The sequence below is a fragment of the Homo sapiens genome, chromosome 3 (assembly GCF_000001405.40).
Source record: "Homo sapiens chromosome 3, GRCh38.p14 Primary Assembly".
Classification (NCBI taxonomy): Eukaryota; Metazoa; Chordata; class Mammalia; order Primates; family Hominidae; genus Homo; species Homo sapiens.
Window position 1 is genome coordinate 191,179,310 of NC_000003.12, and position 226,477 is coordinate 191,405,786.

The following is a 226,477-nucleotide window of genomic DNA, read 5'->3' on the forward strand; positions in this document are numbered from 1 at the left end:
CCCTGCCAGGGCAGTGTGGAAGGGAAATTTGGGGTTGGAGCCCCCACACAGAGCCTCAACTGGGGCACTGCCTACTGGATCTGTGAGAAGAGGGCCACCATCTTCCAGACCCTAAAATGATAAATCCACCAACAGCTTGCACCATGTGCCTGGAAAAGCCACAGGCACTCCACGCCAGCCCATGAAGGCAGCCAGTGGGGGAACTTACCTGCAAAGCCACAGGGGTGGAGCTGCCCAAGGTCATGGGAGCCCACCTCTTGCATCAGTGTGACTTGGATGTGAGATATGGAGTCAAAAGAGATTGTTTTAGAACTTTAAGGCTTAATGACTGCCCCATTGAATTTCAGACCTCCATGGGGCTTGTGGTCCCTTTGTTTTGACCAATTTCTCCCATTTGGAGTGGGTTTATTTCCCCAATGCCTGTACTCACATTGTATCTAGGAAGTAACTAACTTGCTTTTGATTTTTCAGGCTCATAGGTAGAAGGGAATAGCCTTGTCTCAGATGAGACCTTGGGCTTGGATATTTGGGTTAATGCTGAAAGGAGTCAAGACTTTGGAGGACTGTTGGAAAGGCATGATTGTGTTTTGAAATGTGAGGACATGAGATTTGGGAGGGGTCAGGGGCAAAATAATATGGTTTGGCTGTGACCCTACCCAAATCTCATCTTGAATTGTAATTCCCATAATACACACATGTCATGAGAGGGACCTGGTAGGAGGTAATTGAATCATGGGGATGGTTTCTCCCATGCTATTCTTGTGATAGTGGGTAAGTTCTCATGAGATCTGATGGTTTTATAATGGGTTTCCCCCTTCAATAAGTTCTCATTCTTCTGTCTCCTGCTGCCATGTGAAGAAGGATGTGTTTGCTTCCCCTTCCACCATGACTGTAAGTTTCCTGAGGCCTCCCAGTCATGCTGAACTGTGAGTCAATTAAACCTCTTTCCCCTGTAAATTACCCAGTCTCATGTATTACTGTCTTATGTATTACTGTCTCATGTCTGTATTAGCAGTGTGAGGACGGACTAATACAAGGATATAATCTGACCAGCACAGAGTAGACTAGGACTATTACTTCCAGTGTTTGGATATTACACAGACCTCCAGTCAGTGTTTAATAGTTATATTAACATTTTTAGGCATCCATATAGTGGTGTTGATTTGCACTGGGTCCATAAACTTCACCAGATATTTAGGGAATTTAGCGACTTTGTTAGTAGTATTTTGTACTTACTTCAGTGTATCCAGTTATCCTATCTTAGTAAGCATGATATATTGAGCAAAATTTATTTATTTTGTGGAGCCTGAAGATCCTCCCCAGAGAGAAATCAGAAATTTGAGTTTAAAGAATATGTAACTTAGAGAGACACTATTCCTTCACCATGATGAAAGTTGATAGCCTAAATAGCTGCACACCAGGAATGTCAAGGATATCCAGAGCTGTTGAGTTGACTTCTCAGTGCCATTGATGTAGTAGGGTGGATAGAGATGTTGAGTAGGTTTTAGTGAAAAGGTTTTGTAGTAGTCTTTCATGAAAACAAATCTCATATCTGACATTTATAACTGCATGACTTTGAACATGTTCCAAACCTAGTTTCCCCAGAATTTAATTTTGGATGATACCTATACAGTAAGATGGTTTCTAGGATTAGCGGGAGAGACAATATAGTGTAGTTGATAAAAATGTAGACTTTCAGGTCAAAAATTTTTTATTTAAATCCTGGCTTTACCACTAGCTGTCATATTAACTTTAGTAAAGCTTCAATTTTTTTCTTCTGTGAATGATGATCATAATTTCTCATTTACTGTATAGAAATGAGGACTTAACAACATATAGCTGGCATGTGGTAAGTTCTCAATAAATTATGTTGATTATTATAATGACTGTAAAAAAATACAATACTGTCTCAAACAGGTAATTGATAAATGGTTATTATTTCCTAGTGCCCACCCCTACAATTTCTTATAACTTTAACTTAAGACAATAATTCCTGTCTCAACCTGAGAGAAACCATTGTAAAAATAATTCCTATAAGAGCTCAAATAGGACAGTAGAATTTCACACAGAATAATATAGCGGCCTTTCTGGCATTATTTGCATTTCAATTTTGCCTTCTCCATTAGAATATAGGCATCTAGAGAGCAGGGTCACTATTTTTATACACCCAACAAAATTTCTGGCACATCAAATAGGAAAAATAAATATTTTTTAAACTTTACTTTCTTCATTTGTATAATAATCTTAATAATAGCTGCTCCATTAAAAAATAAATAAGAGAATTGTATCTCAAGCAAACAGGTACTATGGCAGTGATATAAATTGTAAAAAGATTTATAAATTTTGATTGTTGTATGGTAATAGGTTATCATTATTATATTAGTGCCTCATTGTAGGAAAATGCTTTTCTTTGGGAGGACCCAATGTCTACATTTGTTACATCACTCTATGTTTAGGCATAGAATATGTGTGTATGTGTATGTCTATGTGATAAATTGGGGATATATGACCATTGATCTTCTAGTGTGGCTTCTTGTGTCCTGAGGATTTCCATGCCCTTAAACTTAAGGTAAGTTATGACCTACTAGAATTTATCTATTAGAATTCTGTAGTTATTGTAACTAGTAGGGATGATCTTAATAGGAAAAGTGTGTAAAGGGTGGAGGATCAAATAGGAAGGCCATTTCACTGGGATTAGCAAAAAGTGTGGCTGTGAAAATAGTTCTTGAAAAAAGGCCAACAAGAATAATTGCAGCTCCAGCCCTATAAAAATAAAGGTCAAAGCTAATGTGATTTGGCTCAAAGCTAATCTGTAAACTGCTAGTGGCTCAAAGGTAATATGTAAATCTCTAGTCTATTGAAAAAGCCCACAACATAGCAGCTACATAGGCAGAATGAGCCCATATGTGGAATACATCAAAAATCAGTACAAAGTCAGAGTAACATGAGCAATCCTAAAGTCATCTGGAGGTTTCTGAAATCAGCCCCTTTACCTGGCAGATCAAGATGAATAGAAATGTGGCTTTCTCGTGTTCACTTCAGGATAAATACAGGGGAAAACATGAGAAGACTTGTGAATGCAGTTCTCAAACTTCTGAACTCCATCATTGGAGGGATGATTTATAGAGACGAAAATGCAGTGGGAAAGACTGGACTTAGCTGAATGACATACTTTACATTTATTTCTATAATGTGAGATCTTTCAACCCTTTTTATATTTACAAAATTAAGATGATAACAAAAACTATATTGTTAGAAAAAAGTAGAAAGGAATTATCAAAATATTTTTATGCTGCAAAACAAGCATAAAAATCTTAGAATTTTTATGAGAATTGTGTTTCCATTTAGTACATAGACAGCTGTGCAACAATATCAATTTCACAAAATTATGCAAAACTAACTTTTCTTTGAACCCATCTGAGAGGTCACTAAACAACCAGGGGTACTAAACTTAAAATAGTTACAATGCACCATGAGGGAAGGAAGCATACAAACTGTTTCACCTTTGGTAGAGCATTTAAGGAAGTGATTTATGGTGGTGTTCTAGCTAAATTAAAGAGGTTAATTTTTTTTTAAGTTGAAACTTTAACAAATTTTTTAAGTAAGTGTGCAGTCAGCATGAGAATTTAGAATTCCTGGGAGCCCCAGACATAAGTAAAATGCACATTTATATGTCAGAACTCTAATAGGCTAAAAATAAAGATACACACCTGCACAGTATCAGAGGCTAGATTCAGAATAGGAAACACTAAATTCAGTTGAAACTAAATCAATAGAAATAATTTAAACTGAAATATAGAGAGGAAAAAGGAATGCAGAGAAAATTAGACCACCCAAGAGGTGTGGGAAATATCAGCTGAGCTAACATATAAGTAATTGGAGTAACAGAAAAGGAAAAGAGAGAGAATGGGACCAAAAAAAAAATTTGGAAAGGTAATGGCTGTTTTCTCCCAAAATTCATGAAAGAAAACAACCAAGAATCTTAGAGAATCCCAAACAAGATAAATACAAAGTAAAGTATAGTTAAGCACATCATAGATAGATGATAGCTGACTTCCCATCACACACTAGGCAATTCAAAATCAAATATATAATTAATTTTAAAATATTAAAAGAAGAAAAGTTGTCACCTCAGAATTCTATAATGAACAAAATTTACATTCAAAAATACAGATGAAGTAAACACTTATTAGAGAAAATACTACAAAAAAAAGGAGTTTCTTCAGGCAAAATGATAAGGTACTACATGTAAATGTGAATCTAAACACCCACAAAAAGCAGCATCAGCCATGATAAATGTAGGTAAACATGAAAAATTTTAAAAATCCTTTATATTGCTAAAATAGTTAACTATAGAAAGCAAAAATGAAAAAATGTGGGATTATGACAGGTAAACTTAAAATATATGACAATAATACTGCAGAGGATAAAGAGAAAATAGATATTTGCTATTGAAAGATTGTTGCATTAAGTGGAAAATTATGATTTGAAGGAAGATTGTAGCAACATAATGGTGCATATTGTAAACCTATAGCAGCAACTTAAAAATAAAACAGAGGTAAAAGTAACAATCCAAAGTAAGACAGAATGACAGGAAAGAAAGAACAAAGAACAGATGGGGAAAAAAAAGCTTATAAAATAACAGTTTTAAGTCTAAGTATACCAATAATTGCATTAAATGCAAATAATCAAAATATACAGTTAAAATTTAGAGATTGTCAGTTTGGGGAAATGAAAGCATAATCCAGTTCTGTGCTTTTTATGGGAACTAAGTTTTGAAAAATCCATAGGTTAACTAAAAGTAAAAAGATAGGGGAGAATGAATATCATGTCAATAATAATAAAAAGAAAGCTGTAGTGAACAAATTAATATAAAAATAATAATTTTAGTAGGGATAAAATGATAAATTACATAATGATGAAGGGATATACACCTAATCAATAGCTTAAAATTCATACAGCAAAAGCTGATACAACTAAAAACAAATAGAGAAATTTACAATTGTACTTAGAGACATAAGCAATCCTTCCTCAGTAATTGGGAGAGCAAGTAGATAAAGGTCATTAAAATATGGATTTGAACATTTGAACCAATGGAACGGTTAAGATCTATAGAACAATCATCTCAATAATAAAAATTCTTTTTAAAGTCCACATAAAACTTCACCAATCTATGGTATATTTTGACCATAAAACAAATGTTGACAAATTTAAAAGAATTGGCAAAATACAAAGTATGTTTACTGATAATAAAACAATTAAACTAAAAGATAATAACAGGAAAAAATATGGAAAATAGTCAATTATTTTGAAAATAAATTACTTATGTTTAAATGACCAATAGTAAATTTTTTAATTAGAAAATATTTCAAATTTAGCTAGACGTGTTGGCTCACGCCTGTAATAACCCAGTTTGGGAGGCCAAGGTAGGTGGATCACCTGAGGTCAGGAGTTCGAAACCAGCCTGGTCAACATGGCGAAACCTCATCTCTACTGAAAATAAAAAATTAGCCAGGCGTGGTGGCAAGCACCTGTAATCCCAGCTACTCCGGGGGCTGAGGGAGGAGAATCACTTGAACCCAGGAGTCAGAGGATGCAGTGAGTTGAGATCATGCCACTGCACTCCAGCCTTGGCAACAGAGCAAGATTCTGCCTCAAAACAAAACAAAACAAAAAAGAAACTATTTCAAATTCAATAAAAACGAAACAGAAAATATAAAAACATATTGGATATAGCCAGGGTGGTGCCTAGAAAAAAAGTTTATAGTATGTATAAATCTGTTTTTGCATTGCTATAAAGAACTACATGAGACTGCATAATTTATAAAGAAAAGAAGATTAATTGGCTCACAGTTACATCGGCTGTATAGGAAGCATGGCTGTGGAGACCTCAAGAGATTTATAATCATGGCAGAAGCCAAAGGGGAAGCAGGCATATTTTCATATGCCCAGAGCAGGAGGAAAAAGAGAGAGGGGAGGTGCCACATACGTTTAAACAACCAGATCTCCTGAGAACGCATTCACTATAACAATAACAGCAAGGGGGAAACCCATCCCCAAGATCCAATTGAGAGGTGAAGAAGCTGGCTGGGCTTCTGGGTTGGATGGGGACTTTGAGAACTTTTCTGTCTAGCTAAAGGATTGTAAATGCACCAATCAGCGCTCTGTGTCTAGCTAATGGTTTGTAAATGCACTAATCAGCACTCTGTAAAAACGGACCAATCAGCTCTCTGTAAAATGGACGAATCAGCTCTCTGTAAAATGGACCAATCAGCTCTCTGTAAAATGGACCAATCAGCAGGATGTGGGCGGGGCCAAATAAGGGAATAAAAGCTGGCCACCCTAACCAGCAGGGGCAACCAACTCAGGTCCCCTTCCACACTGCGGGAGCTTTGTTCTTTCGCTCTTCGCAATAAATCTTGCTGCTACGCACTCTTTGGGTCCGCACTACCATTTATGAGCTACAACACTCACTGCAAAGGTCTGCAGCTTCACTCCTGAAGCCAGTGAGACCACGAACCCACCAAAAGGAAGAAACTCTGGACACATCTGAACACCTGAAGGAACAAACTCTGGACACTCCATCTTTAAGAACTGTAACACTCACAGTGAGGGTCCACAGCTTCATTCTTGAAGTCAGTGAGACCAAGAGCCCACTGGAAGGAACCAATTCCAGACACATTTTGGCAACTCAGATGGGACTATCGACTATCGCCAAGCAGTGAGTACCATCGGACCCATTTCACTTGCTATTCTGTCCTTAGAATTCAGGGGCTAAACACCAGGCACCTGTTGGCCATTTAAAAGCTACTAGCACGTCCACAGGACTAAAGACACGGGTGTCAGGCTTTCTAGGAAAGGACTCTCTAACAACTCCCAACTCTTTGGAGTTGGGAGCGTTGGTTTGCCTGGAACCAGCTTCCACTTTTCCTGTACTTTTGGGCTGAGCTGAGGATCTACAGAGAGGAGAGCCGTTCAGCTCCGGGGTCCTGACAACAAGTTGGTTGACCCTGTGGCCATGAGCGGAACTCTCAAAGACATGTCACCCAAGCGAGACTCGCCCATCTATCCTATCTATCCTAACCCTTGCCCCCTGGATCCTAACACCTGCCAGACAAAATTCCTCTCGCCTCTCCTCTCCAAGGCTAGTGCTGCTTCTAAAAACCACTCCCTGTCTCTGGTGCTTTTCTAGTTTCTCCTATAAGAATGATTTCTAGTATAAATTTCAGGACTCTGTTACCTTCTTTAGGCAACTGGGCTCACCAATCAGAAAGACATAATTTTTGCCCAAAGCCCCATCATAGGGGGGAATATCTGGAAATTTAGGATCCCTCCTCAGACAAGTAGGCATAACAAAAGCTATTCCTGAAGCTAGGATATGAGGAGCCTCAGAAATTGTATCCTTCCTATTCATATAAGTGAGGGCAAAAAGACATCACTCTTCCAACTCTGGAGATCCCTCCCCTCCCTCAGGGTATGGCCCTCCACTTCATTTTTGGGGCATAACATCTTTATAGGAAATGGGTAAAGTCCCAATACTAACAGGAGAATGCTTAGGACTCTAACAGGTTTTCGAGAATGCGTCAGTAAGGGCCACTAAATCCAATTTTTCTCAGTCCTCTTTGTGGTCTAAGAGGACAGGCAAGGGTGCAGGTTTTTGAGAATGCATCGGTAAGGGCTACTAAATCCAACCTTCCTTGGTCATCTTTGTCGTCTAGGAGGAAAACTAGGGTTTCTGCTGCTGCGTCAGTGCACACAACTATTCCGATCAGCAGGATCCAGGGACCGTTGTGGGTTCTTGGGCAGGAGGAGAAACAAAACAAACCAAAACTGCGAGACGTTTTGTCTTTCAGATGGGAAACACTCAGGCATCAATAGGCCCACCCTTGAAATGTATTCTAAGCCATTGGGACCAATTTGACCTGCAAACTCTGAAAAGGAGGTGGCTCATTTTTTTCTGCACTATGGCCTGTCCCCAGTATTCTCTCTCTGATGGGGAAAAATGGTCACCTGAGGGAAGTATAAATTACAATACTATCCTGCAGCTTGACCTTTTCTGTAAGAGAGAAGGCAAATAGAGTGAAATACCTTATGTCCAAGCTTTCTTTTCATTGAAGGAGAATACACAAATTGCAAAGCTTGCAATTTACATCCCACAGGAGGACCTTTCAGCTTACCCCCATATCCTAGCCTCCCTATAGCTCCCCTTCCTATTAATGATGAGCCTCCTCTAATCTCCCCTGCCCAGAAGGAAATAAGCAAAGAAACCTCCAAAGGACCACAAAAACCCCGAGGCTATCGGCTATGTCCCCTTCAAGCTGTAGGGGGAGGGGAATTTGGCCCAACCCGGGTACATGTCCCCTTCTGTCTCTCTGATTTAAAGCAGATCAAGGCAGACCTGGGGAAATTTTCGGATGATCCTGATAGGTACATAGATGTCCTGCAGGTCTAGGGCAAACCTTCGATCTCACTTGGAGAGATGTCATGCCATTGTTAGATCAAACCCTGGCCTTTAATGAAAAGAATGCGGCTTTAGCTGCAGCCCAAGAGTTTGGAGATACTTGGTATCTTAGTCAAGTAAATAATAGAATGACAGCCAAACCAAAGGACAAATTCCCTACTGGTCAGCAAGCTGTCCCCAGTATGGATCCCCACTGGGACCTCGACTCAAATCATGCAGACTGGAGTCATAAACATCTGCTCACCTGTGTTCTAGAAGGACTAAGGATAATTAGGAAAAAGCCCATGAATTATTCAGTGATGTCCGCCATAACTCAGAGAAAGGAAGAAAATCCTTCTGTCTTCCTTGAGTGACTATGGAAGGCCTTAAGAAAATATACTCCCCTGTCACCTGAATCACTTGAGGCTCAATTGATTCTAAAAGATAAGTTTATTACCCAATCAGCTGCAGATATCAGGAGAAAGCTCCAAAAGCAAGCCCTAGGCCCTGAACAAAATTTGGAGGCATTATTAAACCTGACAACCTTGGTGTTCTATAATAGGGACCAAGAGGAACAGGCCCAAAAAGAAAAGCGAGATCAGAGAAAGGCCACAGCCTTAGTCATGGCCCTCAGACAAACAAACGTTGGTGATTCAGAGAGGACAGAAAATGAAGCAGGCCAAACACCTGGTAGGGCTTGTTATTAGTGTGGTTTACAAGGACATTTTTTTTTTTATTTTTTATTTGTATTTTTTTCTTTGAGATGGAGTCTCGCTCTGTCACCTGGGCTGGAGTGCAGTGGTGTGATCTCGGCTAACTGCAAGCTCTGCCTCCCGGGTTCATGCCATTCTCCCACCTCAGCCTCCTGAGTAGCTGGGACTACAGGTGCCTGCCACCACGCCTGGCTAATTTTTTGTATTTTTAGTAGAGATGGGGTTTCACCATGTTAGCCAGGATGGTCTCGATCTCCTGACCTCATGATCCACCTGCCTTGGTCTCCCAAAGTGCTGGGATTACAGGAGTGAGCCACTGCGCCCAGCCAAGGACACTTTAAAAAGATTGTCCAATGAGAAACAAGCCGCCCCCTCATCCATGTCCACTATGGCGAGGCAATCACTGGAAGGCACACTGCCGCAGAGGACAAAGGTTCTCTGGGCCAGAAGCCCCCAACCAGATGATCCAAAACAACACGACTGAGGGTGCCCAGGGCAAGTGCCAGCTCATGTATCACCCTCACTGAGCCCCGGGTACATTTAACCATTGAGGGCCAGGAAATTGACTTCCTCCTGGACACTGGCGTGGTCTTCTCAGTGTTAATCTCCTGTCCTGGACGACTGTCCTCAAGGTCCATTACCATCCGAGGAATCCTGGGACAGCCTGTAACCAGGTATTTCTCCCACCTCCTCAGTTGCAATTGGGAGACTTTGCTCTTTCCACATGCCTTTCTTGTTATGCCTGAAAGTCCCACACCCTTATTAGGGAGGGATATATTAGCCAAAGCTGGAGCTATTATCTACATGAATATGGGGAACAAGTTACCATTTGTTGTCCCCTACTTGAGGAGGGAATGAACCCTGAAGTCTGGGCATTGGAAGGACAATTTGGAAGGGCAAAAAAATGCCCACCCAGTCCAAATCAGGCTAAAAGATGCCACCACTTTTCCTTATCAAAGGCAATATCCCTTAAGGCCTGAAGCTCATAAAGGATTACCGGATATTGTTAAACATTTAAAAGCTCAAGGCTTAGTAAGGAAATACAGCAGTCCCTGCAACACCCCAATTCTAGGAGGACAATAACTGAACAGTCAGTGGAGACTAGTGCAAGATCTTAGACTTATCAATGAGGCACTAATTCCTCCATATCCAGTTGTAACCCACCCCTATACCCTGCTCTCTCAAATACCAGAGGAAGCAGAATGGTTCACTGTTCTGGACCTCAAGGATGCCTTCTTCTGTATTCCCCTGCACTCTTACCTCCAGTTTCTCTTTGCCTTTGAGGATCCCACAGACCACACGTCCCAACTTACATGGATGGTCTTGCCCAATGGGTTTAGGGATAGCCCTCATCTGTTTGGTCAGGCACTGGCCCAAGATCTAGGCCACTTCTCAAGTCCAGGCACTCTGGTCCTTCAGTATGTGGATGATTTACTTTGGCTACCAGTGCAGAAGCCTCATGCCAGCAGGCTACTCTAGATCTCTTGAACTTTCCAGCTAATCAAGTGTACAAGGTGTCTAGGTCGAAGGCCCAGTTTTGCCTACAGCAGGTCAAATATCTAGGCCTAATCTTAGCCAGAGGAACGAGGGCCCTCAGCAAGGAACGAATACAGCCTATGCTGGCTTATCCTCACCCTAAGACATTAAAACAGTTGTGGGGGTTCCTTGTAATCACTGCCTTTTGCCAACTATGGGTCCCCAGATACAGCGAGATAGCCAGGCCCCTCTATACTCTAATCACGGAGACCCAGAGGGCAAATACTCATCTAGCAGAATGGGAACCAGGGGCAGAAACAGCCTTCAAAACCTTAAAGCAGGCCCTAGTACAAGCGCCAGCTTTAAGCCTTCCCACAGGACAAAACTTCTCTTTATACGTCACAGAGAGAGCAGGGATAGCTCTTGGAGTCCTTACTCAGATTCATGGGACAACCCCACAACAAGTGGCATACCTAAGTAAGGAAATTGATGTAGTAGCAAAAGGCTAGCCTCACTGTTTAAGGGTATTTGTGGTGGTGGCCATCTTAGTGTCAGAGGCTATCAAAATAATACAAAGAAAGGATCTCACTGTCCAGACTACTCATGATGTAAATGGCATACTATCAGACAACTGCCTACTTAGATACCAGGCACTACTCCTTGAGGGACCAGTGCTTCAAATACGTACGTGCATGGCCCTCAACCCTGCCAATTTTCTCCCAGAGGATGGGGAACCAATCGAGCATGACTGCCAACAAATTATAATCCAGACTTATGCCGCCCAAAATGATCTCTTAGAAGTCCCCTTAGCTAATCCTGACCTTAACCTATATACCGATGGAAGTTCATTTGTGGAGAATGGGATACAAAGGGCAGGTTATGCCATAGTTAGTGATGTAACCAAACTTGAAAGTAAGCCTCTTCCCCCAGGGATCAGCACCCAATTAGCAGAACTAGTGGCACTTACCTGAGCCTTAGAACTGGGAAAAAGAAAAAGAATAAATGTGTATACAGTAGAAAGTATGCTTATCTAATCCTACATGTCCATGCTGCAATATGGAAAGAAAGGGAGTTCCTAACCTCTGGGGGAACCCCATTAAATACCACAAGGAAACCATGGAGTTATTGCATGCAGTGCAAAAACCCAAGGAGGTGGCAGTCTTACACTGTCAAAGCCATCAAAAAGGGGAAGGAGAGGGGAGAACAGCAGCATAAGTGGCTGGCAGAGGCAGGGAAAGACCAGCAGAAAGGAAAGAGAGAAAGAGAAAGTCAGAGAGAGAGACAGAGGAAGAGAGAGAAAAAGAGGGAATCGGAGAGAAAGAAAGAGACAAAGACAAAGAGATAGAGGAAGAGACAGAAAGAGGGAGTGAGAGAGAGAGAAAGAGAGAGACACAGAAAGTCAAAGAGAGAAGGAAAGAGAGGAAGAGACAAAGGAGTCAAAGAGAGAGAAAGAGATAGAAGTGGTAAAGAAAAAAACAGTGTACCCTATTCCTTTAAAACAGAGTAAATTTAAAACCTATAATTGATAATTGAAGGTCTTCTCTGTAACACTCCAATACCACCTTGTTGTCAGTACAAACAAGGGCATAGCCCAAAAGCACTGAGGCCACTGACAACCCATAGCCTTCCTATCCAAAATCCTTAACCCAGCAGGTTTCCTAACAGGAGATCTAAATCTCATTACCATACAAAAGTCCAACCAGACATAGGAGGAACTCCCTTCAGGACAGGACAATAGATGGGTCCTCCCGGGTGATTAAGGAAAAAGCAGCAGTGGCTCTCCAAAACTGCGGAGGTCTAGGCCTCCTCATTGCTGAGAAAGGAGGATTCTGCACCTTCTTAGGGGAAGAGTGTTGTTTTTACACTAACAAGTCAGGGATAGTACAAGATGCCACCCAGTGTTAACAGGAAAAGGCTTCTGAAATCAGACAACGCCTTTCACAACTCTTATACTAACCTCTGGAGTTGGGCAACATGGCTTCTCCCCCTTCTAGGGCCCATGGCAGCCATCTTGCTATTACTCACCTTCGGGCCCTGTATTTTTAACCTCCTTGTCAAATTTGTTTCCTCTAGAATCAAGTCCATCAAGCTACAGATGGTCTTACAAAAAGAACCCCAAATGAGCTCAACTAACAACTTCTACCGAGGACCCCTGGACTGACCTGCTGGCCCTTTCACTGGCCTAAAGAGTTCCCTTTTGGAGGACACTACAACTGCAGGGCCCCTTCTTCGCCCCTATCCAGCAGGAAGTAGCTAGAACAGTCATTGCCCAATTCCCAACAGCAGTTGGGGTGTCCTGTTTAGAGGGGGCATTGAGAGGTGAAGCTGGCTGGGCTTCTGGGTCAGATGGGGACTTGGAGAACTTTTCTGTCTAGCTAGAGGATTGTAAATGCACCAATCAGTGCTCTGTGTCTAGCTAAAGGTTTGTAAACGCACCAGTCAGCACTCTGTAAAAATGGACCAATCATCTCTCTGTAAAATGGACCACTCAGCTCTCTGTAAAATGGACCAATCAGCTCTCTGTAAAATGGATGAGTCAGCAGGATGTGGGTGGGGCCAAACAAAGAAATAAAAGCTGGCTGCCCGAGCCAGCAGCGGCAACCCGCTGGGGTCCCCTTCCACAGTGTGGAAGCTTTGTTCTTTTGCTTTTCACAATAAATCTTGCTGCTTCTCACTCTTTGGTTCTGCACTACCTTTATGAGCTGTAACACTCACTGCAAAGGTCTGCAGCTTCACTCCTAAAGCCAGCAAGACCACAGACCCACCGGGAGTAACGAACAACTCCAGACACGCCACCTTTAAGAGCTATAACACACTGCGAAGGTCTGCAGTTTCACTCCTGAAGTCAGCAAGACCACAAACCCACCAGAAGGGAGAAACCCTGGACACATCTGAACATCTGAAGGAACAAACTCCGGACACACTATCTTTAAGAACTGTAACACTCATCGCAAGGGTCGGCGGCTTCATTCTTGAAGTCAGCGAGACCAAGAACCCACCGGAAGGAACCAATTCCAGACACACTATCATCTCCTACCAGGCCCCTCCTCCAACACTGGGGATTACAATTCAACATGAGATTTGGGTGGGGACACAAAACTAAACCATATCATAGCAATAAATCCCTATATTAGAATACAAGAAATGTCTATAATCAGCAATTTAAGAATCTACCTTAAGAAAATAAAAACATATGAGAAAACTAAACCCAGATGAAACAAAAGGAAAGAAATAATACAAAGTAAAATCAACAAAATAAAATGTTAAAAATAATATAGAAAATTAATTAAAGCAAATATTGATTTCTTGAATAAATAAATTTGATAAAATACTAGAATGGTCAAGAAAAAAGCTTAAAGAAGAATACTGTATGTATGACTATCATGTACTCATAATAATTAAAAGTAAATTTTAAAAAATACTGAATTAAGAATGAAATAGGGACATCACTTACAGATCCTATAGCTATCAGAAGGACAAAATAAAAATAGTATGAATACACTCTAATAATTAATGAAGTGGACATATTTAAAAGATACAAGCTATAAGAGTGCATTCAGAAAAAAAAATAGCTAAAGTGATTAGCCCTATATCTATTAAATCATTTAAAGTTTTAGCTAGAAACCTTTCTACAAAGACAACTAACGGCATAGATGGCTTCACTAGTGAATTCTCCAAATATTTAAGAAAGAAATAATGCAAACGCCACAAAAACTCTTCCAAAAAATAGATGAAGGTATAATTCTCTTCAATCATTTTACAAGATAAGCATAACCCTGATACTATACATGAGAGATGAACTTTCTAAAAACAAAAGGTCTATATCTCTTATGAATAAAGATTGTTAAAAAAATATCAGCACTTAAATTCAGCAATAAAGAAAACAGATAATATGTCATAATCAAGTGGAGTTTATCTTGGCAAAAAAGTTATAATTCATTATATTAATATACAAAAAGCAAAACAATCTCAATAATTGAAAACAACTTTTTTAATTGACAAAATTGAATCTTCATTTATGACTCTCCTTCAAAAAAAAAAAAAAAAAAACACCAACAACTTTCAGGAAACTAATAATAGGAGGAACCATCATCAACCTGAAAAAAGACATCTACAAAAACCCTATTGTTATTATTATTAATGGTGAAAGAATTAATTTCTCCCCTCAACACCACCAATTGATAAGGAGCAAGGCAAGGATGTTCATTCATTCCACATCTATTCCATATTGCACTGGAGGAACTGGCTGAGGCAATAGAGAATAAAAACCAGTAAGAGACATACAGATTCAAAAGGGAGATATAAACACTTTCTATTTCCAAACAAGATGATTTTTTACACATGTATAATCTAAAGAAACTTACTAAAATAAAAAGTAAGTTTACCAAGATCACAGAATAAAAGATCAATATATAATAATCAGTCATATTTTATATACTAGGAGTGTCCACTCCAAAATTGAAATTTTAAAAATTATAATTTACAAGAGTATCAAAGCATGAAATAATTAATAATTAGGGAAAAGTTTAACAAAATATGTACAATTTTGTATGCTAAAAACAAAAACATTAAGGGAAATTAAATATTTAAATAAAAGAGCAATATATTGGTCAGGTGTGGTGGCTCACACCTGTAATCCCAGCACTTTGGGAGGCTGAGGGCAGGCAGATCACTTGCGGTCAAGAGTTCAAGATCAGCCTGGCCAACATGGCAAAACCCCATCTCCATTTAAAGTATAAAAATTAGCTGGGCGTAGTGGCATGGGCCTGTCGTCCCAGCTACTTGGGAGGCTGAGGCAGGAGAATTTCTTGAACCTGCGAGGCAGAGCTGCACTCCAGCCTGGCAGACAGAGTGAGACTCCATCTCAAAAAAAAAAAAAAAGCAATATATTATGTTTATGAATAGGATGACTGAATACTGATAAGACGTCAATTCTCCCCAAGTTTATCTATAAGTTCAATGAGATCCCAATCAAAATCCTAGCAGATTCTTTTTTTTCAAATTGATAGGCTGATCATAAACTTTATATGGAAATGAAAGGGCTTAAAATAGCCAAATGAATTTTGAAAATATTCTAGAAGAAAATGTAAGAGAAATTTTTTTGCAAACTTGAGTGAGGGAATTATTTCTTAAGGCACAAAAACACGACCCATTAAAAAGGGGCTAATAAATAGAATTTCATTAAAGTTAAAAATGCCTGCTCTGTGAAATAAACTGTCATAAAAATGAAAAAAAAATCTAGAGTAAGAAACAAATCACAAAACACAAACCTTATAAAAATCTTGTATCCAGAATATATAAAGAAATCTCCCAACTCAATATTTAAAAACATTTGAACAGAGGCTACCAAAGAAGATATATAAGTACATGGCAAGATTCTCAACATCATTACTTATTAGGGAAATACAAATTAAAATACAATGACATGTTTTACCCCTATACAATTTTTTGAATGACTTAATTTTTTTAATGGCAATATCAAATGCTCACCTGCATGCTGAGCAAATAGAACGCTCCTACATTGCTGGTGGGAAGGCAAAATGTTAGAACCATTTGGAAATCAGCTTAACTATTTCCTATTAAGTTAAATATATGCTTACCACATGATATAGGAATCCCATGTCTATGTATATGCTCAGGTGAAATGAAAACATGTATTCACTCAAAGAACTCTACATTAATGTTCATGGTTGCTTTATTCATATTTGTTCAAAACAGGAAACAACCCACATTTTCACCAACTGGTGAATGAATAAGCAAATTATAGTACATTCATCCAATAGAACAGTCATCCTTTTAAATATGCTTATACATGGCCAGGCATGGTGGCTCACACCTTTAATCCCAGCACTTTGGGACGCCGAGGCAGATGGATCACTTGAGGTCCGGGGTTCAAGACCAGTCTGGCCAACAGGGTGAAATCTCATCTCTACCACAAATACAAAAAAAAAAAAAAAAAAAAAAAAAAACAGCAGGGTTGTGGTGGTGCACGCCTCAGACCCAGCTACTCAGGAGGCTGAGGCAGGAGAATCTCTTGAACCCGGGAGCTGAACTGAGGTCACGGCACTGTACTTCAGCCTGGGTGACAGAGGAAGACTCTGTCTCAAAACAAAAACAAAAACAAACAAAACAAACAAAAAACAATACTCATACCTTTAACAACATGGATAAGACTCAAAAACATGCTGGGCGTGGTGGCTCACACGTGTAATCCCAGCACTTTGGGAGGCTGAAGCGGGTGGATTGCCTGAGCTCGAGAGTTCGAGACCAGCCTGGCCAACATGGCAAAACCCCGTCTCTACTAAAAATACAAAAAATTAGCTTGGCGTGGTGGCGGGCGCCTGTAGTCCCAGCTACTTGGGAGGCTGAGGCAGGAGAATCACTTAAACTCGGGAGGCGGAGGTTGCAATGAGCCGATATCATGCCACTGCACTCCAGCCTGGGTGACAGAGTGAGACTCCGTCTCAAAAAAAAAAAAAAAAGAAAGAAAAAAAAAAGACTCAAAAACATTATTCTAAGGGAAATAGATCCCAAATGCTACATACTATATGTTTTATTCCTACAGCTTCTAGGAAAGACACAAAAAGGGACAGAAATCAAATCAGTGATTGCCAGGACCTAGGGGTGGGGTGAGGGATTGACTGCAAAGAGGCATTTAGGAAATTTGGGGAATAATAGAAATGTTTGTATCTTGATTGTAGTTGAAGATACATAGCATCTGCATTTGTCAAAACTCGTCAAACTCTACAGTTTAAAAGAGTAAATGTTGTGTATGTAAATTTTACCTCAACAAACCTGACTTGAAAAAAACAGCAGGAAATATTAGACAACAATGTGAATAACAGTGGCATTTGCAGTCATGTTGGTCTTTACAAAGGACCCAATTTGTGTTTCTCGGAGCACAGTTTTGAGGTTAAATGATGTACTGGGTCCCTTTTATCTCCCCTCTTTCAATCTCTTTTCCAGTTTGGTTTCAGCAAAGGGAAACACCACAGGAGACTGAAGAAAAGAAGTAGAGTGAAATCTGGTGCTTATTTCATAGGTTCCATGCCCTCTGGTTTGCTCTTGACTTGCCATGTCCTTTTGTGAAATGTCACACTTCTGCCAGACAACTTTCTCTACTCAGGATCCCTTTGTCTCTGCGTCCCTGTAACTATCCTTGACTCTTCAGGACTAGGGTTTACTATACCACATGATCCCTTCTGGTTCTTCTACACGATGTTCACATCTCATTCTCTTCAAATTACTCAATTTGAATGTGCCATCTCTTTTCTGCCAGATTCTGACAGATACAGATAATAAGGTTCAACCCTTTGTCTTGTCACTTCTAAGCTAAGAAGATTTGGGCCACCCATTTTACAGATTTGAGCTTTAGTTTTCTATTCATTATATTTGAAAAAGTATACTTCCTTGGCAAGGTTGTTATGGGAATTAAATCATGACACGCTAGCTGAAAAAGTTTTCATTAATATTTTCTCCCTTTCTCATCTTAGACTCTCCCCATCCAACACTGAATATTTATTCTCTTTATCTTTTTATTTCTTTGCATGTTCCCATTTTTCCTCTCTCTTTTGAAGGTAATGGAATTTTTCTATCATGTGTAAATGCATAAGTAAATCATATAGAGGTGTATAATATACAGAAGGCTGTAAAAATGGCTTAAATGTACCATGGATGTTCCTGGAATAAACTGTTGCTATTTCAACTGCTGCAGAACAGTTAAGTCAAACTTTTGAATTAGGTCAACAAAATCCACAAATAGGGAGGAATCTTTGGACTGTCTAAGCAGGGACAGATCTGGAATAAATCAGCCACAGATATCACTTGTCGGCATGCTAAGAGCGGCATTTCAAATAAGGGTAGAAGGTATGCCAATAATATTGGCTTCTGGTAGCATTATGATGCATCCATTAATTCTATATTGAGAGTTTTCCATCATGTGGATTCAAGCTAACATAATTGTTTTATGGCAGTAATGTCTAAACAAGGGTCCACAATTAGGCTGTATTTTTATCTTGATTTGTGAACTGTCTCTGCCAACTACTCAAATTTCAAGCTTGTTGAGACATATGTTATCCCTGGAAACCCATCATAAAAATGAAGCATTTTACTGTCCCACTAATTCTGTGTGCTCTGGTCAGTTTCCCCATCTAGATCCAAATTAACCATGTAATTGTCCTTATACTAGTGACTAGTATTTTAAATGGCCTTTTTAGGGAAACCAAAAAGAATAAATTTATTGCTTTTTGTGCAAAAATATAATCTGGTTTGGATTCTCTTTTCTAGCTTTTAAAGCAGTGAGATAGAATGCAGTCGTGGGAAAAGAACTGGATATGGAATTAGGAAGATCTGCATTTGAAATCCAGCTCTGCGACTACTTCTTACGTGTGTGATCTCATAAAGTCACTTAATTTATCTGAGCCTTGGCCTCTTTACCTGTCAGATGGGGACCCTCTGGTGAATCAAATGAGCCATTAACGATCTAATAACATAACATGTTACCTTTATAACTTAATAATTCATTTAAAAAATAATTTGTGTATGTAAGGATGCAAATATAATTAGTAGGAGATAAGAATGAAAGAAAACCTTCAGCCAAAGGCAGAAATATTTTGGTTAAAAAGAAATCAAAGTACTGAAGAACAAGAGCAAGACAAAAATGATTACAACGTCTTCATTTATAGCTCACATGTCACAGCTCAGTATTTATAGGTTTGTTAGTGACAGCCTTCCCAGTATAGCAATGTTAATTACGAAGTAGCTGTCATTGTGTTTCACTGACACAGCACTGTGCACCTGACGGAGGCTGAAAGTACTCATTATTTCCATAGCTGATCATTTAAAGGTCCAAAAATTACACCAATAAATCCGTTTGTGTCTGATTACAATCTCTCTATATCGTACATTGAAATTCCCTGGTGACTTTTTAACAAATCTTAGTGCATTTTATTTCCCAAATATGATTTGTAATAATCAGAGCTTGACTAAAACCTCAGGAAGAGGTGATGGGTGTGAAGCTGAACACAATACTAAATCTATATTCAAATTTTCCAGAGCCTATACTTCCATCGTTATTTAAATGCCATGATCAAAGCAATAGATAGACTAAATATGGAGGGAAAGGAGGGAGGGAGAAACTGAAGAAGGAAGGGAGAGGGAGGGAGAGAAAGAGATCGAAGAGAGGCTTGGGAAAATGTTCAGTGGAAAATCTGTAGAAATGATGTAAGAGAAAGCAAAGGCAGGGATTGGAGTAAGGGGTGTATAACTGAGACTATAAAAACTCAGAGAGAAAACTCACCACCAGGGCTGAGTTTTGGAGAAACTGCAGAGACAGTACTCTAAAGTTAGAATCTCCTGATCTTTCACGAGGTAAGTTATATGTAAAAATTGATAAAGATTTAATGCTTCTTTTAACTATTATTTTTACTTTCACAGACTCTTTAAATGTTTTGATTATATCTTGATTTTGTTAAAATTAGAGTGGTAATATTTCCCTCTCTAAAATGAGTAGAAAATCAAAGATATTTTTGTAATGCAAACTTAAGGTAGAACTAATTGCTTATTCAGATATTTCATATTTATAAGATTGCTTTTCTCTTCCATTTCAAAACAAACAGAAAGTGAATGCAAAATAATAATTCTATACATATATATGTTATTAGCGTTATTTTGCTTTCCTCAAAATTGTGTAATATTAGAAAAATGTTTAATATAAAAGAGTGGTCTAAACAACCTAGGTAAAAAAGAAAGGTTTTTTCCTCATTATTTCTATCAAAACTGGAGCTTAAGAAACATCCCTAAACTAATGAAATTCTATCTCTTATGTTCTTAAAACCTAATGCATCTTCTGTTTTTCTCCTTATATGTCAAATATGCAAATATGATATTAATAACATAGTTGGAGTAGACTTAGAGTATGCCTGTTCTTCAGTATTTGTAGTGCTCTTGCTATTCAATGATTGAATTGAGAGTTAATCTGAAACATACATTTGAGCTCTGTTGGAGAAGAAATTTAAAATTTTATTTCAGGTTTAGTGTGCACTCAGTGAATTCAGTTCTAACAATTCAAATGTTGTTTCTTTGAATAACAGACTCTATAGGTTTAGGAATGTGATTATTATTTGTTTATGAGTTTTCCTTCTAAAAATTTAACATTTTTGAGAATGAATTATGGTAATTTTAATGCCTATATAAGTTATAGAATTGATAGTGTTATACCAAAAACACCAGGGACATTCTGTGTTTTCTCTTACTTTGGTACTACTCTTCAGCACGCTTACAGAACTTTTCTAAGGAGCACTTTCTGTAGATAACAGTTCAGGTCTCCTTCATGTCAGTGAATTTTACTATGGCTTCATTCAAAAATTATTCAGAGTGTTTAAGGTTGACATTTGCTTTCTCCCCCTTATTTCTCAGGATTTTTAACTGATTCTTATATACTGAATAATGAGCAGTAGAGAAGCAGATATCTTCAGTTGACTGGGCACGGGAACCTCAGGGCTATAATTTTAACTTCTTTTACAAATACTCTCAATGATTTGAACATTTGATTAATAAAATTAGATTAATTGAACTTGTCTCAAAAATAAAGAACTCGAAGTAAGAAATCCTAATATATCATTCTAGCTCTGCTATAATCCACCTATACAACTGCAGGCAAGCCTTAAGCACGAATTAAGGCTTGATAATATTGTATTTTGTCCTTGTGAAAAGGACAAAAAAAAATAGAAGTGCTAGGGATACTGAGTATAAAAATATTTGAGGAAGCCCCCATGTCAGTCAATTTTCCCTATATTAGAGAATAAAACCTCAGTATCACAGAAGTTTAGGACTAATCTTTAGAGCTAATTTAACTGCTTTGCCAATATTTCATTTACTATGACTGTTACCTACCAGACAACTTTTGCTTAGATTCAATAGTTCAGTCAGAGAAATACAAGCTTTGGAGGCAGAAAACTAGACTTCTAATTCTAGTTCTGACTTCGACAGCTTTATGGACAAACCATTCAGCTTCCCTGAAGCTTTATTCTCCTCCCCTCAGGAGCTTGTGGGGATACAACAAGTAAGCTACAACAAGGTGCTAACTCTGGGTATCTCTCTTAAATGAACCAACTCTCCAAATGGCTTAAGATCTCTCAGATTAAAGGCTTCATTTTTTATTTATTTATTTATTTTTTTTAGCTAGCTCTTTCTCTTCTTTCTTCAGATAAGTGTCACGGTACATCCCTGGAGCAGTGATGCCTTCTTCCTTATTGCCACTCCATCAGCTCAGACCTTAATACAAACCATCTCCTCCCTCCAGTAACAATGCCTCTGCCACCACCTTCTGCTCTCTCTTCCTCTTCAACAATTTCTATATTATTATCTTCTTTCCCCTCCTTTGAGCAGGTTCATTCTCTCTGAGCCTCACTTTCTCCATCTATTAATTGTGGATATTAAATTTGACAATTTTTAATGATTGCTTCCTCTGTTTCTAAAATTCTATATTCCCAGGGTACCTAAGGCTATAAATATGTGAAAATTCCACTTTTAAAATATTATATAAAATGGTATTAAAAGTTCACTTTAGGTGGCACAATTAGAGCTAGAAGAATAATGATGCCTTCAGTACAGCTGAGCTTTCTTTTGTTTCTTTCCCAGGATTACATTTTTTATAGTTGGAAGCAATTTTTATAGAAATATTATGACTCAAAATAATGATAATGCACCAAATGTTAGAGTGATTTCTATTTATAACTCTCTAGAGTGAAATTTTCTTCCCCCATTCAATATTATTTTTCTTACTATATTTTCTATCACTCTGCCTTAATTCTAGATTTTGAGGAATAATTTTGTTCGTTAAAATGAAGGATAAAAATATTTTTTCATAAAAATTAAAAAGTAGTAAAAACATTTTGAAAAGTTGCCATATTTCAAAGGCAATATCAGGATAATGATAACTGTTATTTATTGAGTAACTAATTTATGCCTGCTGATTTACCCAGATTACTTCTGATCTTCATACTAAGCCTACAAATTAGGTCTTTGCCCTATTTTTCTGAAGGAGAAGTTAAAACAAAAAGGCTAAATGACATGCCTAATCAGGATTCAGATCCAGGTCTATGTAACTTAAGAGTCAACCTGTTTCTACTAATTCACTTTGTTGTATTACAAAGTATACATACAATACTAGGAGTTAGGAGACCAGATTTCTAAAGTAACTCAGCTTGTCTCAGTTCACAGATGTTTAAAAAATAGAATTATAATGTTTTCTGTATAGGTCTAACATGACTTGTAAGGATGACAGGAGATTAATTTCAAGATAGTAAAACACTATGCAAATGTTATTTTTTCAAAAGTTTATGTATGACAATTCTATTTGAAGAAAGTGGAAGCATTCCAGAAAGGATCTGCTCTTGCAGAAGGAAATCCCTAGACAGGACAAGCGGTTGAGGAGTTTCCACCTGAACCAGGCTGTGAGCAACAGGAAGACAGAGAAAGTATCTTCTTTACTTTTATATCCCCAGTATCTGACATGCAGTGTATGCCTAATAAATGCATCCTGTTTTTGAGTAGTATAAAATTTATATTTTTGCCCCTTTGTTTAATGTTAGAGATACTTTTCCATTTATTATGTTGGCTAGCTTAATGTAATTATGATGTAAGATTTTGATCAAATATTTTATATAAGTACAAAGTGGAGTAAACAGTGAAGGGGGTCGTGAAATTCCACATTAACTTCAGATTTAAATATGCTATATTTAACTTAATTTATCCAATTTTACCCTCTGCAAGCCTTTTAATGCTGCGTAAAAAGTTGCCTATGTATGGAACGGCCAGCCGATATGTGCAACTCTATTAGCTTTTCCCTATGTACAGTTTTAAAGCTATTTTCCCTTTAGTGAGCATTAGAATTAAACAACAAATTTCATTAACAGAATTGCCTACAATTATATACTAATGTTATTTTCTATTTTTAGGTAACATAGTTTTATATCAAGAAATATTTAGTTATTTGGGGATTTAGGTACAGATTAATGTATGAAAAGGAGAAATCCTAAAGTTTAGAGGAATGATTATTTGAGGTTAGTGATGCATGTAACTTTCATTAGAATGAGAATCTGTGATGTTAAATACTAATGGATGTATCAGGATTCCAGCATGAACTTCATCACATTTTACTGTAGCTGTAGAAACATAGGCTAATCTCTTATCTTCCCTCTACCTTGGTTTTCGTATCAAGAAAGCTGGGATATTAGTATCTGCCCCGCATTCCTGTTTACCTTCCACATAAGGCTGCTCCATGCATTCATTCAACACACACATTTGACCCTGTGCCAGGCATTCTGTAAGGTGCTGAGATGCAATGGTGAACATGACATGGTCTCTGCCCTAAACGAGTTTATAACAACTAAACCCTTTGTTAAACATCCAGATCTGGGGGTTTAAAATAATAATGGAATCTTTCTCTAAGGTGGCATTGTAGGTTTCTGGCTTCTTAATTTTTGCAAGAAAGAGATTAGTAGCATTAATCACAAATCCAAATAGAGGAAAAAAACAGACAGAGATAGTTAAAAATAAAATTTTAAGATTTTGGAAGGCAAAGTATCTAAAAAAGAGTGAAAATGGTGCCAAATAGAATAAAATCAGTTAACACATGTTCTAGTAACTTATCATTCTTCCTAATTTGTTGCCTTCAGGGACAGTCATTTTAAAATGTAGGTATCTGCCACATTAATAACACTGCATCCATAAAAATATTACTTTATAAAAAATTTGTTTGGGAGATAGAAAAGGGTTTTACACTTACACAAATAGGTTATACTCGAAAGAGCATGAAACTGGGAGTCTGAAAATGAAAGTTGTTGTTCTGGCTCTTCTTCTAACTGGCTTTGTGACTTTGGAAAATTTGCTACTGCCAATTGAAGAGCACTGAGAAATGGGAAGAACACATTCCTGATATTTTATTTATTTATTTATTTATTTTGAGATGGAGTTTCGCTCTTGTTGGCCAAGCTGGAGTGCAATGGCGCAATCTCGGCTCACTGCAACCTCCGCCTCCTGGGTTCAAGCGATTCTCCTGCCTCAGCCTCCAGAGTGGCTGGGATTACAGGCACCTGCCGCCACGCCTGGCTAATTTTTTTGTATTTGTAGTAGAAACGGGGTTTCACCGTGTTAGCCAGGCTAGTCTCAAACTCCTGACCTCAGGTGATCTGCCCACCTCGGCATCCCAAAGTGCTGGGATCACAGGCGTGAGCCACCGTGCCCAGCTGATATTTTAATTTTTTTTTAACGGGAAATGTTAAATTTCTCAATGTCAGCTTGCTCCTTTTTTTCAGGAATCCAAAACATAAAGTAAATTCCCATTACACAATTTATTAAAAATAGCAAATTTCAGAAGGAAATGTTTAAATAAATGGCTATGCACCACGAGTATTTCTCAAATGTATTTTTTATGAGGATAATATAGATGATATATGTGACACTGACAGAAGCTACAAGCCACTAGCAATTTTCAATTGCTCTTGGGTGAAAATCCTCAATGATTTTAAATCTCGAATTTGAGTTTATGAAGATCCCAAACTTCTTACCCATTTCTAAGCTTCTAAGTGACACAGCCACACTCAGTTATCTGGTTTGTGAGGCAAAATTCATCAGAGACTGGAATCGCAGTTTCAATAAAAAAAGAGACCGCAATGGCTGGAGGTCCCAATCTTTGCTTTCCAGCAGGTAAGTCTCTCAATCATCTGGGTGCTTCCCTAATCAAAGAAAGCTAGAAAAACCTTCTTTAAAACTTTGTTCAAATATTGTCACTTATTGAAATATCGAGATTACCTATAGAATGACAAACTATAATTTATCCTTTTGGTTTTTTCAATATAAGTTTTGCAGATTGTCCCTATGAATGGCTGTAAGTTCCCTAAGTGACTGTTGGGTGTAAATTTTGTGTTCATAGAAAAAAATTGGCTTCAAACATCTGCCTTCAGCTTCATAACAATCACTTCAAAACAATTTTTTTAATTATGTTTTAAAAACATAATATTTTCAAATTATAGTTTACAAAGTGTTTCTACATACTATTTTAGTTTCCGTTGTAAAGTTTTTAGTTATAATAAAACACAAATTAAAAAGGTGTAGTTTTCTCACAGATAAATTTATATCCTCATATATTTTTAGGAAACAATATTAAATATAAACTTAAAAGGCTTATTTATTTGAACTCTAAGCCAATTCCATAATTTGTGCTGTTTGTAAATTAAGATTAACTAAAGTTAAATAACTTACATTTTGTGAAGAAAATCAGTTTCATTAGACAGTTTTGAATATTTTAGAGTCTTGTTCAAGATCATTAGCCCATTAAGGAGCACAGCTAAACCTCTTATTCCTGTCCTTCAAGTCTGAGCCTGAGTTTTTCCCCAGCATAATGCTGAATATCTGTATATTGTCTGAAAGAGTTTGAATATTTTTTTGAATATTTATTCTTTCATTGACAGAGAATTTTTGGAGTCACGTCAAGTAAAAAAAAATATATATATATATATGTATATAAAACCTTCACTAATATCACACACATTTGTGATGCTGGTGGAGGTTGTAGAGATCTGAAAATTCTTATTATCAAAAATTCGTATTTTGTCTTCACCAATTTTATATCTACTAAAATTAAGATCATGATTACTGAGAAAATATTCAAATGATTATTTTGTCTTGACAGACTGTTAATTCAAAATGCAGGAGAGTAGTACTCAATTATTTTTAAATTATTAATATTATTTATGTTACTTGCAACATTTCTATCTGATAACCAAGTTAAATATCATACAAGTCTTTCTTTCTCTCAGCTTAAAAGAGAGGATATAACTGCATTCTATGGCATCTGGAACCTCAGTTCTAACAATTTTTGTTTTGAAAGGGTAGGGAAATGAGCATACTGACTTATGCATGATAGGAAAAAAAAGAGAAGTAAGAAAAAAATCCTAAGTAAGGCCTGGCACAGTGGCTCATGCCTGCAATCTCAGCACTTTGGGAGGCTGAGGCGAGTGGATCACCTGAAGTCAGGAGTTCGAGAACAGCCTGGCCAACATGGCGAAACCCTGTCTCTAGTAAAAATACAAAACTTAGCCAGACACGGTGGCAGGGCCTGTAATCCCAGCTACTCAGGAGGCTGAGGCAGGAGAATCTTGCTGGAACCTGGGAAGCGGAGGTTGCAGTGAGCCAAGATCGTGCCACTGCACTCCAGCCTGGGCAACAAGAGCGAAACTCCATCTCAGAAAAAAAAAAAAAAATCCTAAGTAAACATTTTAAAATAAATATATTACCATATGTCATCAATTTTGCCTCACATTTAACATCTCTGAAATTGGAATTAGTCTTACATTTGATAAGCATATCAATTTAATTGGTAGCATTGTTTTTTCTTAACATGTTCTTAAAAATGGAATGTCTTACCATAAATGACATCCCAAAATCAAAGATTTGGAGATTCTTTCTTTTCAGCTAGAAATACCTAATTTTAAAAATACTGAAAGTGAAAGAGGAAAATATTTCTGTCACAGCCTAGATGCAATTTTTTGCATAAACTTTGGCTGATTTGAGGAACTCATCCAGTCAGTTTTCCTAGCTAAATCTGCACTATTCTCATTACCTACATGTTAAGTGTCTGCACTTTTACCAGAAAATAGCCAGCTTCACCAGTGAGCTTTAAAAGCCAGATGCAACATTAGAGGTCAGTTAGACCATCTCCATTTTAGTTGGTCTAGAGAGGAAAGTGTTTGCCCAACATCACATCACTAAATAGCAACAGAGGCAATGAAGAGCCTGAGTCTCACGACTCTTGCATCAGGTCTTTTTTCCATTACAGAGAGCTATGCAGACTTTGTGTTAAGCACTGTCCCTTTTAGGCCTTTTTCTAAGATAAAAAATTATTGTCACTCTGTCATTTATTATTCCTGAGTGTTTATAACTTAATGGAGTGGGTAAAGGGTAACCTGAAGAACGTATTATGTTTTACAGACTTACTTATGAGCCAAGCTGACTCACGACTTGCCTGGAAGAACACCATTATTTCAATGGGAGAAGATTTTAGGCGGTGTTGTCGGCAGGCACGCATGGTCATTTCATGGTGTCAGAACTAAGGCCCCTTTATAAAATATCCTGCTAAATCTCTTAAATGTATGTGCTCTGTCGCGGTGAGAAGAGAAAGTAAAGAAAATGTAGCCGTTGAATTAGTTTGTAAATCCTTTAATTAAGTCCTTTATTTTAAATTTTTGTTCAAAGGAGACTGGAGTCTATTTTGAGTATTGCCAATCAAGGTATTAGGGTAAATAATTAAAAATTCCTAGACAATATCAAGATTTACTCACAAACCTAGTACCTTTGTGAATTTCTAATTGTTGGATCAACTATCCATAAGTCAGATGTTAATCATAAATTTGCAGGTTGAAGAGAAATGTCCTTTACACCTGAGTTGTTTTTTTTTTGTTGTTCAACACCAGACTTCACATGCAGATAGTTTAAAAGTCTTATTGATTAATAGGTGCATGAGATCAGATACTGGCTTACATTGCTTCTCTTTTTCAGCCTAACCATCTCTAACATTTATACATCTCATAGAAGTTTGCTCTTTCTTTTGTAGATAAATGATTTTCAATCTCTTTTTTTCTACCCCAGCCCACATGAGAGACTTTTTTCACAATAAAAATAGCTCATTGCAACACTGATTCCTACTAATAAAAACATCTTTCTTCATCTTAACAGGCTTCTTATTAAACTCTGGTTTAAATATAATTAAGCCAGTTTTTCTTTATTGCTGGAATTTCAGAGCCTTTAATGTGAATTGGAACTCTAACACCTCTTTAAAAATATACAATATATCCCAAACATAAATGACAAAATTTTATACCTCCTGACAAAACTTTATACCTCACTGCGTTATTCCATATACCATCATTCTAGCCAGTTTGAAAGATCCTTTCAGGGTATAGTCAATTCTTACATGTGGAAAGTCCTTAAAATAAAGCATAAGATGTTATACAACATAAGACATTTGTTTATTCAGCAGAATTATTTAAAACGTCAAAACACATAATAGTCCAATTGTCTAAAAAATGAAGGACGTACACAGATAATCTTCTTATAAGGCGGATTCCATGGTCGCTGTTTCTTTTGAAACTCCACACTATCCAGAGAAATATTACTCAAAAATTACTTTTAAATAATGATGTGCTAAAAAAAAATGCAAACACCTTTACTTTGGTGCATTCACGCAATCAATGAACACCCTTTCATTGAACTTTCTGTGATCTAGAGTATACATGGTGCCTAAGAGATTTTAAATCATGGGCTATATTTATCCACTATCAACAAAAATAGGAAAATGGGGCTGAACTTAGACTTTTCCTTTCCTCCCTATAATTTCCTCCATTTCTAATTTTGTAGCAATCAAGTTTCAACTAGTTAATCAAATGTCTTTTGTATGGCAGGTGCCAGGGTGTTTGTTTTCATTAGTGTACCAAATGCCACATTTAGGAACTTGGCCTTTTGGTTAACTGGCTACAAGCATGGCTTTAAACCATTAAATGTGTGTATTTAAACTCAGCATTTATTTTTACATCTCCTTATCCAAATAATCAGGATGTGGTTATCTGTAAGATGATACATCATGATTTTTTCCTATATACACCCAAGCACAAAAATATATACCTCAGACATAATCATCAATATTGTAAACACTCATCATCCTGTACCATTTATAAGATTACAGAGAAGAGGAGAAACCTGGTTAGTGAAATGTACATAAAAATAGTTAAAGGAAATCCACATGGAAAGGCATATAAATTTGGGCAATTTTCACATTTGAAACCTATTTTTATGACAAAAAGCAAGAAAGGAAAACATAAAGAATTGTAGTTTGTCTTTGATTAAATGGGACAACAATTTCTTTTAAAAAGATATATCAGGCCAGACGTGGTGGCTCACGCCTATAATCCCAGCACTTTGGGAGTCTAAGGCAGGTGGATCACCTGAGGTCAGGAGTTCGAGAGCAGCCTGGTCAACATAGAGAAACTCTGTCTCTACCAAAAATACAAAAAATTAGCTGGGTGTGGTGGTGGGCACCTGTAATCCCAGCTACTCAGGAGGCTGAGGCAGGAGAATCGCTTAAACCTGGGAGGCAGAGGTTGCAGTGAGCTGAGATTGCACCACGGCACTCCAGCCTGAGCAACAGAGTGAAACTCCATCACAAAAATAAATAAATAAAAAAGATATATCGGAAATATGAAATCATTTTAAAAATACAGATATGTTCTTAGTACATCCTCCTTTATGTAAAGTCAAAGAGACATCAGCAAAATCAGGAGAAAAAGAATACAATTAAGTGGCTGGCTTCCTAAAGTAATCACTAATACAGGTTTTGGTTGGTATTTTCATCAGATAACTATTGCATTCTTATTGGTTATTTTCCCAGTTTAGAGACATAGTCATGATTTACTGGTTTTGCTTTTATGTTTACAGAAAATCTCAGTTCAAATATCAAGTTAGCGAAAAGAGAACACAGAATTTATTGCTCCCTTCTAGAAAAGAACGGAATATGGAGAAGCTTCTAGTAACTAGCATTATGAGACAAGATTCTGAAATAGATTAATTGGTGTCAAAATGAACAACTATTTTAAACATTGCATGTCAAAATTATATTTGATAAATAAATGTTATAGACAGTGCTAAAATATTGTATCTCCATTTTAAGTCTTAACTGACATAGTTAATACAAATACTATTCTGTTTACATAAAACATTTGTTCACATACCAGCATGTAACATTGATTATTAAAATCTACACTGTTGCATAGTGACAAGTTGTTTTTTGTTGTTGTTTTTTTAGGAATGTGGGCCAAAGTTTTATTTTTTTTCCATTTCTTGCGTTTGAAATACTCTTTGAAGACATCCTAGGCCTAAAATTCTTTGCCACAGAACTTAACTGCTGCACAACTGCAATCAACCACTTGTCAGGGTCTTCCCTCTCTGTCAGTTTTATGGCAGCTACCTGTATTAGTCCATTCTCACACTGCTATAAAGAAATACCTGAGAATGGGTAATTTATAAAGAAAAGAGGTTTAATTGGCTCACAGTTACACAGGCCGTACAGGAAGCACGGCTGGGGAGGCCTCAGGAAACTTACAATTGTGATGGAAAGCAAAGAGGAAGCAGGCACGTCTTCACATGGCCAGAGCAGGAGGAAAAAGAGAGGAGAGGTGCTATACACTTTGAACAATCAGATCTCGCGATAACTCACTCTCAGGAGAGAACAGCACCAAAGGGAAAATCTGCCTCCATTATCCAGTGGTCTCCCTCCAGGCCCCGCCTCCAATACTGGAGGCAACTCACGGCAGTGCGTTAGCAGTGGCACGCACCCGAGCCTCTGCCTCTGTGCAAACACATTGAGGGCAAGGAAAGAGCCACAGTAACAATTTTTCAAGAAAATGTCAAAAAAAATCCTGGGTCACACCAAAACAAATGTAGTTATTAAGGAAATATTTAGTGATGCCTCATATTCTTTCACTTACAGATTATAAATAGTAAATGAGAAGGGGTATGCATGAATCGATTCAATCCTCTCAAAGCTTTTTTGAGATGGGAATTACTTCTCATTTCACAAAAAGTAGAAATGAAGCTTAAGTAGGGTAAAATGATACTTATTCAAGGTTACACTGATACTAAAGCAAAAACATGACTCAAATCCAATCTTACAGATTCCATTCTAGCACCCATTTGCTCTTTACCCCCAGCAGGTTTTCCAAATGACTTTTTTTTAAGAAAATAGAGTTTCTTGAGACTTGTCATTCATAAAGGATGAAGTTGGAAGGCTTTCCCATTGCCATGTACTAAGTGGCAAAGCTTGTGTTCATGCCTACTTTGTTCTAGCTCATACTCCACGATCTTCCCTGAGTAGAGCAATGCCCCATTTTACCTACAGTTTTGTAACTTCCAGTAGTCAAACTAGCAGCAGGTCAGCCTGATGTAGGCCATAGATGAGCTTCAGTTGGCTGGATAGTGGCTTTTTAATCTAAAACGTCAAACACATCTTTGTGCTCACTACCCAGAATTAACATGTGTAAGATTTTTACATATTTGCTTTAAAATACATATAGATTAAAAACTGATTCCCTTATGTTTTTTCTATAAGTTTACTCACTTCTTCATCTCTGCAGAGGTAATCATAATCATGAATCAAGTTCTATTGGTTTATATTTTATATGTATATATTCCAAAATATATGATATTGCTTTGGGCATTTACAATTTCAGTAAATGGTATAATGTCATGTATTGTTCTATACTTTCCGTTTCTCCACAAAACTGTTTTTTTGAAATCCATGCATACAGACAAACATACATTTAAGTTATTTGTTTTAACAGTAAATATGTATTTAAGTCATTTACTTTAAATCAGTAGTCTGAAAAAATCTCAATTAATAAATCTATTTTCTCTTGAATGGGGCACTAGGTTGATTCCAATTTTTGGCTACTATATACCATGAGGCTATGAACTTTCAGATACATGTTGCATATAAACATTGACAGTTTCTCAGTAGTATACACATACCTAGAAGTGAAATAAATGTGTCCTAGGTAAGAGATAAGCATTTTCAACTTTTTTGTAAAGCATCCAATTTTCTCCAAATGATTAGATTCATTTTCAACTCCACCAGAATTTTTTTTCCTAAAACCATTCTAACATTGCAAGGTGGACCAACTTTTTGCCAATCTAATGTGTGTAAAATGGCATTTTACTTCTATTTTTATTTGAATTAAAGAAAGTGTATGTATTGTGGAAGGTTTTGTCCCTTCAGTTCTCCTCTTTTCTATGAAATGTGTGTTCATAACTTTGGCCCATTTTTATTTAATTTGTGTCTATCTTTAAAGTTATATTTAAAGGGTTCATTTACATTTTCCAAATGCTGATCTTTCTTTTATGTATATATTGTACATATCATGTATATATTCAATATATCTTCCATTAAGTAATTTGTCTTTTTTTATTGTATTTAATATGTAATTTTTTAATTTTGATATAAAAACATAGTTTTTTAAAAACAATTTTGAATCTTGCTTATGAAATCCTGACATGACACAAGGACATAAAGAAATTCTCCTAATGGATGGTGGGTGTTTTGAAATTTTGAATTTAAATATTTTTAGACACTACAGTCTCCCTGGTTCACCACAGACCAATCAGGACTTACGCTCTAATGCCTTACCACTGTTACAAATTTCTCCTCAGTTACATATATAATGTTGTAATCTCTAGGTCTGACAGTAAAAAAATAGTTACATTACCTGCATTTCTCATATTGTGGGTCAGTTTGAATTAAATTATTATTATAGCTGTACAACCCTAATCCAGGGTCTCCATGGAAAAGAAACCTTGACAGAATTCGTTCTGGGAGATGGACAGCTTCTATTAAGTATTATTTACGTTTTGTAGAGATGCACTCAAATATACTGAAGCCGAATAATTTGGCTTACCATTTGCCTCTAACAGTCCTTTTAGGAACTTCTGTTTTTTGTCTTTACATTCCAAACGAATCAATGCTAACTATGACATATGTAACCCTTAGATGCTGGACTGGAGATTGGCAAGTGCACATTTCATCCTGGCTGTGACACTGACACTGTGGAGCTCAGGAAAAGTCCTCTCAGTAGATGTAACAACAACAGAGGTAATGGAAACTAGCTTACAGAAATAAATATACATGTTTGACATGCTTTATAAATGACATGTTTGTATATAAAAGAATATATATTAAAATATATTTCATATACGTAAATATAATTTATATATTTATATATCATATCATATATTTTATATAGAATATATATTTTATAAATATAATGTATATATTTATATATTACATATATATTCTTTTGTAAACGTTTCCTTTTCTTTTCTTTCTTTTTTTTTTTTTTTTTTTTTGAGACAGAGTCTCACTCTGTCGCCCAGGCTGGAGTGCAGTGGTGCAATCTCAGCTCACTGCAACTTCCACCTCCCAGGTTCAAGCGATTCTCCTGCCTCAGCCTCCCAAGTAGCTGGGATTATAGGCATGTGCCACCACGCCCAGCTAATTTTTGTATTTTTAGTAGAGACAGGGTTTCACCATATTGGCCAGGCTGGTCTTGAACTCCTGACCTCGAGATCCGCCCGCCTCAACCTTCCAAAGTGCTGGGATTACAGGCGTGAGCCACCACGCCCGGCCTATTTTTTGACTCTTTTGTAAACATTTCATTTCTACTAGAGTAAGAAGGAGGTGCAGCTACCAATAAGAAAATGTACACAAAATAAAATAGAGAAATAACACAAAATCAAGAAAATCGGTAGTTTTTTATTGTCTTCTTTTTATTGCCAACATGCCATTCAAGGTTGTGAACCTGAAATGAAAAGAGCAGTAATCACGATCTTCTCCTCACAGAGGAGTCGGAGCAAGCCAGTTATCTAAACGTGGAAAGAAACTTAAGAACAAAGACTTGAATTCCTTGAACAAAAAAAGCTTTAAGAGAAAATCCATTATTATAGCTATATTTAATTGAATCAGTTATGTCAGAATGAAGGGCTTTTATGTAAAATTTGAAGTTGTTTGCATGCCAAAATTTGAGTAGTTTTGTTCAAACTTTTAATTACAGTACAAATATTTTCTTGGTGCTATGACTAAAGTACAAAGAAAAAGAAATGTGAGGGCATCACAAGGAGAAAAATTAGTTTATTTGATCTTATTAGAAACATGTTCTTTGTGTTTCTTAAATAGCATAAAGTGAGAGTCTGAAAAGCATTATATTAAAGGACAAGTTTTCTAAAAGTTTTTTTTTTTAAGATTAAGGATGTTTCTTAAAAAAACGATTGTGTAGTGTGTGTTAGTTGGAAGAATAAAAGCATATTTTTGGAGGATGCTTGGAAAGATAAAAAATTCTTTACCCTTTGAAGGTTTATCTCCTGTAGGGTTTCTTTCTGGTCATTTGCATCCTTCCCATCTCCAGTTTCTATGTTATCAGGCTTATATAAGGAAGTGACAGAAGCTAAGATCTGAGGAATAGTTTGAAACCATATTGTGGGATTTGTGCTATAAGTAATAAAGAACTGTGAAAGATTTGTAATTTTCTTTTTATATGACAAAAGTGGTATTGGGGATAACTAACTTTATAACAGTATTATGGGTGAAATAGAGAAGAGAGAGATTGGAGGTATCAAAGCAAATTGTAAGGTGATTAAGGGAGTACACTAAGCAGTAAAGAGGACTTCATTTAAAGTCACCACTTGGATGACCAGAGGTCAAGAGTTGGAGAAGAGTCTGGCCAACATGGTGAAACCCTCTCTCTACTAAAAATCCAAAAATTAGCTGGGGGTAGTGGTGGGCGCCTGTAGTCCCTGCTGCTTGGGAGGCTGAGGCAGGAGAATCACTTGAACCTGGGAGGCAGAGGTTGCAGTGAGCCAAGATCGCACCAGCCTGTTAACAGAGTGAGACTCCATCTCAAAAAAAAAAAAAAAAAAAAAAAAAACAGCAACAAAAAACCACCACTGATGGGAATCAAAAATAGCAGCCAGAAGAGAGATTGTCCTGCAAGAACTGACGAGACTTAGGGCACATATGACTGTATAAGGAAACAGGAGGCTCAATAGCTTTCAGTTTGTACACCAGGCTACAAGTATTTTAAAAGAGACTTGCTTGAGTCAATGATTAAAGGGCTTGAAAATGCTACTCTTTTGTTCTACTGGAGAAAATGAAGAGAACAGAAAAATGTATTAGTCCATTTTCATACTGCTATAAAGAACTACTTGGTCAGGTGTGGTGTAATCCCAGCACATTGGGAGGCCAAGGTAGGTGGATCACTTGAGGTCAGGAGTTCAAAACAAACCTGTCCAACATGGTGAAACTCCATCTCTACCAAAAATGCAAAATTAGCTGGGTGTGATGGTGACCACCCATAATCCCAGCTACTCAGGAGGCTGAGGCAGGAGAATCACTTGATCCTGGGAGGCAGAGGTTGCAGTGAGCCGAGATCAAATCACTGGACTCTAGTCTGGGCAACAGAGTGAGACTTTGTCTCAAAACAACACAACAAAAAACTGCCCAAGACTAGGTAATTTATAAAGGAAAGAGATTTAATTGACTTATAGTTCTGCATGGCTGGGGATGCCTCAGGAAACTTACAATCATGGCAGAAGGTGAAGGTGAAGAAAGGCATATTCTTCACAAGGTGGCGGGAAGGAGACTGAATTACCAAACATTTATAAAACCACCAGATCTTGTGAGAACTCACTATCATGAGAACAGCATGGGAGAAATTATCCCCATGATTCAATCACCTCCACCTGGTCTCTCCTTTGACATGTGGGGATTATGGGGATTACAATTCAAGATGAGATTTTTGGTAGGGTCACAGCCAAACCATATCATTTTGCCACTTGCCCCTCCCAAATCTCAGGTCCTCACATTTCAAAACACAATCATGCCTTCCCAACAGTCCTCCAAAGTCTTAACTTATTCCATCATTAACCAAAAAGTCAAGTCCAAAGTTTCATCTGAGACAAGGCAAGTCCCTTCCACCTATGAGCCTGTAAAATCAATAGCAAGTTTGTTACTTCCTAGATTCAATGGGGGTACAGACATTGGGCAAATAAACCCACTCCAAATGGGAGAAATTGCCCAAAACAAAGGGGCCACAGACCCCATGCAAATCAGAAATCCTACAGGGCAGTTATTAAACCTTTGGAGATCATTCCAAAACCATTTCCTTTGACTCCATGTCTCACATCCAGGTCATGCTGATGCAAGAGGTAGGTTCCCATGGTCTTGAGCAGCTCTGCCCCTGAGGCTTTGCAGGGTACAGCCCCACTCTCAGCAGCTTTCATGGGCTGGCATTGAGTGTCTGTGGCTTTTCTAGATGCACAGTGCAAGCTGTCGGTGGAGCTATCCAATTTGGGGCCTGGAGTACTGTGGCCCACTTCTCACAGCTCTACTGGGCAGTACCACAGTGGGGATTCTGTGTCAGGGCTCCGACCCCACATTTCTCTTCTGCACTGTCCTAGCAGAGGTCCTCCATGAGGGCTCCACCCCTTTAGTAAATTTCTGCCTGTACATCCAGGTATTTCCATACATCCTCTGAAATCAAGGCAGAGGTCCCCCAAACTCAATTATTTACTTCAATGTACCAGCAGGCCCCCAAACATGTGTAAACCAGTGTAAACCACCAAGGCTTGGGGCTTAAACCCTCTGAAAGAATGCCCTATCTGTATGTTGGCCCCCTTAGCCACAGATGGGATGCAAGGCACCAAGTCCCAAGACTGCATAAAGCAGCAAGGCCCAGGGCCTGGCCTATTAAACCATTTTTCCCTCCTAGGCCGCTGGGCCTGTGATGGGAGGGGCTGCCATGAAGACATCTGACATGCCATGGAGACATTTTCCCCATTGTCTTAGCAATTAGCATTTGGCTCCTAGTTACTCATGCAAATTTCTGCTGCTGGATTAAATTTCTCCCCAGAAAATGGGTTTTTCATTTCTATTGCATCATCAGGCTGCAAATTTTCCAAACTTTTTGCTCTGCTTCCCTTTTAAACATAACTTCTAATTTCAAGCCATCTCCTTGTGATACATAAAACTGAATGCTTTTAAGAGCACCAGCTCATATTTTGAATGCTTTGCTGCTTAGAAATTTCTTCTGCCAGATACCCTAAACCATCTCTCTCAAGTTCAAAGTTCCACAGATCTCTAGGGCCAGGGCAAAATGCTGCCAGGCTCTTTGATAAAGCATAGCAACAGTCACCTTTGCTCCAGTTCCCAACAATTTCCTCATCTGCATCTGAGATCACCTCAGCCTGGACTTCATTGTCCATAAAACTATCAGCATTTTGGTAAAAAATATTCAACAAGTGTCTAGGAAGTTTCAAACTTTCCCACGTCCTCCTGTCTTCTTCTGAGCCCTCCCAACTGTTCCAACCTCTGCCTATTTCCCATTTCCAAAGTTGCTTCCACATTTTTGGGTATCTTTATAGCAACACCCCACTCTCTTTGGTAACAATTTACTGTATTAGTCCATTTTCATACTGCTATAAAGAACTGCCCAACAGTGTGTTATTTATAAAGGAAAGAGGTTTAATTGACTTACAGTTCTGCATGGCTGGGGAGTCCTCGTTAAACTTACAATCATGGTGGAAGGCAAAGGGGAAGCAAGGCACCTTCTTCACAAGGCAGCAGGAAGAATGAATGCAGGAGGAACTGCCAAACACATGAAACCAGCAGCTCTCATGAGAACTCACTCACTATCCCAAGAACCACAGGAGAGAAACTGCCCCCATAATTCAGTTACCTCCACCTGATCTCTCCTTTGACATTTGGGGAGTATGAGGATTACAATTCAAGATGATATTTTGGATGGGAACACAGCCAAACCATATCAAAAGACAATAGAAGGAATAATCTTAGAAGAAAAACAGAAAGTGAAGAAAACTCAAAACCAAGACCAACAGTCTGGCACATGGAAGAATGACTAAAAGTGGGAAGGGAAGAGATTCCCCAGAGCTAAAAAATTTTTCCCTCATGGGAATATTCTCACGATCTTAGAAAAAAAAGCAGTATTTGTGGGACTACAGAATGACTCAAGATTGTTAATAGGAGCATTTAAGAAATGCTGCCATTGGGCCTCAGAGAGGAAAAGACAGACTTCACAAACTGGACAGCTATACATTTATGATTTGGATGAAGTACAAAGTGGCAATATGTGTAAGAACCAAACAAGAAATTTTACATGGGGCACAAAGTTATTGGGATATCTCAGACACATTGCAGATGCTAGTATTTGTTAATAAATCACAGGGATAGAGATGGTGAGATGCTTAGAAACAGAGACTAAATTTTTATTTTTGTATCCTTCATGTCCAATGCAGAACCTAGCACACACTGGATTAGTAATGGCTTGAGTTAGTAAATGATGAATGAATGGTAAAAAAAAAAATAGAATGAGATTTGGTTGGGAATTCATTTAATAAATATTCATCAGAAATTTGTTGAATACTATGAGCAAAATACGAGATGAAGCATTAAATAAAGTAAATGAAAGACTAATTAGACAAAGTCATTGACTAATAACAAGTACAAATATACAGTAACCAACCTGGCACAAGGCAAAAAATAATAAGTGCAGTGATGAAAGAGGTATATAGATAAAGCACTATGGGAATGATAAGGAAGGATGAAGTTGTTGCTGAAACAGAATCTGAAAAAATGATCCGTAAATATGCTAAATTTTAAAGCATTCCAGGAGTTTTTCTTTTCTTTTCTTGTTTTATTTTTTCCCTTCGTTATACCCCTCTACTATGTGTTTCAGTCCCCAAAGATCTAGCACTCTCTATGGAAAATAACTTCATAAGAAATTCTAAGGCCAGGTGTTGTGGCTCACACCTGCAATCACAGCACTTTGGGAGGCCAAGGTGGGTGGATCACCTGAGGTCAGGAGTTCGAGACCAGCCTGGCCAACATGGTGAAACCCCATCTCTACTAAAAATACAAAAAATTGGCCAGGCATGATGGCAGGCGCCTGTAATCCCAGCTACTTGGGAAGCCGAAGCAGGAGAATTGCTTGAACCTGGGAAGTGGACATTGCAGTGAGCCGAGATCACGCCATTGCACCCCAACCTTGACAACAAGCACAAAACTTTGTCTCAAAAAAATTGTAAGATGTTACATGATGAGTATGTCAGCTAACAGTAGCAAAAGCCAGATGCATATGTACATACTTGGAGTCTCTTTGTCTAAATTAACGGAATCGCCTTTCTCTGCCTTATAGGCCTTTGATTCTGGAGTCATAGATGTGCAGTCAACACCCACAGTCAGGGAAGAGAAATCAGCCACTGACCTGACAGCAAAACTCTTGCTTCTTGATGAATTGGTGTCCCTAGAAAATGATGTGATTGAGACAAAGAAGAAAAGGAGTTTCTCTGGTTTTGGGTCTCCCCTTGACAGACTCTCAGCTGGCTCTGTAGATCACAAAGGTAAACAGAGGTAAGTGAACTCAGAAAAAGAAAGTTTTTATTTTCTAATTATTTCCTTCTGGATTCTAAATCTGAGAGAATTCCACATGAAAAATACAGTGAAAACCTTGTATATATAAACAGATTTGACGGTATGTTAGCTAATCTGTAGGTTTAATAATACAGTTTTCTAAGTAACTGTTTAGGGAGCAAAATGACTGCCGCAGTGTGCCTTAGCATTTTTGTCATGTTTCCTAAGAAAGATTCTGTCTTATGCAGATATAAAGCAGTTATTATAAGACATTACTGCATTTGGGAGGTGGCGCAAAATGTATGCTCAGTGGCATAAATGTTCTGGTGAACTGAGTTTTCCATTTACTAGAGGTAACAGGAATACCCTTTGGTTTTTACCTGTGATGCAAACCGTTCCACATTGTGTGAATGAATCTGAGTGACAAGTTCTCAGAACGTGGAGTCAGAACGCATGTGTTTCTGTCAAATTTCTGTTTCTTCCTATGTGACTTGTAAAGTATCTTATCCTCTCTGATCCTCAGCTTATTTATGCATAAAGTGAGAATAATTACTTGCTTCCATAAAATTCAAATGAGATAATCAAATGTAAGTGCTTCATAGAATGCTAATTACGGATTTAGAGTAGTGAAATATCCCTTTATGTCAGTAATTTAAAGTAATCATTCCAAACTTAGTTCATTTTCTACCCCTTCAATATCTGTTCTTCATACTGTACATTTCATATTAGAAGTGGCACAAAAGACCACACAAGTACCATAGACAGGAATCTGGGAAATTGACCAAGATTCCTTTAGCTCATCCTGAACATTTCTCACTAAATTCTCTAAATACTGTTTGCTTTACATATTAAATATCTCCAGAATATCACTCTTCATTAAGGCTTTTCTAATTCTGGCCTAAATTATTAAATTTTTTTAACATTTATTCTTTCTCCACTCTTTCCTCATCTCTACCTCCACCACCATCATCACCCCTTTATCACCAACGTATCCTGTACTCGGCTAGCAGGCTAATCATCTAAAACAAAAGTCTGTGTGAAATGTTATCCATTGCTTACAGTACAAAAGTCAAACTCCTTTGCAAGAGCTACAGGGAATTTCATAATCTGGAACCTCATTTCTTCTTGTACTCATTTTCACATCCTTTGCCACCATCTTTCTTAATTCTTAGAGACCTGGGACTTTTCATTCTTGTTCCTGGTTCCCTGGTTTTTTATGCTAAATGATTATCAGGATACTTGTCGCAATTTGCTATACCTCTGTTCTGAAAGATTCTCAAAGCTACACTAGAAAATAAAATCATCATTTGAAGACCATACCTTATACTACATGTATGTGAAAAATAATCCTCTCCTATATTTTGAAATTTAGACCCTACTTTAACTAGAGAAATAGAAATTAGTTCCACTATGTTCTGGGTACTATGTTAGGTTCTGGTGAAAAAGAGGAGAAAAATATAGTTTACATACCTCAAAAAAAATCACATACTAATTGATAACATAGTATTATTTATAACAAATTGTAATACAAGAAATGATGAAGAGAAAAGAGAATGCTAGTACACTGTTAGTGGGAATGTAAATTAGTATAACAACTATAGAGAACAGTTTAGAGGTTCCTCAGAAAACTAAAAATTGAGCTACCGTATGTTCCAGCACCACCACTGCTGGGTAAGTATATCAAAAATAAATATATGTTTAAAAACTAATCTAAAAAGAAGAACATCGGCATCCAAAGAATAGTTGAGCTTTTAGAGAAGAAAATATGGTGCCTTCTAATAAATGTTATTTATTTGGCTCCTGGATATTTCAACATGGTCAACTAAATAATCTATAAATCAATATATAAATGCTGTACATAAATATTTATAAATTTATTATAGCATAAATACTATAGTATACTAAATATACACTGCGTAAATACTATATAATTTACATTGAAACTTCACCACATGATATGGTTTGGCTGTGTCCCCATTGAAATCTCATCTTGAATTGTAGTTCCCATCATCTCCATGTATCATAGGAGGGACCCAGGGGAAGGTAATTGATCATGGGTGTGGTTACCCCCGTGCTGAAGTTCCTGTGATAGTCAGTGAGTTCTCACGAGATCTGATGGCTTTATAAGAGGCGTTCTCCCTTTCGCTCTGCTCTTCTCCTTGCTGCCACCATGTGGAGAAGGACATGTTTATTTCCCCTTCTGCCATGATTGTAAGTTTCCTAAGGTCTCCCCAGCCCTGTGGAACTGTGAGTCAATTAAACCGCTTTCCTTTATAAATTTCCCAGTCTCAGGTATGTCCTTCATACCAACATAAGAACAGGTACCACAGAGAGTGGGGTGCTGCTATAAAGACACCTGAAAATGTGGAAGCAACTTTAGAACTGGGTAACAGGCAGAGGTTGGAACAGTTTGGAGGGCTCAGAAGAAGATAGGATAATATGGGAAAGTTTGGAACTTCCTAGAGACTTGTTGAATGATTTTAGCCAAAATGCTGATAGTGATGTGGTCAATGAAGTCCAGGCTGAGGTGGTCTCAGGTGGAGATGAGGAACTTGTTGGGAAATGAATTAAAGGTCACTCTTGCAATGCAAAGAGATTGATAGCATTTTGCCCCTGCCCTAGAGGTCTGAGGAACTTTGAACTTGAGAGAGATGATTTAGGGTATCTAGTGGAAGAAATTTCTAAATGGCAAAGTGTTCAAGAGGAAGCAGGGCATAAAAGTTTGAAAAATTTGCAGCCTGATGATGCAGTAGAAAAGAAAAACCCATTTTCTGGGGAGAAATTTAATCCAGCAGCAGAAATGTACATGAATAACTAGAAGCAAAATGCTAATCACCAAGCCAATGGGGAAAATATCTCCAGGGCATGTCAGAAGTCTTCACAGCAGCCCCTCCCATCACAGAGCCATAGGCCTAGGAGGGATAAATGGTTTCTTGGGCCAGGTCCAGGAACCTGCACTTGGTAACCTGCTTCCCAGCCACTCCAGCCTTGGCTAAAAAGGGCCAAAGTATAACTGGGGCCATGGTTTCAGAGGGTGCAAGCCCCAAGCCTTGGCGGCTTCCACATGCTGTTTTACCTATGGGTGCACAGAAGGCAAGAATTGAGGTTCGCCAACTTCCACCTAGATTTTAGAGGATGTGTGGAAATACTGGATGCCCAGGCAGATGTTTGCTGCAGGGGCAGAGCCCTCATGAAGAACCACTACTAGGGCAGTGCAGAAGGGAAATTTTGGGTTGGAGCTCCCACATAGAGTCCCCACTGCCTAGTAGTGTTGTGAAAAGAGGGCCACCATCCTGCAGACCCCAGAATGGTAGATCTTTTGCTGTGCACCTGGAAAAGCCACAGACATTCAACACCAGCTCGTGAAAGCAGCCAAGAGGGGATGACCTGGATGTGAGACATGAAGTCAAAGGAGATTAATTTGGAGCTTTAAGAATTTACTGCCCCACTGGATTTCAGACTTGCATGGGGCCTGTAGCCCCTTCATTTTGACCAATGTCTCCTATTTGGAACAGGTGTATTTACCCAATGCCTGTCCCCCCACATTGTATCTAGGAAGTAACTAATTTGCTTTTGATTTTCAGGCTCATAGGCAGAAGAGAACTGCCTTGTCTCAAATGAACTTTGGACTTGGACTTTTAGGTTAATGCTGGAATGAGTTAAGATTTTGTGGGACTGCTGGGAAGGGATGATCATGTTTTGAAATGGGAAGATATGAGATTTGGGAGGGGCCAGGGATGGAATTATATGGTTTGTCTGTGTCCCCATCCAAATGTTGTCTTGAATTTTAGTTCCCATGATCCCCTCGTGTTATGGGAAGGACCAGTGGGAGGTAATTGAATCATGGGGGTGGCTACCCCCATGCTGCTGTTCTCATGAGAGTGAGTGAGTTCTCATGAGATCTGATGATTTTATAAAAGGCTTTCCCTCCCTTTTGCTCTGCACTTCTTGCTGCCACCACGTGAAGAAGGATGTGTTTGCTTCTCCTTCTACCATGATTGTAAGTTTCCTGAGGCTTCCCCAGCCCTGTGGGGAATTAAAATTAAATTAATTTAAATTTAAAATTAAATTAAAATTCTTTCCTTTATGAATTACCCAGTCTCAGGTATGTCCTTCATAGCAGTGTGAGAATGGACTAATAAACCATAATAATTTCTTTAGAAAGTACCATAATGAGAAACTACCTAGGTGATATAATCTATCTAGCTAGCTATCAAATATAGCTCAGCTTGCAAGAAAAAAGGGGAAATTAGCAAGCGTTTAATAGCCATCTGAACAGATTTTCACGTATGAAAGCTACAAATAAGCCATTATAAATATGCAAAAATTTAGGGAATATTCCTTCCATGAGCATATCCTGAGGAAGCTAATACATGAGTTACCTTGGGCAAGCCAAATGGCTGGGGAGATATCACCATTAGAATTAGGTGTGAGCATTAACTTTAAAAGCAAAGTAAAATGATGGTAGCAAGAAAGAGAATGTGTTATAGTACACGGTTTGAAAAAACAGATACAGCACAACCATCAAACTTTCAGGTAAAACGTGATAGTACATAAAATTTGGAATGAGTATTTGATTGCTTCACGGCTATTAACTGAAAATAAAAAATTATTACAACAAATAGATGCTTGGGGACTGAAGAAGAAAGAAAACATTACAAACTGAATTTTATAAATCTTGTACTAAATAACAATAGACAAAAACTGAAAACAGAGAGGTGCAAGATTATTATATAAAAATATTAATACAAAAATAATCATAAGAATAAAAACTAAAATTTCTCTATGAAAAAAAGCACGATAAAATAGAATACAGAGAAATCCTGTATGTAATAAACTCATATGTAAGTTTTAAAATATGATTTAAAAATCTATTATATCAATAAATGTGGATGGCTATAACTTGCCTATTAAAATGCCAGTGTTTTCAGACTTGCTGATAAAGGAAAATAAAATACTTTTCTGTATTTGAGAGATGCAATTAAAAATAACAAGATTTAGGATGGATAATAGTAAAAGAATGAACAAACGATACCAGAAAAAAAAATAACTTAAAAATGAAAAACAGTGCAACATCATTTACCAAAGAGAAACTACAAAGAATGCCAGAAAATAGAAAGAAATGTATTAATAAGGCCGGGCACCATGACTCATGCCTGTAATCCCAGCACTTTGGGATGCTGAGGCGGGCAGATCACCTGAGGTCGGGAGTTGGATGCCAGCCTGACCGACATGGAAAAACCCCGTCTCTACTAAGAATACAAAATTAGCCAACCATGGTGGTGCATGCCTGTAATCCCAGCTACTTGGGAGGCTGAGGCAGGAGAATCACTTGAGAATGGCAGCAGAGGTTGCAGTGAGCCAAGATCTCACCATTGCACTCCAGCCTGGGCAACAAGAGTGAAACTCCATCTCAGAAAAAAAAAAAAAAAAGAAACATATTAATAATAGAAGAGCTTAATTAATTGTTTAAAATCCAAGACCGATTATATATTCAAAATTGATAGAAGATCTACACAACATAACTCATAAAATATACATTATAAATCTGTTTTGAACTTTGGACTACAATAATAGAGAATATAACTTATTTTCCAGTGAATATGGAACATTTATAAAATTTACCATATCTTAGGTGACAAACAAACCTTAGGATATTCCAAAGAACAGATATATTACAAAAACAATCACTAACTGAAATATAGTAAAACTAGAAATTAATAACAAAATCAAAAACAAGAAGACAGTCTTACCTGGAAAATACAAACCATGTCATTTACTATTTGGTTAAAGAAGAATACCAAATTTTATTTTTGCATTTTTATTTTGTATTCTTACACACTTTATTGAAAATAATAATAAAAATACAATATGATGGGCAGAAAAGAAAATATTAGATACAAACTAGCATGATAGTAATAAAAAAATACAAATAATGCAAATATTACAGCAAAAAAATGTAGAAAGAACAGCAAAGTAAACCAACATAAGCAGAAAAAAAGCATAAGGTAAAAATTAACAATGATGAAAGCTGAAATCAGTAAGTTTATAAAGCACAACATAAAATATAATAAATCAATGCAAAGCTGCTTTTATTATATCAACAAAAAGACAAGCCAGGCTTACTTAAGAAAAAAGTAGAAAGTAAATTTACAAAATTAGAAATGACAACATGGAAATAGTCATTACAAAAGAAGAACTTGAAAAATAGGAAACTACTATGCTCAATTCTCTATAAACAAATTCAGTACCTTTAAAAATGAATAAATTGTTAGAAAATACAACTTATAAACATTGGTTCAAATAGATACACTCCAATTACCGTTTCTTTAAAGTTTATTTATTATTAATTTTATTTACCGTTTTTATTTAATTTGCCAACAGAAGTACCAGATTCAGATATTTTCACAGGAGAATTTTACCAAATCTTAAGCTATCAAATAATTTCAATAGTACTTTATCTTTTCAGAGAATATTTTTTTAAAGGAAATTTCCAAATTCCTTTCCTGAAACAAGTGTCATATTGACTCCCAAATCACCAAAAACTACATTTAAACAAGGAAATCATGTTTATTGCAGCACTATACACAATAGTAAAGTCATGGAATCACCTAAGTGTCCAATAATGGTGGACTGGATAAAGAAAATGTGGTATATAGACACAATGGAATACTACACAGCCATAAAAAAGAAGAAAATTATGTTCTTTGCAGCTACATGCATGCAGCTGGAGGCCATTATTCTAACTGAATTAATACAGAAACAGGAAATCAAATACTAGATGTTCTCACTTATAAGTGGAAGCTAAACAGTGGGTACCCATGGGCATAAAGAGGAAAACAATAGACCCTGGAGGCTACAAAAGGTGGAAGGGAAGAGAGAGGAGTTGATAAACTACCTACTGAGTATTATGTTCACTATATAGGTGATGGATTCACTAAAATCTCAAACCCCAGCATCGCCCAATAAACCCATGTAGCAAACCTACACGTACATACCCTGAATCTAAAATAAAATATTTTTTAAAAATACTTTGTAAAAGAATAAAATGTATTTCAAATAAATAAATAAGAAAATTTTAGGAGCTTCAGTAGTGCAATTGGTTAGTGTGCAGTACTTACAAAACAGGAAGCATTAGACTTATCTCATATATGAATATCGAGACAAAAGTCATAGATAAAATGTTAGCAAATAGAATCCAACAACACTTTTAAAAATATAATGCATCTTGACCAAGGGGGGTTTATTCCAGGAAAGTAAATATGATTTAATATTAGTAATTATTTAATGTAATCTTTCATATTAATACAACAATAGATAAAAGTCATATGATTATATCAATAGGTGACAGAAGAGGTATTTGACAAAATCTAATATTTATTAATGTCTAAGAAAGTGCAACAGAATAAGAACTGAGAAACACTTTTTAAACATGATGTACATGTATGTGTGTGTTTGTATTTTAGCCCAAAAGCCAATATCTTATTTAATGGTTCAGGCACATACTGTGTTCTTAAGTCAAAAGACGCAAAAGCACAAACATATCAGCTCCACTTAAGTTAAATTACAAACTTAACACAATTCTAATAAAAAGTGCCATCAGTGTTGATTACAAAGTTCATTTGAAAGAATAAAAGCTGGCATAGCCACAAAAACTCTGCAAAAAAGAGCCCTACCAGATATTTAAAACATTATATAGTCTTTTTTTACAATAGCATTGCCCATAGATAGATCAGAAGAGAAATTCAATAAATAGACTCCATTTCATATGCAACTTTAAAATGTATAAAAAGTAGCATCTCATATTAGTAAGTAAAAGAATATAGTTTGAATAAGTGATGTTGGGATATGAGTAAAAAGATTCAATTAATTCATTCTCAAACTATACATTATGATAAATTCTAAATGCATCAGAGATTTGATTGAAGAAATAGATGACCCCACATAGGTATTAGAAGAAGACATTGTTGGAAGTTCTACATAGAGAAGGAATAGAGAAGCTCTTCTAAATTCAGACGTAAAATTTGAATAGAAAAAATAAGGAAAAAATTAATTACATATTTTAAAGTTATCATGACAAAAGATACCATAAAACAAAGTAAAAACTCAAAGAATAAACTGGAAAAAATGTTTATGACTTATATCAAAGGGTTACTATATTTAATAAAGAACCTTGAAAAATAAAGAAGAAAAAGAACAAACTGTAGAAAAATGGTGTAAAAACAGTAGTCAATTCATGAAAAAAATGCAAATTGCCTTTAGCCATGTGAAAAGATGCATAACATTCTTGTTATAAGAAAAAAGTGCACTATGATTTTACTGATATACAATTCCTCACCTGATAGACTGGTAAAAAATGGATTTTTGAAAAACCAAAATAATTACTGAGGCTATGAGAAAAAGGCATTCCCACGTGGTGCTGATTGGAGTGCAAAATGGAACCCACATGGAGGGGAATATGGCAATATCCAGCATAGTGCATGTGTACTTACTTTTTGGCCCTGCCTTCCTCCTATTTCTAGATATCTCTGCCAAATATATACTAGTAAAAGTGTGTTTAGAAGACGAAAGCACGCATAAGGCTATTCATTTTAGAACCATTTTTATAAACTTTTTATTTAAAAAATAAAATTATAAACAAAATACAGAAAAATTTTGACACCTGTGATAACAAAGAAATGACTCTTAAAGGCAGTTTGTCGTTCTGGGGGAACGACTGTTTTTCTGAGGAGGCTTACTGCATCCTTTAAGTGAAAAGTGGTGTTGACAGACGACCATCTGGGCATTAGGGTTGCTAATTTCGCTTGGATTAGTGATTGTTTTTAGGAATTTTAGTGCACAGACTGAGTCATGAGTGCATACTGATATTCAGGAACATAAATATATGCTAATATGAATTTTTGTGGACATTTTGAAATCATGCCATATCAGGTGTTATAATTTTATTTAACACGTTCAACTTATAACTTTATTTCATTTTTTCCATGCCACGAATCCCCTTTCTTATTTACACCAAGAATGACAGAATCAGATTATCAAATAAATACATATTTGCTTTATTTCACAATGCAAACTCAACTATCTCAGAATAGCAATACCAAGATTATCACTAGCAATACGATTTTTCAAAATGGTTTGTAATTGATGATCTTACTGATGCTCAGATTGTCATACTTTAGCTAATCAGAATGTCCTCAAATTGGCTCTTGAGTTCTTTTGACCTGAAATTAGAAATAATAAGCTTCCTTGCTATCAGGTAGGACAAGATATTCAAGCTCACTTTGCACATTTTCTGCCCCAACTCTGCCTGGGGGAACAAAATCATGAGTTTTATAAAGAAATATTATTGTGCAAAGGAGGAATGTAATATTTAAGGTTCATTTTCAATGGGCATTTGGCATTGACAGAAAAAGTGTTTCTGTGTATACATTCAACATTTTGCAGCATATTTACATTTAAGTTACATTTCCAAATTCTACGCCAAATACAGTCTAACTCACCATCAAAAATCCCTCAGATATTACTAAAATCCTGTTTATTTGGTAGGAGTGCAGTATTATCTTATTAGAAAATAATTTTATGTTCCTGCTAGATCAACTGTATTTTTACTACTTCAACAAAATTTACTGACATTTTCTTCCCAGTAGAATGCATTAAATCTGTTTAAATCTATGACTGAAAAATCTTTAGAAAATACTAGTTATCAGTTCATTGCTTTTGAAAACATATAAATGAAGAGGACATTAAACCTACCTTTCTTATGTGAGCTTCACCACTAACAGTAGAGGAGGTGGAATTTTCTCTTTATAGAATTTTTCCATCTAAAACAATCAAGAAATTGTGGAATTAGTAAACGAGGTAGAAATTTCTCTTTATACAATTATTATGGCTAAAAAATGATAGAATTAGAAAATTTCTATTTTGCAAACCCTAATGAAATGATGGATCTAGACAATTGTCATTAACTGTTGTTAGCATCACAAGAAGAAAACAGCAAGTCATTATATGCCTCCTGGTAATAGAACCCAGCACTACCTGTAAAACAGTATTGCCAAAAACAGTCTTGTCTCTAGATCTACACCTACCAATTTTCAGGAAATGTGAAAGACAGAAATGAGTTCAGAGACACTACAGGGATGCAAATAGCAAAATCCAGACTGTGGGAAACTACAGGACAAATAATCCAGTTTCTTCCATAAATAAATTACAGCGTTTGAAGAGATTAGAAAGGAGATGGAAAGAGAAGGCGATTCTGAAGACTAAAGTAGAGGGATTTATTAACCAGTTAAAATGTTTTATGTGTCCTGATTCAAACAATAATCCTTTTAAAAATTAATACAGGTAAGAGACAATTGTGAATGTGAAGAGTAACTATTTGATGATGTTAAGTAACTATTATTTACTTTAAAATATGAAATGGTACAGACCTTAAAAATGAGAGGGATACCTCAGTTAAATATTTAAACATGATTTTTAAAAAAATAATACAGGAGTGGGAGTGGAACGGATGAAGTAAGGTTTACAATAAATTGATAATTATTGACTTAGAATGATGTGCACATGGGAGTTTGTTATACTATTCTATTTTGTCATATGTCTGAACTATTTTATAATAAATTCCTTAAAAAACTAAGCAATCAGATAAACAGCAGATTAGACCTAGTAAAAGAGTAAATAAATTAATCACATAATAAGGCCAAGAAAATGACTCAATATGTCAAAAACATGCGAAGAATGCAATGAAACAAATTAATGTATAGTTTAATAAGAACTTTATGGGAACAAATAAAAGAGAAATAATTACCATTTAAATAACTTATGGGCCGGGTGCAGTGGTTCACAGTTGTAATCCCAGAACTTCGAGAGGTCAAGGCGGGTGGATCGCTTGAGGTCAGGAGTTCGAGACCAGCCTGCCCAATATGGTGAAACCCCGTCTCTACAAAAAATACAAAAAATTAGCTGGGCATGGTGGCGGGCGCCTGTAATCCCAGCTACTCGGCAGGCTGAGGCACAAGAATCACTTCAGCCCAGGAGGCAGAAGTTGCAGTGAGCCAAGATCGCAGCACTGCACTCCAGCCTGGGCAACAGAGTGAGGACTCAGTCTCAATAAATAAATAAATAAATAAATAAATAAATAAATAACTTAGGATATTTTTTCAATACTTTTCAAGAAATAGTGAAAACATTTTCAAATTCAGTAATTATAACACATTTTGACACACAAAATTAGTGTCCTTTCTGACAGGTTAAGTGGGATTATTCTGCTATGAGAAAATCATGTGGGAGATGGCTTAGGGGCTTAAACATTAAGGGCACATTCTTGGCTGGGCACGGTGGCTCACACCTGTAATCCCAACACTTTGGTAGGCAGAGGCGGGCAGATCACCAGGTCAGGAGATCGAGACCATTCTGGTCAACATGATGCAACCCTGTCTCTACTAAAATACAAAAAATTAGCTGGGCATGGTGGTGGGCGCCTGTAGCCCCAGCTACTCAGGAGGCTGAGGCAGGGAAATCGCTTGAACGTGGGAGGTGGAGGTTGCAGTGAGCTGAGATCGGGCCACTGCACTCCAGTCTGGTGCCAGAGCAAGACTCCGTCTCAAAAAAAAAAAAAAAAAAAAAAAAAGACACATTCTTAAAAGGGCTAAGTAGCATGAGAACTCACTATCAGGTGATAAGAATAAGAAATGGGACAAGAAATGAAATTGGGAAGGAGAGTTGGGGTCACAAAGGAATGTTGCATTCTGCAACCATTCATATTGCTGCCCTCTGGAACGTGCAGTGCAGAACCCATATAACGTTAATCAACATCCCTGGAGCTAGATTGCAAAGGTTTCATCCAATGCTGTATAAAGCAAGAAAAGAATTTAGTAAAATAATTGATGACCCTAGGAAATTAAAAATGAACTATTTCTTTTCCTTTTTTCTCTCCTTTACCTTCACCTCCAACTATTTCGAGAAGTTTGGCAGTGTTAAGGAGCATGAGGCATTTGCACAGAAGCTCATCTACGGGCTTCGGAAGTTGAGAATCCCTCCGAATGCATACTCTTTAGTCTTCTATATTTTTATTTTTTATAGTTGATAATTTATGCATTCAAGTTAAATTCCAAGGACACTTCCTCTGAGATTTTTTGGCAGCATTTTTTTAAATACAGGAATTCCTCTTTTTGTTCTGAAAGCAAATCTGAAACTTGTTTTGTATATTCCAGAAGTAGAAAACAATGAAAGACAAATAATAGTTATTGCATAAAATATTTCTATAGACATTTCTGAGTTTTAGTTAAAAACAATTTCAGACTTATTTTGAGGTGTAATGATACTTCAAACATAATACAGTGTTAAAATTTTCTGTCATCTGTTACCAAGGCTTCAGCGTCATTAAAAAAATCACACATATATATATATATCACATATATATAAACCACAAGACTAAAATGTGACGTATTTAGTAACAAGAATGTATAGCTTGCAATTTTGCAAACTTTTCATAAAAATAAAATTTTATAAAAATTATAATAATTTTGCTTAGGAGAGCTGTACTGAGGGTTATTTACTGCTATTTTTTCAAATTCTATGAGACAAGAATTTTACTGCTTCCTTATGTGTTGTTAGATCTTTCACAAGACCAGGAATTATTTGTTAGTGTTATACGCATGAGTGTGCACAAAAACTTCATGAGTTTCTTATAAATGTCTGCGATTTTCATGTATATGCCCTCATGTTTTTCCCCTTATCAGGCACACATTCTCTATCTTCCCATACTTACTAAGAGAAGGTAATACATCTGAGATCCATTTTCCATACTCTGTGCTTAAAGATCACATACATCACTTAATTCAGGGATTCATAAACTTTGTGTCATATGTCACTATGGCAATTTGGGGAAACCTATGAACCCCTTCTCAGAGTATTGTTTTTAGAGTGATAGAATTTATGAGTTCAAAGGTTAGCCACTGTTTAGAAACAGAATTATCAAAAACAATTTTTTAATTAATTTGCAATAAAACATATACATAAAATATTTTAAATATTATATTTATTAATACCTAAAATAAGATGTAAAGATATGTCTGCAAACAATAGCTGTGGCTGGGTGCGGTGGCTCATGCCTGTAATTCCAGCACTTGGGGAGGCCGAGGCAGGCAGAGCACCTGAGGTTAGGAGTTCGTGACCAGCCTGGCCAACGTGGTGAAATCCCGTCTCTACTGAAAATACAAAAATCAGCCAGGCGTGGTGGCACTCAACTGTAATCCCAGCTACTCGGGAGGCTGAGGCATGAGAATCGCTTGAACACGTGGGAGGCGGAGGTTTCAGTGAGCCAAGATTGTGCCACAGCACTCCAGCCTGGGTGACAGAGGGAGACTCTGTCTAAAAAAAAAAAAAAAAAAAAAAAAAAAAAATTGTTGTAACTAGTGCAGAACATAACCATTTCAAAGCATCTGTGATAATTAAAATGTGCTTTGAAAGTATTTGTGATTTATATGAGTAACAATGTTCAGACACAACTATTACTATTATTTTTTTCTATATTCATAAAGTAAATGCTATATATATATATATAAAATTATGTTTATTTTTATTTTTATTTTTTGAGATGGAGTCTCACTCTGTTGCCTAGGCTGAAGGGCAGTGACTAAATCATTTTTTTTTTTTTTTGAGACGCAGTTTTGCTCTTGTTGCCCAGGCTGGAGTGCAATGGTGAGATCTCGGCTCACTGCTCCCTCCACCTCCCAGTTTCAAGTGATTCTCCTGCCTCAGCCTCCCAAGTAGCTGGGATTATAGGCATGGGATTATAGGTGCCTGCCACCACACCTGGCTAATTTTTGTATTTTTAGTAGGGACTGTGTTTCTCCATGTTGGCCAGCCTGGTCTCGAGCTCCTGGCCTCAAGTGATCTGCCCACCTCTGCCTTTCAGAGTGCTGGGATTACTGGTGTGAGCCACTGCGTTCGGTCATAAATGCTATCTTTCATTTACAGGTTAATGGAACTAAAGATGTAACCCTTTCCCATCTACACGTATAGGCCCCTGAATTATATTGCTCCATAATCCCAGATTTTAAAACTCTGAGTCACCAGGGTACAAAACATATTATTTAATTCTATATTACTATAAAATATCAGAAAAGAAAAAGGAAATTAACTCTACTTTCAAAAAGGTCCACCAGGAGATGGAAACAAAAAAATTCATGAAAGCTAGGGAAAACAAAAATGAAAAGAAACAAATATAAAAAGCTAAACAGGGAAAACCCTATATCAGGTCATATTAACTTGAAATAAAGAACCACCTGTTGTTTCCTATTTTGTATTGCTTAACACATTTTTACCTGAATAGGACACTAGCTTCATTTTCTGATTCATGTGCAAATTACTTCAATTCTCCGGGCAACACTAACTCAACTATACTTTGAAGCCCAAAATATTTTTCTCATTTCCATTCACTTGTTTAAAGTCTGAAGTTACCATTTTATTTCTGTTTTCTTTTTTTCGTTTTTTGAGACAGAGTCTTGCTCTGTCACCCAAGCTGGAGTGCAGTGGCAAAATCTCAGCTCACTGCAACCTCCACATCCCGGGTTCTAGCGATTCTCCTGCCTCAGCCTACCAAGTAGCTGGGACTCCTGATCTCAAGTGATCTGCCTGCCTCAACCTTCCAAAGTGCTAGGATTACAGGCATGAGCTACCACGCCCTGACTTTTTTCTGGAAGAATAGTATCTACTATCTGACTGACTCTTTAACATTAGAAGATATTGACGGCCAGGCACTGTGGCTCATGCCCTTAATCCCAGCACTTTGGGAGGCCGAGGCAGGCAGATCATCTGAGGTTGGGAGTTTGAGACCAGCATGACCAACATGGTGAAACACCATCTCTACTAAAAATACAAAATTTGCTGGGTGTGGCGGCGCATGCCTGTGATCCTAGCTACTTGGGGGCTGAGGCAGGAGAATCACTTGAGCCCAGGAGGCGGAGGTTGCAGTTAGCTGAGATCACACCATTACACTCCAGCATGGGTCACAAGAGCGAAACTCCATCTCAAAAAAAAAAAAATTGATGATTGGCCTAGAATTTTTCTAAATAATGGTTTCTCTCACTCCTTCACACAACACTAAAAATGTCTTGCAAATAATAACAATAATAGTGCTCTATATTTGAATTCAATTACTATTAAATATTTGTACAACTCTTATTGCTTTAATTCTCCCATTTAATATTTTAGGTCAGTAAAGCAAGAAATGCTATTGGGTTAGGGTTCCAACAAGAAATAGGTGTCACCTTTGAAATAGGAAAATTTGAGGAGGGTTTTTTCAAAGGAAGACTATTTACAAAACTCTGGGTACAGGTAGATTATAATGGATGGCACAGCAGCCCACGGTGGCCTGAAAAGACAAGAAAGGAAGAGGTTTCCAAAAGTCAGAGAGTCACAGAGTTTCAGATGCCTTGAGAAAAGTAGTGACTTGGCCGGGTGCAGTGGCTCATGCCTGTAATCTCAGCACTTTGGGAGGCCGAGGCAGGTGGATCGCCTGAGGGTAGGAGTTTGTCACCAGCCTGGCCAGCAAAGCGAAACCCCGTCTCTACTAAAAATATAAAAATTAGCTGGGTGTGGTGGCACGCGCCTGTAATCCCAGCTCCTTGGGAAGCTGAGGCAGGAGAATCGCTTGAACCCGGGAGGCAGAGGTTGCAGTGAGCCAAGATCACGCCATTGCACTCCAGCCTGGGCAACAGAACGGGACACCATCTGAAAAAAAAAAAAAAAAAAGCAAAGCACAAAAAGAAAAGAAAAGTAGTGACTTTTCTTCAGGAGCATACTCCCGGGAAGAGGTCTTGCAAGGAGTGGCCAGGAGAAAATTATCCTGACCTCTCTCCTCCTCTTCCTCTATTCTGTCTTCCCCAAATTATCTATTGCTTGATCCACACCAAAGCCAGAGGGCACAGGAACATTTATATGTTCCAAAAAGATCAGCCTCCTAGGACTGAAAGTAGGGTGAGAAAAGGCAGCATACATCTGAGAGCAGAGGGAAGATAGCCAGCAAAATTATACACATTCTGTAGATTTAGGTCAAGAAACACTTTGCTCCAGAATATTGTTATTATACCACCTAATTGAAAGAGAAAAACTCCATAAGTCATAATCAGAAAAAACAGCTTTTCCTCCCATCCCCATGCATTCCAACCCACTCAGTGGTAGTTGTTGTTCCCTACCCCTTGAGTAAACCCAAAGGCAGGTATTAATGGCTCTACTGGCCACATCAAAATAATAAGAATCCCTATGGTTACTTGTACTAGAAAAATAACCATATAACAGTAATTCAAATAACCATTCTTATATGTGACCCCAAACCATGAATACTAATAAAGCTTCTCTTTTCCCTAGCTTGGACCCCATTCATCCTGGAAGGCTTCAGTGGGAAGGAGCTTGTGGCCAGTTTATATTCACAATCTCCCCTATCACAGTAGGCTGCCTTTTGTCTCCTCCAGAACTGGGGATGGAGATGCATGCAGAGAAGTAAAACAAAGTCTTACTTGACATAATATCATGACCTGTCTTTGTGCCCTCATGGCTTTGGTGAATGCTCAAAGCTGACTCATCTTGGAATGTTTCTGGGGGTCACATAACCCCCAGTGCGAATAGTAACATAGGCGTCCTTACCTCCAATAATACTCCTCTTCTGGCAGATCTGCTATGCCCCTCATCCTCACCCTACTCTCTCATCTTCTGCATTTGACACCACCATCAGCATCCTGATGAGTTTGCTTCCCCCATCAGCCCTGACAGAAAGCCCTTGGGGCAAGGTCCCTTTTATAATTGACCCAGGCTGACTCTCTCCACATGCTCTACATCTGCCCACAGAAAACCCACATCCTTGACTCTCATTACTGAAAGTGAAGCAGTTCTTGGTGCAGTCATCTCTTCAGTCTGGTATCAAGCCAATTCTCACAGCTTCTTGCCCTTTAGATTTCATAGACACTATTTTATTAGGTTCACCATGCTTCAATGGACATATTTTAAACTCGAAGTGTTTTTCTCAAAGCCCTTTCCCCATATGAAGGAGGAAGGAAAATGCCATTGTTTTTCAATAACTTGCTCCCAAGAAATTCTCCCTTCCTGAGCTATTCAATATGAATCCTTTTATTGGATTGAAGTTGGAAAAAACTAAGTTTGTAGCAACCTCCTTTGGAAGTACTACATAAGTCTAGCACCTCACTTTGGAATGCAAAACGAAATACTTCCCACATACTTTCTCTCTTTCTGTCTCTTTTTTACTCAGCCTTTTAAAGCCACAGCCAAAAACTGAGATAGAAAGCATCCCATTTTAATATTCTGGTACATTCTTTTTTAAAAATCTCTATCACACACTAAGAAGGAGGTATTGTTACCAGAAAGGGGTCCCGAACCAGACCCCAAGAGAGGGTTCTTGGATGTCACACAAGAAAGAATTTAAGGCAAGTCCACAGAGTAAAGTGAAAGCAATTTTATTACAGAAATGAAGAAACAAAAAAATGCCTACTCCATAGAGAGTAGGGCCCAAAAGCAAGAGGAGGAATGCGTCCATTTTAGGTATAATGCTTGTTTATATATAAGATAATAACGCAAAAAAAAAAACAATCCTTGGGGAGATGTGCGCTACTACAAGGGCTTGGGACAAAGGATTGTTAATCTTTGTATAACTACTGTCTTCCACAATAATTTATATTATTATCTTTAAAGTGAAACTTACTCTTAAACTAAGAATACTTTTGTTCTTAAGATATCGTGACATCAGGATATTTTCTGGACCTGCTAAGTCCTGGATCTCTTCCATAAACATTATTAACTTGTTTTCTTAACTGTAAACATCCTCTGACTAAAATGCCTGACCTTCTGGGAATGCAGTCCAGCAAGTCTTAGCCTCTTTTTACCCAGCCCCTATTCAAGATGGAGTCACTCTGGTTCAAATGCCTCTGACATTAGGATCCACATTTTATTATGTTTTCGGAGAGATAAAATGATTTCCCTGAGATTATGTTGATATAAATTACATGCCAGATTGTTTAACTCCAAGGCCGTGACTTTCCACTTAATTTCTTTGCAGAAAGTAGCTTTCTACAAAGCTGCTAGAGCAAGCAGGAGGGGAAAAATGGCAGGGAGGGCAGGCAGTGAGGCAGATGCTGACATTCTTGTGAGGCTCTGATTAGCCTAAGTAAATCTAGGTTTTACATGTGAAATGAGGATGTAGAGGCAAAAGTCAATTATGCGTTGCCTCAAGCGACTTTCTACAAAGAAATTAAAGTTCTGTGTGAATAAGATATTTGTCAAAGGCCAGGAACAGTGAGATTCACTTAGAATATATGCATTAAATGAATAGTTTTAGAATTACTGTATCCATGATATATGGATTTCTATCCTAACGGGACTGCAGCTATCTCAATTCTTGCCTCCTTAGAAGAAAGACTTTGACTGAGGGGCATAAAGCAGAAGAAGAAAGCTAGGCAAGTTTTAGAGTGGGGTGGAAGTTTATTAAAAAGCTTTAGAGCAGGAATGAAAAGTGAAGTACACTTGGAAGAAGGCCAAGCAGGCATCTTGGAGGTCAAGTGCCCCATTTGACCTTGGCCTTAGGGTATTATATGCTGGCCTGCTTCCAGCACCTGGCATCCTTCTTTCAGTGGAATGCCCCTAGAAGGTCATGTACCAGTTAAATGCCACCTTTTGACCTCTTAAAGCGCATGCTTGAGCAAACTCACCCAACACCTGAGATCTTATCAGGAAGATGCCAATCACCAGTTTCAGATATTTCTGATCTATAGAGAAACTGCCTTTCCCTGGTGCTGGCTGTGACCAATTATTATTTTAGAGAGGCAGTGTGACAAATGCCTGACCATCACCTATGGTCACCTGACTTTCCTGGTGGGATGTGGGGGCCCTCTTCTGCCCCGTTCCTGTTCATGCCCCAGTACAGCTCTATGCACTGTAACAACAGGTTCAGGCTAAAGTTGAGAATAGCAATGCCAGATTCAATTTGTCAGATATGATTGCCCTTCTTGACAAAAATCCCAAAGATTAAGGTAAAAAGTCTAACATTTTATTTTCTTTCTAATTTGTTGTGAAGAAATGCCACAGAACTGAGCCAATCGCGGCATCTCAAGGTTTATGCTTTTCTTTTTTAGCTCTTATTTGGTCATCTCCAGAGGACATAGTTGAAAATGAGCTCCATTTCAGGTGTGGGAAACACAAAAAAGGGATACAGTGTTAATCAAAATGTGACTGAGGCATTTCTCAATCAACAGAGGTATATTTGGCCAAAGTTGAAGATACTTGCGGGGAAAAAAATCCAAGTCACAGGAGCACCTGTGACCTGTGCTTTTTCCAAAGGGTGTTTTCAAGGGGAAAGAGCATGCAGGAGGGGGAAAAATGCAGAAAGGGCAGGCAGTGAGGCAGATGCTTCCATTCTTGTGAGGCTCTGATTAGCCTCAGTAAATCTACATTTTACATATGACAAGAGGAAGTAGAGGGAAAAGTCAATTATGCATTCTCTCATGCTCAGTAAATCTACAGTTTACATAAGATAAAGTAAACATGTGAAAAGAGGGAGTAGAGGAAACGAGGCTGTGATACAGCGTTGTGGAATTACAGCTATCAGTTTAGAAACAAAAGGAAGGCAGTAGTATTGACTCAGTTCCCGAACTTAACTTTCCCTTTGGGGTAGTGATTTGAGGAGATTCCATGTTCTTTCACAAGAGTGTGCCGCCCTTTTAAATGCTGCCTTCTTACACAGTGGGAAATGCCTTTGAGCATAATGATCTTGGGCCATTGTTGCCAGTGACTGTTCTTTACTGCAGTCCTCTTCTCAGCTCAGCTCAAGACCATAGGATGGGACAGTCCTTTTACCTTTTCTCCCAACCCAATTTATGTATGAAGCTTTAAAACTTTCTCCCAAAAGGGATAATACCTGATTCCATATATAGGCTTTGCAAAGTATATTACAGACCCTAACCCTCAAAAGAACATTCTACAGGATATTTTTGTATGAATACATTTGCTGAACAGAAGTTTTAAAAGTTTCATTCGCTTCTCAAGGTTCATGAGCCAAGTAAATGGAGATCCTCTCTGCCTTATACGATAAACTCTATATTACTGGTGAGGGTGTCCAGGTTCTCGGCGTCTTGAACAAAGAATTAAACAAAACGCACAAACAAAGCAAGGAAAGGATGAAACAAGGAAAGAATGAAGTGACAAATGCAGAAATTTATTGCAAATGAAAGTACACTCCATAGTGTGGGAGCGGGCCTGAGCAAAGGGGCCCAAGGGCCCTGTTATGGAATTTTGAGGGGTTTTAAATACCCTCTAGAGGATTCCATTGGTTACTTGGTGTATGCCCTGTGAAGGGATGAAATAAAGTTACAAAGTCACATACTGGGCATGCGCTATGGAGAGGATATTTTCTGTCATAGCTGAAATGTGAATCTGACTTATGTTCCCTGCCTCTAGACCCTATTTTCCTGCCTCATCTACAGCCATTTTCAAATTAAACATGCCAGTACAGTCACTTAAATCTCATTATGTGATTCCAGTACTCATGGTTTCTTTCTGAATGCCTGTCCATGTGGCTAATTCCTTGAGATAATACATCAGAAGCTGACATTATGCCTAATCAGCACCTTCATCATAAATTGAGCAGAATCTGTTGAAAAGTGAATTATCACTTTTGAGACAGAATCCTAGAAGTCAAAAGTAAACTTTCTGCTAAGTGAATTAGCACTTTCTTTTGTTATTCAAAACTACCCCATTTATTAAGTGGTAACCAATTGTTTCTGTCCTCTATGTGAAGGAACTCCTGTTAGGAAAAAAATTGGCTTTTGCCCAGCCTTTTATTCACTCCTTCCCAGGGAAGGAATGGCCACTTCTCTGATTGGTCAGTTTGGGAGGAGTAGTTGAGCCTGTTCAGGTTATCGGCTTGCTTCCTCTTTTTATTGGAAAACAATGACTAGTTATAAAAGTCTGTCTAATACAGGGAGAAAACAACAGGAAGCCCTGTGAAATTCAGATGTAAAGACACACTTTATGTTCAGCTTGATCAGCAATAAAAATGACATTTTGTTTACTATACATTGATCACTCATATTTTATTTCTCTACTGTTTCTGAATGTAGAATTGAGAAAAAAAGCCATTATGTTTTGGTTCCTTAAAACCATATCACCATTCAGATTTAATGTGCTCCTTCATCCTATCATTCTGGAATTTGAATTTAAATTTTAACATGGTTTTGTACACTTTGATTATTTTCCTTCTCATCCTTCACAGGTTCTTGCCAAGTCCTTCAGCTTGGTCTGTTCTCACATGTCAGTCCTTCCAAGGTTGTATATAGTGATATCTATCCTAATGTAAACATTTTAGTTTTGCATTTTAATTTTAAATTGCAGTAACCAAGATTGCAGGATTCATGGATGATCATTTATTTTTTCTACATGCTCCTTAAGTTTTTCCTAAGTTTTCTAAGTTTTTTCTAGAACCCCCAAATTGGGTGTGGTCTCTTCTCTCACGGAATCTCAGAGCACTGTGAATCTCATGGTATTAGATATCTATTGCTATGCAACAATTACCTAAAATTGACGACAATAAACATTTTTGTTCTCACACACTTTTTGTGCATCGGAAATCCAGGAAAAGCTTGACTCATTTTTTTCCAGCTCAGGGTCTCTCTCAAGGTTACAGTGAAAATGTTGGCCAGGGCTTCAGTTATCTGAAAGTTATACTGAGGCTGGAGTATTCACTTCCAAAATGGCCCACTCACTTGGCTGAAGGCAGGAAGTCTCTGTTCCTCACTGGCTGTTGGCGAGAGGCCTTAGCTCTTTGCCATGTAAACCTCTCTAAAGGGTTGTTAGCATGCACTTAGGAAATGGCAGCCAGCTGCCGCCGGAATAAGTGATCCAACAAAGTGAGGCAGAAGCTGCAATAGCTTTCATTACTTCCAACAGTGTCATTTCCACAATAGTCTATTGATTAGAGAAGTCAGCCCTATTCAATGTGGAAGGAGACTACATAATGGTAGAATTATTGGGTTCCACCTTGGAGCCTGGCTAGTACACTCATGTAAGGTTTATACTATAATAATTAACTTCCCTGTTTTACTAATCTAAATTACTGAACTATTTGAAAGAACATTCTTTTTTAGCTATTTCTGTTTTCTCTCATTTTGGATAGAACTCAAAGTTGGTGGAGCTCTGTGCCTTGACTTTTTTTTTTTTTTTTTTTTTTTTTTTTTGAGACGGAGCCTTGCTCTGTCGCCCAGGCTGGAGTGCAGTGGCGCGATCTCGGCTTACTGCAAGTTCCGCCTCCCGGGTTCACGCCATTCTCCTGGCTCAGCCTACCTACCGAGTAGATGGGAATACAGGCGCTCGCCAGCACGCCCGGCTAATTTTTTTTGTATTTTTAGTAGAGACGGGGTTTCACTATGTTAGCCAGGATGGTCTCGATCTCCTGACCTCGTGATCCACCCGCCTCGGCCTCCCAAAGCGCTGGGATTACAGGCGTGAGCCAACGCGCCTGGCCAGCTCTGTGCCTTTCTTAAAGGAGGACTAGCATTTTAGTGCCCCTTTAAGTTGTAGTAGTGAAATCAGACTATTGATTTTAAGGAACATTTTCCACACTCTGATTCCAAGTTTCTTTTCTTGGAACTCGAAACTATAAACAGGATCATTAAAAGTTATTGTATCCAACAAATGGAAGGAAAAAAAGTTTTAATGACACCCGAAACACCTATTAAGAACAATCAAACAACATCTAGACATGGAAATTTTCAACGAAGTGCTATTCTGTAACATAAGCCTTACAAGTTTTAAAGGCATGGTTATCATACAAAACATGTTCTCAAACTACAATGTGATTAAATAAATAACAGAAGGATAACCAAAAAGAAGGTGCAATTCTCAACTCATTTAATGAGAATAACATTATCTAAACACCAAAACCACATATGGAGAGAACAAGAAAAGAAAATTGTAGGACAGCCTCATTAATGACTACAGATAGAAAATTCCTACCAAAAAAAATAGCAAAACAAATAGCAATGTATTTAAAAAAAAATACCATTATCATGTTGTTTATCACAAAAATACAATATAAGCTTAATTTACTTTGAAAATCAATTAATGGAGTTAACAAATTGAAGATATAAATCACATCATCTCTATAGATTCAGAAAAAGCATTCAATAAAGCTAAACCCCCACCTATGATTGAAATCACTAGTAAATTAATAATAGAAGGAAACTTTTTTTAACCAAGTAAGGGACACCATTAAAAAATGCCTACAACATATATTCTTAAATGATGCCACTTACAACCACAAAAAGGTCTTTTGGAGAACATTTTAACAATTTATTTGAAGACATTAAAAACACTCTAAATAAATGATCTTGGATAGTAAGACTCAATATCATAAAGATTTCAATTCTTCCCTAAATGAATTATACCTGGATTCAATACAATTCTAGTCAAAGCAGCAATAGGATTTCTATAGAACTTGACGAGCTGAATCTAAAATTTCTGAATCATTAGGCATGAATATAGATTTTTTTAAAAAGAAACATGATTTTTTACTCACCCCATAAATACAAATTAAATTTTTTCTTGTTTATTTTGTTTTGTGACGGGGTCTCTTTATATTGCTCAATCTGATCGGAACTCCTGGACTCAAGGGATACTCCCTCCTCAATCTTCCAAGTAGCTGGTCGTACAGATATGAGCCACTGTGCCTTGCAAAAATTAATTTCAACGTATTAAAAACTGAAATGTAAAAGGCAAAACTACAAAAATATTTTATGACATAGGAGAATATCTTCATAATATTAGGGTAGAGGTGATTTATTACATGAGATGCAAAAATATTGATGTTTTAAAACCACATCAAAGATTTTTTAAAAAATCACAATAAAGAAGATGAATCACAGATGGGAGTAGATATTTGAAATTTATAACTCTCAAAGTCTAATATTCAGAGTATTCAAAGCCCTCCTACAGATAAATGTTTAAAAGAAAAAAAAAACATTAGAAAAACAGGCAGCAGATTCAAACAGGCACTTTCAAAAGAAGAAATCCAAGTGGCCAATAAACAAATGAAAAGCTGAGCAACATCATTAGTATTCAGGGAAAGTAAATTAAAACCACAGTGGGATATGATTACCAAAGCATTAGGCTGGCAAAATTAAAAATCCCACAATACAAGGATTAGCATAAATTTGAAATAATAGGAACTATCATACACTGCTCTTGAGTTCGTAAATTTGTACAATAACTTTGGAAAATAATATGACACTATGTAATAAAATTAAGTATAAGCATAGCTGTCAATTATACTACTGGGAATATATTGTAGAGGAATCCTTACTTGAACACCAAAGGCAGGTACAGCTGAACAGTACATAACAACAACAAGTAGAGGAAATACCTCAAATTTCCATCTACAGTAGGATGGATAAACAAATGGTTGTGTATTCACACAATGAAATATTATACAGCAGTAAAATAAAGGAACTACAGCTCCACATGTCATCTTGGAGAAATCTCAAAACACATAATATTTGCTGAAAGAAGTGGAGAAAAATTCATATATAATTTTTGTCCCAGCTTGATGGAGCTATGATTGACAATATAAATTGTATAAATTTAGGGTGTACAGTATGTTCTGATATATGTACACATTGTGAAATGATACCACACTCACATATCTATCACCTGACAGCTACCGTTTTTTGTTTTTTGTTTTGGTGAGAACACTTAAGATCTGCTCTTAGCAAATTTCAAGTATACATTATTATTAACATCATTAATAACACAATAATTAATATTTACATTATTTACATGTTAATATCAACATTATTAACTATAGTCACAATGCTGTACATTGTTCATCGTACTCAATTCCTTTTAAGTACAATTCTGGAACTATCAAGAAAACAACAGATTTTTGAAGAATACATATAGATTCTAAGATTATGAAGGAAATCAAGGGAATTATTAGACCAAAATTTAGTCTATGGATTACTCTGGGACTGAGCCATGAGACAGCTGCAGTTTGGGAGAAGGAATACCAGAATTTCTAAAGTAGTGGTAATGCTCTATTTCTTATGCTGGGGGCTGGGAATAGGGCTGTTCATTTTTACTCTCTTTAAATTGAGCATAGACAAATGTATAGGTTCTGTATGTGTGAAGTGATTCTCAATAAAAAGTTTAAAAACATTTTTCCACCTGCTGTTTTTTGGAATGTAAAATACCTTTAGAAATGGAGTTATCCAAGATTATAAATGTTAAAGAAAATCCTGTTTCACATAGGAAGTTTAGATTTTCGTGTGAAAATTAGTTTCATTTAAAATAAACAATCTAATCATTGTGATTGTATTAAATTGATAAATATTCTATATCCTTAATCTACTTTACTTACAGAATATTTCAGAATGGAAAACGTGGGTTGTTTTAAATGCATATATCATATAAGCCATGTCATACCATTATTTTGTCACAAGAGGGACTAGATAGTCAAAAAGTACAGCTTTCTCTTTTGGTTTCAAGATTATATTCTCTATCTAACATTAATTTTTCATACACTACATTCATGCCAGTAATGTGTTTTAGAATGTAGCACCATTATATATATATTATAAATATAATATAAATATATTTATATTTCATATATAATATATATATTTCATATCAACAAAAATGTTAACTACTAGCTTTCTGTTTCACTTCTGATGGATATAGATTGTATAGAAAGTATTTAACCAGGCTATTATGGTTTCTGATTATGTGCTTTATGAAAATTATTTTTATTTTGTATTAGTACTAAAAATTTTAAAATGAATTGATTTTTATATATATATTTGTTTTATTTATTTTTATTTGATGTCCAGATATCTATAAGCATTTGCAACCAATCCACAATTTGATAAGATGAATCAAAGTAATTATGAATTTGTTGCTAGGGTAAAACCATGAGTTACTATTTTATCCACTTGACCAGTAGTTTTCACTTAAACTCTGCTCTGAGGAACCTATGGTGTTTCTGGAAGGTCTGTCAGGGGCCACTATATATTGTGTAGGAGGGATACTTTTTTACTGGGACAATTCTTTACTTAACTTTTCAGATATTGCTCTCTTTTATAAAGCTTTTATCTATAGAAATAACTACAAATTGAAAACCACTGGACTAGACTGGTAGGAAAAATTAGTATCAGTTGAAATGTATGAAATGTTTTTACATGTGTTACCTGATTACCACTTTTCAATGTAAAATGTGAACCCTGAGAGGTAACCTTTGTCTTATTCACTGTAGTATCCCCAATGCACATAACAACACATAACACATGGTTAAGTCTGTGTAATACATGGTAATGCATGAAACAATCAAATATCACTTAACAAATAAGTTTGTTAAGTGAATAAACAGCTCCAGAAGATAGGCATAGCAATTATTATCTGAATTTTATCAAAAAGGAAAGAGTAGCTTAGAATAAAAGACTTGCAGAGGGTCATACTATCAGTAAGTAAATCAAGTAGAACACAAATCCTCCATCTCCTGGTTTCTAATACATTTTGGATCAAATCTGGGGGAAAGGAGGTGAGGAGAGAATGGGGAAAAAGGAAAGAAAGGAAGTAAAACAGAATTTATTTTGCTTTCCACTATACCGCAGCTGCCTCTTATTTGATTGAGCAGGGAAAGATCAACTGTAGTAAAGCAAAAAAGAAAAACACATTTTCACTTATTTACCTTCATTTTTGAGAAAATAAATTTTGGTAGGAGAGACCAAAGAATGTTCTGTTTTAATCATACGTATCTCGAAAAGAGTAAAAGAGGCCGGGCACAGTGGCTTACACCTGTAATCCCAGGACTTTGGGAGGCCGAGGCGGGTGGATCGCCTGAGGTCAGGAGTTCGAGACCAGCCTGGCCAACATAGTGAAACCCTGTCTCTACTAAACATACAAAAAATTAGCTGGGCGTGGTGGTGGGCGCCTGTAATCCCAGCTACTCCGGAGGCTGAGGCAGGAGAATTGCTTGAACCCGGGAGGCAAAGGTTGCCGTGAACTGAGATTGTGCCATTGCACTCCAGCCTGGGCAATAAGAGCAAAACTCTGTCTCAAAAAAAAAAAAAAAAAAAAAAAAAGAGTAAACGTATTATTTTTTCATGACATCATCTATTTCTAAAGGGAGTTTGGGGAATCAGTGCAGGTATCATGTGACTGCTTTCCCCAGCCGCTATTTCCTTCCCTTTCTTGTGAGTCCTTCAAACATCTGAGAGGGTTGGTTTTTCACTTCCTCTCATTCACGTTGTTGGCAGAACTCAGTTCCTTACAGTGGCAGGACCAAGATCCCCATTTGCTTTCAAGAACTAGTAGGCCGGGTGTGGTGGCTCACGCCAGTAATCCCAGAACTTTGGGAGGCCAAGGTGGGTGGATTGCCTGAGGTCAGGAGTTTGAGACCAGCCTGGCCAACATGATGAAACCCTGTCTCTGCTAAAAATACAAAAATTACCCAGGCATGGTGGCACGCACCTGTAATCCCAGCTACTCAAGAGGCTGAGGCAGGAGAATTGCTTGAGCCCAGGAGGCGAAGGTTGCAGAAGCTGAGATGGTGCCACTGCACTCCAGCCTGGGTGACAGAGCTAGACCCTGTATCAAAAAAAAAAAAAGAAAGAAAGAAAGAAAGAAAAGAAGAAGAGGAAGGGAAAGGTAAAGGGGAAGGGGAAGAGGAAGAAGAGGAAGAGGAGGATGAAAAGGAAGAAGAAGAGGAAGAAGAAGAAGAAGGAGGAGGAAGAGGAGAAGGAGGAGAAGGAGGAGAAGGAGGAGAAGAACTAGAGGCCACAGCATTCCTTGATTCATTATCTAAGCCTTGATTCATGGCTCCATTCAAAGCCAGCCATGGCGGTTAAATCCTTAGATTGCTGTTCTCTGACTCACTCTTAGTCAGTGATTAGCAACTTTTATAGACTGGTGACTAGATTGGCCCAACCAGATAACCCAGGATAATCTTTTCATCTCTAGGTCCTTAACCTTAATCCTGTCTGCAAAATGCATTTGCTATATAAAGTGACATATTTATAATTGCTGGAGATTATGAAGTGGACATCTCTGAGAAGTCATTATTCTGACTACCACGAGGAAAATAACTGCGTAATTAAGAATCTATATATTTACTTTATGTGGACAAAGATAATTTAAAATGTAAAGGAGACAGTTTTTCTTTTCTTTCAATAGTCATTATTTATAATTACACCAAAGACATAGAGCATGACTGATAGGCATGGTTTCTTATGACTCTAAACCATAAAATTTATATTAATTTTACAAATAACATGTTTCCTATTTGGTTATCAAGTTGAAAAATATGTAGTTAATTTTTCATCAAGAAATGTAGAAGTGCAAACAATAGAACACCACTTAAGAGGATATGTTTTTCAGGAATCTGAAGAAGGGAGGCAAGGGTGTAGCTAGAGTAAGGATAAGGATTAAATACTTTTTTCCTAGTTTTTTTCTCACCGAATTGATCAAATTTTTATCTAGGAGAAAAAAAAGATCACACATATAGTCGATACAGATAATAAGAGCCAACCTAGAAAGGAAGATGGACGTAAATCAGCAGAAAAGAAGGTTGAATAAGTTGAAATATGTAATATGGCCCTATTTCTGTAATATTGTTTGAGTATAAACACCGTATCAGGTTCCATGTCTATTTTTATTAGCCTTTTATACAACAGCACCAAGCACAGCATCTGGCACATAGAAGGTATTAAGTAAATATTAGTTGTCCTTAAATACATTATTTTAATTAGAACTTATCAATGTTTATAGATTTTTTCAATGTACAAGGTACAACAATAAAAATCTCTCATATTCTCCATACTTTCCCAGACTTTTTCTTCCCCCTGATCAGAGTCTCGCGTTGTCGCCCAGGTTTGAGGGCAGTGGTGCGATCTCGGCTCACTGCAAACTCAGCCTCCCAGGTTCAAGCGATTCTCATGCCTCAGACTCCCGAGTAGCTGGGATTACAGGAACACGCCACCATGCCCTGCTAATTTTTGTATTTTTAGTAGAGATGGGGTTTCACCATGTTGGCCAGGCTGATCTCAAACTCCAGACCTCAAGTGACCTGCCCACCTCAGCCTCCCAAAGCGCTGGGATTACAGGCATGAGCCACTGCGCCGGGCCTCCGAGACCTTTAATAAGTTATTTACTTCATAGTAATATCAGGAGCACCGATATGACTGTGTAGTCAAGGAAAAAAAATGACATAATTATTTTCCTCTACTATTTACGTTAAATCATCATCAATCTGAGAATAGTCAGTTATAGGTTTTTGAGGGAAAAGGCTATTTATGACTCATTTCTTCCACCCAAAACAGCCACAAAAAGAACCTTTCTACATATCAGGTACACAGTAAATTATAATAGAAAAAACAATTAGATCATAATAAGAAAAGCCTCGAGGGCATTGAGGTTTTCATTCATGTTTAGCGTTTAAATTAGTATAAAGTAATTATTGGTAAATAAGTATAGTTTAATAATATAATACTAGTAATTAGAAAAGAACTAAAGAAGCTATTGAAAATGTTCTGAAGCAAATATTTTCTTGACTGTTTAAACTGCTGAAAATTAAGTTGTCTTGTTAGATACTAAGTCCTACATCACTGAGCTTTTCAAGCAATGAAGTATATCATTATTGGTCAAAAAATTGAAGCAGGCCAGGCATGGTGGCTCATACCTTTAATCCCAGCAGTTCAGGACGCCAAGATGAAGGATCGCTTGTGCTCAGGAGTTTGAAATGAGCCTGGGCAAGATGGCGAGACTCCCATTTCTGCAAAGAATTCAAAAAAATTAATCAGACATGGTGGTACACACTTATAGTCCCAGCTACTTGGGAGGCTGAAGTGGGAAGATCACTTGAGCCCTGGAGGTTGAGGCTGCAGTAAGCCATGATCACACCATCGTACTCCAGCAGAAATCCTTACATTTGGTGGGAGAATAACCTTTTAAGTTTATCTCTCATTGCAAAAGTGTTTGTCTGCTGGCAATGTTCTGTTTCTTGGTCTGGGAATTTATTACACTTAAAATCTGTATATGTCTAATATTTTTATAATATGCCCTCCTTTCTGACCTCTTTTCTGCATGTATATTTTGTCAACAATAAGCCTCACAATTTTATAAGCCAGTTACCTTTTCTGTGAGATAAATCACTGATTTACATAGGCTTCTTAGACTCTCCCTGCTGTCTCTTTCTTCATAAAGATTCACACTTCTCTTAACTCCAAGGCCAGTGAAAGTTATACGATCAAAGCTCTGGATCCTCTCTTGTTAGGATTTTGGCTTGATAGAACTAAGTGATGATAATATTAGCAAATCAAATTGAAAAGTTTCTAAAATGCATCTTATTTTTAAAGGGGTAATTGATAGAAAATATAAGCTGGAAGTTATATTAGACCTTTGGTAGTACTGTGTGGACTTTTTATACTTCATTTTAATAATGAAGATGTTTAATTTATTTCAAACAGTATTTAACAAAGAGAATATAAGCAAATGTCGACCATCACATACAAAGCTTCTCTGGGTGGAGTCTAAGGGAAGACATGAGAGGTATATTTACCTCTACATTCAGTCTTAGCATCATACTCTTTCCTCTCCCACCATCATCCTTCTTTAGATGAGCCATTCTGAAGCAAAGTTTGTGAAAAACTACTTATCCAGTTTAATATTCACAAAATAACAGAAAAATAAAATTTGAAGGGGGACGGGATTTTCTCAAACTAAAGCACTTAGTTGGCAGATTCGTATGCTGATAAGACCTGGCTTTTGGTTTGGTCTATTTGAATTTGAATAAGTTAACTTCTCTAAGCCTCAGTTTCCTCATATGTAAAATGGAGCTAATAATATCTACTCCCACAGATGTTGAAAATATGAGATAGTGTCTGGCACATAGTGAGTACTGGTGAGTGGGAACTATCATGTTTATTCCAACTCCCAAAGAAAGCCCCCAGAGCTACATAAAATAAAGAACAAAAATAATGATCAATAACTTGCCCTTTAGTTTAAAAATGTCCTCCTTGGTTTGTTTCAGGAAAGTAGTAGATCATCCAAAAAGGCGATTTGGTATCCCCATGGATCGGATTGGTAGAAACCGGCTTTCAAATTCCAGAGGCTAATTGATTCCAATTGTGAGTACAATTTGAATAAGTAACAGTATATGCAGGTATTTGATTAATATTTCACAATGGACTAATCAATCCATTCTTGCTTATAAATCCCCCTTTTGATTTCCTAGCTTATCAGTTCACTTTTTCAATCATTTATGTATGCAATGAGTATAGTATATTAATGTTAAATAACTTAAATGATATTTAAAAAGCAAAAGAATGTCCTAGTTCTGCTTCACTCTCCAAAATTAATGATTTAGTTGTTTTCAGACTTCTATGTAATTAACCATTGAATATTAATATGCACACAAGGGTTAAAGTTCTAGTCAATATATTAAATCACCTCCATAAATATATAAAAATCCTTGCGTTATGAAGAAGACACATTCAAGTGATACACATCATTTTGTTGTCAATAAGTACGTTATTAGAATTATGATAATGTGGAGCATAGGGGAGAAAATGCACAGCAGAAAGAGCATTAGCCATGGAATCAAAACACTTTATCCAAATCCTGATTCTTTCATTCATTCATTATCTTGTTTCTGTTAAGATAGTTTATTTTTCTACAGCTTGTACATTTAAATAATAATGTAGTGGTATTCTGAAGATTACATTAGATGTTTGTAGTGGGCCTACAATATATTGGATACACAATACATGCAAGTGATAGTTTACATTACAGTTCTGAAAATTTACTCTGTTCCAGGCCTTATACTTGGCACTTTATGTGCATTGCTTCACTTAATCATTTTATTTCATAAAGCAATACTATCACTATCTCCAATATCTTGAGAATTATTGATGTATAAGGGTTAAAGGTGCCAGCTAAAGAGATCAGGCCTTATGGGTTCAAATCCCAGGTCATCTATCAATATTTGCTAGCTATGGGAACTTATTTAAATTCTCAAACACTCCTTCATTAAATTAGAATAATAATTTCTACCATATAGCATTGTCCTGAGGATTAAATAGATACATATTAAGCACTTATAATAGTACCTGAGATGTTAATTTATTAATAAGTATTAGTTAATATTATCATTATACAAATAAATGGAAAGCTTAGAAATATTAACTTACAGTGCCACATAGAGTATAAGTGGTACACATAGAATTAAAATCCAGAAAGGTTACATCCTGAGTGGGTATGTTAAACACAGCATTTAATCATACATATCCTTTAAACACTAAATAAATGTTTTTTGAAGGTGAAATCTTAGCAATATGTTTTCTTCCAATAGGACTTATAGAAGGTGCATGCCCGCTCCCTAACAAATAAGACAAACTGGAACTGCTTTAACAATCTGAGGCTAGAGCAGAGGGAATTTTGCCTTCTGCTTCTCTCGAGATAATCCTTAGACCAATAATTTAGAGGCCCCAAAAGTATCATATTAGCCCTGATCTTGTCTTAATTTAAATCATCCCATTTTTTCCCTCCTCCTCATGCTCTAAAACCACAATAAATAGTCAGTATTTTTTCTCAACTCTCTCGTTCTCAAAATCACTCAGTTAAAATAAATTTCATTATCATGGAGTTGTTTAATGAACCTCTGCAGTTAATGAATGTCTATAGATACAAGAGAACTTACTGAATACTGCCAAGAACACTGCCTTTTAATCAGCATCATCTTCAAAACAGGTTGAACATTATTTCTTCGTATCTAGAGATATACCAAGTATGGTCACTCTTCAAGGTTGTTAAAAATTGCCACATTATATTTGAGTAGAAACTAGCTAATTGCTGTTTAAAAACCAAGTAACTCTTTGAGTCCTCCAGTTTCTTGATGTTCTGAGAACATTATGACAGTGAGATAAAATTAATTAACTTTGATTGGTTTCCACATATACCTTTACCACCCTTGATTATCACCCATTTCAACATTTTTTAGTTCAACCACAACGAGTTATGTTAAACAAATTATACAGAGAACTCATTTTCATATGATTTTTTTTTGGTTTTTTTGAGACGGAGTCTCACTCTTTTATCAGGCTGAAGTGCAGTTGCGTGATCTCGGCTCACTGCAACCTCTGCCTCCCGGGTTCAAGCAATTCTCCTGCCTCAGCCTCCCAAGCATCTGGGACTACAGGCGTGCGCCACCACGCCCAGTTACTTTTTTAAAAATATATTTTTAGTAGATATGGGGTTTCACCATGTTGGCCAGGATGGTCTCGATCTCCTGACCTTGTGATTCTCCTGCCTCGGCCTCCCAAAGTGCTGGGATTACAGGAGTGAGCCACTGGGCTCAGCCTTGAATTTTTATATGAAGACTGAGACCATAGAAATTTCAGCAACTACCAAACTATGAAGACAATTGAATTAATACAATGCTTCCTGAATCACTGTTGGGTGAAATCCAAATTTGTATGTTGTGTCCTTCTCTTAGCAAACTTTGTTAAGCATCTTGATAATCACTGTTCTTATATTAAAATCTCAAGGTGAGAATATCACAAAAGAATCGATTTAGAAAAGAATTTATCATATATTTGCTCTTTCCCGTTCATCAGTCATTGTGGGTTCACCTGTTCGACCGTTTTGTTTCTATTTATTTTCCATCACTGTCACCAAGATTTCTCTCAGACATTTGTTTACTTCCTCATGTGAAGTTTCATGTTATGTAGTTTATGAATAACAAAAGACATGAGATGATAATATATTTCTAATTTCCAATCTAATTTTCAAAGTTACTTTTTATATTTTTATCTACTGTCAACAATATTCCTTTGAATTAAACAGGGGATGTATCATTTAACAGAGAGCAGCTTAAAAGTCATTAAATACTGTTCACACAGTAATACAGCTGAGAGGTTCAAAAACATAAAGTTTCATTTAATCCAACCCCATTTTTTAAAACAATTCAGGAAAATGGAGCTGCAAGAGGAAATTGTCCCAAATTTTATAGACTCTTGGGCAGAGCAAAATCTGGGGTCCGGGTCTTTGGACTTATAGGCCAACATTCTCTTCGTGACCCAAAAGGCCTTCTTGGTGCTAAGTTTTCATTGTTGGATGCTAAATTCATTGGTTATACATTTCTAAGACGAACAGAAATGGTATCTCGCACTTTACAAAAATCTTTGTTTCACTTCTGTGCAGGTTGATGGATTTACTTTTGGAGCAGGTTTATTTGTGGGTTTTCATCTTCCGGGTTTCACTTTAACACTTCCTATTAAAAGTAAAACTGCTATCTAATTATGGAAGTTTTGCTTCATTCGAGGTGAAGTCTGGAACAGCTGCTCTATGATGCCTACTATAGGGGCCAAATGCCCGCTGAGGTTTTGCTAACAGTCACTGACATGAGGCAGATGGATACATACGAGAAAAGTCACACAAATTTATTTAACATTTATACCTGGGAGGCTTAAGGATGAAGACCTCAACTTTCCAGGGGGTATAGATGCTTATATAACATCTTAAGGTTACAGAAAGAATGCAGACTCAGCATGACCACAACCAGGTTTTAATAATAGTTTCAAGACAGGCTATGGGAGAGAGAATGGAAGAGGCTTGGCTAGCAAAGGTGGATTTGTTATGTAGATGAAACCTCATTGGCAGCAGCCCTCAGAGAATTTAGATGGTGAATGTTTATTTTCAGTAGTTTAAAGGTACCAAACTCTCAGCTAATCTTTCCTAGATCTGGACAAGGGAAGGGCTGGTTGCATTAATGCAAATTCTCTACAGATCTACAGATGCAAATTTCCCCCACAGAAGACACATTTTCAGGATCACTTCAGAATATGTTAAAGAAATATATTTTGGAGTAAAATACTTTTTATTTACTTCAATCCCCACTTTGAAACTTAAAAAGCGTTTCACATATTAAAAGCCAAACTAACAGCTTTGGAGAGATTTGGATTAGAGGTTGTTAGATAGAAATAGACAAAAGATGGAAAGACAAATTGGGATAAACAGAAAAAAGTAAATTTAAATATATTATCTCAAGTCTTGTTTAGTCAGTCTCTTAGTCCTGAGAATAGATCAGTTCAGTTAAATAGCTGTGTCCCATTCCAGAAGGTGGCATGGGAGTTGGACTAGGCCTCTATATGTGATGCAGATAAACAGATCTTTAATAAGAAGTATTTCTAAGGAAATAGAAAAAAACAAGGGTTAAACAGAGGTTAAAAACTGTCTAGAGCAGTCTATAGACTAGTTTTTCTAGAGTCTCTGAAGCATCTTCAGAATGCAATGGCAATATGCCAGATTATTCTGAATTGTGTTACAAAATAGGGTTTCAAGTGAACTTTCTGAGAAGTCCGTATCAGCAGGCGTGAAGGTTGTTTACATATAAGTGGCTGTTATTTCTCTCAAAATTTAAATTGTCTAACTTCAGTCTGCCGGGCTTTATGAAAAGCACAGTTTTAATTTCTAGAGATTTCAGGTTAGAAAAAAATGGAAGAAAAAATTAAAAACCTTAGTTTGGAGACTTGTAGCCAAGAAAGAATTCAAGATTCAGTCCAAACTATAGGCAAATAATAAAAACTCAAAAACAATGAATAAGGCTAGAATCTAACAACAGGTGTCTGTATAGTTTTCTTTTGAAAGATAATTTTTCTCTCTCCACTTCCCCATTTCTACCAAAGATAAGTCATAGTCCTTATTTATTTGCAAAATAAGTTTTAGTCATATTATATATTCTACTTGGTCTGATTATTTGCATGAAGTACAGCAAAAATGTGATTGGCCATACAAGGTCTTTTTAAATTGGCTTTACTGAGACTTTCCTTATAAGGAATCTCAGATTAGACTTTCAAAAGCTTCTTGAGGTTAACCAAATCAAAGATTTATTTGTGCTTGTACACACCTGTATGAATTTGGGTGAATTTCTCTCTTCTCAGGGTCCTAAAATAACTTGAGATTCCTGGGCCTGTCAGAAAGTGACATTCTTTAGTTCAGCTGTCCCCAGGCTTTTCGGCGCCGGGGACTGGTTTCCTGGAAGACAATTTTTCCAAGGACCAGGGGGCAGGGGAGGAAATGGTTTTGGGATGAAGCTGTTCCACCTCAGATCATCAAGCATTAGTTAGACTCTCATAAGGAACACACAACCTAGATCCCTTGCATGAACAGTTCACAATAGGATTCGTGCTCTTATGAGAATCTAATGCCACTGTGGATCTGACAGAAGGTGGAGCTCAGGTGGTAATGCTCACTTGCCCACTGCTCACCTCCTGCTGTGTGGCTCAGTTCCTAACAGGCCACAGACATGTGCTGGTCCGCAACCCGGAGGATGGGAATGCTGCTTTACCGCAAGTCAGGAACTTCGTAAAGAAACCACATAGGCAAGGTATCAGGCAAGTCTTTCCAAGAGGCTTTTTATTGGCTCTATAAAGTCAAACTCAATTCCTCAAAGTAGTCTGGACATTTCTAAAAATATACCACTCCACTCAAATCCTTGATGAAATAACCAGTGTCTGCAATTGTGTACTGTTAAAAAACAAAACATATTCTTGCTGAACTTACACAAAACATTATATTCCTAGAAACTAAAAATGCTCACAAATAGTTTCTAAATTCTGAAGAAGGCAGGTAGAAAGAAATATGCTTCAAATTTTGTTCACAAAAGTATGCTTTATCCAATCTGTTGTAAGATATAAATAGCCCTAAAAAAAGTGTTTTAACTCTGAAAAAAAAAACAAAAATAATCAGCAATGTTCAAACAAAAAAAGTCATTAAAATGATTTCGGTTTTCTGTTACTTTTAGCCAATGTAATTAACTCTTCTTCTGCTTGATGTTGCGTTAGCAGTTGCCATGAATGCATCAGCTTTTTAATTAGAGTCCTAAAAATTTTGTGATTTTTACCTAATCAAATTGTATAATCTCCAAAGTTATTAGAAACCTGTACTTAAGAGTACTTACAAAAGTACTTTCCATGAATTTCCAGAAAGAAGCAAACTTTGGATTGTGGCTGATTATAAACCACCTTTTAAGAAGAGTCAGAGTAAAATAATAATTGTCTGTGTATGACAAAAGTCTTAGACTGGCATGGTTAAAGAAAATTGACAAGAAAAATCAGTTATTTCTATAGCATATAACAATTTAACATAATAATTATAATTAAATACTACTGATAACATATGCTAAAACATATCAGAATTTCAGGAACCTCATACAATTTTAGAACACATCTTAATAACACACTTATATAAATATAATGCAAAGTAAAACACATTTCAGACTTGACAATGCTTCCTGTATAATTTGAACATGCCAAATAAGCTGTATATGTTTTTCTTGGACTTCCACGGGCTGTAATATTTAAAAAGGTAGTTGAGGTAAAAAAGACTGAATTTAGCATTTGAATTTTGATTTTGGAAAGTTTATCAAACATCAAAAGTTTAAAATCCTTGATATCACAAAATAAGATCACAGGTCTCTGTAAAATAAGACATTCATTTAGCCAAAATAATAATTCAGAGATTTCAAAAAGCATAGAGAGAAGACTCAGTTTCTTAAACAATCATAAGGTCTAATAAAGACAGCATGAGGCAAACTGAAACTGTCTCTCCCCCTCTCTCCTCCTTTTTTTTTTTTTGCAGCTTAGTCAAACAGCAAATAAAATTTTTTACTACCTCTTATTAATACTATATTAAAAGATTATTCAAAAGAGAAAACCAAATTTTACCTTTGTATTCATGTATTATTAATGCTAAAGCTAATTTTAATAAGTTTATAAACAAATCCATACAATTTCAGTTTTATAACCTCTTACAATTTTTAAAATTTCTTCAATTTAAAACAATCCTTAAAACCTCTAAACTAGACAAAATTACTTTCACTTTAACAAAAACCAAGGTTGGGTGTTGTGGCTCAAGCCTGTAATCCTAGCACTTTTGGAGGCCAAGGCAAGAGGACCACTTTGAGCCCAGAAATTTGAAACGAGCCTTGGCAACAAAGGGGCACCCCATCTGTACAAAAAAGTTTTTTTAAATTAGTCAAGCATTGTGGTGCAAGCCTGTAGTCCCAGCTACTTGGGAGGCTGAGTTGGAAGGATCACTTGATCCTGAGAGGTCAAGGCTGCAACGAGCCATGATCACACCACTGCACTCCAGCCTGGGTGACAGAGCAAAACCCTCTCTCAAAAAAAAAAAAAAAAAAAAAAAAGACCATAGACACACAAATTTACATGCCTTTTTATAATCCTTCTTACCAAAAACATACTCTACTTCCTTACACACTTTGCATATTTTTTCTCTTATATCTAGTAGTTTTGACTACATATAGTTATTATAGTGTTAATAATTAGTAACTTTTATTTTAGTAAAAAATCTAGGAAGTAGGTAATTTTAATTACATATCAGATGCAGAGCCCAGGACAAAAGACAATGCCTGGAGAATCTAATTTCTCACAGCATCTCCCAGCAGGGGAGGCATAACTGGGATAGGAGAGAATCTAATCTCCCAGCAGGGGAGGCATAACTGGGATAGGAAAGATGGACCAGGTGTTATCCCCCACCCTCATCATGGGCATCTGTCTAGACCTCTGAATCGAAAGGCTGTAATCAAGATACACAGACTCGGAAACAAATTAATCAAGTATCAAAAATATCAAGCAACAATTTTTTGGCCATAAACCTGCCTGATCAATAGACTCAGACAAAAATGTCTACATTAAAATTTTGAAGACATTTTAATATTATTTTACCAATAATTTTAAAACTATCTTTATTTCTCAAAGATTGCTAAAATCACATGAACTTGAAAAGCATTTGGTCTTAATTTATGAGTACTCATTTATTTTTAAATTAATGTGGTACCATGTGTAGACAATATTAAACATGTATAGCTATAAATACATATATACATATACATGTATGTATAGAGAGACACAAGGTATAGCATACACATCTGCACATGAAGACTTTATTGTTTTGATTTTAGAATTTTAGCCATAAGACAGGTAAAACTCACTAGTCTAAAAAGACAGATTGAAACTATGCCTTTGTAAATGGAAAAATTTAAGGCTTATCTGGAGTACCCCTTCTGAGTTTCAGAGAAAACAGGTAGCAAATTTATATCTCAAAGCACAGAGAGAATTTGATTTTTCAAGAAGCTTGAGTAGTCAAAGGAAGATTAAAAATGAATGCCAAGATTCCTTAGGAATTAACCGTAAGATTGCATAAGGAGAGCAATCTCATTTAGATAGGTAGCTTTTAATTCAGTCTGTGTTTTTCAAGTGGACCACTGAGGTCAGGACAGAACTCATTAAGGAACAAGGCTAACAAAGTATTTTTAGTTTATAGGGCCTAATAATTTAAATATGAAAAAAGTGGATGCAGTTAAAAGGCAAAGCATTTAGATGTTTAAAAAGCAAGGGTTTCTGAGAGTTGAACAATGAGAACACATGGACACAGGGAGGGGAACATCACATACCAGGGCCTGTCGGGGCGTAGGAGGCAAGGGGAGGGATAGCATTAAGAGAAACACCAAATGCACGCGGGGTTTAAAACCTAGATGACGGGTTGATGGGTGCAGCAAATCACCAGGGCACATGTATAGCTATGTAACAAGCCTGCACGTTCTGCACATGTATTCCAGGACTTAAAGTATAATTAAAAAAAAAAAAAAATCAAGGCTTTCACTGAATCCCAGGTACCCCCAAAAGAGGAAAGCACCATGGAAACCAGGCCACACACTTTGGTCACTTTGCCGCAAATACATTTTTCTGGGTGTTTAAACCGCACCGTTGTTCATCTAATGTGCAAATGAGTAGCCCCCTGTAGTAACAAGCATTTATTGGAAACAACTATAGTTGGCCATGTCTAACACTGTTACTCTTGCCTAGCCATTACATACACTAAGGTCAAGTCTCTCATAATACCAAATAATTTCTGGTCAAAAGCCAAAGTGATCAGGTAACACAATACAAAAGAGAGCAGAGTTTTAGACCTCACAGGAGGTTGCCTACGACGCTTAAAACTGCAAGGAAAGAAGACTCCCAGAAAGGAGTAAGAGTACTCTGAGTTACCTTCTTCTGAGTCCCTTAAGGAGTGTGAGCTGTTAGAAGTCTTTTCTAGACCTTTTCCTGTGGTACCAAAAATGGCAAAGAGGAAGGAGAAGCAGGGAGAAGTGAAAGTAAACGGGAAAACAATCTGTTTTTTTTTTTTGAGACAGACTCTTGCTTTGTCGCCCAGACTGGAATGCAGTAGCACCGTCTCAGCTCACTGCAACCTCCGCCTCCCAGATCCAAGAAATTCTTCTGCCTCAGCCTCCCGAGTAGCCAGGAGCTACGCCCCCTGGCTACTTTTTGTAGCCCCCAGCTAATTTTTGTATTTTTAGTAGAGACAGGGTTTCACCATATTGACCAGGCTGGCCTCGAACTCGTGACATCATGATCCACCCGCCTTGGCCTCCCGAAGTGCTGGGATTACAGGCGTGAGCCACCTTGCCTGGATTTTTTTTTTTAACCAAAATACACTCCCTGGTAAAATTAATAAGCCTTAACCAAGGTTCTGACTTAACCAAGGATGTATGAGGTGTCTCCAAAGAAATAAATGACCACCTCCAAAAAGTCAAAAGTCACACAGATGTCAAACCAACAGGGCCCCCTGACTGGGTATCAAAGCCAGGCGTTGATGCTGAAAGCATGGACTTTTAACTATTAGACCACAAGGCAGGATGGCTTTTATTGTTATTCCCTCAGGCAATCTCTTACAAAGGATTTTAAATGTTTTAGGTCAAATTTTTGCCCTTTAATTTAGTCAAGAGAATTTTGAAAGCTAGCTATGACCCTATTATGTATCCTTCTTTTTTTTTTTTTTTTTTCTTGAGACAGAGTCTCACTCTGTCACCAGGCTGGAGCGCAGTGGTACAATCTCGACTTACTGCAACCTCCACCTCCCCGGTTCAAGTGATTCTCCTGCCTCAGCCTCCGGGGTAGCTGGGACTACAGGCACACACCATGCCCGGCTAACTTTTGTATTTTTAGTAGAGATGGGGTTTCACCATGTAGGCCAGGATGGTCTCGATCTCTTGACCTCATGATCCGCCACCTCACCCTCCCAAAGTGCTGGGATTACAGGGGAGAGCCACAGTGCCCAGCCTGTGTATCCTTTTAATTTAATCTTCGCATCAATTGTTTGGTGTAAGATATCTCTAATTTTTTTTTTTTAATTTAGGAATTTTAGTCTAACTTAAAGGATCCGTCTTCTGGCCACCGACAATTAGGGTTTCCAGTGGTGTACTTATTCCAGTAACAACTCAATCCAAAAGCCTCTTCCTGTAAAGCCAGAATGTAATTTTAGGGCATAGACAAAAACAATGCCAAAGATTCCCCCACCAAAAATCTCACTCCCGGAAACAGGCTAAGAGAGCAAAAGACTCTTGTTGCCACAGATATTAAGGAACCCACAAATTTCTGAGGGGGGTGCCAGTCACAGTTGTGAGGGGGGTGCCAGTAATCTGTGACACCAGGTGTCCCCTCCTGGGATTGGACTTTCCCGGCATTAACCAGGCAACAACGGCTGAGAAAACAAAAGCTCCTTATGGACAGGACTTCTTATGACAAACCCCCGCCCCCGAGCTTGGGAGATTAGTAACAAAAAAAGTCTTGGGTTCCCAGGCATTTTTAGGATGGCCACCTGATGTGATCCAACAACCATGCCCTTCGGGTGATGGAGACCAGGAAAGACTGCTCCCACTTAGTCAGATGTCAAGCTCTCCAGGACATAAAACTGAACAAGAGGGAACTTTATTTGGTATCCCTCTTTATGAACAACACAGAAAGACAGAGACAAAGAAAAAGACTGTTTCTGGGAGGAAAGAGATCAAACAATATGAATATTCATACACAAAGTACCAAAAAGTACACCAGAGATACTATACCCCAAGTTAAGTCACATAAATCTTTGTCTCGCATTAATCAAAATTGTGCAGAGGAAAGAGTGATTTTTACCATTCACCTGATCAGATTACAGAGAGAGAGAGATAGAGGCCAGGAGCTTTTCTGGTAAGAAATTCTTACTCTTTTTGCCAGCAGATTAGGTCTTGGGTTCTCGTAACTGTGACTTCCAGCGGGGTGAAATTTTAATCTCGCTGCTCACTGCACCCAACTGAAGGTGCCAAGGGCTAACTTTAACCTTTGCCCCTCTGAAGGTTTGCCGAAAATCACTGACATGCGGCAGATGTAAGATTAAAAGGAGAAGAGGATACAAATTTATTTAATGTGTATACAGGGGAGCCTTCAGAATGAAGGACCCAATCTACTAATGGTGTTCAAAAAATTGTATATTATCTTGAGGTTACAGAAAGAATGCAGGCTCAGAGCATGGCCAAAAACAGGTTTTAGTGACAAGAGAGGTTATGGGAGAGAGAAAGAGGCTTGGCTAGCAAAGGTAGTCTTGTTATGTAGATAAAACCCAGCAGCCCTCAGAGAGAATAGATGGCAAATGTTTCTTTTCAGACCTCTGAAAGCATTAGACTCTCAGTTAATCTTCCCTAGATCTAGACAAGAGGAGGGCTGGCTGCATGAATGCAAATCCCCCCACAAAAAAACAGCTTTATGGAGCCACTTCAAAATATGTCAAGGAAGTATATTTTGGGTAAAATATTTTGATTTCCATCACTAGTTACCAGACCAAACACTAATTTCTTCCCTGATACGTATTTTTGAAAGGACGATAATTTGCTATTTATGCAATGGCTTTCTGAAATCATTAATATATTGTACCAAAGTTTTGAGTTTTTAGTAGGCTTTAGCTCTAAGCAACTCAAATTCAAAGAAGTATTTTGTCTAAATGTTCCTAGCTTTTCTAGATGAAATTAGCAAGTTCTAGGTCTGTGCCATTGAAATCAGAATGTCAACCTGATAAAATTAGAAATGTGACTATTGGCCGGGTGCGGTGGCTCATGCCTGTAATCCCAGCACTTTGGGAGACCGAGGCGGGTGGATCACCTGAGGTCAGGAGTTTGAGACCCGCCCGGCGAACATGGTGAAACCTCATCTCTACTAAAAATACAAAAATTTAGCCTGGCATGGTAGCATGGGCCTATAATCCCAGCTACTCGGGAGACTGAGACAGGAGAATCGCTTGAACCCGGAAGGCGGAGGCTGCAGTGAGCTGAGGTCGCGCACCATTGCACTCCAGCCTGGGCAAACTCCATCTCAAAAAAGAAAAAAGAAAAGAAACGTGACCATTAATTGTGCTACCACTTGCTGGCACATCCATTGAGACTTTTCTTCCACTAATGTGAGACACATGTTGCTGAATTATACTGAAAATTTTTATTTTAGATTTATATTGACATATATTGACATACCATCATTCAAATAAATTAATATAACTCAAATACAGCAGAAATCTTGTTTAAATGGCAGTATATGGTTGGATTCTTGGTAGAATGTGCAAAATATACAACTTTCAATGTGTTATAATAAACAGAAAGTAGTATTCAGGTTTTCTTTGTCCTTCTTTTGTTTGTCACGGCAGTATCCTTTGAACAAAGATTAAAAACTCAAGCAAAATAGAATATAGTTGGTACTTGAGGAAAGGAGCTGTGAAAAAGACTTTTTATAATTTTTATTAAAACTTGAGCATACGCACCTAGCTTATATGTTTAAAATATTCTTTTTAATGTATTTTGAACTGAAATTGTTATTTTGCATTATTGTCTTCAAAATAAAAAATTGCCATGTAAATAAAGGCTATAATGAAACAGCATGTAATTAAAGACTTAACTCTTCTCAAGTGAAGTTGATGGACTTCCACCTGATCTACAGAGTTCTCATTAGCTTTAACAATCTCAACTTTCGTTTTTGCAGATGCAACTTCCTTGGGTGAAATGTCACAGCAATATGGAAGATGCTTCACTGAAGTTATTCACACTTCTTAATGATTAAACTTTTAAGGAACTGACCTTCTGCAAATCCTTTCCAAAGCTTGAACTTCAGTCCATCACATTACAGCATTGTTACAGCTTCAATTAAATTGTGTAAATCATTTTGATGCACGTACATTTTAAAATTATATATTTTAATTATTCAAGAATGGTTAACTTCCCCTTAAACCTTACTTTTAAAAATAATAATTAAATACACAATACAGTGAAATGCCTTCTGTATGGATTTACCATGCACATGTTTGTAGTCAAAGAATAATAACAAAAGACAGATTTGCTTCTGTAAAATTTAGTTATAATCTGTCCATTATTGGGGAATGAGGAAAGGCAATGCTGTGTATTTTCTGTTGAGTACTTTCACTTCCCTGTATTCCATTTTTCCAAGAGTCTGATCGGTAATAATTATGAAATTAGGCTTCTCTTTTCATATTCAAGTTTCAGTCATGTTCAGAAAAATAAAACACAGCCCCAATGAGCCTATTGACTTAGAATTAAGAAAGTGAAGGACATTACTCATTTGTCAAACTTAGATATCACTTGTCCCCTAAAAACTTTCCATTTTTCTAAATTCTGACAGTTAAGAGCAGTAGTGTCTCATTAGGAGGGGAGTAAGCTCACACAGAGGTAAAAATGAAAGTAGGAGGGAAGTCAAAGAATTACCACCAGAACAGGTTAGGACCAGCTAAGCACACATCATTTTAGCTCAGTACACTTCAGCATAGTACAATGTGATCTTTTTGATATCTTGGATTAATCTAAGAAACTGTTTACTGTGTTTCACATATTGGCTTCTTTGGCTTCAATTGTCTTATTATCCTTAGTAAGCCAATTGAAGAGCATAATGATTTTGAGAATGATTTCTTAAAAATCATTCAGATTATTTTTGAATGACTTATTAAAACATAAGTTTTCGTATTGTAGAAAACTCAGTTCTCAGTAATAACTATGATGTTACTGTAGCTTGGACACATAGGTCCATTGTGCATTGGATATACTTTGAAAACACACAAAAAAAACTTTCTATGGAACAGAGATTCATCATAAGTTACTTAGCAGAAGTTTATAAAGCATCGAAAAACACTTCCTCTGTAAACCCTAAAAATCACTGTCTGATACGTGGGAGGAAAAAAGTTTTGTCCAGTAGAGCAAAGGCTTATTTCAGCATAAAAAGAGAGTGTTGTGAGTTGTGAGAAGGTGTCTTAATTTTAAAGGAAGAGGAGAGAAATGGGCAATTGCTAATCTTAACTAAAAATTAATGGACTTGTATGATCCAAAGAATAAAATAAACTCAAAGAAACATAACAAAAATATATTAGAAAAAGAGTTAAACTAAGAAATTGACCTTTATGAAGGACTAATTTTTCAGTTATCCAATGTGCTTTTTAAAGATAAAGTTTAAAAGAGGCAAAAAGAGGTGAAAGAAATGAACATGTGTACTTAGAATATATATATTGGTTTTGTATGTAACTTCTTAGTTTTTCTGGATATTTTTAAAATTGAAAGTCTTCAAAATTAATTTAGGAAAAATAGTAAATAATTTTTTTTCATTGTAGTAGAGGGCTGTAGCCAAGAGAAGTGAATTTTGGGAAATCTAACCAATTCTTTTTTTCATAAACTTGTGTTAGAAAGCTAGCAATAGCACATAGGGAAGTATCCTGGAGGACTCAGGAGTTGAAAGAATTATTTAAGAAGTTGTGATATCCTTGTCTGCCTTTCCCCAACCTTGTGATGAACTATAGAAATGTTTCCTATTGCTTAGAAGCTCTTTCTTTCCTTGTATGCACATTTGGGTATTTGTAAGCTTCTAATCCAATTGGGTTCTGCTTCATGCTTTGACAAAAGGTATTAAAACCTACTTTAGCCTAAAACTTTCTCATGGTAAATATTGGAAGTTGGATTATGCAAATTGATTTCCTCCATTCTTTATTTTTTAATTCAAAATTAGACTATGACATCCAACTTAATTAAAATAAGAAGTCACAATATAGTGATTTATGCTATAGTTTCATGTGTAATGTATTTTCACCTAATATACACACAATTTCCATGAAGGGAAGAAAATGTTTTCTCCACTTATAACTCTATTTTATTTCATATTTTAATTTTTACCACTACTTCATTCAGAGTAGAAAATAAGTCAGCAATATACTAAATAATGGGGCTATTCTTTTAACATAGCAGTAAATTAAGACAGAATTTTTGTTAAGAATATGACAAGTCATCTCACTTATTTATCCAATGCATTAGGTATTACTAATCCAACTATATTTCAACTTGAAGGGACTTTTTTGTTTTGTTTCAAAATAATGCATTACTTTTTTCTCTTTGCTTCTGTATGAACCTTTATAGAGCAAATGAATATATGTATATGGAGTTCTGGGTTCTAGTGTCAATTACATAATCAAATTTCATAAAAGGATGTTAGTTACTGGCTATGTTGTCCTAAAATTTACACACACTAAAAAATGTCTGTCAAGTTGTACCTTTAACCTGTTCATAGCTTTAGGGAATTAAGTTTCTTAAACCAAATTATGAAAAAATAACTTAATGGAATCTTCTAAAAGGAAAAAGTATAAAAAGCTTTCTGAATGATATTACCCCTTATACCTAAAGGCTCAAGATGCTTGAATATGGTTCAACTTTTCCAAAGTTAATAAACAAGGGATGATGAAAGCAGTTTTAATCTTTATTTATTATAACACATTTGCGTTCATAACTGTTGTAAATACATGAGAACATCTTCGGGCATTACCATGCAACTAATATTTATTTACATACATTTGAGTTATTCCTTAGCATTACAGGCATATTGCTCAACTTGGTCTATTTTATTGTAGGTTTAAATTTGTTTTAATAGTTTACTTGTTTGTTTCATTTCTGTTTTGGGGGTTTGGGGTTTTTTATTTGTTGTTTGTTTGAGACATGGTCTAGCTCCAGGCTGGAGTGCAGTGGTGCAATCACAGCTCACTGAAGCCTTGATCTCCCTGGGTCAAGCAATCCTCCCACCTCAGCCTCCCAGGTAGCTGGGACTGCAGACACATGCTACGACTCCTGACTAATCTTTGTATTTTTTGTAGAAATGGGGTTTCACCATGTTACCCAGGCTGGTCTCAAAACTCCCGGGCTTAAGCCTGATCCCCTCCACCGCCACCTCAGCATTCCAAAGTGGTGGGATTACAGGTGTGAGCCTCTGGGCCTGGCCTTTATTATTTTTTTTTTTTTTAATTTTATTTATGTTTTTGAGAGAGTTTAGCTCTTGTCGCCAGGCTGGAGTGCAATGGCGTGATCTCAGCTCACTGCAACCTCCGCCTCCTAGGTTCAAGTGATTCTCCTGCCTCAACCTCCCGAGTAGCTGGAATTACAGGCATGTGCCACCACACCCAGCTAATTTTGTATTTTTAGCAGAGACAGGGTTTCTCCATGTTGGTCAGGCTGGTCTCGAACTCCTGACCTCAGGTGATCTGCCTCGGCCTCCCAAGGTGTTGGGATTACAGGCATGAGCCACCGTGCCTGGACCCTTAATTTTTTTTAATAGTTTAAGCAATATTATTCATTTTATCTTATAAGACAGCTTTATCTTAAGCACCAACAATTTTATGTAGATTAAACTGTATCTTCTCCTCCCCATATAGTAAAGGGTGGTATGTAGATTGATTTGGTCAGCTATCACAGAGTAAGCTAGCCATTAATATTCTTTCATTGTAAAGTTACTTTGGCAATATATCTGTGCCAGCACAGATTGTAAACAAAATTGAGGTTGAACTTCCAAATTTTAATTGACTAAATAAATTTGTTTAGATGTAAGCAAGGGCAGTTTGATGTATAGATGTGAAACAAAAGCTAATCAAGAGAAAGCCAATGAGTTTTTGGGGTTTTTGTTGTTGTTGTCTTTAACCACACTGTGTCTAAACTCTTACAAGAATGCTGAGGGTCTCAAATAGTTTCTCATGTTGTGGAGGAGGCAGACATGAGAATTAAGAAAACAAAAGGCAAATCATTTTTTTAAGAAAGTTTTCTTAACATTCTATCTTTAAGGCATCTAGTACTTTTTCCCCAGAGTTTAATAAATCTGTTTCTGCTTAGTAATGTATCCATTTGTTGGAGTAGTCTCAATTACCATTGTTCAAATTAATAGAAAAGAGAGGTGGCCAATACAATCATAAAAATGAGAAAGAACAATAATGCATATTTTCCATGTAACTTGAGACAATATAACTTTCCAAGATGCTTTTCAAAATGTTTTAATTAATAGTTCAACAGCATAGTCACAACAGGACAAAACTTTACATAAGCAATGAATTTATGGAAAGCATACAATAGATACAGCATTTTCAACTCTAGCTCTACAAAACCATTTTGATAGTGACATACCTTCAAAAGTGCAACTGATTAGTGATTATTCACAACATAAACCTTAAGCTTATCATAATTGACTTAGTAACAAGAACAAGGTGAAAAAATCATATGCATAATAAATGCCAGTTTCTTTATGATTGAAACAGCTACAATTTTAAATAGCAGAGTATTGCGGGATCTGGCCAGTAGCCCGCAATGCAACGGGGCTCTTTGTTCCCAGGCGGATCAGCAGGTTGAGAAATAACAGACACACACAAGATAGTGAAAGCTGGGTCCAGGGGGGTCACCACCTTCTGGTCCCATGGTGCCAACAATGCACTGGATATACCAGCATTTATTATTAAGTTTAGCAAGGGCAGGGGTAGGTTAATGAGGGATTTAGGGTCATTTGATTATGAGGTGAGATGGTCACATGGGGATGAAGTAATTCTTTAACATAACATTTGTATGTAGAAGTACAGTACATTTGTATGTAGAAGTACAGTATACAGAGATAAGAATTTACAATATACTGTGTGTGTAATTTCTAACAGAGCCTTAAAACAGAAACACAATCTTTCCATAACCTATGATTAGCAAGATATTAATCAGCAGTAACAATTGTAACAAAAGCTGGTTACAAACAATCCATGGAAACAGGACATGAAGCTAGACAACCGCTTAGACCAGAAATTCTCAGAAGGAAATATGCCTTAACCCTAAAGAGGCCTAGAAGAGCCATGGCAAGATGAGGACGTTTACAACCCTATCTTATCCATATGGACAGGCGCCTTCCATGCATCCGTTTATAGGCTCTCCACGAGGGGCGCATTCCATTCCCAGAGCTATGAACATCTGCTTTTCTGGGATAGGAATCTTGGTGATATGAAACCTCCCTGACTGCACGTCCATTCATAGGCTCTCTACAGGGGGAAGCAAGTGCTGTTGGCTCATTCTGGCAGTCCAACCTGGCATTGTCTTTACACAATCCCGCATGCAATTTTGTATTTACAATAATCAGGAGCATTTCATCTTTTATTCCACAGCAATAGTTTCAGGGGGTCTGCCTACAGCAGAGTGAGTAGATACATATATTTTCCTGATATTCTTATCTTTTTTTGCATCCAGAGAAAAAGCTTTAAACACAGTATTTCCAAAAGCAAGCTAAAGAAGAAAACAAAATACATTTTTTATTAGAAGTATATTTGATAAAACTTGCTCTTGAATCAATAGCTTATGTGTGCCTGAATGCGAGAGTTAAGTTTTTAAAAGGGACAGTCAATATTGTAGCTACTAGCCTCATGTGGATCTTTAAGTTAATCACAATTAAATTAAAAATTCAGCATCTCCATCATACTAGTCACATTTCAACTGCTCAATAGCACTTGTAGCCAGTGACTACCACAATGGACAGTACAAACTAGAGAATGTTCCCATCACAGAAAATTCTATTGGACAACACTGTTATAAATTATAATACATATAATACAGTCTAGAGAATTCAATAGACTGCCCTATGAGATTCATCCCTCTATTTTACACTTGAGGTAACTGATATACCAAAAAGAAAGTCACATAAGTAAAAAAGCAGTGCTAATGAGAATCTATCTGTTGAGTGAAGAGGAAGGAAGACAGTTTAAAGGTCACTTTGCAGACCACAAAATGATATTTAAATAACTTCATTTGTCATCACATTTAGTCCTCCCATTCTGATCATAAAATGATTCTTCAGAGAAATCAAACCAAATATATTAGCATTTCAATCTTCAAATATATAAATGAATCATTTTAAATCTTCTGTAGGTTGTTACCAATCACCTGACTTACAGTAGTTGCATCTAGCTAATTATCAGTTTCTCTAATTTCCTTTTATTTAACTAGCTTATAAAACTAAGCCCCTTGGGAGAAGGGCCTTTGATTCATTGTTGATCAGTGGTATTTACAGTGAAAAAGAGTTGAAAAACATATAATCCCTCATTGAAATGAATGATAAATTTCTATGTGCTTGCCCAGGTTTTCCTCCCCAAATACACCGTAGCCCCTGTGCTTATCACCACATATAAACAGAGTTTTATGATATCACTCAGAGCCTATTTTTCATTTCTTCAAGAGCCACAGTTTCCCTTAGAAGCCACATTCAAACCCTGCGAAAGCAGAAGTCTATTTTCAGACATTGAAGTGAGGCGCTTCACCCACTAATCTCACCTTCTTCTTTTTTTTCAGGTTTTTTTTTTTTTTCTTTTTAAAAGATGAGGCTTCTCACTATATTCCCCAGCCTGGACCACAGTGGCTATTCACAGGCATGATCATAGAGTGCTACAGCTTCAAGTGATTCTCTAACCTCAGCCTCCTGAGTAGCTGGGACTACAGGTGCATGCCACCATGCCTGGCCAATCTTCTTTTTATAGTATGCTTTGGAAAGTTATCATCACTGACCTCTCTGTCTTTTCAGATGTCTTTGAATATCTGAGTCTGGCAGAAGAATATAAACTTACACTTAGCCAAGACTTATACCACATGAACAGCTCAATTAAATATACAATGGAATATAGTTTGGAGAATTTTTTGGATGTGGTCAAAGGGAACTGTCATGAGTCATACTGGTGGCAGAGCCAATTCCCCAATGTTTATAGCGTACACCATTCATCATTTACATAAAGTAAAACCCCAACCAGCTTTCTGGTGTCACTTAATGGCTGTCTTGTTAACTCTTGTATTCTCCGTTTTTAGCATGATGCTAGGAGTTGGACAGCTATATTTGTAGCAGATGTCTATCAACAATATATTAAAAGATTAAAGAAAGGTACAATATTTCACAGTAAGCGTAAGTTTTTACTGTCTTAAGCTGGATTTCTGGGTCTATTTCATCCTCATATATTGTTATTCACAGTGGTTAGTCTCTAGTTATGGCAACAGCACTGCACTTCATGTATAACGTGGATTATGTTCAGCTTTGTCACCGAAGCTGGAGTGCAGTGGCACAACCATAGCTCACTGCAACCTCGAACTCCTTGGCTCAAGGGACCCTCCAGTCTCAATCTCATGAGTACTTGGGACTACTAGCATGGGTCACCACACCAGGCTAATTTTTTAAATTTGTTGTAGAGACACAGCCTCCCTATATTGGCCAGGCTGGTCTCAGACGATTGGGCACAAGTGATTCTCCTGCCTTGGCCTCCCAAAGTAGTGGGATTGCAGGTGTGAGCCACTGGTACCTGACCTACAAACATGTTGTAATATCTACTTTCTTAAAAATAAACAAAAAAGGTTTTTTTTTTATGCTTTCAAATCATTCTAGCTGATATACCAATTTTTTTTCTATTCCTTAGCACAAAATTCTTTAAGAGAATTTTCTATTGTCAGTGGTTCCAGTTCTATAGTCATGTTTTCTTTAACAAAAAGTTCACCAAACAATCCTTGGCAAGGCCATTAATGACCTTTCCTCTGCTGAATTCAACTGGAAGTTCTCAGTCCTCATTTTACTGGATCTATCATAGTGAAATCAGCCCCATAGACCCATAGAGAGTTGTTTTTGGATAATCAGAAATTGACCCTTCTGCTGTTAAAGCTTAAAGCTTGTATTTGTTTTAGGTGAGTTTCTTCCTCAGGAAATGACCTTTAGGCCTCCCAAAAAAAACTGTCAAAGGGCCAGTTGTGGTGGCTCATGCCTGTAATCCCAGCACTTTGGGAGGACGAGGCTGGCAGACATGAGGTCAGGAGATCGAGACCATTCTGACCAACATGGTGAAATCCTGTCTCTACTAAAAATACAAAAATTAGCTGAGGGTGGTGGCCACATGCCTGTAGTCCCAGCTACTTGGGTGGCTGAGGCAGAAGAATCGCTTGAACACGGGAGGCAGAGGTTGCAGTGAGCAGAGATCACACCACTGCACTCCAGCCTGGTGACAGAGTGAGACTCTCTCAAAAAAAAAAAAAAAAAAAAAAAAAAGAGGTATCAAAGAACTGAAACTCACCAGATCACCCCATCCAGACAATGAGATATTGGACCACTCATTCATTATGATTGCTTCCTTGCCTTTCTCACACGTAGTTACATTTCTTCCCTGCTATATTAACCCTAGTTTTAGTGAGTTAGAGAGATGGATTTGAGACTGAGCTTCCATCTCCTCAGCTGCAGCACCCAATTAAAGCCTTCTTCCTTGGCAATACTTGTCTCAGTGATCAGCTTTCTGTGCAGTGAGCTGTAGGACCTAGACTGAACCCCTGGTGTTTTGGTAACAATAGCTTTGGATAGACTTAAACTCCTTTTTCCCAGAAACAGTTTTTTTACTTGACTTGTGGGTGTTGCTTTCTTGCCTCCTTCTTTGTACCTACTCCTACTCAGCCTCTTTTGTTGACTCTGCCTCATCTGCTCAGTTTCTTCCCTTGGAATGATCTGAGTCTCAGTTTTTAGGTATCTTTTCCTTATATTTGGAGTCACTCCTTAGATGCTCTCGTCACAATGCCAAACAATATTTATAATGCTGATAACTGCCAAATGTATATCTCTAATCTGGGCTGACTGAAGATATAAGATTCATATTCACTAACTTCAGATTCATACATCTAATCTTCTACTCAATTTACTCCTGGAAGATTTATTAAATATGGCATAACAAACCCAAAATATGTGGTAGGAATACAACTCTTCAGCTATTCCTAAGACTTCTCTGTATTTCCTAGGGATCCCACATCCCCATTAAGTTAAATTGGGATCATGTGCATAGCTCTGGCAGTTAAAAGCATATTTACCTGCTTCATCTCTTTCCTATCCTACTATAGGTACATTGGAGACCACGTGTTCCACATAGTGTATGCATGAAGTGAAGGAAAAATGGTCAACATATGTAAGACCTCATGTAAACTCGGTCAAAATTATAGAAAGTTGCATCACTGAGATTTAAAGGCTATTTTATCAGCTTGCTAAGCATATCCCAATATACAGTTTGATAACGTGAAGTGAGGGTGCTGCTGTAAAACATACCTAAAATCTGACACAGTATCAGCAACTCATTAATGGCAGACAAGGAAACTGATATCATAGGTTTGAAAAATTAAGAGTTATTTTATTAAATGGCAAAATAAGTGCTAAAACTCGCATCTGCAACAGCTTGGGATTCAGATCATGTGCCTAGAGCTCCTAGAAGAAAGGCTGGAAAAGAGTAAATTGGCAAGCAGTATATTTAGTTTGCTGTTGATTGCGATTATCCTTTCCCTGTTCCTTTGCTAATTGTTGGATATGTATGGGGTGAATAATAACTCATCTTTTCAGTTAATAGGTCTGTGAATGAAGAGTAGCTTGGCTGGGCATGGTGGCTCATGCCTGTAATCCCAGCACTTTGGGAGGCAGAAGCGGGTGGATCACCTGAGGTCAGGAGTTCGAGAACAGCCTGGCCAATATGGTGAAACCTGTCTCTACTGAAAATACAAAAAATTAGCTGGGCGTGGTGGTGCGTGCCTGTTATCCTAGCTACTTGGGAGGCTGAGGCAGGAGAATAGCTTGAACCCAAAAGGCGAAGGTTGCAGTGAGCCGAGGTAGCGTGCCATTGCACTCCAGCCTAGGCAACAAGAGCAAAACTCCGTCTAAAAAAAAAAAAAAAAAATGGGCAGGGCACAGTGCCTCATGTCTGTAATCCCAGCACTTTGAGAGCTCAAGGCAGGTGGATCACCTGAGGTCAGGAGTTTGAAACCAGCCTGGCCAACATGATGAAACCCCCATCTCTACTAAAAATACAAAAAAATTAGCTGGGCTTGGTGGCGCCCACCTGTAGTCCCATCTACTCGGGAGGCTGAGGCAGGTGAATAGCTGGAACCTGGGAGGCAGAGGTTGCAGTGAGCCGAGATCGCACCACTGCACTCCAGCCTGGGCTACAGAGCGAGACTCCGTCTCAAAAAAAAGGAGTGGCCACATTATATCTGATGAAGACTAGTAAATATATCCTGGAAAGCCTGTTATTTGTGCTGCATGCAGTCACTAGAAGAGATTTGGGGTTGTCTCTAATGAGAATGAGTTGAGTATAGTCTATGTTTTTAAGAAGAGATAAAGGATAGACTATGATAGAGGCAGTGCTCACCAAGTACTATAGGTACTTCCTTACATTTACCAACCTGCCTTGCCATATGTTGGTGGTAGTCCCAGTGACTAATCCCGGCCAATGGACTTCAGTAGAAATGATGTGTGTCCCTTCCGAACTGAGGCAATTGAAAGCTGGGATGTATCCTTTATCCTCTTCTGTTTTGGCAATGTTGGAGGCAGTTAAGCTGTATCAACGTTCTGGATGATAGGGCTACAGAATAGAGTGGTGCTGTGCTGTGCTGCAAGCATTGGACTCGATTCCCGACTTTATTACACCATGCCTCTGAGATTTAGATTACAACTGTTAACACCTAATAGCCTAAGCTATACTGATTCAGGAAAGGTCCAACAAATCTCTATTTCAACCTTTCTCTTGTACTTTCTTCTCCTCCAGTTATCCTTGGCTCAATAAACAGAAACTGTCCTTTGTTCCTAGTTGCTCAAAACAAAATCCTTGGAGTAATTTTTGACACCTGCCTATTTTTTACACTTCATGTGTAATTCTCCAGCACATTTTGTTGACTTTTATTTGAAATATATCCAGAATCAGACCAGCCTAACCAACATGGTGAAACCCATCTCCACTAAAGATACAAAACTTAGCCGGGAGTGATGGTGCATGCCTGTAATCCCAGCTACTTGGGAGGCTGAGGCAGGAGAATTGCTTGAACCCCAGAGACAGAGGTTGCAGTGAGCCGAGATTGTGCCATTGCACTCCAGCCTGGGCAGTGAAACTCCGTCTCAAAGAAAAAAAAAAAGCCACTAAATTCCCTCCCTCCTACCCTCCACTTCATCTTCTGCCACTTCATCCTTCACCCTTACTGGCTAAGTCACTTAGCAGTTGGGTTATTTTCAGCATTAAATTTAACCCTTCTGAGATGCAGTTTTCTCGTCTATAAAAAAAGTCATATTAATAGCTATTGTATGGGATTCATGTAGAAAATAATTGTAGTAATAATGATCAAAATAATTTTTTAAGTTAAGCTTACATAGTACTTACTACATACTAGGAATTATTTTAAATTAAATTAACTCATGTACTCCTCCCAACAATCCCATGAAGATTATTATCATTATCCGCATTTTTAGGCAAAGAAAATGAGGCAGAGAAAATTAGATAACTCTCCAAGGTTGCGTAGGTAGTCAAAGTTAAAATTTGAACCCAGGCAGTCTAGCTCTAGAGTCTGAATGCTTAATGACTATATTTTGAGACATTAAAATATAAAATGTCTGGTATATGTTTAGGGCTTAACACTGGTTCATCTTCTTCCCTCAATAATATTGTTAAAATATGATTTTACAGAAGTTAAAGACAAATCTGGTATAGGGGACAAGTAAAAATAAATATGACTTAGGAAATCTCTCATCACTACATGAACAAAGAAACAGGAATACATTTTTTTCAAAAATAAAAACAAAGTAAGAAACAATAATTTCCTAGGAAAAATTATCCAAAAGCATAATCCAAAAAAGTAATCTTTCTAAAATTAAATGCTATGAATCGAACCTTGGAACAAGTGTTATAGCAACGAAGTTTCCCCTTATGTCAGAATAGATTCTATGGAATTTTAAATTGACTTAAAATGGATTATTTCTATTTGTGGTCTTTGCTGCTTCAGTGTTTAAGCCAAAATAGCAAGAGTAAGCCAGAGTTTATACAATAAGGACCTATTTTATTTAAACCTGAGAAGTGTGAACTTGCCCCGTTGTAAACACCAGAAAGCTCAAATACATTTATATGGTAACACTTTTATTGGAATATATTTTTTTAATATGAGCCTTTATATTGGTCACCACCATAAGATTAAGAAATGCCAACTGAATCTTCTTCCTCTCAGAAATTACTGCAAAAATAATCTTTTGGAAGTCAATCTTAAAACCTTGAAATGAAAGCTTACCTCGTTTGCTAGGATGAGAAGAGAATAGACCATCTACAGCATAGGACGTCTCAGAATCCTTCTCCTCCACTAGCTGTTCTTTTAGCTTTTCCAGCTGATAAAATTGTAAAATGATAATTAATTGGTCTTCTATAAAACCATGCTGTTGACCGGGCGCGGTGGCTTATGCCTGTAATCCCAGCACTTCGGGAGGCCGAGGCAGGCAGGTCACGAGGTCAGGCGATCAAGACCATCCTGGCTAACACAGTGAAACTCCGCCTCTACTAAAACTACAAAAAATTAGCTGGGCGTGGTAGCAGGCACCTGTAGTCCCAGCTACTCGGGAGGCTAAGGCAGGAGAATGGCGTGAACCCAGGAGGTGGAGACTGCAGTGAGCCGAGATTGCACCACTGTACTTCTGCCAGGGCAACAGAGCAAGACTCCATCTCAAAAAAACAAAAAACAAACAACAAAAAAAAAACCATGCTGCTCTCTGTTGAAGAGGAAAGATAAAAAGAAAGAAAAAAAAAGAGAGAAAATGGATGAAAGAAAGGAAGAGAGAAAAAGGGGGAAATAGAAACAAAGGAAGAAAAAAACAAAAAAGAGAGAAGAAAAACAGGGAGCATGCATTCAGGGGCTGACTAGGAAAGGTACATGACTCAACAAAAGATCAGAAAGAAACAGGTTTTGGGCAAAGGAAGTCACCTCTGGGTGTTAATGGGGAACATGTAAATACAGCCTGTGTACTTGGACTTCATTTTGTGCCACCTATAATGAGCAGGTCTTTTCAAGGAGCTACAAATTATTGTGTCAATACTTGGATTTCCTGAATTTTTTGTCTTTTCTAGCTGGAAGGAAAAAGTATTTTGAGGCCTTAAGGTTTCCATCCAGAATTCAACTTATTTTAATTTTTAATTTTAATAAGGTTACTAATTGCCTTAGGCCCTGAAGAGCTAACTACAAAAGTAGGGTTCAGCCTGGACCACTCTTTATCTCCATGTTGGTGCTACTCAGAAGAGAATGATGAGAATAGTTCTCTCTCCCAAAGGGCCAGTTTGCAGAATAATGGAATTGCACGGAGAAAAGGGTGTTACTAGGGGTCCCCGTCAAGAAGGCAGCACTTTAGGCTCTTCACACCAGCTGCTTCAAGCCAAACAGCTTGACTTTTACATGTTTCATTTGCTGGGAAAACATAACATTTGGGGGAAAAAAGATTCCCACTGTTTAAAAACAATAACATCCATCTATTTACAGCCTCCCATTCTACAGATGAGGAGATTTCAGTCTAGAGAATTTGTTTGCCCCAGGTTTCACAGTTTGGTAATTGCAAAGCTAAAATTAGAATCCAGATTTCTAGACATTATAAAGAATGATCACTTCAGCCATAGTTTTGTTTTGTTTTGTGTTAGTATAACTTGATTTTTCTTTTTCTACAAAACAGCTTCACGCTTTGTTTAGCAGGAATAAAAGTTTTACATTGTAGTATTAATAATTTATTTTAAAAAACATTGTGTCAAGAAGAAATTTCCTTATAATTGTTATTAAAACTGCTCATTTAAGTATTTCACATTCTCACCTGGTTAAGTTCTTCCAGTTTGTTAGGTAAGGCTAGGTCTGCAAGACACATTTGTCACATGAAAAAACGTACATTGCAAGTAATATTTAATTTGCTTCAGTACACACATTTAAGATCTTACGTAGAAAGCATAGGTCTTTTTCATATGATTTGACATCACCCATCCATTCCTAATATAAAACCTCCAGTATATTTCTCAATGCCCATAGTATTGAAATGCAATCAGTTATGTCATCTGAAATATGTAATTTTCAACAATTAGCACAAAGTTTTTCTAACGTAGACCATAGTTCTAGCATGACCTATTATTTAGAAATAAACTATTTTTGCTGGCATGTGGAAATTCTCATAAAACAACATTAAATGGGGTTGTGGGCGGGGGGAAGCAAGCCATGTATTCTATGTATAATTCAATCGAGAAGAAAATTCTCCAAAATACTAAGGCTAACTTGCTCCAGGTTTTAAAATTTGGGTATAAATTTTTTGTTTTTATAAATTTCACTTATTTTTCAATAAGAATATATTACTTTTAGTTTAAAAACCCTGAATTTTAAAAGTATTTATTAAGTTATTCTTTTAACCAGCATTTTGTTCTATGAATACAGACATGTTTAGATTACTTCAGATGTTGTATGGGAGAGTAGCACGGTATCATATTGTCACATTTTCTCTTAAGCTAGACTTGTTAAATTTCTGACAAAATCTCAGTCATTTCTTGGAGGACAATCTCATGGATATTTGTAAGTCAGATTCTCTTGTTCTTCAAATAAAAATAATTTCAATTGGTGTAGCCTAAATTTTTCATTCATCATCTGTACTCCAACTGTTTCCTAAAATTGAAAGAATTTGATTAAAATAATGCTAAATTAACTACAACAAAGCTGCAGTTAATTTGTGAAATTTCTAGAAGAAACCTATAACTATAATACTTTTGAAACATTTAAGAAAATAAAATACTAGTGGTACTAGTGGAGAATTGCATAGATGAGAAGAAAATATGAATAAAGGTAACCTTTTTTTTTAACTATATGTTTACCAATCCCATTAGGACCCTCAAATTGACCAAAATAGGCTATTAATATTTGTTAATAACTCCATGGATTTAACATAAATATAAAACAAAAAAATCACTTAAATCTTTAGTGTAGCATATAAAAGAGTAATTATTTCATTTAATATAAATTAACATTTAGAAAAAGCAAGTCTCAAGACAAAATAAATTGTTATTTTTTAATAAATAGAGCTTGACTTTATGTTTAACTCACCAGTGTTGAAAGGTCTTTGGAAATCAAAATTTTTATTCAGTAGAGCCAGCAATAGTTCCTCACGATTTGTATATTTTTTATCTGGAAATATTTCATTTCCTATAATGATCAAAAACCACCATTTTCAATTTGAGTCACCGAAAATATTTCTAATTAAATTGGTCTTACAGGCTACTATCAATTTGTATATTTGACAACGAAAGAAATGTAGAGAGAGTGTATAGTCTGAAGGGATGGGTAATTTAAGAAATTATTGAATATATATTGAATGAATATGGACAGTCAGACAGACACAGAGAGAGAATATATGCATATACCTGGAGGTTGCACCCTAAAGTTTTACCTGTGATTACTTCTGAGTAGAAGAATTGGAGGTGAATTTTACTTTCTTCTTTTTAATCTGTGTTTCTGGAATTTTCTACTATTTTATTTAAAATAAGTATAAACTAAAAGTAGTTTTCAAAATAAAAATATAGCATTCTATTTTGTGATTTTATCTGATATACACATTTATATACACATTTATATATATAAGCCAGTTTGTGTTCCGGGAATTTCCTTCAAAGCATCCAAGGAAGATTGTGGCAAAGCTAGGATGGTGTCTACCTCTTCCGTATTAACATCTTTTAATCTTTGTCAATTTACCTCACAGCCATTCATTCCTCAGGTCCCTAAATGTCTCAGTACTGTAATTATCTTCATTCTGGAGTAGAAATTGAGACAAGAGACTTCTAGCAAGCTATAAAACATGAAGATTCAAAAAAAATCCATTGACAATTCAATTGAAATAATAATTAGTATATTACCATGAACTTTAGTGAGATGGTCTGAAAAATCAAACCTTTATCACATAATTTCTGTAAGATCATCTTTTCTTCTCCCTGCCTCTTTGTATTAACTGTTAGAGTGTGAGTAAAAGCAATATTAATGAGATTTAAGTTTAGGAGTGAGTACTGTGGTTTCAGCTAGAGAAATGGCTTATAAGTTGACTGGACTATTTCTTAAAATTACCTGTCTTTCCTGTCTCTACAAAATGTCAGTTGATAAATTCAAACACTTAAATGGCTAATTAAAAGAAGAAAATGAATAATTTGGGGCAAGTGACAGGATCACAGTTTTCTACATTAACCAAAGATACCTAATTGTTGCTCAATTCTTCAATTTTCTTTGCTTCATACACATAAAAATTATTGGTAAAATTTTCTTTTGAGTATTTAAAATACCAACAGAATATCAAATTTTGCTCAGCATCAATTATACAAAGACTCTCAGAGATAGTTTAGTTTAAAAGAAAAACATTATTATGAAATAATGTAATTTTTATTTTAATCATTCATTAAAAATGTTAAATTGTAATCTTTAAAATGTTTTCATTGAAAAAAGAAGGGATATTTCAGAGCCAGATAATAATTACTTGTTTCAGAAAGACAACTATGGTAAGAGAAACAGATCCATTACCTTCAATTTAGAAAATGTATATGACTAAGAGTAATGTAACTAGAAGAGTATGGATCTAAAGCTTTTTTCCCCTTAATTCACAATCCATTCCTCTGCATAGTTAAGTGAAACATTTTTCAAAAAACAAAACTGATAGATTTGCCTTTCTTTATTAGTTTTGCTTCCGATAATTATACCTCCATAACTCTTTGTCCTCAGAAATTTCTTATCACTATCTCTTAAGAAAAAAACCTCTTTTATGGGAGTCTCTGAAGAAAAACTTTTCTCAAGGAATTTTAAAAAGTTGATTTCTAAAGTAAGATATTGGCTAAAAAAAAGCAATAGAAAATGAGTCTTTTGTTTCTTGTTTTCATACTTAGTTTTAAAACAGATATAGCTTTAAAAGAAAACACATATATTTTTAATGTTTCTATCTTTGAACAGTTAATATTAATAAAGGAAATATTTGAATATAAAATATCTGAGTGTAGACACACATTTGACACAAAAGATGGCAAAGCTGCTCCAATACGAGAGAGTGTTTTTGCAAATATTACACAGAAAATGTTGATTCATTGCTACTCGAGATACTGAATCTTAAGAAATTTAGTTGTCTCTTTGCTTTCCATCTACATGGGAAGGTTTTTACTGCACAGAGACAAGAAATTTTACCAGAAAGAAATCTGGAAACTCCCAAAACGATTAAATTCACAAAAATAAATTTCCCATAATCTTCTTGGTCATGATACTCTTTCTTCCTCCTTTGTGTTAGGCAGTTTGCCCAATTTCAGGCTCATTCCCTCAGGCACACTTTTATATGGTCCCTACCAGATGTAAGTGGGGAGGATTGTGCCATTTGTCTTGGAGAGTTCTAACACACAGAAAAAAGCTGATAACCCCAACTTTGTAGTCTGTGTCAGCAGATAAATGCTTATTTTAAAATTATATTAGAAGACTAAAAGAAGTCAAATAGTGGATATAAAAAATGTATACATGGAGAAGAACTCCCTCTAATCTTGGACTATTTAGATAGAAAATAACCTTACTAATAATTTAATCTTCCTTATTTACATATAATAAAACTGAGATCAAAGAGGTCTCTGAGAGAAATAGCACCACTGTGCTGTCAGTGATATATGTATATCACTGTGTGGCATTCTGAGGTCAGAGGTGTTATTTAACTGTAATCTAGCAAATGATTTAGAGGCAGATTTTTCTCTGTTTCATATACACATGAAATTAGAAGTTACAATTACCTAATCCTAATTTTGCAAAGTCTTCAGCAAATAATCACATTTTTCCTCCCATATTCACATTACGTTAGAAACATTGGAAATCTCAATATTTCATAGAAAGAGCAACGTAGACCTACCAAATGCAATGATTGTGGCTGACCAAAGATAAAATGTGAGTGTCATGGATAAAATCCAGAATCTTTGATTCCCAGGCTTGTATTTAGGTCTCTGAGACTACTTGTTTTTCAATGGGAAAAATCCTCATAAATAAATAATAAGGGATTATGCAATTTTATTTCCTCTGCCAACAGAACTACTCTACTTTTTATTGATTGAGGTAACAAGGTCTGGTAAAATGGAATTAGAATCAGAAATTGGAAACTTGATCCCTTTTCTCAATCTAATGTCATGTAAACAAAATTTATTACATTCTGTCTTGGTTCCCCTTAAGTAAGCTGAGAGGAAAAGGTTATCTCCCTCTTCCTGACAAGGAAGTCAGAGGAGAGAAACAGCAAGAATTTCAGGCTGGAAAAGGTATTAGAGAACATTACTTTAAGTCACTATTTTGGAAACATAAAGAAATGTATTAAAGTTTCAATGAGGCTAAGTTGTTTGCCTGATAAATCATCACTAAATCTAGCTCTCAGGATTCTCAGTTTAAGAGCTACTTTTTCTATAGAAGCACCACAAATTTTAAATAAAAATTATGTAAATTATAATATTATAAGAGCAGAAACTTATTTTCACTAATTTTATCATGGTGTATATTTTCTAGCTGTCATAGATGGAAATGTGATAAACAATGTGTAATGTAGGTGTTAGCATTGCCCTCCTGAAACTGCTATGATTTCCCCCAATGCTTTACTTTCCTCAAATCTCTGCAAATACAAGTTTCTATCTTGATGTATTTTTCATTGTTGTACTCTATTTTCATAAAGAACTTACTAATAGTCTTGTAAGATGAAAATCTCCTTTTCCTTTCCCCAAGATAGAGTTTTGAAATATGAAGGATGCATTACTATTTATACATTCCCAATCTTTGGTCAGGGACTACAAATGAGAAACAAGTGCCCCAATATTTAAAAAAAAATAAACTATAGTTGAAGTGAATTTAGTGCAATATTGGGTAAAATTAATTTGGGTAAAATTAATCTACTTGAAAAGAACAGCATTGAAGATGACATTTAATTCTGACCAGCAACTACTTAAGGGAGATTTGGCTATTAAATAATATTTATTCCTTAAAACATTATTTCAACAATGGCAGAAAAATCAAATTTGTTCAAATAGAAATAGAAGAATTACTTACCCACCTGTAGGATTTTTAATTGATATGCACGTACCTTGGGTAAGATATGGTCGTCCATGCACAGATTGTAAAAAACTCAACACGGATAACAAAGTTAGGAGTCCAAAGCAAACAGTGCTTGAGAGGATCTTGTTCATGTTAAAAAAAACCTTCTGGACTAGCAAAGAAACAGACTTTCCAGGTCAAGATGGATATTTCTATAGCTTTGGAATTCAGTAGAGCTTAGTTGCAAAAGGCAAGTGTGCCTCAGTTACGAATGATCTAGATGAAGGAAAAAGAAAGAAAGAAAATAAATCTATAAAATGCAATGCAATCAAGTAGTTAACATGATTCACTACTTGGAGAAGTGACAGATTTGTTATGGAGTCAATGGCAGGAAGAACCCAATCAATACATCTCATACCCGCCCACTTCACTAAAAGCAAGCATTCCTATGCATGCCCACACATTCAAATAGATGCACAAGCATGAAGCAACATCTTGAAATAAAAAACTGTTGGATTTTCACAATTTATGGTTTAATTTCCAGATTCCAGGATTAATTAACCTCAAATCTTATTAATACTAAAGCTGAGAGCATAGAGGGCAGGTGAAAATGGGAACAATGTCTTTCATTTGACTACTTTTGAGCTAGGTGGTAGTCTTCCTGATAGTGATGTTATTTGCAACTATCACTTTGTTCTTAACCAACTGAATAAACTAGAGAAAAGCTCAAATTTGAAATGAATCATAATGGGATCACATTACTGTCTCACTATATTAGAAAAGGATGGCTTCATTTTGTTTCAAGCAGCTCTTTTAAAAATTAAGGCTGAATTTAATTAATTCAAAGCTGGCAAATGTCCCATCAGTTACTCTCTTTAATACTTGCTTTAATTGTGCTGGTTTTCTTTTTAAGTCAAAGTCTTTCAGTATATCTCCAATTTCAATTTTATGGCTCCAGTGATGTTATAGTATAATGACCTCCGATCTTGGCATTTACTTGTCCCAAAAGACTTTGGATGTATCCACTCTAAAATTGACTCTGTTCCAGTGCATACACTGCAGCACATGATGGTATTAACTAAGGAGAATGACTAATCTTTTTACTAACCCGTTGCTTTAATAAAGTTCCTGAATAAAATCTAAATTACTTAGTTTGATATTTAGGCTTGTTTTTCCTTTACAGTTTCATTTTTCACTATATATTTTTGTGTACCAGCCACATTAGACTACTAATTCATGAATATATCCTGCACTTTCTGCACTTCAGAGAGTTGCTGACATGGTTGCCTAGAATCCTTTATTCTACAACCTGCCATTTTACCTACTGATTCCTGAAGCTACTGATCAAATGCCACCAGAACTGTTTAGCCTTTTGGATCTTTTTTCTACTTTGAGTCATAACCTTTTTTTTCTCCTTTGGACTGCCACAACATTTTGTTTGTATATCTACTACAGTTCAAAATTCATTTCTTCTTTCATTAGTTATGTATTTGCGAGTCTGCCTCCACTATCAAATTGTAAATACTTTGAGAGCAGTTACAGTCATAGTCATTTCTGTCCCTATGTGCAAGTACCATAGTGGTTTGCGGGAAAAATGAGTGAAAACATGTTTGATGTGTGACTAAATAATAACCAAAATTTCTAGTAATTGAAAGGCAAAAATATAACCCCCTTAAACTTTACATCCAGTTATAAAGCTATATGAGCTGAAAGAATAATTGCAACTCTTTGTGTCTTACTTTCTTAAGAATTCAACCATGAACAATGATGAACCTAGATCCTAAAAGCTTATTCTTCCATAGCATTTCAAAACCTCTGTCATTCAAATATACCTTGATGATATCTGTCCTTATTTATTTAATAAGTTATTTAAATTAGCTTTCTAAGCTCTATTTTTAAAACATTATATCAAGATGGAAAATAGGAAATTAATGTCATGTGATGTAGAGAGAATATATAAATATGATGAAAGATTGTATAATTACAAGTCATATACTTAAAAATGAGATATAAAATAATAAATCTAATCAATAATTCAAAATAAAAACCTGAAAATAGGTTTCCAATGAAATTGGAAATTTAGATATGCACTGTATTAAAGACATATGCAGCTTTTATTGCCTTAATTTTAAAAATTAAGTATAAATAAGATTATTCTATTTTTTAAAAAGTGTTGATGTAAACTGAAAGAGGAACTCCAATTCTCATGGGTAAGAAGTTTTCCTGAAAGTGGCAAAATAATTTAACTGTCTTTTGATAAGGTTGAATACTGATTATTCTTTTCTTTTCTTTTCCTTTTTTTAAGAAGGAGTCTCTCTCTGTCGCCCAGGCTGGAGTACAGTGGCGTAATCATGGTTCACTGCAACCTTCACCTCCCAGGTTCAATCGATTCCCCTGCCTCAGCCTCTTGAGTAGCTGGGATTACAGGCTAGCACCACCATGTCTGGCTAATTTTTGTGTTTTTAGTAGAGACGGGGTTTCACCATGCTGGTCACACGCTGGTCTTGAACTCCTGACCTTATGATCCACTCACCTCAGCCTCCCAAAGAGCTGGTATTACAGGTGTGAGCCACTGCACCTGGCCCCAAAATGAATAATCAGGGCCAGGCACAGTGACTCACGCTTGTAATCCCAACTCTTTGGGAGGCTGAGGTGGGCGGGTCACGAGGCCAGGAGTTCATATTTATAATTTTGTTTCACATCTTTTTTTCCACAAAGTTTTAAGAAATCTGATATAATTTCCAAAATATTTTTCTGCCATATTTTAGGTAATATTGGCAAAGTGATGAAAAATAAGTCCCTAGCTGTCCTTCCAAAATGAAGGAGATGTAAAGACTTTCCCAGACAAGCAAAAGCTGAAGGAATTCATCACCACCACACCAGTCTTACAAGAAATGCTAAAGGGAGCTTTTCGTGCTGAAAGAACTGAGTGCTAATTAGTAACTTGAAAGCATGAATGTATAAAACTCACTGGTAGAAGTAAGTACACAGTCAACTTCAGATGCTCTAATATTGTAATGGTGGTATGTAAGTCACTAATATCTTTAGTACAAAAGTTAAAAGACAACACTGTTAAAAATAGTGCTTTAGATTTATAAGCTACAATAATTTGCTAAGGAATACACAATATAAAATTATGTAAATTGTGACATCAAAAACATAAAATATGAGGAGGTTAAGTAAAAGTGTAGAGTTATTTTACGTGATCAATGTTAAGTTGCTATCAGCTTAGGATAGTATGTTATAATAAGATACTTTATTTTAGCTTCACGGTAAGCACAAAGCAAAAACCTATGGTAGATACCAAAAGACAGGAAAATATGGAATCAAAGCATACCACTAGAGATAAATTTTAATCACAAAGGAAGACAGCAAGAGAAGAAGAAGCAAAGAAAGGATATACAAAACAACCAAAAAACAATTAACAAAATGGCACTAGTAATTTTTTACCTATAATTACCTTGAGTATACATGCATTAAATTCTCCAATCAAAAGACATAGATGAATAAAAACAATACCCAACTATATGCTGTCTACAAGAGACTCATTTCACTTTTAAAAATATACATAAGTTCAAAGTGCGCCCGGCTCGGTGGCTTACGCCTGTAATCTCAGCACTTTGGGAGGCTGAGGTGGGTGGATCACAAGGACAGGAGATCAAGACCATCCTGGCCAACATGGTGAAACCCTGTCTCTACCAAAACACAAAAATTAGCTGGGTGTGGTGGTGTGTGCCTACAGTCCCAGCTACTTGGGAAGCTGAGGCAGGGGAATCAATTGAACCCAGGAGGCGGAGGTTGCAGTGAGCCAAGATCACGCCACTGCACTCCAGCCTGATGACAGAGTGAGACTCCATCTAAAAAAGAAAAAAGAAAAAAGAAAGTGAAACGATGGAAAAAGATATTCCATGCAAATGAATAACAAAATAAATGGGATAGTTAAGCTTATATCAGATAAAATAGACTTCAAGACAAAAACTGTAAAATGAGACAAAGAAGGTCACTATGTAATGATAAAGGGGTCAATTCATCAAAAGGATATAATAATTTTAAATATGTCTGTACCAAATATTAGAGCAGCTAATTATGTAAAGCAAATATTAATAAATCTGAAGAGAGAGATCAGCTATAATACAGTAATAGTAGGTGATTTCAATACCCCATTTTCAACAATGAACAGATTGTACAGACAGAAAATCAATAGGGAAGCATGAGACTTAAAGGAAACTTTAAACCACATGAATCTAACAAACATATATAGGACATTTCATCCAACACCAGAATACACATTCTTCTCAGGTGCATGCCAAATATTCTCCAGGATACGTCATGTATTAGACCACAATTAACAAATTTAAGAAGAATGAAGTCATATCTTATATCTTCTCCAACTGCAATGGTATGACACTAGAAATCAATAATAAGGAATTTCAGAAAATTCACAAATACATGGAAATTAAAAAAATGTTTTCTACACAGCTAATAGACCAAAGTAGAAATTAAAAGGGAAATATAAGAATATCTGGAGACAAATGAAAATGGACACATGATGTACCAAAATGTATGGGATACAGCAAAAGTAGTTAAAAGGGGAAAGTCTGTACCAATAAATGCCTATATTAAAAAAAAAGAAAAGATCCCAAATAAACACCTATTACATCTCAAGAAACTGGGAAAACAAACGTAGACGAAGCCCAAAGTTAGTGAGGGGAAGGAAATAATAAAGATCAGAGCAGAAATAAATGAAATAGAGACTAGAAGAACAATAGAAAAGAGCAAAGTAAATAGGACTTGTTTTTTTGAAAAGATAAGAAAAATCCACAAAACGTTAGCTTGACTAAGATAAAAAGTGAGAAGACAAATAAAATCAGGAAGAATGTAATAGAAAAAAAAAATTGATACCACAGAAATACAATTGATCATGAGACCACTACAAGCAACTGTATGTCAACAAATTGAATAACTTCAAAAAAAATGGATAAATTCCTAAATTCAAACAACCTACCAAGATTGAATCATGAGGAAATAGAAAATCTGCATAGACCAGTAGTGAGTAAAGAGATTGGATTGGTAATAAAAAGTCTCCCATCAAAGAAAAGCCCAGAAAAAATCTGATAGCTTCATTGCTGAATTCAACCAAACATTTAAATAACTAATACAAATCATTGTCACACTCTTCCAAAAAATTTAAGAAGAAATAATACTTCCAAACTTATGAGGCCAGGATTACTCTGATACCAAAGCCAGATAAAGACATTACAAGAACAGAAAGCTACAAGCCAATATCCCTAACAAACATTGACACAAAAATCCTCAGCAAAATACTAACAAACCAAGATCAACAACACGTTAAAATGATCATTCACTATGATCAAGTGTGATTTATCCTAGGGATACAAGGATGTTTTACATACACAAATGAATAAATGTGATCCACCGAATTAATCGAACGAAGAACAAAACTATACAATAATTTCAACAGATGCAGAAAAAACATGATAAAATGTATATGATAAAAACTTTCATGATAAAAACTCTCAACATATTAAGTATGGAATGAATGTACCTCGGCACAATAAAGCCCCTATATGAAAAACCCATAGCTAACATTATATTCAAAGGTAAAAAGTTGAAACCTTTCCTTCTAGGATCAGAAACAAAATAAGTATGCCCACTCTCACCATTACTACGCAACATTGTACTCGAAGTCCTAGCCAAAACAATCAGAAAAAAAGAAAGAAAGAAAAGGTATCCAGAACAATTAGAAAAAAAGAAAGAAAGGAAAGACATCCATATAGGAAAGGAAGAAGTTAAATTGTCCCTGTTGCAGACAGCTTAATCATGTATATAGAAAACCCTAAAGATTCCATCCAGTAATTTAGAAATACTATGTGAGTTCATTAAAGTTGCAGGATACAAAATCTATGTTCAAAAATCACTGGCCTCTGTATATACTGACAATGACCTACCCAAAAATGAAATCAAGAATGTCATTTGCAATGGATATCCCCTCAAAAAATTATTAGGAATACATTTATCAAATAAGGTAAAAGACCTGTATACTGACAACAACAAAACATTGATGAAAGACACAAGCAAATGGAAAGATAGCCTGCTTTCATGAATTAGAATAATTAATATTGTTAAAATGTACATACTACCAAAAGTGATGTATAGCTTCACCGCAATCTCTTTTAAAATTCCAATAACATTTTGTACAGAAATAGAAATAAAAGCAATCCTAAAATTTGTATGGAACTACAGAAGATCCCAAATAGCCAAAGCAATTTTGGGCAGAAAAACGCTGGAGGCATCACATACACTACATTACTACAATATACTACAATACTATCATTATCTAAAGAGCATGCCACTGGCATAACAACAGATAAATAGACAAATGGAATAGTATAGAAATCCCAGAAGTAAATCCCACTGAAGATCAATTGATTTTCAACAAAGATGCCAAGAACATACCACAGGGAAAGGAGAGTCTTTTCAATAAGTGGTGTCAAAAAAACTGAATATTCACATTCAAAAGAATAGAAGTAGACCCTTATTCCACGCTATATGCAAAAATCAACTCAAAGTAGATTAAAGACTTAAGGCCTGATACTGTAAATCTACTGTAAAAAAAAAACTACTTTTTTCTATTTCTGTACAAAATTTTATGGGAATTTTTAAGAGAGATTGCATTGAAGCTGTATATCACTATTTACTACTTTATCCCACACTATATGCAAAAATCAACTCAAAGTAGATTAAAGACTTAAGACTGGACTCTATAAAACTCCTGCAAAAAAACACAGCTGAAAAGCTTCGTGACATTGATTTGAGCAATGATTTTTTGAGATACGATTCCAAAGCACCAGCAACAAAAGCAAAAACAAACGAGATTACATCAAACTAAACAGTTTTTGCACAGAAGTTAGTATCCAAAATATCTAAGAAACTCAAACAAATCAATATCAAGAAAACAGCTCAGCTTTAAAATAAGCAAAAGACCTTATGGAGAGTCCTCAAAAAATTAAAAATAGAACTACCAGATGATCCAGCATTCCCACTACTGTTTATATATCTAAAAGAAATCAGCCAGGCGCAGTGGCTCACGCCTGTAATCCCAGCACTTTGGGAGACCGAGGTGGGTGGATCACGAAGTCAGGAGATCGAGACCATCCTGGCTAACATGGTGAAACCCCATCTCTACTAAAAATATAAAAAATTAGCCAGGCATGGTGGCAGGCGCCTGTAGGCCCAGGTGCTCGGGAGGCTGAGGCAGGAGAATGGCGTAAACCTGGGAGACAGAGCTTGCAGTGAGTGGAGATTGCGCCACTGCACTCCGGCCTGGGCAACAGACCAAGACTCCATCTCAATAAATAAATAAATAAATAAATAAATAAATAAATAAATAAAAAACAAACGAAATTAATATGTTCAGTGCTCTAACATATTCATCACGGCATTATTCCCAATGGCCGTGATATTGAATCAAGCTATGTCTATGATGGGATGAAAACGTAAAGAAAATGTGGTATATATGCACAATTGAAATGTCTTCAGTCATTTAAAAGAAGAAAATCCTCTCATTTGTGATAAAATATATAAGCTTGAAGGATATTATGTTCAATAAAATAAAACAGACACAGAAGGACAAATATTTTTATTTGTCATAATTTCACTTTTATGTGGAATCTAAGAAAATGTGAACTATTAGAAGCAGAGAGGAAAATGGTAGTTACCAGGAGCTTGGGTTGTGGGGAAGGGAGAATGTGTAAGAGATGTTTAAAAGACACAAAATATCAGTTAGATAGCAGAAGTTAAGTTTCAGAAATCTGTACAGCCTAGTGATATCATTAATAACAATGTATTTTATTGTTGAAAATCACTAAAGAAGTAAATTTTAAGTGTTCTCACCACACAAAAATGTTGTATGTGAAGGAATCATATGCTAATTTCTTCAATTTAGTCATAACATAATGTATACATATTTCAATACATCATGTTGTACACAATAGATGTACAGAATTTTGTCAAATTTTTAATGAATTGATTTTTAAAAAGAGACATAGACAAAGAAGTCCCTGTTTCATGACCATTTCCATCCACTTTGGGGAAAAGTCTGCAAAGATCTTTAATTAAATCTTTTATCTCTCTCTCTCCTTAATAAAATACTAAATTCTTGTCATGAGTGCATAACCAAATCATTCAAATAAAAGCAGATGTTTACTATCGATTGTATTGGATGGATAAATGAAGTTAGAATATTTGTTTGAGGAGTTCTTGTTATACACATTTATAGTATATAGCAATATTATTGTTGCCATTTATTGAGCAATCATCACATGCCAGGCCCTGTACTAAGCACCTCACAAATAGTACCTCATTTAATTTCCATAGCAATCCCTCAACAATTGCACAACTATAATTTTTCATCTTTTACAGTAAAAGAAGACAGTTTTGGAACCAAAAGTGAAACCCAGATCTACCCAACGCAGAGCTACATGCTTAACCCACATGATCTCTTGCCCACATATCACAATTGGGGAAACACAGAGATAGAAAATGATTGCTCCAATAACAGAGACCCCCATTTTAAAGAAAACTTAGAAACATTTGAACTTTGTATTTTCAATAGCAATACTTTAATAACTCAGTCTATGTATCAATTACAGGATATAAATGGCATTTCCATTTTGTCAATGAAGGCTTCGTCAAGTTATAATTTACAGGGAACAGATAGCTTTAAGATTCACTTGCATCTGACTATTTCTCACGATGAGTGACAAGAAAAGCACAGATAAGTGTTTGTATGGTGACTCAAACTGATTTGAATAATTACTTTCAGACTCCAGTAAGCTCTTGGCCTTATTACTTTTTTTGTAGTAAGAAAATTGAACAATTTTATTTTTACTTCTCTCTGACTATTAATTCTTGGTAGAATTCCTTACATGTAGTTAAATGAAAAAAATAGCGGAAGGAAGGAAGCAAAAGTAGAGTTTCTGACATCCTGACAAGACGGTGCTTGGAGTTCTTTTTTTCATTTAAAAGAGTTAACAATGGCCTGAATTTGTTGAAATAAAGTAGAAACATCTGTTCAAATACTTGGCCCTTTTTAAAAATTGAGTATTTTTATTGTTAAGTTGTAAGAGTTCATTGTATTCTGGATTCTAGTTCCTTATCAGATACATAATTTGAAAACATTTTTTCACAATCTGAGGGTAGTTTCACTTTCTTGATCATGTCTTTTGAAGAACAAAGGGTTTTATTTGAAAAAAGTCCAATGTATCTATTTTTTCTTGTGTTTCTTGTTTTTGAGTACTATAAGAAACTATTAGCTACTTGAAAGTCACAAAGATTTATGCCTATATTATTATCTAAGAGTTCTATAGTGAAACTCTAAAATTTAGGTCTTTGAACCACTTTCTTTTTTTTTGAGACAGAGTCTCACTCTGTCACCCAGGCTGGAGTGCAGTGGCGCCATCTCGGCTCACTGCAAGCTCCACCACCTGGGTTCATGCCATTCTCCTGCCTCAGCCTCCTGAGTAGCTGGGACTACAGGCGCCCACCACCACACCTGGCCAATTATTTGTATTTTTAGTGGAGACAAGGTTTCACCACGTTCACCAAGATGGCCTCCATCTCCTGACCTCGTGATCCACCCACCTCAGCCTCTCAAAGTGCTGGGATTACATGCGTGAGCCACCGCGCCCGGCCTGATCTACTTTAAGTAAAGTTTTATATATGGTGTGAGGTTGGGTTTCACCTTTATTTATTTATTTATTTTCGCATGTGGATATCTAGTTGTCTCACCACATTTGTTTAGAAGATAATTCTTTCCCCCATGAATGGTCTTGGTAGCTTGTCATAGATGTATGGTTTTATTTCTGAACTATAAATTTTATTCCATTGACCAATTTGTCCATTCTTATACAAGTAAAATATTGTTTATTAATGTAGCTTTGTAGTAAGCCTTGAAATTGGAAAGTGTGAGACTTCTAATGGTCTATTGTGAAAAGCTGTTTTGATTTCTCTGTATCCCTTGCATTTCCATATACATTGTAGGATCAGCTTGCCAATTTCTGAAAAAAAAAAAAGAGGTTGCAGGAGGGAAGCTAAGATTTTGGTAGAGGTTGCACTAAATTTGTGAATTAATTTGGAGAATTTTTCCATCTTAAAAATGTTATGCCTGGATCTGTGAACACAGAATATCTTTATAATTAATTAGGTCTTTAATTTCTTTCAATGTTGTTTTGTAATTTTCAGTGAACAAGTCTTATGCTTCTTTGGTTCAATTTACTCCTAAATATGTTATATTTTTGATGCTATTTCAAGTGGAATTACTTTCTTAATTTTATTTTTTGCGTTGTTCTTTGCTAGGACATGAAATTGTCCTATAATTGATTTTTGCATATTGATCTTTGTATTGATTGATTTTGTATAATTGATTTTTGCATATTGATCTTATATTTTGCAATCTTGCTGAACCCATTTATTAGCTCTGTTTATTTATTTTTTCATAGATTCCTTAGGATTTTGTACATAGAAGATCATGTCAACAAATAGAGACAGTTTTACTCTTTCCTTTTCAATTTGGGTATCTTTTATTTCTTTTTCCTACCTAATTGTCCTGGTTAGAACCTCCAGTACAATGTTGAATAAAAGTGGTGAAAGTGGACCTCTTTGTCTTTTTCTTGAGCTTAGAGGGTAAAGCTTTCAACTTTTACTGTTAAGGATGATGTTAATTCTGGATTTTTTTGTAGCTGCCCTTTACCAGATTGAGGAAGTTCCCTTCAGTTTCTAGTTTGTTGAGTGTTTTTATTATGAAATGCTATTACATTTTGTCAAATGCCTTTTCCCCTCTATTGAGACGACTATAGAATAAAATTCCCCCAGGAGGCAGAAGGTGCAGTGAGCAGGTATCGCACACTGCGCTCCAGCCTGGGCAACAGAGAAAGACCTCGTCTTAAAAAAAAAAAGAATAAAGTTCTCATCCTTTATTCTGTTAATATGTTGTATAACATTGATTAATTTTTGTTTGTTAAATAAACCTTGTATTCCAGGATAAATCTTATTTGGTGATGTTGTGTGTTACTTTTTATATGTTGCTGGACTGTTTACTAGTATTTTATTAGCAACTTTTGCATCTATATTTATAAGAGATGCTCTGTAGTTTTATTTTATATATGTCATTGTCCAGTTTTGATATCAGGGCAATACTGGCCTTGTAGAATGAATTGAAAATGGTCTCTTCTCTTTTAAGTTTTTGAAGAGTTTGTAAAGGATTAGTGTTAATTCTTCCTTAAACATCTGGTAGAATTCAATAGTGAATTCATCTGTTGTTTTATTGTGGGAAGTTATCTTGAAATACTGATTCAACCTTTTTACTTCTATAGATCAATTCTATTTCTTCTTAATTTGGATTTGCTAATTTTTGTCTTTCTAAGAATTTATCCATTCCATATAGGTTTCTAATTGTTGGCATTCAATTATTCATAATATTCCTTTGTAACTATTTTGTCTCTGTAAAGTTGGCAGTAATATCCCCAAACTTGAAATTTGATTATATTTTTTAAATCTGTAAATATTCTGTCTCATCTTTATTAAGAAGAGCCATGAGATATACAGACATTTCATCCAGAAGGGGCTTTGATCTAGTGGATGAGCATGGCAGCAGGAATTTTCAAACATAAACATGCTATAATGTGGAAGTTTAGTCTATTTTCAAGCAGTATCTTCAATAGTGGTTGAGAACATGAAAGATGCCTAAGTAGAAGTGAGGGCCTGGTGCAGTGGCTCACGCCTGTAATCCCAGCACTTTGAGAAGCCGGGGGTGGGGGAGTCGGGGCGGATCTCCTGAGGTCAGGAGTTCAAGACCAGCCTGACCAACATGGAGAAACCCTGTCTCTACTAAAAATACAAAATTAGCCGGGCGTGGTGACACACGCCTGTAATCCCAGCTACTCGGGTGGCTGAGGCTGGAGAATCGCTTGAACCTGGGAGGGGGAGGTTGCGGTGAGCCAAGATCGCGCCATTGCACTCCAGCCTGGGCAACAGGAATGAAAACCCATCTCAAAAAAACAAAAACAAAAACAAACAAACAAACAAACAAAGTGAGTAGGGGATTTTGGTCCAGCCTGAGGATTTCAAGTCAAGGATTAGACATACCGTTCTACCCTTGTATCACATGATGGAAAATAAAACATTATTTAGAATCATTACCTAAGGGGAAACCACTGAGCAAGGATTCAACTGAAATATAAAGGCCCTGGTAATAGGAAGAGAGCAAAAACTGGATTCAAACTCCAGGGTCTATTAGAAGACGCAAATTTAAATTAGCAGTGCCTTTGTAAGAAAAAAAACTCTCTAAGCCTAAGCATGTTGTAAGCAGCAGGAAACCAGACTCTCAGAATTAAGACCAGAGAAAAAAACTGTCAAGAAAATGATTTGTGACTCCATTTAAAGGGTGGACTCCTTGGCCAACAGGAGCTATGAGCTATGATAAATGTCCATGTTGTCACTTACTTTCTTCAGCTTCCAGGGTGATGGTAGTTCTAGAAAAGGTCCATCCTATCAAGGATCAGGGTCTCTTATATGTATTCTTCCAATCTTCTCAGGAGCTTTTATATTATCAATTCCTTTTATAGCTTGCATCTTTAATCTCTCTCTCTACATAATTTTCCCAAGTATCACTAAAAAAAAAAAAAATCTTGACCAGGCATGGTGGCTCATTTCTGTAATCCTAGCCCTTTGGGAGGCAGAGGCTGGTGGATCACCTAAGGCCAGTAGTTCGAGACCAGCCTGAACAACATGGTAAAATCCCATCTCTACTAAAAATACAAAAACAGTAGCCGGGCATGTTGGCAGGCGCCTGTAGTCCCAGCTACTCAGGAGGCTTAGTTATAAGAATCGCTTGATCCTGGGAGATTGAGCTTCCAGTGAGCTGAGATCGCGCCACTGCACTCCAGCCTGGGTGACAGAGTAAGACTCCGTCTTAAACAACAACAACAACAACAACAAACTTTTTGTCTTCCATCTTAAAACAAAACAAAACACCAAATAAGTTTTATTAGGACACTCATATAATCTTCTACCTACTATGTCTAGTCTTTCCATCCCATTCAGGCCAAACTTCCTAAAATAATTTTCTGCCTCTAATACTTTTCACATGTTTACTCTTCAATCCCTTTGAATCTCACTTTCATCTTTCCCTTCACTGAAATACTAAAATAGCCCTTTCTAAAAATCTTATTGCTGCTAAATCCAATAAGCACTTGTCTGTCCTCATTTTCCTGGGTATCTCTGCAGTGTCTCCATTGCTGACAACGACCTGCTCCTTGGAAAACTCCCTAGTTTTCTTTTTTTCTCCTACTTTCCTGGTTATACTTTTTCGGCTTCTTTTAGCATTTCCTCTTTCTCTGACCTTTAAAAGATGAACTTTCTCAGGGTTTGATTCTAGATTTTCTTTTATTATCATGCTTTGATATATTCCTAGTAGATACATGGGTTTAATTACCTTCTACATGTCAGTGACTCCAAAAGTTATACCTCTCTCCCCACCTCTTTTGTACCACACCTGTGCATCCAAAGACACTTTCCCACCTGGTTTTCTTACAAGGCTTCTCAACCATGTCACAAACTGAACTACTCATCTTTACCCTAATGTATCATTTATTTTTCAGTATTCACTGTCTTAGAAAATGGCATGACCATTTACCCAGTAATTCATTGAAGAAACTCTTTCCTCTCTGTTGCGTCTTCTTTTCCAATCAATCACAAAGTCATCAATTAAGTCTCTTAAATACTTCTCAAACCTTTCACTCCTTCTATCTTACTTGCTCCCTAGATCAAGAAAGCATCATCTTAAACACCTGCACTGCTGAAATACCCTCAATAAGAAGTCTCATGTTCACTGTTTCTCCCCTTCATTCTCCAAAAGCTGTTAATCTTTTGGAAATGTAATTATCAGTCTGTAATACTACCATTTAAAATCCTTCAACTGTTTTCCATTACCCATAGATAAATATTGCGAGTCATAACATGATCTAGAAAATCCTACATTACCCGCCTTCACCCACCTCTCAATCTCATCTGTATCTGTCTTCCCCTTTTCACAATTCAACCACAAATACCCTTCTTTCAGTTCTTCAAAAATGTCAAGCAACTTTCTGCCACAAGGACTTTGCACCTGCAGGGAGGCATACTCCCCTTCCCCAACTTACACACACTCACACACACACATACACACACATACACACATACTCCATTTTAAGCCTCAATTAAAGTTGTGGCTTCTTCAACAAAATCTCCCCTGATTTCTCCAGATTAAGCAGGTCATCCTGTCAGAGCCTTTCACTCCACTGTGTACATTTCCTCAACAGCTCATATCTCAACCGTAAATCAATTACTCTATGTTTTTGTACAGTGTTTCTCTCCATTGCACTACAAGCTTCAATATGCCACTGTGTATATTTACCTTGTTCATGACTGTGAACATACGGTTACTATCTCCAGTAACCACAATTCCTGGCCCATAATTGTTTGCCCAGAAATATCTAATAATTAAACAAATGAATAAAGAAATAGAGTAAGAGAACACTTGTGGTTCTGTTTGTGCTTCCATGTCTCTCCTTATAAAATTATTTCAAACCCCACCTGCTGGAGGGAAGTCTGATTATTTTACACACAAAATAGGTCTTTCTTAAGGAAAGCGGGAGGCTGAGTGTCTCCAAAATTAGGCAGGCCTGGGAATTTCAAATCCAGAATCTCATTGCCTAGAGGAAAAGATAGCAAGAGAAATCCAAGGCTGGCATATTTAGCTGGTTTTCTCCTAAATGGAGGAAATAACTGGCATTGAGCAAGTGAGGTAGAGAGGAATCAAACATGACTGTGGTTATTTGATAGGCAAATTAACTAAAAACAGATGAACACCTCAATGCATTCATAGAACAGGCAATAAACTGTAATGATGCTTATTGCGCTTGGGAAACAATGTCAACATCTGTGAGAAAGAAAAAAAAACCTTTTCTTTAAATGAGAATCTCTTCAAATGAAGAGCCTTCCTATAACTTCTGTGCCTTTTCTCCTTGTGTGTGTCTTTTGGATTTGAACTGTGGATTATCCTAAAAGTTTTGTCCCTGAGGGGTATCTGACTCATAGAGTAATATTAATACTTCTGTCCTTGGCCACTTTCTTAACTTTATTCTTATTAGGAACTAATTTCTTGAGTCTCATCTGCTCTTCTCTCACACTCATTTCAGCTTTTTCTTTTCTTTTACCCTGATAGCTGGTTTAGACCTTTCCTCACTGTTCAGTAGAGAGAGGAGAATGCTTTCAAGAGACCATTTCTTTGTTCACACAATTCCCCTTGTCTAGAAGATCTTTATACTTCATTTAGCCTACCTGGTAAACTCATTATTTTAAAAATGTGAGATCCAAGGTCATATTTTCCAAAAATAATTCCTTGATTCTCTTTTTAGGACAAAATTAATTGCCTCTTCTTTCATATTCTTGTAGCATAATATAATGTGTTATTTTACCTGTTGCAATATATTTGTTAGTAATTAAGTCAAAGTGTAGGTCTCCCTCTAAATTCTGGGTGGCCTGAGGACAAGGATAGTAATGCCTCATTTTTCATTGCACTACACAACTTCTAGCCTGTGGTGTGGATTAAAGGAGAAGACAGATAATAAAATATTCAGCATTACACCTGGCACATAGTGTTAGTTAAAGTGGATAATTATTTTATCATCGATTATCCTAACTGAAATAATCTCTATTTACGAACCAAATTAATTTTTTAAAAACCTTATTTATTGTGATAATGCACTTAAATAAGTATTTACATTGTCATTCAACAGGTTAAGTGTTCTTGGTCACCTGCTTTAGAAAATAAATAACACTTTCTACTTCTGTCATATAACACTGAGAATTCCAAGCGCTGGGCTTCTGTCTCTAACATGTAAGATGTTTAGGCTAATTACATCTGAGATCCTTTCCCTTTGAACACTCTGTGGCAATATTTTGATGAATCCTTTCTTATCATCAACTGTTGCCTAGTTGTAGCATATATATTCATCTTTTTATTTTTTAGGGAAAAAAGGTAAGCCAAGATTCTTATACATTTAACACCCAATGTCGTACCTAGCACAATAATAGACCCACAATAACCTTGTGAAAAATGTATACATTGAATTCCAAAAAAAACAGTCACTGCTTTAACTTGGAGATACAGTTTGGATTTTTGCCCCTGCCCAAATTTTATGTCAAATTGTAATCCCCAATATTGGAAGTGGATTCTGGTGGGAGGTGTTTGGATCATGGGGTAGATTTCCCCCCTGCTGTTCTCATGACAGTGGGTGATTTCTCATGAGATCTGGTTGTTTAAAAGTGTGTGGCACCTCACCATTCTCTCTGTTCCTCCTGCTCTGGCCATGTAAGATGTGCTTGCTTTCCCTTTGCCTTCAGGAATGATTGTGTTTCCTGAGGCCTCCCCAGAGCCATTATGCTTTCTGTAAAGCCTTCAGAACTGTGAGCCAGTTAAACCTCATTTCTTTATAAATTACCCTGTCTCAGATGTTTCTTTATAGCATTGTGAGAATGGACTAATACAGAAAATTGGTACCAAGGAGTGGAGCACTGTTATAAAGATACCTGAAAATGTGGAAGCAGCTTTGGAACTGGGTAACAAGAGGTTGGAAGAGTGTGGAGGGCTCAGAAGAAAATAGGAAGATGAGGGAAAACTTGGCACTTCATAGAGACTTGTTGAATGGTAATAACCAAAATCTTGATAATGATATCGACAGTGAAGTCCAGGATAAAGGGGGTCTCAGATGGAAATGAGGAACTTATTTGGAACTGGAGCAAAGGTCACTTTTGTTATTTGTTAACAAAGAGATTGAATGCATTATGCCCCTGCTCTAGGGATCTGTGGAACTTTGAAATTGATAGTGATGATTTAGGGTGGCAGAAGAGATTTCTAAGCAGTAAAGCATCCAAGATGTAGCCAAGCTGCTTCTAACAACAACATATGCTCCTATGCAGGAGCAAAGAAGTGATCTGAAATTTGAACTTACATTTAAAAGGGAAGCAGAGCATAAAAGTTTGGAAAATTTGCAGCTCAGCCATATAGTAGAAAAGAAAACTCCATTTTCTGGGTAGAATTTTAAGGCAGTTACAGGAATTTGCATAAATAAAAGGTAGGCAAATGCTAATAGCCAAGACAGTAAGAAAAAGGCCTCCAAGGCATTACAGAGACCTTTAGGGGCAGTCCCTCCCATCATATGCCCAGAGGTCTAGGACGGAAGGATGGTTTTGTGGGCCAGGGCAAGGGCCCCAATACCCTTTGCAGCCTCTGGACACTGCTCTTCACAGCTCAGTTGCTTCAGCTCCAGCCACGTCTAAAAGGACCCCAGATACAGCTCAGGCTGCTGCTTCAGGGAGTGCAAGCCATGAGCCTTGGCAGCTTCCATGTGGTGTTAAACCTGTGGGTGCACAGAGTGCAAGAGTTGGGGCTTGAGAGCCTCCACCTAGATTTTAGAGATGTACGGCAAAGCCTGGATGTCCAGGCAAAAGCCTGCTGCAGTAGCTGAGCCCTCATGGAGAACCTCTACTAAAGCAGTGCAGAGGGGAAGTGTGGGGGTGGAACCCCCACACAGAGTCCCCACTGGGGCATTGCCTAATGGAGCTGGGAGAAGAAGGCCACCATCCTCCAAACACCAGAATTGTAGATACACCAACAACTTGTGCCCTGCACCTGGAAGAGCCACAAGAAATCAACACCAGCCCTTGAGAGCAGCCACGGGGGCTGAACCCTGCAAAGTCACAGGGGTGGAGCTGCCCAAGACCTTGGGAACCCACTCCTTGCATCAATGTGCCCTGGATAGGAGACATGGAGTCAAAGGAGATTATTTTGGAGCTCTAAGATTTAATGACTGCCCCATTGGCTTTCAGACTTGCATGGTGCCTGTAGCCCCTTTCTTTTCTTTTTTTAACATTTTTTTTTATATATACACATATATACATTTTTTCTTTGACACGGAGTTTTCGCTCTTTCACCCAGGCTGGAGTGCGGTGGTGCAATCTCGGCACGCTGCAACCACTGCCTCCTGGTTCAAGCGATTCTCCCAGCTCAGCCTCCCGAGTGGCTGGGATTACAGGCGCCCACCACCATGCCTGGCTAATTTTTGTATTTTTAGTAGACATGGGGTTTCACCATGTTGGCCAGGCTGGTCTCAAACTGCTGACCTCATGATCCGCCCACCTCAGCCTCCCAAAGTGCTGGGATTACAGGTGTGAGCCACCGTGCCTGGCCTGTAGCCCCTTTCTTTTGGCCAATTTATCCCTTTTGGAATGGGAGTATTTACCCAATGCCAGTAAATCCATTGTATCTTGGAAATAACTAACTTGTTTTTAGTTTTACAGGCTCATAGGCAGAAGGCACTAGCTTTGTCTCAGATGAGACTTTGGACTAACTTTTGAGTGAATCCTGGAATGAGTTAAGACTTGGGGGACTGCTGAGAAGGGATGGCTGTATTGCAATGTGAGAAGGATGTGAAACGTGGGAGGAGCCAGAGGCAGAATGACATGGTTTGGTTCTGTGCCCTCACCCAAATGTCACATCAAATTGTCATCTCCAGTGTTGAAGGTGGGGCCTGGTGGGAGGTGATTGGATCATGGAGGTAGAATTCCCCCTTTGGGGCTGTTCTCATGACATCTGGTTGTTTAAAAGTGTGTGGCAACTGCCCCCTCTCTCTCTTGCTCTTGCTCTGGCCATGTAAGATGTGCCTGCTTTATGTTTGCCTTCAGGTATAATTGTAAGATTTCTGAGGCCTCCCCAGAAGCTCTATGTTTTCTTTACAATCTGCAAAACCATACAATAAGTAAACCTCTTTTTAAAACAAATTACTCATTCTCAGGTATTTATTTATAGCAGTTTGAGAAAAAACTAATATTCTTGGTATGGTTACTCTTTTTCCTCCATAAATCTATTTTTGTGTGCATTCCATTTTATCACTTTTTCTTCTTTATTTATGAAAGTGACTTACTGCCCTAACCAAAATATGTCACCTTCTTTCCTTGACTAACCCAGCCTGTTCCTCTTTAGGTGGATTTTAGCTGTCTTTCCGGGTGGTGAAACAGATTCAAGAATTTGCATAAGCTTTAGTGAAACTAGAAAAGAAAATTTGTCTCATTCTAGCTGGTGCCCTAAAGATTTGAATGGAAAAAAATACAGTAGTTCAGACATCCCTGGCTTTGCAAAATGCCATTTTGCTCAGTCTTCATTGAGTCACAGTGCCACTACCTTGTCTTCCACAAGTTTCACTGAGTTTCTCACCACAAGAGTGTTGAGAACTGTGAAGATTCTTCAATGTTATCAAAACATTGAGTTATAGATGAAGTTAGATACTGAACAATTGGTATTTGTTTTATTAACTAAATTTTTGGTAATTTTTTTTTTTTTTTTTTTTTGAGATGGAGTCTCGCTCTGTCGCCCAGGCTGGAGTGCAGTGGTGTGATCTCGGCTTGCTGCAAGCTCCGCCGCCTGGGTTCACACCATTCTCCTGCCTCAACCTCCCGAGTAGCTGGGACCACAGGCGCCCGCCACCATGCCCGGCTAATTTTTTTTTGTATTTTTAGTAGAGACGGGGTTTCACCGAGTTAGCCAGGATGGTCTCGATCTCCTGACCTTGTGATCCGCCCGCCTCGGCCTCCCAAAGTGCTGGGATTACAGGCGTGAGCCACCACGCCCGGCCAATTTTTGGTAATATTAATACATCTATGGAAACCCTATTCAAAGAGCAGTGCTCTAGAAAGATGTCATTATCAAAATGAGATTTCTTCCTCTGACAGAATCTGTTAGATGGAGTCAATATTTATGGAGTTTTTATCCTGCTTGTGTCAGAGGCATTTGAAACAGAGTGACATCATCTTGAATAGGGGCTGGGTAAAATTAGGTTGAGGTCTGCTGGGCTGCAATCCCAGGGGGTTAGGCATTCTTAGTCACAGGATGAGATAGAAGGTCAGCACAAGATGCAGGTCATGCAGACACTGACCTGATAAAATAGGATGCAATCGAAAAGCAGGCCAAAACCCACCAAATTCAAGATTGCGCTGAAAGTCACCTCCGGCCATCCTCACTGCCCATTGTAAGCTAATTGTAATGTATTAGCACACTAAAAGACACTCCCGCCAGCATCATGACAGTTTACAAATGCCATGGCAACCTCTGAAAGTTACCCTGTGTAGTCTTAAAGGAGGAGAAACCCTCAGTTCCTCTAATTTCCCACCCCTTTCCAAGGAAACTCATGAAAAATCCACCCCTTGTTTAGCATATGATTAAGAAATAACCATAAACACAGCCAACCAGCAGCCCTCAGGGCTGCTCAGCCTATGGAGTAGCCATACTTGTATTCCTTTATTTTCTTAACAAATTTGCTTTCACTTAATTCTGTTGGCTCACTCTTGAATTCCTTCCTGGGCAAAGCCATGGACCCATGTGGCCTCCCAGGCTGAAACTCAATTCTAGGTTTCAACCTGTGACACCTGTATAATTTATACCTCCTGCCTGTATATGATTGTTTAGCTGAGCTGTTCGTTAAGTCCATTAACTACTATAACAACATAAACTCAGATTTATTGGCACTACTGTTTGCTTTGCTAAGACATGGAGATTGAGAAGAAAGGATTCTCTGGAAGGCAAAGGTTGTAGAAACTGTTGGGACTCAGAAAAATTATGCCCCAGAATATGGCACTTTTGTTACGCTGAGTGCTTTGAACTAAAGGAGAAACAAGGCCTCTCTGACCTTCTCTGTTCCCCTAGTCTCTTGCTCCTCTTTCCCTCCCAAAGCAGGCATGAAGAGGCTCTCTCTAAAGTTCCCTTAACTCACTAAAGAAAGTTCCTGTGAAAGGAATGCAATTGTCATGAGGCCCCTCCTTACAATAATATCATCAAATAGCGAAGATTAACTAACAGGAAAGGAGAAAAAAGATTGACACTACCTATTCTTCTGTGGACTGCTACCTGAGAAACTTCATCTGCACAAAAACAGCATTTGTTCCTCATGTGTTTCTTCCCTTCAGCACCCCATAACCTGTGGCCGCCTGACTCTAGATGTCCCAGTCCCCTATATCTTTTTGTAGCTGAGGATACTGTATAAACTTCAACCACCCAACTCTTCTGGGAGTCTCATACTTTGTAGGACCCACGTGCATATCCACATAATAAACTTGTGGTATCTTTTCTCTTGTTAATATATCTGCTGTCAATTTATTCCAGAGACTCAAATTGTCAAACTTTCAGAGGGTGGAAGGAAAATTCCCCTCACCCCTATAAAACTATCAATTTTATTGTCTTCTGAGGTTCAGCTCCAATCATAGCTTTAGCATGAGATATCTCTAACAGACATCCCACATGTCCTTTGAACACACATTTGCTCTGAAAAGGAAGAATTCAAGATAAAAATTTGGGCAGTAGTGTCTGGAAACACATTTCCTTAAAAAAAAAAAAAAAACTCACTGTTAATTCACAAATGCCTATTTATCTCTAACCATGTGACTATCATGTTACGAGGTTTAAAATCATTCAAGAAGTTGTGTTCCTTATTGAAAAGAGCCTATCACTAGGACTCAGAATGCCTAGATCTAATCTATGATGCACTACTCACAAATATTATGACATTGGATGAGTTCTGATGTTTTTATCTTGTTTCTCTCCCAATGTTTTTCCTTGTATTTCAGATTGACAGTACAATGAACAGTTGTCTGCGGAGTATCACATGTGGTTTTGACCAATGCTCATGCCATTTAAGATTAGAATCTGGCCACGCAGATGTGGTCAGAGAACAGGATGAGGCACACACTTAGTTAGGTCCAGCTTGGTCCCAGACTCTTCAATGGGGAAGGATATATTGCAGAAGAAAGAATTGCCTGGTGGCTTTTTTTTTTTCTTTTCTGAGATGGAGTCTTGCTCTGTTGTGCCAGCTGGAGTGCAGTGGCGCAATCTCGGCTCACTGCAACCTCCGCCTCCTGGGCTCAAGAGATTCTCCTACCATAGCTGGGATTACAGGCATGCGCCACCATACCCGGCTCATTTTTGTACTTTTAGTAGAGACGGGGTTTCACCATGTTGCCCAGGCTGGTCAAGAACTCCTGACCTCAAGTGATCCACCTGCCTCGGCCTCCCAAAGTGTTGGGATTACAGGCGTGAGGCACTGCGCCCTGCCTGGCTGGTGGCTTTTAAAGGAAACCTGAAGCAAACTTCATCTAGTGAAAGATGGGAATTTGAGAAATAAATATGCTGGTTTCCTTGATCTTCACTGGGGCAACTCTGAAATATGTTGCTCACCATCATCCCAGTTCGCTAGAGAGGTTATGTTCCAGTTGCCCACGTTGGTAACTAGCTAGTTAACATATTCTATTGGCATTTTTCCTTTCCCAGGTACATTTCTCCTACTCACCATTCTCTCGTGCTATTTCCTCCCAAATAAACTCCTTTGACTTGGATCCTTCTGCTTCTGCAGAAAGCAAATTTATACAATGTGAATATAATGCTCTCGTATCCTCTTTAACCTCAAATTCTATTGTACAGAAACTCACCAAACACTAGCTATTTTTATATTGATTGTCATTTTTTCTTTTTAAACTTTTAAGTTCAGTGGTACATGTGCAGGATGTGCAGGTTTGTTACATAGGTAAAAGTGTGTCATGGGGTTTGTTATACACATTATTTCATAACCTAGGTAGTAAGCATATATCCATTAGTTATTTTTCCTGATCCTTTCCCTCCTCCCACCCTCCACCCTCCAACAGGCCCCAGTGTGTGTTGTTCCCCTCTATGTGTCCATGTGTTCTCATTATTTAGCTCCCTCTTACAAGTGAGAACATACCATATTTGGTTTTCCTATGTCAGCTTTAGTTTGCTAAGGATAATGATCTCCAGCTCCATCCATGTCCCTGCGAAGGACATGATCTTGTTCTTTTTCATGGCTGCAGAGTATACCATGGTATATATGTACATTTTATCCAGTCTATTATTGATGGGCATTTAGGTTGATTCCATGTCTTTGCTACTGTGAATACTGCTGCAATAAACATATGCATGCATGTGTCTATATAACAGAATGATTTATATGTTTTTGGGTATATACCTAGTAATGGGATTGCTGGGTCAAATGGTATTTTGTCTTTAGGTCTGTGAGGAATCGCCACACTGTCTTCCACAATGGTTGAACTAATGTACACTCCCACCAACAGTGTATAAGTGTTCCTTTTTCTCCAGAACATCACCAGCATCTATTATTTTTTGACATTTTAATAATAGCCATTCTGACTGGCATGAGATGGTATCTCATTGTAGTTTTGATTTTCATTTCTCTAATGATCAGTGATGTTGAGCTTCTTTGCATATAATTCTTGGCCACATGCATGTCTTCTTTGAGAAGTGTCTATTCAGGTCCTTTGCTCATTTTTTTAATGGGGTTGTTTTCTTGTAAATTTGTTTAAATTCCTTATAGATGCTGGATATTAGACCTTTGTCAAATGCATAGTTTGCAAAAATTTTTCTCCCATTATGTAGGTTATTTACTCTGTTGATAGTTTCTTTTGTTGTGCTGTGCAGAAGCTTCTTAGTTTAATTAGATCCCATTTGTCAATTTTTTCTTTTGTTGCAGTTGCTTTTGGTGTCTTTGTCATCAAACCTTTGCCCATGCCTATGTCCTGAATGGTATTGCCTAGGTTGTCTTTCAGGGTTTTTATAGTTTTGAGTTTTCCATTTATATCTTTAATCCATCTTGAGTTAATTTTTGTGTACGCAGTAAGGAAGGGCCCAGTTTCAATTTTCTGCATACGGCTAGTCAGTTATTCCAGCACCATTTATTAAATAAGACTTTTTTCCCCGTTGCTTTTTTTTGGGGGGTCAGGTTTGTCAAAGATCAGATAGTTGTAGGTGTGCAGTCTAATTTCTATGTTCTCTATTCTGTTCCATTGGTCTATGTGTCTGTTCTTGTACCACTACCATGCTGTTTTGATTACTGTTGCCCTGTGGTACAGTTTGAAGTCGCTGAGTGTGATGCCTCCAGCTTTGTTCTTTTTGCTTAGGATTGCTGTGGCTATTCGGGCTCTTTTCTGCTTCCATGTGAATTTTAAAATAGTTTTCTCTAGTGCTGTGAAGAATGTCAATGGTAGTTTAATGGAAATAGTATTGAATGTATACATTGGTTTTTCTTTTCCCTCACCATTTAAGATAAAGGAAGACTACATTGCTTCAAAGACATAAAAAGCACAAGTTAACTTCAGAGATATATTTAACTGGCTCACTGATTTCATCATTTATAATTAGGTATAATGAGGATTGAACCCTACCACATTTTATAATTTTCAAATAATCCATCATCTATTTTATAGTTTATATTTATCATTTTAATCCCTCCTTCCCAAAATGACATACAATAGCAACCAGATTTCATTTTACTTTCAAAAATTGCCTAATACAGCACAGAGACATTTATAATGGTTCAGAAGACCTGCCTTGGAGTTCTTAAGCTGCTCTAACACTAAGTAGTTTACTATATTAAGGAGAGGAATGGTAACTAGGGGAAATTTTGTTTTGTTTTGTTTTGTTTGAGACGGAGTCTCTTGTCACCCAGGCTGGAGTGCAATGGCAAGATCTTGACTCACTACAAACTCCGCCTCCCGGGCTCAAGCAATTCTCCTGCCTCAGCCTCCTGAATAGCTGGGGTTTCAGACGCACACCACCATACCAGCTAATTTTTGTATTTTAGTAGAGACAGAGTTTCACCGTGTTGGCCAGGCGGGTCTTGAACTCCTGACCTCAAGTGATCCGCCTGCCTCAGCCTCCCAAAGTGCTGGGATTATAGGCGTGATCCACTGCACCCAGCCAGGAGGGGAAATTTTAATGTTTGGGCTTGCTACAGATTTTCTCATTAACTAACCCCTTCCAAAACCTTGGTTCACCTCTGGCAGCGCATGAAAGGTGGGTTACTTACAGGAATGAGAGTACAGCCCATGTAATTAAACAAAAGAAAGGTTCATAGGCAATATGTGAAGAGAAAGAAACAGCAATATTCACTCCCCAGTTTATTAATGAATGCCTAGACAGGCTCTGAGTTACTTTATGTATGCAGAGCTCTGTTCCTAGCACTCTGTGTGAATATAGAATCATAGATCCTTGGAAACTGAATGTACCTTGAATCCTTAGCTTGACATTAAAGATTCTCCATGACCCAGACTCAATCCGTCTATACATCTCCTCACCAACTGAATTTCCCTGTGACCTTCCTATTCTAGTACAAGGCATCTTAGCTTGAGACCTTTAGAAAAAAAAAACCTAAGGCAAAATTATATGCTATTGCTTTATTGAAAGGCACAAAGAAGCATAAGAGGAAAACGAAAAGTGGAGCATGGACAAAGGAAAAGCAAATACAACATCATGTGTTTCTGTGTTGGCTGCAGTCTCATGTATAAACAGTCGATTGCCGAGTCCTGCAGGATAAATTTGGACTGGCTATAAGAGATCAGTTCATGATGGGTAGGACGTTCAGAGGATTCTCTCTGGCTTCCATCTCATGTTTTGTAACTGACTAGTCTACCTCATGGAGTGTTAACTTTCCTGCACTTTCAGCCTGTGTTATTCTCCTCCCTGCTCTAGGCATCCAGCAGGGAATCTGGAATCTCCTCAAGTTTGTTCTACCAATACACCATTGCAGTGGTCTCTCTTCTTTGTCAGTCAGCACCTTATGTAGGTGCTTTTTCTTTTTTCTTTTCTTTTCTTTTCGTTTTCTTCTCTTTTTTTTTTTTTTTTGAGTCAGAGTCTCGCTCCGTTGCCCAGGCTGGAGTGTAGTGGCACAATCTCAGCTCACCACAACCTCTGCCTCCCGGGTTAAAGCAATTCTCCTGCCTCAGTCTCCCAAGTAGCTGGGACTTTAGGCACACTCCACCATGTCCGGCTAACTTTTGTATTTTTAGTAAGGGCGGGGTTTCACTAAGGTGGCCAGGCTGGTCTCAAACTCCTGACCTCGTGATCTGCCCACCTTGGCCTCCCAAAGTGCTGGGATTACAGGCATCAGCCACCACGATGTAGGGACTTTTTCCTTTCTGTTAGTGGAAAACGCAGAAATAGTTGGGCCTTTATCACAATGAGAATGGCGAGAGCTATCGCTAGAACTTCAGTGGCTTGGAATCCAGGCACCTGGTAGGGCTAGGAATAAAGGAAGAGCTAAGCCACATGAATACGTCCTAAGTGGCAGGGTGGCTTTCACTGCACTTTGGATCTACTACAGAACCTTCTCTTGTACGGGAGCCACATTCAAAACAAGCAGCCTTTAAGTCACTCAGTTAGTCAAAGTAGTATTACCAGTTGCTGTATTACCTCAAAAATTCAAAGGGGTTCACATGCACTATATCTCTTTTTGTTGTTTAGAGGTTTCAAGATGGAGCATCACATTTATTATTTTAAGGCAAAGTTTCTCAATCTTGCAATTATTGAGATTTGGGGTTGGGTAATTCTTTATTGCGAGGGGGTTGTCTTGTGCATTGTCTGATGTTTTGTTGTTCCCCTGGCCTCTATCCATTTGATGTCATCCCCCTTCTGTGATTTCTGACAGCCAAAAATGTCTCCAGACATTTCCAAATTTCTCTTTAGGACAAAATCATCCTTGGCTGAGAACCATTGCTTTAGATGGAATGACTCAATATGCCCAAGGCCATTATCCCTGAAGCTTTATGGGGTTTATTTCCACTTTCTGCTCTATATGTATCTTACTAGGATATTGAGGATACTTGCTACCTCTTAGTTATGAGACAAATCAGAATGATCTTATCTGTAGAGTGGACCAGTATGATATTCAACAGAATGTAAAAACGATAAATGGTCAAGATAATTGAGGACTGTATTACAAAAGAGACTAGGACCATTAACATAGTCATGTAAAAGCACACTATATTTGATCCTCTATCCTAAAGGGATCACTATTTTAATAATAGCATACCAAATGCCAGTAGGTGGGTTAATGTGCTTCAGTAACAATAACACATTTGCTAATGAAAGTCAATTCTGAATGGGTGTCCAGTGTTTCTGCATCTCTCTTGTGGGCACAGGGACTGGCTTTCTTGTTTTGTTTGTTTTTTTTTAAAACGGAGTCTCGCTCTCGCCCAGGCTGGAGTGCAGTGGTGCCATCTCGGCTCACTGCAAGCTCCGCCTCCCTGATTCACGCCATTCTCCTGCCTCAGCCTCCCAGGTAGCTGGGACTACAGGCGCCTACCACCACGCCTGGCTAAGTTTTTGGTTTTTCTTTTTTTTTTTCAGTAGAGATGAGGTTTCACCGTGTTAGCCAGGACGGTCTCGATCTCCTGACCTCGTGATCTGCCCGCCTCAGCCTCCCAAAGTGCTGGGATTACAGGCGTGAGCCACCTCGCCTGGCCTCTTTGTTTTAGACTATGTTTTCAATTTAATATTTTCAAGTTTCTGTTTGTATTGCAAACAGCCTTGGAAGACTGATATGGTTTGGATCTGTCTCCCCACCAAATCTCATGTCTAATTGTAATCCCCATTGTTGGAGGTGGGGTCTGGTGGGAGGTAATTGGATCACAGGGGCAGAGTTCTCATGAATGGATTAGTACCAACCCCTCGATGCTGTTTTGGTAATAGCGCGTGAGTCAGTTATTGTGAGATCTGGTAATACGAAAGCATGTAGCACCTCCTCTTGCTCTCTCTTCCTCCTGCTCTAGCTGTATGAAATGCCTCGCTTCCTTTTGCCTTCCGCCATGATTATAAGTTCCCTGAGGCCTCTCCACAAGCTGATGCCACCATGCTTCCTGTTCATCCTGCAGAACCATGAGCCAATTAAACCTCTTTTCTTCATAAAATTATCCAGTCTTGAGAATTTTTTTTTTCTTTCTTTTTTCCTTTCTTTCTTTTTTTTCTTTCTTTGTGGCAGGGTCTCACTCTGTCACCCAGGCTGGAGCGCAGTGGCACGATCTCCACTCACTGCAACCTCTGCTTCCCAGGTTTAAGTGATTCTCCTGCCTCAGCCATCCCAGTAGCTGGGACTACAGGTGCGCACCACCATGCCTGGCTATTTTTTTTTGTATTTTTGGTAGAGATGGTGTTTCACCATGTTGACCAGACTGGTCTTGAACTCCTGAACTCATGTGATCCCCCCGCCTCAGCCTCCCAAAGTGCTGGGATTACAGGCGTAAGCCACCGCACCCAGCCAGGTATTTTTTTTTTTTTATAGCAATGTGAGAATGACCTAACACGAAGATAGAGATAACATCCCCTTTCAAAACAAATAGTAGGTTTCTTTACAGGCCAGAATAACAAAGATAATATTTCCCATCAAGGCAAAGGTCAAGCACACTTAATGCCCATTATAAAAGATTAATGATCCCTAAGCTTGAGATCCCTATCCTGTAACAAATCCTATTTAGTGTGCAGAAATCATTTGTCCCTTATACCAACTTTGGGCTATGTGAATTGACATTTGGGAAAATGCTGCCAATGTTGATGCTCTGGCCATTGCTATTTCTGTGAGTAATGAACTGTCATTTGTTTCTAACCCAAGAATCTCATGTTTTCTGCTAACGTCCATGAAATTGTGGCAAGCTAACTTATTTGCTTGCAAGTGGAATAAAATCTCAGACCCTTCATAGTTCTTGGCATCTGATATAGTAGCAATGATCAGAGTTATAATTTGGTTAAAGTTATAGTAGCTTACTGCTATCTACTATGATCCAACTCTTTTTTACAGAGATTGAACAGATGAATTGATCAAAAAAGTGCTGCTAACTTCCCTACATCTCTTAAATATTTGACAAGGGGGTCACTTCTCTTCAATTCCTTCGAAATATATTATTTATTTGTTATCTTTAGGGTCAAGACGTACAGTTTCAGAAGCTGCAACTGGCACTTTAAGTTGGCTTTTATTTCAAAGGTCAAAGAAGCAATTTAAAGGTTCTGCCAATATCTAAGTATGTCCATCTAGATTATACATATCTTGGCTAAGGAAATTAACTATAAAGTAGTCAATAGACACAGTGAACCCACTGAGCAACAGACTGGGATCAAAACTCCATTTAACACCTGTCCTCTATAAATGCCCTTCCTCACCAGGTGGCTCAGATGACATTTCAGGTTCCCTGATAGCAGTCAGTTCAGTCCTCACACCTAAGAGTCTTTTAATATCACCTAGGAAATGTTGCCTTGTCAAATGGTTACAGGTTTCTGTGGGAAAATTTGAAGAAAAATTATTCGATATACTTGCATGTATCTAGTTTCCCTTTCAATCAATAGGACCTAGGGCTGTGAACAGACTTACATATGAAAACTGAAAGGGCTGTGATTTTCCAAAGTGGCATTCAGAGCAGATTGATATCTCTTTCTCTCTCTCTCCACCTGTCTGTCATCCCTGGGAAATCCATGATCTATTGGGCATCACCATTGCTCTCTGATAGCCAAGGTTCTATGATTGACACTCCTGTATTTCTGCACGCTAACTCTGCACTTGTACCATTCCCATGGTACTATTCCAACGGCCTGTTCCATTCCAGAGGCCCACTTTCCTCATACTTTTTAGATAGCCTAGTTCTGTAGCAGCATCTTCCACTGATGAAGCAGCTACCACTGAGCTTCTCAATGATTTCAGTGCCTTCGTCACCTGTGCATTCATTAGTGCCTTAATGAGACAGTATCCTTTAGGCGTTAGGTGATATTTCTCAGCTGTGGCATAGTAAATCCATTCAAACATTTCCACTTCCCAGAGCCCTCTGAGAAATTCCAGTTATGTGGCATGAAAATTTTGACATCTTGGCCAAGTGCAGTGGCTCACGCCTGTAATCCCAGCACTTTGGGAGGCCAAGGCAGGTGGATCACCTCAGGTCAGGAGTTTGAGACCAGCCTGTCCAGCATAATGAAACCCATCTCTACTAAAAATACAAAAAAAAAGAAAAAAAATTAGCCAGGTGTGGTGGCGTGCACCTGTAATCTCAACTACTTGGGAGGCTTAGGCAACAGAATCACTTGAACCTGAGAGGTGGAGGTTGCAGCGAGCCGAGGTTGCGCCACTGCACTCCAGCGTGGGTGACAGAGCAAGATTCTGTCTCAAAAAAAAAAAAAAAAAGGCATCTCCACTTCATTTAGTGTAACCCTTCACCAACGCCAGGCTTCAAGAAATCATCACAGCAAATTATTGGGCTGTGCTTCCCTACTCAGGTTGTATTAAAATTTGATTCAGAGTATCAGCCCTGGAGGCGATGTGGAATGAGAGTCAAGGATCCTGAGGACACCAAAAGTCATATTGCAGGTCATCTGCTTTGAGTGAGGTTATTACATGGTCTTTATGTTGGGCTGTTTTCTTCTGGCAAGTGGACAGGACTGATTCTGCTGGCCGTGACAGCTCAAGGAATTTAGAAGTTCAGAATCCCCCAAAATCTTTATTCCTGGCCTCAGGGACCCATCAGTTTACTTTTTTTTTGCAGTTATTGCAACTTTGTAATTATAAATGCCCCTATACAAATCAATTGCAACAGCCACTTGACTTTCTAATGCCCTTCCTTCTACCCACACCTCATTCTTCTTAACCACAGGTGAAGTTTTTAATAATCGTGATTCATTACAGGCCAGTAATTTGCCATTTCACTTGACAACAGAAACGAAGTGAGTCCCTGTGACTTCCAGAACATGGCTGATCTAACCCCAAAACGTCATCTTGAGGATTGGCTTTTGAGGCCCCCTCCTCTCCTTGTATCAATTATATTTGCCTGGGGCTATAGAGAATAGGTGGCAAAACCTACAAAGTGCTAACACTTTACTGGGAGTTGTGAGGGCAGCTGGAGTAAAGAGAAAAGGATAACGAGGCACAGAAATGAAAATGAATACAAGGTGATATTTTCTTTGCAGGCCACATTTTTATGGGCAGTTCAAGGTCATAGGATAAGTGTACATTTAACATTAATAACTGTCAAACAGGTTTTTTTTTTTTTTTGAGACGGAGTCTCACTCTGTCAGGCTGGAGCGCAGTGGTGTGATCTCGGCCTCCCTGGTTCAAGCAATTCTCCTGCCTCAGCCTCCCAAGTAGCTGGGATTACAGGCACCTGTCACCAAGCCTGGCTAATTTTTGTTTTTTTAGTAGAGATGAGGTTTCACCATATTGGCCAGTCTGGTCTCCAACTCCTGACTACAAGTGATCCACCCACCTCGGCCTCCCAAAGTGCTGGGATTACAGATGTGAGCCACAGCACCCAGCTTAAACAATTTTTTAAAATGGTTGTAACATTTAACTCACAGTAATGTGTGAACTCTGGTTCCTTCCCTTTAAAGTTCAGCTCCATTTTGAGACTAACAAAGCACATTCCTTGCTGGTCAGGACCCAGATTCATGGGATGCTTATAGTAAAGGAAACAGCCTAATGATACCTGCAAGAACACACTCCTACAATAACAAAGTCCAGGTGTCCCAATACCCATAACGATATATGTTTGTGAGATAATAACAGTTATGCTTTGATGTACTCACACACCAGACTGTCAAAGCTAGTTCTCTTTAAGTCAATAGAGTAATAAATTTGTCATACTGTCTGCTCACCTGCACATAGACGCAGCTTAGTTTAGTTTTTACATAGACAAGACCCCTATATATGAAAAACTTAAAACTAAGACAATGCATTCCTCCACTTTCCTTTTTTTTTTTTTTTTTTTTTTTGAGATGAGGTCTCACTCTGTCGCCCAGGCTAGAGTGCAGTGGCACCATCTCGGCTTACTGCAACCTCTGCCTCCCAGGTTCAAGTGATTCTCCTTCCTCCACCTCCTGAGTAGCTGAGCTCACTGGCGCCTGCCACCATGCCCAACTAATTTTTGTATTTTTAGTAGAGACAGGGTTTCACCATGCTGGCGAGGCTGGTCTTAGACTCCTGACTTTAGGTGATCCACCCACCTCGACCTCCCAAAGTGCTGGGATTACAGGCATGAGCCACCGCACCAGGCCCCTCCACTTGTTTTCTGAGGAAACCCTTCTCTGTAATGGAGTAGCTTTTAATAAACTTGCTTTTTCCACTGCACTTCGTGACTCATCTTGAATTCCCTTCTGCACGAGTTTCAAGAACTCTCTCTGGGGTCTGGTTCAAGGCCCGTATTTCCAGTGACAATTCATTCCCTACTCTGTAGATGCTACTTTCTGTTAAGCCTCATGGAGTTTCACGTTACATATATGCAGTACAGGCTTTGACCAAAGACTTGGGAGCCCCTGTGTGCAGCTCTGTCCTCTTCAGTACCCTACTCCACAAGTTCCAATTGGGTCAGCAGTCGTGCATTCTATTCTTTGCCTTCCCAGAGAGACCCTTCTTGGACTCTACTTTCCTCATAAAAGTTGGGAAATAGGCCCCAAGTACAAAGTTGGCAAGAGTATGAGAGGCTAAATTTCATGTGTTACTCTTCTCTCATGGGTCATTGTGATATTGTGAAACATATATTTGGTCTTTGACCCTGTTTCCTGGCATACAACCAAAATCTTTAGACTGTTTTGTATGCTAATGATTGACTAATGACAAGCAGCCCCTATGTAGCTTTGAGGAGTGTAAGCGCAAGTGCAAGGGTGGGGCTGGTAATCAGAAAAAAACAAGTCATGGTTACAGGGTTGATATTTTCAGGCCCACTCCACAACCTCCAGAGATGGGGAAGGGACTGAAGGTTAAGCTGATCACCAATGGCCAATGATTTAATCAATCATGCCTACATAATGAGGCTTCCATTGAAACCCAAAGGAGTGGGTTCAGAGAGCTTCTGGATAGCTGACACGTGGAGGTTTCTGGAGGATGGGGCTCCCAGGGAGGGCATGGAAATTTTGTTCCCCTTCTCACTTGCCTTGCCCTACGCATCTCATCTCTTCACCTACATCCTTTGTAATATCCTTTATGATAAACTAGTAAGTGTAAGTTAGTGTTTCCCTGAGTTCTGCGTGCCACCCTAGAATTTTTTTTTTTTTTTTGAGATGGAGTTTCACTGTTTCGTCCAGGCTGGAGTGCAATGGCACAATCTTGGCTCACTGCAACCTCTGCCCCACTGGGTTCAAGTGATTCTCCTGCCTCAGCCTCCCGAGTAGCTAGGATTATAGGCGCCTGCCACCATGCCCAGACAATTTTTGTATTTTTAGTAGAGATGGGGTTTCACCATTTTGGCCAGGCTGGTCTCGAACTCCTGACCTCAGGTGATCTGCTCGCCTCAGCTTCCCAAAGTGCTGGGATTACAGGCATGAGCCACCACGCCCGGCCTACTCTACAAAATTAATCAAACCCAAGGAGGGGGTTCTGTGACCCCTGATTTACACCTGGTCGCTCAGAAGCACAGGTAGAACAACTTGGGACCTGTGGTTGGCATAGGAAGTGAAGGGCAGTCTTGGATACTGAGCCCTAAGCTGCTGGATCTGATACCACCTCCAGGTAGATAGTGTCGGAATTGGATTGGAGTTCACCCAGCTGGTGTCTGCTACAGAACTAATTGTTGCATGATGTATAAAGAAATCCCTTCACACATTTGGTGATGGAAGTCTTCTGTGTTGATGATTGTTATTGTGGTGTGAGGGCGGAGGAAAAACAGTTTGTGTTTTTTCCACTGCCAGAGTCATGCTACCTATTGCCTAGTGCTTCAGAACATTCGTCTCATGTTTTCTCTAGCTTTTTCGTCATTTTTGGAGAAGAAATTGTTTAGAACCATTTATTCCTTCTTGGGCAAAAGTTCAAGTCTAAATATGTTTTTAAATTTTATTAGTTATGCAGTATTTCCTATGAAAAATTAAATAATCACCAATGCACCACACTCAGATTCAAGGTAAACATGCTGCCATATTTGTCTTTACATATATAATTGAAACATATTCTTTTGGTTATCTATTGCTGCATAATACAGCATGCTACAGCTTCTTAGCTTTATACAGTAGCATGTGTTTATTTATTCAAATTTCTGCAAATTGGGTAAGGTCAGAGAGCTCTTCTTACCTGTGTCACAGGTGGCTTCTCTTGACATAGCTCAAGTGGGTTTTGAAGATCAGTTTCCAAAGTGGTTGGCAATCAGCTAGATGTCAGCTGTCAGCTGGGAGCTCCATTATGTTGGCTGGGGTGTTTGTTTTCTTCCACATAGCCTTTCCATATAGCCAGTTTCCAACAGCATATTAGTGTGCCGGAATTGGTGGGTTCTTGGTCTCACAGACTTAAAGAATGAAGCCGCAGATCCTCGCAGTGAGTGTTACAGTTCTTAAAGATGGTGCGTCCGGAATTTGTTCATTTCTCCCGGTAGGTTCGTGGTCTCTCTGGTTTCAAGAGTGAAGCTGCAGACCTTCGCGGTGAGTGCTACAGCTCTTATGGGCAGTGCAGACCCAAAGAGTGAGCAGCAGCAAGATTTACTGCAAAGAGCGAAAAAATAGATCTCCCACAGTGTGAAAGTCACTCCAGCGGATTGCTGCTGCTAGCTCAGCAGCCTGCTTTTATTCCCTTATCTGACCCCACCTACATCCTGCTGATCGGTACATTTTACAGAGAGCTGATTGGTCCGTTTTACAAAGAGCGGATTGGTCCATTTTGACAGGGTACCGATTCGTGTGTTTACAATCCCTGAGCTAGACACAGAGTGCTGGTTGGTGCATTTACAATCCTCTAGCTAGCCATAAAAGTTCTCCAAGTCCCCACTTGATTAGCTAGACACAGAGCACTGATCGGTGCTTTTACAAACCTTGAGCTAGACATAGGGTGATGATTGGTGCATTTACAAACCTTGAGCTAGACACAGGGTGCTGATTGGTGCATCCACAAACCCCCAGCTAGACACTGAGTGCTGATTGGCGCATATACAATCCTCCAGCTAGACATAAAAGTTCTCCAAGTCCCCACCCGACTCAGGAGCCCAGCTGGCTTAGCCTAGCGGATCCCACGCCGGGGCTGCCGGCGGAGCCTCCCGTTAGTCCCGCACTGCGTGCCTGCACTCCTCATCCCTTGGGCGGTCAATGGGACGTGGCGCCTTGGAGCAGGGGGTGGTGCCCGTCAGGGAGGCTCGGGCCGTGCAGAGCCCATGGGGGTGGGGGCTCGGGCATAGCGGGCTGCAGTACCCCAGCCCTGCCCCGCGGGGAGGCGGCTGAGGCCTGGAAAGAGTTCCAGTGCGGCGCTCAGTGCTGGGGGACCTGGTGCACTCTCCTCAGCTGCTGGCCCGGGTGCTAAGCCCCTCACTGCCTGGGGCCGGGGGCACCAGCCAGCTTCTCTGAGTGCGGGGGGGCCTCCCAAGCCTGTACCCACCTGGAACTCGTGCTAGCCCGCAAGCAGCACGCGCAGCCCTGGTTCCCGTCTGCACCTCTCCCTCCACACCTCCCTGCAAGCAGAGGGAGCTGGCTCCGGCCTTGGCCAGCCCACAGAGGGGCTCCCACAGTGCAGCTGCGGGCGAAGGGCTCCTCAAGTGTGGCCAGAGTGGATGCCAAGGCCGAGGAGGCGCTGAGAGCGAGCGACGGCTGCTAGCACGTTGTCACCTCTCATTAGGATAGTCTTTGTTGTTGTTGTTGTTGTTGTTGTTGTTGAGTTGGAGTTTCCCTCTGTCGCCCAGGCTGAAGTGCAGTGGCACCATCTTGGCTCACTGCAACCTCTGCCTCCCTGGTTAATGCGATTCTCCTTACTCAGCCTCCCGAGAAGCTGGGCCTACAGGCATGCACCACTACGCCCAACTAATTTTTTGTATTTTTAGTAGAGACGGTGTTTCAGCATGTTGGCCAGACTGGTCTCGAACTCCTGACCTCAGGCAATCTGCTCAGCTCACCTTCCCAAAGTACTGGGATTACAGGCATGAGCCATCGCACCCGGCCAGGTTTTTTTATTTTTATTTTTTTTAACAAGACAACTGACTTCCTTAAGAGCATGAAAACAGAAGTTGCCTGGCCTTCTTATGTCAAGGCTTATAAGTCTCAGAATGTCACTTCTACTGCATTTTATTGGTTAATTAGTTACAGGTCCAGCCCAGGTTCAACAGGAGGGGAAATTGATTCCACATTTTGATGGAGGGTTATAATGTCGTACTGCAGGAGGGCATGTGCGATGAGAAGCAATGTTGTGGTCATTTTTAAAGCAATAATCTGTGACATGCATTTTCCTACATTCTGTTTTCCTTTTCTCCATTCTCAGAGGTAGCTACTGTAATCAATGTCTATATTTCCCATTCATATTTGTATAGTTTCACCAGACTTCTCTCTAGCACTGAATACTCTTCATACTTTAAGCATTTTCCACATAGGGCAAAACAAAATCTTGAGGAAATCTCATAAATCTGAGGTCACAAGAAAAGTAGCCTGTAGAAAAGGAATTTCCTAAACTATAGGCCTCCTGCAGAAAAGTTGACTGAATGGTTCATCCTTTAAATTGGGTTGCAATGTTTCCAGCTTGAAGATCTTCTTTTATGTTTTATTTTTTATTTTTGAGACGCAATCTCACTCTGTCACCCAGGCTGGAGTACAGTGGCACAATCTCAGCTCACTGCAACCTCCACCTCTCCAGGCTCAAGTGATGCTCCCACCTCAGCCTCCTGAGTAGCTGGAACCACGGGTGCACACCACCATGTCCGGCTAATTTTTAATATTTTTGGTAGAGATGGGGTTTCACAATGTTGCCCAGGCTGGTCTGGAACTCCTGAGTTCGAGCAATCCACCCACCTTGGCCTCCCAAAGTGTTGGGATGACAGGTGTGAGCTGCTGTGCCTGGCTGAAGATCTTTTAATTAAGATTTCCCTCCATACATAGTTGTTTTTTGTTTTTGTTTTTGTTTTTTGTAACCTTGGGTTGAAAAAATAGATAATTGCAAATCACATGATCTTAGTAATATTTGTAAATTTTATATGTATTAATCACAGCTGCACTTGTATTCATTTAAAAATTCAAAATATGCTTTATGAAAAACTTTTATTTTATATAGTCTGTAGATTATTTTTGAGGTACATATACATTTGTAGAAATTACCATAATAACTCTATCATACGAGATGTTTATAGCTAACAGGTTAGGAAACTTATGCCATAGCTGACACTTTGCTGAATTTTCCTCTGTATTAGCTCACAGTCCTCCTTGCATTAGCTCCTTGTACTAATCAGTACCTGTGCCAATATGTATACTATCCCTAGATATGCAAACTGCTATCATCCTACTCTAGTCCCTGCCAAGCTCTTGGCTGAGATTCCTTTGCCCTGGCTCCACGTTGACTCACTTTATCATTGTCTCTCGCCTACACCCTTGTGATAGCCATAGAAAATCTCTCACATGACAATAGGTATTGATAAGCTATTTCATATTTTACTTCTTTTTCTAACTGGACATTTATCTGTAATAAATAAATGGCTCGTAAACAAAAATTAGACTTCACAACATGTTGGTATAGCAAATGTCCCTCACGGCAAAGCAGGAGAAGATATCTGTTTCTTTTTAACTTAGTTGCTTCTCTAAATATTTTAAATTACACCTTCTGTCTATTAAGGTATAGGTTCTTTTTTTAAAAGTCCTTTCTTAAAAACTATTTTTGGCTGGGCATGGTGACTCTTATGTGTAATCCTAGCACTTTGGGAGGCTGAGACGGGTGGATCACGAGGTCAGGAGTTCAAGACCAGCCTGGCCAACGTGGTGAAACCCTGTCTCTGCTAAAAATACAAAAAAAAAAAAAAATTAGCCAGGTGTGGTGGCGGGTGCCTGTCATCCTAGCCACTTGGGAGGCTGAGGCAGGAGACGTGCTTGAACCTGGGAGGCGGAGGTTGCAGTGAGCCAAGATCGCGCCACTGCACACCAGCCCAGGCAACAGTGCGAGACTTGGTCTCAAAAAAAAAAAAAAGCCACTTTTTTTTTTTTTAAAAACCTTACTTTTTGGAAAATTATTATTTGGTCAGCATAGTCTAGATACACTTCAATTATTCTTTATCAAATGCTTTATCCAGCAATTTACTCAATACATATTTCATGAGCAGCAATTATATGTCAACACTATTCTATGTACTGACAATTACAGCATTAAATCACATAGACAAAGTTTCAGTCTTTGTGGTAGATTGGACAGACATATAATATTGGCAGGAATAACTGACCTGGAGATAAAAAAAAAGAGTGGGCAAGATATGGAATGACAGATTGGATTGCTATTTTAGATAAGATCAGGGAAAGTCACTAGGAGAAGGTGACATCTGAGCAGACACTTGAATAAAATTGGAGGAGTAAATCACACAGTTATTGGCATACAGGGTCTTTCTAGGAAGAGGGACCAGTTAAGTGAAAAGGCCCTGAAGCAAGACTATGCGTGGCTTATTCAAAGAACATCAAGTTGGTCAATATGAGGACAGGGCAGTGAGAAGGGAATGAGAGGAAGCCAGGAGGTGACTTTAGCAGATGATGCTAAGCACTTTAGACTGAATTCTGAGAAGATGAGATACCGTCCAAGGTTCATGTACAAATCAATGACATGCTCTGGCATGCTTTAAGGTATAAGTCACTCTGGCTTCTGTGTCAGTAAACTCCAGGGGAATAAGAGCAGAACCAAGAAACTGCGAAGGAGGCTACGGCCAAAACCCAAGTGAGAGATGATGAGGGTTTAGACCACGGTAGCAGCAGTCAGGAGATGAGATGTGGAATTTTTGTTGTATTTTAAAGCTTGAGTTGACTGAATCTGCTGAAGGATAAATGCAGGGTGTGAAAGAAAGACAGTAAAGAATAAATGACTGTAAAGTTTTTGATGTGACAACTGTGTAAGTACAGAGGTGAAGTAAATTGAAGAAATTATGACATCAGTTTTGATTATTCCTGAATAAGTGCTAATTAAATATTCAACTTAGTATGAAAAAGTAGTCAGTCAGTGCTGTGGTTTGAATGTGTCTCTCCAGAATACAGGTATCACCAACTGATAGTATTAAGAGGCAGGGCCTATAAGAGATGATTAGGTCTAAAGGGCTTCTCCCTGATTAATGGGATTAAGACTTACAAAATAAGCTTCATGCGACATTATTCCTCAATAAATCCTCCAGAGTAAGAATAGTTAGGAAGTAGAAGAAGTTTGAGAACTGGAGTATTGTCTGAATCAGAAACACTGTAGCATTTAAATGTTTGGAAAATGGGGGCAGAAACACTAAAGACTATGATAAGAAATGATGTAAGTGTGTGTGGGGAGGGGTGGGAGTGGTTAGTTTTTATGTACAGTACAGTGGCAGTCAGTTGCCTAGCTAGGAATTCAAACTGCAGGTATTGCAACCCAGATGATTATCAGAAGGCTATACTCTAAAGGAAGTTTTAGTAAGACCTTTTAACTATTTTTAAAATCTTAGATTAATAATAGGAACTCTAAAGCATCATTTAATGAATGCAAGAAATAGGTTTTCACTAGTAAAATTGTGGGTACTCAAAATATGTGGAGATATATGAATTGCCTGAAATATTTTAACACTCTTATTTGGACAAGGTTTATGCGCCAAAGGAGCTTTTCAGCCTTTACTTTTCGCAATGATTCCCAAGGCATGATTCCAAAATAATGTCTGTGTTTGCACAAATCTTTTATAGACTGTGTAGTCAGAACCCATAGAGGATAGGAAATTGGGACTCCAACATGTTTTCAAAACTGTCTTTATGACTTCTTTGTATCTATCTGCTAATAAATGTGTATGTGTACATACAAATATGTGTATATATGATATATAAAAATATATGTGACTAGGGCCAGGTGCGGTGGCTCATGCCTGTCATCCCTGCACTTTGGGAGGCCAAGGTGGGCAGATCACCTGAGGTCAAGAGTTGAAGACCAGCCTGGCCAACATGGTGAAACCCCTCCTCTACTAAAAATACAAAAATTAGCCAGGCGTGGTGGCGGGTGCCTGTAATCCCAGCTATTCGGGAGGCTGAGGCAGGAGAATTGCTTGAATCTGGGAGGCGGAGGTTGCAGTGAGCTAAGATTGCGCCATTGCACTCCAGCCTGGGTGACAAGAGAAAAACTCCATCGGAAAAATATATATACATATATATGTGTGTGTGTGTGTGTGACTATATGTATATGTACATAACATTCATTATGTATAATATATGAACATTCATATATAATGTATGAATTTGGTGTCAGATGTACTTTTTTTGTAACCTGGTAGAAACATTTTAGGTAGAGTTGCTAGCCCATAACTATTTCCAATAATTGGCAGATAACACTATCCAAAAGAAACTCAAGTGTTGAGCATTCATTGACTTAGGTCACTTTTCCACAATGTGGTCAGTGATTTAGAGTTGTCTTGGGAGATAAGAAAAACACAAAATGAAATAAAATAACAAACCAAAAGCAAAACAATGTTTCAAACATGAAAGTAGACCTATCTTGGTTAAATGGTGAACAATTAGCCAATAAAAGGAGAATGAGATTGATCTCCGTGTTAGCAACATGGAAGTCACTGCTAATGTTAATAAGAACAGTTTGTTTTTGGAGTGGTGTAGGCAAATGTATGATTAGTATAGATTCAAGAAAGAATGAGAGAGTAGGAAGTACAGACCATAAGAATAGACAAATATTCCAAAGAGGTTTGCTGTAAATAGGAGCAGAAAACTATAATAGCTGAAGGGGACTGGAGATATGACAAATGTTTGTTAAGGTGGAGGAATTACAGCAAGTTTTAGAGGAAAAAATAATGATGCAGTAGAGAGAGAAAATTTTGGGAGTAATATCTTTGAGAAAATGAAGAAATGGGGTCTCATCAGGGCTGATGTTTAGCAGACATGCACAACCAAAGCAATAATGACTGCTAAGATACTAACATACTTTCAGGACAGTTTGTAAATAATTGCTCTTCTGAGCCCCTTGAGTGCTCCCACCTCCAACCTCCTTTCCCTTGGAACTTCTTGGACCTGCCCACCATCCAGAAACTAAAAGGTAACAATTGGAACAGAAGAAAGCCCCACAGACTGCTTTGGTGCTATGTTTGTGCTTCTGCCATTCTGGTTGTTAAATGCTTTGACTATCACTCAACTATCCAGAGTCCAAATGAAGATGTCAGTCTTAGGAGAAGTTGATGGGTTGATAGATTTGGAAAGGGTATGATGTTCAGGTTCTCTTTTCAGTGCTGTTATTTTATTTTATTTTATTTATTTATTTATTTTTGAGACAGACTCTCGCTGTCGCCCAGGCTAGAGTGCAGTGGAGTGCAGAGTTTTGCTCTGTTGCCCAGGCTAGAGATCTGGGCTCACTGCTATTTCTGCCTCCTGGGTTCAAACAATTCTCAGCCTCCTGAATAACTAGGGCTACAGGCATGGACACCATGCCCAGCTAATTCTTGTATTTTTAGTAGAGACAAGGTTTCACTATGTTGGCCAGGCTAGTTTCGAACTTCTGACCTCAGGTGGTTCGCCCACCTGGACCTCCCAAAGTGCTGGGATTAGAGGCATGAGCTATCGCGCCTGACCTCAGTGCTTTTATTTTCTCGCAAATCTAAGACACTAAGAGTAAAAAGAGGCTAGGGACCTTGTAGGTATAAGGGAAGAAGGTGTGCTATCAGTGTGTTTTGGAATAGGAAGTTAATTGATCAGGGCAATATGTAGAGTTTATAGTAGATTAGCCATGTCTTGGCATCTTGCTATGGAAGTAGAAAAGAGGAAGACAGAGACAAGGGAATTGAGGGTATTGAGTAGGGCGTGATTATCAAAATGAGCTGTCAAATTTAAGCCAGTTAAGAAGAAAATGGGTATAGGGTCAAGTGAGAGGCAGTACCAGGGTGGCAGGGCAAACAGATTATAGGTTCTTGTATAATTGAAGAATTGTTGAATGTGGGGTACCTCTAGGAGTGAGTTGGAGAGAGAGAAGTGGTACTTGGAAGACATTTGAAATTGACAAAGAATGAGTTTTTAGTAATGGCAAATTCCAGTGAAATACCCTGAGAGGAGTTGGCGGAGATGGTGCGATGGCTTGAATGTTGTGCCTTCCAAAACTCACGTTGAAATTTAGTCAGCAGCATGGCAGTATGAAGAGATGGAGACTTTAAGAGGTGATTGGGTCATGAGAGCTCTGCCCTTATGAATGCATTAATCCATTGCTGAATCACTAATGGGTTCTCATTGGAGTGGGACTGGAGGCTTTACAAGAAGAAGAGAGACCTTAGCTAGATCATTTAGCCTCTTCACCATGTGATGCTCTGTGTCACCTTGGGTCTCTGTAGAGATTCTCCACCAGCAAGAAGGCTCTTACCAGATGGGACTCCTTCAATTGGAGGCATTCATAAGTGTAACAAACACATTCATTTTCTTTATAAATTACCAGTTTCAGATATTCTGTTATAAGCAACTGAAAATAGAGTAAGACAGATGGGATAGGGTGATATGGCTTGGCGATGTTCCCACCCAAATCTCATCTTAAATTGTAGCTCCCATAATTCCCACATGTGGTGGGAGGGACCTGGTGGGAGATAATTGAATTATGGAGGCGGATCTTTCCCATGCTATTCTCCTGACAGTGAATAAGTGTCATGAAATCTGATGGTTTTATAAAGGAGAAGTTTCCCCTACACAAGCTCTCTTGCCTGCCACCATATAAGATGTCACTTTGCTCCTCATTTGCCTTCTGCCATGATTGTGAGGCCTCCCCAGCCATGTGGCGTCCATTAAACCTCTTTCCTTATAAATTACCTGGTCTTGGGTGATGTCTTTATTAGCAGCGTGAGAATAGGCTAATACAATGGGGTATAAGCTCATCAGAATAAGGAAGTCAAGGCCCGGCGTGGTGGCTCATGCCTGTAATCACAGCACTTTGGGAGGCTGAGGCAGGTAGATCACTCGAGATTAGGAGTTCAAGACCAGCCTGGCCAACATGGTGAAACCTCCTCTCTACTAAATATGCAAAAAATTTGCTGGGCGTGGTGGTACACTCTTGTAATCCCAGCTACTTGGGAGGCTGAGGCATGAGAATCGCTTGAACCTGGGAGTTGGAGGTTGCAGTGAACCGAGATTGTGCCACTGCACTCCAGCCTCAGTGACACAGTGAGACTCCATCTCAGGAAAAAAAAATAATATTAATAAGGAAGTCAAGGAAAGAGAGATCAGGTTACCAGAAGGAATGACTCTGTATGTTTATGTATACACTGAAATCATCAAGTGTTCTGTGATGACAGAGAGTGAGAAAAAAAGGTCTCATCTGTAAGGAGTAAGAAGTTACCCAGAAGTGTACAGATAATTGCAATAAGGGTATGTAGTAGGTGACAGAATTTGAGGATATGAGCTTTAAAGAAGTTGAAAATATTTAAAAATAGGAAAGACATATGTTCTAAAAAAGGCAATAAGATAAAAACCATGGCACCTCCAGGTCCAATGGGGTCTAGGGTATGTTAGAAGAAACAGCCTCTAATTTAGAGGGCTCTTGGAAGAGCAATGTCCCCAGGTGACCCCTGAGTTCCAGTAGGAAAAGAAGGGAAAGGGAATAGTTACAAAGGAGATATGGGGAATTTTGTGAGTAACTGATAGTGAATTCCATAGGGTGAGGGGACTTGAGCAACTGAGGAAAGTTGAGAGCATGAATAGGGTTGGGGAACTTACATATGTTATGAGAGTCCAGACAAAAATGCTTCAAGGCCTGGAGTAAAGAGGCCTAAACTGTACGGTTGGATTATTGTCCTAATAGTCTCTACTATGGGCTGAATTATCTGTCCCTAAGATTCACATGTTGAAGCCCTAGCCTCCAGTAATTCAGAGGGACTGCACTGCAGACAGGGTCTTTAAGGAAGACATTTGGGTTAGCCCTAATCCAATCTGCAAACTAAAAAGAGGGATTTCAGAAGAAACCAAATGTTCTGACACCTTGCTCTTGGACTTCTAGCCTCCAGAACTGTGAAAAACATATATAATAATTTCTGTTATTTAAGCCATTCAGTCTGTGGTATTTTGTTATGGCAACCTTAGAATATTCATACAGTCTTCTTGGTGAAAGTGAATAACAGTTCTAATTGCATCCTCATTTTTGGAACTGTTCTCTTAGGTATATTATGCTGATGAGCTAGGAAGCACTGGGGGCCAAGGAGACAGATAATTCTTTCCAGAAGTATAGTTCTGTGGGTCCCCTTTCCTGTTTTGCCAAGGTCCAGTGTAATTTATTCATTTGCCTATATTGTTTTTTTAACTTACTTTTAATTTGTGATTCTTACTGATAATAAAATTGGATAACTATATTTATTTATTTATGCAACAAATATTTATTGAGTGCCTATTATGTGCCAAGCACTTTTCTAGATACGCGGATATTAGGGAATCAAACAGATAAACCCCTGCCCTCACAGAGCTTACCTTCTAGTAAGGTAAGCTCTAACTGGGGGATGCTTTTGTGGAATTTGGTAGTTTTCAAACTGGAGTTTTCATTTCTTATGACCAAAGTCTCCCTACTCCAATCCAAGCATTTTATTGTTACCAAATTCACTTTATAAAAGTAGAAAATGTATCATGTAATATCCACCTAGAAAAAAAAATCAATTGATGCCTCCATATTGCCTTATAAATAAAATCCTTATTTCTCTCTATGGCATTCAAGTTGTGATTTGATGCTGAATTACTTGTTTGGCATCTGCCCCAAATTAGGGATCTGTATCCATCCTGAGAAGCCTTATGCTTTCTCTTTTATTGCAAAATGGACATTTCAGGACACCAAAAGATGTAAACTTGTTACAGAAATTCACCATATGTTCATTCCCTATAAATACTCAAAAGATACTAGCTCTTCCCCGTGTTACTGTCAGTCCTTTGCTAGAAGTTGCCTACTCTGTAATGCTGAGCTCTAATTGTTTGCTCAGCTTGGGGACCTATACAGAACAGGTGTGGAGTAGGAGAAGGAAAGCCCAACTATGGGGTGGATTTCCAGGTCATCTGCTCTAGTACCTGAAAAGGGCTCCTGGTTTTCATTACTTTTTCTGCTGAAAGCAGCCGATTCTCTAAACAATAGTTGTGGCTATTATATATGTTTCCATTTCTTCTCTAGGCCAGAAATGTGGATATTTTTATGCATATCTTACTGTAAGCACATCATATTTTAAGCATATCTTACTTTTGGCATATCTTACTGTAACAGTCACAGTCTAGGTAGGAAACAGGAGGTGCACTGTAAGTGATTTTACTGAAAAGAATGTAATGAAGAGACAATTTCAGAGGTATTAACTGGGTTAAGAGAACTAGGGGAGGCCGGGCGTGGTGGCTCGTGCCTGTAATCCCAGCACTTTGGGAGGCCGAGGTGGGCGGATCACTTGAGGCCAGGAGTTCCAGACCAGCCTGGCCAACATGCCAAAACCCTGCCTCTACTAAAAATACAAAAGATTAGCCAGGCGTTGTGGTGCACACCTGTAATCCCAGCTACTCGGGAGGCTGAGGCACGAGAATCACTGGAACCTGGGAGGCAGAAGTTGCAGTGAGCCAAAAGGAACTAGGGGAAGCCATCACACTCTAGGCCTGAAGGGACACTGGAAACAAATTGTTTTATTAGAGACCCATGAGAGCTGAGGCCATGGAAAAGAGGCCTCTACACAGGCCCTGTAGTCATAGAGGGACAGGACTGTGGCCAAAATTTTGGGTTAAAGGAAAGAAGAATACTCTGATATTTCTCTCCTCCCTTCTTTTGATTTTCTGCCAGTGCTTCCCATTGGTCAATCACAACAGGAAGCCACAGGTCAAAGGGGCCTAGTGATTTATCTGTAGGCATCCAAAGGCACGGCTTGGTAGAGAAGTAGAAACGATAGATTTGGGGAGGGAAACAGAAAATACTGCTGTTATAAATATTCTCTAGACCACAGGAAGTTAAAAAAAATTACTAGATTACAGGACAATTAAAAAATTCCCATAAATCTACCTTTCTAATACCACTTCCTTCTTATTCCCACATTTAACCTGCTGAGTGTTATCTCTGCCTAGCACTGGGGTGGGTAAACTTTTCCTGTAAAGCATATTTTAGACTTTGAGGCTTAAGAGGCAAGGTCGAAAATATTATGTCCTATTTATGTAGTGATTTGAAATGTAATTATTTGAACATATAAAAAACAGTCATTCAAATTCAGTGGCGTAGATTTGGCCTGTGGGCTATACTTTGCTACCCTCTGGCCTTGAAAGTCTTCTAAATTTTTGCTAGCCTAAAATCCACCTACTTTTCAATGTCAAGTTCAAATAAAACCTCCCCTACGTGGCCTCTCATACTGGGACTCTGAGCTGTGAGTGACAGAAAATCAACTATTACTAGCTTAAGCAAAACTGAGGATAAGTTGAGAGTTTGCGGGTTGTAGATCCCAGAATCCAGGAGTTGCTGAAATGCCAGCTGCTCTGGGGATATCCTGCTTTGCTACTGTGGTAACATCAGAACATGCCCTCTTCATCTCCCTTTCTCTTCTCTTTGCTTCTGTCTTCAGTTTGGCCTCATCATCTCCTAGAGGCAGATCTTTTCCACAAGAAACAGAATATGTAACTCTTTATGTACCCAGGAAAGTATTCTGTTTGACCTGTCTTGGTCACCCAGCCACCCTTCGATGAACCCATGTCGGTGGAGGAAGGGGGAAGAGTGATGGGGTAGTCTCGAGGTTCAGACATGGCACACGTTTGGGAGAGAAGCTCACCTCTGAGGAGTGGGGAAAGAGGCAGTTTCCCAAAAGGAGGATGCATTCTGTTGCCAGGAGATGAAACAGGAGAGGTTGTCTATTTTAGAGAGATAGAAATGTCACAATTACAATCCAATGTGTGCAGCGCTATAACAGAGATAAGTCTGACGCCTCGTTATCACCCACAGTACCTAACATCACACTTGGTAGACACATTCATGCGATTTTGATGAATGAATGACTCAGTTCTCCCAGCTGATTGTGTACACACTCTACTCCAAACTGGCCCAGAATTTTATCAGCTGCTCTTCATTCTGTACGTTGTATTTGGGGTTTTTATGGCCATCTACCATCTCTCCTCTAATTCCGGGTGCAAAAAGAGTGTATGAGAGAGAGGCAAGCATGCAGTAAACATCCTGTGTTAATCTCAATCCCAGAACCAGACCACAGAATGCTGACTACACCGCTCACGGGAAAGACTATGTTTTAGGTGACCCGTGTGGCCTTTTTGTTGAGGCCTTTAGGATACAAGGCCCCCACCTAAAGACGCGACCCTCCCGTAGGAGGGGGGCAGGGCCCGGGGGCGGGAGCACAGCGGGGCCCCAGCCTCAGGCGGCGCGTCACTGAGCACAAAGGAGACAACAGCGAGGCGGCAGCGGGCGCTGATCTTCGCTCGCCAGCCACTCGCAATTGCGGTTACAGACCTGCAGCTCCCCCTCCCCCAGCCGGCCCGCCCGCCTTTCTGTCTCCTCTCTCCCTCCGTACTGGACGGCCCCGGTCCATTTCCGGGCTCCGGATATTTGGTATCGATTGGGGCCGGGGACGCGGAGCAGGTGGCCGCGGCGGGGCAGCTGGGCCGCCAGCTTGGTGCCTCGGGGACCGTCTCCCGCTGCTTTGGTCACCAGCCCCTGCCCGCCCGACCCGCTCCGTTCTCCGGCCTGCGAGCCCTGCCGGCCGGACTTTGCGCCGCGTCCGGCGCTGCTGCTGCGCTCGGGGCCCCGCTCGGCGCCGGCGGTGACCGGGAAGCCCGCGTTAAAGGGGCAACCGGGACCCTGGCCCGGTATGGCTGAAGTCAGCATCGACCAGTCCAAGCTGCCTGGAGTCAAGGAAGGTAAGGGCCCCGGAGGGAGAGCGCGCGGGACCCTCCCCTCTCCCAGCCCGAGGTTCTCTCAGGTCAGGGGCGTTGCCATTTCGGCTCCCGCGGCCCTCGCCCGGTGCCCGCCCTGCGTTGGCCTTGCCCGGACGTGAAAGGAATTGAATTCAGGTTCTAGTGTGGGACGTTGGGCAAGTCTCCGACGTTCCAAGCCCGTTTTTTCTCAAGGGGGTGGTTGGGGGGGGGGGGGGCTAGCAGCAGCCCCAGCAAGTAGGTGGCTGTGCCCGTGTTCTCGTGCATCGCAAAGCCTCAGTGGACGCTGAGAGCCGGGTGAATCTGACTTACTCCGCTTCTAAAAAATCGAGGCCCAGCCTGGCTGGCTTGAAGGCTGGGAAGTGGAGAGGGGTTGACATTCAGTTCCGTGTGGAGCCTTTGTTTTGAAACATGACTCTTTCCCTCCTTCTCTCCCTACTTTTCCTAGGCCGGCGTCTGGCTGGCTGACTTTCCCACCTTCCTCAAGGTTTAAAAGTTTAGTCTTGGCTGTGTTCTGCGCGGGCGGGAAGCCACTATAAGCATTTTCTTACAAACAAAACACACACACACACACACACACACACACACACAATAGTGAGCGAGGGGAACAGGGGACTGATGGCCTTGTCATTGCTTTTTGTACCAATGTCCAGGAAAGTAGAGATTAGTACTGACCTGGCTTTAGCTGACAGCAAGTAGCCTTTTGACTTCCCTTCTCTTGTTTTTCCACTAGCTGCCTCAGGACCTAGCTTTTTTTTGCTGAGATCTTAGGTGCTGGATCGCCTTATGCCTTGAGTTATCTTTGTTTATTCTTTGGTCCTAGGAAGCATAGACGTTCCAGAGTGCTGACGCAGACCCCTAAGTTCCAAGGGCTTTGCAAAATCGGCTTCTGTTGTGAATGTCATTTGTATCGATTGAATACTGTAGCCTGAGGCGTCTTGGAGATGTGGAATTGAAAATAGTTTTTGCTTTCTTGGAACCGCTTGTTTTATTGCCAACTTAATTTGACTCCGTTGGTCTTGTGTGTGCTCAGGCCAGCCCAAAAATCTCAGGAAAATGAGGGACTGCTTGATTGCTTTCTCAGAGTTTCAAGCACTAGGAGACTAGTGACTAGTGGTCACTGATTTTATGTAGAATTTCTGATGGGCCTAGTTCTGTCTTACTGTTCCGGAAGGGTGTTAAAGCTTAGGCGTGAGATTTTAGCGTTAATACTTTTCTACCTTTCCGTCCCTGGTATGGCTTTGATGAAGACTTAGGGCTTTCACCTGTAGAAAACAGTTTTCACTCTGCTGTCAAGACTAAGGAGGCTGAGCGATAGGAAAGGCGGATCCATACTTTTGAGAGTTCTTATCTTAGAGATTGTCTGGTTATCCTTTACTTTTGGATATGAGGGTTTTTTGTGTGGGTATGTGTTGGGTTTGTCTCTAGAGAAAGAGTGATCCTTGTGCAGTGTGTAGTGCATGGTGAGTAGAATGAGAATTGGAGTTCAAACAAAACCTGGTATGTATAGTATTAATCATATGGTGCTATGATTTTATCCAATCCCCTATTCATGTGAGTGAAAAAACATAAAACTCTTCATATACATTTATATTACCCTTAGGTCTTCTGATTTCGTACCAAGACATGAATGATGTATTCTAACATATTATTTCTCAAGGAGTTCCACAAACACCTTCCATATAAAAATGCAAGATTTTTCCATTTCCACACTCTAGAGTCTAATACATTTAAATTAGCTTTCATTTTGCGTAATACGGTGTTTGGCAATCTCTTTTATGTAATCTGGTAAATTGGTAAGAAAATTCAGTGTGGCTCTTTCATTAAGTTACAATTAAATATTAATTTTGAAGGTGGTCAGGAATCGATGAGATCACTGTCTTTGTAAACATCTGACTTTTCTAGTTCCAAGATCATCAAAGGAAGTGATGTATTATACTAGGAATGTCCTACTAATGGTGGTGAAGTTTTTGATCTGAGAAGTATTCAAGTCTAATAAAGTGTATCCTTCCCTAATATAACTCTTAATTATGGCCCAGTTACTCCCTAACAGTGTCTTTATCCTAATTAAAGAGAATGAAGCTTGTGCCCCTGATAGGGTAAAACATGTGCAAACATTGAGACTGTGGTAATATTGAAACTCCAACTTCATTTGAGAAGGGTTAGTAGTAGTAATTAGTTTAATATTCTGATGCAGATTTTTGAACCCCATTCAAAAAAATCCCTGTATCTGTCTCCTCTACTTTTTAATTTAAACTTTTGATAGATATATATGCAGTTACAATTTATATTCAATTTGGTATCATGGGGTAGATTCCAATAGAGATTAAGAAGAATAGTGCAGTGAGTGTGTGCCCGTTTCCATTGCTGTTTAGGAGGGGATGGGGCACCCTGTGACCTTTTGTCGTGAACATTTCAATAGAGGTCGTGGGTAGCAGCTGACATTAGGGTAAGGGGATATTTAAAAATCTTCTTTCCTAGGTTGAAATCTAATGCTTGCTTACTTAGTTTTTAAGGAAGTCAAAAATATTCATCATTTGGACAGACCTTTTGAAAAAACACACACACATACACCTATGGTAGTATTTATACCTTGGTAAATCTCTTAAACTGGGAGACAAAGGGAAATGATTGAGTTCATATGTAGGTGAAAAGAATCAAGTCAACTAAGTGTCAACACATCATTTTTTCTGGTTAAAAGTGTGTTTGGAACATCTGTATACTTTTTGTAATGGAAAACGCTGTTGCCAATATTCAGGAATAATACTCTATTTCTTCTGAAACATTTGAGGTTCTAGATTTGAAATAATTTCCAGCCATTTTAAACTTCAGTAGGTCTATAACTGAAATGCAAAATGCAATTTGCGAATGTTAGGGAAAGGAACAGGCATGTTTCAACAATATTCTGAAAGTTTCTTGGAGTTCAGAGCTGGAAACATATTTTTGTAAAAAACTTTTAATCAGTTGACAAACTTACATTTTTCAGGGGGTCAGTTTTAGCTTCTTCATTGAATTTTTCTTTTCTGAACCAGCAATCAAGACTCCCTACTTCCTTTTGCTCTCCAAGTTCCTGTATCGGTAAATGAATTGTCCACTTGCTGTAATTTTGCCATTTAGCCCTCTCTAACCAAGATGTTGATCGAGGCCTTTCTAGACATTTTGGCGTTTCATCAACTTCTTTGCAATTTCTTAAGCATTAGAGCTTTACCACTTTTAGCCATGCAGTGCATGCTTTCAACCTCTCCTATTTTCTCCAAGTGTTAATCTTTATTTTTCTTTCCTTACAGCAGTTCTCTCAATCTCATTTTTATGTTCAATTCTTACATTCTTTAGGTGGAAAGTTCCACTGTCTCAAAGTTGGTGAATTCTGTGTGTGTTGGTGTGCATGTGTGTGCTTAACATCTGAAATCAGTTTACCTAGGAGTGACTTACTTCTTGAAGTACAGGTAGCTAGCTATTCTGGGAGCAAATCCTTTTTCTTTAGTGAAAGATACAATTTAATACATTTTTAGAAATGTCTGTAAAAGGAAACATACCTAGAAAGCACTGATTTATTTTAGGTTCAGGGCACTCCAGTGGCATAATGTGTTAAATTAAGTTAATGGCGTACATCCAGACCTTCAAGGGGGAAAGATATAAAATTATGTCTGGTACCATCAGTGAACCCAGTAGTCTAAGAAATTTAGAGCTTATCACATGCACACTAGGCATCTAAACAGATGGCAGTGTCCATGAGATGTACATATATCTGGCTACACGGCAAACCCACTTTCCCTGTTTTTCAAAATTCCATAACAGTTTTTGTTTTGGTTGTTGGTTTTTAATGAGACCCTGGCTGGATCTCTTGGAGCTAGGAGGTTTATGTCTTAGTTATCTTGCTGTACCCTCATTTGGATGAATGTCTTTTATGTAATCAGCAACTATTCAGTAAATATTTGCATGTGTGAATAAATGAATGAGTGAATGAATGAATACATTATTATTCTCTGTTGGTTTAGGAATCTTGTCTCTGGCATAATTATTTTGTATTCTTTTTCAGAGTATAAGCTTTTAAAAGGCAGAGATAATACCTTTTAAACTGTGTGTATCACTTATTTATACCAGCATTAAATTTATAAAAACTTCGAATTTTTTTCTAATTTTTTATAGGTATGTCTTGTAAATAGAATTCATTCAACATAGATATGTATTACATAGAAAAATTAAAGAAAGTAATTTGTTGCTTTCTTTTCTGACTTTGGAGATAATCATTAAGAATAGAATTTTAGTAAAATTTTCTAAATGCTATTTTGTGTTTTTGATTTTTACTTGAGTAATAATAGGTTTAATTTTTTGTTCTAAGTACAAAGCAATATCACTCAATTTGGGAGCAGGAAGGAATCTTAGATAATTTGCATATCTGCTGTGTGCCACATGTTGTGTTGAGGGTATTTCCACAATAAAAAAAAATTTTCCATGGTACATGAACATGATCTTTGCTGTGGTATAGAATGCATGGAGTTGTTGAAAGAACTGTCTGAATTCATATGTGCACCAAAAATGGCTTTCACAAAAGGGAAGAAAATAGTATATTGCCATATGTAGACTTGCATTACTTTTTTGAATGAAGAAGGGAATTTTCAAATGGATGTAACTGTTAATTTGTAAAATATATATTTTTTAAACAGGTACTTAACGGACGACTCACACGTGGGAAACCATAGTTAATTGGTACTTTAAAAAGAGATTTCAGAGTAGAAAGCACTAAAAACCACTGTTCTAGGCCAACTTCCTTATTTTCCAGATGAAAATCCCAGGGTCAGGGAGGGCAAGTGAGTTGTATTAAACCACTGAGGCTAAGTAGCTAGGAATTGGCACATTGGGGCCTAGAATTAGAAAAGTTTAGAACTGTGAGTAGTTGCTTACACAGCTTATTCTTCCCTCCATTTCTTTTTACCTACCTTCTCTTTTCCTTTTCCTCCTTCCCTCTCTTCCCCTTCTTTCTTTTAAATTGTTCTGTAGATGCGAAAGATTCATTTCTGATGTGTTTCATTTATGTGATATGCCATATGTTTAAGACAGTAGAATGAAAATAATAAGGCTTTTTCTGAGGATAGTTATTTTAAGGATAATGTATCATATGGATGCTGAGTTAACATACAATTTTTTACAACTTTTAGTTTTGATTCAGCAAATGAATTACTGAGTGAACTGTAGGAAGTCACACTCTTGCCTCACTGTTTTTTCTACCTGAAAAGTCTTGCAAAAATGCATGTCTTCTCTGGTATATTCATTCTAAAGAGGCTAATATTTAAAGGTAGAAACTCTAAAATTAAACGTATTGGAGAAATAAAGTCATAGGCCATGGTCTTTCCTCAGCCCTTGTTAGGGACTTAACAGTTTTTGTTGAGATAAATAAATTTTTCCTCAGTGACAAAAAACATGTGAGTTTCATTCATAAAGAAAACAGTTATGGAGACCACTAAACTTAAGTAAATGCTGCTTGAAATCCCAGTTCTCCAAGGTACAGAAGCATATTTAGAAGTGAATTGCTTTGATCCATAGAGGAGAAAACAAACATTCAAACAACTATATTTGCTGTTTCAGAGGTAGCCACTGGAAGTGCCATTGGATTAATGTTTTTAACTGGTGACTCGTTTAAAGGTGTCCTGTGCTTCAAAAATGTAAAATTAGAATAACCTAGATCTTAGATAAGACCTACAAAGGATAATTAGTTTTTATATTTAGAAGGACTTTGGGGATTACTTGGATGTTTGAATCTAGAATGTTCCAGGTGTTTGAATTTAAAAACCAGCGCAAGAGTTCTCAGATATTGCTTTTAAAAGGACTGTTAAGCAGAAAACAATCATTATTTCCTTCTGTCATCATTTCGTTAAAAAAGCATACACACATACATTAAGTGTGTGTGCATAGGATAGTTTTTAGCCTACATTGAGAAAAAGGAAAAAAAACAAAGCAGTAAAGACTTTCTAATAAACCAGAACCAGTGTATTACCGGTCTTGTTTATTTATCAGTGGTTCTTTCCTTTTTCTTTGTCGTTTTAGTCAAGTTCAGCGAATAATTTACATACAATAAAAATTCCTTCCTTTTTAGTGTGTAGTTCTGAGTTTTGACAAATGTGTAGTCTTGGAACCACCACAACAATCAAGATACAGAACAGTTCCTAACCCCCAAACTTCTCAACCCCCGTTTCATGCCCCCACCAGCCACTGATTTGTTTTCTGCCCTTGTAGTTTTGCCTTGTCAAAAATCTTATATAAATAAGATCATATAGTAAGTAGTTTTTTGAGTCTCCTCAAACATACTGTTTATCCATTCACTAATTGAAGAACATATGAGTTTTCAGTTTTGGTGGGTGACAGTAAAGTCACTCTAAACATTTGTGTACAAGTGTTTTTTTTTTTTTTAATGTATGTGTGTGTATTTGAACATAAGTTTTTGTTTCCCTCGAATGGACTTTCTGGGTTATACGGTGAGTGCATGTTAAAATTGTCAAACTGTTTTTCAAAATGGCTGTACCATTTTGTATTCCCACCAGCAATGTATGTGAGCTCCAGTTGTTCTGCATCCTTGCTGGCATTTGATATTTTCAGGACCCATTTACTTTTTTTAATTTTAACCATTTGAGCAAGTGTGTCATGATATCTTATTGTGGATTTAATTTGTATTTCCCTAATGACTCATGATGTTGTGCCTTTTTTCTTGTGCTGATTTGCTATTCTTATATTGTTTGTTGAAGTGTTTGCTTTAAATTTTAGCTCATTTTAAAATCGACTATTTTCTTATTATTGAATTTGGGAGTTCTTTACATATTCTGGATACAGTTCTTACTAGATACACAGTTTGCCCATGTCCATGCTTTTAAAAACCTTAGTTCAATATCAGAATGATATGGGGATCCAAACACCTTCCTAGCCCTACTTGATATTAGCTAAATCTCTTAGAGATGGTTTCAGGAATCTGTAGTTTTTATATACAGACTATGTACTCAGACTTATGCAATTACATTTGGAAAATTACAGAATGAGTATACTGTGGCCACCCCAATACAAGGATCTTCTCCTAATTTCTTAAGTTTTTGCAGTGACAGCTCATTTATCTGATAAAGAATGAGCAGTAATCCTCTCTAGTAATTCAAATTTGTTGCAGGGACCTGCAAACTACTGCCACTTGTTTTGTATAGCAAGGTAGCTCAGGATGGCTTTTACAGTGTTTAATGATTCAAAAAAAATAATGTTTTGTGATGTGAAAATTGTATGAAATTCAAATTTCAGTGTCTGTAAGTAAAGTTTTATTGGAACATAGCCATACTTATTCATTTACATATTGTCTTTGTCTGCTTACATACTGTAGAGGCAGAGATGAGTAGTTGTAGCAGAGACCACGTGATTGGCAAAGCTTAAATTTTTTGCGACCTGATACTAGACAGAAAAAAAAAAAAGATTTGTTTTGGAGCCATTTTCAATGAAACTTTTAAAAAACTTTGTTATTTAACCTTTTTTGGACAGTTCAGTTATCGGTATAAACACTGTTTTTCATAACTTTGCTTTAATATAATGATGCCCTTGGGAATTATTGTTGATTGAACTCTTATGACAGCCTATTTAATTTTTGAAGTGACTTTAAAAAGTACAGAGTTAAATCATTTTTCTTTCTCTCTCTCTTTTTTTTTTAAGACGGTGTCTAGCTCTGACGCCCAGGCTCGAGCGATTCTCCTGCCTCAGCCTCCCGAGTAGCTGGGATTACAGTTGCCCGCCACTATGCCCAGCTAATTTTTGTATTTTTAGTAGAGACAGGGTTTCACTGTGTTGGCCCGGCTGGTCTCAAACTCCTGACCTCGTGATCCGCCCATCTCGGCCTCCCAAAGTGCTGGGATTACAAGCATTAGCCACTGCACCCAGCCTCTTTTTTTAAGAAGAAAAAAAAATTACACTCCGGTAAATTTCTGGGGACTTTCAAAATCAAATGTAGGTAGAAATCTTATGTAAAGTAAGAGTATGCCGTATGCCAGCTCTGAGTAAGGGTCTGTGGGGCTTTCAGAAGTTCATGAGTATCCAACAGATTTAACCACCTTAAAATGTTTCCTTACGTTTTTTTTTTAGCTTATATTATTGGTCCTGTTTAAAACTTATTACAGATATTTGTGTGAATGAAGTATCATTTCATCTTTTTAGAAACTTGTATCAGAGGTACCTAGGCTAATTTATCACCAAATTTTTCATCTTGCCTGATGAGCATTTCCAGTCCTGATACAGCTCCTCAGTGACCAAATACCAGGGGAGTCTCCCCTGGACTTTTTTGGCTTTTGTTTTTCCAATGAGTCATAAAGGCTTAGTCATTTTCCATTAACTTTAGGAGTTTTAACTGCATATAGTAAAACTATGAATGACTTATAAGGATATCTTTCCCTCTTCACCGCTTCCCCATCAGCAACAAATTCTGTTTTGTTTATTGACTATGGAGGAGTCCATGATTGACTTTAAGTATTATATTCACTAATTTTTGAGTAGCATCTTCCCACCAAATACTTTGAAAATATTAGGTTTTTCTTTTATATTATGAAGGTCTGTGTAAATATCGAATACAAGAGTTGACAAATACTGTGAAAGACTCTTTTTGTCTAGATGGGAGTCCTGACGTAGAAGAAAGAGAAAGATAGGGGCTCACTTAATGGTCCACGTTCTTCCCATCTGTACATCTGGAGTTTGCCTTAATATCTGGGCCGGTAGCTCTTTTGGAAAGGGCTATTCACTCTCAATGTCTGCATTTATAGATCACTTTCTGGCTTTTCCTAGAAAATATTTTCAATTCTGTCAGTGATTGCTGGATTCTAAGTTAACATGTTTGCTTCTGTTGTTTTCCCAGCATTCTCTGGTCAGACTTCATTATTTCAAATTGGTCTTTGGTGGATCCACAAATCATTCCTTCTTTTTATAGTTTCCCCATTGAAGCTCCATAGAGCTAATCTTTGAAAGATCATTTTACTTTTACTTTTTGTTGTATGAGTTGTTCCAGCTCTCAAATTTCTATAAGAAGTTGATTGGTGTTGTGATTGACAACACCTGAAGTCAGAGTGGTCTCCTTTGGAGGCAACAGTCTTACTTGTTTAAGGATTAATTTTAATTATATAAGATGCTGGTAATTTTTGTACACGTTCCAGTAAAGTGATATGGTCATTTTGTTGCTGTTACTAGAGTATTCAGTTAGTTTCTTAGATAGTATTGGGTTCCATCAGAATTTTTATGTGTGCTATTTTCTCTTTTAAATTTATTTTTAGATAAAGGGGGGAAGGCTCTTACACAGTTTAAACAAGTCAAACATAGCATGTATTTTTAAAATTCTTGATATAAGGGGAGACAGTTGTGAAGAATCTGAAAGTTTTGGGTTGGAAACAATGAATATACAGATTGCAAACTTGTCATGGTTTATATTGAAAAGAGGAGAGAGCATGAGCAAAAGAATGAGCTGAAGCCTTTTTGCTTTGGGGATGATATGTTCAATTTGTACTTATTTTAGAATGGTCTCTTTCAGGTTCATATGGTGTATTAGAAGTTAACACTGGTTAAAAATATGCAGTGCTACGAAAAACAAATGTATCCTTCAAGGGAGTTATGATATAAAATTTTCTAAACCATCTAAATAATTTTGACTCTATATAAAAAAAGTGAGGCAAGTGATTCCTTTATAGCAGAAAAGGATTTGGACAGAATCTTGTCTTCCTGTTCCTAGATACAGGCTGCCCCTGATTTTCTTTCATTTCCTCTGCAGAGGGTATTACATGATAACCAAGCAAACTGTAGGTTGTACTGAAGCCAATTTCAGTAGCAATCATAGAGAAATCTAGGGCATTTAGAACGCGTTGCAGATGAACATAAAAAATTTGGTGATCTTCAAGAAGCTTTCTGAATATGGAAAGTGTTGACTTTCCCAGGCTGTACTCTGATCATCTGGCCCCAGGAAAACCTTTTAGTAAATGTTACAGTCCACATTTGTATTCACTGGACAGTTAGTGACTGATAACATGGTCTCCATTTACTCTGATACTGAAGACTCTGTGAGAACTATTAGTTGAAACAGGAAAAGCTCACCTTTTTAAAAGGCACCAGGTTGAACAAAAGGTTAAAATGTACTTGTGGTGAAAGATACTATACAGTTGGATATAAGCAGATTGTTGTTATCTTGGATGCTAGAAATAGTGAAATCAGCAGCAGCAATGAAGAAAGCAATATTTGGTGTAGGTGAAAGTTAGCATGGCAATTACCCTAGATGAATAGGCTTCAGTTATTACATTTTTACATGATGTATAATACTTGTATCCAAAAGACAAATGTCTATCACTTACACTAAATCAACTACATTTCATTCTACCTTATTTTTAAGTTGGATAGATTCTTAAGAGGTAATTTAATCTGTCTCCTCACAGGTCAGGACATGAGGCTCTGATTTGGAAGGTGACTTGTCAAAGTTCATTCACTTGACAAGCTGCTGACAGAGCCAAGACTAAAATTCTGACAGGTATCTGTAATTAAGAGGGCTCTTTATACTATAATTTGCTTGCGCCTTATATACTATCATAAAGTCCTTATATTTCTGTAAATTGGGCAAGTAAATCTATATTTATTACATTTCAGATGCTAAAGTGTCATGGAGATTTAGCAGAAAGCTTTTACTACAGCAACTCAAAATACAGAATTAGGAAACTACATTTAGTTTTAGCTATGCCAAAAAGTTTTAATCTGCATGTTAATATGTTGGTTAGATTTTGGCTGGCTACACTTCTACTCAACAGTTTTCCTTCATACCCTTCTTGATGGTGATAATTTGATGATTCTTCTGTCTCAGTAAACTATAATTACATAATCTTCACATAGAATTCTACTTTACTTTCTAATCTTGGACATTCAGCTGAAAAAGTTTGGAGTGGCGGAGCTTATTAAACATTTTAGACATTCTGATTTCCCCTTAACTCAGGCCTACAATGTGTATAGGAAACATATTCTCCCTCAGGCGGACATATGAGGTTAGAAAGAGCTTTAGACGTGCAGTAAACTATTGATTATATTGTTATTCCTTGCCAGGAAACATTGCTTCAGATTCTATTTCTTTTTCTTCTAGAGACAGGGTTTCACTCTGTTGTCCAGGCTGGCGTGCAGTGGTGCAGTCATAGCTCACTGTGGCCTCAAGCTCCTGGGCTCAAGTGATCCTTCTGCCTCAGCCTCCTGAGTAGCTAGGACTACAGGCCCAGCTAATTAATTTTTTTTTTTTTGGTAGAGTGAGGGTCTCACTATATTGCCCAGGCTGATCTTGAACTCCTGGCCTCAAGTGATCCTCCCAGCTTAGCCTGCACTGGGATCATTTCTGCAGATTCCTAAGAGCAAGTACTCACTGTAAATTGCAGCACAGATTCTGTACTAGACAAGTGACTAGATCTATGTTAATCAGTGACTTAGTGGGACCTCACTAGAAGCAATACCTAATAGAAAATAACTAATTATAAGAATTTATTAACTTTAATGAGGCCAATAATAGGCTCTATTTATTGAGCTGCTGCTTAGTGAGTAGCAGATGCTTTCTTTCGCCCTTCACATACCTTATCTAATTTAGTCCTCACAACATTTATCCTTATTTTACAGATGAGGAACCTGAGGTTCAAAGAAATTAAGTACTTGCCCAAGGTCTTTTAGCCTGGAAGTAAGCAATATTTGAGTCCTGATCTGTACTCAAGATACTCACAAATACTTCTTAAACACTTAAAAAAATTCAAAACAGATCCAGGTTGTTGCTCTGTATACTCTGTTTATTTGTATGTTATTGAAGTCTTAGCATCCTCCTCACTGGAGTCTCTCAGTGTGACTGGCAGCTTAAGTTTTGGCTTTTCTCTTCTCAGAGTGCTAGCTGTTTTCAGCCTTTGTTGGGAATAGAGAACTATCAAGAGTTCACATGTAACTGAAGTACCAATAAGGTGAATATAAATTTCTTTCTGAAAAAAAAATTACCCCACTCTTGTGAAACTGCATGGAGAGCCAAAGGGTTGACAGAATCACTTCTTAAAATCTATGTGTAACTCCCTGTTACTTGTGTGGGAATTTTCTGGACGTACTTTGAAACACTGGCTGGCTTCCTCAAGTCTGCTGTGCGGTCACCTTATTCTGTATAGATTGTTTCTAGGGGAAGAAATATTATTTTTATGTAAGCTTACTTTTATTAAAATTAGGCAGATATAGCTCCTGATCTTCTGTGGAAGTATCCTCCTAGGTTGTATAAAACTGATTTGATTCTAGGAATGTACCCATGATCTCAAGGTATCTTTTAGACAAACACATTTTTAGTCAGTGAACATGACCAGTTACTGAGCCTGTGGTGGCCTAACAGTGGAATTGCAGAAATTTCAAGATTTACACATTTGTTTTCTGTTCCTAACTTTTGATTTCCGTAATCCAAGATTTCCAGAAATGTGTGTAGAGTTCTGACAAATAGTTATCAGAATGGAATTGCCAGTATTGCAGTTTGCTTTGTGAGAGCAAGATTTTAAGAGATTATTTTACCATGCCTGTTTATCCCATGACTCTATCTAAAGTAAAGTTGTTGGGGAATTTTGAATATTGCTCTCAATCGTTTAAAGTTGAAATGAATTTACTACTCCTAATAGGAAGGAAAGTGCTAGCTAAAGTATCTAGTTGCAAAAGAGAATTTGAAAATGGAAATATCTGACTCAAAGGATAAATAGAACTTGCAGTAGCTGGTGCTTAAGGAAGCTCTTTTGTCATATGAAGCCAATAAACTAAAATGGTTTTTCTTCCCCTGGTGTAAACTTGTACTTAAGCTGGGCTGGAAGTGATCTTTGGGTTTTAATGGGCATGGCTGGGTTTATCCTACAGAGGTTTAAGGAGATGGGTGGCTTTTCTTTCTAGGCTAAGGCAAACAGAGTACTGGCTGCCAAACCATTTGAGGGCTTGTGTAAGTGCCAGGAAAAGTGCCATTCAAGTAGTGAAACAACAGAAGGTTGGAGTTTCTTTAGGGATACATGGAATAAAAATAAAATGAATTCTTACTATCTGGATATGCTTTGTGAAAAATTGTTTTGAAAAAATTGTCTACTACTGCTTATATAATGGTATTTACCCTGTTGAGGATGCCTTATGACTATCAGTGGCCTGTTTTTTTCGTAGAATGTCTGACTACCTCCATGAGAATAATTGATAAGTACCTTTAAAATATCCTGCAGTGCTCAAGTACAGTTGACCCTTGAACAGTGTGGGTTTGAACTGTGTGGGTCCATTTATACACGGATTTTTTTTCAATCAAGTGTAGATCAGAAATAACAGTGCTTGGCGGGATGCAAGGCCTGTGTATACTGAGGGACTTTTCATATACCTGAGTTCCGCAGGGCCAACTGCAAGAAGTGAGTATGCACCTATTTTGGTATCTGTGGGGGTGCTGGAACCAGTCCCCCTCACGTATACCCAGGGATGACTGTACTTATGATGGCTATTATTTCTCTCATATTACAGGGGCGTAAACATAAGTGATGTTAGTTTGTTTAAGATTATTTAGTTGGTGAGTGATGGAGCTAGGGTTGGAATCAAAGTAAGAGTTCTCTTGGTTACACCATGCTGCTTCCTTGTGCAATAAATATTCACTGAATATCTCAAAGAGCCAGTGTTCTGTGCAGTGTACTGCAGAAGTTACTGTGTAAGAGTTTAATCTTTCTCTAAGTATAATTTTAAGTTATCTCTTTATGTTTAATTACGAAATTTTATAAACCCATTTAAAAAGTAAACTGAACAATTTAAAAACAGCAGAAGTGCTTCCTTTTTACTCATCTTTATGATTTTAAGAGTAATTAGTTGCTAAGTTCATATATTCCTGAATTGTTCTAAAGTAAAGCAACCATGTAAAATGCAGTTGTTTTTTAAAGAAGGTACAGGAGACAAGAAATCTAGGAGAATGTTTCTTCAGTTGTGACTCATTTAACTTTCAGGGCCAGTTGAAATTCATAAATGTTCACATTTGTTAATCAGAATCCAGGGTACTTCAGTAAGTGCTTGGTAAAGTATTAGAGATTTGGTGGGTTTATTCAGTACCAGTTGTATTTCAAGAATTGAACTCCTCTAACTATGTTGAATACCTGGTTCACTTTACTTTCTAATCAGAAATTTGTTCACTTTGTGTCTGTGACTATATCTGCACAGTGGTTGCTAGATAAATGTAGGATAACTCTTAACCTTTCACCCTACAGAGGTTAGCAAAACTATCACATTAGGCCTGAGGAAGAAGCAGCATAGGAGAAATGTAAATATGCGAGCACTTTGAAGATAAATCAGTGGCTGACACAAGACCAGTAATATACTCAAGACCCTTGGATGTCTGAAATGGCAAAGCGAATTATGCAGTGTGCTTGCAAGCACACATGCTTGTGCATGCATGCACATGCAGAAGGTTAAAATGGTTTTAAATGCTATGAGGTCTCTAATTCAGGTTCACTGAGTGGTCCAGTTGTCTAAATTAGTTCTGTCATACCGTCACGTTGTGATTATCGTCTAGAGCAGTCCTATCTAATAGAACAACTGTGATGATGCAAACGTTCTGTATTCTGTACTGTCCAGAATAGTAGCCACCAGCCCCATATGGCTATTTAGCACTAGGAATATGATTAGTGAAACTGAGGAGATCTGAATTTTTAAAATTAAATTTATATTATATGTAACAGTTACATATGATTGGCGGCTACCATATATAGTGTGAAACAATTATTTGTGACACTAAAGGATAGAACGATGTTGGATCGATAGAACATATTGATTTTGGTTCAGCTTAAGGATGTCATTTCCTTTTGTTTGTTTGTTTGTTTGTTTTGGAGACGGAGTCTCGCTCTGTCACGCAGGCTGGATTGCAGTAGCACAATCTCAGCTCACTGCAACCTCTGCCTCCTGGGTTCAGGCGATTCTCCTGCCTCAGCCTCCTGAGTAGCTGGGACTACAGGCACATACCACCACACCTGGCTAATTTTTTGTATTTTTGTGGAGACGAGATTTCACTCTGTTGCCCAGGCTGGTCTCGAACTCGGGAGCTCAGGCATTCTGCCCACCTCGGCATCCCAAAGTGCTGGGATTACAGGCGTGAGCCACCATGCCCAGCCAGGATGCCAATTCTAATATATGTCCCATTGAGCGTTAGACTGTGAGGAATGCACATCCTCAAATCCTCACATCCTCAAATGCACATCCACATCTTCAAAACATAAAGTTTTGAAGAGAACCTTAGTGACTTCTTGATGGGAATAGAAAGACAGAGCCCAGGAATCAATTTGATGGGCACTCAGAATAAATGATGTCCTGATTGAGCTCATTTTGAGGTTATGGGATGTTTCTTGAGAAGAAAGGAAGCTTAACTTGAGTGCTTTCTGTTAATACCTGCATCAGCATCTTCTAAGAATAGACAAGGTCTAAGTCTTAACTTTTCTTGGGTAGCTTCTGTTTTGTTACTCCCAGCAAAAAAAGGTTTTGGATTCAAAGCACCAATCCATACAGTTGTTGGCTTTAACACAGGAAGCTTATGAGGTTGTCCATGTTTGCGGGCATTTTAAAAATCATTTATGGTAGCTGAGTCAGATAAACCTTATATGGAAAGTTTTATCTGTGTTCGACAGTTTAACCAATATAAGTAAAGACTGCTCTGTTTCTACCTTGCTACCTTTTCCCTGCTTTTTCACTCTTCCTCTCACTCCAGATCATTTGTGCTGTCAGATGGAAATTCTGACTCAGCCATTTTCTCTTTCCCAATAAGTTACCCACTTTACTCTGTGGTCGCTGATAATGATGTAGATGGTCTATGATATTAAAGTAGTACTTCTGATGTGAGGACTTATATCATCTCAGCATTTTCAAAACCCGCTTGCCTGCAATCTGGTGTATCTGCGGTTAGCCATAACATATCTACTTGCCAAACAAGTGGTTTAGGTTACCGGGGTTTTCATTTAACTTTGAATTTAGGGGATTAGAAAAAAAAATAACTCAGGAACATACTTTGATAAATTACGTGAGAATGAAATGTTGGGATTCAATCAGTTTTACTTTTCAGAATGATTCTTCGCAGTGTGTTTGTTGAAGTGTGCATGTGTTGTTGGCACACATTTAAAACTTATGCTTATTACCCTTGTAAAACTGTTGATGATGCTATTATATAATATAGTGCTCCCTATTTTAAGTTGCCACGTGATAACTGAATTTACTTGTACAGTTGATACTAATAAAACATTTCTTTGCAGTAAAGAGCTGGTATAATTTCTCCATTCTGATAATGAAAACTGAACAACTTTTCATATTTCTCTTCTTACATTGGTGTTCAGGAAGATTGTCGACAAATTTGGGACCATATGTGGGCTTTACTTTTGTTAATTTTCAAAGGAGCATTATAAAATAAATCAATAAAATTGCTACTACAACTGATTTTCTTCCTTGTAAATATTTCTTGCTTCACTGTTTAGATGCTTATATTAGAATAAAAACATGTATCTCTCTTTATTATGAAATATTTTGAAAAGGATTATCAGATTCGCCTTCATGGAAGATGAATTGGAAAATATAGAAGTGTTTAAAACGGAAGATAAGCTACATTGTAATCTCATAGTATGTTGTTAATGTTAGAATTTTGATGTTTATTCTTTCTGGTACCTTCTAAATTTAAATAGAAAAGTCAAGTATTTCAAATATAGTCAGGGTATCCTATAGGGAGGCATAAGATCAGCCCTAGACTCTGCCTGTAACATGGAGAGTACGTTTGGGACTTAACCTGTGCATTAACCCGTATGATATGCTACATGGATGATTATCCATAGGGTGTATAAAAATAACAGACCTCAGAATGTCAGTTGTTTCTACAAAACACCTACATACACTCTGGAGAATGTGAGTGCTTTGAGGCTGGAACTAGGACCAGTGGATAATCACTATAGGTTGGCAGATTTTGTCCTTTTGAAGACAGTTTTACCTCTGGTTATTGGAAAAATGGGCTGTGTTTTAAAATAAAGGGAGTTTCCGGTGGCTGAAACATTTAAAAGGAGTCCAGATGATTGCTTGGACAAGATAAGGCTGAATTTGACAACGATTAAAACCCTTTTTGATAGTGTATCTATAATTTTAATAAAGTGATAGATCAGCATCTTTTTATGAACAGTGACTGAAATTTAGAAGTATTTGAGGAAACTAGGAAGCCCAGTCTGCCATTTAGGACCATTATTATTGGAAATAGGATTACAGATTCTTGATACTCTTGACAGTTTGGTGCTCTAACCAATAAGGTGACTTTAGCAGGTCAGATATTTGTAAGAAGTTTGCAGAGGATCCTGAGTTATGCTATTCTGGTGTTTGTAAAACTTTTTGTGAAAAAGGCAGCTTTCTATCTGTGATGTTTATTGCAGGATAATTAACCCGGAAAATGTCTTTCTGTTACTAGAATTTCTGAAGGTTTTTCTCCTTTCTTCTTATTTTTTGGATATCAACCTTGAGTTGTGTTTTTCCATTCACCTTATACTTAATTTATTAACATTTTGTAATTCTTGGGATGATTTGGCAGTTTGCAACTACAGGGGAGTTCTAAGGATGTGGGGCAGTTTTCTCAAACCAGTAATTCTGGAGACTAGCTCCAGATTGTGCAAATTCCTGCTAGCACCTCAGCACATACTGCTTTATCTGCTTTAAATGCCACATAAATCCTAAGCACCCCGTTGCATTGTTTAGCTGAACAAATACATCCGTATGTATACACACATTTTTCTTGATTCTGAGCTCTAATCTTAACAGTGCCACTCATTTAACTATGCGATCTTGGGCATATTATTACAAATCTCAGCCATCATTTCTTTGTAAGTTGAGTGATCTGTTTAATTGTGGCCCAAAGAAACCAAGAATTGACCACCTGCCTGTATATATCACTTTTCTAGGTATTCTAGGATCCTATTAGGCAACATATCCTTTCATTATAATAAAGCTGAAATTCCAGGTGAAGGAATTTACTGTTGTTTGAGGTAGTATTGATAGACATGTAGCTCCATAGCCTTGTTTCAGATAAGCTGGAGGATGTGGATGAATGAATATGCTGGATGGATGTGGGTGGAAAAATTCAACATTTCGTGTTATGTCCTGTGCACTAGTCGTCATTGTTCTCAGGATCCATCTTTTTCACAAGCATTTATTTGAAAGTCACTATCCTGGGCACTGGGATAAATGTTGGAGATAAAATGATCCATAATATTTTTCTTGCCTTTCAGGATCTAGAATATATGCTGGGGAAACATGAGTAAAAATTTTTAATGATATAATTAGTGCTACAGTTCTATCCTGTAAACTACGTGCTATGAAAGCACTGAAAGAAAATGATAGATGAGTCTGCTGTATGTTTGTGAGTCAGCTACATAGGTGACATTTGAATGGGGGTCTTGTAGGTTGATTGTGAATTTTCTAGATGGTAGAGGGGTGGTTGGGTGCTTTGGGCAGATGGAACACAGAGATTCCCCCACCATCATCTGTGTAATAATGGTGACTAAGCTTCTTTCCCATTTGCAAGCCTCTCCCATTCTCTGTGTTTCATTCTCACAACAACCAAGCAACCAAAAACAGAGACCAAAACCAATAACCATAAGAATCTCTAAACAGATGAAATATTGGTAAATATTGCTTGGTTCCTTAGTCATCTGTATAAGGTGTAGAGTGAAAATGTTTGTCTTTCACAAAGAAATTGCAAAAATTCTGTGTCGACTTTGTGGACAGTCTAGTAGTGGGATTATTATACTAAGGATAATAACTACAAGACAGTGCATCTGATTTAATTGTATTATGGATCTCTGTTTAGAAGGATCATCTATCTCCCAGACAGGTGGAATATCATGGCATATTGGAAAGAACAGGGAATTTGGAGACTTAATTAGAAAAGTAGCCCTGCCATTGATTGCTTTGACTAGTAACAAAATAAATGAAGATGGAACACCTATGTAGATTATTTGCTTAGCTTCAGCCAAAATTAGATGCCACTACCCTCCCACTGTCATACTGTGTTTAGATTTTGTTAATTTCAATGGCATGAAAATTTTAGAACACTAAAAAATGGAGAAGGATCAAAAGTTTGTGTTACCCTTTGTTCTGTAGTAAATGAATTGCTCACGTATTACTTAAGTGTTCTTTTGTTTTCAGCCTTGAGCCTGAAAGTGAGAAATTTTAGCTATCAGTGATCAGCAACTCAGAACTAAGTTTGCTTTTATGGGGCTCATAATTGGGGTATTTGAGTGAGCATAAGAGCGTGTCTGCTGTCTATAGCCAAGCATCTCTAAGCTCCCTACTTGCCCTGCTGATGGGGGTGGAGGAGGGGGTTGGTTTTGCTAATGATATTGGCGGTAGTGATATTGATGTCATTTTGTTGATCTCTATATAAAGATTGCTGGGGTTGAGAATGTAGAGGATTTTTCATTAGGATAAGATCTATTCAGTTTCTCTGAATCCCATTTCTCTTTTACTGTGGTAATTTTATTAGAACTTTTAATAAAGAGAAGAAACTCTAACAGATTAGGGAGACATTTCTTTTGTAGGGTAGCGTAAAAGTTTTACAAAATACGTTTATTATTTCAAAGTGTCATTAATATATCTTAGACACATGAGTCTAAAATTGAACAATATCTTCTCTTCCCAAATGGAGGGAAACTTGTGGATGTTGAAAAGAGGGTTAGAGAGATGAGGGCAAGTGGTAGGTCCCAAAGAGAGATTTCCCTTAGAATTTTTCACTGTAGTCACTACCTAGGGTTTCCTGTAGGTCACTTAGGAAACACTGTGAAAGAATCGGAAGGATGGGGTGGTGGGAAGAGGGTGAGAGATGAGAAGGTACTTAATGAAGTACAGTGTACATTATTCAGGTGGTGATTACGGTAAAAGCCCAGACTTCACTACTAGACAGTATATCCATATAACTAAGCTGCACTTGAAACCCTTAAATTTATACAATTAAGAAACTTTTTATTCCTGTTTTTTCAGGTGTAAATATAGGCCGACTGTGATTGCTAGAAGTCTATTCTTGGGAGACAGTGAGGCAAAGTAAACTAGGTCTCATTTTTATTTGCATTTTGGGGGACATGGAAACCACTTTCTGAATACATGTACCATCTTTACTAAAAATTACTTTTATCCTTGATTTTAAAGAACTTAATGCCCATTTATCTTATTTTAACTAGTATTTAATAATACCCCCCCCCTCCCTTTTTTTTTCCTGATACTCTAAGCAGAAATATCTGGGGCAAGAAGAGGTGGATTTGATTTCCAGTTCATTTGTTTTATTTGTTGGGTAGTCTTATTCAAGCCGTTTTATTTCTCTTGAGCCTTAGTTTCCTCATAAGTAAAATGGGGATGTTGATAAAGCCTTTATCCTCAGATGGTTAGGAGGAATAAATGTGAAAGTGCATTGTAATTTATGAAGTGCTGTATAAATTTCAGTTGTGGCTGTCTGTTATTACCAAACTTTCACAAGACAAAATGTATCTCTTGAATATCTTTCTTGTTCATAGTAGATGTTTTCATGTATACAGAACAAAGGAAAGCAAGCATAATCCCTGCTTTCAAAGCAGAGTATATAGTCCCTCTGCTACTCATAGCATTTACATAAAAAGAATAATTCACAAAATTCTACCATTCTATAAAAGGGAAAACAGACACAGGTGAAAGAAATAGCCTCTAGTTAATGTGGTATTAATCCAGGCATTTTTATGTGGATGGAAGCTTTTAAAGATGAATCATGGCAATTGTAATTTCCGAAAGTCTTAGGATGTAGGTAAAAGAACAACGGAAAGGAAATGGCTTTTTTTTCACTTCCTTTTTAGTTTATGTAGAATTAGTTGGGAAAGCACTGGGAATGTGCACATTATTTGGATAATGTGTGAAAGGAACGTGTAGCCGTTCATGGAATCAGAAAATTCTGGCTTTGGTTGAAATGGGGTGATAGATAGGTACTCATTCTGCATACTTGACTGAGGTGAAAGAAGGAGTTCTTGATAGCAGGAGTGCTGTTCACTGTTTAGATTTGGTTAATCTTGTGCAGAGCTTTTAAACTTTTGAGCAGAGTTAGTTTAGCAAAATGTCCCCCACTAAGTTTTTTTCTCACCGGCATTGCCAGTATAAATACAAGTTAAGTTCCTGATTCTTGGCCAAAATTTGAGACTGTGTTCCTTTAGTGGAAGAGTAAACAAAATTCCTGCTGCCCTTTAGGGGTATGTGTGTATGTGGGGGATGTGGCAGGGGTTGGGAGGGGGCACTTCTCTTTGTCCCTGAGAAAAAGATAAGGGGATTCTAAAGACTCTTACCCCATCACTTGTAAATCTGAATCACCTCTTTGAAACAGTCTTTAAAAAGAATATTTTGTTTCTGAGTGAGAAGGAGAGAAACTTGCTGTAAATGAGCTTTTTAAAATAACAATCTGAAATACGTTTTATGAAAAATGCTCAGAGTTTACTTATTTCTTTGTTGGTGAAAGCTGAGGAGATCTTAATCTAGTACTGTTAATGACTAAGAAAAGAATTTTTTAAAGGCTGTTTTAGGCCTCCAAATTTGATGTCATTTGGGCTGGAATTTTAAGAGACATTCAAATCAATGTTGATCAGTTTCCTTTTAAAGTGTTGAATTATTAAAATATACAAATTTTGTCTCTATTTTTCTACTGATTGCCAAGGGGAGGGCAGACAAGGGTGTTACCTGTAGAAGGAGAACAAGTAGTTCTGCTTCAAAGTTCATAGAATGCTCCTACAGTTATTGGTAGGGAATTGGGGAGTGGGCTGTGTCTGGAGCTGGAGGGGTAAAGTTGGCAAGTAGATGTACCTGAAAAAAGGTGTGTGAGGAGAAACAATAAGGCGAAAACAAAAATGAGAGACTTCGGAAGCAAATGCAAGAAGAGAAAAAATATAAGAGATAGAGTTTGGTTGGCGTGAGGTGGAGTGGGGTGGTAAATCACCAGATTTTCTTTGGTACATTTCAGGTAAGTTGTATACCAGGAAGCCTATGTAAAAAAAGAACCAATTCCTTATGAGGGTGCACAGGGTCTTTCCTATCCCATCTCTTGCTGTAATTCTCTTTGGGGCTTCTGTGCTCCGGACACACACAACTCCAGGATGGCCTGTGGGTTTTCATCTTTTTGTCTTTTTCCATAATTGACCCCTTTGCCAAGAATGTTTACCGCTTCTGTGCATAGGAATTTTAACTTACCTTGAGATACATTTCGTGTTAATTACTTTAAGGTTTCTTGATACACGGTTTCTTGATACATTCTGTTTAAATCACCCCCACTTCTTACATCCACCCCCAGTTCATAACAAGCATAACTGTTCCAGTGTTTATGACTTCAAAGAATTTTCTTTAGTACAACTAATTGTCTTTAGTACAGTGTTTATTAACTTACATTATACCTGTTTTCCTCTCTGATATTTCATCTCAGTGATGGCTTGGAGATGACTCATTCATCCTGAAATAGAGTTCAACACATGTTTATTGAGTAAATGGTGTTGATTAGGTGCATACTATGCCATTCATGTATTTAGGGGGAGATCAACAACTCAATGAAAATCATTCTTTAAGGAAATGGATGGGGGGTATATATATGTATGTATTTATGTATGTCAGCCAGTCCTCCTTTCCATTTCTAAGACCTGCTTGGCCTATTGTAAATTAATTCACTGTATATACAGGCATCCCTCATTTTATTGCACTTTGCTTTACTGCGCTTTGGACAAACTATGTGTTTTACAAATTGAAGGTGTGTAGCAAGCATTTCTTAGTAATAATGTGTTTTTAAATTTAGATATGTACATAACCTGTTTAGACTGAATTCCATCGTACATTTAATAGACTATCAATAGACTATATTAATAGACTATAGTGTAAACATAACTTTTATATGTACTAGGAAACCAAAAAATCGTGTGATTCATTTTATTGCAATATTTGCTTTATTGCAGTGGTCTGGAACCAAACCTGCAGTATCTCCAAGATATGCCTATATTTAGATTAACATATTGAAACTCCTTTAATGAGAATGGGGATAGGGTTCTAGTTTTATGTAGTTTGTTTATTACTAAATTTGTTTAAATGATGTTTGACATATTAGTGTGTTATGCTGTCATAATAGCAGAGTTTAATTCTGTTTATGACATTATTTTCTTCCTTTCTCCTACTCTTGTTTGACTTTATGATCCAGCTTTATTTTTTTTTTTTTAACTTCTTTCAATTAACGAGCACACATTGTGTGGAAGGTGCAGAAAGTACACCCACAAAGTCCCTGCTATGAAGAGCTTGCAGCTGGATAGGGAAGCAGCTGTGTGCTCGAATTTCAGAGCAAAGTGCATTTCTTTCTGTTAATGCTCTTCTAAGCAATGAGGCAGAGTTGTACGGCTTTTAATGTTCAAAAGAGACTTAGCCACCATCCCTAACACTGGGAAAATGTCTGGGCAGAGGGGAGAGCCTACGGGACCATTGAGATCTGGTGGGAACAAAGAATAGTTGTGTAATTGACTATGGTGGGAAGCTCATTTTAATAGCAGACTGGGACTAGTAGAAGATGTTGATAGAGTTGGCTTACGGCAAGAAGGTCAGCCTGAGTTCTGAATGAGTGAAGGTGAACATGGGAGGCAAAAAGTTTGAGAAATGGGAGGGTGAAAGGTGGTTCACCTTAAATGTGCCCACAGAGAAAGGTGGGAAGATGAGTGTATGCCGTTTATCCTCAGTAGGCTGTTTATGCTGTTTACATCGAAGGCAGAGGAGGTTAGAAAAGGAGAAAAGTTCTCTTCATGCTCTGAGCGTGGCCTGGCTGTGAAATAGTTTCAGTAATTCTCAATCTGGTTACTGATTTACAAAGTTGACTGAATATGTGATTGTTTTCCAGGTTGTGCTAGAATACTGATGGAGGGAATACAGAGGCAAATCTTGAAAAAAATTAGAGTGGGTTCAGAAGAAATTATATATTGGGCAAGTAATATTTCAGTATAAATGAGATTATATGTTTGGAAACTCCTAGTAACCTCCGAAGGGCAAAGTCAGTGTATTTGACAATACAACTCTCTGTGTGTATGTGTTCATGTACTTCCTCATAATCATTGAAAATCTTCCAGATCCCCTTCTAGCTCAGGCCCTCCTCATATCTTTTGGGTACTAGTTCAGCTTCTGCAGATTCAGGGACAAATTGCAATAATAGAATATACTTCAGTCTTGCTGTTGAGATAGTAAGAAATCATTATGAGGAGTCATCAAGGTAATCAGCAATTCGGAAATTTCTCACACCTGTTATAATGTGTCAAACCATATCTTCATGTTCATGGTTTAGCAATATGTGCTGTTGACAACATGAAATAAGTGAATTTAATTATAGAACTTAAAATGTAATATGTAAGACATTTAAAAAGCACAGGAAATAGAAAAACCCATGAACCTACCACCCACATCAAATGTTAATATTTTGCCTTATTGTGTATCTTTTCTCTTTTTGCTTTTGAAGCAGAATGGCTCATGCAGCTAAGGCACTCATGCCCCTCTTCGTCTCTCTGGAGAGAGAACTACTGTTTGGAGTTAAGTTTGTGTCAGTGCCATATTATTAAAAAAATTTTTTTTAACCATAGGTATATCTATCTACAAACTATATTTTAATGTTTAATGTTCTGCTGACTGAAGTTAAGAAATATTTTTAAAATTATTGTAGTTCTTCACATGATTCTCCACATGGAAAAATGTAATAATTTCATAATTTTTAATTTTAGTTAGCATGGTATTAGAAACATAGAAAACATATTTTTGGCGTAACGTTCTGACCTAATAACATAAATTGAAGTGGCTTTTAAGCTTTTTGTAATCTATAGAATGATGTGTGTTTTACATTTTGACCTAGTACCTATCATCTCTGTATGTATATATTTCTGTGATGTTTATATATAATACGGGAAAAGTTTCCCCAAACTAGTTTCCTGTACTGTGTGTGATTTATACTAGTCCCTTCGTATTTGTGGGGTGGGGTGTAGAGGTGGTTCCAAGACCTCACATGGATACTAAAAATCTATGGATACTTCAGCCCCTAATATAAAATGGGGTAGTATTTGCATATAATTCATACATATTCTACTGTATACTTCACATTGTCTGTAGATTACTTATACTACCTAATACCGTTCATTTAGGAAACAATGATAAGAAAAAATGTCTGTATGTATTCAGTACAGCCACATTTTTTTTTCCTGAATATTTTTTATTTGTGGTTGATTTAATCCATGAATCCAAAACTCAGGGCTATGAGAGCCAACTGTCCTCTGTTATTCTCTAGACTATTGACTTTTAAAATGCCTTTCTCAGGCTTAGTAAATTGATTTTTTGACCTAATAATAGATTGCCACCCATAATTTGAAAATCATTAAGAGTAATCTTAAATTTGATCTAATCATAATTAATCTAAAATTAAGACTGACTTTTAATATATAAGCACAAGCTTTTCCAGTATAATAAAGGTGTTTTAAATGATAGGTCAATACATTAAAATAACATTCTTTACACAAGATTTGATTATATTTATTTTAGCTAATTCATTAATTTTTGTAAATTAAGTCCGTGTATGTCTTACCCATTTAAAAATTAGATATTAATTAATTGAAGTGTTTTAGAGAATATGCGATGGTTAATGTAGAATATTTTCTTTCTGTCTATTCTTACCATGATTTACCTGGAGGGAAGGAGGGCCATCATTGTGTCAGGGAAGGGGAAGGAGCTCTTGAGCTCTTGCTGGCTTAGATGTTGACCCCCAAGCCCTGTCACCAGTGAACTCTGTACAGCCTTAGAAAACCCCTTCTTCCTTCTGGCTTTCAGTTTCCTCACTTATTAAATGAGGGTGTTATCTAGCTCATCTTGAAACTACTTTTATTCTGTGAAACATAAGGTAACTAGGACCTGGGCTTCAAGATATTAGAATCGGTTGAGAATATGAAAAGCTGATGAAAAAGAACAGGGCTTTCTGTTCGAATTACTGGTTTTGCTGTTATGTTTGAGCGAGGATTAAGCAGGTTGTATCCAGTTGAATATAGTTCTTGGGCAAGAATTATTCCTCCATTATAAAACCATTTCAAAATAATCTTGACCTCCCCAAGATCTCCCTCCCTTTTTGTGGCATTATCCCTCAGTCGTGAAGGACACAACTAATGTTGAGTGTATATGTGAACATACATAAGTGCAAAGAACGGCAAAGGAACGTTTTTCATTCTGTTTCAGTTAAGTGTCCTCATAGGCAAATCCAAAGCTTCGGAAAGAAATCTATCACTTTTCCTAAGCCCTGGGGAATGTTTCATGAGTCCTACTCAATTGCAGTAATCTGAGGCTTTGGGGAATTTCCTTTTTTTAACATGAATTACATGCTTGGAATAGAGTGAGAACATATCACCTAAACTACACGTCCTTAAAACAGCACTTTACATGATGAATCCTTCATGTTTTGTCTGTTTGTATGTTTACGAAGCAGGAGTTTAAATTGCAGCTTGGGGTAAACATGGATACCATTGTTTACCCCAAACCATTTCTTCAAGACCATTTCTTCCCATTTTGCTTCTGAGAAGACAGGTCAGGAAATGCCCTTGCCTGGCTCTTCAGGTGGAGGCAGAGTTGGGGCAGATTCCTGGTTTCCTTCAGGGTTCCCATTTTCTTTTGGTTTGTAGATTATTTTGGGGCAGCCCAAGGTTTAGAGGGACCTAGAGACCTAGTTCTAACTCATGTCCCTGGGGATTGACCCACTGAAGAATGTTTAAGAAATTAAGAATTTTTAAAGTAGAGCTCTGCCCCTACCTGAGGGACTAGTGAAAATATATTTTTTCTTGAAAGACGCCAGGGTAGACATAAATTGCTGGGAGAGGATCGTCTGAACCACAGGGAAGCATAGATTAGATTTCTTTTAACACCTCTAATTATGCAGTAACTCAGTTCTCTCTCAGTAGCAATATGCAAAGCATGACTGATACGTCTGTTATTTCAGCAGCACTTAACCCTCCATTTATAGAAGTGGATTGGAATTTCTAGACCTCTGGAATCTGATTCTGTAAATGTTCTCACCTCAGGCCAGGGGCCAAGGCTAACCAGTATTTTGTGACACCCTGTGCTTGGCACTAAGCAGGCACTATAGATTTTTGTGACTAAAGACTGCATACTTAACTAGTCACTATTTTATGCATTGAGAATTATAAAGTGTGTCATTCTGAAATATTAGAATTGATTTTTTTTAAAGTAAAAAAAAAAAATCCTTTCCTTTGTATGTTAAAGTATTACTAATGAGCCTTCCTGTCTGTTTTTCCTCCATCTACTCTAGTATGCCGAGATTTTGCTGTCCTGGAGGACCACACCCTGGCTCACAGCCTGCAGGAACAAGAGAGTGAGTAATACCTCTCATTTATGCTCCTTCAGTTTTCTTTTTTTAGTGGTAGCTTGAGGCTGGTTTCTTAGGGCTTAGGTGGGGAGAGAGCACAGTCACTTGGCTTCACCATCCATACATCCTGAAGGATTTCTTTAGGCAAATGATGCCTGGGTGATCAGTGAAGTTTCGGGCATGTTAAGTAAGATAGGCTGCCAGGAATTAGTAGACTGCTGCGTCTGTAGGAGGAAAAAGAGAGGTTTGAACCTTTTTCCTAGCCTCTTGTTGTAGGAGGGACACAATGGTTGTAGATTTATCTGGGGTGCGTAGAAGGAATCTATTCTTGCTCCTAGGATAGGGACTTGAACAGTTTTCCCAGGCAACTGTGGTATAAATGAGATCACATTGTGAATTTTTCTGAATCTTTTTTTCCATGTGGTGATGAAAAGTAAATCTAAGCTATGCATGTTATATTAAAGTACATACTTGTGAATATATGATTTGTGAATTCACATATCAATATAAAATTGACATTTTGAAAAATGCGGTTAATAAATAGAGTGACAACATGTAGTAGTAGAAAGAGCATTGGCCCTGGCTTTAGAATATTTGTGTAGATGTCCTGGCACTGCCACTTTGTTGCCGTGTGACCAAAGGCAAATTATTTAATCTTTTTGATCCTCTTTTTACTTAATGGAAAAGTGGGGATAATAATTCCTTGCTCTTTATTATATATTGTTGTTGAGACAATAAAATGAAGTGATGGATGCAAAGCTGTTGTTATGGTAAAGCTCTTAAGATTATTATGGCATTTATTACTAACAAACCAAGACATTATTCATTCCTGTCCTCAATCTTTTTGTTCCAGTTGAGCATCATTTGGCATCGAACGTTCAGCGGAACCGTTTGGTCCAGCATGATCTCCAGGTGGCTAAGCAGCTCCAAGAGGAAGATCTGAAAGCGCAGGCCCAGCTCCAGAAGCGCTACAAAGACCTGTGAGGATTTGGGAGGTGGGAGGGGTGATGCAAGACTGGTTTTCTCTGTGGAGCTAGCAACCAGGGCAGGGGAGAAGGAGACTACTTCTGTTCCTCTGATTCCTTCTACTGTTAGATTACAAATCTTACCCTGGATGTCTAACAGTTTTTTTGATTTGAAAATGTTTTGTTTTTGTTGGAGCACTTGACCAGGTTTAAGGACATGTTGATGATGGTGTGAATTTTAACATTTTTTAGCTGTTATGACCTTGGGCCAGTTAGTCAACTTCTCTGAATTTATTTTCCTTACCCATAACATGCGGATAATAATCTCTGTCCCCTCTGCCTCATAGTTTCTTTGGGGGATCCAGTGAAATAGTGGACATCAAATAACTTTATGGGTTGTATTGGTTCCTTTACTATGTTCTAGCTGTGTTTGCCGCTCTTACTTTCCTTGCTTTTCAGTACATAGCAGAATGTTCTGAAAAGCTCTGAAGTGTAGACTCAGTTTTTTTCATAACTTCAGTGTCTGACAAAAGTTCTCTCTAGTAGCCTCCTTTAACACACAGATAAACGGAAATGATTATTTCTCAGGTTTCTTTTGGCACAGTGACTTTTATTCTGTTTCAGTGTTATAAAGCTCCCAGGATACATTTCTTCTTTGAGAGTGGCTCTTACATCCTAAATCTTTAATGTGGGTAGATTTAACCACAGATACTGTGTTGAGGAGGAAGGGGTAAAGGAAAAATGGAAGGAACCCCTTAATTTACTTCAGTGTCATATTCAGGTAAAAAGGAAAGCCAGTCATTTTTGCTAACTTATAGGAAGGGTTTGTCTTTCTGTTTATTATTTGTAGAGAGGACTTTATTAATCATTTTGTTAAGCTTCCCTTATTTTGTAAATAAACACTTTTATTGATTCATGCTAAATCTGGCACCATGAAAGGAGACCAGAGATATGAATAAGACAGCTGTTGCCTTTAAGGGCCTCAGGAAAACACCTTGAGCATTGTGTATCTAGAGATACGTGCATGAGTCACAGAGAATTGAAATGTAAATTTCAGGCCTATTTAGAGAGAAGAGACTGGGAAAAGCTTCACAAGACGATGTGTTTAATCTGAAACTTGAAGGTTAATTAGAAGTTTATAGTGATGGGGAAAACCATTCTAGCCAGAAGGAGCAGCATGCATAAGGGCAGGAGGTAAGAGGACTTGGAATCAATCTCACGTTAGCTGCAAGAAGTTCAGTGTTGCTGGAGTGGAGAGTGTATTTACAGGCAGAAGTAGGAAGTGAGGCCAGGAAAGTAGTCAAAAGCTGGATCAAAAGGGTCACGATAAGTTATGTTAAAGATTTCAGGTTTTGTAGATTTTAAATTATAAGGAATGGAGAACCTTTGAAGTAGTTTCAGATTTTCATTTTGGGATCTATTCTGTAGACTAGGTGGGTAAAGGCTTGGAGTGGGCAAGATTTGAAGGCAGCTGTTGAGCAATGGTCAAATTAAGAGATGGTGAGGCTTGAATGAGGACAGTGGTGACAGAGAGGAAGGAGATGATGAGGCCTAAATTGAAGGTCATGGTAATGGAGATGTAAAGAGGAGGAGAGATATTTGAGATGTTATGAGGCTCAGTGTCACAGGTTAAGGTGAGAACCAAAGCTAGAATGTTCTAGAGTTCTAAATTCATTGCCCTTTACATTATTCACAATTCTCTGTTAGAAAGGCCAGTTCTGAGGTTGATGCAGATGTTTAAAATCCTGAATTAGGTTAATAACAGTATAATGAGCTTTTTCAGAAATTATCAAGACAAACCACTCAAATATAAATCAGGAGTAGAGAGTGATATTTTATAGGTCCTAAAGGAGAGAAGAACCGGGTATTATATTTCTGCCTGAGACTTCAAGGTTTTGAAATTGTTCCTGGATGAAATAAGTAAGCTAGAAGGGAAGTCTTTCAGTTCACTCCCTGGCAATTTTAATAGCTGTACATCTTGGGAAGGATGAAATGCTGCAGTTTTCATTGAACTGGAACCTTTTATTCAGTCTGGATACCCGGGCTGCCGTAAGTCAGGATTACCGCTTGTTTACTACTGCTTTCTCAGTTTCGCTTTCCCAGGAGTCTGTATAATTAGCTGACTGAACCAGAGATGGTACTTCTTGGAAATATGGTTTGAAATCATTAAACTCAGATGAAGCTTCACTTATTTATTTTCTGTACCAGGAGATACATCTTCTGTGTCACTTGTGACCTTTAACACTTCATTTGGGTTTGCCTTCTCTACGGTGCTTCTACTTTCTTCCCACTTATTATCACATCCAATGTAGTTATTAGTCAATTAATTCTATACAGATTTTACATTAATTTGGGAGGTTCAGGTAGAGGCTTGAATGAAGACAGAGGCTTTTGAAAACTAAGTCCGTGATTTTGTGTATGATTCTTAATTATTACAATGAGTGAAGGAAAAGAAGAAATATAAATAGCAATTGGTCTGAGTAGATTTTTGTTTATTTTCATTTCTTTGGTTTGAATAGATAAGAATACTATGATATTAGACCTGTAATGTGAAGTTACTAAGTGTACACTTTTTTATAGCTTATAACATGGCATGACAGAGAATGATTTGTGGTTATTAGTGGTAGAGGCAGGACCGTCAAACAGGCCCCAGTGGGGTGAAGTGATAGGTGGTATAGAAGAGGTGTGGAGTTTTCCATTGTTGGGTGTGATGATCAGATTCCAGTTCTACCACATATTTTCGTTGTGATCTTGAGAAAATGATGCAACTTCCCTGGACCTTAGTTTTCTCATCTGTAAATGTGACCGTGTCAGCCTCTTTGCATCTTTATCTTGAAGATAAAGTGAGAAAAATAATGTACTTCTCATATAGTGAGTATTCAATAAATTGTATTTATTACTTTTAGGAAATACATTATTTTTTATTTTCCTTATTCATGTTTTCACCTTTGCTTTTTAGTGAACAACAAGACTGTGAAATTGCTCAGGAAATTCAGGAGAAGCTGGCTATTGAGGCAGAGAGACGACGCATTCAGGAGAAGAAGGATGAGGTATAACTTAGTTACTGCCCCTCTCCCTCATGGAGAAAGGGGTGCTCAGCTTTAGAGCAAAAACTTTCTGTAGGTCACGGGCTCAATGAAGGGTTTCTGAATGGGAAGCAGAATGCCTCTTATTTGGGCTGCATTTTCCTCTGTGGACCATGATTTATAGCCTCTTGATTATGTAAATGGTAAAAGTCTTGAGAGATAATGGATAATTTCACATATGATGTGAGTTAGTTTCCTATGACTGCCGTTACAAATTACTCTGCAAACTTGGCTTAACAGAAATTTATTGTCTTAGAGTTCTGGAGGCTAGAAGTCTAAAATCTGAAGTGTTGGCAGGGTCACGCTACCTCTTGGGAAGGATCCTTCCTTGCCTCTTCCTAGCTCCTGACTCCTGGCAATCTTTGGCATTCCTTGGCTTGTATCTGCATCACTTCAGTCTCTGCCTCCATTGTCACATGGCTTTATTCTCTGTCTGTATCTTTGTGTCTTCTTGTCTTCCTGCAAGGACATCAGTCATTGAATTGAGGACTCACCCTAATCCAGTATGACCTCAGCTTAACTAATTACATCTGCAAAGACTGTTTCCAAATAAGGTCACATTTTGAGGTTTGGATAGAAATGAATTTAGAGAGGGCACACTATTCAGCTTACTACAAGGTGTCTGTCCCTGGGTTGTTCTTGCAGCATTAGAGAGAGCAGACTTTTGAGTGGGGCCTGCACAGGAGCCAGGGAGTAGTCCTTGGGAGAGGCCAGGAGCAGGCATTGCTCTCGTTCTTTCTCTTTTTCTTAAAGGTTTCCCTTTCCTCTGATCTGTTGGTTAAAAAAAACTAATCAGTTTGATTCTGTATATATTTTTAAGTCATAGTGTTTTTAAGGCTGAAAATGACTAAAATTACTAATAGTGTTTGGTTTGTGAGAAGACTTGAATTTACCATCAGCTATTATTTCCTTTTGTGTTATTATTTTCAGCCCTTTTTTTAAATTATTTTTTGACAGTGTTTTGCTCCATCACCCAGGGTGGAGTGCAGTGGTGTGATCTTACTGCAATCTCCGCCTCCCAGGCTTAAGTGATCCTCTCTGCCTCTTGAGTAGCTGGGACTACAGGCACACGCGCCCACACTTGGCTAATATTTAAACATTTTTTTTTTTGTAGAGACGAGGTCTCACTATGTTGCCCAGGCTGGTTTCAAACTCCTGTGCTCAAGCTGTCTTCCTGCCTCAGCCTCCCAAAGCACTGGAATTACTGGCATGAGCCCCTGTGCCCAGCTTAGTTTCAGCACTTCTTATGAACAATTTATTTCATTTTACATCATTTCTATGCTACCCTGCTTTCACACCTGTTATGCTGTACTTGGTCACTGTCTTGATTTATAATAGAGAAGCAAATGATTTATTATTTTTAATAGTTGGATAACAATATGGTTTGTTAAGCACCCAGAAACACTTTCGAGGGTTATAAGCATGGTGTTAATTACATAAACTGAAACTACACTGGGCAAACTGGCACTTATGATCATCATGTTAAATAGATATGATCAGGGTCATCAGTAAACAGCCTACATACACTGCTACTCCTACTGAGCCACTCTTGTTCCTGTAAGACTTCTGTTCAATGCCAGATGAATGTGAAACACCTGGTATGAGAGTATTGAGTTGTTTCTTCAAGAAACAAATCATGATCATGTGATAATCAGAGCTGCAAGTAAAAATTAGGGATTATTTTTGATACTTCCTGTAATACACAGGAGGCGCTTTCTTAGTATTTAATGTGTTGCCTCTTTATAGTGAAGACTTTGCTTTGGGGATGACACTGGGAACTAAAAGAAGTGATTATATTTTGTAGACAGGAAAGCTTCTATTTAAAAAATACCAGAGTAGTGAAGTTGGCTTCTTATAAATGCTACTGCTGTCCTGTGGGGTTTTTTTTTTTTCTCCGTTTAGAGAAAAACAGGATAGAAAGAGAAAATAAAACACTTTATTTTAATTATGTAGAATCTAAATAGTAATCATAGTAAGTAATCTCATGGTAATACTATATAAAATTAGCAGTTTAGTGATTAACTCCATTTTTCGGATGTAGAAATTAAGTATTAAAGAAGTAAGTGACTGATTCCAAGTTATAAAATGCTAGAGAAATGTCTGTACAATTCAGGTCTCCTGACTGCTTCTGACTTAGACATACTGTGGTATACATGAAACATGTGGACTTTGGAGTTACACTCACCTGGGTTTGAATTTTAGCTCATTAACTATTTAGCTTGGTGATTTTCAGCACCGCCCTTAACCACGCAGAACCTCAGGTTCCGAAATGGGTTGAGTCATAGTAGTTGTGCATACCCTAAAGGGCTGTTGTGAGGTAAATGAGATCAGGTACTTGGGGCACCTGGTACATGTTAAATTTATAATTGCCCTTTCCTTGATTTCTGTTATAGAGAGATATGTGCTGCCTAGGGCAAAATTAAACAGGCTTAAGTGTGTTTCAGTATGGTGTGATTTGAGAGGTCCTCAAGCGTTTACACACGTGTCATTACAGGTCTCCCACTAGCTTGCCCTCAGTAGAGTGGAAAAGTTAAATGAGAAATCCAGTTGTATAGGTGTGTTGACCAGACAAGCCTATATAAACTTCATTCAGACTTTTTGACTTTTCAACTCATGCCTCAGATGAGAAGATGGCTACTGTGCCAAGGTAGAAAAATGTGACTCTCAGCTGTCTAGTATGTTGTCAATATTAAATGAAGAAAATTTGCGTGAGTAAAGTTTGTCATTGAGGGATATATGAAAATGCTTATTTATTTTAGTCTGTTGGTAACAGGGTGCCTGAAAGGGAGAGGAAACTAATACTGAGACAGTAGTGCTAACTCTTCCGGCCAATTTTTGAAAAAGAATTGCTTGTGACTAATGAACTCTCTTAGTTCTTATTTTTTTTTTTTTTAGACAGAGTCTTGCTCTGTCTCCAGGCTGGAGTATAGTGGCGCAATCTTCGCTCACTGCAACCACTGCCTCCTGGGTTCAAGCGATTCCCCTGCCTCAGCCTCCTGAGTAGCTGGGACTACGGGCGCCTGGCACCACGTCCGGCTCATTTTTTGTATTTCAGTAGAGACAGGGTTTCGTCATGTTGGCTAGGATGGTATTGATCTCCTGACCTTGTGATCCGCCCACCTCAGCCTCCCAAAGTGCTGAGATTATAGGTACGAGCCACCGCGCCCGGCCTCCTTTTTTTTTTTTTCCCCTTCCCTCTCAATGCTCTTCTGCTTCCCTGTAGAGTCTACTTGGTTAATAAGGACTTAGCAGCAGCAGGGCTGTGGAAAATCTCTCTCTGGGTTTCCACCCAAATCTCTTTAAGAGATTTTTGGGGTCAATTTTCCTGGTTAGTTACCACCCCATAAAATACCAGATATAGAGACTGAGAACCCTTTTCTCTTGGAACAGAGATTTTTTTTTTTTTAATTTTTTCTGAACAACATTGTGTGTCAGATGTGGTGGAGTTATACAACCTTGCGTGTATAAATTAGCAGTTCTAGCTTTGTCATGGTATAATTTTATTATGTTTGTTAACAAAGCACAGATGTAAGGAAAGTAGCATTTCCATGCAGGACACAGATGTGGAAAAGTTGAAAAAAAAATTTTTTTTTCGGTCTTTCTAGCTTTGAGAACTCCTCACCTTCCCTCCCTTCATTCCTCTTCTTCACTTTCTTGCTCTCTCACTCTGTCTTGCTCTTCTGTCTCTGTTTATTTTTAACTCTTTTACATAGTTTCTCGAATATGGTAGTTCTCCCTAGGCTCCCTGTTGGAAGGAGCTTGTAGACTTTGGGTATACTGGACTCTGTGAATTAGTGGTTAATAAAAATGGGTTAAGGTTAATCAGTTAATTTAACTTAGTTATTCTTAACTAAAACTCTAAAAGTGTGTGTGTACTTATGTGCATGACTAGATGTGTGTGTGTGTTTAAACCTAGGTTTAAAATATATGTGAATGTGCAACTATTTTAAGGAAAAACTTTTTTTTTTCCTTAAATAAATATTAGCATGGCCAAACATGTCATGAAAAGTTTGTGGCACTAGTTTAACAATTTGAAGCCCTTTATAGTATAAACTGCTCAGGGATAAACCTAGTAACCAATTCACATTGAAAAAATGAATCTAGTATGAGCCATGGTACTTACACATAGCACTCTTTAAAAAGATTAGAATTTCATGTTCTAAAAGAATATTTACACATTCTTTGGTAATATTTAGAGGCTAGATCAAACAGTAATACCATTTAGCTATTAAAAATTTTCCTGTGTTTTAAGTATTATAAATATGACTAGAAAGGGAGATGGGAGGCTTCTTGTTGAAGTCTTCCTCTCTTCTTACACTATTATACTGATGTTTTTACATCCATAGAATTGGTATTTTCCTGTTTTATCAAACAAACCTTTTGGATTTATACCTGCCTTGACATCCCTGCCGAGTTAGATGTTAATATGTTAATTGCTAGTTAATAGAGAAGTTTAGCAGTTAAATGGAACGATTTTTTTCTCTGACAGTCATTTGACAGTCACATTTTAAAATCACCTTTTGATTGTTTTTAAACTCCAGATTTCCTCTTTTTGAAACTCATTGCCATTGGAGGATAGAGGTGAAACGCTGAGAAGTAACTCTCTATCCCTTATACATTTATATGATATAACCCTCCATCCCTTATATATTTAAATGATATAAATCATATACAGATTGAGCATCCAAAAATCCAAATTCCAAAATGTTCCAATGAGCATTTTCTTTGAGCATCATGTCTATGCTTCAGAAAGTTTCAGATTTTGGAGGATTTCAGATTTCGGATTTTTGGATTGGGATGCTCAACCTGTAAATGACAGAAATACCCTAAGGAAGCCAACACCATGTTTCAGTTACTTGTCATCTACTTGGGAAAGATGTGTGGGGATCCTCTGGGTGCCACTGCACCTTGTTTATATTAATGCTTCTCATAGAGCCATGTTTTCATTTCTTACATTATGCTAATTGTTTTACTAAAAGCAAGATAAGAACGTTAATGATATTTATCAATCCCCTACTGCTCATAGCACTATTCTTTAAAGCTAAAGAATTTGACACAGGGCACACGTCTGGCCCACTGAAGGGAATCACTAAATCTATGTTTTCATTAAAATTACCTTTCTCTAGTATACTAGAGATCCTTAACTGTTTCCTTCCTTATGGTTATGGTTTCAAATTTTCCAGAGTTGGGTGAGCTTGGATAACAGAAGGGAAAGGTGAGATACAATGGTAAACTCCCATTTCAATTAATGTATTTACTAGGAAGTCTTCTGTGGAACAGGTTTGTTTTTACATATTAGCCCAGAAGTCTATCTCATTAATTAAAATGTAATTAAAAATGACTTTAAAAGAGCTTAAGAGTTCATTTAGATTTGTTTTCCCAAGTTATGTAGAACATTAATTACCTGAGTTTTTTTAAAATGTGAACAGAAGCTTCTGTCATAAATTTGGAAAATTATAGGTTACTGGAAGATAACAGGTTTTTTTTTTCTTTTAAAGTTTTAAAATGTGCTAATATGCATCTTAAAGAGTTATATATGCTGCATGCTTTCTATTGAAAGGTGTGTTTTTTTTGGATAAAGTTTTGAGGCCAGTGTTCTCAGGAAGAGGCTTGGGAAGTGCTGTTCTAGACTTATCATTAACAGGAAGGAAGCTGAGGACCAAGGAGATTGTTTATATCAAAGGTGACTAAGCTGGTTAGCTACATCCAAGTACTGTGACTGATAATTGCCATCGTCAGCTTGTTTCAGGGGGATTTACTTTACACTGAAATTATCTGACAAAACTCATTGCATAGTAATGTTGGAAAGCTGGGAGGAGAACGGACTTGTGCTAAACCTCAGCTATAATATAGTGGCAGTTTTCCATTGAATTTTTGTCCTTTCTTTCCTCAAGCCTAGTAGACCTTTTCTTTCAAAAAAGAGCTGAGAGCTTAGAAGAGCAAAAAGGTTTGGGTGCTAAGGTGCATGACATGTTATGATTATTATTATTTTTTTACTTGATTAAAAGCACTTTCTTTGACTAGCTAATGCATTACAAAGAAGGGCTGTAATTCTTTTTTCTCTCCTGGTTCTTTACACTGAGAGAGTGGCGTATTACTATGCTTCCATTAGGACTAAATTCAGTAGCAAGAGGGCAGTTATAAGCAATTCTATGAATAGGACTCTGAATTTTTAAGACTTTGATGGAAAAACTATCCCCTAAATCTCAATGTTAAAATGAATCTCTCTTTTCTCCAAATGTTAAAATGAATCTCTTTTCTCCGAATGTTAAAATGAATCTCTTTTCTCCTACAGTTCAAGTTAGACACGGTTTTAAGAGACACTGGGAAAGAAATAGTCACTACTAATACCAATTTTGGGGAGAACTTCAATTCTTTATCTGTACAATGGAAAGTCTGAACTAATCAATCTTAAAGCCAAATGTCTTTGACTACTTAATTTATCATTTTAATAAAGCCGTGTCTACCAGGTCTGTGGAGCATAGTTTATAATTTCTTCTGGAAGTTGGACCTGATAATTTTCCTTTATATTTTTTCCTCAGTTATAGCAGGGGAAATATTTGTTTACTGTAAAGCAAACCACGTAGGAAAATATAGTTTTGGGTGCTTAGTAAACATACAGTTCAAGGAAATGTTTACGTTTCTTTCTACTTCTGTAGTAAACATTATAGAAATTTGGAAAATTCTTCTGTAACAAATAATAGTTTTTTGGAGAATAGGCTATCTGTCCCGTTCCTCTCTTCCTGATTGATAGATTACTTTGTAAGATATTAAAGCTAAAGAATCTGGCACAGGGATTGGCACCTGGTAGACACATTTGTTGAAATGATACATTAAGGAGTCAAAGACATTTGGCTTTTTTTTTAAGATTGAATAGTTCAAACTTTCTATTGTACAGATAAAGAATTGAAGTTCCCCCCAAATTTATATCAGTAGTGACTATTTCTCTCCCAATGTCTCTTTAAACCATGTCTGACTTGAACTGGAAAAGAGATTAATTTTAACTTTCAGATTTAGGAGATAGTTTTTCCATCAAAGTCTTAGAAACTCAGAGTTCTATTCATGAAAAGTATACTTATGTTAAGTAGGATTATGATATCTTTTACCTCTCCCTCTGAGTTGCATCATTTTGTGAGTGCTCACTTAAGTGTCTGAAACTATTGCATGGACATTTACATAGATTACTTATCAAAAAAATACGTATATATGTGTCAGTTAAAAGTGTATTAATGGTGTATTTTAAGTTTGTATTTGGCATAAAGTCAGATTTGTAAGGCTATTTGGATGAATAGTAAAAAACAGCTGAGGATATGGATAAATATTGCTAATTTACCTAGAATGAGCATCCAGCTTGTTTCTGCATAGATGTGAAAAAAATTAATTCACTTAAATTTTCTTTTGAAATTTATATTGCCATCTGAGGGTATTCTTCATTCGCACCTATTCATAAAATTTGAAGAATAGTAATTCTTTAAATTTATAACATTAACATTTAATATTTCTTGTATTCCTTATGAACGATAAATATAAAGAAGTAAGTACCTCAAATTACCAATGATTGTTATTACCATTTGTACCAGTGAGTATTATTCCCATATTTGTATGAGCCTTTAAGAATCTGATGATAGCTATTGACTTCTCTCCTTAAAAGTGTGCATGAACATATAAGTTTACAGGCTATTTTATGGGGCTTTCATAGAAGTAATCTTCAGATTCAGAACATTGTCACTCTGCAGCTCAAAACCTTTAGTAATCCTCCATCCCCTTATTTTAACAGACTCCAGACTTCTTAAGATTGTCTAAAAGGAGTTCCTGTGATCCAGCCTTAGACTGTTTTTCTAGCCTCAGCTTTTTCTACAACATTCCGTATCTCATGTTCTAATTTAACCTTAGATAGGTGCTCATTAAAATGTTCATAACTCTGCTGATGTTTTCTTTTTCAACTTTGCCTGTCGGAATTCAGTTCTTTGTTCAAAGCCTAACACAACGCAAAATCTTGTACTAATTCCTTTAAGCAAAAATAGTATTCCCTCTTTTGTACTCCCGTGGAAATTTTTTTGAGGCATTTACAATTTAATTTTATTGTAGTTACTTTTTTTTTTGAAAAGTTTCTATGAAACTTTTGTGTTCATAAAGGGATGATAATCTTTTAGGAAACATTACGGAATGTTATTCATCATTCTGTCCCTCACAGTGCCTCTCACTTAATGACTGCTAAAAATTTGCCTGGGGATGAACAGGTGGGAGACAGAAGGAAGATTGTTTTCTCTTTTTTGGTTAAGACAGTGGTATTCTAATGCAAAGCTAAATCAAAATCTCCATAAGAATTCTTTTCAAAAGTTTTTAAATTATAAAGTTTTGTAGATTACTACATCCTGCCCAATCTAGATTTATTGAATCATCAGTTTGGAAAGAGGGCCCACAAATACATATTTTTAAAATTCTGTTGTGTAACCTGCTTTAGGAAGTACTGAGTTTTGAATGTCTTCCATGTTGTGGTGGATTTAAATCTCAATTAAAAAAGCCTGTCTCACTTATCTAGATCATGTGCTACTCCTGTTAAGCAGTCATCTGGCATTTGAAGACATGAAATTAATGCCAGAAAGTCTAGAGAGCCATGGACAGAGCACATACAAACTTGGCAGTGGAATGTCAAGCCCCACCATATGGAGTTTGTTTGTTCTTTGGTAATGTGTATTTCCATTCTCCTCTTGTCTTTGCAGGACATAGCTCGCCTTTTGCAAGAAAAGGAGTTACAGGAAGAGAAAAAGAGAAAGAAACACTTTCCAGAGTTCCCTGCAACCCGTGCTTATGCAGATAGTTACTATTATGAAGATGGAGGTAACAATTCCTGCATCATGATCTATTCTATCCTTAGACTCAACCATAAAACACTCCTTTAATTTTGTTCATAAAGTGACCTTAGGGACCTGGGACTGTTTCTCTTATCCCCAGGCACTGGGTACATTTAGATGTGTGGCAGGATTCTATTTGAATCTAATAAATTCATGTTTTGTTTTGTTTTGTTTTTATTATACTTTAAGTTTTAGGGTACATGTGCACAACGTGCAGGTTTGTTACATATAGATACATGTGCCATGTTGGTGTGCTGCACCCATTAACTCGTCATTTAACATTAGGTATATCGCCTAATGCTATCCCTCCCCCCTCCCCCCACCCCACAACAGGCCCCGGTGTGTGATGTTTGCCTTCCTGTATACATGTGTTCTCATTGTTCAATTCCCACCTGTGAGTGAGAACATGCGGTGGTTTTTTTTGTTTGTTTTTTTGTTTTTTTTTTTGTTTTTTTTGAGATGGAGTCTTGCTCTGTCACCCAGGCTGGAGTGCAATGGTGCTATCTGGGCTCACTGCAGCCTCCCTCTCCAAGGCTCAAGCAGTTGTCCTCCCTCAGCCTCCCAAGTAGTTAGAAATACAGGCATGTGCCACCACGCCTGTCTAATTTTTGTATTTTTAGTAGAGGCGAGGTTTCACCATGTTGGCCAGGCTGGTCTTGAACTCCTGACCTCAAGTAATCCGCCCACATCAGCCTCCCAAAGTGCTGGGATTACAGATGTGAGCCACCGCGCCCGGCCTTATCTGTTCTTTAGTTGGACAACCAGAGCCACTTTCATGATGGCTAAAATTTGAATATGATTTTATGAGAATTGGCATGCATTCTTTTTAAACTTTAGCGACTTGGAATGCTTTATTATAATCTAAGCACATAAATGGGGTGTGGAAAATGGTCGATGAGTCTCTGGACTTAACCTTTCTCAAGAAGTCTGGAAAGTACTGTTTGAAGCAGGAAAGTGGTATGAAGAAAGAAGGTATACCATGCATCAGTTACTGGGTAACAAAGCTTTGTTCTGTGCTTTCTTGCCTTTTAAACCTAGGCCGATGGTTTAGCCTGCTGATGACAAACAATATTAAATTTTAAGATTTCCATGTTCATTTTTTTCTTTTGATCCTTTCTTTGCTATTTGATTACCATATAGTATGATTTCTGAGGGGATGATTCCCTCAGTTTCGCTTCTCTGGTGCCTGCTTTGCAGGGTGGTGATGGTGATGGTGATGGTGTGGTGGTGGCAGTTGTGGTGATTCTTTATCTTAAAAATGTGTTGGGAAATGAGTATTTGCAAGTGTTGTCGAGTCCTTCTCAAAGACTTGTCAAAGGAAAGATGTTTCCTGTAGTTTCAAGTGTCAGTATTTAATGAAATTCAGCTTGAAGACCAATACTTAGGATCACAAGTGAACAAAACCTAAAGGCAACTTTCAGAGAGTCAAGAATTTCAGGTCAGTGATCCTGAAGGGCCTTGCAAACCAGTCATCAACTGCTTTTCTGTAATTCCATTATAAAAGGTAAATATGTGTTTCTCTGATGAGTAGAATGAAAGCAGTGTATATGTAGATAATGGGATTATTACAGTTTGAGTATAATTTTGCCCAGTAACATTTTTTGCTCTAAATTTACCATAATCAGTAGAGCTCAGCCTTTTTAGTAAGCAGGCTGATTCACAATTTATTGCTTGATATGTTCTTCCTCTGTATGTAAAACACTCTTCTCTTTTTTGATAGCCATTTTCTTTATGCTGGTTTTTCTGATGAATCTATATGTTATGTCATTTAAAAAGAAAAATTATTGCCACATTTTGCTGTACTAAAGATCAGAAAGCAAAGTGTTACTCTTCACCTTCAATTTAAATCTTAGAAATGTGGCCTGGTGTTTTTCCCTTTTTTAAAAAGTCTGCTTTGGAGGTATATTCACTGTAAACGTTATTATTTTAAACTGTTCAGTCTGTAAAAACATTAGGATGACAAGGAATTAAATGCATTAAACTGTTAATTTTAGCATTCCCCTCTTAAAGCCTTATACTGACTTGAATTGAGACTCAAACCTGTTTTTTTGATCAGAGTGCTGTCATTCTGATTTGTTTCTCTAGGGCAGGAGACTATGTTAAGAATTAAGTGGTTTTTCAGGGACACATAAAAGCTTTTAAAAGTATTTTATATTTATTTTAATTACTCCGATAAATTTGTAGAGAGTGGCGTATATGCTTGTTTCTTTGGGGAGAGACAGACTTTGAGGGAGTTTTGAGGAACAGGAAGTGGTGACCTCCTGAACATGTGTATGTAAATACTGAAATTTCTCTTGCCTCAGCTGTGTTGTTATTGGGAGGTTATGTTTTGTTGAACATGGAGTCCTCATTAATATGCCCCTGTGTTAGACCAAGTGCAGTTCCACAGAAACCATATTATAGTTCAGCTCATATTTACAAAATAATCCTTCTGGTCTTTGCAGTGGTCCTTTTCCAACACACCTGGGATATTCTTTCATTGTACTTCTCTGTATGCCTTTGTATATCTATTTGATTTTTTGCCTTACTTGCACGGTAATCACAGTATATCATTACAGAAATGGTCAGTTTTTCAACTTTTAACTCAAACTTTAATACATTATCTATTAGAATGATTATGGATTTTCTACAAATTTGAAATTGTATAAAAACATTTGTCAAATTTATATCAACTCAAATGATATATATTATTTATTAATGAATCCATGTTTTTCTTTCAAAGCCACTTATTGAAGTCATATTAGTGATTTTTTAAGTTGTGGTCTTTGGAGTCATAGGACTGTGGTTCAAGTCCTGTCCCCTCCTAAGAACAATATTAATTTTAATGAAGTTACGTACTAAATAAAATGGAGATTATAAAAGTAAATCCTTCATTTGGATTTGAGAAGATCAAATAATGCAATTTTGGTGAAGTACTTATTTATACATATATCGGTGTTATATGTGTATAATGTAATATTTTGTGTATCTTATTTTGAAAGCCAAACATGGAGGCACTCATATAAAATGCAGATATATATGTGTATAAATATGTGTGTGTGTGTGTATATATATATTATGTATATGCCAATACATAATACCTATGTATGTTTTGGCAGTGAGGGAGTAAGTTATATTTGCCAAATAACTTGGTCTCAAGAAACATACAGGTCTCAGTCCTCAACTGTATGAGGTTTTAAAGCATTCAGATAGATTCCTCACATTATCTTTTTCTTTCCAAGATTTAAAGCTGTCACAGCAAATTTATTATTAGAGAATAAACTTTTTCAGTCAGCTCTGTAAAAATGTAGTAACAGCTCTGTAATAATTCCTGCAGCATATTTCCTAAAAGTAAAACTATGAATATCTATTAACTATTTAGAAGGAATTAAAAATCATAATATCACAAATTCATGTCAAAACCCAATTCTTTTTGTTTATTTTGAGCTGGAAGGTGGACTTCACTTGTGCAACTCTGAGTGAGCACATTTTTATTAACACCGTAAACCATTGTTCCCCGGATGTGGTCATCATTTAAGTGGCTGGTCTGTATTATATAAATTTACAGCAGTAGTCACTTGATTCTCATGTTGTCACGATAGTCTTAAAATAATAGTTTATTTAAAAGAGCAGATAATTTGTTTTTATCACCGGGTAATTCTTCTGTTTTGCTTTTGATTTTATGTAAAATAAAACTTACCCATAAATGATGAAGATAAATACTTCTACAGACTGTTTAGAAAACAAATTTTAATTTAGTATTGTCTTGGGAAGCAAGCTTTCTTTTCTTCTGGAAAGCACAAGAGGAAACAATTTGAGGTTTTTAATGGAAACTTACATAATTGGTACATTTAGCACATACCTCTTTCTTGCTCTGTTCCTTTAACAGATTAATATCAAATGAAACAGTTTAAAGGAAAACGTATAGTTTTTTATTTTCTTTACATCTCATCAACTTACGGTAGCTCTTTCAAATGCAGTTCAGCAAGTGGTTAATTCCATCGGGGAATCTTAGCTTTCATAGCAATTTTCCATGGAATTGGGATTTTTCGTTGTTATTTCCAAAACGTAGTAAAAGTTTTAGAAAATGTTAAAATCAGTATATTCTTATAAAGTGCATATGCATTTGCTGCCTTTGTCTTCACATTATACTTGTGCCTAAAAAAGACCTGAAAAAGAATTATTTTTGTGCTGTTTTTGAAGTTTATATTAAATTTGGGGACATATACTTAGCATATATTATATTTTTCTACAAAGAATACAATATCATACAGTTTTTTGAAATGTATTTAGGAAGCGACTCCTTTTTATATATTCCATCAAGGCAACCCTTTAAATTTTTTTCCTTTGCCAAGTTTCAACTAAGATTGAGAACAGAATTATCTACAGATAACAGGGTCATGAACTCAAAATTCTCATCTACTTGATCCTCTTTTATATTGAACTGTAATAGAGGGCTAATTTCTGAAGTGACTGGGTATGTTTGCTTTGGCCACATAAAGTGGGCAGATGGAGGCATATAAAAATCTGTGGATCATTCCTCTGAACTCAAGAGAAACTAGCAATATTCTGATAGTTTTATTGGCATTTCCAGTAAGAATATTTGAAAGCCTCTGTCTGAAATTACAAAGCTTAATTTTTTTGTTTTACAAGATTCCTCAACCTCTACTTTTTACTCTATACTAGTTTCAAATTGGTTTATAAATAGAACTTAATGTTTAATGGCTATAATTTTGTTATTGGCAAATATTAAAGTGTTGTTAGCTCTACCTAATCGTGATCAAGCTCTTCTTTCACATTTGTTTCACTTTAGTTTCTTACCATTTTGGCTATGTACCCAGAATTCTTTAGGTATGCATGAACTGTTTCAGTAATGCTCATCCCCTCTTCTCAATTTAAGTTGAAAAAGCAATTTTCTCCATTTTTAAAGTACGTTAAACTGGAGCCCAGACTCCCCCCTGTGTAGTGAGTTCATAACTCTCATTAAATTAATCTGCATTTTTATTTTTCACATCCCTCTGCCTCCACTCAGACCAACCAGGGTCAAGGAGGGCCAGGGAATTGGGTTCTGGATTCTCAAGACCTTGTAGACTCCAAAGAGATGGAAAGACTGTGAAGCACAAGAAAGAGAAACCAGAACATCCACTGGAGAACTTGGAAGAGCCAGAACAACATTGTTCATCGAAGAGATCCCTGTCATCCTCTAGCTCGGGCAAAGGGAGGGACAATCCCCATATTAACAATGAGCAGCATGAAAGGAAACGGTCCACTCAGGAGAGGCCTCGGAGACCTCTGCTTCCCACGATCAGTGGTGAAGTGTTTCTGAGCACTGAATGTGATGACTGGGAGACTAAGATTAACCATCAGACTCGAAATTGGGAAAAACAGTCTCGACACCAAGATCGACTTTCACCCAAGTCCTCACAAAAAGCAGGGCTTCACTGCAAGGAAGTTGTATATGGGAGGGACCATGGGCAAGGTGAGCACAGAAAAAGGAGACACAGGCCCAGGACTCCTCCATTCTCAGAGAGTGAGGAGCAGCTCCACCTCCATGACGCAGGTAATAGAGGACAGTCTCGATGGAAGTCCTGGTATCATGTATATAACTACAAACCAATGAATTTAATAAGTACCTTAAGCAACCTTTCTTTCTCTCTAGTTCATGCTCATGACTTTGAAATAAATCCTAGAGCAACATATTATAAAAGGTATACACTTAATCTCAGGTCTGTAAGAAGAAGGAAAATATTTGTAACTTTTCCCTTCTGTGAGAATGCACTGATTTCTTGGAGAGTTATTCCATGCCCAGGTTGTATTAGAGGTACCCATTCCAGATATAGTTCTTCATTTACCGAGACTGTGTATCAGAGATTCTGATACCAAATCAAAACTCCTGAATTTCTGGTTTTACTTCAGTGAACCCAGAAGAGCTGATGAGCCTGTCTTGATAGTGTTTGTCTAACTAAAAGGCCGATAGAGCCGGAAATACTGTATTTTTTAGACCTCATCTTTCTCATTTGTAAAATGAGGAGTTGGATAGGCAGTCTTTTAAGAAAGTATTTTTCAAATAATATGCCTCAGTTCATTTTCATCAGAATCAGCTGTTAACTAACAATGGAAATGTCTGGGTTTCACATGTATTATCATCTCTGGAGTGAGGCCTGGCAGTTTGGACATGTTTTAGACCTGGAGGTGGATTCTTAGGAACTTAAAAGTTTAAAGTCATTGCATTAAGTTACTTTTTATGCTGTAACTTTCTCCAGCTCTAACTCTACAGTTGGTGTTCTAAAGTACCAATACAGGTAAGTTCTTGGTACCTATATAAGAATGAGGTAAATATTATAGATAAACCTCAAATTTCTGGCACCCCTGAGGCTTAACTCTGAAGTCCATCATTGACGCAGTAATGGCTCTATTTTCTATAAACTGCTGAGGTGATGTTTTCCATGTGTCTGTAACACTAGGAATCATAGTACCAAGGAGCCAGTCAAGCTCTATCTGTGGTCAGAGAACTTGTTTCTAGGTTGCGGATTCAGGTTAAGTTGGTTTTTCCTGTCATGTTATTTCTTATTGAAGGACTTGGTTATGCAGAAAATTAAAATTTAGTTCCAGAAGCCATTCTGAGTAGCTGCCACAAATATCCTTGTCTTAGGCTTTGTGCTTGGATTTCAGCCAGAAAGATGGCTTTGTAAACAATTCCAAACTAGATCCACTTTGTTAGGAAGACATAAAGAGCTGCGGAAAAATAGAGGAAAGTGTGATATAATCTGTCTTGAGTAGGTTTATGAGGAGGTTACACCCCTAGCATTTTGAGGTTTACAAGTTCCAAAGGTGTGGGGGAAGTATGGAGGAAGAATGATGTACACTGACCTCTACGTTTCTGCTTCTGTGAATCTGACTTTCACGAGTGCTCTGAGGGCTAGTTAGGCTTTATGGCTTTTAGTTATGCTCCAGGATATTTTAAATAGGCTGAGGAAGCATGACACTAAACGCTGACTCACAGGCTCCACTACTGGAATTGCAAATGTTTTGTTTTTTATTTTGCCAGCACAAGGGATTGAAAAACAATGTTACCAGGCGGATATTAAAACGACTACAACATGAGCTGCTGCTTTTCTATCATTTTATATTCAGCTTGCTTTTTATATTTTACCTTTCTAGCCCCCGTAGGCATTTGATTTTGTAACTCCCTGGAACAGGTCAGAGGATTACATTAAAATATAATTACTAGGTAGTGGCATCTATTCTTGCTGTTGTAAAAGCACAATTCTTAAAGTTGTTAGGACAGGCCAAACTTACATTAATAATGAAGAAACTAGCAGGATGACACGGAGCTGGTTCTAAGAGCATTTGCAGAGCAGCATTAATAGAATCAGTTGAAAGGGACTGCAAAATAAAATTTTAAATTAAGTATAAGATAACTTTCTACAGGGCAATGGGTACTTAACCTTTCGGAGTTACTTCTCTATTGGACTATAAATTCTTAATGGCTCATCATTTTCTGCAGGTTAACTTCTAAACTCACAGGGCCATAAAATATCTGCACTGTTCTGCTGTGAATTGTTAGTCAGATATACTGTGGCATTCCCTAAATGTCAGACTGGCTTATTACAAATACTCTTACATGATATCAAAAAGAATCTATCATTTTACCTTATTCCAAGCTCAGAATAAATTTATCTTGACTGTCAGTACTTTCAACAATTTTATTCTGTAAATTTATTTAAGGCTGAAGTTTTGTGTTCATTTAAGGATGTTCTTGTGTTCTCCATCTGAAGGATGATGAACAGAAAAAGACAAGGAAATGTGAAATTAAGATATATATGGAACTTGAAAATACCACTCACCTGATTTTTTGAAAGCTAGTTTCTAGAGTCTGTTTAGGATACTGAGATGAGGGAAGCTAGTCTGTTAATTTCCTTCAGTTAATTACATTTAAAAAATTTTTGGACATCTTTGTTTAATGACGGCCTTACACTGCACTGTGAGTTCTTTTTCTATATCCTTACAAAAATTTTTGTCACCTTGGGTCCAGAGGACACTGCAGAGAATGGGCATCCTGACAGTGCAGAAATTTAGTATTCCAGGCTGTGGAGATTTTCTACTTAATGAGATTTACAGATTCCAGTGATACATCAAGGGTTTAAATAAACCATTTCCCCTCTAAATATTTGGAACTGAGAGATATTACCTCAGATTCTGACTCTTACTAAGTCATCATTCTCTTTTTAACTGCCAGAGGTTACAGTCTTATCACCCTGTCAAAACAATTAGACTATTCAATGGAATATTGTCTTTGGTAGAATTTAAAACAATGTGTCTTTAATAAAACTGAAAGTGAAAAATCTTCTTGGCTAATTCTGTGGTGTACTTTAGGAGGCATAATAGTGGAGAAAATTTGGTCTCTTGAAATTTGAGCACATCCCACTGTATTATTTCACTGTATGGCAAAAGTGAAGGAGGTAGGCATGTTCTGTCATCCTTAATTAAGCTTTGGGCTGCTTATTGAAGTATCATTTTTTCTATAGATTGGAACATGGTTTATATAGCAGACTATCTTGTCCACTGACATTGCCCAGTACTGAGTTCCTTATCTAATTTCATTTTCTCTGAAATCTGCCTTCCTAGTTCTGACTAAGCTAAATAACTCAGGGAGATTTATATTCTATTTCAGATGGTCCACTCTTGGGACTATGCCACTGTTTTTTTGTTTGTTTGTTTGTTTGTTTTTGCTGTCCCAAACCACTTAGAAATCTAGATTAAGCCCAGCCCAGCATAAGACTCCGTGGCTCTAGAGTTGATTTGAAGTGATCTGTGCAATCAGGTTCTATTAGGTCTGAAGCTAAGAAAGCCATGTTTACTAGTCTGTCTTTGTAGGAAATACAGATGTGTATGAGTCTGTGGCTTCTGAAGCCGCAGAAGCCAGGTTGAAAGTTGTACAAAGGTGGGCTTCACAAAATACTTACATTCTCATCATTTGCCCAGTGTTTACTTGTATTTTATTTTTTTAAAGATTAACAGCAAGTGAGTCAAGTGTGGTGAGGGATTTTGACAAAAATCATTTTAATTTACAGTAATTTTAATGGACATAATACACTAAACAGGTGATGCCAATATTAATTGCAAGTAAGAATGAACTGGGGAGATTTAAAACAAACTTACTCAAGGACAGGGCACACCCAGGCTACTTAATTTAGAATCTGTGGGGGTTGGGGCAAATATTTTTATACGTGTTCAAAGCACCCTCATGTGATTCGAATATATAGCCCTGATTGACAACCCCTGGCATAAAGAGACAATCAGGAGTACATTTTCTTTCTCCTCTGAATAGTTAATTTACTGAAATGAACTATTTCAGATAAGTAATCTTGTTCACTGTATTCAAAATTTTTATTAATTCTGAATATAATACACTCACACTGTCAAGTAAAAGTTTAAAGCCAGAATTGCTTTATAGGAATAAATTGGAATAGAACTCTGGTCATTGTGCTCTCAATATAGCTCTGATTATATTTTCCCTAAGATGTCACAGTGCTATCAGTCTGATCAAAGCTGTGGGGAAGTTCTAAAGCGAGTGGGTTTATTTACTCTCAGAGGAAAAGCCATGGCAGGACCACTGCTTGTCTCACAGGTATTATCACATGACTGCCAGGTGCTGCTGTTCCTGCTCCCTCGGAAGTAGTAAGTATGCAGGCTGAGATAAATAGAAAGAAGCCTCTACTCTCCTCCAGCCTTGACAGCTTAGCCTCTTTTAAACTCTGACTCTGTAATTTGCTTTTCTTTAAATTATTTTTGTTTTCAATGACTTTTTTTTCACTTTGTATTTTTCCAGGGCCTCACTTGCAACTTCTTACATAAATTTCTGCTGTTGCAGAAACTATGTGAGAGGGGACTTTTTACCAGGCAGGCTTGCTTAGATATCTTTGTTTAAATGTATGCATTATCTACATTGCCACTTCCATTCCTAGGGCAAAAATATTTTTAATGCACCCCACACTGTATTCTGGAGTAGAGGTAGTATTGTCATTGTTAGCTACTAAAGAAAAATCTCCTTTATCTTAAATTTCTTAACTTTTCAGAAAACATCCTCGGTTGTTTTATTACATTGAGTTTTTTTTTTTTTTTAAAGGAATGAAGCCAAGAGTGATGAAAGAAGCTGTATCTACTCCATCACGAATGGCCCACAGGGATCAGGAATGGTATGATGCTGAAATTGCCAGAAAACTGCAAGAAGAAGAACTTTTGGTGAGCAAATTTTAAGGCAAAAGTTTAGATATATTGATGGGTATTTTTTTTGTGAATCTAGTCCATCTTGAAATTATATTAATAGTCCTCTATCAATTGAGAAACCTTTTTTTATGAGTGGAAAAATCATGACAATAGGAATAGAGTATCCACTTTTGCTTAGTGAGTAAGCATTAGCAGCAAAGTCCATAACTCCATTTCTCCATCTCCATGATTGTTCTCCATAACCCTGCTGTAGGATTTGATAAAAAGAGCTCCTGCTCTGGCTGGTGAAAGCATACCAACTGATTATCAACCTCAGGAACATGAGTCACAATTATTTTCAAAAACCAGCTTATTTTGTACAAGATACTGAAAATGCACAACATAGATTCCAATTAAATTCTTTGTTTTTGTATTTTCGATATCATAGGCTACCCAGGTGGACATGAGAGCCGCTCAAGTAGCTCAAGATGAAGTAAGTTAATGAGTTTAGCTGATATTCTTTGGAAATATCCTAGTATATTTCTATCTGCACCTCTGCAGTTAATGATATTGACTGTATTTTGTTTAGGAAATCGCTCGACTTCTAATGGCTGAAGAAAAGAAAGCTTACAAAAAAGCCAAGGAGCGGGAGAAATCATCTTTGGACAAAAGAAAGCAAGACCCCGAGTGGAAGGTAGAGTGTGTTTTGTTTGTTTTCTAATTAGAAATAAAATTAGAAATGAAAAGGGGACTCTGCTTTTGAGTTAAGCTCTGCAAATATATTTAGGATATATGAATATATAAATTATCTGTATTGCATATGTGAATCTGATCTGTGAAGATTCCATCACCATGAAAAATCACTGAATTTTGGAACATATGTAAAAAGTTACTGCTAAGATTGAAAACTCATTCTGTTCCCTTTAAGACGGAGTGAAATGCAAGTGCTTCTGGTCATGAACAGTCTTAGTTTTCATATACAGTACTTTGATTATAGAAGAATATAGCATTTTCACATGCTTTCATATTTTCCACAATGAACTTCTCTTCCCGTCTCTACTTTCTTTGTGCTTACATTATCTTTCATCTCTATCATGTATCCGTTTCTCTTTCCTTTGATGTAACATGGTTTGTGGCAGACTGAAAGATACATACTTATCACCAACAATTATTATTTATGTCACAGTGCAAGACCTATCTAGCGTGAGTTTGGACGGTTATCTTTCCCCTCGTTGATCAGAAATTGTAGACAAAATAAGCAGTTACTGCAATTCATTTTGCTGCGGTAATTGTGAGTTCCAGCTTAGCAGACTTTATTCATCAGTGACAGCGCGTAAGACAACACTTTGGACCTCCATGGAAAGACAAAGACATTTTTCCTGATAGTAGTGTATAATGTAGAGAGGAAGACAAAGTGTAGACAGCTAACAAATAGAAGGTTAAGCTAGGTGGAAAAAGAGCAGAGGAATAGGGAGAGAATTCGTACAATACAGGGTTTTTAGGGAGGGAGTTTAGGCCCAGAAGAATGAAACCTAGGTTGTGTATTCCTTACACAGTTGGTGTTTAGCGCTGGTCTCTCTTGAACAAATTCCTCCATTGGGTTTCTGGTCCCACCTCACAGTCTCAGTAATGGTTGTGAGGAAAAAGGTGTAGAAACCCTGCTAATAGTATTGCTGTACTCTTTCCTGTTGCTCAGTTACCCACGAGTTAGTCTCAAAACAATGAATGTATTATTCTCATATTAATTATGTATATTTAGCTCTCTCTTAACTAACTCAGTAATTCAAGATTTTTTCTAATATACTGTTTTAGTCAAGGATTCCCAAATACTTTTGTTAAATAAATTAAGCCACAAATAATTACCCAGGAGTTTCTCAGATTCTTTGCTACCTTAACTAGGAAAGGGTAAGTATTTAAGGATTAGGAATCAAGCGTGTCAGAAGGCAATGGCCACATCTCTAGCAGGTATCATCATGACTTCTGTAATTTTTATTTTATAACTGGTACTGATACAGTTCCTCTCTTGGAAAAGTTGACTTGAATGTGCCTTAGTTTACTGGCTGGAAATCAGCCTAAGACATGTGTGCGGAAATAAGTTTGAGTGCACAAACCTGGATTCCGTAGACTCTGGGCGTGCACTGGTTCTTGGCAATTACTGTGTAGCTATTATGTTAATAATCAGTGGCCAAGCACACCCATCTAGGGAAGCATGTTCCTGTGTGTTCAGCCCATTCCTCTGGCTGCTCTAAGGCTTTCAGATGAGTGGGCTAAATTACACCTTCCATGTAAGCCCAAAGCCTACCTTTGCAGCTATAAATTTTCTACCTCTGGAGTGGCCATATATAAAAATATTTTATGTTCCTCAATTAAATATAATTAATCTGAAATTACTAAGGAAGAGCTTGGCATGATAAACATACGTTAAACTTAATCTTTCCCTTTGTTTGATGATTCTGGATTGTATGTGTGTGTTATTTTTGTTTGTTTGTTTGTATTTTTGTCCATAGCCAAAAACAGCTAAAGCAGCAAATTCCAAGTCAAAAGAGAGTGATGAACCTCACCATTCTAAGAATGAAAGGCCAGCACGGTAAGCTGACACCTGAAAAGAAAAATGAGGAAGTTGACTTTGGGGTGAATAAGGAGATTTCAGTTCCCTAAGAAGAGTGTATGTTTTTTGGAGAGGAGATCCAAAAATCTGCATTTGTAAGGTAGTGTCAAGACATTCAGGGTTATTTTTAGAACTTTATTTCCACTCTTAAATTGAGTTGTGTACATCAAATCAGAATTTTACAATAGTTGGGGTGGATAAGGAAGAATGTACTTTTTGTTAGGACTGATTCTTACCTCTGCATTCACTGAATTTATGCTTTCAGCTTGGGGAATGAGAGTGATTTTTTTTCCTAAATAAAATTTCGAGTTTTAAATATTTACCGGGTTTCATAGCCACACTGATGTGTGCATGCCATTTGCACATGCTCAAACTCATTTCTTTCTGAGTCTCAGTGTCCTTGACAAAATCTTGAATCCTTGCAGACTGTCTAAATCCCACTCAACAAATAGCTGTGGCTATGGTGTACATACTTTCTGATTTATCTCAAACAGTCGTGCATAATAGTTATGGAGCAGCTGCTGTCTTTCTGCCTCAAGTTGTCAACATTTAAGTCTCTGGGGAAGTAACCTCTTTTTTTTTTTAATTGCTTTTTGTTGCCTTTCGAAAGAAAACATGATTGGAATGTGAAGAAAAAGATACTAAAAACAAGACAAAAAAGTAACACTAAGTTTAAAATTTTGAAAACTCTGAATTATTCAAATTTGAATTTTATTCTTATTTGTTAATTCTTGAAACATAACGCTTATTTCATTGAATAATTGACACTGTTGTTGCTACTCATGCCCACACTGAAGCTCCTAGACTTGTTTCCTTCAAGTGAATGTATTTAGTGTCCTTAAAAAGTAATCCTCTATTTTAAAACTCATTTGCTTTCAGAAGATAATCTTTCAGAAAATTACATTGGGTTTGTATTGCTCTGAGAAGAATAGTGGCATATTCTGTCTAGTTATATAAAATCTTTCTGTTGTAGCTTTTGGTTAAGCACATGCCAAACATTTTCTTAGAACTCTATAGGTTAGTACATTCCCAAAGTATCCAAGTAAAAGAAGCAGCAGCTAATCTGTTCTTAGTAAGTAAATACATCTGGATTATTATCCTTTTTTTAGTCAAATGAATTTAAATCATCTTTAGGCTTAATTCTGCAGTCTTCAGATCCTTGGCCTCTTTAGAATACTAATACCATTGACAGCATATATGATGGAACAGTACTGGATGATTTCTTAAGAAAGTTTATTAAAGTCTGAAAACAAGTTTTTGGAATATAATAGATACTTTAGAAATATTTGGCATACTGAAAGAGTGAATAATCAAATGATCCTGTATTAAAAATGGCTATTATAAATGAATGAAAAGTGACTTAGGGCTAGTAGAATAGAAATTTTTGTTTTTACCTTAGAGGAACATTTGTCTTTAAATGTCATTTTAGCAGGATTGTATATATGACCAAAAAAATGAGGAATTTTATGAAACCTGTATTTTCATAGTTAAAAGATAAAGCTTATATATCTTGCATATGTAGATACCTTGCACAACTAATATCAGAATGTATACTTTCTGGTTAGAATCTGGTTTTCCTCTTTCACATTTAATCATGATGGAAAAGTTTAGCTATACAGAAATATTTGGTTTCAAGGATTGAAAAACATGGCACTTCCTAGGTCAAGATGTTTATTACTGAAGTGTAGTAATAGTAGTAGTGAGACACAAATTCTTATGTAGAGCTTGTAATACTTATGGTTAGAAATCCAATTTCTTTGTCTGTTACAGAATTTTCTACTCTTCGTGTATGTGTGTTTAACTTTTGTTGTTATTTTTCAAAAATTGCCATTTTTATTTTAGATTCTGGGGATACATGTGTAGGTTTTTTTTACAAGGGTATATTGTGTGGTACTGAGGTTTGTACTTTTATTGATCTTGTCACCCAGATAGTGAACAGAGTACCCAGTAGGAAGTTTCTCAGCCCTTGCCTCCCTCCCTCCTTTTGGTGTTCCCAGTGTCTATTATTCACATCTTTAAGTCCATGTGAACCCAGGATTTAGTTCCCACTTATAAGTGAGAACATACAATATTTAGTTTTCTGTTTCTGTGTTAATTCACATAGGATAATGCCCTCCAGAGGCATCCCTGTTGCAGCAAATGATATGATTTCATTCTTTTTTGTGGCTGTGTAGTAGTCTATAGTGTATATGTACCACATTTTCTTTAATTAACTGTTGATGGGCATTTTGGTTGATTCCATGTCTTTGCTATTGTGAAGAGTGCTGTGATGAACATACGAGTTCATGTGTCTTTTTGATAGACTGATTTATTTTCTTTTGGGTATATACCCAGTAATGGAATTGCCAGGGTAATGGTAGCTCTATTTTTAGTTCTTTGAGAAGTCTCCAAACCGCTTTCCAGAGGGATTGAACTAATCTGAATTCCCATCAACAGTGTAAAAGTGGTGTTCCCCTTTCTCTGCATCCATGCTAACATCTGTTATTGTTTGACTTTTTCATAGCCATTCTAATTGTTGTCAGATAGTATCTCATTGTGGTTTTGATTTGCGTCTCTGATAATTAGTTATGTTGAGCATTTTTCATGTTTTTTGGCTGCTTGTATTTCTTTTGAGAAGTGTCTGTTCATATTTTTGCTCACTTTTTAATAGGGTTGTTTTTTCCTTGTTCATTTGTTTAACTTCCCTAAAGAGTCCAGATATTAATCCTTTGTTGGATGCATAATTTGCAAATATTTTCTCCCATTCTGTAGGTTGTCTCTTTACTCTGTAGTTTCTTTTGCTTTGCAGAAATCTTTAGTTACATTAAGTCCTATTTGTCTGTTTTTGATTTTGTTATATTTGTTTATTTGTTTTGGGGGTCTTCTTAAATTATTTGCCTTGGCCAGTGTTGAGAATAGTCTTTCCTAGGTTTTCTTCTAAAATTTTTATAGTTTAAGGTCTTGAATTTTTTGTATATGGTGAGAGGTATGGGTCCAGTTTCATTCTTCTGCATATGGTCAGCCAGTTTTCCCAGCACCATTTTTTGAATAAGGTGTCCTTTCCCTATTGTTTATTTTTGTCAACTTTGTCAAAAATCCCTTTGTTATAGGTGTGCAGCTTTATTTCAAGGGATCTGTACTCTGTTACATTGGTCTGTGTGTCAGGTTTTGTACCAATACCATGCTTTTTTGGTTACTGTAGCCTTGTATAGTTTGAAGTCTGGTAATGTCATGCCTCCCTTTGTTCTTATTGCTTAGGATTGCCTCGGCTATGTGGCTCTTTTTTTGGTTCCATGTGAATTAAATAGTTTCTTTTAAATCTGCAAAAAGTGACGTTGGTAATTTGATAAGAAGTTGTTGCATCTGTGGATTGCTTTGTTTAGTATGGGCATTTTTTTTTTTTTTTTTTTTTTTTTTGAGACGGAGTCTCACTCTGCCACCCAGGCTGGAGTGCAGTGGCACGACCTGGGCTCACTGCAACCTCTGCCTCCTGGGTTCAAGCGATTCTTCTGCCTCAGCCTCCCAAGTAACTGGGATTACAGGCACCCACCACCACGCCCAGCTAATTTTTGTATACTTAGTAGACATGGGGTTTCACCATCTTGGCAAAGCTGGTCTTGAATTCCTGACCTCAGGTGATCTGCCCGCCTCGGCCTCTCAAAGTGCTGCGATTACAGGCGTGAGCCACCGCGCCTGACCTGGACAGTTTAATAATATAGATTCTTCCAACCCATGAGCATAGAGTGCTTTTCCATTTATTTGTGTCATCTATGATCTCCTAGACTTGATAAACAACTTAAGCATAGTCTCAGGAAACAAAATCCATGTACAAAAATCAGTAGCATTTCTATATTCCAGTAAGCTTCAAGCTGAGAATCAAATCAAGAACTCAATCCCATCTACGATAACCACACACACAAAATACTTAGGAATACTTCTAACCAAGGAGGTGAAAGATCTCTATGAGGAGAACTGCAAAACACTGTTGAAAGAAGTTTTCTACTGTTTTTAAGGAAATAGAGGATCACTTAGCAATCTGAATTCTAACTCTTGTAACTGGAAAAAATTTCAACCCATGTTCCAAATTGTTTTAACTACAGGATTTTATACTTTTAATATTATTTGTTATTCTACTTGCATTTTTTCATAGGAAAATTAAATATTTTCTAAATCTCATTTTATTCCTTGTGCATTCTTATTAATGTGAAATACAGTTGTCTCCATTTATTCATTTATCAAGTATTTATTGAGCACCCTATTAATTGCTCACACATAATTGGGGTACACATCAGTCAACAAGAATGAACTCTGTCATGTTCTCATGAGTTTATAATCTAAACAAATAATTATCCAAATAACTGTTATGATTGTGTTAAGTGCTATGGATGAAAAGTACAGGATGATAAGAACATAGGGAGACATCCTGGTTTAAGTGTCTAGGAGGGTTTCTTAAAGAAGTGAATTTTGAAGTGAATTATGAAAGGTGTTTGGCTGTATCACTAAATTAAAGATGTAAATGATTTCATGAGAACGGTAGGAAACAGGCAGTCTTAATACAATAAAACTGTACAACAAAGTTAGTTAATAAGATTTTTCTAACTTGGATATATATGCTGTAACTTTAAAACAATTGTCTCAGGTATAACAAAATAATTTGGTGTAGGACTCTTGGCAGCAGTAAGCCAAGATTTGTTCTCTATGTAACCTGAAACTAAACAGAACAGTACCCTTAAGAGCACTGAAGTACTCTTAAGAGCATTCTAGATTGCTCTTAAGAAGTACTCTTAAGAAGTACTTAAGAAGTACTCTTAAGAGCATTCTAGAACAGTACCCTTAAGAGCATTCTAGATTGATTTGTTTATCCTTACATGGACATGCTAGAAAACTTGTGGGCATCCTGTGCTTTGTTTCATAACTTTAGCATACTTTTCCTTGATGAGTTGATGGTGAGGCACTAATCATGGATTGTTTTTGTGAGTTCCACTCAACGTCTGTCTTTCTGATTTTTGACTGCCTAATGACATTAATAAAAGAGAGAAGAACAGACTGGGTCATTCTAACTACTAACCCTGTTTTCTTGGGCCTGAGTCACTTCTTAAGCCACTTGTTTGCTTTTTGAAGCTAAGTTCTTTAATCCTAGAGTCAGACTGATTTGTCTTAATTTTTCTACCAAGTCTTACATTGTTTATTAAAGATAAGTGTTAAAAATATCAGGTATTGGAGAAAAATACTATTTAATTTCCAATATTGGTAAACAAATGATTTAAAAATAAAAATTAGAAAAAATGCATTATTCACTATGTTTCCATTACTTTTATATATATATATATAAAACAGATGCATGAAATGATATTTGAAAGTATAAGTACAATAACATATGAAAGTATACTTCTGAAAATATACAAATGCATATATATAAACACACATATATACATATAGTCTTTTATACAGATGATGCTGCTCCTGATAAAAATACACACCTATGTAGTAGAGTAGTTAAGAACACTGGTTTTGAAATCCAGTTGAGTTTGAGCCCTGGGTCTGCCACTTAACAGCTGTGTGAAAATGGACAGATTATTTACCTCATCTAACCTAATCTGACTCAAATATGTATATGATAGTTAGCATTAGCATACAGACTTGTCCTGAAAGTTAATTGAGATAATCTGTGTAGAACCTGTAGCATGGTCCTCAGCACATATGCCAGTTTATATCCCATGCTGACCTCTTCGGGATGCTGAATACCCAGGGAAAGATTTATTGCATGGCGACAAGATAAAAAATTTGGAAACACTTGCTTTTATTTTTACATGACAGAGCCCATTGTACCAAACCAACTATAACTTTACAAACTTCAGAATACTTATGCCTTCTAGATTTTACATATAAATGTACAAAATGGCCTACAGTATGGTTATATTTGATAAATCTTTGATATATTGATAAATTTGATAATCTGGTGCTATCCTTTAGTGCAAACTTTGAGTATACCTTTGGGAGATAAAGAATGAGAGGTTTTCTGCTTCAGTGCTACATGTTTGCATAAATCTATGTTAAGTAATTTTAATAAAAAGTTTAGAGTAGTAAAAATTATATCTTTTTTTTTTTTTTTACATTTTTTGACATAAAAAGTTGCGAATGTATTACATAGAATTTGCAAATGTATTAAGATCTGTTTTGCCACCTAGTGGATAAAGGAACTTTGCTCATGAAATTTTGTTTCTGTTTCCTCCCTCCTTTCTGTCTCTTACCCTTCCTTTTTTCTTTTTTTCCTTTCCTTTCTTCCTTGGCTTTATTATTTTCTTCTTTTCTGTTCTTTATTCTGTTATTTTTTCTTTGACTTGGTAAGACCTACCAAAACAAAGTTTATTTCTTATAAATGGCAGCAGTCACATCTCACTAATCTTTGTTTATTTAGCCCAGTTCCTAACATGTATTAGTTGTTGAGGAGATAATTGTTTGTATTGAATTATGACATCAAAACAAAGGAACGGGAAGATAAATAATTTATTCAAGGCCATGCAACTGTCCAGGAACTACAGTGTGAATTCTGAAGCATTTTGGCTTTTCATTTCACAAGAAAATGTTTTTAGCTTGCAATCCAGTAAGAGGGGTGGAGTTGTAGTAAGCGTTACTTAGAATGCCCCTTTAAATTCTGGATTCCTTTTAGGCCACCACCACCTATCATGACAGATGGTGAAGATGCGGATTACACTCATTTTACAAACCAGCAGAGTTCCACACGGCATTTCTCAAAATCAGAGTCCTCTCATAAAGGTAAGAAGAGTATGTATGGTCAAGTTTAGGATCTTCTTTTTTTATATAAGCCTCGTGTTGTAGTGGAAAAATCAAATTCTGTGTTCCACTAGAGTGGAAAAATAAGTTATTCTGTCAGCACATTGTTATAGAACTCCTCATTTATTAAAACAGTAACAAAACAGAAAACAGAACACCCTAAATTTTATGTAAGATATTCTGTGTATTTGCATTTTCCTCGAGAGGGAGCACAACGCTTTCATCAAATTCACTTTTTTTTTTTTTTTTTTTTTTTTTGAGTCGGAGTCTCACTGTGTTGCCCAGGCTGGAATGCAGTGGCATGATCTTGGCTCTCTACAGCCTCCACCACCTGGGTTCAAGTGATCCTTCCATCTCAGCCTCCCAAGTAGCTGGGATTACAGACATGTGCCACCACACTTGGCTAATTTCTGTATTTTTTTTGTAGAGATGAGGTTTTACCATGTCACCCCAGGCTGGACTCAAGTAATCCCTCTGCCTCTGCCTCCCAAAGTGCTGGGATTATAGGCATGAGCCACCGCACCCAGCTCTTTCATCAGATTCTTAAAAGGTGGTGGTGACCTCCATTTAGATCTGTAGGACTGCATTTTCTGTAGTGGCTCTTGTTTCCTATCTGCCCATGACTCTTATTAATTAGATTTAAAATATGCATGCACACCTCCCACATAACTGTTATGCAAAAGAAAAATGGAACAAAGCATAAAGAAAAAATAGGGATACCTCAATTGGACGAAACCTTTAAAATTTGTTTCCAGAAAAGGGTCCCGATTCAGACTCCAAGAAGAAGGTTCGAATAAAGAATGGCTGCTCAGCAGTGTGGGCTGCTGGTTGCCCATTTTTATGGTTATTTGATTATATGCTGATTAATACAAGGGGTATATTATTCATGAGTTTTCTGGGAAAGGGGTGGGCAAATCCTGGAACTGAGGGTTCCTCCCCTTTATAGACCTTATAGGGTAACTTCTGATGTTCCCATGGCATCTGTAACCTGTCATGGCTCTGGTGGGAGTGTCTTTTAGCATGCTAATGCATTATAGTTAGCATATAATGAGCAGTGAGGACAACCAGAGTTCAGATTTGTCACCCTCTTGGTTTTGGCCAGGTTCTTTACCAAAGCCTGTTTTATCAGCAAGGTCTTCATGACCTGTGTGTTGTGCCAACCCCTTATCTCATCCAGTGACCTAGAATGCCTAACCTCCTGGGAATGGAGTCCAGTAGGTCTCAGGCTTATTTTATCCAGCCCCTATTAAAGATGGAGTCTCTCTGGTTCAAACGCCTCTGACAGAGGAACGTATTTGCTCTTGCAAGGATCTGCGTTCACTTATGTACATTTTTATGAGAGCTGTAAAATGAAATGGTGAAAAGGTAGTTTCTCATATTAACTTCCTCATCTGCAAAATGGAGGCAGTCTAAATAGAAAGTGTCAGAGTTGTCAGGATCATAAAAGATTAAATATGTGAAAGAATTTTGCACAGTGCAGTAGACTTTGCAAATATATTATATCTCATTAATTGATGCTGTTTATTTGTTATGATTTTTGAAGACTTAGGTGATATTGTTATTCATTTCCAAGTCAATAATAATGTCCCCAAATATCTTTAAATAACATTTTCTGCTGTCATTTAAAAATACCATCGCAAAAATGACACTCTAGACTACTTCAATCAGAATCTCTGGATGGGGGTTGTCAAGCATTTGCATTTTTAAGAAGCTCCCCCACCCCCACATTCTGACTCACATCCAATACTGAGAAAAAGACAAAAGGCATTATTTTAAAAGTAAGGTTAGTTGGACATTATAAACATCTTCATCAACACATCCCACCTCAACTTCCATCAGTTGGTGGCATTTTCACTGTTCCCGATTTAACGAAGTAGCTCATATTTTTCTTTCTCAAACTACATGTATCACCTTTTGGGGAGTACCTTACTGTCTTTGACATACATTTGATGCATAATACTAAACTAACACATTGATTCTGTATATATGTCACAATCAAGAATAAAGTACTATTAGAAATGTATAGAAATAAAGTTATTTTACTTGGGCAGGGAGAAAAAGCTGTTTGAGTTTCAAAGGTTTTTCCTTAATTGTGTTTCCTTTTTTCTTCCCCTCCCCAGGTTTTCATTACAAACATTAAAAACCTAGGAATCTGCCTTGAAAATGGACTCACTATAGCAAATATTACTGGGTGATACAGAATGAATTCTACACTTACTTTTTTTCTCCTGTGTTTGCATTCCTGGGATTTATCCTCAAGTGCATTTCTGACCATAAGTAATTTTAATTCATTTCAAATGTTTTGGTTATTCATGATCACTTGGGCAGTATAAGAAAATGTAGCTTCTGAATATTGGCCACCTCTATGCTGCATATACTTCTTGGGATATAGTATCTAAGACCTTTGTAAACTGCCATTTTGTTAGGTATGGAGTTTGGTATCTAGGGAGTAGGCCTTATTTAGCAATTCAAATTTTATGGAGATGAATGATCAAAGTGAAACAATGTTTGGATGCAACGCAGAATAAAAGAATATAAGAAATAGCTTTTTGTTGCATTAATGTATGATATTTTGAAGGACAGAGCCTTTGCTTTTTGTATTCTTTAAGAAAAGCACAACCATAAAGTATTTTAAAAAAAGAAACACTTGGAGCAATTGAAATATGTTATTCTGACTAGATGGACTGTAGAGGTTTTGCATTTCTCAGCCCTCCTGGGGAGATTGGCCTAGATAGCATTCTTTAACACTTCCTCTGCTTTTGCCTCAGTAGCAAGGCTTTCCTAAGCTCCTGGGCAATGGAACATTTATTAGTATTTATTGACAAAAATTTAGTTCTCTGAAATTTTAACTCATATATATGAAAAACTTTGTATTCCATCTCTTCTTTTTCATTTACTTGTAGAGCCAAGGAAATGGAATTGAAAGATGATTGCATAAGTAATGATGCCATCCTTCTCTCTGGCTGTAGACTGAGGCTTTTCTCTTGCTTCAAGTCAGAGCAGTATTTGTTGATAACCTCTCAATAATGTTTGGTTTACATGCCAGTAATTAAATTAATTCAACATGAAGTTGAATTTGATGAAGTGGTCATCTATCCAAGTATTTGGTTTTTGTTTTGTTTTGTTTTGTTTTTTGAGTTGGAGTCTCGCCCTGTCACACAGGCTGGAGTGCAGTGGTGCAATCTTGGCTCACTGCAACCTCCGCCACCTGGGCTGGAGCAATTCCCCTGCCTCAGCCTCCCAAGTAGCTGGAATTACAGGCATGTGTCACCACACCCGGCTAATTTTTGTATTTTTAGTAAAGAGCGGGTTTCACCATGTTGGCCAGGCTGGTCTCGAACCCCTGACCTCAAGTGATCCACCTGCCTTGGCCTCCCAAGGTGCTGGGATTACAGGCTTAAGCCACCATGTCCAGCCAGCCAAGTATTTGGTTTTAAACATTTGTATTCCTTTGTGCAAGGGATTGTATTCCTCTGTACAAGACCTTTAAGCACCTCTTCAAGAAATTTAGTCTTTGTGTAGCTGCTAACCTTACTGCAATATTTATTTTCCCTTATTTTCCCATACTACTTAGTTGACAAATGGCAATCAAGCTCACTTGTTCTCCCTCTCTCTGTCTCCCCCCCATGTACACATATATATATCCCTTCAGCTTGACTTGCTATTATTTTTCATTGTATAAATATGAAATTCTTGGCATTTCAATATGGCATTTGTTTAGGGAAAAAATATGTAGGTCACTAGAGAAAAATGTTAATTTTTTTCCCACTGTGAATTGCCTTCTGTTTGCCTTATCTTTTCAGATAGTCTTTAAAGTTGGGCAATATTCAGGCAGCTATTTAGAACAGTTTCTCAGAGTGGATTTGGGTCTCTCATTTGAGAAAGATTTGTAGTTTCAATGAAGTTTGTATATTATAGGAATTTAAGTAAAATCATCTGAGTTAAGTTTTGGGCAAATGTTAATCAGAAAGATAATCTACATCCCTACTTTATGTAGTCATTTTGGAGAAATGGAGGAAAAGGAAAATAACAGGACTTTTTATAGCTGTGATAAAATGGGTAAAGAAAAACCTCCATTTAAATAAGGAAGGGGAGACAAAATGGAAGGTCCTGGCCTTAAGTCAAATTCCAGATAGTGCTTTCAATATCCAAAGCTTAGGCCTTGTTTACTTATAGTAATGCTATATTTTTCTTTATCTGCCCTGTGATTTCGCTTCGTGTCCTTCAAAGTTTTTTTATTGTAATTTTAAAGGAAAAAAACAATGTATTTTTATTTGATAACTAGGCAAAATCATTTGCCATTTTTTATTTCATAAATATTTATTTTTCTATCTCATACAATGATCAGTTTTACTTTAAAAATTCTGCATTTCTCTTGCCTCTCATGTACTTCATCCAGTTATTTATTATTGTAAAATGTTAACTGGAGATACTGCATTCAAAAAAAAGTCGGACCACTTAACACTTACCAGGAATGTTAGTGTTTCAGCTGTTTTAGTAAGTGACCAAGTAAGCTATCACCTTGTGATAGCTAATTCAACATCTTTATTGAAAATTTGTTACTTTTTTTAAAGGTTTTTAAAAGATTACAATTTTAAAATATTTTATGTTTATTTTATTTTTGTGTAAAGCAAACACTTTTAAAATAATATCAGAGTAATTATTACCCTATGAATAAGGAGATAGAAATGAAATTCAGCCAGTTAAATCCTCATACTCTTTCTCATTCAAATAATATAATAATGTTTGAGACTATAGAAGCAACTCAACTGTATTTTAATGAACTGCCAGACACTTTTCACTGTGTTCTCTGCTTTTTACTTTGTCATTTTTATATAAATGTGAAAGCATTTTGTTGTTGTTGTTGTTGTTCCTGCTGCTAGAACACATGCAGTTTAATTTTTAGGCCCACAGTGTATTATGCTTTAATGTTGTGATGTAAACTAATACTTCTGGCCTGGGAAAACCTTTCTGTTTCTGTATCTTTGTCCTTTGGAGGCCAGGCCTCATTAACACCAGTATTGTTGAATAAGCACAATATATGACGGAGCCTTATCATAAGGCTGCTTGACATAGACACCCACTCTCCTCCACATTTTATAAATCATTGTTTGGAAGTAAAGTTAGATAAGAGTCAAATTAAATGTTTTGACTTGAAAAATATTTGACTTTTGCGTTCAAACCACTGTTAGACGTAAGTATTTTATTAGACATAAGTATTTTATTTTGGGACTAGACAGTTGCTTTACATGTATTTAAGGGAACATTGTGATTTTCAGAAAGTGGCTTTACATACTATTGAATTGCTATTTCCCAAGTTACTTTACAACCAGCAGCAGCATACCAATAAATTACAAAAGCAGAAAATGAAAATTAACCCTAGGTGTTCTGATGATAGAGAAATAGCTAAATTAGAAAAGAAAGATATGGATAGATGCTTTTAGGAGGAAAACCTTTTTAGAATGGCAATGACCACTTGGATCTAGGTCAACATATTCCAAAATGTGTGACCTTGGGCTTTGTGTTTACTGAACTCACTCTAGAAAATTCTGGACCTGATTCATTAACCCCGCTTTTCTTCTCTAATGTGTCCTGAAGCTGAGCTAGATGATGAGTAAATTCTTTGCTGACTGTTGCTCATCACTTTCTCTCAAAGTTAGAACTTTTCAGTATAAAAATAATTAGCTTTTAACTGATTATTAATTTTCTTTAATAGTTTCTGTCAAAACTTGTCTAAAATTTGTGTTGTGCCAAATTGGAAATACCCACTATAATATGGTGCATTCAGTTTACTCCACAAGTGGTTAACATTTTAAGTCCTAGATTTTTTATGTCTTGCCTTTGTATAAGCATCGCTTTGGGGAATACCAAGATGATTCATTATTCAGTGATTATTTTCTTGAAAGATAACTATGATGATTGGCTGTAAAATCTTCACCCTAATAAAGGAGTGAGATCTCTGTGTAAACAGCTTTCTGAAGGACTGATAATAGAATAGAACTTGCAGCCAAAGGCTTTTTCCCTTTTGAGAAGACGGTATTTGTGTAAGGAGTGCTAAGGTAGACTTCATTGTACATAGAGTGCCATATTCTGTTGAAACGATCATAACAAAATCAAAACCTCATGCTTCAGCAAAAAGGAAAAAAGATTTTTAAATTACTTTGTCTATTACTTACTGCTCATAGAGAAGTGACTATATAAAATGGTCCAATTTTCTCATTTCTGGTGGTGCCTGTGAGTCTTAAAGCCATATCTGCTTATCTTACTGTTGATAGAATACTTTTTTTCTTTTTAGCCCATGATAAGTAATATGGGCAGGTAGAAGCAAACTGGAGACTGTCCTGTTAATGCTGCATGGGGCACAATGTCTTTCAAATTATTGGTGGAAGAATCTCTTTTATCCATGGCGAGAGGTAAGAATATTAAAGAGTCAGGATATTGTTGCTCCTGGTATTTAACAACTGTCATTAGAAATGCTGAAATTTAATTGTAGAGAAGTCAAGAAAGAAAGAGTAAACTGAGAAAATCTTACTACTACAGAGTCACTTTTACAATGAGACCTGCACTTTATGCCAGCACTGTTTGTGAGGAGCAGTACTGCCTTAAATTAGTTTGACTCTGACTGATGTCAGTGTACGTTACTTCCTTTATGTGACTGACAGTCAGCTTTCCATTGAGATATAACATTCACAGATGATCCCCAAGTATCCTTGTCATCAGAAGCTTTGGACCTTTTCTGCCACTGACTTGTGGCTGATCTGTAACACAATAAATACATAATTTTATTTCATGTTGTCTGTCCACCTCTGAATAAGCAGTGGCATGACCAAAAAGACTGGTAGAAGGAGAGAATTTCTTGGCCAAATCCTTCATACCAGGTACCACTTCTTGAGTAACTGAGAGTTGACTGTCTTCTATGGTGACTACATAGAAGATATTTCCAAAGGTTCTGTTATGCAGTGAAGACATTCAGATTATTTGTAAGAATTTCACCAACACCCTTGTGTATTGAAATGCTTAACCATTAACAGGGAAAAAAAAGGAGAAAACCGAACAAAACAGAGACATTTACTTGAAATGGGAGGTTTGCTAATGTGAAGAGTGTTTCTGTTTTATTACTTATAAGAGAAAAGCAGGAAAACTTTTGCTTTGATAAGAAAGACACCAGAGTGGTGATTCTGTTTGATGCCACAGGCTAACACAATCGTGTAATCATGTTGAGTTGTAGAAATATATGGCCCTAAAAACCATTCTCTTTCCCTTATATATATAAATATGTGAACACTGCCTAGTAACATTTTAATAGATTTAAGATGCATTTGTACATTCTCAGCAAACTAGAAGAAAATGTTTTTTCTCTTTTTGAGTTAACTTCATAGCATAGAGAACCAGCACTGTGCAGGTTTCAGCATTTCAGATAAGGGCATAATTAATTGTGTAACTTAATGCCCTGTTATTCATTGCTGAGGTTCATATAAAGAATAGAAAAATTGAAAGATGGGTTTGGGCGACATTTTCTTCCCAAAAGATCAAGTAAGGAGTAAGAACAAGTAAGGGAAGACAGCTAAGAGAACATACTATGACATATCATAGAATTGGGATACATTTTTGTTGCACTGGATTTCAGGCTATACTGCTAAAATAATTTCTACCTGTTAAATTTTGTGAGAGGGTTTTTGACATCAGAATTTTTGTATTTCTGGTCAAATTGGTCTTGGAAATCCCTATGGTCTCTAATTTCAGCTCTTGCTGTAAACTGCAAGCCAAATGCTCTTTCTCAGAAAGAGCTATATTTTTCTCTTCTTACAGGCAACCCAATATTTATTTCATAAAGTGTTATAAATATTGAGAAGATACACTGGGGAGATAGCATATAAAAATGATGCTCCAAAATGAGAATTCTATATGGGGCTTTCCCTAAGAAGAATCCATCCCAGCACATATTTTGAAAAGGTGCTGAATTAAAAAGTACAAGAGTTTGCTCATATAAATCAAGTTGCCCAGGAAACCTGAGGTGATGCTATCATTTGTCTCATAATTTAGAAACGTGATCTCTTGAGAGAGAGACTACGCATTGCCTGGGCACTTTCAGATTCCTTAGGAAGTGCCCCTTTGATATTTGGAATGTGGATATATTTATAAAACAAATGGATTGTTATTCCAAATCCACATGGATTTATAACCAAGCCCCAGAAGAATAGGCAGCTTTGAAATAGCTAGTTCGTGGAATTGAACAGAACCTTGATGGAATGCAGTTGCCTGTGTGAGGACAGAAAACAAAGAGGCTGCCTCAGACCACATGCCTATCTAGAGATTAAGTGAATTTGTGAGGGACATTTTGTGGATGCCTTAAAGATGACCAGTGGTGGGTTCTGATGGGAATATATACACTCATCTGGACTAGGCCAATGGAAGCAGTCTCTTTCAGTTCACCTCCGTACAGCACAAGTTGTTCCTGCTCATGACCTCATTGAGGAAAATGAGAATTGTGGTGCTGGTGACTTTCATGTGTCTTGGGAGGTTGAGGTGTTCAACATCGTTAAGGCACTCCCAAAACGCAAACCTCCTTTTTTAAATGCCAATTGTACATCTACATTAATTCATCTATGCAAACTTGTGTTTTCATGGTTTGTTTTTTACACTATATTTCTCATTAGGTTCTTTAAACATCAGGTTTAATATTGATATTATGAATAATTTTTAAACCAAAGTATTCTATAAGTCTGTGTGCTTTGTTTTCCTGGATGGTTTGACCAAGGTAAACATCAGTCTTGTCCTTCTCTCTTAATAAAGTCATCCATTTGTTAAGTCAGTGGTCTCTGTCTCATGTTTTTGTTTTGTTTCTTTACAGCATTCAAGGACAGGGAAACTTACGAGAGTCTTATTATAATTATTATTATTTACAAAATGACCCTAATAGGTCTGTTTAGTAACAGTGAAATTTTTTCTTACTCCATTTCCATACACTTTCTGTAAATATGTATAACATGATAATGATGCCTGGTGTATTGAAATCCTCAATAAATACTGCCAAGTGTGGATCAGTTGGAGAAGTAGCTTTGTTTTGTGTGTGGTGTTTCGTGGTTTGATTGATATATTTGGGAGGAAAAAAAACAGGTAAGTGGATGTTCACACAATAATTCCAGTGATTAAAGACCCCATGCACAACTCTGCACTATACCTGACACCTTGTGGACACTTCAATGTATTTTGAGAAATGGATATTAATAACTGATTTATTCAATATTTTACCTTCATAAGAATTTTTTTTTTCTTATTTGGTTTGATAGAATAGCCACAATGTAGGAAATGATTCTGCAAAAATTAGGTATCTTAAATATAATATTTTCAATGACTACTAAATTTATTTTTAAAGATGTCACTATTTAGCCACCCCTACAGTAGATTCTCTAGGCCTCAGATTCCTCTGTGGCAAATATAGCAGGAAATCTAAATGATTTCTGTAGTCTCTGCTAGATCCTGAGTAGTACCAGTGATGTGCAGGTGATACTGTTTTATTTAGTTGAAGATTAGTATGTTGATTTCAACCTTTGGTCTCTAAATAAATACTAAAGTTGCCAGTGGAAAAAGTTGATGCATCTAGAAGCCAACTAAAAAATTAAATATGCAAGTAAAACAGATCCCTTTAATCTGTGGTAAGAGGTACTCAAGGTGATAGGGTGGTTTATGGGGAATATGACTTGAGTCTGATTGTCAGGCTATGGCCATGTGGCCATGTGAAAAGGTAGCATACAAGAAAGTTCCTTCTTTTTTTTTTTTTTTTTTTTTTTTTGAGATAGAGTCTTGCTCTGTCGCCCAGGCTGGAGTGCAGTGGCGCGATCTCGGCTCACTGCAAGCTCCGCCTCCCGGGTTCACGCCATTCTCCTGCCTCAGCCTCCCAAGTAGCTGGGACTACAGGTGCCCACCACCATGCCTGGCTAATTTTTTTGTATTTTTAGTAGAGATGGGTTTTCACCGTGTTAGCCAGGATGATCTCGATGTCCTGACCTCATGATCCGCCTGCCTCGGCCTCCCAAAGTGCTGGGATTGCAGGCATGAGCCACCGCGCCTGGCCAGTTCCTTCTTACAACAGCTAAGAGACCACTATCTACCTCGCACACCTTCGAAATTTGGTGAAACCTTTAAGAGGGTTTTGGACTACTACAAATCCTAGAACCATGGTTTCAAGACAATTTTGCCCCCATTTCAAGGGCAGGAAGACCAATGCCCCTCCTCCATTGTGTTTGGGTATCATGCTTAAATGAACGAACATAAACTAAAGGCTGCTGCGAAATCAGTGTACTAAAGAAATCTACAGGAATGAGATACGGGGTCCTAGTCCAGGTTTTGCTATGAGCTTGTTTCAGGACCTTGGGACATCATTTATCCTGCTGTACCTCAGTTCACTTGCCTGAAGCACTACTTCAAGTATAACATTTGAGGATTCCTGCGGTCAACGGCTGCTGGTTTCTTTTAAGATGTTGCCAGGAAGAGAGCAGCTTTATTCACTGCTGGGTCCTGTAAAATCACAAAGACTTCCTAGGCATTCCATCATGAAAGACAACCATGATCTTTTGTTCTTTACTGCAGTATTTTGCTACTTCTGTCTCCACATCCAGTAGATTGTCATTAACTTGTTATGTGTTTTTCTAACCAATACCCATCTCTATGTTTTATTCCCAAGGCTGAAATTTGAGCCTCTTTCCTCAAATGGTCTTCGGATGTTCTTGTAAATTAACTCCACTAGTATGTCTTGCATACCATACTTCCAGGACACACCCACTTTTCTTATCGATTCCTCAGCCTAATGATGCAAATTTGGTTTTGATCATGTAGATCATAACATACCCTTAAGTATGCCTGCCACTTTAAAGTATTTTGTGTCATTACCTGATCTTTGCCATCACTAGCAGTGCTCTTTGTGCCTAATCTTTTTGAAACCTTTCCTGCTGACCTGTCCATCCCTCATTCCCTCACATCCCTGACCAGGCTGCAGGGGCTCTCAAACACAGGTAAATCTGTCATTGACTCTATAAGGGTTTATGTATATATGAAAATGGACTTTTCTGGCCTGGACAGTACCAATTGGTGTATATCAGTTTTTTCTTTTATGGATTATTATTTGGTGCCAAACCTGAGAGCTCTCTAGCCCAACATCCTGAAAATTTTCTCCATTTTGGAGTGGATTTTTGTATAAAGTGTGAAGGTTTAGGATAAGGTTTACATATTTTGCCTGCATGTTCAATTGCTCCAGAAGAATTTTCCTGATATCTTCTAAAAATCTCCCATTTCTAGTTTGATTCTGCATGATTCCAATTTCATTAAATTTGTTGAAGTTTGTTTTATGGCCTGGGATATTGCCTATTTTAGTATATGTTCCATAAGCACTAAAAAGCACATGTGTTGCTGTTGGGTGGAGTGTTCTATATACTCACTCTCCTTGACTTATGTTGGGGTTATGTCTACATAAACTGATTAAGTTGAAAGTGCCTTTTCAACTTAATATTTTCAATTTATGATGGATTTATCCAGATGTAACCCCCTCCTCATTTTTGTAATCATATTCAGATTACATTTATCCAGATGTAACACCATTGTCATATAGTCAGGGGCTATCTTTATGTTGATTAGATCTTGGTCAATGGTATTGTTAAGTTTTTCTATATCCTCACTGATTTCTGTCTAGTTATTCCATCAGTTGCCAAGAGAGGTGTTGAAGCCTCTACTTCTGGATTTGCCTATTTTTTTATTTCAGTTGTTATCAATTTTTGCTTCACATATTTTGCAGCTGTCATTTGATACTCTATATGTGTATGTGTGTATGTATATATATGTATATAGCAGGGTTCTCCAAAGGGACAATTAATAGGATATATAAATATGAAGGAGTTTATTAGGAAGAATGGACTCCCATGATTATAAGATGGAGTTCCACTATAGGCCGTCTGCAAGCTGGGGAAGAGAGAAGCTGATATCGGCTCTGTCCAAGTCCGAAAGCCTCAAAACCAGGGAAACTGACTGCAGCTTTCAGTCTGTGGCCAAAGCCCAAGAGCCCATGGTAAGCCACTGGTACAAGTCACAGAGTCCAAAGGCGGAAGAACCTGAAGTCCAATGTCCAGGGGCAGGACAAGTGAAAGGAAGCATCCAGCAGGGGAGAAAGAAGGCAGCCAGAAAAGTCAGCAGGCAAAGCTTATCCCATCTTCTTCCACCCGCTTTGTTCTAGGCGCACTGGCAGCTGACTGGATGGTGCTCCCCCATATTGAGGGTGGGTCTTCCTCTCCCAGTCCACCAACACAAATGTCAGTCTCCTCTGGCAATGCCTTCACAGACACACCCGGAAACACTTTACCAGCCAGTTACGTATCCTTCAAGTTGACACCTAATGTTAATCAGCACAGATGCATACACGTTTAGGATTGTCATGTCTTGGTGGAGGGATCATTTTACCATGGACAGGTACTGGTCCTTGGCCTGTCAGGAATCAGGCTGCACAGCAGGAGGTGAGCAGCTGGCCAGTGAGCATTACCGCCTGAACTCCGCCTCCTGTCGGATCAGCAGCAGCATTAGAGTCTCATAGGAGCGAACACCTTACTGTGAACTGTGCACGTGAAACATCTAGGCTGCTGGCTCCTTAGGAGAATCTAATGCCTGCTGATCTGAGGTGGAACGGTTTCATCCCAAAACCATCTCCTCCCTGCCCGCCTACCCTTGTCCATGGAAAAATTGTTTTCTACAAAACCAGTACCTGGTGCCAAAAAAGTTGAGGACCACTGGTTTTGAAAACTTTGTAGTTTTCTTAGTCTGATATACATGAGAGAACAAGAAAACCCAGGGAAACCATGTTCCTTAGGTTCCGAAGTTCCTTGACTTATTTATTTTTTATTGAGAGTCTTATGTTGGTTTTATAATATGATGTTTAGGTGTTTTAGTTGTATTTAGTGGGAGGGATAGGGAAAAGTATGTCTATTTTATTTCCTAGAAATGGAAGTCTCCAATATTTACATATTTTAATCTCTCATTTTAATTAGGCTTTGAGATTTATTTCACTAGGAATTCATTGTGATGTAGTTTTATTTTCTTTTATTTCTGCCTATGCTATTTATTAAACAGCCAAGTCATTTTTTATAGATTTGAAATCCACTATTGTAATAGTTCTAATTCTGTATATTTTCTGTGTAAAAAATTCTCTTACCTTTGTCTAGTGCCACATTTCAAATTACTAAATTAATGTCTAGTGAAACATGTTCCTTTTTATTACTCTTTCAAAAAAGAAATCTATGGGTATTATTTCATATTCCTCCAATGGAAAATTAAAGCTGTTTTGGCAATTTCTTTTCCTTTTTTTCTTTTAGTGTGTTCTGCATTTATTTATTTTGCTGGTGTATTTTTTATTATGCAATCTGCATAACAAATTATGAAGTTTTACTATTTTAAGTGTACGATCCAGTGATATTTATTTTATTCACAGTGTTGGTCATTACTATTAGTATTTCCAAAACTTTTCAGTCACCCAAAATATAAACTCTGTACCCATTAAGCAGTAATTCCCCATTCTTTCCCTTCCCCAACTTCTAGCAATGTAACCTGTCTCTATGAATTTGCCTGGTTTAGATATTTCATAAAGGTGGAATCAACCTACTTCTCCTTTCATGTCTGGCTTGTTTTACTTAGCATACTGTGTTCGAGGTTCACTCATGTAACGTGTTTTGGCAGTTCATTCCTTTTTATGGCTGAATATTCTAAGTATATATCACATTGTGTTTATGCAGTTATCTATTCATAGACACTAGATTGTTTCCACCTTTTGGCTATTGTGAATAATGTTTAATTGTAGTACAAGTATTTGAGTCTTTATTTTCAGTTCTTCTGGTTATATATGTAGGAATTGCTGGGTCATATGGTAACTCTCTGTTTAACTTTTGGAAGAACCACTAAACTGTTTTCTATAATGAGTGCACCATTTTACATTCCTATCAGCAGTTTCTCCACATCCTCATCAACACTTGTTCTCTTCTCTTTTTTTCCCTAATAGTCATCGTAATTGTGTGTGAAATAGGGCTCTAACTTCATTATTTTGTATCTGGAAACCTACTGTATGTCTCAGCACTATGTGTTGAAGAAATTTTCTTTTTCTCATTGAATCAACTTGGCACCTTTGAGGAAAACCAATTGGCCATAAGTTTGTGGGTTTATTTCTGGACTTCAGTTCTGTTCCACTGGTCTATATGTTTAGCCTTATGCCACTACTACACTATTTTGATTACTGGAGCTTTGTAGTAAGTTTTGAAATTGGGGATTGTGAATCTTCCAGTGTTTTTTTCAGGATTATTTTGGCTGTCAGGGGCCCCATTGCAATTCCAAATGAATTTTAAGATTAGCCTTTTCATTTCTACAAAAATACTGTAGCAATTTTGATAAGGATTGCATTGAACCCACAGGTCTTTTGGGTAACATTGCCATCTTAACCATATTGGGTTTTACAATCCATGATCATGGAATGTCCATTTATGCTATTTTAATTTTTTTCAATTATGTTTTGTAATTTATTGTGTATTGTCTTTCACACCTGTGGTTAAATTTATTCCTTATTATTCCTTGGAATATTAGAAGCTATTGTAAATGGAATTGCTTTCTTAATTTCCTTTTTTGTTTGTTCATTACTAGTGTATAGAAACAATTGATTTTTATTTATTGATCTTATAACCTGCAGCTTTGCTAAATTCACTTATTAACTCCAGTATCTATCTTGTGGATTCGTTGGGATTTTCAATATATAGGATTATATCATAGGCAAACAGAGGTAGTTTTACTTCTTCCTTTCAAATTGAGATGCTTTGTATTAGTCTGTTTTGCATTACTAGGAAGAATTACCTCAGGCTGGGTAATTTCTAACAAATAGAGGTTTATTTGGCTCATGGCTCTGCAGGCTGTACAATAAGCATAATACCAGTATCTGCTTCTGGTGAGGACATCAGGAGGCTTACAGTTATCGTGGAAGGCAAAGGGATAGGAGGTGTGTCATGGCAAGAGAGGGAGCAAGAAAGAGGGAGGAGGTCTCAGACTCTTCTTAACAACCAGATCTCGTATGAAATCATTACAGTGGGGAGAATACCAAGCCACTTATGAGGGGCCTGCTCCCATGACCCAAACACCTCCCACTAGGTTCCACCTCCAACATTAGAGATCACATTTCAACATGAGATTTGGAGTTGAAATCTAAATATTTAAACTATATAATTCTGCCCCTGGGTCCCCAACTCTCATGTCCTCCTCACATTGCAAAATGTAATCATTCCTTCGCAATAGTCCCTAAAAGTCTTAACTCATTCTGGTATCAACTTGAAGGTCAAAAGTCTCATCTGAGACTCAAGGCAAGTTCCTTCCACTTATGAGTCTGTAATATCAAAGCAAGTTATTTACTTCTAAGATGCAATGGTGATACAGGCATTGAGTAAGCATTCTCATTCTGAAAGAGACATTGGCCAAAAGAAAGGGGCAACAGACTTGGCAAGCAAGTCCAAAACCCAGCAGGGAAGACATTAAACCTAAAAGCTCCAAAATAATTCTTGACTTCATGGCTCACATCCGGGGAACACTGGTTCAAGGGGTGGGTCCCCAAGGCTTTAGACAGCTCTACCCCTGTGGATTTGCTGGTGCAGCCTATGTGGCTGCTGTCATGAGTTGGAGTCCATTGTCTGCAGCTTTTCAAGTTAAAGGTGCACACTGCTGCTGACTCTACCATTCTGGGGTCTGGAGGGCAGTGGACCCCTTCCCACAGCTCCACGAGGCAATGCCCAAGTGAGGACTGTGTGTGGAGCCTCCAACTCCACATTTTCCCTTGGCAGTGTCCTAGTAGAGGTTTCCTATGAACCCTCTGCCCCTATAGCAGGCTTCTGCCTGGGCACCTAGGCTTTCTGATACATCCTCTGAGATCTAGGTGGAAGCTGCCAAACCTCCTCCACTCTTGGATTCTGCACACCTGCAGACTTAACACAATGTGGATTCTTCCAAGACTTATAGCTTGTGCCTTCCAGAATGGCACCTTGAGTTGTACCTGGGTCCCTTTGAGCTTTGGCTGTATCTAGAACAACCAGAATGCAGGGAACATCTCTCCAAAGTGGCAAAGAGCAGCAGGACCCTGGGCCTGGCCCCTGAAACTATTCTTT

General features: G+C 37.5%; 3 protein-coding genes and 1 long non-coding RNA gene across 10 annotated transcripts, besides 10 other annotated features; 2 read left to right on the forward strand and 2 right to left on the reverse strand.

The window, feature by feature from the left end:
- Positions 12,082-12,602: an enhancer, noted in NCBI's record as "NANOG hESC enhancer chr3:190909180-190909700 (GRCh37/hg19 assembly coordinates)". NCBI's record gives its function as "activates a minimal SCP1, AML or CMV promoter by ChIP-STARR-seq in naive H9 embryonic stem cells {active_cell/tissue: H9 hESC(naive)}" and the evidence as "EXISTENCE:reporter gene assay evidence [ECO:0000049][PMID:30033119]".
- OSTN (osteocrin) lies at positions 19,932-86,306 on the forward strand. Of its 2 annotated transcripts, none has more exons than NM_198184.2 (5): positions 19,932-19,998; positions 33,224-33,325; positions 39,438-39,652; positions 70,728-70,824; positions 83,557-86,306. In NM_198184.2, the coding sequence occupies exons 2-4, from the start codon at positions 33,224-33,226 to the stop codon at positions 70,810-70,812; spliced, it is 402 nt and encodes a 133-aa protein (NP_937827.1). In that variant the 5' UTR covers positions 19,932-19,998; the 3' UTR covers positions 70,813-70,824; positions 83,557-86,306. The 2 variants fall into 2 exon arrangements, with proteins under 2 accessions (NP_937827.1, XP_016861792.1); XM_017006303.3 differs by lacking the exon at positions 19,932-19,998 and adding an exon at positions 27,622-27,780.
- Positions 33,982-55,296, reverse strand: OSTN-AS1 (OSTN antisense RNA 1). Its single transcript, NR_133663.1, has 6 exons — positions 55,263-55,296; positions 50,457-50,588; positions 49,406-49,473; positions 39,507-39,627; positions 37,761-37,870; positions 33,982-34,031 (listed from the first exon to the last, which is right to left on the reverse strand). It is a non-coding gene; the product is annotated as an OSTN antisense RNA 1 (long non-coding RNA).
- Positions 86,307-87,858: 1,552 nt separating the features above from the next.
- UTS2B (urotensin 2B) lies at positions 87,859-166,873 on the reverse strand. 4 transcript variants are annotated; one of them, NM_198152.5, is made up of 9 exons: positions 151,105-151,217; positions 149,322-149,400; positions 136,727-137,130; positions 125,183-125,239; positions 102,778-103,004; positions 98,763-98,861; positions 97,498-97,535; positions 95,943-96,036; positions 87,859-89,132 (listed from the first exon to the last, which is right to left on the reverse strand). In NM_198152.5, the coding sequence occupies exons 5-9, from the start codon at positions 102,878-102,880 to the stop codon at positions 89,107-89,109; spliced, it is 360 nt and encodes a 119-aa protein (NP_937795.2). In that variant the 5' UTR covers positions 102,881-103,004; positions 125,183-125,239; positions 136,727-137,130; positions 149,322-149,400; positions 151,105-151,217; the 3' UTR covers positions 87,859-89,106. The 4 variants fall into 4 exon arrangements, with proteins under 4 accessions (NP_937795.2, XP_047303855.1, XP_011510933.1 ...); XM_047447899.1 differs by lacking the exon at positions 136,727-137,130 and having other exon boundaries at positions 151,105-166,873; XM_011512631.3 differs by lacking the exons at positions 136,727-137,130; positions 151,105-151,217 and adding an exon at positions 149,495-149,850.
- Positions 89,974-90,083: an enhancer, noted in NCBI's record as "active region_20988". NCBI's record gives its function as "activates an Ori minimal core promoter by ATAC-STARR-seq in GM12878 lymphoblastoid cells {active_cell/tissue: GM12878}" and the evidence as "EXISTENCE:reporter gene assay evidence [ECO:0000049][PMID:35858748]".
- Positions 120,100-120,279: an enhancer, noted in NCBI's record as "active region_20989". NCBI's record gives its function as "activates an Ori minimal core promoter by ATAC-STARR-seq in GM12878 lymphoblastoid cells {active_cell/tissue: GM12878}" and the evidence as "EXISTENCE:reporter gene assay evidence [ECO:0000049][PMID:35858748]".
- Positions 120,290-120,349: an enhancer, noted in NCBI's record as "active region_20990". NCBI's record gives its function as "activates an Ori minimal core promoter by ATAC-STARR-seq in GM12878 lymphoblastoid cells {active_cell/tissue: GM12878}" and the evidence as "EXISTENCE:reporter gene assay evidence [ECO:0000049][PMID:35858748]".
- Positions 122,626-123,151: an enhancer, noted in NCBI's record as "OCT4-NANOG hESC enhancer chr3:191019724-191020249 (GRCh37/hg19 assembly coordinates)". NCBI's record gives its function as "activates a minimal SCP1, AML or CMV promoter by ChIP-STARR-seq in naive and primed H9 embryonic stem cells {active_cell/tissue: H9 hESC(naive and primed)}" and the evidence as "EXISTENCE:reporter gene assay evidence [ECO:0000049][PMID:30033119]".
- Positions 149,652-150,253: an enhancer, noted in NCBI's record as "NANOG-H3K27ac hESC enhancer chr3:191046750-191047351 (GRCh37/hg19 assembly coordinates)". NCBI's record gives its function as "activates a minimal SCP1, AML or CMV promoter by ChIP-STARR-seq in naive H9 embryonic stem cells {active_cell/tissue: H9 hESC(naive)}" and the evidence as "EXISTENCE:reporter gene assay evidence [ECO:0000049][PMID:30033119]".
- Positions 149,781-149,860: a silencer, noted in NCBI's record as "silent region_15003". NCBI's record gives its function as "represses an Ori minimal core promoter by ATAC-STARR-seq in GM12878 lymphoblastoid cells {active_cell/tissue: GM12878}" and the evidence as "EXISTENCE:reporter gene assay evidence [ECO:0000049][PMID:35858748]".
- Positions 149,961-150,240: a silencer, noted in NCBI's record as "silent region_15004". NCBI's record gives its function as "represses an Ori minimal core promoter by ATAC-STARR-seq in GM12878 lymphoblastoid cells {active_cell/tissue: GM12878}" and the evidence as "EXISTENCE:reporter gene assay evidence [ECO:0000049][PMID:35858748]".
- CCDC50 (coiled-coil domain containing 50) lies at positions 150,085-219,350 on the forward strand. Of its 3 annotated transcripts, NM_178335.3 has the most exons (12): positions 150,085-150,414; positions 177,779-177,841; positions 178,689-178,815; positions 181,760-181,850; positions 190,610-190,727; positions 195,753-196,280; positions 200,850-200,965; positions 201,378-201,422; positions 201,519-201,623; positions 203,437-203,516; positions 210,187-210,293; positions 212,432-219,350. In NM_178335.3, exons 1-12 carry the CDS (start codon positions 150,366-150,368, stop codon positions 212,449-212,451), a joined length of 1,449 nt encoding a protein of 482 aa, NP_848018.1. In that variant the 5' UTR covers positions 150,085-150,365; the 3' UTR covers positions 212,452-219,350. The 3 variants fall into 3 exon arrangements, with proteins under 3 accessions (NP_848018.1, NP_777568.1, XP_011510762.1); NM_174908.4 differs by lacking the exon at positions 195,753-196,280; XM_011512460.2 differs by lacking the exons at positions 201,378-201,422; positions 201,519-201,623; positions 203,437-203,516; positions 210,187-210,293; positions 212,432-219,350 and adding an exon at positions 200,352-200,401 and having other exon boundaries at positions 200,850-200,950.
- Positions 150,254-150,854: an enhancer, noted in NCBI's record as "H3K27ac hESC enhancer chr3:191047352-191047952 (GRCh37/hg19 assembly coordinates)". NCBI's record gives its function as "activates a minimal SCP1, AML or CMV promoter by ChIP-STARR-seq in primed H9 embryonic stem cells {active_cell/tissue: H9 hESC(primed)}" and the evidence as "EXISTENCE:reporter gene assay evidence [ECO:0000049][PMID:30033119]".
- Positions 197,491-197,785: a silencer, noted in NCBI's record as "tiled region #6572; HepG2 Repressive non-DNase unmatched - State 15:Elon". NCBI's record gives its function as "represses a minimal TATA promoter and a strong SV40 promoter by Sharpr-MPRA in HepG2 cells {active_cell/tissue: HepG2}" and the evidence as "EXISTENCE:reporter gene assay evidence [ECO:0000049][PMID:27701403]".

Excerpts from the sequence above, each read along its gene's own strand:
- OSTN (NM_198184.2), top strand. The coding sequence starts at position 33,224 with ATGCTGGACTGGAGATTGGCAAGTGCACATTTCATCCTGGCTGTGACA. Across the intron at positions 33,326-39,437 it reads TAGATGTAACAACAACAGAG|GCCTTTGATTCTGGAGTCAT; the intron begins GTAATGGAAACT and ends TCTGCCTTATAG. Across the intron at positions 39,653-70,727 it reads GATCACAAAGGTAAACAGAG|GAAAGTAGTAGATCATCCAA; the intron begins GTAAGTGAACTC and ends GGTTTGTTTCAG.
- CCDC50 (NM_178335.3), top strand. The coding sequence starts at position 150,366 with ATGGCTGAAGTCAGCATCGACCAGTCCAAGCTGCCTGGAGTCAAGGAA. Across the intron at positions 177,842-178,688 it reads CAGCCTGCAGGAACAAGAGA|TTGAGCATCATTTGGCATCG; the intron begins GTGAGTAATACC and ends TTTTTGTTCCAG. Across the intron at positions 200,966-201,377 it reads TGCAAGAAGAAGAACTTTTG|GCTACCCAGGTGGACATGAG; the intron begins GTGAGCAAATTT and ends TCGATATCATAG.
- UTS2B (XM_017006091.2), bottom strand. The coding sequence starts at position 102,880 with ATGAACAAGATCCTCTCAAGCACTGTTTGCTTTGGACTCCTAACTTTG. Across the intron at positions 98,862-102,777 it reads ACGACCATATCTTACCCAAG|GAAATGAAATATTTCCAGAT; the intron begins GTACGTGCATAT and ends TGATCATTATAG. Across the intron at positions 97,536-98,762 it reads CCAAAGACCTTTCAACACTG|ACCTAGCCTTACCTAACAAA; the intron begins GTGAGTTAAACA and ends TGTGTCTTGCAG.